Genomic DNA, 241,028 nt, shown 5'->3' on the forward strand with positions numbered 1-241,028 from the left:
AGAGTATATATTTTTTTTTTAAATATTGGCAGTGTATTGTTTAATGCCTCTGAATGTGCCCTTATTTTTCATTCGTAGCTTTTAAAAATCACCATGACAACTCCAACGACCACAGATGTCAGAAAGGGCATTTCAGTCCTTTGGGAGACGCTGCAGTGTCCCATATGGTGAGTGTCATGCTGACCAAGAAGTATATTAAGCAAATTCATCTGCACCTGCACAAGTTTTGGTGAATTAAAGGTTGAGTTCTGTCATCTTGTTAAACTCTTATGTTCTTTACTGACTTCATACTTTTTTTCATGTGTAGCTTGGATTTAATGACCGCACCTGTTTCTACTAAGTGTGACCATCAGTTTTGCAAGTAAGTAATGTTTGATTACTCCTCATTTTGCAAACTGATATTTAAAAAACATTTTTTTCAGGCACTCACAAACAATATTTGTGTTGTTTTCCCCCCCAGATTTTGTATGATGAAACTTTTGGACAGCACCAAACAAAACAGGGCTGACTGTCCAGTGTGTAAAACCAAAATAACCAAAAGGTTGGACAACATCAACAAGATGACACTGTAACATGAATACTTTTTTAATAATTGCTCATTATCATAAGACGTGTGCATTTTGTATTCTTTTACTTACACAGGAGCTTGCAGGAGAGTCCTGGGTTTCAGCGACTTGTAGCAGGATTGCAGGATATGATCCAGGCATATGAACAAGACACTGGCATCAACTGTAAGAGTACATTACAGACTTCTTATTTTATTTTAATTACTATTTCAACTGAACTTGCATTACAATTTCTAATAACATTACCTTTATGTTTCCAGACTTCACTGGAATGTCCGAGCAGAAAGGACAACTGGGGTAAGACATTTGAACATTTAACTTGTCTGTCATTTGGAATAACCCACATAAAGAAATCCAGATGATGAATACTAGGTGCTGGAAAAAGGACATATAAATGGAGTCCGCACACTAGATAATGCTCTTGTGAAAATATATTTGATTACCAACAAGTGACGTATTGAGTGCCAAGCTCTTCTTCAGACAAAGAATAAAATACACACCTTCAAATACATACTAGGCCACGCATACCGTTAATGCTAATTTATTCATAATATTAGCTCATCTTGTTCTCTGTTGTATTTTGCTCTATCTAGGGTCACAGATGCTGAAGCTACTAAACATTGTCCCGATAAGTCATTCGGAGATACACCTGACAATGTGGAAAATGACGACAATGATGATCCTTCAAGGTCTCACTCCTCGACTCTAGCAGGTAAAATCGTGAGGCCTTGTATGGTGCTTCCCAGTTGTACCTAAAATGAATTGGCGGATTTACCTTTATTTAAAAGCTATCTGTATTGTTCATTTTCTAAGCGTGTTGTCTTCTAAGGTTAATTATTGGTCATTTTCCCATTCCTTTGTTTTTAGCCCAGAATGGATTTGCAAGACTGATGGGACTTGAAGACACAAGTCCAATGACGACAGAAAATGACGGCCTGGACAGTGGGCTTGGTGAGGCCCCACCAACTTCTGACAAGAAAATGCACAGTCCTACAGATAATATGGAACCAGTGGAAACAGAAATGTCAGAAGTTGTGGAAACGTCAACACACAAAACTAGAGGCAAAAAGAGATTCCTCAAATTGGAGAAAGCCTCCCATCCTACATCATTAATTCCAGACGAGTCCGAAAACAAACCTTTAAGAAAGTCCTCAAGAAAGAAACAGAAAAAGGATTTGGTGCCTGATAAGATTCTAGAGGAAAAACAGAAGAAGAGTCGAGAGAAAGTCGCTGAGTGGCTCATGAAAGTTCCAACTGAAGGAAGTCTCGAGTTAGAGAAACTCAACGAAGACACCGACGATTCTGACAGCTGTTCCTCCGCTTCAACAATAGATATAAAAAAACACAACAGTGATATGAATCTTAAGAGAGGGGAACGTGCTAAAGCCCTTGAAGAACAGGTGTTTGGTGCCGTCTACAAACGAGAGAGAAGAGGGAACAGGACCATCTCTCCTCCACTAAATGTTTTTATCGAAACACCAACAACCAAAGAAAGACAAAATGTTTCCAAAACAAAGAAGAAGAACACTGTCACTCCTGCTGATTTTGTCAAGAAAACAAGCTCTGAAGATGAAAGTAAAAGCCATATGGAGGAAGAGCAACAAAGGATGGAAGAAGTAAATAACACCAGCAGTGACATTGTCACAAAAGCAAAACAGATGGAGGTTATGGAGGAAAATGATAAAGACAACATGCCAGAAAGTGACAAAATTGATGACAACGAAGAGGCTCCCTGTCCTGCGTCTGATATTGAAAAACAGCTACCAGACAGAAAGTCAGATAGAAGGACACGTAATGCTATGCAGCAGGTCGACAGTGATTTTCAAGAGCAAGCTGAGGCAAAGTCTGAAAGCGCTGAGCAAAACAAAACTGAGAAGAGGAAAAATAAAAACCTGAGGTCAGTAAAAGGCAAGCCTGCTAGAGTGCCAAAACCCCTTGTTCTGGTTGGAGTTAAAAATGGAGAAACCAGTCCTAAGGCTAGACCAAGGTCAGAAGAAGTTCAAGTTCATATTGAGAATTACCCGAGCAGCGAAGACCGAGAAATCCCTATCATGAGAAACACCAGGAGAAGTAGAAGACTTCAACTCTTCGCTGAGGAAGTCCAAGAGGGTCACAAGAAAGTAAACGTGAAAGCCAATTTAGCTGAAAAAGACAGCAATGTTGCATGGCAATCTGAGGAAGTTAATGGTGGAACATTGGACAATAAGGCATCAACTCAGAATGGAAACATGACACGGGTGGCTGAAAGAAACGGATGTATTTTTGATCAAGAGTTAGGAGAAATAGAAAAGGTGGAGTCGGGTGAGAGAAAATCTTATTTGAGCCCAACAGAAGATGTTAAAGAGTCCATCGCTGAAGTGCCAAATGCTGAAACGATGTGTGAATTTAATGCTGCACGTCATGTCTCTGTGGTCCCAAGCTCCACGAGTCCAGCTACAGCTGTGGTCGAGCCGACGCTAGAAAGTGACGACCAAAACAATACGCCATCGGAAACCGTCGCTCGCCACACACAATGTGCTGGAACTGAAGATGAGGAGGATAAGAATGATAGCGAACTGGACACAGAGCAACTGCTCAAGAGCTTCAAAGCCACTAAAAGAAAATCCTTCCTTCTTGGCGGTCCAAATGTGAAAAGAAGCCGTGGTTTAGACCGAGAAAACCTGCAGGGTGCCGAAGCAGAGGAAAACCATCGAGTTTGTTCTGGTGTTGAATCTACAAAAAATCCATTATACACAAAGGTGCCTGAAATCACCAACCAAGAGGCATTAAGAGACAATGAAAACTCATCTTGGAGTGATTTTATCTCCCCTTCTAACTCACCCGCCCAAACAAGAAAGCCAGTTACTGAGAAACCAGATCAAGTGGCGATAGAAGACTCAATCCCTGATGGCAGTTGTTCAGGTCAAGACAGCGCTGGTGCTAACTGTGTCTCTAGGAATAGTGTCAGTAGTGCCCTCACTCCTAATAAAGTGTCAAAGCGTGTTATTGAAAGTCCTCATCTTTCTGTTGTGCCTCAAGTGTTAGATTCTGGCCTCTGCTTCACAGCCGTTGAACACGAGGAGCTGAATGAACCCTCAAAGTATTCTCAAATGACAGAGACTCAGCTGGACAACAAAATAAGAGACAACATGTTGGTGCCCAATTCAGCTGCTAGTGGACCACATTCAGTCAACAGCGCGAAACATTTTTTCAACGCAGATTCGTCTTTAACCCCCGATGGCCTTGGAATACCAATTGTGCAAATTGTCCCAGAGGCAAAGTCGTACAGCAATGGCAGCGGAGAGATGAGCTCCCATTCGTCCATCAAGACCGTGCTGAGGAAGAGGACAAGGGCAAGGAGGCTAGAGTCTTCATATGAGTCAGACTGCAGTGAAGAGGGATTACCAACTTTGACAGAGATTTTCGGGACATCCACTCATCCTCCTGCTGTGACGAAGGATCAGGGAGACTCCAGTGAAGCTAATAGATGTGAGGGGGCCACAGCTGGTGGAGCACAGCAGTTGAGCCGTCCACCTGCGTGCCCGAGCCCCGACTGTGTTGATTCCAGCCAAGGGTCTGTAGACTTGTTTGGCACGCCGGATGAATGTAAGTTGATTCTCAGTAACCAAAATAGTTTACATTTTTAACATCTAACAAAAATGTGCTTGCTCTGTTGTTTCAAACTCTTATAATTTGTGAATATTGTATCATTCTCAGAACACAAAGCAATTTGATTGTTCCCTCTGTGCAGGTAATGTCCCAGTGAATGACATCAGCGTTTCCACACAAATCGAATCATCACAATTTTCAAGCGAAGTCCTTGTTACACAGGTAAATATGATTATGATGGTTCTCAATTACATTTTTTTTCCTCCATATTACCCTGTATGAAATGCAACCTCTTTTGAAAAATAGCAACGAAGTCGGTGCGTGAACAAGCTTTGATTTTTGACAAAAAAATTCCATTATTTCTAACAGAGAATTTTAGGTCCGTCTAAGTTGCTTGTTCAGCATTACCTGGTCGCATTGTGCTCCCAGTGATGCACTGTCACGTTACGCCCCATAGAGGGCAGCCCCTACGCTTTCCCCAAAACCAAACTGTCAACCCTGGATGACAGACTACCTCGCTCTGTAAAAAATGTCCCCCTCAGCAGCTTTCTAAATTGCATTTCATTTAGTTTAGAGGAAATGCCGCCTAGAAGATGATTCTTGTTTTCTACCTCATCCATCTTCCAGCGCTTTCACTTTTATCTGTCGACTGTCTTTGACTTGGAGTGTAAGTTTCACGCCCTGGGGTTTAGCAAGGGCCCAGGATTATGCACATTTGAGACTACGGAGGTTGGGCATTATTGTGCTGCATGTTTGTGTGTCTGTTTAATCAATACACTTGCGCTGTCAACTTAAAGGATGAAATTCAAAGTCTTAGTCCAGTGAAGCATTGAAACACACTTCTAAACCAATAGACCCTGTTCCTCCAAGTCAGCACCAGTTGAAAAAGCTGTTGTCGCTTCTCTCCCTTGCTTTCTGGTCGGACTTCATTTAAGTTAAATATTATATAATTACCTTCTTGCTCTCTTATTGTGACAAGTGTTTTTCTCACTAAGTGCTGTCTGGCTGAAAAAAGCACTCATTCCCTGCCAATAATGAATAACTGTCTGAGTGTTGGTCCCTCCTCATAGATTGACAGATTGCTGCGAGCATGTGTCCCTTCCTTTTCCTCTTATTCACCCTCGTTATGTGATTAAAGCGTATGATTCGTGTAATTATAAGATGTTCTACTTTCCTTTGTTTTCCCCTCTTTCAGCAAAAGATAGAAATGCAGAAGGAGCTGGTGAGGTTGGAGAAGTTGATGGCTCTGGTGTCCGAGGTGCTTCAGGAGAAAGAAGACAGTCCTGCTAAAGAAGTCCCCTCAGAAACAAATCAGAGCAGACAAACCACAGGTGTGCATATAAGAAATGTAAAATGTTTTCATTAGAGTTCACAGAATTAGTCCATTAACTGATTCAATATATGAAATTGGATCAAAGCAAAGATACTAAGGATTATATCATATCTGAGCTAACCCCAAACCCAAGTCTATCTTTTGACTTAGTTTAGTATTAGGTTTGTGCAAATATTAAGAGCTGATGATTGTTTGTGTCCCCAGACGCAGACGCTCAAAGACTCCCGTGTGACCAGGACACAGGTCAAAGGTCAGACCAGTAAGTAAATCCTTGCAAACTGGACTTATAGCACTACTGCATAGAAATCTCTATTTCAACTCAGACATTTTTACTCTTACTACTGATTCTCTTTTTACATTAACATCTTATAATGTTTTTATAATAATAAATTACAAATGTATTACTGTAAACCCTTTATTTTATATAGGAAATTTGTTTGGCTTTGAATACATTTTCAATAGAAATAACACTGAAAAATAGTTAAAGAAACATAAAAAAAAACATCATCAACACACAACATTGTTAGCAAGAAAATAATTACAAAACACAGTACATACAATATTACAATTGTGTGCTTCAGCTGAGCTGCATTGCTCTATCTAAATATAATCTGTCGTACTGAAATATAATTTATAGTCACCGTCCAATTGGAAGTAAATGCTGCCTTTATATTTATAACCACAATCCAACTACATTTACCTTATTTCGTGTCTAACATGAAAACTTGCCTCCAAACATTAAGTTATTGTTTGCAGTATGCAGGAAATGATGAGAGGAGCAGATGATATAACAGCTACATGATTCTCATGAATTGAACAGTTTGAAACCACACAATAATTGTCTTGTTGTTGGCCATTTTCTGTATTCATCTTTCTGATAATATGGTCTTTAAAATGAATAGAGGAGATTTGTCATCATTTGTGATCCTTCTGGTCCTATCATGGGCTTCATTCTTGTATTTGTGGTAACTATCAGTGCAAGTCGATGTAAGTTAAAAACAATAGTTTGACATTACGGGAAATACTCTCCTTCACTTCCTGGCAGAGTGTAAGATGGAAAGATCTATAACACCCTCATATCTGTCCATTATATATGAAGCTACAGCCAGCAGCCGGTCAGTTTTCGGTGACTAGGTCAGTTAAATAATCAGCAGAGACCATCCTTAAAGTCAAACCGGACTTTGATAACAAACCTAATTGAATAAAATCTGCACCAGTGTGCTGTATTTCTCTCCTCAGAGGACTGTCATTGTTAATACATTTTAGATTGAGCCATATTTCAATGCGGCCACATTAAGCAGTACAATAACTTGGGCAAGTGGCATGTAATTGGTCTCTTTCAATCTTTAACTTAAGAGAAAGTTAGCGTGTGTGTGCGTGTGCGCGTGTGTGTGTGTGTGTGTGTGCGTGTGTGTGTGTGTGTGTGTGTGACTAGTCAGGTTCTCAGAGGGTGATGCATCTCAAGAGGACAGGCGGATAATCTCACTAATGAACCCAGAATCTGTTTATGCTGTGGAGAATAAAAAAGTCATTACTGACTGCATCTTATATGTCATTTAGAGCACTTAGAGGGAAACTTGTGTTGCCACAGTAATTTATCTCTCCCGCTTGACTGCTCCCCTACCAGCCTCTCGCCTCGCAGGGTTCTAAGTGCTGTCCTCCAGGCAAGAGAGGGAGAGAGGGAGAGATGGAAAAAAGACGGCAGATGAAAACAAGGAGGGCTTTAGCTGGAGAAGTTCTAAATTAAAAAGTAAATTCTCCATGAGCGCGCTGCTGAAATTGGAAAGAATGGTTTTCAATGAGCCATTATCACTTTGGTGCAGAGTATTTAATTGCAGGCACGCAGCCAGTAGTCAGTATTTGCGTAAAGAAATATAGCCAAAAGGGAACTTCCAACATTTTGTTAGCATGAGTTATAAAATAACTTTTAATCCACAGAAAACCAGATATTGAGTTCTGATCCCACATTTACATCTTCCTAACTTATACAACTGCACAATCCAGGCAGAGAGTGTGAGGACAGTCTTATTTTTCTTATTGTTTTGGCTCTAATACTAATACAGCATATTTGATTTGAAATTACACTATGGCTATAAGTTTTTATTGTTGCTGTTCAGGTTTAGGGAACATAATCCACTTGTTTTAGGAGAATGCATTTCTCTAATAATGAGCATTAACACAAAGACAAGACAACCCAAGTTTTTTCTTTTACTGCCAAACAGTGTCGTATTATTGATCGGCTCAGTCACTTCAAATGAATCAAAGTGCTCACGTGTTTCACTCACTGAAGAAGAGACTGATTGCAGAAGAAGCAACATGTCAGTATGGCGGCAGTCAGTCCGACTATCTGTTAAAGTTTTTGGATCAAAGACTTTAGACAATCATTGACTGCAAAGGATTTGCAAGCAAATATTGACTTTATTTAAGCACAAGTTACTTTGAACTGTTACTTTCTCTGCCATAAAACTAGGAAACATACATTTCTGTTCGTCCAATGTGGTTGAGAACAACTTTGAATAAGCCTTAATAAGAGTCAGCATTTTAACCATTTTTATTTCAAATATTATTAACAGTGTGTCACTGTCCCAATACTTCCTGACTTCACTGTATCCCGAGTGAGCCTGCACTCAAATGAGTAAATCCAAAACAGTATGAATATGTTTGTGCTTACCTTTAAGTAACCTATACCCTTTCATGTATTGGGTTCTAGTGGTGTTTTGTAGTGCTGTCTATTGTTCTGTGTTATAACCATTAAGAAAGGACAGTATCTGTAGTTGCAGGAATATTTAGGTTGGATTTGGTCCGATGTTCTTCACTTCCAGCAGCACTTTACTCTATCAGGCTAAATTTGAAAAAAAAGAGAAATGCCTTGATCAGTGCGGGACATCCCTTCAGATGATTTGGCAATTGAACTACCATCTACACTATGTTGTCTCGTCTCCTTCAAAAGTTAATGTACATGTCTCTTCTACAGAGAAACTGCTGAAGAAGTAGAGCGAGAGCCCGGCACAAGACCGTCAAAGCATGACAGCGTAGCAGAGATGGGTAAGGCTACTGGTGTAGTGTTGAAAATAATGTGACACATGCTGGTGCTGTTTTATTCTATAAAAGTTTAAATGCATTTCAATCTACCTGAAGCACATGCGCAGAAGACAGACACACTGTTTTTAGACTTTTTTTAATTCATAATCTGTTGATTCAACTGTGTTTCTGCAAGTACAACTATAGAGTATATATGTATATGGTATATGGCATCTGCCACTTGGAGATAGTAGCTCTTTGTTTCTTAAATGTTTTAGTACGCTAGCAATGTTTGGACTGAGTTCAGAGCTTAATTAGTTTGTCTAGTGCATTGTAGCCTGACTGTGTGCTTAATGAAGGTTATGCTCTGTGTTCCAAAAATCTGTTTGTATAAAGATACCCAATATAAAAAGAATTAGATAACTGTTGCTGACTCTTCTGACCCGCTTGTTTTTCTCTCTCTCTTTAGCAGTGCAGAGCTCCACACACACAGTAAAAGGCACCGAAGCCTCAAGTTCAGCTTCCAAAATATTAAAAAACAGCGCTTCACCATCAGATGGGCAGGAAGACAAAGAAAATAACACTCCTCCAAGAGATAGGAGTAAAGCTAAAATGGTGCTAGTGACGTCTGGATTAGACCCCAATGAACAGGTGCCCATTCAGAAATGTAATCAATAAATCTGTGTATTAAGTGCTCTCCATAGCAGGATACTCTAACCACTCATGTTTTTTTTATATATAGATAATGGTCAAAAGGTTTGCCAAGCAAGTTGGGGCCCGTGTGGTTTCTAAGGTAACCCCAGAGATGACCCATATCATAATGCACACAGGTAAGAATGCTCACATGCAGGCACTGTTTATATAAACAGTAGCCTCTTTCACACATAGTTCCGGTTAATTTACTAGGACAACCTTTCAGGCTCCGCTAGTGATTTTAACTATTAAATAAATTTAGGAACATTTCCGTCTTGTGACTTTTCACACATGCCATGGCAATGCTGGAATAGATGGACCAAGGGACAGTCCAGCAGATGGTAATACAACAGCAAAAATGTGCGGGAAAGGTTAAATCACTTGCGAAAACATTGTCGTAAATATTAAACAAGTCCAGGTTCAAATTCGTCATCAGCGGAGTTTTCAAATATAAATATATATATTTTTTTCTTGTGCAAGCATCTTTTGTCAGTCAGACGTAACTCTTTACGTGCCTGTCCCGGCAATGTTTCTGCATTCATTCAGGTCTTTCCCTGAAATGTTACTAGGTCTTGTGCTGGGAAATTGGCGGCATATTGTCATATGGCGACTATTGATCCCTGCATCCATTCACACATGACCCCATGCAGGAAATGTTATTGAACATATCAGGAAAAACTGCATTTGTGAAAGTGACTTCATTAAGACTGCAAAGATTGTAGGTGAATTGGCCTTGGCTTGACACACACTAGAGCAATTAAAGCTGCTGTTGGGAAATCCACTTTACCTTCTTTCCAGGTCCTGTTTTTCTAATATTTTCCTGAGCGGGAACATTTGCATTACCAGAAGTACATTTTCTTTTTATTTGTAGTTATAGCTGGTTTTGTGCGTCTTTTAAAGCGCTCCTAAATGATAAGCTCTCTGTTTCTCCCTCACCCACGCACCCTCTCCTCCATTCATCCACTTGTTGCTAATTACCCTCTCTGATAGATTATTTTTAATTCCAGAACTCGCTGTCTCCAAAGCACCACATTAACTGTCACTGTTTAAGAAGCCTTATTTTAATGGCAGCTGTTTCCTGGGTAACCAAAAAGTGGGAAAGCTGGGACTCTTGTTTTTTTTATGGTTAACTGTTGGAAAGGAGCAGTAGGTGTCCCCTTCTTACTATTAGCATAAAAAAATTATCATTTGAAATTAAGTTATGTTTTAGTCACATCAATAACAAGCACTTAACTCTTGCATGGAATACAAATTAATGGATAATCAGTATATTTCTTGAACAAAGAATAACCCCTGACCCCATGCTGACCGACCATAATTTGTCTCTGTGAAGCTAATTTGTCTCTGTGAAGCTATTCTCTGTCTTAGGCTGTGTCCATTAATTCACTTTTGATGCAGTTTAAAATAGCTGTTTGTTCATAGTTCTTTATAATGCATTTACTTCAAGATTTATCAAAGAAATTACAAGTTAAGTAACATAAATTATAATGTAGTAAAAATGTAATTTCTGGGAAAAGTGGGCAATAGTTAGTTAATAGCCATTTATTGTACCCTATTTTGCATCAAATTGAAGATTTCAGCGTTGCCCATAAGAGCATATATAAGTATTATTTTCTACACATTATTTGTATCTGCATACTACAGTATGTTGATTTTTTTTTTTTAGAATCATCAAACAAATTATACCATTACATTAAAAGTGTAAAATCAATATGTTTTTATGTGTGCACATGTACTCTATTCACATTACTGTTTCTTCTCTCTTTGCCAGATGAACAACTGGTATGTGAGCGCACACTGAAGTACTTCCTTGGCATCGCAAGCAGGAAGTGGGTGGTGAGCTTCCAGTGTAAGTCCCGGTTCAGTTTATTGTCAAAATCACTGATGTGTTTACAATAATTACACTAAATACCAAACAGGGTGATGTTGAGGGAGGGGCAGGAATAAAAGAAGTGTTACATAATACAGTAGCCACAAGAATAGTGTTTGTTTTCCTGATAAAAACCTCAGTGTTTATTTATTTTTTCCTCTCTGCAGGGATTTCAGAGTGCTTCAGACAAAAGAAACTCCTAGATGAGGTATGTTTGTCTTTGTGCACCGGTGACTTCCTGTTTCAATGTCGAATTAAGGCTGCATGATGAATCTCTCCATGTGGTTCGTTGTGATACCTCATAGATTATTTGTCATCCACTTGCATTAGTAATCCCTGCATCTGTTCCTGTGCTATGCAAGTATAATCCTTTGCCAAGCTTTATTTAGCAAAGCCATTCATTTAAAACTATTTTTCCTGTCATCCAGGCCAGTTTATAAGCAATTTGATGCATCATATAATGGATGTATAGATAGACTCAATACAATTATATGATGAACTCTGTCAAACTGAAGAATGTTCAGCGTACTCTTGGGAGCATATTTGACCCCTGAAATAAATCTTATTAATCTAGCTGTCTGTCAGCTTACAATCAGTCCTTTAATGTGATGAGAGTGAATAATTGCTTCACTTATTTAAAAGCTAATCACAATAGGATAGGCTTTATACCACTGTGAGTGAGGTTCACATATGTACTGAAGTCATTTTGCTTTGATTTCCAACAGAGTGTCTTTGAAGTGAGAGGTGACGTGGTGAATGGACCTAACCACCAGGGCCCCATGAGAGCTCGCACCAGTGAAGACAATAACGTGAGTCCCTTACAAACATAACAGATTAGCTATTATACTGTGTTTGTTTGCTCTAAATAGTCCCCGAAGGTGAACGCTATAGTCGGTCCCTGAGGAATCGCAGAGGCTTGTTGTGACTCCTTTGTTTTACCTGCAGCTATGTCATGATCTTACTTTACACACAACTTTATACTGACACATTAAATAAAAATTGTAAAAGTAAAAAAAAAAACATGTCTTTATAAGTTATACAATTAAAAATATATTTTTTTATCTTAAGTATTTATCTATAACATTGAATATTCATGACTAAAACATGAAACGTTGCAATTTTTTATTCCAAAAAAATACAAATTTAAAAGCTAATGTGCTTCATCAGGACTGTGTGGTTGTGGTTTGATCAGATTTGATTGACAAAAACCTGGAAACCTAATCACACAGCCTCACAACTGTCATCACATTTGATTAAATTGCTGATAAACGCCGTATTTATCCAATTAGCAAAGCTTGAAATGATAATGTGGTTTTCAGCTTCTACATACTAAAAGATAACGAAATACGCTCATTGGCAATCAATAAATTATTTCCTGTATATCTGTAGTTTGAAAAAAACAAAACACTAAAGAGTAATTCAACAAATGGTGAAACAAACTGCCAAAAACAGAGCAGAACATACAGTATTGAGTGAAGAGGACCCTCTCTTTCTCACAATATAAATTCAATTAAATCATTTTATCAACACACTATAAACTGTAGACAGATATGGTGAAGTGGCACTTCAGCAATCAGCCAAACACTCATCACCTAAACACCTGAAACATGTCAACAACAGTCATTTCCGTTCCTAAAGAACTGTTTCAAAACAGGTTGATTTTCTCAACACAAATACCTGATTCAAAGAGAGAAAGAAGAAAAATAACATCATCCTTAACGTTTGTGAAAGCACTACTATGTCCAACCTCAATGAGCAGTCTGATTCTTTGAAGAAAATCAAACAAAGTGTCCCAATAACAAACAGCACTTGAACCTGTTTCTTCCTATTGCACCAGCCTCTTAGCGCGGGCCCTGTTGTAAGAGCTAATGGTGATTCTCCTCTTGGTGTGCAGCTAGCAGGACCGGTTCTGTTGCCACTGAGGGGGAAAATTAGAAATGGCTAGATGTCATGTTGGCCGTATCGCTGCCTTTGAAGAACCTCCGCTAATTGAATTAGCTAGTAATTTCAGGCTTATTTAAGTGGCTTCAACGCAGCGCCTGCACTTTGATGAAGCCAGACAGATTGTCCTGTTCAGACTCACTTTCTGTCACCTGCACCACTGTGACAAACAGACTAACAGATGAAATGGAGTGCCAGGACTCCGAGTCCATCACCAGAATGTTGATGTGCAGGGAATCAGCTAAAGGGACTCTTGAGTGTATATGTTTATAAATGCGTGCGTGCGTTTGTACGGTTTGCAAGTTATCGCATCACACACACACTCACTAATACCTCCTGAAGGACATTAGGTGTTGTCTAAATTAAAAATCTGTAACAGAAACACTTTTCCATCTCGCCAAGCCCCTCTGGCTAATGATCGTTGTGGATGGACAGGGAGGTGTGAGAAATTAGTATTTCTCTCTCCAGCAGCTCGGACATTTATTTTCCAAACACTTTCATCCAGCCACACAATGTATATGAGGCTGGGATGTGAGTCGCACATTTCCTTTCTATGGTTGCAATGGTTGAAGGCAGCAATTTTCCTTTTTCCATTTCAAGTTTATTGACCCTGAGTGCAATCAGACAATGTGCCCCTGGTGTTGTTCAGGCCGTGGTTCTTTATATGCTTTAAGGATGATGAACCTTGGTGAGGATGGCTGTGTTTGCTCTTTTCGGGTCAACTTTCCCTGAACTTAGAGTTTTAAAGCAAGAGCAAAAAATTACCAATGTCTTCTTTCTTATTTTTGCACAATAAGTGAGAAACAACTGATTATAGTGGTGAAGTGTTTCAGCTCTACCAGTGTTACCCTTTAGACAGGTGAAGAGTTCAGAATCATACTCAGCTGTGTTTGTAACATTCACAGAAGATATTATTGAATACTGTCCGAAGGTAAAATAATGTCCTCTTTTGCTTGACCGTAGAAGTTTTGCAGGAATTGGTTCCGACATCTCACAGTAGATGGTTTTATCCTCACTTTGTGTCTTCTTTTTTCCCTTTAGTTGCTCATGAAGGGCTACAAGATCTGCTTCCAGGGGCCTTTTACAGACATGACAACAGGTAAATTACACCGGTAACATGACATGTCCAAGTTTTTTCTGTGTACTGTACAGGACCCAGAGGCTGAAATGTAACATGCAGACTGAATCAGGCAACCACTGAGAAATGTACCTCATTTTATATCTATTAAGATTTTTATCATGACAAAGTTAGAAAGTGTCAGGTCAGATAGAAAGTGTAAAACTATTACAGCATCATAACTGTAGACTAGTAGAGCCCGAACATCGGAACAAAAAGTTCCAAAAAGTTATTTTTGCTGTCTACTCTTCCTCGATGCAGTATTAGTAGACTTGTTATATTGAAGAATAGCCACTTCTTGTTACTTACAATAAGTACATCTTACCTTAACTGATCTTATTTAATAGTGGTCCTACAATCTAACTTGTGAAATAAAGGTGTTAAGTTCAGACAATTTCAGCAGAACTATTATTCCCAAATCCTACATTCCACTTTGCAAACGCATTGCGAATGCCTTACATTACTCCCTGGCTCATGCAGTGAAGTCGTCACGTATGGTGTAGATATCGATCTCATTAGCGGTGTTCGTCTTTACATATTTAGCAGAGAGGTAGCTCGCAGTGAGTTGAGTTAGTGATTATTATTATTTTTGTCTTTATTTCATATAACTGCCAGCATTTCATCCAGGTGTTTCTTGAAGTTTCATTGTTGGACATAGAACTGCCATTTCTTTATACCATATAATGTATGTAATGAGAGACTTGCTAAGATTGCTTAATAGACTAAGATTTATTGTACAATATCTGTCATACCATTTATAGCCATCGCTAATTACTTTTATTTGGTGTCCCTGTTTTGCACAATCTTGTTTTTGTTTTGTTTTTTGTCTGAGAAACACTGCACTCAATCCCCACATGAATTGCATCACCTAGATAATGTGTGATTTTTCACTTTACACTTTAATTTGCATATGCTTTCAAAGAAAAGACTGCAAAAAGCTGGGGGGAGCGGGTTCATAGAAATGTTGCCTTTTTCAGCTGCCATCATGCTGTTAGCACTGTTCTGTTTTCTCGTCGAGAATGGCTTTGCTCAACGGCACTTATTCCGTTTTCTTGATGTCTGTGTCCTGCAGGACTCTGATAGACAGGCACCCAACTTGCTTTTAAAGAAGAGGGGAAAAGAATAACAATGGAAAGAAAGTTAAAGAATCTCACAGAGGTTTTGACTGACGCAGCTTGAAACGTGCAGTTTTTTAACATAAGCTGTCGTTTTCTTGGCACTGGAGAACAATGACAAGTGTTTCCATAGTGTGGGTGGATTGAATACCCATTTTACGAGTTGTGTGAGACATTTTCGGTGTGGTGTTGTTATACTGCACAGCGGTTGCTATGGTGTCAGTAAGCTGCCTGGAATTTTTTTATTAAATGAAAGTGCGAATGAGCCTTCAGTTGTGGCCAAATAACTCATTCTCATCTTCTAAAATTGGTGTAAATATCCCGGTTAAGCCTTTTTTTTGGTCCCTAATGATTTAAACTTTTAATGACCTCCAAGTTCAAGGTAGAGAGGAGTTTGGTTGCCCTTCATACAAAGTACTTTTGCTTTACCCTTCCAACATGAATGAATGGACAGATAGATCATGGGTGAAGGTCTCAGGGGGCACATTGCTTAAAAACCCGCAAGTCAGCATTCGTGGGTCTCCTCCTTCCTGGGGCTCTTTAAGTGCTTCTGCTGCATCCTCCCGCTGCCTGCTGAATCGATGAAGCTTTGCTAATGGGCCGACATCTGCTAGCTAGCGTGTGGAGTTTAAAGACTTTCTTGTACATGGCACAGACATGATGATGGAGTCTATTTTCTTCAGCCCAACAGGATTTCATCCATTATTGAATTGTTTGTGTGTGTGTTTGTTGAATGATGAGATTACCTAAAGCTTAGACTGCAAGTTGATTGAGGTTTTCCTGACATGAGTGTTCTCATGTTAAAGGTGACAAACAAGGGAAGCTGTTAAAGTTGTATGAAATGTTTTGTTATATAATGAATCTTTGAATGTCTTATCATCACCCTAACAAAAAAATCCTCAAACATAATTCCTCAATATTAATAAGAAGTTATTCATTTGATTAAATAGGTTGAGTTTTTTTTTTTATTGAATAATGCATATAACTTGTGCCTCCCGTTGTGTGTGGAAAACAGGAGCAAATATTTTTTGGGCCGCAGTGATTGCATCTATCTTTTTACAATAAATTTTGACTTTTGGACATTACAACACTCTGGAGTTACTGGAAATGTATACTATTAATATTAGTGCAGCCTTTATCAGTTTTAGTCTTTATCTGCAGCTGGGCAGAAAAAACGGGTTTAAACAGAATTAATTGACATGCAAAAAACAAACCAAAAAAGCTGAGCAATATTCAGTTGATAAAGGACTTTGAAATATTCAGTACATACCTAGAAGCTGTTGATCTTGATTTTTATTTAAAAAAAATTAAGTTTCATATATATGTTTAAATACAAACACATTTTTTTCCAAACCAAGTTGAAGGTGTGTTGACAGAGTGAGATATTGATTTGAGTGGAGACTTAGGTATTGATCGGTTTTCCGTCCCTCCGATCAGGAAGTCAAAGCTTGAGAGGAGTCTGCTCGCTCGGTTTCCTCTCTGCTTTAAAGGGGTTTCGAGAGAATTTAATTTAGGGCCGACCAAGATACCTTCATCAAACTTGATTTGACCAAAAGAGTCAATATTTACAGCCAACTTTGTGTGTGTTTGTGTTTATTATAGATGAAATGGAGTGGATGGTGGAGCTCTGTGGAGCAGCTGTAGTCAGAGATCCACTTCTCCTCGACAGTAAACAGGTAAGAGTTTCAGTTGTTGGACTTTCACGTTGATCAGTATCGTTTAAAAAGATGCTGAGGAGCAGTGATGATTGCTTTAAAATCAGATCAGTGATATTTGAGAGTTTGCAGGTGAGTGATTAACAAAACAAACAGAAGGAGACCTTTCACTTTAATACGTGTTAGTATGCAGAGGTAAGCAATATGATTTATTTGACTTCTTAATTACAACCGACGTCCGTTTTTAAGCAAACTAATGTCACTCTGACTGGACTAGCCACATGGACTGAGGCTTGTGAAAGCACCCTGAGCAAACTAAAAGCTGCAGGGACTAAGTGGCAGTCAGTGATGTGCACGCCCTTGAACAACTCTTTGACTTACAAAGATGCCGCCTCCATAATGTCTATTATTTGCCTCCTGGGTTTGATTTATTTAAAATGTGTGATTCAGTCAAGGGTCACATTATTTATAAAAAAGATTGAGTAATGCTGAAATACCACATCCAATAACCACTACATTAGTATCAACAATCCTTAATCCAGCAAATTTCAGCCAAGAGATTGCATGACGCTTATACATAATCTAACAGGCAGGTGTGAAAATATCATTTATTTCCAATTTGTCTGCCTATAAATATACATGTTCTACTTGTTGCTCATTTCTAATTCTAAATTAGACATAATTTCTTCCGGTTTTTTTATGCAGATCTCCCATCAGCTTGTCATTGTACAGTCTGGATCAGAGTCGTCCTCCACATACAGCAGTGAGTCTAAAATTTCATTTTCTCCTTTTACAACACCACTTTCAATTGTAGTAATTCTCAGTCAATCTCTCTTTGATTCTCACACACCCACACACACACACACTCTCTCTTGTACAGAGCTCATAAAGATCGAGATTAGACTGACAGCAGCAGCTGGAGCTGATTAAATAATTCCTGCATGGCTTCACCTGGGGTTTGAAGGCTGGTACAAGCATAGACCTCTGCAGAGTCAGACAGGAATTGTGTGTGATAGACAGTATACCAATAGACAGGTTATGATTAAACCTTGGTATTTTAGAATTGATTCCTCATCAGAGTCTTAACATTTTTAATCGTCAGTCAGGAGTGAGCCAGTATGCCGCTAGCATACGTACAGCAAGTTTAGAGAGAAAGTTTGCCAGTATTGAGAAGACATGTTGTCATTGCAATGACAATTTTCGGCTACCAACGCTGATGTTTTCCTGTATTTGGACACCTGAAACGGCATCAACGCAGAAACCAAGCGGAGACTGTTTTAATTGATTTAAGGCAAGTAAGAAGATTTATTCAAAACCTTCTGCTCGACCAAGCTCGAGTGTTCAATGTCCTTTTAAGAAAATGAGGGTAAGCAAATAGCAAATAGCTCAACCAAGTGAGCTAGCTTGAGTTTGTTCCCTTAAAATGTTGTAGTGTTTTTGACATAAAATAAACATTTAACTTAAGATTTGACATGATATGGTGACAGGTAAAAGAATAGAATAGAGTGTCTTAGGTGCTAATTAAATGCTAATGCCTAATACGCTCTTGTCTTGTAGAAAAAGAGAAGTTCTTATCATGTTTTTACTGTGATCTTTTTTTTCAGTCTGACACTAACAACCATTAGCAACAACATCTTTTGGCAACATTTGAGAAAGGTGAAGCTATTCAGAGGTGTAGCTCCAGGCTGAAATTAAAATGATTCATTTTTCTAAACTGCTCTAGCTCACTTAAATAAAGAATGTATTTAGCTATTTGTCACCATAACGAAATTATAACTTATTTATTTTTTATTTCTGGAGTGTTTTGAAAAAATATCCATTGAAACAGTGTGGTTGTCCTCAAAGTTTTTTTCACATTATCAACAAGGTTAACAGAATTTTTTTTGTAAATATGTGAATACATAATAGGGAAACTAAACATCAGTTTTCAGTATTAGTGAATGGTTATAAATAGTTTGAGGTCAGATTTCTTATCTGAATATGCTGTAGTGAATGGACCGTCCCCATAAGCATAGACGTTCTGGCTGGTGTGCATATCTGTGCACCTGTCTGTCCATTAGTACACGGATTTGAGTGCATTTTGTGTGTGTGTGTGCGAGGACCAGTTGGACAGTGACAGAGCAGTTAAATGGCATACGCTGCCAGCCAAAATGAGACAGGTTCCCATTCCAAATATGAGCGAGGGGAGTGACTTGCCAGGGAAGGGAGTGTGAAGGAAGTTCGGCAGCAGAGAAATGGCCAGGAGAAAATGTCAGATCGGAGCCGGGGGAAATGTCAAAACAAGCTCGCTACAGAAGAAAGACGCTGCCATAGCACTAGGCGAGTTGACAGCTTGAAACAGAGAGGGAGCAAGTGGCTCTGATTCCCCTTCCTCCCTACTCTTGGCATCCTAATTTGCACTGCTGCATATTTAATGCAGCTTTTCCTCTTCCACGTCCCTTTGGCACTCATAGCCCAGGTAATCGAGTAGCCCATCACCCTCCCCTCTACCCCCCTCTATCCTCTTCTTCTGCACCATTGATTGAAATCGCACACATCTCCATCTTCCTCTCTATCTTCCTCTTTAATGGAAATGTGTGAATATATGCGCGCACACACTCCCAATTATGTTTTATGAGACATATTCTGGACACTTCCATTCAGGTTATTGCTTTACAAGAATATGCTCCTTATTTTAAAATGTGTGTGATCTGTGATGGTAGTTCTGATATGGAACGATGTGTCTAAAATAAAGTTAAATTGATTGAATAAGCAAAGATTGTTTGTTTTTAAGAAGACACCTGAGTTTCTCAGAATACTGAAATGCTGTCTGGTTCAGTTTTCAATGTTATATCTGAGCTACAGAATAAAGTATATGTATATATAGATTTTGGTAAAAGTTTAAGGTGAAGATGTTTAGTTTAAAGGTTAGTGTAATTTATATTACACTATATAATAACTATATTAGTTATTTTTATAGAAACAGCATAAAAACCTTAAGTGACAGAATTTTAGGCCTAGAGTCAAAATAATAATAATGTACATAATAATACATACAAAATTAAATACACACAGATAGATAAAAAAGACACAAAATAAGTAATTCATCATTAATTAAAAAATAAAAAAGCAAAGATAAATGTGCTTAATTAGACATCATTTAGATTAGTAAAACACCATGGATTACATGTAGAAATTATTTTTATAGAATTGGAAATGATGGCGAGCTCTTAAAATGCCAGTCGGTGTTTCATATCTGTGTGTACTTCTTCCAAATGTTTTGGTTGTACAAATTTTCATTTGTAGACTTACTTAAAAATCCTTTGCTTACCAGGTCTCTCTAAACAAGCTACAGTCGTGACACGTGGTTGGCTGTTGGATACCGTGGCAACCTACACCCTCCAAAACTACAACACGTACACTACATGAGCTGAGGATCCATGTGCACCTACAGCCATTTTACAACTTCTGTTTTTTAATGTCCAATACTGCATCTAAACTGTCGTCTGTTTTCTTTACAAAGATATATATGTATTGTGTTTGCCTGACATGATTGTATATAAAGTTTATTTAACAGAAGATGCTCAAATTGATTCCTTTCTTCTTTTGGTATGTTTTATCGCACAGGAAATAATGCACACATACATCTATCACTGCATCTCACAATAACTATGTATATTTGAAACATAATGTGCCCAATGTAGCAAATCTGGACAAAACAGACAAGCTTTGACCAATATCATTGGAAGAAAAGTGTTGTTTTAGGTGACTAATTCTTTCAAATATATCATCTTATACAGTCTAAAACGGATGGAATTGTATGATTTAATGAAATAGACTATCTGAGGTAAGCTGCTGGAAGACCAAGCAATGAAAATGATTATCTCAAAGTACAGTAGACACTCTCACCATGCCCATTGACATCCTTTGGGGTTACATAAAGAGTCATTTGCAGTATTTAGTACTTGTATGTCACCTGTCAGATCTAATGTATATTAATAAGCTCTTGTCATCCAAATGTTCCCACTGCTGTTTCACAGCTCTGCGACTGTTGTTTGCAAATCCCTGCTGTATTCCGGCTTTCTGGTCATGGCGGAAAGCCTGTAGCCTTCCTGAACACGGCTAGAATGCAGCAACATATTCTGCACACGGTTTTCTTTAATTATTTAACAGCCATTGTGGGGGGATAGAATAAGAGAGAAGAGATTTGCAGGAATGAGCCGTATGAGCCTTCTTTGTGAGCGTAATCCATGCTTTCATCTGAACTTGAGAAGAAAAAAATGTGCATGTCAGGTTACGTCACAATAAAACTTAGCTGTAGAAGATTCAAGATTCAAGATGTCATTTTTGTGTGACAAACAGTTCCTTTCAAAATGTAACATACCATTTAAAGCTTAAGTTTAACGCATAAATGTTTTAACCATCCTCAATGCATTCCAATTATTACATTTATTTTCATCTCTGCAGTAAATTAAACTTTTCTACCTGACCTCCTTTTACAAGGCCACTTTTCTAATATTCTTCTCAGTGTATTTTACGGGCAGCAGTAATTTTTCCTTTACTTTCTTGTTTTGGTGATTCACTACTTCAAAAACTAGATTCATTGAAAGACTGTGGAAACGAAGTGTGTGTGTCTTTGCAACAAACGTTTTCTAATAAACTCTCATGTAATCAGTTGACTTTTTGAGAGAGGATGTCATCCCCCTTGTTGACAAAATAAGCAAAATACCAGCTCCTGTTAACCTGCCATCCTCTGTCTCCATAGTAGCAGAGATAGTGCAGAAGGGGTTGTTTGGTTGACTATGGTTGGTCTAGTCTGCCTGTCTCATGATCCTTTATCTGACTGAGGTTTGTCCAAATAACAATCTCTGGCCCTGAACATGGCTCTGAAATATCAGTAGATGTAATTGATAAATCCATGTCCAAGTAGCAGACAGATTTGTAATTGCGACTTCTTGTCTGAGTCCCTCTCTTTTGTCAGTTTCATCTTGGATCTATAATATTCTCTAAACTATTTAGAGCGGCTATATAGATACGTGACTGCTCATGCTTTTGAAATATTAGTAAGAAATCACTGGGTATGAAGTTTTGAGAGAAATAATAATATTACCTTAATCGTGTTTTACCATTGCGTTCATTTATTTCACTAACAAAAAGATATATTTCACTCTGACAAAAGACTGAACCCAGTTGTTGGGAGTTTTACTGCCTCATCCAACCCTCACTGCTTTCACTCTTCCTTCCCCAGCCCCTATCCACCTCTATCTTCTATATTTTATTGGAGGTATATTTTCCAGGGGCGAGGATTGAGTCTAACTTTAAATGGGAGGGTTTCAAGTTCTCCGACATTGTGTAGTAATGTCATCAGAATCCAGCATCATACTGTGTGAAAGTTTTAAATGATCAGCACAAAATGATCACGGTTTCTACGTTCATAATTACAAATAAGATATTTGTCTTATTGTAATTACAGACCTCATACAAATGGTTTGAGACAGTGAGGTGTTTTTTCGTCTCTAAACAGCTGATCAGTCAGCTTAGCTAACCCTCTGCAAGCTTTACATTATGAGACAGATGTGAGAGAGGTATTCATCTTCTCATCAAACTCTGGGCAAGAGAGTAATAAGCATATCTCCTGCCCAATCTCACACTATTTCTATGAGTTTCAAAAAAATGCTGTAAATGTCAGTGTTTCATTCATAACTCCAGGTTTCTCTCTCACATTCATGACAAACAAGACCACTTACAATATGTAGACCACATATCTTTGCATAAGGAAACATGACTCCTTAATAATGCATGTTTCTACTTATAGCACTCACTCAAGATCCCTTAGGATGTGTTTTTGTCCACACAATGGTGATTGTGGTCCATGCAATAACCAGATCTAATGTTGTGGGAAAATCATATCTGCAAAAACCATAACCATTGAAACAATTCAGAAATGAATAAGTGTTTGAAGGGCAAAGATATTGCAGAAAAACATATTGCTCCTGCAGCTATGCTCAACTTTTTCTAGCAGAATGAGCTTGGAACAATTATGACTCAAGGACATGAGTCAACTTGAATGACTTCACCCTATATTAACTCCATATAGATGTTGGCTTGAAGGCTAGAGTGGTGATTATAAGCAGTATTTTTAGTGTTAGAGTTGGGTGCTTCAAATACATCTGCTGAAGAAAGGGTATTCTACAGTATATTACAAAAATCTTTAACAGCATATTGTTTTCATCTGAACTTCAACAGTATGTTAAAAACATGCCAAAAGAACATTTGTGGGGGTTTTTTTTTCTACAAATGATCATGAACAATTCTTTTGCAATTTGTGTCAGAGACCTTTTGTTGCAGCTTAAATAGAAATGCTGCATTCAATGTCATTCATTGCTATGACAACAACAGATATCAAAAACCAGGTGGCTCAAAATGGAGAAAGAGCCCACACGTAACTGTAATGTCAGCACGTTTGCTCCGAGCCCTTTTAAATGCCAGATGTGCGGTGCCAGACGCCACAGTACCAGGGTGCTGCTTTCCTCCAGTCAGCTGGTTTTTCGATGCATAGCTGCAGCGGAGGACACAGGCAGCTCAGTTACTCTGTATGGGAGCTGTGGTTACAGGGTGTTACGGCTCACAATGCAACACTGTTTACGTTCTTTTACCGCACAATTAACAGAATTGTTTAAGCCTCTGAGGGTTTGTTAGTTTAATAAAGACATAAGGGGTTGGCGAGATGAGGAAAGTCAATCCTGATGCTCAATTGTCAAATGACAAAAAAAAAATTCTAATACAGTGTCCGTGATACGCCCGAACCCATGTCTAAGTAACCATTACTAAGACACTGACAGTCGAAATTAGACTACTGTTCCCTGAACAATAAATCTCTTTATTCCATTATTATTTTCCATTATTATTTAATAACTTTACTCCAGGCCTGGAATATAAGAATAAGACTAACTACTATTGTAGATCTATTAGTCTACAATCATGCAAGTAGATCTGTGATGCTGTGCAGTGGTGCTTTGAGCTCAATGCTAATGTCGGAATGATAAAAATAATGCTAACATGCTGATGTTTGCCAGGTATAACGTTTACCATACTCACCATCTTAGTTTAGCATGTTAGCATGCTAACCATAGCTAATTAGAGCAGAACACAAAGGCTGATGGGAATGTGATTAGTTTTAGTAACTTAAGTGTTGACGACCCAATAGTTGTTGAGACTTTAACCTGCTGGTTGCACAAGATGAAAAGTCAGTATCGCCAAAGTCATTCGGATACATCCTATTGGACGGTAAATTTATGGAGGAAAAGTCCATAGTTACCAAGAAATTTCAGTAACAAAATGTCGAGAAGTAACACAAATGTCAACCTCATGGTGGCGCTAGAGAAAAGCTCAAAGGATCATCAAGGTGAGTAGGCTTCATACTCTGGGGAAACTGTATGTATTTTCAGATTTCATGGCATTCCCTCCAGAAGTTATATAAATGAAAACTTTGTGACCCTCTATGATCACTTTGTTAATGTCAGAGAATTATTATCAGATCTGGGAGGTCAAAAAAATGTCAATTTGTAGTTTTCATTGAGGATATTTATATTGCAGGTAATAACCGACTTGATAAATACATAATCTATTGATGGTATAGTTTCTCTATGTAAAGACTGCTGTATTAGAGCCTCTTTGAAAGTAACTGAGTAATGGCTGCATGAGCGTGTAGATCTCTGTGTAAAAATTGGTTACTTGTTAGATGTCTGCAGTTGTTGAGGCTCAATGCATTGCCATGGACCGACATATCTCACTGTGGATGATATTTCTGTTCAAACGTTTCATTTGGAAAATCAGCACAAAACAATCCGCTTGGCAATCTGGAATGTTTCAGCATGTTTGTTTGTGAAGCTGCACATCATCATCATCAACACACATGTACAAGCAGATTGGCATTTGCTCCAGACACCTAAGGGCAGTAATTTATCCCCCAGCTAAATTCAGAATGAGCAGAGTGATTGTTCCTGTTTTATATCACAGTGACGCACGAGTGTGTGATTGCTTGGGCTTTGTCTGCACGGCGCACTGCAGTGTTTACTTTGACAAGAATTTATCATTTTGTTTTAGTCTTGTTCGCTTACAGAAACTAGTAGTTGGTTTAAAGTCACATTGTAGTCTTTTTGCTTTGTTTTACTACTTAGCTTTAATTTTAGTCAAATGTTTTAGTCATCATTTTTCATGGTAGTGCAGATGATTTCTTCTCCTGGCTGTTAAAATCAAAGGGAAGTAAGAATACCTTGATCTACCTGTTTCGACTTTTGGACTTTACAATTCACAGGAGGAAAATTTTCATTATGAAAAGTCAGACTTTTTATGGGTTAAAAGATCAAGTAATAATAATAATCAAATGTTAATCATCAGAGTATTTGATAATGGAGATCATTTCTAGTTGCAGCTCAACATTCCAACTCTTGCGGAGTATGATTTCTCGTTTGTGATGTGTCATGACTTTACAATTTATTTAAATGTCATTCATTACAGGTCATCATTGCACAGCATGGTGGAAATCCCCAAACTGACAGCATTTTCATTAAATCCAGTATTGTGTGTATAAAGTAGTTACACTTGTGAAAACTAAAAGATAAACAGCCAGCTGTGTTTAAACACAAGTTAGGTCAGACAATTGATGTCCATATTGGTTATTGATGATAAATTTAGATATTTTAGGTGTTCATGTGCACTTATCCGCACATATCCCTGTCAGCTCTCTGTAGTCAAGCTGCTTTCAATAATGAGTGCACTTGTTTATGATGACCCTGACTGATCTCACACTTCATTAGTTGCTGGCCCAGTATTTTGGTCGCACCCTTTGGCTGCAAAGTGTCGCTTCAACGAAGTCCTTAAAGCGAGGTCATGAACAGGGAAACTCTCCAGAAAACCAATCGGTTTGGTTTCCTTCCAAGCAAGTCCAAACTGCCTCCAAAACGTTCTCCCTTGTAAAACTAAAGAATGAATTTACATAGTTGGAACAAACTGTGATTTATTTTTCTTACCAGTCGAGCCCTCCAGTATGAGATTTGTTTTCTCCTTTTTAAATTTGCAACACTTCCACGATAGTAAAAATCCAATTTCAGAAACATCCCTCTTTTTATATTGTGTGTGCGTGTGCGTGTGCGTGTGCGTGTGTGTGTGTGTGTGTGTGTGTGTGTGTGTGTGTGTGTGTGTGTGTGTGTGTGTGTGTGTGTGTGTGTGTGTGTGTGTGTGTGTGTGTGCCATATGCATGCCTGTATGTGCGGCTGCATTTTGTTTTGTGTATGCGCTTTCACTCGTCTTGACTCCATAAATGTGCCGCCTTCACTGTTGTACAGAGAGAACAGAATGAGAAGCCTTAGCCCTCATGGACCCAGGACACATATATTTTTAATCTGCTCAATTTTACATACTGTTTAAATGGGTCCTGCATTTTTAATGACTCACTCTCTCCCACTGACACGGCAACCATTATCTTGGCAATGCTATTGTGTTGCTTGTATTGGATGGTTGATGCTTGTTGCCAGCCTAATTTCACCTAATTCCCTTTCCTTGCTAAGTTAAAAGTGGGGATTTCAGTAAAACTGAACTGATAGTCGAGCAGTGCTGTCAGCCAGCTTCCACCCTCAGAGCATTAGGGTGTAGTTTTATGGCAACTGACGCTGTGCAAGCAGGAAGGACATTAAAGATGCAAAAGGGTTGAGCCTCAGTGGTCACTGATCAGTGGTGCTTTATAGTGAAATTAAAATGAAAAATGGACCCCCTGCAAAGTGTGTTTGTATCAAGATAATGGTGCATATAATAATAATAATAATAATAATAATGCAAGATGGAGTGGAGATAGAGATATATTCCTGGCTGGCTCAAAAGTGCATAAACAAACCACCTTACTTAGCAGAGAAACCATAATAAATTTAACATCACCATAATTAAACTTTTTGTGTGTGACTTCTCATTATTTACATGTGGCTGGCTCATCTCACAGGGGTCTCACGATGCAGGTCGTAGGCTGGATTTGGAACCTGAAAGTTGTTGTTAGATTTGTTTGTTGCTTTGCTCTGTAGCACTTTCACTGCAAATTCCAGGTAAATGCTTTGTGATTAGGTGGTTTGATTGAAAAGCAGCAGGACTCTGAATCCTGAGGAGCAATACTGAGAACTCCTCTGGTTATTGGTGGCTCATACCAGTGAGACCAGAGGTTCAATCCTGCCGAAGCCATAACTGCAGAAGCATCCCTGAGGAAGTTACATTAGCCCAACTCTACTTCCCAACCACAGGCAATAAGAAACTTTGCCTCTCCGTGAATAAGACACAAATTAATTAATTAGGGGATTTCAAGTGCCTTCATTTAAAGTTGATTCTGCAATCAATTCCATGCACAAGTTACAAAGTTATAAGGCATGTAGACAGACTGTAACAGAACTTTTCTATCAGTCACCATTTTGTTGGGTTTTCTTTTACATCACTTTGAAAGCAATAACCTTCTATACTTATAACTTATCTAATTTTTCCTCTCTGATATATATCAACCACTTGATTACACTCAATATATTGTATTTCTTAAAAGCCATGTCTCTAATAGAGTACCTTTAGGTTCAGGCACTCTCTTTTTCTTGGATTTATCAACACAACTTCCATTAGTGATGCTATGTCTGATGAGACTCAACTCAGACCTGTATTTTAATCTCTTTACATTCAGATTGAGGCATGCTTCTCTACCTGCCTTGCTCATATTTTCAGTGAAATGTCTGCTTGCTGACTTAAACTAAATCTCAACAGACAGGCAGAATTGTTAGCCATGTGAGTGGCATGGCTCTTGAGATGGTTATGTCAATCATACAGACATTCATGTTTTCCAAAAAGTATACTGACTTTAATGAGCCCCTGACTTTCCCTCCAGCAGCATCCTGATGTTGACTTTTGAGGGTTTTGGCAAAATATCTCAAGTAATACATCTGAGACTGATGGGAATGTCATTCATTTACTGGGTTTTAAATTGTATACCAAAGTTTTGGACAAATCAAGATTTGCCCTCATGATGGGTTTAGATGTAAAATTAAAGGGACAAAAATAATCTGTACCAAATTTCAAGGCAAACCATCTAATACTAGTCAGGAGATTTCACCCAAAACAATAAAATAAATGTTATGTAATATTAAATATAGTAGGGGAAAGTTCGGGGATCACCAAAGGGAGTAGTATTCATCCTCTTGTAACCATGAATATATATTGGGGCTCTTACATAACTTTTTTTTCAATGTGCAATGTGAGGAGCTTATGTAACCTTAAACTCATTCACACTTTTTTCATCCCCCACTATGAGAGAGAGAGAGATAATGATAACGATAATAATGGCATGGTGGAGAGAGTTTCTCTTTGTCCCTGTCTCTTCCACAGTACTTTTTGCTGATGACACATTAAATCACACCACTACTTCTCCACTCTGCTTTCAGATGTTCATCTTCTTGATTTTGTACTCTGTTGCAATTCTACATTGACGTCATCAGATTAGTGGTATGGTTGGATCGCGGATAGGTCTACCTGACGTCCCTCCACCATCCCAATTTATTTTTATCATACCTGATATAAAAAACACCCTTCAGTAAGAGCTACGTATGTACAACATTTCTTAGCAATCCATCTTATAGTTGTTGAGATAATTCAGTCTGGACCAAAGTGGTGTACACAACGACCGACTAACACTGTCATCCTTTTATCCATGCTGTAGCATTGTTAAAAACTACAACCCAGCGTCTCCAGTTCCTGGTCTAGCTGATGCACAGGGCTGGTTTATCTTCACTAGAACAACCTCACCTCTCTATCAAAAATTATTTCATATACCTACAGGTCCCTCAGTTTTTTAAATTTTTGTCTCACTTTAGACAGTAAATCAAAGTCACTCAGCCATTATGCTTTGTTGGTCAAAAACGTTTCAGGAACTTTGTCACATTAACTTCTTGTGAGTTGCAGCTATCTATCATCTTCCTCCTCCACTTGCATTTGTTTTGCATCCACTCTGCTTCTCCACTTTGGTATTATTTATTTCCTTCTTTCGCACTTGTGTCAGGTTTAGGACTTATGCCAGGAACTTCATTATATACTAGTCATTGTAAGTGCATCTGGCTTGTTCGCTAAATCTGAGAAACACTATGGCCTATTCCATTTTATTCAAAGTGACCACTGTAACTTTGAACACATTTGGCTGTACTGTGGACATAGTACTAAAACACATAACCTGTACACATAAAGGTACATTGTAGAGCCAGAGGTCCTTTGAGGTCTTTTAACGATGGGATAAAATGGAAAATATATGAGATCAATGTCCATGTAAGAGTCTATGGTCTTTTTTTCTCTGTGGTCTTATATCTTACGCCTTATGGGCCATTTTTCAATATGCCAATTTCAGCTGCTTTCCTCACACAAATTTTCTCCACTTAATGGGAAGGATCGGCAATAACTGAAAAGTTGTTGCCATTGATACACTAGAAAGCTTTAGCTACAGTATGCTCTGCAGTCACCTCACAGTGGAATGCCATTTAGGCAGGTGAGGCTGCAAGGACAAGAGGGATGAGTGTTTGCCAAATATGTTTGCTCACTTCAGCCGAAGGCTAAAGAGAGGCCGCAAAGTGACATTTAGACATTCTGTGTAGCATCAACAAACATTTCTTCCACCAATGCAGAGACTGACCCAATGCCTCAGGCTGAGGTTGCTATGGCCTGCAAGTTTCTCCCCAAACTTGATTTTACTGGTCCTTCAAAGTGCTGCAGCTGGTATGCAGAACTAGAGGTGTAGAGTATCAGAGTTTTCATTTTGAAATTCAAGTCTGAATAGGTTCTTTTACGTCAGCACAGCTAGCCAGCAGTCTTTTTCTTTCATATACTTAGAGAACGTGGCTTTGTATGAGTATAATAAACTCGTATTTAATGCACTATATTTAAAATTACACCTCACTACTAAGAATTATTATCCATGAGTCTGACCAGCTATTATAACCACCACACTTGGGATTAAATTACTATGCAGACGCTGTCATACACTATACTGTATATATGAAAGATTATCGTTCCTCATCCTGTGTGGACGTTCTCCTCCCCCCTGACTAACGGTCTACACTGGTCTCGCCACGGGCATGTGGTGCGACCTCACGCTCCCTGGATGGCGACATGGCAGCGATGCTGTGAAATGTCACTTTGCTGTTGCTCACAGAGGCAGCGAGTTGCTGTAGGGCCTTAGCCTTGGCGGTGAGAAACAAATGGAACAAGAGTCACTGTTAAAGGTCAGACTGCAAGGCTCGTAAATACGGTCCAGTACAGCTGAATTCATTTTAGGTATGATGGGAATATATTCATGTTATATATGATGTTGCTGAATAGTTTTAAAGTATTTCTGTACGTGTGAAAATAATGGCAGTATGAAAGTGTTGGCTGGTTTTGTCAACATCAAAGACACAAATGCAAATTAAGCCCTTTGGAAAAAGCAGGGTTACAAGGCATTCTCTCACTATGCCAGTTTAATAACAAAAATAGGTGAATTTTGTAAGTGTCAACACAACATGTAACCAAGTAGGTGAGTGGCGATTCGTAATTGATATACTGTATGTGCAGGTTACCTACTGCAGTCATTAAGTAGCCAACAGTGGCAGGTTGAAGCATTACTTGACATTAGCACACTGCACTCATGAGTGAATGGTTTGCGTCCTCTTCATACTTAAAACAAGCCAGTTGACACTTTCATGTAAAGGCCAGACAGACTCAATTTAAAAATGACTAATTTAGCAATCCTGGATGTTAATTATTGATAGCATGTTTTAGCCACACTAAGGTATGACAACGGGTTAGGGTTAGAGGAAGCTTTTCACTGAGAAATGGTCTTGTCTTTCTCATACAAAATGTTCAGAGCTGAAATCACCAATGAACTGAGATCCGAAAAACAAATCTATAACAAATCCAACCTTTTTAAGCATAAAAATTCATCATCAAGGCCAAATCACAGTCAGTGAATAAGTTCCATATTACAGATGTCCCAACACTCAGCAGAGCACGTTTTTATTTTTATTTCATTATCACATGTACAACAAAACAGTCACTCCCTTTACTCCCTCCGTGACTTTCCTTCCCAGTGTGATTTATTAGAACATTTTTAATTTCACAACACTTCAGTCTTGTTGAGTGATTATTCAGTTTTTAAGATTAAAAGCACTTGTGGTTAAAGAAAATTTGTGTCACATCAGCCCATGATTTTTTTTGGTAGTCCAGATTTTCAACTTGTTATATGAAGTGGAACAGCAGAGTTCACTACCTGACATTTAATAACTCTGAACAGTTTGCGTGCATTGTATTGTGCTTCATTTACTTTAACATTTAGGAGAGAAGAGCATTACAAAACAGGATACAACATAACAGAAGTCAAGACCAGCACTGTTAATGCTGGTTCCTGCTAGGTAATTTCCAATTATAATTTTTTCACTTTCATCTCCATATTCAGTTTTTCATTTCCTAACCAGTCTGTTTGTGTCCATAAATATATATTTTTCCACTTGTTTGAGTAAAGCAATAAAGAAAAATGAGCTTTTGCCACACCAATGACATCTTCTGATGAAAACACGGCCACACAGAAAAAATAACAAGGAGAGTTTTGCTAAAGATGGACAAACAATTCCTCAAAGAACTCCGCAAAATAGCATTGGTTCTCGTTTTTATCATATAGTCCTTTATGCAGTGCAAATATCTGACAAGAATTTACCAATAAATTAAGTTCATGTGCATTATGGTTTCATGTCCATCGGCACACACAGGTCAGGCCGCCGGTTAGACAGGTCCTACATGAGCACGCAGCTTTTGGCCCGGACCTTTCTAATGGCCGGTTGGTGCTCATGAATCTCAGTCCGGGGCGGTTGCTGGGAAACCCGCTTGAGTCCTCGACGTGAGCCGGCACGTTTGAGCTGAGGCCGATTGATACGGGACACAGATGACAGGGTGGTGACGTGGAAAACGTCACGGACGCTGTTCTCTGAATACTTTGATGTGCACTCTGTGTAGGCCACGGCTCCGATCTGCCTCGCCAAAGCAGTTCCCTAAAAACACCGGGAAATACAGAATATGGGTATGTTAAATAGAAACAGTGAAGTAACAGGTGACAGATTCGGCAGACTATTTGCAAAATTAACAATCATTTTGGGCTGTCTTTCTTGCACCCTGGCAAATGTAAATCTGATATTTAGTCTAATTTTTAGCTCTGGGTTTGGTCACCACCAACTCTTGAGAGAAATATCTGTCTCTTTAGCTGCTATTTCTATTCAAACATTTATCCAGCCCTGTGCTTCAGTTTGTGCTTGTTTGTAGTCCAAAAGAGGGTGACTCACCTGCTGAGTGCTAGTACTTTGAGCTATGACAAACAAATTGTTTGTATGTCTGTGAGAGAGACAGAGGGGTGATATGGTGGAATTGATGCTTTTGCAGTCTAAAATGCCTTAAACAATCTTGAACCTCAGGCATACTGTTGAAAGCCTGAATGTTATTCAATAGAGCCAAAACATTTATCCCTTTTTTTTGTGTGAGTGCATAAATGCTGAGTGTACTTTGAAACACCCTTTTGAAACTTTCTCTAGAAATTCATTATTATCACCAATTGTTACATGAGGTTAGATTAGCCTTACCTCATCTTTTTGTGGATATAAGACCATTGCCCTTCATGTACTGTAAACACTCCCCTCTTAATAAAAGCCTAAGCTCTCAGAAGCATGATAGCTAGCTGGGGCATACAAAAAGCTAAGATCCTCCACACAGCTATGAAATATTCAAGGCCTATCTGTGCAATTGTAAAATCAGAGTGTAAAAGCTCAGCTTATTCCCAGTAGTGGTTATCACCAGCTTTAAATCTGGACCGGTTGAACTTCAATTTTATGCTTACCGGTACTGCAACAACTCTGACTCTGTGCTTCTGTGTATAGAAAGGGGTAACCTAGTTTTTTATTAATTCAACCAATCCTTCTTTAGATCTTATAAGTAGCATTTCTATTTTGTTGCTTTCTCACTTTCTCTTGAGTTTCTCCTTTTCAGTTTCATTATTTTTTAACTGGAGTGTGTCATCAATTGGATTCATCAACTTCCTTGGCAATGACAGATCAACACTGTAACAGTGTGGGTGTTCAGCCATCAGTGTTGGAAGTATTACGTATTGAAGGAGTATCAACAGTCAGACGTGGTAATAATATTCCTCTCTCATGAAAAACATTAAAGGCTTGAGCTGTGCTTCCAGGGAGGCTGCATTATTTTTGCATTAATGGAAACGTTCCAACACTTTGAGTTTCTATTTTGACGCCTTTAAGCCGATTACAGCAGTAGTCACACAGTTTGTATGCGGTTCATTCTGCAGAATGCATTTCCCCTGGGGATCACATCAGTTGGTCAGGTGGGTGAAATGTAAGGGTCCCAGTTTGTGGCTGTTTGTATTGCAGCCCTTTGAATGGGGCCCATTAAGAAAATCTCTATAGCAACACTTTTAAGTACAAATCCATCCATTTTCTGTCTGTGCTCTATTTTCTATCAAGTAGCAGTACAGCAGTACTTTGCTTACATCTTTTTCCACACGAGATAAAGGGATCATTTGCAAAATACTATAAAGCCACTGGACACACAGTTCAGCCTCAGATGCACCCAAAGTGTTTCCCTGTTGGTTGAGCACTCGGTAATTGCTCATTTTGGCAAAATCAGGTAATTATAAAAATGTCAAGTCATTGTTTTCAAACAGTCTCAATGCAGCTAAATTGGAAGTAAACTAGACAAGATATATTTTGGGTGCCTTTGGGAGGTTTATTTAAAATTGTATTTAATTAGGACTGCACAGAAAAGTTACAGTATACATCAAGCCAAACAAAATAAAAGTGTCCTCAGAGTGACGATTTTAGTCGGATTGGATGGGAAAGAAAGACACGGTTTCAAAGTTGAAAATGGTTGCTGTTACAGTTTCAGGAAAACAGCTAGAGTAATCAGAGGTTTGTGTTAATTTGGAGCTAAATATCCAGAGAAAGTAATCTGAGCTTGATGGACCAATTTGATGCCATTACTGTCGGAAAAAATGAGGGCGGTTACCTTTGCTTTGTTAGAGGTATGAGAAAATATTAATATATTGACAAAAGGCTGCCAAGAAGTGTGAATTCACATTTACATGAAAATAGGCCATTGATATTCATGCATGCCACTGTTCATTGCTCCAAGACACAAACAAAACAATTGTATTATCGCACATCCGGCTGTTTGTCTCTATCTTTGTTCAGTCCCGGCTCTTTTAGTCTGCTAGTGTTTACATATTTGTGGAAGTTATGATCTGAAGCAAATGTCATTCTCCCAATTCATTTTTTGTAAGTTTTGTTTACAGTACTGGCACCAGGGAGTAAAGTAATGGATGTCATTTGTCTGGGATGATACTATTACATTTGTACGTCAGTCAGTGTTTCTATAGGCAAATGAAAATCACTGCAGCGGAAAATTACAAAGAACTGTACATTCAAAACCATATCCAATGCATGTTCCAATTATTATAATGTTGAATAAATTAAATCAATACTGTTCAGTTCTTCACACATGCAAAATTAAGTTTGCATTATGAGGATACAGTTGCAGGAACAGCATTTCATTTCAAGCTAGGTTTGACACTGTTGCTGCAAACATATGAAGGGAGATGAGTGGTGTTTTCTCTGCACTCCTCACCTGTTCGTGGGTGACAGGAATGAGTCTGTGTTTGGAAAGCTCTCTCATGACATTGAGGTCCGTCCTCATGTCCAACTTGCAGCCCACCAGCACCACTTTGGCATTGGGACAGAACTCCTGCGTCTCCCCCTGCCACTGTGTATAAACAGACAAATATATCATTGTAAAGAGTCATTGTAAATCAAATATAGGTTGGAATGAGGATAGTAGACAAATATCTCATTTCCATTCTTCCTTCTATTATCCACACTAAAAAAAAAATACAACCCAAACTGTTTTCCCAAACCTGGATGCACAACTTTTGGGAAAATATTATATGTTGTACCATTAAGATTTTCCTTTATTTGGAAAGGGGCCTATTGCAAACCCTGAAAAACGCAGTTTGGGGATAAAGGTATGCATATATTCTTTGCCTATATAACGTGGCAGTGAAAGTCTATATATATCAAACTGGTTTATTTTATCGGTTAAAGTTTAACCTAACATTCCCCTCTTGTGTTTGAAACAATATACATGATGTGTTAGCGACAACATGAGCTCACGAAAGCGAGCTGCTCATGGTCATAAAAGCTGCAAGAAGACAGAGAGAAAGAGAGACCACAGACCTGACTCAAACTATTTAACTTTCTCTCTATCATTGTCTTTCTCTCTGAGACTCTTGTCATAATCTCTTCACACCATGGCACAGACAACCACTTTGAGCATTGCTGCTCCATTTGTTCTCCCTTACAAAGAGATCTTTTCTCCCGGATGCCTGTGTCGCTGCTGTTACGGGCTGCCGTGTGTTGTGCAGTTATGCAGAGTGAGCTGTTGCCTTTCAATGGGCCGCTCCGCCGAACAGTGTGCATGCAACTGGTGAATAGCAGCAATTTAGATGAGTCACAAAGGACCCATGGGAAGAGCAGCTTATTGTTTGTGTAAATTTTAAGAATTGGTAAGAGTGTTGTCCCGGATAAAGAGCAGAATATACAGAGTCGAAGCTGAGTCTGGTGTATAAAAAGGAAAAACATGGCCTCTGGTTATTTTTGATAACTTTGGTGACAATTCAGTTTCCAAATATATATGCAATCCAGGTAACTGCATTTTCAAAAAAATATATAGCAAAACCTAATTTTTGATGGCTGTGCTGTCATTTAGGACACTGATGTCACGTTCTCAGTAATTGTTCTTGGAAGTTCTGGGAGTTTAATGCCCTCTGAGGAATTCAAATTATGTGATTACGCACATATTGCACATGTTGCGTTTTCAAGGCTGACTAATATTTCCGATAGACACCCATTACAGTTCCCCTTAACGATGAATCCTAATGACTTGATGTGACCTCCTTACTTTTCCTCTAGCGCTTCCATGACGTTGACATTTGTGGCTTTAATTGAAATGTCATTTGAATTGAATTGCCATGAAATTTGGAGCAGACATTCATGACAAATATATCATTGTAAAGAGTCATTGTTAATCAAATATAGGTTGGAATGAGGATAGTAGACAAATATCTCATTTCCATTCTTCCTTCTATTATCCACACTAAAAAAAAAATACAACCCAAACTGTTTTCCCAAACCTTGATGCACAACTTTTGGGAAAATATTATATGTTGTACCATTAAGATTTTCCTTTATTTGGAAAGGGGCCTATTGCAAACCCTGAAAAACGCAGTTTGTGGATAAAGGTATGCATATATTTTTTGATCACATGACACTAAAAACCTGTGCAATACAAATACACTGTGCAATTATAGTTATAATAGTTTTTTTTTCTGTCTATAAATATAATATTTCAGTTATTGTTGATTTCTACTGTTTTTTATTGCTTATTTATAATACTTGGGGGTTTTTTTATGTCATTTTCATTTTTCTTTTATCTTGTTTTTCTTTTACTATGTCTCTTGTGTGCACTTTACCCTACGCTGCTGTAATCCTGCAAATTTCCCCGCTGCGGGACTAATAAAGGATTATCTTATCTTATCTTATGTTCCACTCAGTGTAAATTGTAACAACCTTGGTAAACCCTTTCATGTTATATCTAGCACCATCATCAGCTAAACTTTCACTTTATCCAACATTTTGGTTTCAAGACTAACTAATGTAAGCACCCAAAACTGTTAAACTAATATAGTGAACAGGATAGGTAGTGTAAACATTATATTTGTTGAAATGTTAGCAAATGTGCATTTTTAATTAGTGAGCATGCTGATGTTAGCATTTAGCTCAAACCATCGCTTTACCGAAATACTGCCACATTGAGCCACTAGCATGTCTGTAGGCTCTCGAAAATTGCCCCAAAAAATTATTTAAAAGTTAAATTAATATATATAGACTCTGTAATTTTGGTATTTGTAAAATCTCTGGAAATTTTGTTTAAATTCAAGAGTTTTTTTGTGGCCAGTAAAAGATTTCTGAGGTGGGTGAGATGCACTCAAGATAATTTGAACTACTGGCTACAGCTCTTCCACCAGGTTCCTAAGGTCATGTGAAAACATTCGTATGAGTCCTCTGTGCATTTATGTAATGCACAATTGTTATTTATGTTCTCTATTTATAGTGACAGACCCTGGGGTGCTTTGTAGACCCTTTCATCATCAGCCAATGCAATTGTGTGTGTGTCCGTCATCCTCTGCTATATTGCTCGTAGTGTTTGTACAGCTTCTGGCTTTCATATGTACGAGCATGCTTTATGTTGCAGCCTTGAAAGTTGGATATAGAGATGGTCTCATCAAAGCTTTCATAATCCAACATTTCCTTCACAAATAACCTGATACTTCAATGCAAACAGGCAGGGAGATGAAAAGACAGAAAAGAGATGGAAAGCAGGAGATGCAGCGATGCTCATGCACTCCATGTGACAAAGTTATTTAGAAAAGGTGAGAATATGTCGCGGGGTGCAAAGCCAAGGGTTGAAGCGTTAAAAAAGGTGATAGCCTGGTAGAGACTTGGATAACATCTTAGACTGGGTTATGCTAGATGAGAAATCCAATGAGTGTTTGAAGAGAGATTGGACTGAAGAGAACAAAGGATATAAAAAAGGAAAAGGGGAAGTGATAAGGATTCAAGGGGAATTTTTGTAGCTTAGCAGTACTGAGAAAAAATAGTCCTTCCAAGAGGAAAATTGGAGGGCACAAGAATTGGTAAGCGGAAGGCTGTCAAAAATGGCAGAAGAAAAAGTGCTGTGTACTGAAAAAGAGTTATTTGAAAATAGAGGCTTGCAATGCCAGAGTAAATGAAAACAAGACAAGGTGGCACTTAAATCAGATAGAATAAGGATTCCTTTGTTTTGTATCTTAACTTTGAATAAAGTGACCAATCAACATGTCACTTTGGCATCCTGGGCATGCATTGTGAGATCACTTTATTCACCACCATTACTCAGGTCATCTAGTAAGGTCAAAGTTCAAGTTAGTTCTCAAGTGGACCCCCTGTAGGTGTGAGAATTTGTCTAAAATAATAGATGTGTTTTTTTTGTCTTGTATTGATGATGTCATTGATAAATGATGGTGCTGACTGCAGGAATGTCTGGTAACTCAATGGTCAAACGCTCGAAACACATTTGATGTTCACAACACTCAGATGTTCATTAGCGGTTAAAATTAGGATTCATCAATAGCCAAAATGCTACTAGTTTCCAAAAGAAATGTGGAAAATGTTTGCGTTCCATGCAAATTAAATTACTAGAATTATTTTTTCTCTTGTTATAAAACAAGAGATGTACTGTATATAAGTCTGCATTAACAGTAACCTGCATTTAGAAGCAGTAGGCTGCTGTAAAGTGATCTTAGGGTTCAGTGTCTCGCTCAAGGACACTTTGACATGCAGACGGAAGGAGCCAGGGATCGAGCTGCAAACATTGTGAATAAAGAATGACTCCCTCTACCCCCTGAGCCATTTAGCATTTATAATCAATATTTCATAATAACAATGTATCAAATCACAATGTAAAAAGGGCCTCTAGTAGTGATAAACCTACAGATAAGTATCACCAAAGTCTGCAGGTCCCCTCAGCTTTACAGAGCTTTATAGTGAGTTCAGCTTATTGTTTATCTGTGCCTCATTTTTGGACCGCAGTGGGCAGCTGTTTACAATAAAACAAGCCCTAAAAAGCAACTGCAGCCCAAAAAGGCAGACAGACACAGTTAGCAACCAGCAGTTGAATACAGTGGAGCATTTAGCAGCTAAAGATCTAGATATGTGTGAAATAAAAACTAACAAGTTCCACCCTATCAACTTGAAAGGTGACGATATGTCAATGTCACTCACAACTTGTTTCCGTTGACCCCAAGTGGTAGTAATAGGCCAAAAGAACGAGGACTGTATATTTTGTACCCCATTTCCATCTGTGTAGTAGTGCTTTGAAGAAATTCCTTCATGGCCAGTACAGAGAGGAGAATCAATCTGAGCATTAACTCTCTCAGTACACAATGCATGTGGGTTATGTGTTAAGATATACTTGAAAATATCAAAGCTGCTACGATGCTTGCAGTCCTGATAAAAAACAAAATGTAGTTTAAAAAACCATCTCAGCCGTGTAAGGACACGTTCACACTTCCTTTAATGTGACACTGACCTTTTTCAGCACGCTGTCCAGTGTTTCTGGGCGGCTGATGTCGAAGCAGATGAGGACAGCATCTGAGTCAGGATACGCTAACGGCCGCACATTGTCATAGTAGGCTGAACCTGGGGGCGAAAAAAATACATACAGACATCACCAACGTTTCCAGGTGGATTATATGTCATTAAGTTACTTTGCAGAAGAGTTTTATCACAAAGTGAGTCATTACAGAGCACCTTTGGGCGGTAATAACTATGATTAAATGTAATTACCATGAACTGAGCCACTCTGCTGATGACAATGAGTGGGTGTTATTCAGTACTTTCAAAACGAACAGAGGGGCCTCGTCCACAACCCCTGGTCTGTTTGTCTGACAGTCTTGAATAAGCCAGCAGACAGACATGTGACAGTGATATAATGAATGGCTCACACAAAGCGTCACCTGGTATTTCAGAATGGCATGTTTTTTTGCTGGGGGCCCGGGCTGAATTGTGCACTGTGACCTGGGCAAGGGGACACATTCCGATCCAGAGGGGACACCATTCCCTCTCCGTTTCCCTCATTGTCTCCCACGTGTTATTGTCATCGTGCACAGGGCTTTGGCAACTTAACAAAAATGCGTTTGACAGAAAATACCCATAGAACCCAACTGAATCTGAGTTGCTGCCACACAAACAGCACAAACAGATAAGAACACAATTCACACATAAGTTATTTTAAAAAATAACCCAGTTTTGAAGTTAAAAGATACTGAAAGTGTGTATTTTTTCCTCTTGAAAAAAACTTGTTGAGAGCTGTTATATGTCAAAAAAAGAATTTGAGTATTTTTTTTTTACATCAAAAGTACCTTCTCTTCCTGTAGCACAATAGATATTGAATGACTCATCTTGCACTCAGGAATGTAATTGTATATAAAATCAAATGCGACCAACTCACCACACTTCACTGTTAACTTGTTGTCATAGTAGCCAGCAGACACACTTGCTTATGTTCCAATCTCGTGTAGTGGTGGCCGATTTAATTAAATGTGCCACCCTGCATATTGCATTTCAATCACAAATACTGTATATAACATTGCAGAACCTAAAAATGTTCTAACCGCCGTTTCAATGTAACTTAAAAACAAAATTACAGGTTTTTTTTTACAACACCATTCTTGTTTTTTGGACCACCTTTTTTTCTGCTGATGATGATTTGGAATTTAAAATCAAGATAAAAGCACCAAATAATCCTGCACAAATGCCCACGGCATTGGAAAATACAATATACAATATATACATTTAAGTTAATTAATCTTTGAGTTTAATACATGCTGTGTGTTTTTACTTTTACAAACAGCTTACATAAAAATGAGGATTTGTTCATAACCTGTCTAATATATAATAATGGCCAAAACTATGAGAAAAAAGGAAATTTCTTCAAGCCACAAAGTTATTTTAAATTTTGATTACACAACATGTACACCTGGAGGGCCATACACAAGTACAGCATAAGTGCCTAAAAAAGCAGCTAAATTTACCACAATTTATGTCATGCTGTCAAAATCTTGCCCCAAAGCATACCATGTGTTTGTGCATGTGTGTTACTGCGGTCAAAAATGTCAAACTAAAGGCCACAACCATTTTCCCCCTGTCTCTCTGACTAATTCCTGCTCATGGGTTTCACACATGCTCTACTAGCACACACTCTCTCACTTTACCTTTTGTGTCTAGCTCTTACTAGGTACAGATCAAGTCTTGACACAAAATGAGGATGATTAAAGTAATAAAAGGGAAATGGAGCAGGGGTTTGTGGAAGTGTATCCGACAGTCCTCATAAACCCCCCATAGGTCTCCACAGATTCCCCAAACGCTCACTGGCATCAGTGATCCGAAAGCTGTAGCTCAGCTCCATTAAACAGCCCACTGGAGTCGGTCCTCTACAAGTCTAGAAAACAGCCATTTTGAGCCATTTCTATTAGAATGTTACTGATGGTTTTTGTGCCGATGTCATTAGTTAATGCTCCTACAGTAAATGCTCATCCTTTAAGTCTTTGTTTCTGTCTTTGTGTAAAACAACAAGGGATCTTAGTCTCAACCCACCTGAAGCCATACAAACTGTATTTATGAAATACTGCGAGCCTAATCTGGGCAGTAGGATGGGATGCTGTTAAAGAAGTCATTTGCAGAGCTGCTTAGTCAGCACTTTTGCAAGTACACCAGGGCCTATATAGGCTACAGCTATGCAGAGTAAAGCCTTTTGGTAAGCTGTTATCTGTTGAACTTTGACGACTATTCCAAAATACTTTAATAAATGATTTATTTGTCCAGAAACCTATAAGTTATTACACAAACAGAAACAACCAACTGCAGATATTTCCTTTGAATTTATCTATGACTGACTGGTACTTATGGCTGTGTATCAGAATGTTTCCAATTGGGCAAATATCAAGGAAATGCTAATGAGATGTTTGACAAACTTTAAGTAAAGTTTAGAAAAATAAAATATAACTAATTGCATTTTTGATTGGAATATTTTTTTTTTGATTTAAAATAAATTGGCATTAGATTTATTTATGTATTATAAGCTTGCTTAGAGTTAGTGTTAGGAATTTAAACATTATTCCTTCTATTTTGTATAGCTGTGAAAACAACTGTATTTATTCATGTTTTACGCCAAAAACTACAATTTTAAGAGATTTCATTTGAACACGTTATAATTAACATTCACTCAATTGTCATTTTTATATAATTTAGAGCTTGAATGCATCATAATGTACCTCAATGGAACCTCCGTTAACATTAGCTGCTAGCTCGTTTATTTAGCCATGCAGGACTGTGTTGCCCGGCTGCTAACAGCTAATGTTAACTAGCTTTCCTCCTGACGATTTTAACATGGATATGTTGTTCACAATATAGCATTGTTAGGGAAAATATAGGGTGCAAAAGAATGTTGAACCATAGGTGTGTAGTACTAGTTTGCTCATGGACAGACCCGCTTGTGCAGCATTTACAGATCGGGTAGTGAGCGACACATCTTGTTGTTTCTGTGTAGCGAGAAAGCTGATAAATGATATGATAACATGAAACCAGATTGGTACAAAGACCCCATCCTGCATTTTAGGCTGTATGGGAGGCATTTCTGAGACGTGTATCAGTATTGGAGTAACTCTAACCAGTATAGGCAGTTGGTCGGGCTATAATTACAACAATTTAAAGGTACCCTGTAGCGTTTCCTTCTATAAAAAAAACAAAGTTTCTGTTAACATTCAGTGTTACACTGTATAAGGCGCCATGAAGTTGGTTAAATTAACAACACATTTGTCTCATAATTAACGTTAAAACAAGGAATAAATATTAATGATTGTGAAATTACAACTCAAGCTTTTTCTTATATTTTGTTGAGAGAAAAGGTTGAAAAATTGTCAATGATAAAGTGTGCCATCATTTCTTTTCAGTGTTTTTAGTATAAAAACATCAGATACAGACAATTAAGTTTCTCCCAAACTTTTCCCTCAAGCTAAGTGGGAGTAAAAAAAAAAAAAAAGAGCATGGTTGAAAGCTGAATAATAACATCATGAAACTCCATTGTTTTTTAATGCAATTTTAAAAAGCCATTTCACATAACCTCTTTCTACCCTTCTCCATTTTTTCAAGCAGAAATAATGAAGTTGGAAATATATACTCTATTATAAAAGCTAGAGTACATAACAGAGTTAGACAACTACATGATGGTTAATTATCGCAGATAATAAACAGATGTACAAGAACTGTCCAGGGTGCTGATCAGGTAATAAGGTGTCACTGCACCAAGAGAATTTAATCCCCTGCAGGCGTGTAACCAGGGATTCGTCTAACATGGGATCAACATCAGCAGAAACATCTCCCAGTGTTAACTAATGCAGTCCATTAAGACAATGTGAGTTGTTTATTTAGCAGATTGCTTTTCTCTGGTGTACTTAGTAAACTGGAAAAAAAATTCAGCGACAGTAGTTGTTTATTGTTCTGCCAAGTCTTCCTCTGTTCAGTCTACCTAGCCCTGCCAGAATAAACAAGCATGAAGACTCTCCTGAGATTCAAGTCTCTCTGCTCTTGAAACCTTCTCCCCTTCTCATCAGTGGTTCCAAAAACAGATACATCCCAAACCAACTTTGAATGGCTTATTATATAAAGCTATCAAAGGTTTTTGGTTTGTGACATCAACCATCCTGACAACATACAGCAGGTTGTACAGATGCCACAAATGTTTCTTAAAGGAATAGTTAGCCTACATACACGTGTCAATCATTTTGGGAAATTTCATATCAAGAATGGATCGCATGTTTACTATGTAAAAGAGGTTGCTCACAGTGCTGAACTAACAGATAATTACCACTCGACTCCTCAGTTCTCACAGCTCTGAATGTTTTAGTGTCTTCTACTGCTTTGGTGTTCTGGACCGCAACTTAAGTGTTTTTGGTTCAGTCTCACAGCACTCATCAGCATTTTTTAGCCGCAGCCAGCAGCTGTTTGCAGTTTAAAAAGTCCTAATAAACCAACTACACACTACCTCTTCACCACCAAATGGCAAACAAAGTTAGATATTTCCCTCAGGATTTGGTGGGGAACAAAATAAAGCTAAAACATGAGAAAATATTGGAAAAACATCAGGTGGCCAGAAACACAAGTCAAAATAAATGCTAAACTTACTCTGTATGTGTTGGATGTGTAAAACGCCAACTCTAACAAGTTTGTGACACAACTAAAAAATACACAATTTAATGCATAGATGAGATGAGAGTAGTATCAATATTCTCATCTATCACATATTTTCCAAAATGTGGAACTATTCCTTGAATGCTTGTGTCAATTGATTTCAATAAAGGTCTATCATCTGCAGATTATAACTAGTCGTCCTCATTTTGATGCCATTTAGAATTGAGATTATCATACTTTAATATTTTCTTTGTTTTCACCTTGTGAGTCTGTGTGTGAGTCACCATAGTGAAATAAGACACTTACGGTAGCAGGAACTACCACAGAAGCGGTTTTGAGTACTTTGCCAAGTGTTTACATGTCTCTCCGTCTGCGGTTAGATTTTGTCAATCCGATAGTGTCGCAACCATGCAGAATGCAGTCGTTTCACTTTACCAGCTCAAAGATGGTAGTGGTTTGAACAAGGGAGTCAGAAGTATGTGTGTGTGGGGGGGGAAGAAGTTATATGTTTAATACATTTAATATTTACTAAGAAATCATTAATGCTCGTAAATTAATTCAGCTACACTATTCCTCACTAAACTGGTATGAGCATACTCTTGGATAATGGTAATACATTAAAACACACAGACTGCAACCCTCAAAGTTCCATGATGTCAACTAATCCATGTTCAGCACTCGAGCAGCAGCTAATGTGTATTGATCTGTGAGCTTTTTGACCCTCTCTGGGACTTGTAGTATGATGCCCCTCATGGGAAGATTCCTGCTGCTGTTGTTGCAGCAGCACAAAGAAACCTGAGCACATCTGTCTCCGTCTCAAACCCTATGATCAAGAACAAACTCAAAAAGGCACTCACTGCAGTACTGCATGTATTAAACTATCTCAAAGGACTGAGGGTCATTTAAAGAGCTTTTAGCTATTTTACTTAGGTGTTTTCATTAATCATAAAGAATAAAATAGTTCTAATACTCAAGGACGTAACAAATAGCAAGCAGGTGTTTAAGTTTTATTTAAAAGGAGCCAAACGATATGTCAAACATATGTTAGATGCGTGTCTGCAGTACAACGTTTGGCACAGTGATGCACAACAGTCTGGGAAAACAGCAACACCATGCTGTTCCTCCACATGGGGTTGTCATGTGTTTGAGCCGTTACCTTTTTTTCTCTTGTTTGCCTGGTTGCTCGTAACAACAGGTTGGTAAGTGTATACTGTCCATGCCCTCTTGTAATTTTATGTAATCCACTTGTGTGCTGTTTTGATAAATGCATCTCTTAGATTCAGTGGCTGCTTAGAAAGGTTCGCCCTCCCTAAAAGGCTCATGTAATGTTGCCTGAATGATATCTTCTAGGACAGTTACACAAAGTGACTTACAGTAATGTGACAACTGAAGCATAACTACATGCTTTGAAAATGGAAATGCACAAAAGCTGGTATGTAATCCACTTTGATGACATGACACTGGACTGGATTACAGGAGTGGACAGGTTTGATTATCCTGTCCCTGTTATCACCTAAGCACCTTAGTCGTGCCATTTTATGTCAACTGACGTCGATAGTGCACACGGACATCATACAGGAATGGAAATGGTATGAAATGACTGACCCTCTGAGGAGTAGGGCTGCAACTAACAAATACTTTCTTTATCACAGTGCTCTAGAGCTAAAAGTTACATATTCAAATTGCTTTTTATTTTATCTCACCAACAGAACAAAACACAAAGATTCAGTTTACTTATTTATAACACAAGAAAAGCAGCAGAGCCTCACATTTGAGACGCTGTAAATAGAGAATGAACAGTTTGTGTGTTCCTCTTTACAGTAAATTTAATTTATAAAATGTGGAGATTGTGAATCTCTTACCAACTTTTATATAGTTTATTACTATGTCCAGACTGTGTGGGCCTACAAGACACCAGATATAAACACAATCCAGAATCAAATTCATCAATCACTAACAATTACTGCACTGTATATTTTTAATATATGATACATCTGAATGAATAGAAACAAAGTTAAACAACAATTCAAATGTTTCATTGCTTGTACACTAGAATACTTCAGGGTTATGCCAAATAGACACTCTTTAATCATCAGAATATGTTCAATACAGAGAGAAAATATTTATTCAGGACTAAGTGGATTCAGTTAAATAATCATTCTAAACTTTAGACACATGTAACCAGGCTACGGATGAACAGAACAGTATATTCCTACATAATTTACTCACAAAACATTTCCAAAAACTATAAATGTTACACCGTTGACTTTGTTAACACAAACGAGCGATCACATCACATCATGTTCATCCTCATCAACCATTCAGTGACACCTCATGCAGGAGCATCTGCGTTTGTTACGGTTCACTACTCGTTGATTCAGGTTCTTTTCTTTCCTTCATCACCCGTCTTTATATTTCTGACTGTACTGCAAGTTCAGCTTAGAGGAAAGCTTTTTATGAATTTCATTTTCTTGATGAGATTCCTTTAATGAGCCCCACTGGGCAGGTTTCTTAATTATGAAATAAAGGGAGTCATGTTATCTATTCTGTTATATAAGGTAAATCTTGTTGGTGATTTTTTAATGTTCTGGAGATGTTCAGCTTCTCATTTTGTCTGAACCTGTAAAAACTCATTATTAAACATCCGCTGTTGTATTTTTTGGACTAACCGAAATAAATCTATTTCTTTGGTTAGTCAAGCTCAAAGCTGTAAAGTGACTGATAAGAGACTATCAGACTGCATGCTGTATCTTTCAGCATTCACGGCTCTGAGTGATTCAGTAGAAACATAAACACACCTTGAGATGTTTACACAGAAAATCATTATTAATCTTCTCTTACGACATTTCTGTCTGCCAACTTCCATCAAAGCACAGAAATGATCATTAATATTGAAATCATGTTTGTCCCAGTCATGCCCTTCTGCATAAGTAGTGACTTTTTGGGGGGAGGGGGGGTTTCATCCAGGTTTGAATTCATAAAATACATCCAAAGAAGGAATGGCAGTAAAATGTTATGCTACTGATTAATGTATTTTGTCTACAATCACCAGAAAATATAGGTAATACCTCCCACAGAGATGAAGCATTACTGCGTCACACTCATGCTGTGTGAACTGTGGAGACAATAAGTCTGCCTGGTAAATAACAGAAGAGAATTCAGCCTGTTTGATGATTATCATACAGTAATAGAGTACACTCAGTAGAAACACATGCACGCTCAGCGTGGATAATCAGTCAGCGACTATGTATAAACACTTTGAGACACCCTGCAGAGCCAACACTGTGCCGCTCCGGCTTTAATTCTTTCTCTGCACATAATTGCATTTAAATTTCACATTATTTTAACTAAAAAGTGTTATGCCTGATATATATTTCTCCATTCCTAAATTTTGTTTGCTATGCCATCCATTGAGCGAGAGTGATCAGATCACACAATGGATTTCTGACAAATGTTTCAATTAACATATACAATAAGACTATTAATCTTATTTGAGGTAAGTGAGATAGTAACGAGTGATGTCTCAGTAGACCTTAACCTTACAGTGAAAGGGGCACTCAGTTTACTAGTTATGTGGAGTACTACTCAGCCTGTAAAAACATTTGTATAATATCTTCTGTGGCTCTGGAGAAGCTTTGTCACGTTTGAAAAAAATAAAATAATGCCTTGTCATCCAGGTTATCTTGGCTTGGACATGGAGAGTACAAATATGTAGAAAGAGAATTCCTGCAAGACAAACTGTCCGTTTAAAGTTAAAGAAGTGGCCTTTTGCAAGAGCAAAACTATGCTATTCAGTTGCATTGTGGGGAATGTGGGATCCAGTCTGTTTGGGGTTTTTAGTCAGATATCGACCTCCTCTGCTTTCCTTTCCATTTAGTCTCACCCCAAACTTTATGGAAGTGCATTACTAAATCATTAGAATTGCGTTTTATATTATAACAGCAACATAACATAGCCTAGTGAGGAGGCTATGTTAAAACGACTTATTAGGTTTTGCTGGAGCTTTCAACCCTATCTCATGGTCTTCATCAGAGAGTGACATTTGCATTACATTCGTCATGGAGATGGCACAATTGTAACAAACTACAGTAAGTTTAAAACGTAGGTCTCAGGTGGTCTTACATGAATACTGTGAGATGCAGTTGAAAGCTCCTCGAAAAGCCACTTATTGGACCTTGAGTTAAGATACTCTATTTGACACATTTTGCATGTGATTTAATGTAGGAATTCATATTGACCACACCCAAGTTGACAGCCTGGTTTCCCTTTATTTGACCTATGCATTCACATAAGGGGCATTATATGCTGTAGATGACTGCAAAATTTAATGTAAAATTCTCATCGGAAAAGTTATATGACATTACAGGATATTATTATTTCTGTCATGTTTATCCTCCTGAATGATAAATAATACAATTTACACATTTACAATGTGATTATAATATGATAAACTTGAGCAAATGCAAAATGTTACCAGTCGATTTAACAACAACACGCTCATAAATCTCAAGAGGATAAGTGCTTCAAAAATTTTGATTTAACCTCATGGTGAAATTAAGCGTTTTAGCTGTTCATAAATCATGGATTATTGTAACTGGAATATGCTGTGATAACTCCTCTGCCCAAATACCAAACAATAGTCTGAAAAGCAGTGTGGATGAAAGATTGATGCTGGTGCTGCCAGTCACATAAGGAGGCAAACAGTCTTTGCACAATGTTCTTGTCGGCAGTATGACAACAGATTTGGATTTTCCATACCACACAAACATGTTTTTTTGGTAACTAGAATCTCTGATTATGACATTGATGAGGACAATCGATGTTTAAATATTCACTAAAACAGATATTTATCACTGGACAGATATTTTATCTTTATTTTATTCTGTATATTGTGTATTGATCTTTCGCGAAGACTTTTGAAGGATAAAACCAAAATATCAAACTGATACATTGAAAACTTAATAAAAAAGATAAAGATGGAAGCTAAAGCCTAGATGTGCTTACACTAATGATGTGCTTACATACTCTGCTAATGTTAGAGTCCAGGTTTTACAACAGCAAAACTATATCAAAACATCCTTTCACAAACTCGAGCAGAATATAATTCATGATTTATATCAAGATGTATGCTCAGTAACATACATGCATTTTCACCAAAATTATTCTGCCAATACCGTCTCAGGCACGACCAGTTACCACAAATGGTCATTTTCAGGTTGACGTATTAGAATAAGGTATTTAAGTCAAGTTTATTTCATTTTTACTGAGACTAGTAACTGAATACCAGGCTGGATTTCAGTGAAAAAATATATACGTGATGTTCTTGCATGTTTCTAGTTCAGATAGCACAGAGGGAGAGCGCTGCCAGTGAGCAGAGTTTTTCCTGAAATCAGCAGAAATCCTGCAGGATTCCTTCAAATGAATGACAGGGGGACATCTGGGCACATCCCCATCACATTAAAGCTCCCTGGTCCTGTTGTGATTTTATATGCTGTCTGAGAAGCCTTATGTTCCTTTGTGCAGTGCTGATTCTGATGTTCAAACCCAGTGAACACATGAAGCTCTCATCCATACATCTTGTTTATTTTGCATCGGCAATCTACGTGCTTTGGAGCAAGCTTTTAAAGGCCATACAGCCAATAGGGAAATAAAGAGTCCATTTTTATAATTATAATAGACGTATGACATTATTATTAAATCTACAAAAGAAAGCAACAATATATTACAAACTGCTTACACGTATTACATAGAATTTTAGATTTATGATACAGTAACTCTGTTAAAAACATTTATGTCAGACAATTATAATGGTTTACATCAAATTTAAATTTCTGTAAATATTGTGTCAGTCTTGTTAGTTCAGTTCACTAAATTTGCCTATTATATATTTGTCAATCTTTGAAAATGTATCATGCTCCAAGTCACAGTTTTACTACAAAGCTGTTTATAAACTAAAGCTGTGATCAGCCAGGAGTACCAATAGACCTAACACCATGTGTTGCAATTCAAAATTTGTAAAAACAAATTGGGTTGTGAAGCACTGAACTACAGTATACGATGTACCATTGAAGGTAACCTTTCTTGAAAAGTAACAATAAATAGACCGTCCATGAGATTGGTTCGTTTTAAATTGTATAGTGGAAATACGGTATATCACAATGCAGTAGAAATAGGGGGCCGTCTCAGTAATGTTGGAGGTTGAATGGAGTGGTCATAGCTATGTCTTGCATTATAGATAAGGGATAGAGGGGGTCTTAAGTGGATGGATAGACTCCTTGAGTGCCCTTGTGTGCTTTTGTGTCTCAACAAATTGCCCTACAAAGTCTAATTACTTTTTTTCCAGTCACATAATAATAACAACTGAGCCATTATGGTTTTAAACCACTTTCTAAAACATGATGAATGCATCCTCTAGGTATCTCTACGGCCCGATAACATTTCAAAATGCCTGTGTCCACTATCTTGTTGAAAATATTTTATCGCAATGAAATGGTCAAGCCGACATTTTATTTTACCCTCTTTGGCATCGAAAGAGTTTGAATGAAGTGTGTTTTACAACACCTTATAGCCCCACTGGTGTCTAGATGGGGGTTTAGCCAGTTATGGGTTGTTTTATATAACAAAATACAGCAGTGTTTGTTGCAGAAACACCTTGCGGAGATCTCCACTCTACTGAGTGCACATTTCTAACTAGGCCTGTCGTTTGTCATGGCCTAACTCTTTCTATTCCTTTTAGAACAATTTTCTGTCAAGTTTTAGTAAGCTGACATATTTTTTGAAGTTTAGATGAGATGAAAAGAGATGTTTTTAAAAATGTAACTTGGAAAAGGACTGTTTCTGTTTGGCCAAAGAGTACGGACTTTCTATCAATAGTGCAAACAGATTATGCTTTCCAGCAAAATTATACTGGAAAAATTAACTATTGGCATGAATGAAGATATAAAGTAAAAATGAATGATTAACTACCAGAAAGAGCAACAACAGCTGACAAATAGAATATATGATGTGTTTTGAGAAGAAGGTTAATGGACATTGCAACCCCCCACCCGTCCACTCTAAATGTGAGATACTGTATCTTTGCATGTGATCAATATTTAAACATTACTACACATCATGTTTTGTGGTGTGTCAGGTTTGGTTTCTTATTGTCTTTACATTTTTAATAAAAAACAAATGGCGGAAACAAAACAGCACCTCTTTATCTAAATGAAAATGTTAATCACATTTTTAGAACATGGAAGATGAATGAAGAGAAAATAACTGAATAAGTTGAAAAAGAATCGTAGGCACCAATGAGTGCTGAAACATAACTTTAAGAATAAATACACAAGTCTGTTTGTGTTGATGCTGGAGAGTCTTATACGAAAGTCATATCTAACAGTTAGAATGTTCATCCAGACTTGCTGTCTCTCTTAGACAGACTGCTCAGTTACACATGCACCAGTAGCTGAGAGACGGACCGGGTATCCCTCGGGATTGAGAGCGGAGATGCATCTAGGCCATTGATTTTCAATGTACCCTTGGTCTTCTAATGGGCTGCATGAGCAGAAGAGAACCAGACCAGGGTGACTGGGGCACCGGCTCACAATATGAAAACCTACTGACACTCATTTAGTCCAGCATGCTCTCTCCTAAACATGACTCTTAGCACTTAAAACTCAGCGCTCCACTTTGACACCATATCCCTCTGTCTCTTCGCTGTCTCTATTTATATATTTTACCACTCCTCTAATCTCTCAGAGCACTTACTCATACGCTTACTCACACAAACATACACACCCCTGCACATGTTTAGTACGTAAAAACCCAACAGCACTTGGACTAAAATCCCAGTTACTCCGCTTTTTTGCACTTCTATCCAAAAAGCCTCTGGAAAAACGCTTCAACGCATCAAGCAATTTTCTCAGCTCATTCCTGTCATGGAGCCAGGTGCCACTCACACACAGATGCTCTCTCGTAGCACATCTAGGTAATGCTTTCAAGGAGCCAATGTGTAATTGGGGTCATAAAAGCTGCTCATGAATGGATGATGCATTGTCAAGGCAATCTCATCCACAGACTCTGTGGACCTGGGATGGATGCAACACGGTCTTTAAAGTGCCATAAATGTTTGCACAGAATGTGACAGAAAGAGCAGCATGTGTTTTGTGAGTGAAGGCAAACATCTGTGTGTGTTTAAAAAACTGACATGCTCTTATTGACTTGTCAAGCCCTCGAGGAAGGATCAGAGAAGATTCAGCTAACATGCTTCTGAACAGAAAGTTGCCTGGAGGGCAAAGTTCAAGGCGGCAAACCTCAAGACGTTCCTTTCGTAGCTCACTGTTTCAAGGAGTGATGCTGCAGGTTCAGCCGGTTGCTTTATCGACTGTTACCTCACACTTTCACATTCTCAGTTGTGAAACCTGTATGACTTGTGTTTTTGTAGCAAGAGTATCCTGCAGGCAAAAACTGTTTTTTTGTCGTCTGCTAGCCACAGAGAAACATAAATATAGAGGAGACTTGAATTTATTTGCAGTAAAAATGCGCTGGTTCTTTATGAATCCAGCCAAGACAACGAAACTTCCAACCCTAATTTAAAACCCTGTTATGTGTGTTACAGCATCAAAAACTAAATAAATTAGAATCCTTTTAACATGCAAAACAGATTTATTTGGGGCTACTTGGGGTTAATGGAAATAAATTACATACACAGCTCTAACATATTACCACTTAAATGCAAGGGTTAGTAATGTTACGTATCTTGCGAGAATACGCTAGACATAAAAGATTATCCAACCAAAGAAACTTAGCCCAGTGTTGCCAACTCTTTTCCTGTGAAAGTAGCTAGCTGCACTAGCGTTAGAAATTGCTAAATCCAGCAAGAAGGACGCAAAGTCGCCAACACGGACAGCCTGTCCCTCAGGCCTGCCCCCAAAGCCAGTCCCCCCAATTATTATTATGAACATAAACATATATTTAGGAACGTAATAGGACATGGCTATTGTTAGTACTCACAGCTGTTACAAAATACATGCAGGTTAACAGACAGGTAGGCTGTCTGATCATTCAATTTGGGGTTGAATTAAATTATTTCTGCTACAGCCGGAGATACCGTTTCTTTTTCTTTTTTTTGTCAGGGCATTTGATCTGTTTATTGCTGTCAGAATGTAAAGATAATTTCAACAAATATAGCAAAAAAAAAGTTTAAGGAAAATTTTACTAACCCTAGCTTTAATTTGATATGGCAAATATATTTCATGTCAGGGCTGCCTATTTATAGGCTAAATAATGACAACCTACATGTCATCAGTTTAGAAATACCTCACTCTATGGCTCTCTTTCCCCACATTTAATATATACTAAAAAAAATAACGTGCATTGTGCTTAGCCCAAAAAAACTTGTCTTACAACCTCCATACTTTAATGCTTGACAAGTCATGACATGTGAACTCATAAAGTTAGAAGGTGAACCAGGCCAGGTCAGTTTAATATTATTACACAACATAAAATTACCTTGGATTCTAGAATTGTGATTTTAGGACATATTCATAATCAACCTAAGGGAATTAATTAAGAATGTAAAGGTCACCCCTGGAGTCTGTCTATTAATCAAATCTATGACCTTTTGAGAGCGACATTGGCAAATTGGTAATAATTGACCAGATGCGTGCAGAATTACTCTGAGCACTAAGTCTATTTTTTGCCACAGCCCATAAAGACAGATTAGAGTGAGTCACACTTGGTATTTGAACTGCCAGGACACACCGGGCTAAGGATGGAGGCAGCATGGGATTTTTTAGAGAAAATGAGAAAAAGATTAAGTGAGAAGTGTTGGAGAGACATAAAGACAGATAGAGAGACCGACAAAGAAATTGCAAGCTAAGCTAATCAAGTGCAATAGTGCTGAGAGGGCAGTGCCCCCAATACAGTGTGACTCCTGACCTTGGCTAGTTGGAAACAGAGAGGAGGAGAGCCTGGTGAGGGGTTGGCAGCCTCAGTTATAAAGAATGAATGAAATTAAAGAAAGGGAGAGAAAAGTGCAGAGAAGGGAGAGTCAAGTCATGGAAACTGTGTTATACTGTAGCATAAGAGGTCGGCTGGGATCAGGTTTTTGTAAGTTCAGTCTTGTTATTTATTTTTATTCGGAGACCAAATGTCCCTCACTACGCACAACTGCTGTGTCAGCGCTATCAACACGGCTTGCAAATTGAGACTAATTAGTTTTTTGTTTTATGGTCAATTGCCTTTTGATGACTCCATGAGGCAAATTGCACTTTCAAATGTTGCAGAGGCTTCTTACAAAGGAGAATTTGACTTATTACTTAAGTAATTTGTTATGAGCAGAAGAAATATTTTTTTTGTTCATTTCAAAGTGTTTCCCAACAGGCTTTCGATTTCAAACACACTTTTTTTTTCCTGCACCATAAAGCACAGAACTGTACAAAAAGGAAACTCATTTGAAATACAAAATAAAGTAAAGCGGGTTAGTGTTTGATTGATGGATTTTGGGAAGAAATATTCTGGGGCAGGGAGAAAAACTGTTGTGTTCAGAAGCAAACCATGAGTGAGAAAACTTTTTGGGCTTATGCGCCAGGTGAGCAATTTACATTGGAATAAATGGCCGCTATTGCTACTGATTGGTTTGGGAAATCTCCAAAACAGAATTGGCAAACATGAGCACTGTGTGTCAGACTGAGAAATCAAGTGAAACAAAAGGGCAATTCAGTCTGATTTTCAGGCTTGGGCAGAGTGTCATTTCAGGGCTGGCACCACAGGCCCTCAGGGGCCTGGAAACTTCCAGATTCACCATTTGGCAATTTTGGTCATATTATTATTTGAAAATGAGTTTGCTAATATTGTATGCTCCGCTAAATCACAATATAAACTGGAATATTAGAGGCCTTTAGGTGACACCAGCATTATTACCTCATAGGCCTTGTCTTGTAGGAGGGAGTAATATCTAGTTTTAAAGCCTTTATTGGTTTGGTTTATATTGTGTTTAAATTATGATATTTTTTAATTAAATTCATTAAATCAAAATAATATTGCTGTTTTTTTAATTGCTTACTAATATATACACAATGCATACACAGTGGGAGAAAGGTGAGTTTGGTTTGTCAACTGTGTTTTTCATGAAAGCACTTTGAAACTCATCTTGACTAATATTGTTCTGTCTCTCGATCTTGACTCAGCATACAACCCCGCATGAAACACAGAAAATGAAAGAGATGAGAGTGGCAGAAAGATTGAGAGAATAATGAAGGGAAACAAATACATACACGGAGTACACCGAGGGAGGAAATTAGTTTGGCAAGAAGACAGAAAAAAAAAAAAAGAAATAGAGTTTAACCTCCGAGGCAGGGGGTCTAGAAGCAAGCATGTAAGGGTGTAGAGGAAGGAGGCAAGAGGTTGTGAAGGCAGTGGGTGGTGAAGCGAGATAAAGAATGAAGGAGACAGGGGGCAAGTGTTCGGTCACACAGCAAGTGCCTGATTAATTAAATCCACTGTTTGTTTCTGCACATTGGGCGAGCAGCTCGGAGGCTCGTTCTGGCACCTTGCCTAACACTCTCACAACACTCCTTATCTTCTCATCCTTCCTTCTCTAATCTGTTATCCTCATAGGAGCTTTGGCATTTTATCAGAAAATTGTGATGACTCTCTGTTCTTTTAACATCTGTATTTGCACCTGTTGATTCTCTGAAGCTACTGATGACAAATCCGTTCAGTTAAAAGGCACTTTTGAAATTAATTTGACATTCAGTTGGTACCAGTAATTTGTTGCAAAAATGATATATTAAACTGTTATGATATTTTATGATGAAAACACAACAGATTTTTATATCATGCATGTTTGATGACTCAGTTTCAGCCACCGCCTTGTTACAGGGTCATGATGCTATCGTATCGTTGTGACTAAATCTGTCCGGTTCAGATGTATAAACACCAACACAACACACACACACACACACACACACACACACACACACACACACACACACACACACACACACACACACACACACACACACACACACACACACACACACACTCTCAGAGACTCAAAAGGTGAAAACAATACCAGCTACACACTGTCAGGGCTGGCAATAAACAGGCTAGCTGCAATAAAGTAAGTAAGTGTATTTTCCAAAGTGATGACTACTAAGGTCTTTTCTTTACCTTTATATCTACAAATTTCAGTACAATATTCTAGCATATACTTGAAAACTTCTTATTTATTACTGCTTTATAATCCGTAAAAAGCTATGAATAAATATAGTATTTGGGCTGCCAGGTTGTAAAAAATCAATTTGGCTGGTTGGTATCCTCCTATAAAACCTTTATAAAGTATTTCTTATTAAACACTTTTTACATTTTCGGTTTCACAGGGGCTCAGGCTCACATAGAAATAGATATTTGTTAAATGGAGAAATGGAGAAGGCTTAGGGAAGCTTTGATGACTAAACAGTTTCCCTCTTATTCACACCGATACAGGTATTCACACCTGGGATAGCTATGTCTGCTATGTTCAGCCTCTATTGTTGCAGGAGGACGCCATTATTATGACATAATAGGGTGAATAGCACACCATTCACACAAAAAGATGAATTGAAATAGTTTTGTGTGGTGGAGTAAATTACTGTTTAAGCATTCCTTTAGTGTAATTGTTATCCACCACACAGCTCAGTGTGTGTGTGTGTGTGTGTGTGTGTGTGTGTGTGTGTGTGTGTGTGTGTGTGTGTGTGTGTGTGTGTGTGTGTGTGTGTGTGTGTGTGTGTGTGTGTGTGTGAGAGAGAGAAACAACCAGCAATTTCAGAGGGTGTTGTTCAAACACCGTGGAGTGGCCTCACCCACTGAGAACCAACAGGCAGCACCAGCCTCAGCAGCAGCAGCTCTTAATCTCCAGCTTGTCTAGCTGGTCTTTCTGTACGTCTGCCTGGGTGGAGGTTAATGGAACGCTGTGCTTTAATGCTGCTCTCTGTAGTTGTGTGAGAACAAGTTTTTGGGTGTCGTTGAAATGAAATGCGAAAGGGCCTGAAGGCTGACAAAGGGAAAAGATTCGCTTACATCTGAAATAATCTGACTGTTCAAGCTCCACAAACTCTCAGCTGTTTGAAGTCTAGTCTCCAATAATGTAAAATAACTTTCAGCTGTGGACTAAAAATCCACATTGTGGCATCAGTCCTCCTCACATATTAGAGTTATATTCTTAGTTTTGACCAGATGGCACTATGATTGGACAAACAACTCTGCTATGAACTATTTATTAACTCAAAATAACAAAATCCACTTGTTTTAACTTTGAAAAACCTGCCACCTTGCATGAATGTGCCCATGTTGTCAAACTGTAACTGTAATAAAGTAATTTTAAAGTGTTCATAAGAAAGTATTATGCTGTGACAGCTTCTTGGTGCAGGCATATGTTAAATGACAAGTTGTTTATCCACTCCTAGAGCTGATATAACTCCGAAGCGGCTGTTTAAATTAATTCTAAAGTGGATGACAGGACCGAAAGTTACAGAAACACTTTATGCAGATCTGTGATTGCTAATAATGAATCTACATTGAATTTAACATAATAAAAGTGTCATTCAGTACTCCCAACAGATTATCCTGACACAGTCTTAGTGGTTGTTGATGTTTCTGGCCCACAGCCTGGATAGATGTTGTTGAACGCTCCAAAGAGTCAGCTGTTAGAGTAATGTCTTCCAGGGCCAATGACGCGGCACACCTCTCATCATCACATTGGCATGATAATCCTGCCACACAAAGGGGTGAAACCAAACCCAACTGCGTCTTACCTGAAGTGTCCCACATGTTGAGCTCGATCCTCTGTTTTTCGATCTCGAAGCTGGCTGTGTAATTCTCAAACACCGTGGGAACATAATTCTGAAAAGAGACACGTGTGGCCAAAATTAGATGAAAGCTCACAGGGGTTCTGTGTACATTGTGAAATTCAATTTAGATAATGTTAGAATGTGTAGTCCGTGTGTAAAGTAGATGAGGCTTATTCTGAGTTTTGACCTATTTCCAAGCTTTGATTTCATTATCCGAAATAGTTCAAGAGTTTCGGTTCACAAATAAGCACTTGTAACAAGAACAGAGGACATTTTACTCTGTCTTCTACTTTTGGATAAAATACAAAAATACATAAATGCAAATTAATCATATTTCCCATTGTTTTTAATATATTGTCATAAATACACAAAACCACAATGCAGATATTATTTATTTAATCAAAATGCCCCTTGATATTGCCCCAAATGTCCATTGCCCATTCAACACTTAATTGCAAAATATTTAGGGTCCAAGTGTTTAGTCTTTTTTTGTACCTCATAACTTCCTGATAACTTATTTGTATATATTTTAGATCATTTTGTTAATTGTTTTGTCTTAACATCATTAGACATTTAGAGTTGTTAGTCCCACATGAAAACATTGTAATTGTACATTTAATTATTCGCATGTTGCGCACAATCTGGAAAGACAGGTGTGGATTCAGTGTGCTGGTGAGAGGCAGCTCAGCTCACTGGTTGTGTCTGTGGTCAAACCACTGATGTTTCTGTATTTACTGACAATCTGCTGATGCTCACGACGTGCAAAGCGGACAGTGTCCAGATTTCTGTGTCTGAAGCCTGAAAAATGTAATTATTTAATCTGTTTTGACCAAGCTAAATAAATAACATTGTAAAGACAGACATAAAAAAGACATTAAAAAAATCACCCATGGGCATGGCAGTGTCTCATTTAAATGACATTAACAAGAAAGGAGTAAACCACTATTAGAATAAATACATGTGAATAACATATTGTGTGAGATGATCAGAGATGATATCAGCAGGTTTTTTAGATTTCACTGGAAATGTCCGTCTGGATGGAGACTTTCAGGGACTTTACTCATGTGTTTATGTTTATGAAATACTCTCTCTTACCTCTGGATACGAATCTTTGGCAAAAACGTGAAGGAGAGCAGTCTTGCCAACCTGCGTATCACCGACCACCACGACCTTACAGCGCAGTAATCCCTTATTGCTCTCCATGGCTCTCCAGGTATCACTGAGGGGTTCAATGCTCCTGCCTACTTGTCATTGAGCTCCAAACAGGTTGAGGGTTGAAGAGCAGCTCTAAATGTTGTGAATCTTTCTCGTGAAGAAAAAAAAGAAATATATATGGATCCAAAAACTTTAGCACCGCAGTCTGATGTAGTTTCAGCTACATGCTCTGCTCCTCTGCTCCACGGATGAAGTGAGGCGCACTGCCAGCTCCAGTCAAGGAGCGTCACTGAAAACGGGTTTCCTGTGCGATATTTCAAAATACACAGAGTACATATTAAGACCAATGGTGTTTATACGTATTTGTGTAGATGGATATAACATATGAAGTGGATTAATGGTAGACGTTTGACACATATTGAGGTTACCTGTGTGGATCAAAACTACAGTACTAGTCAAAAGTTTGGACACATCTTCTCATTCATTGTTTTTTCTTTATTTTTATTTTTTTCTACATTGTAGATTAATATTGAAGACATCCAAACTATGAAGGAACACATATGGAATTATGTGGTAAACAAACAAATGCTCAACAAACCAGAATATGTTTTATATTTTAGATTCTTCAAAGTAGTTGAATGAGAAGGTGTGTCCAAACTTTTGACTGCTACTGTAAGTTTAACAACAGTATGAAGTATATACAGTATTTTTTTATTATTAATAAGTTTAATTCGTCCAAAGAAACACTCATTTTGGCCAAATATTAGATTAGATTACAGTACCAGTCAAAAGTTTGGACACACCTTCTCATTCTATGGTTTTTCTTTATTTTTATTTTTATCTTTTCTACGTTGTAGATTAATATTGAAGACATCCAAACTATGAAGGAACACATATGGAATTATGTGGTAAACAAACAAATGCTCAACAAACCAGAATATGTTTTATATTTTAGATTCTTCAAAGTAGTTGAATGAGAAGGTGTGTCCAAACTTTTGACTGGTACTGTAATTAATAGTAATAAGGATGGTCTTTTGATAATAATAGACAAAGTGTAACCACACATCCAGAGTTAGCATCCTGTCTGAAAATAACACTCCAGCTATATAGATTGGGAGATTAGAGAAATTAATCAGAATATTGACTAATAACATGTATTATATTTTCTGGGCTATTATTGTGAAGCCAAAATCCTCGTACTTCCGGTCTTCCCGTGGCTGTCTCTGCTGTCTTCTAGTTAATTGTCACTAACAGTAAACAGTGGCACATATGAAATGTGGATATTTTTAATTAACAAATCAGAGAATATCTGACATATTTTGAGGAAATGAAACCTTTATGAGATTAAATGGAATTGTATTTATAGATTTTAAAGAGCTTTATCATTAACACAATGAACTTAGTGTTACACGGTACAATAGGATGATCATGTAGCCTATACTTTATATATACAATGACTCTCTCACACACATTTTGCTTTTTTTAAACATGTCATACTCACTGTACAGTTGAGAGCTTTTAAAATTCAGTTTAAAATCAATGATACTGGATTAACTGGCACGTTACCCGGTATAGAAACTTGCATCCTGAAGGATTGTTTCCCTATGAATCACTGTTAGTTATTTAACTAGTTTATTTACTTTATACAGTACCAGTCAAAAGTGTGGACACACCTTCTCATTCAACTACTTTGAAGAATCTAAAATATAAAACATATTCTGGTTTGTTGAGCATTTGTTTGTTTACCACATAATTCCATATGTGTTCCTTCATAGTTTGGATGTCTTCAATATTAATCCACAATGTAGATTTTTTTTAAATAAAGAAAAACCATTGAATGAGAAGGTGTGTCCAAACTTTTGACTGGTACTGTAAGTTGTAATTTACATAAGATCAGACAGCTAACTCATAGACAGAGAGAGAGCTGAGGAAAGTCTTTTGGCTCCATCTTCTGGTCAAACTGAAGTAGTCCATTTATTTGCCACAGGCTACATTGTAAGTGTACTATGTCTGTTTTTCGTTCAGTTGTTTATTTTTTACTTTTTTTAAATATTCTTTATTGTACAGTTATATTCAAAAACATACAACAGCTCAAGGGCAATTTTCTTTCTTCTGCTGTAAACATTTTTCAAAATTGGGTAACTTTGTACATTTTGGGAGAGGTAGAGTGTGTACACATAAATAATAAATATTAATTTAAAAGATAGTACTTTCTTTCTTTTAATGAAGTTAAAAAAAAACAAATTTTTGTGAGGAAAAAGTTATCAGAAAATGATGTAAAAAGTAAAATATGTCATAAATGTTATTGTGGCAAGAAGCTTTCAGACAATAATTCAGCTGACAGCGGCTCTAACATGTAAAACTTCTGTTAACCAACAAGTGGTCACATGGTGCATCCAAAAGCAAAAGAGTGTGACTGAAAAAGTGTGATGAAAGTGTCTGTGTGTGTGTGTGTGTGTGTGTGTGTGTGTGTGTGTGTGTGTGTGTGTGTGTGTGTGTGTGTGTGTGTGTGTGTGTGTGTGTGTGTGTGTGTGTGTGTGTGTACCTAAAAAATATGACGCATCTTAGAACACTTCAAACATTACCCTCACACAACTGTTAGTTAACAGGGGTTTGTTCTCCCAGCTAAGTGTGTTAATTAGTGTGCTTGTGTCGTACAGTATGTGTGTTTGAGTTGATGCCTGTGTGGCCTTTAGTGCAGATCTTTGCTGCTCTATTTGAGTGTCAGTGACAGCTTCTTAGGAACTTGAAAGGGGGGGAAAGGAAGTGTTAAAGTGCAACTTCAGACCTTACATGTGGCTTTATATTAATACAAAGGAATGTCCTGCCCTTTAAAAACATCTCTATCTGTCTCACCGTCCCTCCACTTCCTGTCTGACAGACTCAACCACCATTACCAGATGAGAAAGCAGCTCCAGTTGCAGGGTGCAAGAAGTGTGCACAGACTTTGTGTGGGTGCATGTTAGGTGATGGAAACAGGTCGTTGCCATTATAAAGGAAATGATGAGTATTTCACCTGAGTATGTCCTAAATATGTCAGGTTTTTTGAAAAGCAAACCTACAAACTTTAAAAACATTAGATGTTTCTTTTAGAATAATGGATTACAGTATCAGTTTAAAGAAGTTTGTGAAGCTCATTCTAAAATAAGTTTTATATTTCTTCTCTGTGAGGTTAATTTCTCATAAAAAAACAAATAAATGTCACAAACTTACATAAGGAAACTGACCTCAGATTTTTTGCCATATTTGCAAAATCAAGTAAAAGAAGGAGATAATCATTTATTCACATGTGTGTGCACCACATAGTCGTAGCATTATTTAACTCCTGAATAGCAGATGGGAGCTGCATTGTTACATGTGCTTCCTCCAGCTGTGACAGCTCAAACAATCCCACCTCTTCCTCCCAGTACTCCAGTGTCCGGGGTTTGAAGCTCTCCTCAGCTCTCTGGCTCACATATCTGAGGTTTTTGCCAATGAAATGGATCGGTCACTTTTTAAACTGCATCAAGCCAGCGAAAATAGGTAGGAAAACACCGGATGTTACAAGATTTGCCATTGAAATAAAAGCTTTTAAAGTCAGTTTCATAAATGTAAAACTATCCACAACAAATATTAGAAATAACCAGATATAAAAATGTTTATAATACATCATGGCTCATTCCAAAGAGCAATTTAATGTAAATTAGCAGAGTAAGTGAATCTAGGCTGACATCACATTTAGACATCTGCTTTATGTCGACTTCTGATGAAAAGGAACGCATTCAGTTACACTCACAGAAATGTTGCTTAATATCAAGGTTAACAATGGCATTGTGTGGACACAGTGCACCCACACAGGGGCACATTTAACCGCAGCTTGCATCGCTTGGACTGATTGTGATTGATTAATAAAATACTAACATATGACTTAATTAATAAAATCTTATTTCATACATTGATTTTCACTTTTTTCAAATTGATGAGATGTCTTAATAAGCCCCTTTTATATTGTATTTTCATTTTCTTCTCTATTTCACCAGCACACTCCTTTTAATAAATCCTATTAATATTATGGTGTTTAGAGTTTCATTACCTGTCAAATTAAACACATCAGTGTGAAACAAACTCTACTGATGGTCATAAGCCTGTCATGTTTCTTTAATCTCTTAAATGTAGCCTATATATATTTAAACTAAAGCCTATTATACTGTTTTGGAACAATTTATATTGCTTTTGAGTGACAGGAAGTTTCTTATTGTGGAAATCAAACACCGGAATTCATGATTTTCATTGACGTTTGTCACTTGTTGAGCACAGGAAACCTCGCAGTAATAATCTAATTTCACAAAGGATACAGCTGCCTCAACTGGGGGACCTATTTTATGTCAAATACTTGAATTCAGCAACACTGTTTCCTTTTTCCTCAAGTAATAGTTTTTTCTGAGTCTTAACACAGGGCTCTCATCACAAGTGGATACAATGTCTGCAGAAGAGGCTCCAACTCAGCCGCAACAAGCCGAACAGGAGACGACTCCTCTGGAGCCACCGCAGGAGTCGGAGAGCAGCCCTGCAGCCGAGGAGAAGCCCTTCTCCTGGCGGGCTCTGGTCCTCACCGGGCATGGAGGCTATGACAAAGTCAAGCTGCAGGTGAAGACGCAGAAGCAGCCGCAGCCGCAGGAGGGTGAGGTCCGGGTGTGCGTAAAGGCATGTGGGCTGAACTTTGCAGAGCTCCTGGGCCGACAGGGTCTGTACGAGCTGCTGCCAGCCCCGCCTGTCATCCTGGGGATGGAGGGCTCCGGGGTCATTGAAGCCGTCGGGGAGGGAGTGATGGACAGGAAGGTGAGTAAAGGCCCTGCTGAATGCACTCACACACCCACAGAAATGCCACTAGGACCATGAACAATGCCAGTCATGTGCTGCTGAGGATGTAGTTTTGGTTTAAACCGGGTTTTACTGGACTGTGGAGAGCTGCTGCTTCATAATGGTTCTAAGTGACTCATGGGTTCTCACTCCTGGCAAAAACACAATAGTCATCTTTTCCATTAAACACTTAACCAGATTTTTTTTTTTTTTACTTAACCCCATGTCTCCTGTGAAAGTTATAAATACAGCAAGAGAACCTGTAAACTGTTGGCCTTTTGATGGCAGAGTTTCTGAAAAGGACAGCTATTATTTCACTATTTATTTGAAGAAAAGTCCATAAATGAGTTCCTCCCATTATTCTGTAAGGTCATAGTGAAAAAAATGTTTAGATGTTTGCTTTTAAGTCTCAAAAATGCCCAAATTATTCAGATTCAATGCATTTCGAATGGATATTTTATTTCCTTCTTGAGCTGCAGACAACCAATGACTGTCATGAAGTATTACTCAAGTAATTAGGGCTGCATAATTATTCGTTTCCATAGATTCATCTTCAGATTATTTTCTTTTATTGTCTGAAAAGGTTGTGTAAAACGCCTGCCAAAATGTCCTAAAGCCCAAGATGATAAAATTGTTTCTTTTGTCAGTCCGACAGCCAAAAACGACCAATTATCCAATATTTCAATGATATAAAACACAGAAAAGCAGATAATACTCACAATTGGAAGGCTGGAACCAATACATGTTTGACATGTTTGTTAATTTGCCAATTAATTGATTATCAAAATAGTTGCTGAATACTAAAATCATTAACTATTTGAGCAAACAGCCCCTTTAAAACATCTCTGTACAATAATATGTGTGTGCTCAGTGAAACAAGCAGAACCCCTTCATAAAATACTTCTTCCATTAATGTAACATGGTCTATTCATGTGTGGAAAGATGTTTTCTTTCTTCAAACTGTAATATTCTGGCATTATGAATAGTTACAGTGTTTGATCTACAATGTGTCCTTGAAGTTTGTTTACAATGTTCTCCCCGCCGCAAGAGCACGTTTACCTTCTCCTTGATAAAGAGCTTTCCAAAGGTTGAGTTTTATGGAGTTTTAATTCATTAACTATGAAGAGAAGCAACAGAATATTTATATGCTACGTGTTTCTGCCTCCTTTAAATCCAGTCAGCTGCAGACTGGTCTATTTGAAGCATACAGGCACCTGATTTCCTGCAGTTAAAGCACATTTTCCTGAGATACTGCAGAGCTGATCCCAGAGCATCCAGAGGCCACTGGTTATGTGTACTCAATTTATTTTTATTACAACATATGGAGGATAAAAAAAACATAGTGACTCATTCCAAGCATCCTCCATGACTTTATGCCACAGGCTTTTGCAAAAAACTCACCAGTTTTTACTTGGATGTTCAGATTTGTTTTCTTGGTTCGAAGAATCAAAGCAGCAGACTTCGAAATCGCTTATGTTCTGCATGCCTACGCTCATACATGGAAGACTCAAAACACTCATATTTGAATGAATAACAGAACTCTCAGCTGTGTCAGCTGCGTTATTTGTATTGTATGTAAATCTCAGCAACTGATGACTCCCATACAGACCTCTGGGACCAACTGTTGTTATTTTCCCTCTCGCATTTTCTTCTAAAAATACTTAAAATACTTAATGATTTCATCCTGCCATATACCGAAGAAGCTTTTTGCTTTAGAGACAGAAAAAGTTAAACCATGATCTGCTGTTCTTGCCAATTATTGAAGAGAAGTGAAGCATTCAGGGAGCGTTGCACAGTTAATCATTGGGCATCCTAGCTCCAGTTTGTGCCTTTTGTATATTAACAGTACGTCAGAGTTACAGTTACCTCAAAAAATTCTGTCGGTTACATAAAAAAACCTGATACCAAAGTTGCACCTTTTTTTCCTAAATCAAATAAACATATGTCCTCGCTCAATTTGCACAGAGTAGTATTTCATCTCGTCCAGATTGTTGGATGAGACTTTTTGGAACTACCTTCAGAGAGGCTGCAAATCTTGTTCAACAACCCCTCAATACATGCACCACCAAGCTCATCTGCATTTGACTTAATTCAGTTGTCGTGAAGTCTTTCAGAGAGGATGTATAACTGCTAGTTGTTGCTTCCATTTATTACCGTTCTGATTGTGAACTTGAGACCATATTAACATGAGACTCAGTAACCATATTCAGCCGTAGCCTGAACAAGGCCATCACTTCAGTTAGTCAATCTGAATGGTTAAATAAGATACATTCAGTCGTCGTTCCTCTTTCATCCAAACACATCTTTTATAGGTTAATATTAGGATTTATATGTTTTAGTTTAACATGTGTGTTTTGTATTACCGAAGCCACTGCGTGTCCCTCTGTGTCAGTATGGAATTTCCCCTCTTCCTCCTCCTCCTATCCAGCCCTCCTCTCATTCCTCCCACTACCCTTCTCTCCATTTTCAAAAGACAGAATCCTATAGGAGGAGTGGAGCGCTCCCAAATCCCCCTTTTTTATTAGAAGTAAACAGCAAAACACCACATGCAGCAGTGCAGGAAATGGTGTAAATTTATCCCAACAAGGTCCAAAATGTACAAACACTAAGTATGAACTTTAGATCTGTGAGGGAGTGCAGTGAGATACATAGGCACACAGAGTATCACACAATCACATGTTTACAAAAAGAGGCTGATGCTGTTGTAATCGAGCCGGGCTCCAGCAGCAAGTCTTCTCCAGACGAGGACAGGAGGGTGTGGCTGGTTGGAAAGCAGACAGAGCAGATGTGCGATGTAGGGTCTCATTACAGCTTGCCTTTCCAGTTATAAAGCATTAAACAGTTATGCCTCATAACTTGATTACTGTTTTTGGAAGAGCGAGCAGTAATTTCTGTGTTAAATTATTCCAACTGGCTGCTTTGAATGAAATACACCAGCGGTTCTGCAAATAAACTATTTAATCGACTTAGTGTTGTGTGATGTGATGATGTGTACCAATGTGTTCTGTATTCAGCTCAGTAAATTTACAATTATCTGGTCAATTTAAAATAAATGCCCTCTGTTTATATTATCATGCTTTGATATAAACAGCAGTACAACTGTATTGTCTGACATAGTTTGCTGGAAAAAGTTTTGTAGTATCTAGTTCAAATAAACAGCTCACTTAGGTTGGCTCAGTTCATGTCAGCGTTCCAGGAACTGAGCTCAGCCTTTTTTTTTGTTTTATTGACTATCATGTGTTTTTTTTTAAGTCACCCAGTGTGTGTTTGAAAGTGTTTCATAAGACCAGAGGTTGAGAAATGTTATCTTTAGTCATCCGAGTCGGAAGTTAAAGCTGGAAGTAAGCGCGTTTGGAGTTATCTCACTAAAACAGACATATGCTAAATGTGTAAATATCTGTGTGTATCTGTCTATTGTGATGGGTTTGTGTGCAGCAGGAAGTGGGTGTGGCTCAGAACTCTTGAGGCTGTTTTGACAGGAAGCAGTGCAGCGTTCACAATCGGACTTCTTTCCTGAGTCCTTCACTTGTTTGGCAAGTTTTGCAACACCACTGATGTCTTTATAATAGCAGGTCCCTGTGGAAGAAGGCAGGACACAAAACAGGAACAACATTTCCCATAAGCCCCCTTGTCTGAGCTCATTCGAACGGAAACTGTTCAGGTTCATGCAGGTTCAAACATTTTGATCAGAGAAGTAAAACAATTTGAAGACGCCGCCGCCGTAGGCACTTGTAAATTGTGATGGGCATTTTATACTATTTTAAAGGCCAAACATTGGTCAAATAAATATTTGGCAGATTAATCGATAATGAAAATAATAATTTGTTGCAGCCATAATTTCAGTAGTTAAAATGTAGTCATAATGAACCCATTAAACATGTCAAGGAATTCAAGTTCAGTTACTTTCCTAATATCACACGTTGACTCTTCAAATCATTCCTTTGTAAGGATGATTTATGTTCACAGAACACAGCAGTAGTGATATGACTTGCCCTCATGTCATTTAGAAATAAAAAACATCAGATGATTTCCGGCCTGTTTGACCTCAATTTGCCATTTGACAGCTCTGTAAACAGGAGCAAAGTGGTGGTGACAACAGATATTGAGCTCATGAATGAGCCAGTTTTTTCTCATGTTCACACAACATCATTCTTGGGCTTCATGATTATGGCCAAAACTATTATCTATTTATTTATTATCTTCATCAATATCTAGATCACGATTATATATCACGATTATTTATTGATTTTAGTGACTTCCATGTTCTGCTACATTCCTGCTAATATACACATCTTTGTATCAAAATAAGACTGGTCCTTACTCATAGTGCATCTGTAAGAGGCAAAATAGAATAGTACTGAAACTTTTTTACTTAAATCTGCTTGTGCTAGTTAACAAAACTTGAAATCATAAAAAAAATATCGTTTTGAGAGTTCTACTCTGTGTTAAACCACACAACAATAGAAAACGGACAGGTGAAATTACTCTACTCTGGACTGCAGCCACAACATTCAGCAAAGTTTTTCACATGCTGCCGCTGTAGGGTGCCACGCAACAGCAAGTCAGCTCCCCAAAAGTGTAGCCAAAACATCTCAATAGTCTGGCTGTTAGTTTAGGAGGCGCTTGATTTGATATGCATCCGAGTCTTTAATGAGAGAATCACATATTTTAAACGTCAATATAGGAGTCGATAATGTGAAATGCCAAAATTGTGATTGCAATTAATATTAAATCAATTGTGCAGCCGATCATACTCATAGTCTTAAAGAGACAAGACCAGGATTTTTATGTGTATCCCCCCCTACTATAACATTTGTTAATCAAACCTGTGTAAAAAGATTCAAAGTTAGCATCCCTTATTTTGTTTTTCTTGAAATGTATTTAATTACTTTCTCTCCTTCCTCAGGTGGGGGATCGTGTCATCATGATGAGCCGCAGCGGCATGTGGCAGGAAGTTGTTGTTGTGCCCGCCAACTACACCTTCCCCATGCCCGAGCAGATGAGCTTTGAGGAAGGTGCTGCTCTCACCATTAACTACTTAACTGCCTACATGATGCTGTTTGAGATGGCCAATGTGAGGCCGGGCAAGAGTGTTCTCATCCACATGGCAGCAGGTAAGACACGCACAGTGAATACTGAGAAACTTAATGCAGTGAGTGAGTTCTAAAAGTTATTTATTGAACCAAAAACATTTGCCACTTATCTCTGTTTTATGTATTTGTAAATTGAATATCTTTAGGCTTTGGACTGTTAAATAAAAGTAGGATGTGTCCCTTGGTTATTTAAGGTTGCTGAAAGCCATTTTTCCATTTTTCATCTGACGTCTCATAAACAATTGACTGTATTGAATTAAAAAAGATGTCAACTGTATAAACATTATACATAATAAATCAACCAAAATTGTGATTCTTAGACACGATTGATCTCCTTGAACCAAATAATTTGTACAAACAGTCTCCCCCATGATTTGATTGGGACGTTTAACAAACATCCCCCAGTCTCCTGTGTAACCTGTGAAGAGTCACACAGCTGGTTCACTCCGGGTCACTAATCACATCTTTGAATGCAGCCGCATTTCTGTGCTGAACAATGATCAGTCGAGAGTCCGTTGGTCATAGGTGGAGATATAATGTGTGTGTGTGTGTGTGGGTGTGGGTGTGTGTGTGTGTTTTGGTCTCATTAAAGCTTATTCATAAAATGGAAAACAAGATCATTATCAGTCACAGTTGCCTTGGCAACGCTTGACATTTTAAAAAGGTGCCCTGACACTGTAACAACAAAATGTCTCATTTGCTGTTGAGATTTTTGTCTTTAAATAACCAAGGTGCTAGGAGTATTCTTTTAATCGCAGAAGGATGGAAATAATTTATATCCATTTTCCAAAAGTACTAAACGCGAAATTGTGAGCATATCCATTGCCTCCCAATGGCTCTCAACATGGCGATGGCTCAGCTGGGGGCTTGAAGCCAACGATGCTACAGCTACAAAAAAATCAGAGGTGCATGACCAAGTGCTTTTTCAGCTTTCGGAGCCTTCACACTCAACGCAAAAACTGTGATGGTGTCATTTTTTGTGGCTTTGTTACGGCAAACAAAAGCCTTGAATCTCAGCTTTTGCTCAAAGAAAATATACATTTGGACATCTACAATTGTATGACAAACTCCATCTCCTGATGTTGAGCATGTGATATGATTGAAAGCTCCCGAAAAGCTACTTAATGGCCCTTTATAGTGGGATTGTTTTATCAATTGATGTTGAAAATCTGCTGTGCAGCCACGCATTGTTCAAAACCACCAAAAAAAAATGTATATTCTAGTGGAGACCCAAAACTTCCCAAATATATAAATTATGTCCATGGAAAATATGGATGAAATTATTCCATCATAATTCAGAGTTGAAACAAGCTGATAGAGAATATAAACAGTCTTTGAGTTATTGTCAGTGAGCCTGAATAAGAAGATTTTTTTAACATTTGAGATACTTGGAAATGAAAAAAGGAAAGCTGGATTTGAATGGGTTAAACGGTTATACATGCACAGTAGATTTCATAGTGGTGGGATTATGGTCATACTCATTTATAATATCACCATTGACAGCTGTGGTATTACAACCAGTTCTACAGTGGTTTGTCGAAGTGATTGAAACCTTGAAAGACAGAGGAACAAACAGCTGAAACAGTAGACGGTGCTTTTAGCCAGTTTGACATTTATTCACTTTCTGAATAGAAGTAGTTTCCATTGGGCCAAATTCTTATTTTAGCTTAAAATCTGCATATATTCCTGATTGATCATACATAACCTATGGTATACTTTATATATATTATCTGCTATGTTATGTGATGTGAAGATATGTTAAAAGCTGAGCAGTTGAGACACACCCTCGGTTTTTCCTCTCTTGAGGGTGTGAGACCAATAAAACCTTTCAGACGGGCGGTGAAACATCTTCAAAACAATATAGTGTGTACTTCAGTTATTTAATAATTGCAATTATGAGCTTATTACGTGAGTGCCTAGAATTTTGACACAGTGTCTGTCCAAAATTGAAAGCACATTTGAGACCAATGTCTTGAATGAAAAGCCTGCTTTGTATTCACTAATTGAGACAAATAAGCAACATTTTTCAGATAACAAAGCTCAGACAAGACCTAGAAACCACATATGATGGTAGGAAATAGAAGAATTATTTGGTTTAGATTATGTCATTTATTCAATTATTTTCAGCCTCTACATTGTAACAATTTAATATATATTCAATATAGTAGAGCTTTGCTTATCAACTCTATATAACTCTGTTGTCTTTTCAACGTGTTACCATTTAGGTAACACTTTCTATGACGCATAGACATAATTAAAATGCAATGCAATCTTCTTATAGCAATATATAATTATATTAGTTATTTGCACTCATAAATGTTCATAATGTTTCATAACAATAATCATAACATATAATAAATCTTTTTATAATGACTTATAAGTTGAAGTATCATAGTGCGTCATAATTGCTGGTCACTCACTGACTTTTTTCTTTTTTTTGGAAGGATCACAGTGTATAATAATTCCCATAGTTTTAATACATTATAATATTTTTTATAATTTATTATTAGCACTGTCATAATGCATTACAATGTGATTTTAAGTTACTATAAGTGCGTTGTAAAAATATTTTTTACTACGAGCAAACATTAAACACTTAGAATAACTCGTAATTAAATTATAATGCGTTATAAAAAGATTATAATGTGTTACAACTATGGAAATTAATACACTATGATCCTAACATAAATGTCAGTGAGTGATCAGCAATTATGAAGTATTAGAATACTTGACCATATAAGTCATTATAAAGTGCTCTTCAATTTATTAAGCTTAATGTTAAAAAAGTTTATTCATATTTATTATATAATATTAGTTATTAGTTTTTATCTTGTAACAAAGATTATACATTGCTATGAGCAGACTATAACATATGATAAGTATGTTTATAATGCTTTATAGACCTGTGCGTCATAGAAAATGTTCCAACAATTCCTCATGCCATTTTTTATCATCTTGAGCTTTTATTTATTTGAAGTTATTTATTATAGGTTTAAAATATGTGAATACTGCATTCACTCAGATAGCTCAGTGTTTATCAACCACACTTGAGTCCAAGTATACAGGTCAGTTAATATCAACATCCCCCATCACGGTGCAGTGCTCTCCTGCATCTCCCCTCTCAAAGGCCACGTGTCATTGTTCAGTGTGTGGGTGGCTGTCAGCTGACGTGTATGAATCAGCCACACGAGGCCATGGTGAAGGAGAGGGCAGGAAGGATTACTGGTGAGCTCGCACACCCAGGCAGCCATCGTTGGGAAAATCCTCTCACTGCACAGAAAGCAGCGTCTGTTGTTTCAGCTTTTTTCCCCCTCAATCTTTCAAAGTTTCAATCGGCCTAAAATCACATCCCCAACCACTGTAGACTTAATCGTAATGCCACTTCTTTCACTGGAGGTATTAGAAAAGAATCTAACCCAACACTGTTTAATCAACCTTTTAGTTTAAACCCATTAAAATCCAGTTTTCCACTATAAATTTCTTCTTATTACCTCAAAGGTTGAAAAGTCATGTTATTCTGATTGTCTGATGGTAGCACACATAGATATATATATATCAATTATGTTTTATTTGCATCGTTTATTTAAAGTTTCAGCTGGACATAATTGATACATTTGGAAGAAATTTGGGTTTAAAGTTTAAAATAAAGTATATTAGGTTCGAAAATGTTTTTGGTTGCACAGCACGTGTTTTGAATGGTTGAATTATCCATACAACACATCCTTACAAGGTATTATGTGTGAAAAGCACTTTAAGCCAGTATAGTTATTATTTGATGACTAAATCTCTGAGCATTTCAGAGAGAGATCACATGGAAGTTTATCAGCTTTACTTTGAAAATTAAAATGCCTGCAGTTGCTTTTCTGACTTCAGTTTGATTTTGCACATCTAAAGGTGGTGTTGGTATCGCTGTCACCCAGCTGTGTAAGACTGTGCCAGATGTGACGGTTTTTGGCACAGCATCAGCCGCCAAACATGAGATTATTGCCCAAGGCGGCGTAACTCACCCCATCGACTACCGCACCAAAGACTACGTGGAGGAAATTCGCAAAATTAGCCCGAAAGGTGAGAAGACACACAACTGTTGTACTGCAAGTTAAAGTTTAAACACAAAAGGACATACAAATACATACCTTTCTTGCTTGGCCAGGAAACATATGGGATACATTACATGTAATGGTATGGATTAAATGTAAACAATATGTCAGTGTCTTTTGTTTCTTGCATAACAGGCTTATAAAGAGACATAAAAAAACTGTTTTTGTTTTTCCTCATCCATTTCATTTTTAAAATTTGGTCTCTCTGCAGGAGTGGACATCGTCCTCGACCCACTCGGTGGTTCAGACACCCAGAAAGGCTTTGGTTTGCTGAAACCTTTGGGCATGATTGTAGTCTTTGGTAAGTCATCTGGAAACAGAAAAAAGAAATGTGTTAATGCATTTTTTGAGTCTGCCTAAATGTAATTGTTTGTTTCTTCCTATTGTAATGAGGCTTCTATTGTTTTTCATTCTAGGTGCAGCCAATTGTGTGACAGGCCAGAAGAAGAACCTGTTGGCCATGGCAAAGACCTGGTACAACCAGCTTTCTCTCTCCACGCTCAAACTGATGCAGTCCAATAAGGCCGTCTGCGGCTTCCACCTGGGCTACATCCCTGATGAGGAGCTCATCGGCAGGGCCATGTTCAAGCTTTTGGAGCTCTACAGGCAGGGAAAGATCAAGCCCCGCATTGACTCATCCTATCACTTCGAGGATGTAAGTTTCATAACCTTTTAAATCTAATAGGTGAAATATGTTTTTTAGCATGCATATTCCTTTCTGGGCTGAGGTGAAACTGAATCTACCTCTGCGACTCTTCGAATTGAAAATAAATAAAATGATGTACGATAAATATGAAAACATAAGCTTAGCTTAGCCCAAAGACTGTAAGCAAGGGGAAACAGCTAGCCCGGCTCTGGCCAAAGGTAAAAAAAAACAATCCGCATACCACACAAGTCTTAAACTTTCAGTTTTTTGTGCGGATTAAACAAACAAGACTTAAACATATTTATTAGTGAACTACTGACCTTCTACCTTCTGACAGAGTTAGCCTAGCTGTTCCTCCCCGTTTCCAGTCCTAATGCTAAGCTAAGCTAACCAGTTGCTGGCTATAGTTTCATTTTTTTTAGAGTGGCACCATCTTCTCATCTAAGCCTCGGCAAGAAAGTGATTAACCTCTAAAAGGTTTGAATACAAAAGATGTTCAGGTTTTCTCCGCTGCGTAAGCTCAGCTGCTCAAAGTATTCAGAGACATTAGATGGATGAGCATCACTTAGGAGGAGCTCCACTGAAGCTTCTTCTGCGTCACAGCCTTCTTGTGTTTTCCTCTATTCCATTACTCCTGTGGCAGGCGAGCAAACCTCAATCCCCCCATCAGATGAGTCGGTACTTAAGGGCCGTTGCTAGGTGACGGTCTAAATTGTTGCCGTGGCATCCGCTTCTAACGGGGATATCTCTATGGTTCTAGTTTCTCTGGCTGGCTTCAAGGATAGACAGGAGTGTGATGCAGAACAATCCTCAATTTGCGTTTGCGAGCAGGAAACAGACAAAAACTGAGGCAGGAAACAATAGGAAGTAAAGTTGACCAATAGCAGAGATACAAAGCATAGATAGCCATTGTGTTCATTAATATTCCTCCTCATTTTGACCCATCAGCCATTAGCGGGTGTATCATGTATTCACTTCAAATCTGGTGCAATTAATATTGTCTTTAGGAAAAAGAACACAGTAAAAAATGCATAACATAAAATTAAGCAATACCAGTTGTGCACATCTGTTCTGCTCATCTGTCTCCTGTCAGGTGACTGATGCCATGAAGCGCATGCACGAACGCCAAAACATTGGGAAAGTCATCCTTCTTCCTGAACCGAAGAAGGAGGAAGAAAAATCAAAGACCAACCCTGAGCCGGTGGAAAATGTGGAAAAAACTGAAGCCGCTGCCAACGAGAAGGAAGAGGAGGCCACAGAGGAAGTTAAAGCAGAGGATTGAGTAAGAGTGTTTATTTGAATGCAGTTTTCAAGCACTTCCTGAATGAGTTCTCTGTTGTTCACTTGTCAAAAAGAAAAGAAAAGAAAAGCAAGATGCCATTTATTCTTTGACTTTTTCAGTATTTTAAAATGTTTATTAAGATTTTGTTGTTGAATATGTCAACAGTGTAGTGTCAATGTTGGTAATACTTGTGTTATAAATGAAAAATAACTGTAGTCTATTATATCACGTGAGGAAAAATGTATTCTGATGAATGGGTGTGGCTTCCCCATGACAACAGCTCAGCAACAGCTCTGACATCAAATGTGTCACCAGGACTGCGTGTATAAAGGTCGACCTTAAATTTCCAATAAAAAAAGATAACTGGCAAGTTTATATTGAGATCAATTTTGATTTTCACTTTGTTTGTTTTGTTATTCATTGTTTTTAAAAACAAATTCTTATATTTTGCAGCTTTCTTAATTGATTTTGGTGCAAGGAACTTACTCTTAACTGTAAGGAGAAGAGCATAATTACGTCATTGTTAGAATTTTGATGCATTTAAGATGAAAAAAAAACGGCCTCATCCATACCGGTCCTGGTCCTGATTGTCTGTATACTAAGCTCAAATACATTTCTATTCGTGTTTCTTTCATTTCTTGCTTTAATTGGCATCAAATCTGGCCAAGTAATCTGAATGTCATCAAGATATTTTACTGCCTATTTTGTTAATTCCTTGGATCCTGTTACAGATTATTCATTTGATGAAGTAATGAGTAGCTGTAATCAAATTTGCCGACCCAAGCCTATTTTATCAGAAAACATTAGTGTCACGCTTGTTAGGAATAGTAGTGATCGTTCTAGTTTCAAGGGTTGTGATGCAAAACTCAGATTCCTCTTAAATGATTGTTCTTAGACAAAAGTCTCTCTTTGTATTCTAGTTAAAATTTGTATATTTTTCTCGCCTATTTGTGCCAAATTCAAAGTCAGCTTTCACTACTGCCGCCAAGTCAACTGTGAATAACAATTAGCATGACTTCCCTGTCTTGGCACTCGGTGGGTTTTCTTCCAAACAATGGCCATGTGAAGGCAGGCTTTCTCGCCTCGATTGATTTAGCTGCTTAATTAAATCCTACATTGCCTCTTAAAATAAAAAAAATATAAGTGTTTACAGAACTAGAGTACAGTATGTGTTACTTAGTCATTCCTTTTATATATATACAGGGAGGGTGTTTAAAAACATTATGAAGAAAAAATGGGATGGTGCTTCGCTTTTATGCACTTTGTATTTCTGTGCTTAATATATATTCATCTTGAAGCTCTTAAAGTATACTGATGTATTATTAAGCTTCCGTTTTCTTCACAGTAATGATTTGTATGTTTTTTTTATGCTTGCATGTCTGTATCTTTAAATGGATGATCTTAAATAGTGGGCTCAGTACGTTTTGTCCAGCTGTGGGTGTAATTCAATGCTTTGACGCAGAAAGACGCTAAAGAAGCACAAGAGAAAAGAGTTTCCCCTCCATCCTCACCAGAGCAGCTCCTCACATTCCTCTCCCCACCCTCAGTCCTGCTTTCTGTCTCTCTCTCTGTGGCCCAACTCTATCAAAACACTCTCTCCCTCTCAAGCATATCTTGTTTTGAAAAAAGTTCTTAGAAGAGAATAAGATTCACAGAATATGCTTCATATTATTTACATTTGTGACTTTTTTTTGTCTTGGACCAGTATTGTTAAGTTTGGCTAAGTTACCTTCTCCTAGTATGAAGTAAGATCTGAAGTGGATTTTGAGTAACCAGGCACTGGAGTCGGCTCATTGTGATTATGTGATGTTCATCTTGTTACTCAAATCCCATTGTGCGTTTATGTTAGATTTTTCAAACCTTCAAATTTTCTTTCTCTACCCAAAAGCCTAATGTTTGACTGTATGGCCATTGGATAAGTTTAATTTAATTACTGAACCAAATAGCAGAGGAGTTTAAACTAACAAGCATGTTGAGTTAATCTGAGCAGATTGCTCTCCAGATGTTAAAGGTCAATTGGTGAAGATAAAACATTAAAAAAACACTGCTAGATCATCTTTGCATACATTTCTGTAATGCTAAAAGACACATTTAATATGATTAAAGCCAGGAAAAATAACTTCAAAACTACATTGTGCTTTTGTGTTAAAAGTTACATTCAAAAGTGGTTATCCTGAATGTGAAAAAGTGTCATATTTCCCATAATAAGTTGACAACAATATACATTCGGCGGCTGTGGCACATGAGGTAGAGCGCTTGACCCGCAACCACCGACCTTGTGGTTGCGGGACAGCAGATTGCAGGTTGTCAACTTGTTGGCACCTAACCCCAAAATTGCTCCCCGGGCGCTTCATTGCAGCCCACTGCTCCTCCGGGATGGGTCAAATGCAGAGAACTGAATTTCCCCATTGTGGGACTAATAAAGGCTTAATTATTATTATTATTATTATTCGTGGATACAGTATTCACTCGTGGGGAGGGACATCTAGTGGTGAAATTGTGCCTTTTAACTAAGTTATTAAAATACTAACTAAAGTGTTGCCTGTGAACACAATGCACTGCCTTGTTAAATGTTAAACATAATTATAATTGAGCCTTCTCAATTTCTACAAAGACATTACATTTGTTTCGTAATAAAATTCTAAAACATTATTATAGCTGTTTTATACGTAATAACCCAATTTATTAATAACCCATTTTAAGAGTACCATGCTTTATTTCTTTTTTTTATTTTGTACATAAAATAGATTGCGATCATTCTGTGTGCTGAGTCTAATAATCTCTAGTATGATGTTGAGCTCCAAAACATTTTTATGTCTCAATAAGTGAAAGATTTGATGTGTTACTGTATTAATGATGTGGATCAAACAACGCTGCCTTTTTATCATTTTTATACACACTTTATGCACACTTGCCTTCTGTGTTAAATGGCACTAACCTGTCTGTTTTATTAAAGTGTTATCACATTATGTTCCTCTAAGCTTGTGAGTTACTCAATTGATTCCATAGTGTAATCAGCTTAACTGAAGCCCAGAAAGCAAACTACAAGAGGGTTGACAGTGTATTTAATGTGACATTTAAATTTAACATTTGTTGTGCTTTTCATCAATGGTCCCACTAAGATCAGTTGCCGAAAACCTGGAACCAATTTTTTATTTGGCTGACTGATACTCATGGACTTTTATGGCGACCAGCAGAGGTCCTCATTAGATCAATTTCTGTGAGCGCACTGGCAGCTTTTCTTCGGCTCAAGCGTCTCTGATTCTGCTTCCTGTTCTGTCCAAGAAGCCAAACTTGTGAGAAAGTTCCAATGACCGTCCCATGATCATGGACGACTGATGTGGGATTCACAAGCTTTTCTAACTGAAGACCCTCTTCTGATTGTTGATTAAATTCAGAGGACCACCTTCCCAAATGAATGAGGGAGAAACACAACATGACAAAAACTAGGAGAAAAATAAACTTGGCTGTAAATATGTTTTATGCCACTGTAAACTGTAACGATTACAATGAATTTCCAGTTTACACTGTTTGAAATTCTGTTTTTTTATTTATGTGAATTCCTGAGCAAATTTAGATAAAAATAACTAACTAAATAAATAAATAACCTAGGTAAATAACCTCTAACCTGCCAGTTTTAATATCAAATGAAATGCCATATGATCTGGCTCCATTGGTTTTTTAACAGTCAAAGTTTTTTAGTTGATTTCATGTTGTTTTGCTCATTGTAACTCAAATTACATTGGATTGTCTGTCAATAAACCTTCACTTTTGCAAGTCTGGGCTTAACAACTTGCTGCTCTGACAACAGTTCCAGTTAAATTTTGAAGAACCTACATTGAATCACACTGACATATTAGGAAATAATTAACATACATGCAAATCAGTTTTCTTTCATTTGGAAAAATGTGTGCCTCTTTGATGTATGCAGTAGATATAATGGCTAATGTCAAGTACAAGGAGACTTAGCTTAGCTATTCAGGTACTGCTTTTAGAAGTTATAAGGCAGAAATAATATTTTTCCTCAAATACATATTTTTGTGTGAAACATTATGTGCAAAGGTCAAAAGTACACGTGTCATTAAATGTTAAAAATAATAAAAGTAGACGTGTAAAGTAAAGTCTAGCTGTAAACTCAACGTGGGAGGTGCCAGGGTCATTGGAGATCTGGGACTTAGCCCTGGAATCTTGCAGTGAGTCACATCAATCAATAAATATTGCAATAAAATAGGTGCTATATGAATAAATTATTATTATGACTTCAAACACACTGTTAACCTTCACTAAACAGTACTTGTCTAATAAATACGCGCTGCAAATGATCACGCAGTATTGTTAATAAGTCTTGAAGGATTAGGGAAACTGATCAAAACTCATGAACTACAGTATGGTTCTAAAGGGTAGTGAGGCTAAGATTTTCTGATGAAGTGATTACATTATGCTTATTATCCCCTTTTTCTATCAGCAGAGAATGAAACTCTGGATGTTTATCTTGTTCTTACGTCACTAAGAGTTTGTACAGCCCTTTGTACAGAAGATACTTTACACTGTTAAGGAGATGTCCTTTGTTTAACCCTCAGCTATCTGCAGCGAATGCTAGTCTTATACACGTAGCTGCTTCTGACTGCAGCAGGAATGCCTCCATTTATTTTTAGATGGACATCTCCAGCAAAGGGCAAGGTGACAACTTGTGTTTTGCAGAACTACAACACGTTTTTCCACCACATTGTTAATTAAGTCAGTTAGTTAGTAGGCTGTTAGTATTGTTGCTACTGTATCAGCTTGAATACAAATTCAACAAACAACATACAGCGCTGTACATTATGGCTTAGCTACATAATTGGTACTGAATAATACTGTGCAATTACAGAGCCAAGTGAGAAACAACATAAAGACGTTACTGCCTTGTGATTACATCCATATAGGCCCAAAATTTCAGCATTTTGTCCAATCATTTTATCCAGACATTTTGTGTGAAATTGTCAGAATTAGCATATGAATTATTGCGTTACAGCCAAAAAAGTGTTTTATTAAGTTACAGTGACCTTTGACCACCAGAAACAAATCATCATTTATCATTGAGTCCAAGTGAACGTTTGTGCCACGTGAAGAAATTTCCTCATGGCTTTATCGAGATATCACGTGAATGGGACGGATGTGAGGTAACAGTGACCTTTTACTTTAAACAACGAAATCAAATAGTTTATTTTTGAGTCCAGGTGGACGTCTATGCCAAATTTAAATAAATTCCCTCAAGGAGTTTCCAAGCTATCACGAGAATGGACTGTACAGACGTCCGAAAGATGTTTGAACATGAAGAAAATGCACATACAACATAGAGCAGAATTTACATTTACTTGCTGAATTGGATTGCATCAGTTTGTATAGATGCACCTACAAAAGTGGCCAATAGTGGAAGAAGTACTCAAATCTTTTACATTAGTGAAAGTAGCAATACCCCAGTGTAAAGTAGTGACTTTAAAATATATTTCAAGTACCAACAGTAAGACAGTAAGAGAACTCATTATACACAATGCCCCTTTTCATGTTATATCATTAGATAATTATTATTGATGCATTCATGTGTAGGCCTAGATCACTTTACTGTTGCAGCTGGTGAATTTGGAGCTGATTTCAACAATTTTATGTATTGTGGCTTAATCCATACTTGTACATCATAATGCATTAGTTGATTTATATTTAGTATTAATAATCTGAATCCGCGCAATACCTGATGTGGTGGAGTAAAAAGTAAAATATTTGCTTCCAAAATGTAATAGAGTAGAAGTAGCCTGTAAAGTATAGCATTTCAAGTACAGTAGAGTATATACTGTATATACTAATTTTATACTATATACTGTATATACTGATTTTATACTATATACTGTATATACTGATTTTATACTATATACTGTATACACTAATTTTATACTATATACTGTATATACTGATTTTATACTATATACTGTATATACTTATTTAAACTATATACTGTATATACTGATTTCATACTATATACTGTATATACTTATTTAAACTATATACTGTATATACTGATTTCATACTATATACTGTATATACTGATTTTATACTATATACTGTATATACTGATTTTATACTATATACTGTATATACTGATTTTCTATGCTACTTTTGCCTACTTTCAACCACTGAAAGCGGCCAGACAGTGCATATTTTCGGCAGCAGTGACCATTACAGCTACAAATGAAAGTATGGCTATGTACAGTACCAGTCAAAAGTTTGGACACACCTTCTCATTCAACTACTTTGAAGAATCTAAAATATAAAACATATTCTGGTTTGTTGAGCATTTGTTTGTTTACCACATAAATCCATATGTGTTCCTTCATAGTTTGGATGTCTTCAATGTTAATCTACAATGTAGAAAAAAAGAAAAATAAAGAAAAACCATTGAATGAGAAGGTGTGTCCAAACTTTTGACTGGTACTGTATAAATACACGATTAACAATGATCCAATGGTATAACACCGACAATAGCCACTCTGCATTATGATTATTTATTACTTTTGATAAGCTACTTTTACTTGTTTGTTTACCACATAAATCCATGGAATGCAGGACTTTTACTTGCATGTTTAAACTGTTCTTTTGCTTTAGTAAAAAAAATGTTTTACCACAATAGTTTGGATGTCTTCTTTGAATATTAATCTACAATGTAGAAAAAAATGTCTTCAATAAAAAAAAAAAATAAAAAAGAAAGAAAGAAAAAACCATGTGTCCAAACTTTTGACTGGTACTGTATGTGCAATGATGTGTCTAGTTTCTGTTTAATTCCCTTATTTCTAAAAAAAAAAAGTCAATTGAAAGAGTGTTACTCTCTCGGTCTTTTAATCTGAAATGTTACGTCGGAAGGACTGTGCAGACGCTCGCTGGTTTGACACTGACTTTAAATGGGAATACCCTCTGCACTGCTGTGGGAGTCTTGTCGCGTCACTGGGATGCGGTCGCCGGAGCCGGGCATCTAGCCTACCATCCCCGCACATATGCCCAACGCCGGTAGGCCTGATTTTTCTGTCTTAATCAGCAAATTTCTTCTTCTGAGTGATTTTACTGTTTGCATTTTAATGTCTGCAGCTCGGGACATGCAGCCGGCCAGCCTTACCGCCTGCTGACAGAGCTCCATAATGACTTTCAGTGGTAGCCTCTCTGCAGGAATAGCAGCTCTGGGGTTAAAATTAGATGGCTTAGTGTGTAGATATGCTCTATAAATAATGGAGCTGCTGTGGGTGACCAGACGCTTACCAGACTGCAGGTTACAGGACATTTACATTAGTGAGCACCAAACCAGCTGGTCTGTTGTTATTATTATTATTATTATTATTATTAAATTGTCAATGAGCTGACATTGAATGCTTTCATACCAAGTGTCCTGCTTATCCCTAAAAATATATTAAATACATATAACTAGGTTTTCCTTTTTATTTTGAAAAAATACAACATTTTAAATGTAATTAAAACATTTATATATTAATAATATAGAGCTAACCGCATATTCATATAAAAAAGGGGTAATTACTGCTGTATGATTGTGTGTTACATTTAAAGTGTTTTTGGTCAGGTTATTATTAGGGTAAGGCTTTGCTAAAATGCTTAGTGGATTTAGATAATGAACAGGTTGTGCAAGATGCATGTGAAAACCAGACACAGGTATTCTGTCACATGACCTTCTTACATCATCTTGAGCTTGTCAGTGGTATGTTCCTTGTCAATTAATATTTCATTGGGAATTGCATTACTCTTGATTAGTTAGGTAGTGTAATCTATTACATCACTTCTTATTTTACAGGACGATCTTAATCTACAAACTGTGTGAAGTTGATAAAATAAGTTTTTGAATTTTGATGCTCTTAGCCAGACTGTGTAACAGATATATGAGTCCTAAAACAATCATTTTATGCAATTTTAACAATTTGGTCATAGTCTTTGTATATACTTCTTCACCTTTCTTGTTCAACTTGAACAAATGAGCTAATTGCATGAAATCATGTTCAATTTAATACATTTAAACATGTGATTTAAAGGTAGCGTAACTATGTCAAATTATGTGAATTCCTGAAGTCAGGCTAAAGTTACTGTCACTCTGCTAAACTAAGCTAGCTGCTTAGCTAACTTTTAACAAGACTATCTTATCTGGTGTTCTTTTTTTAAATCTCCATTATGATTAGATTTAGCTCCTGCCTTATCAATTATGCATAAAAAACTCAATGTTGGACAAACGGAATTGATTTCTCAATCACAGGAAACAGTTGAAATGAGTGAATTAGCTTAAGCTAAGGCTATTTTACCAGCTATCCTTGATATGACAAAAAAGTCAAAGATTCTGGTCTTAGATCCATTTTGACCAAATATATATAAATTCTTTGTGTTTTGGCTCTGTAGGGCGGTATAGTCATATAGCCTAGTGATCCATATGTCCTCTTAAATGTTCTGTAGTAGAAGTATAAAATAGCATGTAAATGTAATACGTCAAACAAAATGACTGTACTTGAGTAGCTTTACTTTCTCACGCCTAACTACAGTTGGTTTGGCATCTTCACTCATATTTGTTCCATTTATGGTAAAGGTATGCTGGTATGTTACAGCTCTCTCCTAACTCAAGTTACAACATGTCTGCGACAGTGAAAGCCTTGTGCTTCAAACGTTTATCTGCCATGCACATGTATATATGAAATTGGCAGAATTGATCCCAGATCTGGCATGTATAAATTAAGTTTTATTCCCTTAATCCAAAAGGAAGGAAGGAATATCTGACTGGAGAACTACAAAAAGTATAAAAATTGTAAGACTATGTGTTGCTGCAGGGATTGAAACAAAGAGTCTGATATTCCCTGAAATAAACATGGTGTTACTTCGAGATATTTTCTTTCGCTAAGTGCACTGTGTCCAGGCTCAATTTAACCGCATCTGAACCACAGCATTCTGAGGAAACATGAAAAAATGTTTAAATTCTCTTAATTAGGCTTTAAGCTGTAGGGGAAATGTATGTTTACAAGTGGAAAGGAATGGAGCAGAGTAAACAGGATGTTGATGATGTCATACTAAATGGCATGCTGCCTGTAACATTTTATTTTGAGAGAAGGGTGTAATGAAACAGTAAAATGTTCCTCAGAATCTGTTGTCCTTGGCATCTCCTTTTCTTAGAGAGCGACCACTCACCATTTCCTCCACACACCCAAGATGACAGCTCCATCGAACCAAACCCGTGCAGCGCCACAGCAGCAGCGCTTTTTAGTGTTGTTCGACTTTGATGAGACCATCATCAATGAGAGCAGTGATGATGCTGTGGTGCGCGCTCTACCAGGCCAACAGCTTCCTGACTGGCTGAGAAACAGCTACAGGGAGGGCCACTACAACGAGCACATGCAGAAGGTCTTGGTTTATATGGCGGAGCAGGGCGTGTCCAAGGACTCCATCCAATCAGCGGTGGAGAAGATCTCACCAACACCTGGTCTCCTGAACCTCTTCCAGTATCTGCAGCGCTATCAGCAGGACTTTGAGCTGGCGGTGGTCTCCGACGCCAACATGTACTTCATCGAGACGTGGCTGGAGCGCGCTGGGGTGCACCACCTTTTCACCAAGATTTTCACAAACCCGGCCAGTTTTGACGCAACCGGCCGTCTTGTGCTGCTCCCCTTTCACTCCCACTCGTGCTCCTGTTGTCCTGACAACATGTGCAAGCAGGTGATCCTTCGGGAGTATCTGGCGGCCGACAAAAGGAGCGTGGTGGGGCTCCCTTTCAGAGGGTATTTTATATTGGAGATGGGGCCAATGATATCTGTCCCTCTCTGGCTCTGGGGCCCCGGGACACAGCCTTCCCCAGAAGGGACTACCCTATGCATAGGCTGCTGCAAGAGATGCAGAAGTCCCAGGCAGCCAAGTTCAAGGCAAACATAGTTCCTTGGGTCAGCGGCGAGGACATAGTGGACAGCCTGAGGAAAATAATGGAGGAGAGATGAGGGGACTGCTTGTCCGATTGGGGACAAATGCAGTCTTCCCATTAGGGGAAAAAGCAGATTTTTAGGTTATTGTTTAAGGTTAGGGTGAGGGTGAGGTTTGGGAGAGTAGTGGTTAGTGTTAGGATAAGATTCCAGGACAAAAATGTAAGTCAATGTCATGTCCCCATGACATTGCCGTGTGTGTGTGTGTGTGTGTGTGTGTGTGTGTGTGTGTGTGTGTGTGTGTGTGTGTGTGTGTGTGTGTGTGTGTGTGTGTGTGTGTGTGTGTGTGTGTGTGTGTGAAAGAGATAATGAGGGGGTTAAATATAGCAAAGGTGCACCAACCCCAGTCCTGGTGAGCTGCAGGATATGCATGATTTTACCCCAGCAACACTTTGTACAATCAGTAAAGAAGTAGCCAAATAGTGTGCATCTGTTTGAATCACCTTTGTTGGAGATATTGTGATGTCTACACAATAAATATGTGGCTGGTGTCAGCAGCTGGTTAGATTAGCTTAGCATAAAGACTGGCAATATGGGGGGTAAGCTAGCCGTTTCTCCTTGTTTCCAGTCTTAATGCTTCGCTAAGTTACCCAGAAGCATATTTTTATGTAGACACAAGAGAGCGTTATAGGTCTTCTCATCTAACTCGCAGCAAGAATGTAAATAAGTGTAATTTCAAAAATGTCAAAACTATACCTTTAATGCTAGCCTACACACCTATTATCATGCTAAGTAATTAGTTTTAGTATGCAGTATTGGAACTTGATTCACATTTTAATGCAAATAAATTAGCTCCCCGGTCAAGTTAATCATGATCAATAATAGAGCTAAGCAATTTATGTAAGTTTTGGTTTTTTTAGTCTGATCAAAATGCTAAAAGATCAGAGTAGATCTTAACCAAAGTTGTGTTTAGTGTGCTCTGGAGTGAGCTAAATCAAATGCAGTCAGCTCATTTAACACACCATCTCATTCATCATAATGTAATTTAGTTTACATTTGACTATATCACTGTATCTGACATTTTTGAGCAACCCTAGCTGTGTCACAGGTACTGTGTAGAGATTTTACTGAGCAAGAGCAACAGCTTGAATCTACTCCACTGTTGTAGTTCTCTTGTGTTGACAGGCTTATTTTTTTGAAAACACTTAACGCTGCATTCAAGAACCTCGACGATTGATACATAAGCAGGATCAGGTGTTGGGACAAAGGACCACACATGTTGTGTCAGACAGGGACAAGGACGGCACAGAGCAGGGATAAGGTGACAGAAACTCGTGCACTCTACCTGTGCTCTCTCCACCACTCAATACTGATACCTAATCTATGGCTTGATCATACAACAGTAATCTACACCAGCATGAGATCCAAAGGGAACGCTGTGGCCATACGCTTGCACTTTGGTCCAGCATTATACCCTGTGACTCTGAAACAATGAAAACTAGTCTATTGCAAAGTACCAATTGAAGTTTTTTAATCGTATTTGTGTAGTTATTATTAGCTAGCACTCACTGTACTTATCTCATTTTAAAACTCCAAGTAAATATAAGTATTGATAAAAGGTCTGTTTAGGTTGAGGAGGATTCACAGCCTCTGAAAAGCTTTCTTTACGTTTGAATGTATTGCCAGTAAACAACAGTGTTGTGAGTGAATGACCATTATCCTCTAGTATATTTGCATACTTAACTCAACACATAACCTCATTCTTCCTCACTAAATCTATGACATGGACTTGAACATTTATTTCAAAATAAGGAGCCCTTGTATACATTTAGAAGGTTTACAGGGACATTCTTTTTTTATTCAGGACATTTTGAAAAATCATGACTTTTTTTCCATCCTGTTAACAAAAAGCTGTTTTAATTATGATTCTTATGCAGCATGTATACTGTACTGTATTAGCTGATTTTTGTAGCCTGCTCAAGGTTTCAATGTTAGTATACAGACAAGTTAACACTCCTATTGGTCCTGTCTAGTAACTTTAGGCCAGAGGTAGTATGAATAATTGAGTGTATATTTTGCATTTATTTTTATCCATATCCATATATTGAACAGCTTTTCAAGCCATTGCAGATAACAATAATAAAGTTTGTGTGCTGATGAAAAGCCGTCAAAAAGACAAGTAATAAACTTGTTAATTGATGAAAAACTTCTAGCCTTAAAAAAACAACACTATGCTTTATAAGTGCTGGAAATGTCCTTTTCAGTGTTTTAGTTTCTCAGGGAGTAGAAACAAAAGTGTTAACAAGCAAACACAATTATATATGTTTATGAAGTATGTTTATTTGCTGCTCTAAAAACAGTATGCTAATTAAAATAAAAGTAAAGAGGTTTATGACAAGGAATCGATGAAGCTGGAGTGTGATCCTGAAACTCCTTGAGAACAAAACCTAATCTATTAATGCTTTGTGATTAGGAGACTAAAGTCATGTAAGTTGTACTCCTTCTAAAGCTATGATTATTTTAAAAATGTAACAGGGGGTCATTTGATTTACTTTAACTGTCTGTGTACCTGTAAAACTACCATGGAGGTTTGTGCAATAATTAAATGCTGTATTCTTGATATGATGTAAAAGAGAACAACAGGAAGAAAAACTTTCAGGGATGTGAATCAACACCAGATCACCAAACTAGTTTTTCTTTTAAGGTATTATGGCTATGACAACCAAATAAAATGATGTGTTGTTGGGACTGCTTGACTAATACGCTACTTTTTCATATTTATAGTTTGCTGTATCCTGGGTGTGAGTGTTTGTGATCAAAAATCCAGTTATGTGTGTAAAGCATCAATGTAACAGGAATATAAAGCCATTATCTGATCAATCTGTTTGTGTTGTGTGTTTCACAGCCGCGACTATAAACTACTAGTTTCCTCTTGAGGATCTATGAGACTCATCATAACTTATCAGCTTAATTTAAGAATTATATAGACAACAACAATCCCACCTCAAGGTCCATCTAGTGACAATTCTGGAGCTTTCGATCGCACATGATGAGTTTGTTTTCACAGAAATTTAATTTCTTTGAGCACTTGAAGGACGAAAATACAAGAAATTAACATAAAAATAAGAATATTGATTGTATAAAATATGTATGTTTATATATGTATTTTAAAAAAAATTATTAAATATAGAGTACTGTATATGAGTAGATAAGTTGATTGACAGAAACATAATCTGCAACTATTTCGATAATCAGTTAATCAATGAAGTCAATTTTTAAAGCAAATATGCCCAAATAGTTGGGCATATTGCTGCTCAATTGTACATTTTTTCTCATTATAAGCTGATTTTATTTGGGTTTTGGACTGTTGGTCAGAACAAATAAGACTTGAAGACTTTTATAGCCTAAAAACAATTAATCGATTACTTTATTTGAATCGAGCAGGTTATGCGATCATCAAAAGATCCAATTCGGCTTTTAGAAATGAACTTATGATTGTTTTGTCAGCAGCTGTTTCAAAATAAAGAATTAACTTTTACCTCAATATTGAAACTGTGTTGTGGGAAAGCCTAATAGAGTCTCAGTAGAGAGGGCCATTCCTTAACAAGTAGGGCTTTGAATTTTGGAAAGGGGACAAAAAGAGTTATACTAATATGTATTTCTGGATGGTTTAAGTTAATGTTTTTGGAGGGACAACGTGAAGCCGGTGTCGAAGACATTAGAAGAGAAAGGGGGAGTGATTTAGGGAGAAGGGACAAGGAGAAAAAGCCCCACATGACGCAACCCGTCCTCTCAAAGTTGTTGACATGTTGATTTAGCAGCAGAGGCAGGAGTGGAGGACAGAAGAGACCCGGAGTAAGAGGAGTCATCCAAACCACTTTCTCAACTTGCAGGACTTCAGACAGCCAAAGGACAAAGTGAAGACAGAAGGGCAGGATTAGAGGAGAGAAGATTTGAGAGTGCAGACAGAAAAGAGGAGGTGACGGGGTCAGTGGAAATAGTCAGCAGTGAGGAAGGACGAGAGGAAAGATGGACAGGAACACTGAGCTGTGATGATACGAGAAGATGATAGAGATGAGATGAATAAACATGTGCCACCAGCAAGGCCGAGATAGTGACCCGCAGTGGATGAGGCACTGAGTCAGTGTTAGTTGTGGTTGAAGACTACAAGTTTGAAAATGAAATAAATCTGGTGTATGGAGTTAAATAGAAGTGAGTTTACCAGACATCTGAAGCCCGCTCCTCATATCTGTGTGTGGCTCAAGGCTACATTAGCCACTACTAGCATATCACACATGAATCTCCAACCAAACTGATGGCTATCGGGTTGCATTGTGGGTAATGTAGGCAACATGTTTTGCCAAGGAAGACAAATGCATGGTTGCATTGATTTAACTTTAGTTCTTTTTAACTTTCCATCGTACGTTTGACAATGTTATAGTGCTATATCAGTGGATTGCACTTTTAATAGTTAACAGAAAGGAGTATGAGTTTGAAAAGTTCCTATTAACTATAGGCCTTTTACCAACAATTTTCTTCACAACTAGAGGAAGTCGAGGGATATAAAGACAATAGTTTCCTTTGTTTGTCAAGCTTTTGCTTGCTGTATGTATTACATCAAGCTTGGACTACAGATGAAAATAAGCCTTTTGGTAAATCTGATTGAATAACATTGCTGAAGTTTCATAATGTGTGTGAAAACAAAGTTACAAAGCGCCGTAAATGGGAAAATTCAAATGAAAACAATTTACCACTGCAATTAAATAAAACCAAGCAAATAAAGTAACATGTTATACTTTCAGCTCCTCAGGCCTTTAAAAATCTTTGACGTGAACTGCCTCTAACTAATGTCCATACTAAGGTCATAAACCTGTGGCAAGGGGTTGCAGGAACATAACTTCTGTATACATCTCTTGACCAGAAGATGGCGCCAAGTCAACATTTCTCCATCAAAACTGCTGATGTCCTGTGCAGTAACAGACTTCCATCAGTTCTAACAACCAAGCACATTCAGGCTAACTTAACAGAGTTGTGTTGCACTGGATTAATGAGAAAACCATGTGACGACAACAGAATGAGGCTTCCTTCGTGCTGATGTGAATTCATGAAACAACCCTCAGAGAGTACGACAGCAAAGGCTCAAGGCCGTTGTGACCGAGATGACAGGAGGCGGTTGTGCGTGCTGCATGTCACCATGTGAATTTGACATGCTGCTGAAGTCAGCCAAGTCATTTGTTGATTCAGCTTTCTTACTTGTATGGAATTCAGTCCATTCAGGGTTTACATTTTTGACTGCCATAACCTTGTCTCTGCATTTAGCCACTATTTTATCTGTTCTCCGATACACCCATCTTCCTTTCTGGTTTGACTTCTGTCAGATCAGATAAAGACATTCCACGTGTCATCTTTGCATCGGATCTCACATTGTTCTCTCCCACACATCGCATTCCTTCTCTCTGATTTATTCTGTCACTCCGTCCCTCGGGTGATTACACGTCATTGTTGTTGTCTACGATGATAACGTCACCAGCAGAAAGCTGATTGTACAAAACACTTGTAGCCCACACTCACTTTGCTTTTCTTTCTCAAGTATCTCCTTCTTTTTTTTGCCAATAGGATTAAGCCATCACTCTTTTGAAAGTCTCTCTGTTAGGTCTGCACATTTGCAACTCCCAGCTCAATTGATCCTAACAGAATTGATCCTTCAATTTAGGTCATACGGAGGCTGACATTGTTAGGGAAAGAGTACATGCCGTGTCTATTATGATTAAATAGGCAAAAGATAACTTGCTGTCCAACCCAATTACCAATGACCTCTAGCAGTAAGTGAATGGATAGAAAACCCAATTAACATCAATCTGTGGAGAATGATGACAAATCGTATTTGAGGATCTTGAACTCGCCAATGACAGCCTCGCCACTTCTTGTTGTACCTCCCATTCAATATCCACATACCAGCTGATACAGCTCTTCCCCTCACCAATAACTGAAGACACTCAACTGTTAAAATGCTTTAAATTGGCAGAGCTATCCGATGATTGCTTTTATTGATACCCGTATTGATTTTTCTCCATTCTATTACTTCTTCGGAGGTGAAGGATAACTTCATTAAGGGACTTGAGCTATGTAAGAGGTCACTCTGAATTAGGATGTAGACTTCCTATGCCAAAACGCTATCAGGCTGATTAGGGTCGTTCCACTCCTCTTTGTTTGATTCCTCTGCTGATAGTTTAGGAACACACAATCCCAGCCAAAAGTCAAGCTAATAGCTTTGAGCGGTGGCCTTCCCTGACAGAAAAGCGACAGTTAGCGACAAATGAAGATGGAAAGGAGAGGGATGTGTGGGATGCCTCAACTGACGTTTGTCTGTGTCCTTGAGATGGAACGGTGGAGATAAAACTAAGATTCCTTCAATTGTAGGTCTACAGCTGCGGAATGAACGGTGTCTGAATTGTATTGGCATGTCCTTGAGGAGGTTAAATATCATAAGACAACCCTCCCTCTATTGGGAGGAGCTTTTGTGTGTTCATTAATTTTCTGCTGAGGCTGTAGCAGTTGAGGAAAACAGAACAAAAGCCATTCATTGTGTGATATAATAAAATCTTGGAGGGCGAGAAACAAACATTTTTGGCAAAGTATTTCCCGATGTTATTAAAGGCGTACTCCAGCAATTTAGCGTCACACACCAGAGGCGGATTTTGTGAAAACAATGTCAAAATTAAAGCAGAAGAGGCCGAGATATCTTGACTTTATTCCGTTCATTCCATTTCCATTTGGAAACTTCTGGTTGTTATTTCAATGCCCAGCAATAGAAAGTACATGTAAGGAGTCATGGTCCTTAACGATTCACATAGCCCACCATACTGTACATTTCTCATTGTAGGGAAAACATCAACATTTACGAAGAGGTCATATGGCCTAACACATGGGTAAAACACCACTGTTAGTAGTTCACACAATGCTATTAGATAGCATCTTTTTATGCAAGCCTCAATTAACTGCCCTCATCTTTCAAACTTCACACTCCCAGTTTGTACACAGGCTGTTCACATCATCTGGGTTATCATTTCTGGGACTTCAGAAAGGTCCCACCACAACTACAGATGACATTATACAGCAGACATTTACAGGCTAAGTAGAGCTCTCCATGAGGAGTAAACTGACCTTTATGTGTAAAATTCATGGAGTGCCCCTTAAAGGCTGCTTGTTGAGGAATTGATAGCATACATGGCATACTAGCTCCTTATTTGTATCCAAAGCATGATGGAAGAAGATGAAACAAACTGTTGGTGTCTGTTCAGTCTCAGACTCCGTCTGAAGACAACAGTGTGGTAAATATACAGTATGTGTTGTCTGAACTGGAGGAAACCAGAAACTTTGCAATGAACCTCTATGCAAAGAGTTCAAGATAAGCTACATGTTTTTTTAACACATTGTTTACATGCTTTGCTGCATGATGAGCGAACAAACAAGTTTTCATTTGTTACAAGATAATCTTACATGATGATGACAGGTGGACAAAGACGAAGAAAAAATGTCATAACCTTACAAAATATGGGACTTTGTATAATAGATTGTGGCTGTGGTTGTTTTTACATAGTAGGACAACTGTGTAGATCCAGTGATGCAGTGAGAAACTAATGCAGGTGTGCCATTGTCTGGAGGTCATGAATTGCATGGATGAATTTGAAAAAATAATTATTTTTTTAAAGACCATGTGTCTTCATATTTTTTATTAATTGGACACAATTATGTACAGACATTTATACATTTGCACAATGGAGAATTTATAATTTTTTTTGCCTTTTATAACAATGTCAATAAGGAAAACTGCCTTATGATGCTAGACACATCTATCTCTATCTCTGACTCTCTCTCTCTCTCACACACACACACACACACACACACACACACACACACACACACACACACACAACACAGCGGCAAAATTTTTTGACTATCACATTCCAGGTGAAAGAAGAACACACATTGACCTCTTCCCACCTCCCTGTCCAGGTAGGACCACCGCCACACTGCACACTGAGACTCCTCACAGTTACTTCTCCCTGAAACAAAACTATTTAAGTCCCTCCTGATGCAATGATAAAGGTTTTATGGATAAAAAAATCTACTTGTTTTGACTTCAACAAAAATAACAAAATAATAAAATGTTCTGTTATGCAAGTCTACTTTTGAGGTGGCATTTCTCTCTCTCTCTCTCTCTCTCTCTCTCTCTCTCACACACACACACACACACACACACACATACACACACCCCTCTCCTTGACTTGCACCAGCCCATTTGTCTTCATCTGCTCATACAATCAAGCTCCCTCCCTCTCCAAAACCAGTCTCCTTGGACCAAAGACCAAAGTCAATGAAACACTCAAATCAGTAAAAAACAACAACTTTGAGTGCATTTTTTTTTTGTGAACGTCAACATCGTGCTTTTTGCTGTCATTCGGCGATGAAGATTTGATTCCCGCCTGCACAGAAGTCACGTATCTTTACGCTTCTGGCGCGTAATGGAGACGCATGTCTGACGGAGGAGCGGCGCCAAATAAGCGCATGAAAAAGGTGAGATGTGCCAGAAGGTAAGAGAAAAACAAGTCAGTCTCCTGTTTCCATATACTGTGAAATGATGCTTGAGAAATCACTACTGGATGAGTATGTAAGGTAACTTGCAGGAAAGCCCATGAGATGTGGCTTTCTTATTTCCCAGGTCAATTACACTTAAACACTTAAACACATGTCCAGGTTAACTTTGGCAGTTTGTACTGACTAACTGTTATTAACGTGGTTACTTACCTACCAGCTACTGATAACTTTGTCTTTAATGTCTACACGTGTTTTTAAGTTTGCTTGATCATTTTTGGTAGCCATTGATAAGCATTAAACATACAACATATGTCAGTGTTAGAATAACCCTCTCAGTTTGAGGTTAGTTACCTTAATGTTGCTATGATTCAAAATTATGTTTTGGGACTTCAAAGGTGCAACTAAGTTTTTTTTAAAGTAATATGATTACTGTATTTATTTAGACTATGACATTTCAGAAAAATGCCATCAAAATGTACAGGAACCCAATTCAGATATATGACAGCATCTTGGAGTCAAAGATGTTCAACAACAAGCAAACAATGAAAAACAGCAAATCTTCACATTTCTGAAACTACAATTTTTTTCTAACCTAAATGATCTAGGAATCTTTTATCAACATATCTGGTTATTCATTTTCGGGTTAGTCTATCATTGCAGTTCCCACTGATGTATCCACTGATATACATGTATGTCCAAGCAGTGTCTGAAACTGGATACCAAGTTCAGCACAAAATCTTTCTTTTTGTAATACTTGTTTTGAAAATACTCTGAACGTTTTTTATTTCCAGTATGTATTCATCAGTAAACGAGAAAGAAATGATTTGTAATGGTCAGAAGGAGATATAAGCTTAAACTTGGATAACTTTAATACTTGTTTAAACGTACAATTTTTATTTTACAATGAAATACATTTTAGATTTTTATACTAGCTCTAGAGTTATAAAGTAAAAGCGTTATCAGTTAAAACATGAACAAAAACCTTAACATGCATGGGATATTGAAAATCACAATGTTTAATATAATAGTCTAATATAAAATCTGTGAGGAATTTGATAAGACATAACTTTTATGGTGTTTTCGTCTCTTTTTTCTTTGCAGGCACATGGAGTTTGAAATAATTCTGAATTCTTGCTGGAAAAACAAGGAGGATAGGGAAAATATAACAAAAAGAGGTAATAAGATTCCCTTTAATATGGAAAGATAGGTACACTGATGATTAAAATTCAGTAGACCTGAAGCTGTAAGGATGATACTATTTTTAGTAATTGAGAATAAGGAGGAGGAGGAGCAGCAGGACCAGTTCAGGTTGATATGAAATAAGGGTTAGGATTACAATTAATAAATATGTTACATGATAAATATATATCACTTGGTTAAGATAAACTTTAGACACCTGTCACTGTCTGTCTGTTCAGAATAATCCTTGTAATGTTAATCAAATCAAAGATACGCTAATATTAGAGGCTTATTTTTGCAGAGGAGGCACAATAGAGTCATTGTTTTGTGTTTACCTTTGTAGTAAAAACCACATAAGGAGAAATGTGAAGGTAAACAAAGTAGGCTTCTCATTGAAAACTTTTAAATTCATGACCTGACAATATGCATAAAAGTAAAATAACAACTAAGATGTCCTAATTCTCCTGTTCATATAGTTATACAGGGTAGTTTTCAGCTCTATTTAGCCGGATGCTTGATTTTTATTTATTTATTGCAAGCTAGTGTATTTACATTGGCTTCTTCTTCGTGGCCGTTGTGTCTAGTCCAGTTATATTGTACATACACATACTATACATCTTGTGCGTGTGGTTTTACGTCTTTGAGTAGATGGCTCACAAATTGACAACAAAGTACCCTGTGGGCTCCACGTCTGGATGAACAGTGATGAGAGATGAGTTTGGGTAATTAACCTTGCAGTCCTTCGTTGTAGCATTTCCTGGGGACAGAACGTTAGTTTATTTAATTAAGTTTGCTGAGACGTAGGTAACATAGTAATGAAGGCATCAATATGAAATATATTGTATCTGCTTGTTATTGTTATCACTCTCAGGTCTGCTAGTTATTACCACCTGATTTCATTTTTCCAGTTTCGAGGCATCTTGATGGCCTAGGGATCTAAAGGGTAACCGTCAGTTTTTTTTAGTTGTAGTATGTCTCTAATCAAGAAAAAAGTACCCGTCAAAATATAGCTTTAAAAAAAGGAAGTGTATTGTCAGCAAACTACAAACTTTTTACAGTCGCCTTTCATGTTAATAGCGGTTGAGTGTTTCAAACTCATGTGATGGATTTTGGGTAGAACATCGCTTTAACTGCTTTGAAGGAAACCACAAACCTTCAGGTTCACAGCTTGAAGCCCTCTTAGATAGGCATGTACGAGGCTGGCTGCTCTTAAAGTAACACTCCTCAAATAGTTATCTTAATGGCGCTGTAGGAAACTGGAGGCTTTTTGTCTGGGGCTGGGAGACATCTGGGGAAAATGCCATGCATCACCTTCAGACATTCAATTTGGCACTACTAGCAACGTCGGCTTTTGAGACTCCGCACAGAGTTTGACATTAAGCTTTGAAAGTCCATTGTCAGATAGCCAAACTAACTTGTCCGAAGTGGAAAATGTAGGCCTTTTAAAAATGAATAAAATCAACAGGGATTTGGACATCTTTGTTTTTAATGTAATTTAATAACATCCAAAACATACAATTAATATGCTTTCCTCAAAGCCATAATACTACATTGGCAGAAACAGTAAGTTTACCTCTCTGATCATCGTTAAACACACCTCATTTGAAGCTCAAACCCAGAGTTAGATGTGAAAATATTCTGGCTCATGGCGTTTTTTCCCAGCTGCCTCTCTCCGTCGTTGCTGGCGTATTTGCGTAATCTGTCTTTGAGTAGTGGCTTTCACTTGTTAGGATTAGCAAACCAATGAATTAGCTAAATTAAATGTTTCAACACAAAAAAATATATATTTTTCACTTGCCTGATGAGAGGACTGCATGAGACATTCCACTTGCCTGAACACAGAGTTTACTTGCCCCAGGAGAGCGGGCAAGCTTTTTTTTTTTTTTTTACTAACTTTTGAGTAATTACTTTCCTTCAAGAGGATCTGTTTGGCCTAAATCATTTTTTTCACAAGTTATCCTATAGTTAGGTATTGCATAGGATTGTAATAAACTAAAATACCTGATTTGATGGCCTGTGTTTAAATTTGCTTTCCAGAGCCGTGATTTGCTCTGCTGATTTACAATTTGAAGGATTGCTTCCAGTTTCTTGCCATCCACAAGACGATGTGTTTTGGTGGTGATAGCTGTGCTACTGGGTCTCTAAATAGTACATTACACAACATGGCCAGATGTGCAGTTTTTTAGAGGGCATGTGACTCTTAATGAGACCGTCAGGATTTTTTTCTTTACAGAGTGAGACATAAGGAAGCACGATAACAGCAGCTGGACTTGGTCTCATATTCATTTTTTGGTTAAAAACAAAAGTCAATTATCAAATATGTTCCTTTTTTATTAATTAATCGTTTCAGTCATTAAACTAATAGCAAATCCCATGTTACGTTTTTTTTGTAGGTGGTCAGGCACACTATGGAAATAGCTGAATGATTCAAACCCTTAACCACTGAAACGAGCCTTTTTTATTTTGCCAAACAGTTAATAACTTAATTGACTTCATACAGCGACAGCCCCAGGACAACCTCAAGGCTGTTCATTTATCACCGGACCTTGTTTGCCTCTGTCTCTTTCCTCTGTAGGTAGATGGATGTCAAGTGCATGCTTTAACAAGCACCCGTCCTATCCTAAGAAACCATTTAAACTCATACAAATACACACTCTCACACACACCAACACATCGCACACGCAGACATTGCCTGCTCCACCGAAGTGACTCGTTGAGTTGTCTGCTGCGTACGTTGTGGGCAGATGGATGACTGCAGGTTAAACAGAGATTTTTCAGGGTTGGGTACAGGATGAGGTGGTGTAGTTCAGTAGAGGACAAAAAGGATTGTATCATCTTTATTCAACTGAGAGAGGAAAGTATACTTTCTACACTCATTTCAATCCCACCGGGTGTTTCATTCTTTGTTTTTCATGTGTGTGTGTTGCTCGATCCCTATGCAGCCGGCTAGCAAGCCATCGACTGTGCTACTGCCCTATAGCATTCATTTACCCTAGCCTTGTCTAGCTAATTACAGCACAAAGAAATGCGTTATTTAAAGCTAGTTTAGGGTAGTCAATATAATTGTTGTGTTGTTCCATTCATCTGTTAAAAACGTGCTGTTCTTTGTATGTGAGAAACAGTCTCTGTGAGAGTAAAACACATTTATAACTAAAACAACTTAATCTGTTGTTTTATCTCCTATCACAGGAGGGTAATGTGGAGATATGGTTAATTACAAACATTAGTCTGCCAACACTTATAATGTCTTATCATTACGTCTTATTTTTAAGTGCCAGTTCCATTATGGATAATCAGTGACAAACTTTAATTCTGTTTTCGTTTTCTTTGAATTCATGTCAAATTTATTAGTGATGAAAGTTTAATCATATTCCACAGCTGATAAAAAAAAACCTGATAGTGAAGGTCTAACAATCTTGATTTACTGAAGCAATAACTCAAGAAACCACCAAAGAGTTTTGAAATAATAATACATTTACTACCATCGGTATCAACACTACTCCTTATGTGGAGTAGGTTCAGTTAACAATAGCAATTATGTTTACACATTCCATCGTTGTCATTACTCTTCCTTTTGTGTACTAATGCCAAGGGTATGTTTAGACATGAGCTTTGGGGGGGGCATAGCTATTAAAAGAATCAAGGATAAAAGTGTTGTAACTGTGGAGAAATTCACCATGTATACTGTAGAAAAGACAGTGTGTGAGTGCGTGATGTCATCATTTGCAAAATTAAAACGTGTCTATTTATTCTGTGTTTCGGGGGAAAGAGAGACAAATTGAGAGAACACACAAAAAGACAAGTTGATAAATACTCTTTTTCTGTTTTTCTCTCCACATATCAGATACTGTTAAGAAGGAAAGGATGCCCAAAAAGGGATTTCTTGATGAAAGTTCTGGGTTGATGTTTTGCTTGTCTGTAAATGGCAAAAATATTTTACTTCAAGAAGGTCTAAAAATAATTATTAGTTTTAATGTGGGCTTCATCATTTCTTTTCTCTCCGCAGGGAAGTAACAGGAGGTGTATGTTGCCTCTCACTGTAGTGTCCCTGCAGCTACCATGAGTTGGAGTTTCCTGACTCGCCTGCTGGAAGAAATCCACAACCATTCAACATTCGTGGGCAAGATCTGGCTCACCGTCCTCATTGTTTTCCGCATCGTGCTGACGGCCGTAGGAGGGGAGTCCATCTACTACGATGAGCAGAGCAAGTTTGTCTGCAACTCAGGCCAGCCGGGCTGTGAGAACGTCTGCTACGACGCCTTCGCTCCGCTCTCCCACGTCCGCTTCTGGGTTTTCCAAATCATTCTGTTGGCCACGCCTTCACTCATGTACCTGGGCTATGCTGTCAACAAGATCGCCCGGGCGGAAGAGCAGACAGACAGCGGAGGGGTGATTGGATTTTCGCAGAGGAAGCCCAGGAAGCCCTATCTTGCAGGCAGGAAGCAGAATAGGGGCATTGAAGAGGCCGAGGATGACCAAGAGGAAGACCCGATGATCTATGAAATGGCAGAGGTGGAGAGTGATGATGGTGTACCGGTGAAAAGAGGTGGTGATGGACTAACAAAGGTCAAGGCGCGCCATGACGGGCGCCAGCGTATCAGAGAGGATGGACTGATGCGTATTTATGTGCTTCAGCTCCTGACCCGCACCTTGCTGGAGGTGGCTTTCTTGTGTGGACAGTATGCCCTGTATGGCTTCGCTGTGCCTCACACCTACGTGTGCTCAGACCTGCCCTGCCCTCACAGTGTGGACTGCTTTGTATCACGGCCCACTGAGAAGACCATCTTCCTCCTCATCATGTACACGGTCTCCTTGCTCTGTCTTGCGCTCAATATATGGGAGATGCTTCACCTGGGCATAGGGACCATCTGTGAGATCGTACGCTCCCGCCGGGTGCAGCTCCCCGACGACGAGCTGTACGGGCTGACGCGGGGACAAGAAACTCCTAATGAGGCGGGACTGAGCGGGGATAATTACAGAAGCTACCCATTTTCTTGGAATGCACCATCAGCTCCACCCGGGTACAACGTCGCCATCAAACCTCTTCTGGTAAATACAGGAAACCACAACAAGCCACTACCCATCACTGATATCACTAATGCTAAGATGGCATGCCGGCAGAACCACGTGAACATTGCCCAAGAGGAGCGTCAGCAGTACACCAATAACGATGAAAACCTGTGCACAGCGGGGATGGGAGACGCCCCCAAATGTGTTCATAAGGACATCCGTCAGCCTCAGAGCAAGCTGGAGTCTGACAATCCGGCCAACAGCCAGCCACAGAGCCACAGTAACAACCACAGCAAGCCTCACCGTGAACGTAAACACCGGCAGGCCTCCAAACACGCAAGCAAGGCAGACGCTAACAGAGGCAGCAGCACCAGCAGTGGCAGCAAATATGGAGTCATAAAGGGTTCTGAGTGGATCTGATATACAGACTGTGACTTTTGCTATTTTTTAACAATGCAAAGCCTTTTCTCAGACCGACACTATTTATGTTTATCTGTCACTACGGTGTGTAAACAATGGGCACGGCCCCTAGTTTGCATTCCTTTCAGTAGTATTCTTACCATAATAATTGTTTGGTGATTATAAGTGATTAATAGTGTCAGGATCGGACAAAGCTGGATAAATGGTTGTTGCCGCTGTAAACAATATAAAATGAAAGGTGTAAAAGTATGAAAATAACTTTGTATATATTGTTAAAAAGCTTTTGCAGGAAGATGTTGGTGCTGTATTTGATTCCCTGTGAATATGCAGAGACTTCCATGCTGTAAACCACGGTGCCTTACTGAAACAAAGTGCTGCTTCCTATAGACTCACCTTAACTTGTATCACCTTAACTGTCACAAAATGTCCTCATCGCCCCTTAAAAAAGATGTACTATGGGCTGAAAGCAGGAGCTAAGTCCCCCTGACTGCTTAACTGGATGCATTACCATCCAGGGGTTAATAATATTGTTGTTTCTCATTATGCAAAATAGTATTGTTATTTACACCCAAAAAGGTTTGATGTGGATTGTTTGTTTTCCCCAGAAGATAAATGAGAGAGTATGGTTCAGCTGGTAGTTTTACAGTGTTTTCTGTGTATTTTTCGGAGCAAGACAAGGAGTTCAATGGAAGTGTTTGGCAAAATGTAATGACCTTACTCTGTTGTTTAAACTGTTGTCAGTGTCTTATTGTCAAGCTGTTACAATATTGGCTACTTTTTGTTTGTTTGAAGTTCTTGCTACAAGTCTATGATATTGATACATTGAATTAGCCAGTGCATCTGGTCCGTTGTATGTTATTTCAAGCCTGGTATGAAGACCTCTTTGTAATCAATACATACTTTCAATTGCAGATTTTCAAATTGAAATGTCATTAAGGCTAGTCTTTTGCACTGTGCCAGTGTTTTTGTGAAAAATATTTTTATTAACAAAAAAGTGCATGTTTTGAATAAATACTTGGTATTAGTTATGTATTCTGTGTCTTACATTTAACAATTATGGTGGCATAAAAATGTAAAACAAATACTGTAAATTTGAATCATCCAATGGATGCAATGTTAAATTTCAATTGAGATTACTGTATTTACAGACACATTGCCCCCTGCTGGGCAGGATGGGATACAATATTAAGTATCTACCTCTTCAATGAGACTGCCATTGATCCCCATTATTTAAATAATCTGTGTTGGTTTTGGTATTTACAGTTTATATTACACGTTGACAGCTAAGGTAATAGAAAGTGATTATATTCGTTTTGGGAAGATAATTTTACCCCTTTTGTCAAAGCACACTTGTATGCTTTTTAATGTTTATTTTGTAGAAAAACAAAATTAACAACAGGGAAAAGATGGTGACCAAAACATTTTGGGTTTACTTTTTACTTGGAAGAAGCTAATGATAACATAGATAATAGTCACTTTAAGTACAACAAATGTTTTATTCTCCAACCATATCTGCATCTCAGAAATAGGTCAGAATAGATGTATGAATATATATATATATATATATATATATATATATACATATATATATATATATATATATATATATATATATATATATATATATATATACACATATATATATATATATATATATAGAAATAGGTCAGAATAGATGTATGAATATATATATACATATATATCTGTCCTGGCCCCTATAATAACTACTGACGTCATATAGGCGCAGGCTGAAAACTCATATATATATATATATACCCGGATATATATATATTATAGAAATAGGTCAGAATAGATGTATGAATGTATATACTATATATACATATATGCACATATATATATATATATGCACATATATATATATAGAAATATATAGAAATAGGTCAGAATAGATGTATGAATATATAAGAAAATAATCCATAAAACAGGGTTCATGTGACTTTTAAACACCCATGTGGCAAAGCAAAGACCATTCAAAAGTTGTGCTGCGTTAAGGGACGTTCAGAACTCTACGTAAATCCCAATACAATCATCGACCTTGCGAAAATACGTTGATGACTTGTAAGCAGCTGTCCTATAATCACATTTAAATGTAATTTCACATCATTGCTACATTACAAACATCACAATTTAAATCGCCGGGAAAAAAAGCTGAGTTATGGGTTACGGTTACTATTAAAAAGTCGCTTTTTGCTGCAGCGTTTCTTTTTTCCGGATGTGACGTCAACGTTACGCGCATGTCTCTCCGCCAGTGTTTTTAAAAAGCGGCGGTAGCTCCTCCAGAACATTTTGGTGAGTAGATATCTACTTATTTCTTCACCGTAGTTCTCCAGCAAAGTATTAAAACGTAAGTGGGTAATATTGTTGTCTTTATGCTCCGACCACGACGGATATTTCACTTCATAACAAGCTAGAGAGACGTTGTTTGCGTTGTTTATATCGAGAGAAGCTAATCTGGCTACAGGCAGCTAATGCTAACTAAGTGCACACTATAATAACACAGTGTTATAATAACAACACTGTGTCTGTTGTGCTTCACTAACTCTACTTTATGTCCAATTATTGTAAGATTGCTGCAGCCTTGTTTTGAGCAAACAATACATACTATGTGTAGTCTTTGTATATTCTTCCACAATGTGACTTTAGAGAGGAAACCACATGTCATTTAACTTTAAACATGCACTTTAACCTTGCACGAGATCAAGATACAGCTGTTTTATATATTATAACCGTAAAATTAAATTATATATATTTTGGTGAGTACATATCTACTTATTTCTTCATCGTAGTTCTCCAGCAAAGTATTAAAACGTAAGTGGGTAATATTGTTGTCTTTATGCTCCGACCATGACGGATATTTCACTTCATAACAAGCTAGAGAGACGTTGTTTGCGTTGTTTATATCGAGAGAAGCTAATCTGGCTACCGGCATAATGCTAACTAAGTGCACACTATAATAACACACAGTGTTATAATAACAACACTGTCTGTTGTGCTTCACTAACTCTACTTTATGTCCAATTGTAAGATTGCTGCAGCCTTGTTTTGAGCAAACAATACATACTATGTGTAGTCTTTGTATATTCTTCCACAATGTGACTTTAGAGAGGAAACCACATGTCATTTAACTTTAAACATGCATTTAACCTTGCACGAGATCAAGATCCACATGTTTTATAATTATAACCGTAATATTAAATACATATATGCAATGCAATAGTTATAATAGTTTCTGTCTGTATATATAATATTTCAGTTACTGTGGATTCTTTACTGTTTTTTACATTTTCTTTATTGCTATTTGCTATTTATAATACTTATTTCTTATCTTGTTTTTTACTATGTCTCTTGTTTGCACTATCCTCTATGCTGCTGTAATCCTGTACATTTCCCCGCTGCAGGACTAATAAAGGACTATCTTATCTTATCTTATCTTATCTTATCTTATCTTATCTCTCTAATAAAATAGAAAGACAACAAGGTGATGAAAATGTAATTTGTAGGATTATATAAATTGTGATTATATAATATGAGATTGTTTGTAAAACTAAGTGGCAGTATCTCCAATAGTATTGTACAAATGTAATGACTAAAAATAATGGCATGTGAGAAATGAGAGTGGAATGAGATAATAAATAGATATAATGATATAACATGAAATAATATCAACAATATGGCACGATCTACATATATGAAAAAAGGGGATTGTGTTTGGCTGCATATGATGCAGTCTTATGTAACAGTAGTGGAGAAGAACTTTGGACACAACATTATCAAAACAAAATTATTAAACATTATTACTAAAAAAAATATGTTATATATATATAGACTGGCTCTTTAAAGAGATATTGGTTTTTTTAAATTGGCGCTCTGTCAAATGTGCAGAATTATAACCTTTAATTAACACATTCTTTGTTTACCTATTTTTTATTTTATTTTTTAAGTAGGATCCTGGTGTTTTTCTGTGAAGTTGTAAGCTGCTTTACTGCACCAGCATCATGCAGCACCAGCAGTATGCAGAGGAGCAAGGCCTTCTGGGCTCACTGTGTCCTGGGCAGAAGAAGCTTGAGGGGAAGACCTTCTACCTGGACGTTCTGAAGAAACGCTCCACAGCCCTTCTTTTGGAGGCCGTATCACTTCTAGGAGGGGTAAGCATTTGTAAAGAGGAAGTCAGTATGCCTGTGGTTATCAGGGTTTGATCTAGGCGGTGACACTTCAGATATAAACTATTATGCAAGAGTTTGGCTACAACGTCAATTTGCACACATTTGTCTGCCTTCAAAGGTAGAGAATAATCAAACATTATTGCCAGATCAGAGGCATGTTTGGTTGTAGTGCCAAAACCATTATTAACAGTACACTATAGTGCTGCAACGATTAGTTGACTAATTGAATAGTTGAAAACTATTTTGATAAGCGATTCGTCATTTTACCAAAATAGTTATCAAATATTGCAATTTCTCATTTTACAGCAAAGACAATGTTTTGCTATTGATGAAGTAGTCTCTACATGGTTTCTGATCATTTCAGAAGACACTGCTTTGGAAGAGTAGATTATGCATAAGGAAAAAGATAAAGGTCTGACTATGACAGATTTCTCTCAGCAGAAACTGATGAGCAGATGCTGTTTTTTTTTCTTATAGAGGGTGGAGAGTTTCCTGCACAAGGATGTGTCCTTTGTCGTGACTGGAAGCCAAGAAGACCCGAAGGAGCAGAAGTCTGCAGATACTAAAGCAGAGAGAAAGGGGACGAGTGAAGAAGCCCAACGTCCCATAATGCAGCGAGAGAGCGTCCTCAGCAGTGACAAACCGCGACCAGGAACTCCTAGACCAGCGGTACTAAGCATCACTCATGCATGTTTTATAATATTTTACAGCTTAAAGGGGTTTGGTACTTAGAAAAAAATATTAAATATAATTTAACCTGATAATCGGCAAAATAAAATCATTAAAAGGTGAAATTAAATATAACTTGTGTAAATTGTTACATATTTATTTAAGAAATTATAAAAATGACTACATATTACCATTAAAAAAAAAAAAAAAAACATTTTAAACATCCTGACTTTCTATAGATCTTTTATTGCATCATAAACTATCCCTCTAGATGTGTTAGGCTACAACTAAATGTTTATCTGTGCTGTGTTTTTTTCTCTTCAGGCTTGTGGCAGCCGTGGGAAGGCCCTGCTTGAAAAAGCCATTCGCAATAATGTAAGTTTCAGTGCAGCCGTAATACGGTTTATCTATGAGATCTGTGAGCTTTATTTTTTGTGAATATCGGTGATATACTGAAGTCTGACATTGTTTTTTTATCTTGACTTGAATCTGATGGATCTGTATTGTAGGAACGACTGCAGGGGAACAGTGTTTTGGCCAATGCCCGATCATGGGGAGTGAAGATTTTGTATGTGGATGGTATCCTTTTGAACATTAACGTTGTATTTGTTCACCTCTATAGTGCAGTGAACCTCTGCTCACAGCAGATGGCACCATATGAGTGCTTATGTTTGTTCTGTCTTTCTTTGTTTTACTGATACTGATGAAGAAGCCTGCTGTTAACCAGCATAGAAATGTCACATTCTTAATCTCAGAAAGTGTATGAAGGTCTTTTATTGTTCCTTAATGTTGTATCAGATGTCCTTCTGTATTTGAAACAGTTGACTCGAGAGAGCTTCAGTGCTGTACACAAGAGGCCGGAGGTAAGATAGTCTTTCCACTTCATCAGACATTCTAATGTAATAGTTTTACATTTAAAATTCAAGCAACTAAATAATTTATGAGTGAATTAGCGAAAAGTTAACAGTTCTAAAAAGATCAATTAAATAATCAATTAAATAAGCTCCCAATAAAATGTGATAAACATTGTTAGGCTTATAAGGAAAAATGTAATAAAATATACATCAGGCTCTTTATTATTGAGTCTTAATTTAACTCTTTTATTAATTTTTTTGCAGAGGACTTCCGCTAAACATCATGTTGTCAAAGGTAAGTTTATGTATATGTGCTGCTAATGTGTTTATTTCCCAACAATACTGTATTTCTGTATAAGTGTGGATTTAATTACTTGTCTGTTCTCCTGGTCCACAGCTGCAGCATTGAGGTCTCCCTATCTTAAAATTGAAGACATGAGCAGGTGACTCTCATCCCTCATTCAGAGCAGTCTGTTTTTTTGTTTATTTTCTCTGTAGCAGGGATGCATTTACAATCCAAATGTAACAGTACACTTGGGAAAGAGCAACCGTCTGTCCTGCTCTCTCAGAAATCCACTCAATTCCTGAGGGAAATATCTGGCTCTTAAGCTGCTAAATGCTTCTCTGTGTTCACCAGCTAGTCCCTAACTGTGTCTGTCTGATTTTAGTGCTGAGCAGGTACAGTGGCTTTGTAAAGCTTTTCTTCTCAGGAAAAAATACGTTTTGCATCTGAAAAAGATGATATGAGAACCAAATCCGTAAAGGTGCGGGTCGGAAAGCTAAACAATCAGCTGAAAGTCGCTATCAAACTCCTTAAAGCCAAGGGGAGCTGCAGATTCAGTGATAATTCTCTGTAGGTTCATCACTAAAAGTGAATCCTTTCACATTGTGATTCGATACATGGTAAGTGTAAAATATTAGTTGTAGCTGCTTTAATTCTGTTTTTGATTCCAAAATAAACAGAAAGATGGGGTATAATTCAGGAATTTGGCTGCACATGATCCTTTTTTCCAGTTAAAACATAATGACATCGAAACAACGAGTCGCAGTGACATGTCCCAGTGTTTCTGCCCTTCCTACCCCACTGGGTGCTGGTTGTGGAGGTTTGCATTTCAGCCCAGATGATTTTCTTAATTGAGCCTGTTGAGGAGTCCCATCGTGTAATGTGAAGAGCCCTCCCCAGTGGTGCCGCTCCCCAGGAGCCCAGAGCTCAAGCGGATACAATTTCTATTCGATGAAGCTTTGCAAGCTCCGCTGCCTATTCCTACAGAGGATCTCTATGTGCTAACAGGTCCTTTCACTTGCCCTCTCATTTCAGTTAATTGGAGTGCTTTGGCTAATGTGCTGCTGTGAGAAAACCCGTGACATCTGAAACATTTTAATGTTAGCCTAGTTGGCCTATTTATCTCACATTCAGTTTTGCAAAGTGGAATTGAAATATTTTGAATGAGATGATGATGATAATCATTTATTTGATTTACATTTTGTGTATTAAAATATGTTGTTTTGTTATCTAACCAGGACATACAAGCCCTTGCATATGCAATCTACGACCTTCCCCACTCTGCGGTACTCGGGCCGATTCAGCCCCTTTGAATCTCCCCCACCTCCGTTTGATAAGCAGGCAGAGCAAGGAGAGAGTCAAACAAGGTATGTTTAACTGCCCTCATTTGAAGGATATTAAAGAGCGTTTTATTTCTTACAAACAAATCGTGTTCAAAAGTCTATAATGAAGAATTTATCCTAATTGTTGTTCATTTTTTGTAAATTAGGGAGAAGAAAAAAGTCCAAAGCAGCATTCAGGAGAAATCTCAAACACTCACACTCAGCTGTAACCCTTCACCTGTGAGGCCACGCAAAAAGGAAGTGTCTTACTGTGAATGCTGTCATCAACCCTTCACTAGTCTGGAGGAGGTAAAAAATATTTTACAATGATATTCGTTGGCATGTTACAGATTTTTCGAGATCCTTGTTTGGCTTGTATTTACATCTCTGACTGGTTGTCTTTGTTGGCCCTTGCAGCACTTGCAGTCTGATCAGCACCGTGCGTTTGTTGTGGATGAATCAAACTACAGTGTGTTGGACCAACTCGTGACTGAGATGCTTCCGGGATTTAACCCCAATCCAGCCCAACAGTCTGATGAAACACTGAACCGGTGAGTTTTTGTCATTGCATAGAAATGTCCTAATGATGTGAAATACCTGTAATCTTCTTTTTCACTGGACAACAGTGAGTTTTCTTTGTTAAAATGGTGTGGGGTTTTTTGTATTTTCTGTGTTCCCTCTCCTAGACCACCAACTCCTTTGCCCATCTGTGAACTGGAGCCTCTCACTGATGCTGAGGCGGAGCATGCTGTTCAGGCCCTGCAGATACAAGTTTCATCATTCCATATTCGCCTCTCCAGTCCGGCTAAGGGTTCATCTGGAGGTGCTATCCCATCACTAGGAGTTCAGTTTCCCATCCCAAATCCACCTGCTGACATCCAGCCTTTCAGTACTAACACAGACTGCCATCTCCCGGACGGCCATCCTCCCGCTTTAAGTCCAACCATGCCTGTTTTGGAAGTTGAACCACAAGCTCACAACTCTGCCAGCCGGCAGACGGATAATCAACACCTCTTCCCATCCCCTGACCCTTACTCCCTGCCTCCGGTCCTCAGCCCACAAGTCCCTTACACGTCCTACATTATGGATCCGCACTGCCCGTACTCGGAGCCCCCTGTCCTCAGTCCTCAACAGTACACCGAAGAGGAGGCTGAGGAAACGCACACTTGTGAAATGGACACTGGAGAAAGTGTGTCTCAGTCTGTCCTTGATCCTATCGCCACAACACATTTTCCCTCTGTGGCTTTGACAATTGCAGAAGAGGTAAAGGAATCGAAACAAGAAAGTCTTTTGGGATTAAGTGAGATCACATGTTCAACCAATCGTTTGGAGTGTGCTACGCTGTTGTCACCTAGATCTCGGTCCCTCCCTCGACAGATGGCGACGACACCAAACGTCAGAAAGCGCTGCAGATCAGCCAGCCCCGAACACAGCCAGAGCAAAAGGAGGAGGATCACGGCGGAATTTGGTTACAGAAGTAGCTGGATTAAACAAGTGCATACATCTGCCAAACCAGAAAAGGACATTATGGCAAAACCTGAGGGCTGTTTATTATTTGACAAAGTCTCTTGTCAGATAAGACATTCCAGTCCTAAACCAAAAGTTTCTTCCACATACACTGTGGAAACACTTGGATCAAAACAGACTTTTACCACGTTTTGTGTTCCTACAGTAACGAATTTCACTCAGGCAACAAATCAAATGAACGTTTTAGGTCATGTGAGCACTTCTGTTGCTGATCACCCATCATGGCCACTCTCCTCAAAAGCAAAGACTTGTGATCCTCCACTTCAGCTCCCCGCTGGCAAGTCTCACAGTGCGATTTCCAGTCAAGACTCTCAATGTGCACAATCCCACTCCACCTCAGTGTGCATCGAGTCAGCCCTCATCCCAGACTTAGCCACGCTCTCTCCATCATCATCAGACTCTGACTGGGACTGTGGCCTTCTGTCACGACTTGGACCTTCCTGTGCTGCTCCACTGTCGCCCGCCGAGCAGAGCTGTGAGCTCGACAAGGAGCGCCTCCACATGCCGTGCACCTGGATGCACAACACCAGCTACGAGTCAAGACTACACACCGCCCTTCAGCCGTCGCCCCCAGCAACCTCACTGTGTGGGGAGGAAGTGGACCCTTCAGCGTTTTCCAGGACTGTTGTACAAATTGTTGAGGTTCAGCACTGATGGTTATTGTCTTTAGTCATTTTAAAGAACTGCAAGAACCAATACATGTAAGGCAACGGGAGTAGTATGTTTTCACATTGCAGCTGCATATCTAACAGGGAGAAAACAACTGGCAGCGCTTAAGCTCATCAAAATAAGTCAATGAAATGTAATATATTACAAACTTAGTGCAAACTAAATCGTTATATTAAGCTGTTTTTTACAGATGCAGATTTTTATTTTTTGTTGAGGAAGATGTTACTTTGTGGATACATTTCCACATGAATTTGAAGTGCATCCATTATCATTTTTCCTCTCAACCCCTAATTCCTCCTTGTGAACAGAACCCTAAGCAATATTCTGTATGTTGTGCTGACTGAAGTCTTTCAGCAGCTATGTCCGGGAACATATGGTGGTATTGAGAATTTAATGAGGCTTTCCTGAAGGGGGCATTGCTCAATTACTGTAAGTGCTGTCTCTGGATCAGATCCCCCTCGCGCTGGCGTTGATGAGGCGTTCGTAGAGTGGAGGACTCGCACAACCTGTGATACAGGAATCGGTCTGATTAATGTCAAATTGCTTTTCCCACCTTGTGAAGGTCGGCCAAAGGACTTACGTTGTCAAGGGGAGACTCCTGCTTCACGGTATGTGTGCTGCAGCTACAGGGAGGTTAATTGTCTTCACTTCGAAGTTGAGTCACTTTCCATAAAAGACTTTGTCATCGCTCATCATTCTAGACAAAACTAAAAATCCTATGTTGTCCAAAATCGCACCTTCTGAATATCTTGCCTTGACTTTTAAAACACACATGCAGAATGCAACAAGCAAAGATAAATCAAATATGATTTCAGTTCATGTAAGAATAGCTGTTCTCTATATGAACATGTGAAATAAATCCTTGTACAGTGTTTTTAAATAAATGTTTTGCACCATAAACATTTCCCTGTTGCATTGTTCAGAAAAAGTTGTTGCTCGGGTAAAGAAAAGTTAAGAATAGTTGGGGTTTGCTGAGTGTAATTTTTCGCCTTGGCTTAATAAATGCTGACACTGCTTGTAGGCTAAAGGAGAGTCGAATGTGAAGGGAAGGATGAGGGAAGGACAGCAGCGGGTCGATGTGTCCTGTTTGGCTCGACAGCCCAGCTTCCAGCTGACACAAACAATATTTGATATCTCATCGCCAAGCCTTGTTACGTAACCCTTGACTATCCACATTTGTTGGAATAAAGGGAGCCATTGTATGAGTCTTTGTTGGAAAGGAATGTGGTTGTGTCTTATGAGATGTAATTTCCAACTGGGAGTTAGGATTTAAGTGAGATACAAAGCTCAAAATACCAAATATTCTGGTCAAAGTATTTGTCCCAACCGTCCACAGACTCCCGTTGGACAAGATTTTATGTGAAGGGTTGATGGATTGAAGTCTGCAATCATGTTTTATCATTAAAGTTAGTTATATTTTTAGATTACAATTAGTCTTTTCATTTTACGCAGCTCTCTGTGCACACTTTATATAAAACGTTCAACCACCAGCTTTCATCATGTACGATCTTCCGTTACAGATTGAGTTCACAGTAACTGTAAATGTTTATTTTAATCCATACTGGCTTAAAAGTTAGTTCAAAGTTTAACCTTTTGTCAGCTGATGTTTCCATGGCCAAGAATAAATGTACAATCTCAATATAAATGCAAATATATTGAGTTAAACAGTCAACAACTACTGTATACTGCCTCATCAGGACTTTGGGTCTGTTATGATCAGATTTGACTGACCGTAACTGACAGAAAAAGCACCAACTGTCATGAGATTGTGATTCAAATGTTGCCCCTGACGTATTACACAATTGTGCTTTTCAGGCCGGCTAACTTCATACCATTGAGAAGGGAGAAATGCATTTATCTCTCAAGTGCAAATACCTAAACTGTTATAACTTAACAGAGCCACATAGGGATTTGTCCTTCTCAGATATGATTAGTTTAAAGAATGTTAAGGGACCTCAAGACATGAAAGTACCCTGTAAAAAAACAACAACAAACAGACTTAAGTCAAAAATATTTTGGGGTGTACGAAACATTTTCTTTTTTTTATTGCAATCATTTTTTGAATTTTATCCTCACTCCTTTTGAGAACAAGAACACCGATCTTTAGTTAGGCATTTAAAGGGGTGGTTAGGCTTCGGGTGTGTAGTTGCACTAATGAGTAAAACATTTGACCATTAAGTAAAGTTAATGAGTTACAAAGTTAATATATTTATGATCCAGTTTGCTTTATTATTATTATATTCCTTTATTGATCCCCATGGGGGAAATTCAAGTGTTGCAGCAGCTCAACTACACAGACACAGACAATAAATACACATACTATACAACTACACAGACAATAAATACACATACTATACAACTACACAGACAATAAATACATACTATACATACTATACAACTACACAGACAACACATACTATACAACTACACATACTATACAACTACACAGACAATAAATACACATACTATACAACTACACAGACAATAAATACACATACTATACAACTAAATAAATACACATACTATACAACTACACAGACAATAAATACACATACACAACTACACAGACAATAAATACACATACTACAACTACACAGACAATAAATACACATACTATACAACTACACAGACAATAAATACACATACTATACAACTACACAGACAATAAATACACATACTATACAACTACACAGACAATAAATACACATACTATACAACTACACAGACAATAAATACACATACTATACAACTACACAGACACAGAATAAATACACATACTATACAACTACACAGACAATAAATACACATTATTGCTATGATTAATAAAGATTAAAAAATAATTAAAGTGCCATATCAAATGCATTTAAAACGTTATGTAATATAATTATATCCTCATCTTTATAGAATTAAGATAATGCACATTTTTACACAAATATATATATATTTTTTTTAATCCATACTTTATGTGGTGTAGTCTAGTACCAGGGGTCACCCTTGGGTGCCCGGGCCTGAGTTTTGGTCAAACCCTCCTTGTTTCCAAGTCCAAGATTCTTCGCGCAGCCTCATTGCTTCAATCAAGCCCAGCACAGTCAGGCCAGCAGAGGAGTGAGTGTGTGTGTGTGTGTGTGTTTTGATACCGACACACACCATGCTGCCCAAGCCCAGCAGTGGAGCCTCACCGGGGGGCTTTTAACTCGCTACAGGCGGAAAGGGAGGTGAGAAATGCGGGCACTGCGTTTAAAGGAGCCCCGCTGTTCAGTCCGTCTCCTCTGTCAACAACAGTCCTCCTCCTCCTGCAGCAGCAGCAGCTCCTCTCACGGCTCCCATCGCTGCACCGAGGAAACCCCGACGACTATGTGAGCATCATGCTGGCTGTGAGATGCCTGCTGTTCGCTGCAGTGTGTGCACGGTGCTCCGTGACAGGTAAGACTCTCCGACGCTTTCCTTTCATTTGTATTGTTTTAGTTCATCACATGCAACCGATCATCATTTGGAATAATGTGTTTTCTGTCAGTCATTGCATCCACTCAACCAGTGTAATAACAAGGACCGTGTCATTGTTGCATTGGTCTCACAGCAAAGCATCTCTCCCATCAGCTTTTGAATTCTGCAGAAATAAGACATTTAAGATAAGATAAGATAAGATAAGATAAGATAAGATAATCCTTTATTAGTCCCAGCAGGCTTACAGCAGCGTAGAGTAAAGTGCACACAAGAGACATAGTAGAAGAAAGACAAGATAAAAGTAAAAAATGAAACAAGTATTATAAATAAGCAATAAAAAACTGTAGAAAATCAACAATAACTGAAATATTATATTTACAGACAGAAAAAACTATTTTAACTATTTAACTATTATTGCACAGTGTAATGTATTGCAAGGTTTGTATTGTCATGTTTTTATTGTCATGTTATTATTGTCATGTGTCATGTGGTCTGCTGGGAGCAGAGTTGGTTGTGCAATCACATTCAGATCCATAGACCCTTCACTTACGCTCACGCTGCCTGTGCACTGAACCTTCCTCATGGCCTCTGCAGGTCTGAGGGAACGGGTCAGTCTTGAAGGAAGGCTGCCACCTGCAGAAGAGGTCGTCCAGCCCAAGCGGCTCCTGCAACAGATCCACTCCCAGGAGGAGCTGCTCCACAGCCGCCTGGACACCAGGGTCAAAAACTACACAGCCGAAGCGCAGGTGTGTGAGTTTTGTCTTCATTTATTCTTGGTTTCTATATGTTCTAAAAAAAAAAAAGTTGTTGCTGAGATGAAATTGTGATCAAGGTCCCAATAAATGGTTGTCATTCATGTTTTCATTAAGTATGGCTGAGTTTCTCCAAACTAAACGAGGTGAGGAAGAGATCACGTTCAACTGTCCAACCGCTAACAAAGCCAACACCCTCTCTAGGAATTGTCCTAGCAGTGACACCTAAAATATATCAAATAAAGAAGGTGTTGCAATGGATAGATTATACAAAGTGTCTGTTTACAGTTTATAATAATGTATGATTTTAGGATAATGTCATTGAGGTACATTTCTCTTTTTACATACTTCAATTCATGTTTGACAGACATTTTACATGTTCATGTTTTAATTATTGTTTTGCTAGATAGTGTGTCCTGGCACTTAAATCAGCTGTTCTGTTTTTTTTGTGATCAAGTGTTTGTTGCTTTTACTATATTATTTAAGGATACACACTGACGAATGAGTATAGCCACATATCAACATGTACTGTGTAGTGCCCGTAAAGTTTTGTTTTTTTTGGGGGGGGGTTCCTGTACCGATGAGATGTCGTATGTGTACAGATTGTAAAGCCTTCTGAGGTAAATTTGAGATTGTGGTTTTGTGCTATACAAAATACATTTATTTGAATATAAATGTATGTACCCCCACTCCGATAACCTTAAATTATAACAACAAATATCAGGGGATATTGCAATGGGAAAACTATTGCATAATAGATAGATGGATAAAATAGTTGAAAAGGGAGAACAGAGAGAAAAACATTTTTGTGTATTTTAAGTATCTAGAAACTTGACGTACCCCAACCTTCACCTGCACTCTGTCAGAACATGATTCACCCGTTTGTCCTCTCTTTTGAGGTCATGTGTCTGTCACCCTTATCCCACTCTGTGACACCCCCCCACATGACGCCCAGCTTGCCCGGGTCATAACAGGGCAGAAAAAAAAAATACTCAGCCCACCAGCCCCTCCTCTAGCTGCCTCTTGGTTTCCAGTCCATTAGATTATATTTCACACCTCTACCTGTCCTCTCTCGTTACCTTCACTATAAACGCTGCCTGTCAGTCAGCTGCAGACCTGTCAGTGGATATGACACAGGTCTAACCTTCGGCTACCCTCTGTGGGCAGCGTGCCATCTCAGGACCTCGCTTCTCTGAGACTGTAGAAGCCCTCTAGAAGGTGGACTGCTTGATCTGAATGCTGCTAGACAGGTAGTAACTAGCCAGTGCACATAGTGGAGCATTTAGCCAAGGACATAGATATTTCCCTCAGAGCTAAAAGTAGAGTGACTGTTGGATTTCCATTTGTCAGGTTTTTAGAAACTAGCTGAATGCTAATGATGCACCCTGTCTCCTTGACATGTATCTAATTGCAATCAAGCTCACAATCTCAATTAAAGAACATAAAAAGGCCACACAAAATAAAATGAATGCAAGTTTAAATTCTAAATGGTTCTTTTTACTGAGAAATACGATGACCTGACATTCAATTTCATTCCTGTGGTCCTTTTTGCTCATTTAACAAGAAGTGTTACTGCAAACTAAGATTAAGGTTAATGTTTTAGGCATTAAAATGTTAAAAAATGAATGACAACTGCCCTTCGTAAAGTACCAGAGTCCATTTAATAATTGCATCCTACCAACAGCAATTAGCTTGTACTCAAACTTGAGAAGATAGCAAATATTTCGTTAAGTATGTTTTAAATTGACATTGTATTTGTGTCTAAAGATTATACAATTCTGTGTATGAGCTGAGACACTTTATGGTGCGCCAGTTGAATATTTGAAATTTTATGTCAAAATAAAGAAAAATAATACAAAAAATTGCCACAGTCAGAGCTGCTGATGCAGCTTTCTTATCTCTGCTTACAGGCACCATCATGGGCTTTTTTTTATTGTACTGTATATTGACCCAGCGGAGGTTTATATTGATACTAAGTGGTTTGCAGAGAGTGCATGGCAATACTAATGAGACCTGCCTTGCAGCTCGGCCAGTAAGTAGTGATGGGAGCCACCACAGAACTCTGAGGAGTCGGCTCACCTTGGGGTAAGGTTGGACTGAGCTGATGAGCCCCAACACCCAGTTTTATCCTTAAAAGCCTCGGGATGGACGAGGCTATCTCGCCTTCAGGGAGAGGTTCCCAAAATAGGGCGTCCCTCTATGTGTCTTTGTTACTTTGGTCTCTGTGTCTTTTTTAAGTTATTTCATATGGAACATCCATAAATCTTCTTCCCTCCTACACTTTCTATTTATCATATTCTGTCACATTTTTTCCTGAAAACACAAAACACATGACAAATTAGTGAGTCATTTGTTTGAGTCAGTGTCTGGGACCAACACAATGCAGAGATATAAATTAAAGATGCAGGAGTTATTGATCTTAAAGTAAGCTTTAGAGATCCAAGTTCTTATTTATGCATATTTTCTGTTCATCACTGTAAGTGTTCATGTTTCTTTATCTCCATTGTACTGACTACTTGCCCCTCTGTAGACAGCGTCATGATACATAAACTAGGAACCAATGCATAAATATTAATGCATGACCTTGACTAAGATAGATGAAGACAATTTCCATTTTGTCATAACACTACTACGAATAAGGAGACAGGATAGCAAACTTGTAATTGGTGAATTAAGGCATTCATTTCTAATGATTGAATTGATTTACTGAAGTGAACAAACCTGTAAACTGCCATCAACAGACAGACATAATCAATCAGATTCATTTTTTTTTTGTTGCTATTTATATCAGTATCTCAGTAATTTTAATAAAATGTAATTTTTTCCTCTATTCGCTCTTCCAACTTCTCGTCCCTCCATTCCTCCCTCAGCCCGTCCATCTGGCCCAGAGCAGCTTCTTGGTGGAGGCCTTCGGCAAATCCTTCATCCTTGACCTGGAACTCAACCAGTAAGTCACCACATGCCTGCAAAGCATTCACACATCTGCACCATTGTGCAATCCCATTAGTTTAATGGTTTTGTTTACAGTAGTCACTGCCATGACTATACTTGCATGCAGACACTTACTTCCCATCTTCTTTCATCCGTCTGTCCCGCCTGCCCACAGTATCGTACTGTAAGTCCTGTATGTTGGCATGAAACGGACTGACTGCAGGCTAAATGTATACATCCCCTCCCCCATTATCACCCCATACATTTAGCTATAATGGACTGTGTTTATGTAATACCTTTCACTGGCTTTCTAACACTTAGAATAAATGAATCTTCACACATTTTGGTTTAATTTATGAATCAGCCTCTTGTTGATCTAGACTATTCTGTTGAATGGCTGTCTACAATAATGACCGATAATGCACGGTAGTAATCACACAGTGCTGCACTCTTGCTTTATCAAAAAGATAATGGAATTCCGGATGAAATTAAATGTCAGAGTGATGATTGCTTCTCTCACTTTTTTTTAATGTCTTTTCTCTTCAGTAATCTGCTGTCTACAGACTATGTGGAGCGTCACTATGATGAGAATGGGAAGCTGTCACAGAATATGGTAAGACTCTTATAAATCTTATAGAAACTGTTTGACCTATTTGGGAAATTCGCTTGTTTGCTTTCTAACCGAAAGTTGGATGAGAAGATTGTTGCCACTCTCTACTGTCTGTACATTTCGCCGTATTTGTTTTGTAGGATGGCGAAGGCATGGCTTGTTCTACCCTGCCTCTGATTGGCTTACATTGATATTCTTACCCTCACCAATCTCACTCCTCATGCCTAACCCTAACCAATGAATGCAACAAGAACTAGCCAATCAGAGGCAGAGTAGGGCTGGTTATGACTTTGCCAACCTAGGAAAAAAATAATCTACGTAAAGTAAATGCAATGTTAAAGCTAGCAGCAGATTAATTTAGTTTAACATAAAGACTGGAAACTGGGAAAATTGTTAGCCTGGTTATGTCCAAATGTAACAAAATCTACCTTAAAGCACCTCTAAACCTCGCTAGTTAACACATTTTATCTTGTTGGTTTGATTTGACAATTTTGTACCTTTTAGACAAAGCCAGGCTGGCTGTTTTGCTAAATTAAGCTAACCAGCTGATGGCTGTGGTGTCACATTTAACATACAAACATGGGAGTGTGTATTCCTTTATATGACTTTTTTACAAATGTTTGCATCCTCTTTTCTTTCAGAATTGAATTACCTTTGTGATAGAAATTGATTGTAGGCAAATCCATATGACAGCGTAGCTTTTATATCCAGTTTGTATTACAACATGTTTCCGGTGGGTGCATTCCCCTGGGTGAAATTTAACTGAATCAATAACCAATAGCAGCAGTGCTTGTTTATCCTTCAACTCAGGCATAAATGAATTCAAATGGAAAATGTTTCAAACGTGTAGAGGCTAGTGTAAATTGCTATGAAGATGTTCCGCTTCAGCTGACTGTGAGCTCATGTGTTTTGATGCATACTCTAGTTTTTTTCCACCGATTCATTTGTTGATGTCGTCCTCTCTGTTGTGCCTTATACATTTGAGCAAACTGTCCTATAATAATGTAATGGTCTAGTTTGTTTACTAGACTCAGGAACATCTGGGAGGGACGGTCTCTTTCTGTCTGTATCCTCTGCTTATTTTAGTGTCTGTCCCTCCCTCTTTCTGTCTCTTTCTCGCTATCTCTCTCTGTCTCTCTTTTACTCGCTTTGTCTCTGCCAACAACCACCTGACCAATCAGTACATGGTTTCCATGGGTACCAGCAGCCAGCAGCAGCAGCAGTGAGGGTCTATTGTGTTGTGCTGTGAGGGGAATTCAAATCATGTCCATTTCCAGAACCAACTATACCAAATCTTACAATCACCCTCTGCCTTGACCTCTGGAACCTGATTTGTAATATTCAGCAATTATTGAGTTAATTTGCAAAGGTCAAAATCAAACAAATTAAGGGAAAATGTGTGCATGGGCTGGAAAAAGATTGATTTCATCATTTCTTTACCAATATAATGATATGTCAAGTAATGTAATATAAAACAGATGCAGATTACATAAGAGCAAAATTATGAAACATAAATGTTGATACATGTTTTGTAGAAGTTAAAGAAGATGTCATTTTGAGGAAAAGGTACACATAAATGAATAAGTATGTTGGGATGCTAAGTATTTTAAAACAGCTTCTCTATTAAATAGTTTTATCCACCAAACCGAGTGTATTTTTCAATCAACTGGGATTGTCAACAATCTTTAATAACTACATTTTAGGGATACACCTCAAAAATATTAAGTGTTATGGTGAAAGTAGGATAAAAAAAAAAATGTAGCAAGCCAAAGTTTGGGGTAACATGGAAGTTGGGGTTATAAATAATAGTAGCCCAAGAATTGATCCCTGGGGAATACCATGGGATATTCCCATGTTATGAGAATGGCTGCCGATTAATCTAACGATAATAAAGTTCCCTTATTCTCAGTATCAAAAGCTTTTGGTGGTAGTTAAAGAATGAGTAAAGGGGAGATGTTAGTTTTGTCAGAATTCTTTTTGAATCTTGAATTTAAGTAATTATTATGTTGGTTATTGTTTTGTTGTTGGCCGGCTAATTATTAGTATCCCATTGTCGGGATGAATATTTATTTCTGATTGGATGATGCACATTTATGACCATAGTCAGTTAACATTATTACTTCAGTATTTGTTTTTTTCTGAGCTTCTCCATGAACTAGATATATGTAGATACCTGCAAACTTTCTAAAACACATGGAAACACCTACATGCATCTATGGATGTTACAATACTTCTTACACAATAGAAATGCTCAAATTGCTTAGATGGACATTTCTTTCTCTACATGTTGGACTTCGAGTCAGGTGTATGCTGCCCCCTCCCCCGCCACAACCATCTCCATCTTGATTTATTTAGTTTTATCGACGTTCCAATAAATTCCTCCTGCCTTTGTTTGTCACATTTTTTTATTGCTCCCTGTGGATATATATAATATGCTACTGCATTGAGCTGGTGACTGGCTTGTTTGGATTGAATCTCAATGACACGACTAAAAGAGGAATTGAATAAGGGACGAGGATATGCTGGAATTGATGGGAGCTGTTTTATACATTTTTCATTGTCGCGCTGAATACTTGCTGCTTTAATTTCTTCCTTTTTATTTTCTGAAATTTCAAATTCTGTTTTGAGTGCTCTTGAGTTTCGACAAACTCTTCCTGATGGTGTCTAGTATTCCCCACTGATGCTTTTGTTCGATCTAGTCTTCCTTTTCACTTTACAGCTCCTTTTGTTTCATTACCTTTCCTCCGTTCCTATCAGCTTAAGAATACTGAGTCAAAGTCCAGATATCAGGTCAGGTCCAGCTTTGCTAATGAACTTAGTTTCTTATGTCACATTTAATCCTTGTCTCTCCGGAACATAACTGTTTATTTGCCTGTATTTGTGCGTGCAAGCAGTTTTCAATTTCATTCTCATAGTCACTTACTCCTAATGTAGTGTCCTTATTACCTGTCCCTGTCCTCCCAACACTGATGATATGTCATATTTTAATCCAGGATTTCTTATTCAACATGGTTTCTTTGCGTGTGTGAGTGCCCATTATATGAAGCACATACATCTTTCTGAAAAGCGCACTCACAGTAAGTGTGCGTCTGCTGTGTTAGGCAATTTGATTTCCTCCATTTAGCTTTGTAATCCTACCTTTTTATTTATTTATTATTTTGCCCTGGACTAAGTGCTGTGGGCTGTCTCACTACTCGGTATAAATGATTGAAGTCCTTATCTCCCTCAACAGATGAGCTGGCATTGAATCTAAATAAGATGATTTTAACTAATTGTCAGACTCTGTGGTTCCTTTAGCTTTTTAACTGATCCCTGAAATGATAAAGTGATGTAATTTGTAAATGTAAAATTTAACTTTAACTTCATAAGTTATGCATTTCTTTATTCGTATTTAGTGTTTTTGTATTAGTAATGAATATTTTTATGGAGATATTGCCTGTGACCTCTAAATCCTAGCTGAATAAGAGGAATTGTGATACATTTCCAACCAACTACAATTGCAGCAGGGCAGTTGTATTGATTTTGATGCAAGAACATTTCGATGCTTGTATTTGTTTGATTTCATCCCCGAAGAATGAAGCATATTTTTTTTACCAGTCTGTAAGTGGAGGCCTCTTCCCTTAGTTTCGTCACGTAAAAGCAATTAAAGCCTTTTAAGGTTTGCATTTGTTAACAGCTTCCTTAGTGTAATCAGATCAGTGTAAAACACCAACACAGACAAAATGCATTAACACCACCCTCCCCCAAATGTAATAAAAGCAAACTAGCACTGTGTCCTCTGAGATTGAAGACATACTTTTTGAAAGACACAGATTTTTTTTAAAGCTTGGCCTGGACTCCCACCTGGTGAGGGATGAAAAAGCCTTTTAGCTTGAAGCTGTGAACCAAGTACAGTAGTCCATTTAAGATCCAGTGATGTGCAGGTAATTATATTTCTTTGACAGGACATCCATTTTAAGTTCAAGTTGCGGCTCAGAGTAAAGGTTGACCAAGCATAAAGAGCAGCGTCTCCACCCTGATTGTTTCTTTTTGGCCCATCAGCCGTGCCAGACAACAGCAGGCTCAGGTGGCAGACATTACTTATTGGGGTTCATTACAAACACCTGAAACTCAACCTCTTTTATACACACACACACACACACACACACACACACACACACACACACACACACACACACACACACACACACACACACACACACACACACACACACACACACACTCACATTCAGGCATACGCACATACACACACACTCCGTCGCTACAAACAGAGACACGTTACTGTAATCTCCATCTACTTAGATAAAGCCTGCTTAGTTATAAAAACTCCTCTCCTGAGTGTAATTCTGTCTTTTAATTTCCTAACAGCTTTTGTTAGCTCCGAAATTTAAACATGCAGGTGTTTCTTGACTGACAGTGGCAAGTCTCCTCTCCGATTGTTGTAATGTGAGCGTTCCTGTACTGTGAGAGGCAGCGTGGAAAAACACTATATTCAAAACATGATCATCCAGTCAGAGCCTTTCAGGAGATTATGAAGAATCTTGTGAAGTTATCTAAAAGCGAGGTGTACAGTTAACACCCTACAGCAGTTCTGCCAATCCGAAAGTAAAGTTTGTCATATTATTCTATATTAAAGGGCTCTCCATAGATTTTGCATGTCTACCTTAAAGGTCAAGCAACAGAATGATCAACTGAAACCAACTACTGGCTGCAGAATAACTACAAAAAAAACAACGACAGTTTATCTACATATTTACTTATTAATGGCTTTTTCGTGATTGTGTTTTCTGACTTAAAAACACATTACCATCTTTAACTTTAGCTTTCAGTATGAACTTACACACCATAACCTTGAGATACCACTGCGATATTCTTTGATTTTGTGCTGCAGGAAACTGAAATTGTTGCCATTGTGTGGCTTGTTGCCAAATTCACTCTTTAATTTAAAACCATGAGTTTTAATACTCGCAATTTCATACTCAATGGATGCACACAACTGACTTTTTTTTATGAAAATCAGTGTCGTTTTAAGTAAAAGAGTTCCTTCGTACTCATTCTTTACTCTACATTGGAACCATTGCTAAGTTTTCTCCCATTTGACCCCTGTCCTCGCACTATAATGCTTTCTCCATCACTCAAACAAACACACAGACTGTACCCACAAAGCTTTTCCTCGGTGAAACTCCACTTAACTGCAGCCTCTGTAGGTGTAGGTTTTCCCGGACGCTGAGTCGTACAGTAGTCACTGATATCCTTCAGCCGATCCCATCAGGTCGACAGTAAATACCAGGAGATCAGGGGGTTCACAGTCAGTGTTGGTTTAATTTTCTGAAATGTGACATGAACGTGTTACTAAATGATAGAGGGTTCAGTGTCTCACTGTAATCTATGGTTTGTTTCCAGGGAGGAGAGCACTGCTACTACCACGGGCATGTGCGAGGGCTGCCGGTCTCCTGGGCTGCTCTGTCCACCTGCCACGGCCTACGGTGAGTCCAATACTGTGTCACTTCACCTAAAATCTAGACCCAAAGTTTGGTGTTTTAAGTGGTTCAATTGATTGATGACTTGCTGTAAATTTACTCAATATACATTAGACGGCTCATTGAGCATCATCAAGTAGAAAATCAATTTTTTTTAGATAAGTAGAAAAATTACCCATCACAAAATTCAATGAATGTTCGATATTTTGTCAGTTAAGCCGATTTGCTATCATGCCTGTACAGTAAATATGTAGCTGCTTAGCTTAGCACAAAGACTAGAAACCGGGGGAAAACAGCTAGTCTGGCACTGCCCCAAGTCCACCTATCAGCACCTCTAGATCTCACTTATTAACACATACTATTTGGTTGGTTTAATCTGTACAAAAGGCCAAGATAAAGTCTGGTACATATCCCTGTGTAAAATGGGGAATTGTTTTTTTTAAACTTTGGTTTCTGTAAAGATTACACACTGAGAGAAGTTAATTAGTGAGCCACTAGGCGGATGTCATACTTAAGTATAGCATCAGGCTAGCTGTTTCCCTTTGTTTCCAGTCTTTGTGCTAAGCTATGTAAACCAGCTGTAGCATCTTATTTACCGTACAAACGTGAGTGTGGTATCAATCTTGACAGTCGACTCACGACTCAAGAAAGCGAACAAACATATTCCCCAAAATCTCAAACTTTTCCTTTTAAAATACTATAAACAAGGTTTACTACCATTACAAAACGTACTGATAGGGCTAAATTAAAATAACAACAACACAGACTCACACAAACATCCCCAGACAAACTGTGACATGTTGCTGTGTTTGGTGTTTTTCAGGGGGATGTTTTCTGACGGAAACTTCTCATACGGGATTGAACCTGTTGGTAATGGAGAGGTGAGTCAGGACTTTAGGGAGGAGAAACATAGCGGGCAGTATCAACTAGTCAAATTAGTAGTAAACACACACACATCAAATTTCTTGGCATCAAACTGAGGCAGCAACAAGGTTGTTAGAAAAAAAAAAATCTCCCAAAACTGTCAGCAATCGTTCAGACTCAACAAAATATGGTTAAAAGTCACCCACAGTCTCACTTTCTCTCTCCAGTGTCCATGACTTACCGTCAGTCCAGACAGTGTTACTCTATCTCTAAGCTGCTGTATGGAAAGTATTGAGTTGACACACAATCCACCTCCGCTGAAACACATCTCCTGGCTCATATCTGAGGGAGACATCATTTCACAAAGATACAGGGAGAAAGGAAAAAATTCAAATTTCAAAGAGGCCTTTTAGATCTTTAAAAAATATTCTGATTTGATTGTAGAATATATATAATATTAAAAAGAGATAGATGCAAAACGGAGTGACCGAAGGGAGTGGGGAGAAAGTGTTTAGAGTGGAATTGGCTTTTTTTTCCATTAAGGCCCGCGGTAATCGAAGTACAGCTCTATTACATAGACTGGAGAGATGGATCAATAGCCTCCCAGCTCATCTTTAAAATCCCTCACTCCCTCCTCTCTCCTCTGCTCTCTATCTCAGATTGCTCATTTTCATAAAGAATTTAGCCGGAGCTCAAGTGTACCACAGTGTCCAGCAGAGTTATTGCCATTATGACAGCCCAGCGATTGATTAATTATGCATCAGAGCACTTTCCTTCCCATTGAACCATCTGCACTTCAGAGGACAAGGCAGCACTTTTTCACACAGAGAAGCAGTGGACTTAAGTTTAGGATGAGAAGAAGTCATTTCAATGATTGCATGGTGATATAACCATTATTTGTTCAGGTTTACATATTCATGCTCTTTTCCAGAGAATAGTTCTGCGTTTTCACTTTTGTTGATCAAAGCCTGGTACACCTTTAAAGGCCTAAGTCAGATTTTCTTCTGACCTGATACCAAATTTGCGGCTGTCTGACTCGCAGCTTTTTCGCTCGAGGTGAAGTTTTATGTTTAACATTTTCACTTCCAGTTTCTTATTCCTTGAATAGTCAACTACCAAAAATAACCAAAAGGTACATTTTCTTTCATAAAAAAGGCAGGATTTAGACAAAATCATTGAGCATCACTGCTTTTCTCTTTAAAAAATAATTCCCAAACTTTTTTCTGGGGACCCACTTTTAAAAAAAAAAATGACAAACCTGATAAAATATTGTATTGAATAAGTTGACCAGCCATTTCAAAGGGATATATACGATTTATAAATCACAACTGTGTTATTGAAAACATATAAACATATTATTATTTTTTATAAATGAATGCATTTAGGCAAAGATTAAAGACTTTCTCATTCTTTTAATTTCCTCTGATAAGTAAAATAAAAAAGGTACACTAGTTTTTTGTATTAGATTCAAGGCTATCGATTGGCTACAATTATCACAACAATACAAAGATTCATATGATAGATATACAGATATAGATATAAATCTATGGAAGACATTTTTCTAATTTATTTGGCGATCCTTAGGAAGTCTTTTGCGATTCCCCCTATGGGTCCGGACCGAGTGTTTGAGAAAGGCTCCTATCGGAATTATTTCTCTTTCATTAGAGAGAATCGAAACACAAAGATGTGATTCACTCTCTGCTGAGGTCTGACTAGGGGTGTCCTCACGTCTTGAGTAGAAGTTTTACTTAAATTTTAACATTTTCATATCTGGAATTCTCTTTCTAGTTCAGACGAACATGGATACTGAACTCAAAGTGTTTATAGTTAAAATCTTCTGAAATAAGAAAGATCCAAAGAAGATCAGGCAATAAAAGTTCCCTTAAGTTGCACTGAGTCATTATTTTAAAACAAGCAGCTCAGGGAATAAGTTTTAACGTAAAACCTTATTTTAATTCTAAACTCAGTGACATTTAGTAAAGAAACGTAAAAAACTAAAACAATGCATTCCTCCCTCCTCTCTCTCTCTCTCTCTCTCTCTCTCTCTCTCTCTCTCTCTCTCTCCTCGATTTCTCTCTTGTCTGTCACTGTTGTTTGTTATGTTTTTGGAGGACGCCCATCAGGAGCAGATTGACCACATTGTGTACCGTATGCCGGACATTGACCTCTTCCCACCTCCCTGTCCAGGTAGGACCACCGTCACACTGCACACTGAGACTTATCACAGTTACTTTTCCCTAAAACCAAAACTATTTAAGTCCCTCCTGATGCAATGATAAAGGTTTTATGGATAAAAAAATCCCTGTGTCTGGTCTGCTCTCTGATTCTTAATCCTCAGTGACACCATACCTGCTGCACAAATCCAGCTGGAATACAAATTATACATTTTTATGACATTTAACAGCTTGATTCTGACAAAACTTTGTTGTTAAAAGATTAGATTTGATGAAACGTGGCAGGATGCAGCTTGTTACTGATGAACATAAAGGCTGCTTGCTGCTACTTGTTTGGAGATGACATGTTCGGCCTTGTCCTTGACTTCCATGGAACTAAAATAATCAAATGTTCCGTTATGCAAGTCTCCTTTTTGGGTTGCACTTCTCTCGCTCTCTGTCACACACACACACACACACACACACACACACACACACACACACACACACACACACACACACACACACACACACACACACACACACACACACACACACACACACACACACACACACTGCAGCGTCCTCCTCAGGTTGTCCAGCTTCCTAACTTGCCCTTGCACTAAATGTCTCATTTGGCTGCCTCTTTGCCGCCTCTCCTCTTTGTCCCTGACATTCGCACCCCCCTCCTCCTTTCTGTTACCCAACCCTTACCTTTCCTCCCACCCTCCCTCTTCTGCCCTCTCTCTCTCTCTCACCCATTTGGCCAGTTATACTCTCCCCCTTCCTCCTCCGGCTGTGTGATATTGATTTCTCCTGCAGATCAGCAGACTAAAATACATGGTTACATCCATCCCTGGACTGATGACTAGACACTTTTACTCCCACTTACTCTGTGCATGTGTGTGTTTCCCAGGATGCTCCTTGAACAGCACCGAGCCCGAGGGGCTGACAGACGGAGAGTTGAAGGATGGAGACAACTGGTCTGAGGAGGAGGAGCCTGTTTTTACAGAAGGCCTGAGACGCTCAAAAAGACAAGTCAGTTTTCAGGCGCCCTCTCTGAGTCCCTTTCTCACAACACACACCTCCATGTACACAGACAGATGGCCCGCAAGGAACATGTGGCATAATTTACAGAAAGTGTCACCATGAGGGAAACATCAGAGTTGAGATACGCAAACACAATTAATATTTTACAAAGACGTCTGTCAGATGATGCCAAATGTCCACACTGATGCTGAGAGCTGGTCTCAGCTTTCATGCTAATAAGACAAGTAAGAAAAAAGAGAGAGAGGTGTTGTTCGTCTGGAGGAGCTCTGTAAAATCTGAGACTATTACTCAACTGATACCACTTGGTTAATTGTTGATCACACTTGTTCTACACATTTATAACATAAAGCATATGGAGGGCGTTGCTTAGCTTTGCTGAATCCATTTAGACTCCAAACATCATCAAATATTTCTGGTCTAAATTCTGTATTTCTGTTTGTCTGTTCTCTTCTCACTGGTTTTAAATGGGCTGAGCTCAGTTGAAAAATGCTGCCTTCTCATACTTCGGTGAATCAATCATAATTAACAACATTTGGATTTAAATGTGAGGACAGTTATTGGGTTGTTTGCTTTTTTTTGTCAGGTCAGTTAAATCTGATGAGACTATTTCGTCCTGATAAAGCAAGGTTTTGAAATCTTACTCAATAATACCTGAGGATGTTTATTTTGAAACTTTGACTGTCACTTATTTACTAATGAATATTCAATGTTACCAAGAAAAAGATTTGAATGTTTTCACGGGCTTTAAAAGTAGTTTTCTTTCTTTCTTGTAAGACTCCTGAAGTCATTGGATACAGAAGCTGCACATTATCTTTTCAGACGCAGAGCAATATTCTTCTTATTGAAAGAATGACTGTTGTACTCCAAGTTGTGTTTCCCTCTCAAGGACAAAGACTAGAGTTTCACAAGCATTAGCGTGTGTGTGATCTGTGTGAGTAATGGTTTCACCTGCCGGGTTTGTGTTTGTTGTGTGTGTGTGTGTGTGTGTGTGTGTGTGTGTGTGTGTGTGTGTGTGTGTGTGTGTGTGTGTGTGTGTGTGTGTGTGTGTGTGTGTGTGTGTGTGTGTGTGTGCGCATTGTGTAGATGTGTGTCTGTTCGTCCTATGTGAAGGTGACTATGACAGCGGACTCAAAAGTTTGGCTTTCTTTTGCCTCCCCCAGGTGCGACGAGGCCAGCGCACCGTTCAAACAGAGACCAAGTACATCGAGCTGATGGTGGTCAACGACCATGAACTGGTAGGCGTGAAGCTTTTCATTTTTGCTTATCTCTGTAATTACTGCATGAAAGCATTAATAAGAAGTTAGCGTGACTTTCATTAAAATAATGATTCTAATCCGCTGATAAGACTTTATAATCAGCACAGAAAAAAGATGAAAGGCTTTAACGCAGTAATGTTTCTCTCCTCTCCTCTTTTTAGTTCGTGCAGCTTCGTCGGTCGTCCACTCAGACGAAGAATTTTGCCAAAGCGGTGGTGAACATGGCCGACGCGGTGAGTGGAAATACTGTTGAGAACTTGACTATGATCTCCCTCTTCCTCTCATTTTTTTATTATTTTTTTAAACAATGGCACCTTTTCATAGTGAATCTATTGTAGGGAGTCTCTTGAGTTTACTGAAGGCAGTTGCCAAAATTCAGAGCTTTTCTCTTATAGATGAAACTTTCCTGAGTGGGAAAGCTGCCATCACATATCCACAATAAGCCAACAAGCTGTTTTACTGCCGGTTTTATTTTTAGCCATCTTTTAAATGTCAAATATTTGGTTTCATCTCTTGGATCCTCATCATCATTTGACAGGGTCTTTTTATATGAATGATTTTAATGGCTATTTCTTATTTTTTCCATTTGATATGTTTATAATGACCTGTTTATGTATGTGTGGTACATCTGATTGGACATGATTACCTCCCAAAACAACCAAATGAAATGCAGAAAATTCAGTGTCCTCAGCTGTAGCACCGGCATGGGAAACCCTTCACTGACTAGGGGACAAACACAGTGATGCTGGTTTCCATGGCAACCGACTGCTGCCTGCCTTCTCCCAGTCACATGTCTAAAGTAGAGATGGATTCAAGTGTCTCCATTATCCGCAATATTTATTTATCTATATATTTCTTCCATTACCAGGAAACTTTTGTTTAGTAGCTTATTCCTATTCTTCTCCCGATAGGGCTACATCTAAGATTTTTTGTCATTTCAACACTATCGTATATTTGTTCTTACTTTTAAGATACATTTCTTTGTTTAAAAAACCCCAAAACTGTTCAATAAGACCGTAGTTAATTTTATTTAATTCTTATTTATTGTTCCTTTTGTCCTTTCAGTTATTTTGTGTTTTTATTAGCTTTTGTTTGAATTTTTCTGATGAACGATGGCAAAAAACTGTCAAGAGATACTTTTTCAGAATTAATTTTTCCCTTTTCATGTTTTCAGATCTACAAGGAGCAGCTCAATACTCGCATCGTCCTGGTGGCCATGGAAACCTGGTCTTCTGAAAACAGGGTCTCCGTGGGCGACGACGCATTGCTCACCCTGCGCGACTTCATGAAGTACAGGAAGGAGAGCATCAAGGAACGCTGCGATGCCGTTCACCTTTTCTCGTTAGTTCAATCTCCTGATTTAAGTTGTTGGTGGTGTTTTTTTCCTCAGATTTCCTCAGATTTCTTCTCCGTCTTACTCTTCTTCATTCTGTCTGTCTTCTCCCTCTTCTTTGTTTTCTTCTTCTTCTTCTTCTTCTCTGTCTTCCTCTTCTTCTTCTCCCTCCTCCTTTTCTGCTTTCTCTTCTCTGTCTTCCTCCTCCTCCTCCTCATGCGCCTATTATTAAGTCTCTTATGTCTTCACTACAGTGGGAGGACGTTCATGAGCAGCCGCAGTGAGGCAGCCTACATTGGGGGCATCTGCTCCATCACCAGGGGTGGAGGCATCAATGAGGTGAGACTTCTTTCCCTAATCTAGATTAGATTAGAGAGATTAGCAACAGATCATTGTGTTTTTCCACTAAACTTCATGAAGATGGATATTTCCAGAAGTAATGAATCGTTCTCATGAAAACTCAAGCTGGTTCAGTCTCTTTTCCCTCTAGTTGATATCATTAACTTGACTTCTTTGTGTGTCGTCAGTTTGGCAGCGTGGGCCCCATGGCCATCACATTAAGTCAAAGTCTTGGCCAGAACATTGGCATGCTGAGAAACAAAGAGCGACTGGCTGCAGGTGAGACCAACGCACATTGCAGTTATCGGTTGAGATCTAGCACAAGGAGTCACGGGAGGACAATCTCTCTTGACCTGATTCTGAAACACAGACACGTAAAAATATGCAATATTTACTTATTTGAGCAAGGTAACTTCACATTGTCTCAGATAAAATTCAAAGTTGAATTGCTGTTATATTTAAAATCTGTCTTTTTCAAATGCTCTTACCAAACTCAACAGTGCAAAGCTTTTATACAGCACTCATTTGATTTTCCACCGAGAATGTGCTGATTGTATTACATTTAGCTCAGGGGAAAGAAAACACCTCTACTGTACTACCAGCTCCCTCAAGTGGTGACATCACAGAGTTGCTAAAAAAATGTTTTGACTGTGCAGTCATCACATGTCTTGACAACAGAAATGTTTTACATGTGTGTGTCCAGGAGACTGCAGGTGCCCAGACCCATGGCTGGGCTGTATCATGGAGGACACAGGGTATGCACTTTTTTAACATCATTTTGGTTGACAGGTTATCATATTTTATTCAGACCTTTGAAGGCTTTAGCAATATTGCAAATGTTGCCAACAAATGACAGTAAGAGTTTTTTCTTTTTTTTGTACTATTTAGGTACTACCTGCCCAGGAAGTTCTCTCGCTGCAGTATAGATGAGTACCTGCGATTCCTCCAACAGGGAGGAGGCAGCTGTCTCTTCAACAAGCCCAGCAAGGTAAGAGATGGTTGGTCATCAACATAGATTTTTCTTACCAAAGTAAATTGGTTTGAATGTATTTTCCTTGTCCGTAGTATTGTTTTATTGTGTATTTTTTTCTCCTGTAGCTGTTTGACCCACCAGAGTGTGGGAATGGATATGTGGAGCTGGGAGAGGAATGTGACTGTGGATCTCTCGTGGTGAGCACATTTGAATTAACTAATTTCGTATTGCTTGTCTTATACACAAGAAGTATGAGGGCTGATTTTAACTAATTTGTTTAGGCCCCCTTTCAGCTTTAAACCTGGTTGGAAAAGCTGAAACTTACAGTAACGACTGGTCACAATCTTTTTCCAATCAGTCAAGAACATTATAGTTTAACTGGAGCTGCACGTATGATCGTTATCCGTCCCTCTATCATGGGGGAGAGCCTGCAGTTTAAATACATTTCGTTTAAATGTTTCAAAGGAAATGCTTCTCACTGATCAGACAGCTAAACTGGGGACTCTACTGGGGACAATATTTACTTTACAACCCCTCCGTCTTTGCAGTTTGTCAGATTGCAGTTAGATTGTAATTGTGGTCAGTTATGCAAGTTCAAAAATCCTTGACACTCGTGATCTACAGCTGTGCTATAAACATCTCTGACCCATAGGAGTGTGCACGTAATGGAGCCAACTGCTGTAAGAAGTGCACCCTTACCCACAATGCCATGTGCAGCAACGGGCTCTGCTGCAGGGACTGCAAGGTGAGCTGCTTCTATACAGCGCTTTAATGGGAGAGTTTGTTGCTGTTTCTTACGGCCCTGATGGACTATTTATACTCCTACCTGCTCAGTTCCAACCCCCTCATGTCTTTCTTTTTTTATGTCTTCTTCTATGGGTGTTGTGACAGTACGAGCTTAGAGGGGTGACGTGCCGTGAAGCTGTTAACGACTGTGACATCCCTGAGACCTGCATGGGAGACACCAGCCAGGTAAAATACATGCTTAAAATAATTCAGACATCTGAAACCAACCGTGACAAATGACAGTTAACGTTGTCTCTCTTGCAGTGTCCTCATAACGTACACAAACTGGATGGCTACATGTGTGATGCTGGACAGGTAAAGTTATCGAATTCCTTAATGTTTGTTATGCATTCTGTTGTTACATTTAATAAAACATACTTTTTTACATCAGGGTCGGTGTTATGGAGGTCGCTGTAAGACCAGAGACGGCCAGTGCAGGAACCTGTGGGGCTACAGTAGGTTTGGATTGGATATTGAGCTTTATTTCTCAATGATGCATGGCCCTCTGATGGGTAAAATTTTGCGTTAGAATCGTTTACATTTTCTGAGAAGAGCTTCCATAAAGGCAACGCCATGGGTTGTCCTACAAGTTAAAGACTCTGTTCTCTCTTCTCAGACTCGGCCGACAGGTTCTGCTATGAAAAGCTGAATTCTGAGGGCACAGAGAAAGGAAACTGTGGTCCGGACTCCAGTGGTCAGGGATGGGTGCAGTGCAACAAGCAGTGAGAGAACAGCATGGCTTCTACAAATACATTTTGATAGCACATACAATTGGGGTTTTTTTTGCTACATAAAATCTCATGAGTTGAGTTTTTTGTCATTATTTAATAGTTCTTTTTTTTACTTCCTCCCTTGTCTCCATCAGGGACGTCCTGTGCGGTTTACTGCTCTGCACCAATCTGACAGACAGGCCGAGGTTTGGTGAACTTCAGGGGAAGCTCACCAGTCTGACCATCCACCATCAGAACAGATACCTGGACTGCAGGTGAGGCAGCTTTTCTTGGGCTGCTTGGTTTGTTTGAACAACGATTTGAATGATTAAACAATTACAGGAGGCTGATTAGTAATATTTGGATTCACAACATGCAGAAAAGATGACTGAATTCTAACTTGTGGGTGGATCTTGCATTATTAAGAGAGTGAGCCATAGTTTGTGTGGACACTTAAAAATAAAAAGAATTATCTAAGTGACAAGATGGGGACAAAAAGGGAAAAAGGGAAAAGAGTTGCCAAACTGCGCTTGGAGAAAGCACTGATCTAGGAAGAACAATCAATCCTGATCAATTGGTACTATCAGCCTCTAAAAAAAACAAATGAGTGAAGATTTCATGTGACCATCTGACCTACAGGGGCGGCCATGCAGTGCTGGATGACGGCCTGGATATGGGCTATGTGGAGGATGGGACGCCATGTGGGCCAAACATGATGTGTTTGGAGCGTCGCTGCCTCCCCGTCAACACCTTCAACCTCAGCACCTGCCCGGGCTCCTCCACCTCACGCATCTGCTCCCACCACGGGGTGAGTCTGTCACCGAGTTTTGCTGCTGGAAACAGAGTTTTGTGGGGAGTAAACGAAATAAGATATTGATGCATCCTCTCATGTTTTGTCTTTTCGTTTTGCAGACCTGCAGCAACGAGGTGAAGTGTATCTGTGATTCAGACTTCACTGGGAAGGACTGTAGTGTGTTTGACCCGATCCCAAACCCCACGCCAGCAGACCCAGAGAAATACAGAGGTAACTACACTGAGCAGTTTGTCTCCACATAATCCTTTCAACAGATCAGTTCCAGTTGTTTCTCACTAAAATAACCTGCTGTGACAGAGAAATATGCACAAAAAAAAGTATTTATTTGAAGTGCAGAATGGTTTCAAAACTTTCATCTTCATTCAATAATAAATAAAATCTACAAATAGGAATATGTGAGGGAAAGTAGTTTAAATAAATGAATTACAGCATGTTTAAAGAATGTAGTGAGATATAAAATATAGAAAAAAATATAGACAAAAATATAAAGCATAAAAGCAAATAAATAAGCAATATAAAAATATTGAAAAATGCAAACAATATCAAAATATATCTGAAGTAAATGAGCTAAAATATATCTGAAGTAAATGAGCTTCAAATTTTGGAATTTGCAGATGGTATTTTGTTGCACTACTTGTTGTGCATCTTTCAAAGCCATATTCTACTGTATCTTTTCTTTAGATGACAGTATATAAATTAATGGTCTAGGAATTTTGGGATAAAGGATATTTCAACACCTAGAAATCACATCACAATTCCAACTTGATAGCAGTTATTATAACATGTTCTTCCACTTTTTCATGTTGTCTGAAAGTGTTTTGGGTGACATTGAACATCACTTTTTTATGCTTTACAGTCAACAGAGATACAACATATAACAACCTTTGGTAATTTTTTGGTACTCGACACTCTCACATCCTCCCCCCCCCCCTCACTGGTTGACTCCTTCACTCCAACAGGTCCCAGTGGCACCAATATCATAATAGGTTCGGTTGCTGGTGCAATTCTGGTGGCAGCGATAGTCCTGGGGGGAACTGGCTGGGGATTTAAGTAAGAGCTCTGGCATGTCTCCATCTGTGTGTGCCTGATGTGTTCCTCTTTCAGCTAACACACACATGCCTGCGGCTCGCTGCTGAATGCTCCTCTGCTTGTTGTCTGATCCATCCTCACAGACCATGTGGGCTTATTATTGATGCTGGTGGACGTGCGGTAGATGGGTTTCCATCTGTGGGTTCCTTTTAAAAGGAAGAAAGCATGAATGATCGTACTTACAAACCCACATTAACCATTTGTCATGGCTAATTATCTCTTTGATGGCATTACCGTCATGACTGGCAGGAGCTCCACCACTTTGCAATATGTAGGATTTTTATTTAATTTGCTTATATCTGTAAAACTTTAAGTAGGCTGTAGATGCTAAATATATGAAATATGTTATTAGCTGAATGCTGGACAATTGATGAAACAGTTGGTAAAAATGAATCAAGAAATAAATTAATAATAATGTTTTTCAATGTAAATAGTTGCTATGATAGTAATCTATATATTTTTGGGTCAATGAGACTAAACAAGACCCATGATGAAGACGTCACCATGGGATCTGGGAACTTTCAAAAACATTTTTCCCTGTTTGCCGACATTTTATGGACCCCACCATTTTATGATTTGATGAAGAAAATAATGAGCAGATTAATCACTAATGAGAATATATCTATAATTATACCAGTATCTGGTTCCAGCTAATACAATTTGAGGATTTGCTGGTTTTCTCTGTTTTATATCATTGTGAGTTGAATATCTATTGGGTTTGGGGCGGATGTCACTTTGTTCTCTGAGAAAAGACAGGTATTACTCGATATTTCTGGATATTTTATAGACTCAATGGTTCCACCTGATTCATCAAAAACACACAAGTGAAACTGCTATAAAGTCTCACCCCATAGGTTTTTTCTAGGGGATCTGATTTTACACTTAATTTTAATCTTGAGTCAGTGTCGGTTTGGCCTGAAGACTACAAGTTTCTAATCTAATCTGAAATTATTTATAAAGCACATTTAAAAACATAAACAGCTGACCACAGTGCTGTACAATCAAAATGAAACATAAATCATAAATAAATATTTTAACAGATTAACAAACTCTTTCCATGTTCCTCTCCGCACGACTGAATCTTCTTTCTGCAGTTAGTTTTATTCACACTCTACAATGCCCTCATGCCTCATGATAGCTTTGCTGTGGCATGCATACAGGATGCAAAGAAACTAAAATGCTTGTCTTGATCTTTTGCCTTAATCTCATGAATTATTTGAATGCTAGCATCAAATCTGCCTGGATAGAAGCTTCAGTTGCAACTTCCTTCTGGGAGTAGACTTTTTTGAAAACAAAAGATAAAATAAGTTTTAAATGCCTCTTTAATGCTTTGCTTTTAGGGCCTGGGCTCATTGCATGTTAATTTGCTTTCACTCTGCTTCTTGAGCATATGAAACAACAGTTGATGGTCTTACCTGTCTTTTCTACTTCCCTGTCTGTTTTGTCTGTTCCCTCCATCTTGTTCCTGCCTCACTGCGGATCCAGAAACATCCGAAGAGGAAGGTACGACCCTGCCTTATAGTCCTGATCCTGAAAACGTTATCAGAGTCATGAATCACTGTTCTTTATGTAAAACATAATGCCATCTGTTTTATAGGAATCCTCTGCTTCTTTATCAGCTGAGCACCTTTAAAGATATTTCTAAGCCCCCACATCTGCTTGTACTGCCTTATTTTTCATCTTTCACACATTTTTATCTAATGTTTATTCGTGTAGGGACGAGTTTATAGCATGAACCAATGCCCCATACCACATTATTCATATAACATATGCTAGTTTGCAGTCTTCCACCATATATGGGCCTTTGAAATCAAAATGTTTGTATAAGGCAATATCACTAGCTATAATCCTGGTTTGCGTCATAATTATTTGTGCTGAATGTCCCCTCACTAACTTGGCTGCCATTTCTAGAATATAGCTGCAGTGTCGACTTTGTAATGTTTATTTCGTAAGACTTTCAATAATTAAATTGAACTCCTCTTTTAAGCTTTTGTTTTTGGTTATTTTAGTTATTTTATGATCAATCTGCATTACAGCTGCAACAATTAGGAGGGGATTTTTTTTTAACTGTTTTCTGATGTTTAACTGCCAAACAAGTAACTAAATGAAAAAAAAATTGATCATAATAATCATTCTTTGCAGTTCAAATAAGTATTTATATGACTTTGCTGTCATGTGGGTTCTATCAGATTCCTTAATGTTTGTCTTTCTCTTCCTCTCTCCTCCTTTTATCTTCCCCTCACCTTCTTTCTGTACTTCCTTCCTCTTCTCTTTCCAGATCTTCGTGAGTTTGAGTTGTATCTCTTCGCTGTCCTGTCTTCCTTACACGGTGCCCAGTCCGCTCTGAGGAGACAAGACAAAGATGTCTTCCACTTTGATCCCTCCCCCCTTTTCTGATTTCCTTTACACTGTCTCTGTTAATATATTCTCCTCCTGGTAAGACTTATTATTATTTGTTTAACTGCGGTATGGAAGTTACCACCAGATCTGAAAGGCTGTCAGGGGTAGTCTGGTTCCAAATGTTGCTTTGGTGTCATTCTCATTTTTTATTTACATCATTTTTGTCCGGGACACACACACACACACACACACACACACACACACACACACACACACACACACACACACACACACACACACACACACACACACACACACACACACACACACACACACACACACACACACACACACACACACACACACACACACACACACAGCCCTTAGCTGAAGTGTGTTTACTAAGCTTTTTGCTTTGATTTCCCTTCCACTGGTTACAGCTGATCTTCTGCCATATCGACTGTTATTGCGTTTTAAACCTTTTATTTCATGGAACAAGGTCATGTACTACTTCTAGTCTGGACTTTTTTGGTAAGTCTTCTGTTTTCAAAGATATTTAACCTCATGGAGAACACAACCACCTCCTCTCATTGGTGTGACTTTACCTGCAATAGAAGTGTATGACTATGACCAATAGTGAATGTTGACATTTTATCTGTATAGATGAAGGTTATTTTGTGTGCTAGGCCTTTACATTCCACGGTAACAGCCATACTTTCTCTTATGCTGCCGTTTATTAACAAATAGTAGTCCATCCTAAGTCAAAGCTTCTACATAATATGCATTAATGTATGAATGTATAGTTCAGGCCTGCAAGAAAGCTAGTTGTGTCTCTGTGCCGATAATATCAAAGTACTTTTTACTTTAGACAGTTGCACATGTAAACACCAAAAGTTTTATCCCGCTGTATGATATGTAATTTATATACAGCCAATATGCATACAAGTATGCTGAACATGGGTGCTGATGTACATAGTGTATCATAAGGTTGACTTATTGGGACAGCAGTGACTCACTGCCGCTATGAATGCAAGCACAAGTCTGGAAAGAGAAGACTCTTCCTGCCTCTCAGCGTAAAACTGCTCATTTTGAAGATCTGATTCTCGAGAGAAGATTTGAATCTTTGCAGTTTAGAGAAGTTTTGGCTCCTCTGGTTTTCTCAAATTGATCATTTGAGTGTTGTATGTTTCATACATGCCTCTAAGAGATTTTCAAGCTGCGAAATTATGAAATAGATCACAGATTTCCAAAATCAGATTTGACATAGGAGGTCCCTCACATTATGTTAATCGCTTATAATCTGGTTTCTATGTGCTCAGTAAAGCTGCTGTGGTAAAAATAGAAATGAAAAAAATGAAAATACGCTTTATCCCTAAATAGCGTTAGATAATTCAATTCTGACTGACCAGATCCATAAGCAATAAATATGTACATTTCATAAATAATGTTAGAAAAAAAAAGATTCATATTCTGCCGCTTTAATGTGCATCACTATCTCCGTCTATCCCCTTTGGACTTCAGAGAATCTTAAATCAGGTTTAGAAGAAGAATAATAACCTGTGGTTATTATGTACAAAGACTACTTGAGACGCTTTGAACCCCTTTTCACCTTGCATTAAAATATGTCCTGTCTGGATTGTATCTGGATCTGATTTAAAACGATTACATTACAGTATTAATATGCGTCTTCAGTGTCCACATTGAGATCCGATCACCAAAAACGCATTTTAATGCAAGATGTAAAGTGAGTATTTGTTAAATAACAATAAGGAACTGGTGCCACAAGAGATGATCCACGTTACACTGCCAGTCAACCTAGTAGCATTAAAGGAATATGTTGATTTTTTCTCTGCCTCTGAAATAAAAAAAACAATAAAAAAAATCCTAATGACATTCCTTACTTACTAAAATGAGTGCAGTTAGTCATGGAAATTGATTTTTGAAGACAAAATGCTAAACTTATTTTGACTTTTAACAGCAGGTGAGGTTAACTTTCTCAGAATTTAAAATGTCAGTGGATATCCTTTTAATGATTCTTAAACTCTCTTTATGCCGTATACATGCTGTAAAAAATCTAAAACTCAAGGACAGACTTGGCTGAAGGCTCAGGTCAAGCTGTGTTTACCGCCACTGTTTGTGATCACACGTTGAAGTTGGACTCAACAAAGGATTTTGGCACCATTCAAACAGGGAAGTTAATGTTGTTTATTCTCACAGGAAGGTAACCAGTACTAGCTTAGCCTATACTGTAAATACTCATATTATTGTAAATTGAAATACATATTAAAACATATCTAAATACCAGTGACTGTGTGTTCCATTGGGCATGTGTCTGTTGTTTGAATCCAGTTTTACCAAAGATAGTTCTACTGCAGGATGTTTTTTGTCTGGATCACGGAAAAACTTGGTGGTGAAGAGTTAACTTTAACTGACTTTAAATATTTTCTAGACCTCAGGGATGTTTCTAAAGGGTTTGTTTAGGACTGGAATGAGATCTGTGTATCTCTGCCTCTCACAGTATAAACAACAAAAGTATTTAAATGAAAGAACAAACTACACTCATGCTTAGTTTGCCATAAGAAATATTAGAAACAGCAATCCAGGAGGTAACTGCAATTGTTACCAAAAGTACCAAATTAGAAAGATATACTATACTTAATAGCATTCAAATAAATACAAATCAACAACTAGTAAATACAGAACACTTGAATCTTTTTAATTGTGCAAAATCTTTTCTTTTTTTACTTTGCATTAATCCATGCAAGGCCTATGAGTTTGCTAATTAAAAGTAAATTCTTACACGTTTAGGTTTATGCTTACATGAGCCTATTTATAGGTTATTCTCTCAACTATATGATAAACAGTATTTTACACAAGCTGATAAAACGTTTTCATTAGTGAGCTTGTTATTATGTCAAACCCTCAGGTACTTGGAGAAAAAAAAAAGTAAAAACGGCTATTATTGATTTTCTTTTATTTCGTGAAAAACGAATATTAGATGGATACAAATAAGAATAATTAAAAAAAAAATAAGAAAGAAGAGGACATGGAAGTGAAATAAGCCCTATTATTTATTGTTACCATCTCCGAAACTACTGATCGATCAATCACTAAAAATGTTCAGATCTACGGTTATATTAAATTCTCACTCTCGGCTCTCTTCAGATATTTGGCTCCCCAGCGTCTCCTTTTCCCTTCTGCTGTCTCCAGTCAGCATAGATGGACTCCTCGTAGTCTCCCATCCCTTCAAACTCAATATCTGGAGACTCAGAGGACAGAAGTGCAGCTTCCTCTGATCCCAGAAAATCCTAAATAAAAATAAAAAGATTATTTACGATGACATTCACGCTTAAAGTTTTCCAAATTGCAAACGAATCACACTCGTTAGACTGTTTTTAAAGGACTTATCTCAATACTGTCATTTAAGTTTTCTTTATTCCAACATATAGCTTTTTTTTTATGTTACTGAAGAACAACAGCAGTACTCAGTCATTTTAAGTTGCCTCAAAGTTTTTTCACAAGTGTCTATTAAGAAAATTTGCTGTAGTTTTTCTTTAATCTTACCTCATCATCCAACTTTAAGTACTTTTCTGCAGATGTCAGCATCTGCTTTAGAGTGACAGTGTGGTTGTAGTGTCTAAGAGCCTCCTATTTAAAAAGAGACACATTAAACAGATTCAGCAGACATTTTATGCTAATGTATTATTGATGGATAGAACATATTACTCATGTTGAACTGCCCTTTCTTCCTTTATGTTGACAGAGAATAAGTTCGTTTTGCAGACATTTTCCTGCTTCAGCAGTAATATGATGATACAACTGGCAGATGAGGACAAACCGTCTGTGGTTCCTTAGCTTGTTTTTTTGTGTTGGTTGGGTTAAAAAATGTAATTAATTTGGTTAAAAAAACGGAATCTCTTGGCAAAAAATAAAACAATCAGGAGCTGTTGAGTTAGATAGTTGAGATGGACGACGGATTTGATAGTGATATTTCTTCTCACCATCCTGGGTGTGAAGTGTTCGGGCTGAAGGCCCCACTGCTCACTGTAGGCTTTATAGTACTGCAGGTTCTGCTTCATGACCTGGTCTTCTGGATCAAACAGGAAGTAGCTGTACGCACAGGGCAACGCACTGCGGCCGTCGTTCACTGGTCGGAGAAAAAAACCCAGCAAATACACAGATGAGTGTTGATCATCATTCAATGACAGTGAGGGAAAGCTCAGTTGCAGTTGTACACTTACACTTATAATAGGCATACTGGAGGTAGTGGTATATTGTGGCCACAAATTTCTCCACAAAATAACCACCAACATTAGGCATCAAGTTTTCTTCACACTTCAGCTTACAGTGTAATGTCCCAACATAAACATCTGAGGAAAAGCAGAGCAGAGATTATTTATTATTTAGTAAGAGCATAAAATAGAATCAGCGACAATGATGGAAGTATTCAGAGCCTTTACTAAAGTAAAAGTAACATACATTAATGTAAAAATACTCTATTACAAGTAAAAGCCTTGCATTCAAAATCATACAGAAGTATTATTAGCTAAATATATTTAGATATCAAAAGTACTCAGCTCAAAACTAGCCCCTGTGACTGATATATTATCATATATGGCATTACATTTCACTGTTCTCGCTGGTTTAGATGTAGTTTGATCTACTAGATAAACAGGTTTAGTCCAGTGTTCCCAAGATAGGGGTCACAAAATAAATCAGAGGGTTCATGAAATTATTTATGGGGAGAGGAAAGAAGAAAAAACAACTCATTGACATCTGAATGACATGAGGCCCAAGTTACACATTACATTTTAGTAAGTGGTCCCAAGCCAAAATAGATGGGAACCACTGGTTTAATCTTTAACGTGATGATTTTTAAAAGCTTAACATATGTCAAGACAAATGAAGTGGAGTAAAGAGTAGGGCCGTCCTCGACCAAATACAGTCTTAGTCCACTAACACTTACTGTTACACGATTGTGTTGATAAATTGCTTAGTAGATTTATTTTACAGATGTTGAACGGAGTTTCTTCACAAAGAATCACACAAAGCATCTCTTTTAATCTTGTGTTAACCAGGGATGTGCTCATAACTTTCTTGGAAATATGCCATTTAGCCTGAAAAAGCATTACAAAATGTGTAATAGTCCTAAGAAAACAACAAAATCTACTAAGATCAAAACAACAGATTGGCTGACTTATCGACTGGGGCAGCCCTATTTAAGATGTATTTTCCTTCCAATTCTTACAGAAAGATCCAATGTTATATCCAGTTTTGCTTTCATTTTAATCTCCTGGGTGCTCAGTATTGTTTTCTCCTCATTTTATACCATTTTTATGAACTGCATACCAACCTGCTATGACTGCATAGAAGTCACTGTGTGTTGAAAGTTGACTGATCCCTTCACAGTCTGCCTGACAGAGGTCATATTCATGGAGGTAGAGCCTCAGAGCCTCCTCCATGTGTTCAACACTGCTGCTGTAGTCACCTGAATTGACGAGGTTTACTCCTCTCAGAAAAGAGACCTAGAAATGAAATGATTCATCATTATTTTCCCTTCAGAAAATTAGATTGTAAGACATTTCCTGCCGATGATATAGTATTATATCTGTGTAACTCTCTAGCAGACACTAGGTTGTCCTCACCTCGTATGTTTGTCCTTCGTGGTCGGTGAGGTAGCCGCTCAGGTTGTACTGGCTCTTGTACTCCTCCATCAGCTGGTGCATCTCCTGGTCCTCTGGGTTCTTCTGGAGGTAGGTGTAGGCACACGGGACGGCGCTCTGCAGGTCATTCAACTGGGAGTAAAGCACTGAATTACCACAGCTGTTGTTGGGAAGACTAGTGACATATACAATAAATCTTTTGTTTCTTGTGTCCTATAACTGGTAAGAATGCTACAAGTTTACAATCAAATGTTAATCCTAATAAACATTACAAATACTATATATTGATGGTTATTTTGGTACAGTTTGCCCTTGTTAGTTTTAAATTCAGCAGGACTAGTGATCATAAATGTCCTGAACAAGATCCAGGTACTGGACCCAGTCAACAGAGCCAACAGGACACTTTTAATACAGCAGCCTCCAAGACACAACTGTGGATGCAATCTTCCATTTAATCCTTATTTAACAGGCTACAATTGTTTTGTTGCTTTTCATTTAGTCTAAACCTAATCATTTTATAATTATTTCCAGCTGTATAATTGCTCATGTTGCTAGTGATCACGGGGTGTCTTTCAAAATACTTTCAGATCTACTGGTTTAGTTGAAACACAACTAAGTTATCATTTAGGTCCTCAGTTATAACATTGCCTTGCTTTTTTTTAAAAGTCCTTTAAAGTTGAACATCTTTCAGGTGTAATGTTTTAAATAATGCAGTGATATGTTGATATGTCTTGAAACATAGTGCGCCTCACCCTGGAGTAAGCAAAGTGCAGATATCTGTAAGGAGACCTTCTGCTGAAATCTTCCAGGATCCCTCTTCCAGGTGGAGGCAGCTGCAACGCAGGGAAATGCGCTCTGCACTTCTTCTGACAGGAAGCTCTCATCATTGCGTGCCAGTAGCCTTGGAGGTCCTGGTTTCCTGTGAAGCACGGTCCTTCATGTTTGGTACTATTACAGTGCAGCATGCAGTATCTCACACTGTCTTTAAGCAGGCGGCGCAAACGCAAACTCAATTCCAAATATTCGATGGATCCAGTCCAGTTTTCTGCTGCGTAATGATCCAAAGCCAATCCAAACGCAGTGGAAAGAGGCATAAGCTCCTCTGTGGGGAAATTTCTGAAATTGTAGTTTTCATATTGCGCAGCTGTCATAAAGACAAAGGTCAAACATAGCAAAGTAGGCAACGCGTCTCCTTTTACGCACAATGCAACCATGATAAGATAATATAGATAATATCCCACATAGTAGGTAGTCTGCTTCTTCTGCCTGCTCCTGCTGGTTACATGTCTGTGAGGTGGTCTGCTAAAGTGCTTGGGGGTCTTTGGGAATTGGGCTTTTCAGAATGACTGTCTCAGGTTTCTCTGTGCAGATCCACAGCTGTGTTTCTTTATTTGGCTCAGGAATAATATACGTGCGTAAAAGTGACCGATTGTGCCTTGTTGTCTTATGTGTTCTGGTATTGTTTATTTCTCACTCATGCAAGTTCACTTAAACTACAAATATGATGAAGTAAAAGTGCATGATACGAGATTTATAAAAATGAGTGTCTTCAATATGGGGTTTATGATGTGACAATAACGTGTTCTGTAGTAATATAGCAGATTATATAGGTACAAAATACTAATTATGTTTCAGCAGTTGTAGGTTTTGTCCACAAAAGTTTGGGGATCATTACATCTATTTTTTTTTCTTATCTTATAAGTCACATTGAGACATTTTATAATAGGGAGAACATTCCCACTAACGTTGGGCAGGATTTGGGACGTTTGTGGCTAAAGTGCGCTTCTGGAAATGTTCACGGCATTAATGTAAAAGCTGAAAGCTTTACGGCCTGGACACGCTGCTAATCCAACCAGGGAGGCGTCTCTCTCTGCTCGATGTGGCTGTTCTGCAGAACCAAACCGAATGGGAAACCTTCATTTCAAAATAAAAGCAAAAAAACCAAAAAAAACTTGGATCCAGTCATACTTATCTACATCAAAATAGCCAAACATTAAAACATATTGAATACCATAATAGAAACTATATGTATACAACATTTTGAATGGTTATATTCACTCCCTTGTGGTATGATCTTATTTTCTGAAGGAAGCAGTGGTCTTTTATTATAGGGGAGAGCTTGACGGAGGGGCTACCCATTTCCAACTACGACATTCCTTTCCTCTGGTGAAAACTCCCCACTGCAACCTGGAGATTGTCCACGTTTACAGCATTCAGTCCTGCCCTGCTCCACAGCTGCAACCTCGGCCCTCTGCTCAACAAATCGATTCGACTCTAGGCCTTCAATTTATCTAATTTGTGGCTTTTCTTTTTTTTTTTATTGATTTGAATCCCTCTTAACTTATTTGACCTGATTCTGCAAAGATGTTTGCCTGCTGCATAGTTGTTTTCCTCCTGACTACGTGGTCCACCGTTGAGTGTAATGCCAGCCCTGTGGTGGAAGATGTAGTCGTGGACAGACACTTCATCCCCCAAGTCTGTGGAAGAGAAGCCAAAGAGGGAGATTATGTTCGCTATCACTATAACGCCACATTTGTCGGAGGAAAAACATTTGATTCGAGGTAAGTTAGTGCGCATTTTATCTGAAATTCTGATTGCATTTGTATTAGTTTTGTTTCTTTGCTTTAAAAGCTAGTTTTCATGCTGCAGAAGGCATACAACTCGATGCAAAGTTTGGTTAGGCTTTATTATTTTTAGTTTTGTTTTTTTATGTAAAAAAAAAAAAAAAAAAAAGCTGAGATTTACATATCTACATCAAATAACATACATCCTACATCCTCATAAAGTTGACCCACTAATGACATTTTCTCTCTCTTTTTTTAATTTTTTCAACCTTTTTCGTTTCTTTCACAGCCATCAGAGAGGGGACGCCAAAGTGGGCCTGCTCGGGGAGGGCCGGCTCATCGCTGGCATTGACAAAGGTCTGCAGGGCATGTGTGTGAATGAGCGCAGGACCGTCACCGTCCCGCCTCACCTGGCCTATGGAAGCACCGGTGCAGGTAAATGCAAAAATGTCATAGAGTCAGTGGTTCTGTGGGAGCTGTTCTGTGCAGTATGTTCTAGTCATTTTCTATAAATACTGCACAACAGATTTTTCAGTGTAATCAGTAGCTCATATTTGAGATTTCAGGTTTGGCCCCCAGACCCTCAGGGGCCCCAAGAGGCTTAAGGTTGTCTATGTGGCAACTACTAAGTATATGCGTCACTAAACAACTTGTGCCTTATAGAGGGACCCTGTGTCAAAATGTTATTTTAATACCTTTTATATTTTAGTTGATAATATGGTGCACGCCCATATGGAAAAGATATACATACATTTTTACTAAATGTTTATATATTTTATCTGAAACTTAAGATAAGATAAGATAAGATAAGATAATCCTTTATTAGTCCCGCAGCAGGGAAATTTGCAGACTTACAACAGCGTAGAGTAAAGTGCACACAAGAGACATAGTAGAAGAAGACAAGCTGAAAAATGAAAAATAAAAAATGAAAAATAAAATAAAACAAGTATTATAAGTAATATATATGACATGGGGCCTTTTGTACGATCTTTTCCATATGGGCATCCACAAACACATTTGTGTCTTGTCAAATTACACAATAGTTGGTAAATATCAAACCTGGCTCTAGGCAGTTTTCTAGCAAAGACTTGTTGGTTTCTGTGCCTCTGCAGGGCAGGGGCCAACACCTCAATTCAGCCTCGGGGGCCCCCCCCTGTCTCTCATTGTTAAGCTTTTCTTTGCATCTGCAAGTGTTGAGGTCCATCTGAAATGTAAAATAACAGCTCAATAAAAAGCAATAAGAATACGAGTTAACAGCCTACTAGGGCACAGTGCTGCTTTGAGGTAGATGGTAATATTAGCATGCTAACAATGACAATGCTAACATTTTGATGCTACCTAGTTATAATGATTTTCCATGTTCACCATCTTAGTTTGTCATGTTAGCATTCTAATATTTTCTTATAAATTGAAATTTTGGCCGGGTGACTGATCTACATGAGAAGAGAAAAAAAGTAATTGGATCAACAAAGATGGTAGGCTTAATCCTCCGGCGACCATGAATGTCTGTATACAAATATTTACCAATCCATTGAGTATTTGATGAGATATATCACATCCAAGTGAAAAAGTGACATGCTGGTGGCGCCTGAGGAAAAGTCAGGGTATCACCTAAGTCAACAGACCCATAGACCAATAAACATTCCCATCCTTGGAGCCATGCTACTACCATGACTAAAAACAGTACTGGTATATCATAATCCAATTATTACCATGCAGATGGGCACTTATTGGTTACTTCATCAAATACCAGTAGGCATGAATAAATTCAAGTTATGCAACCACACATTTTTAAGGGATCTTTATTCTCATTACAACATGTCCCAACGTCCTGTTTCAACTGGGGTGCTCATTCAAGGAAATACAACGATTTAAGGTGTCATTTTAAAGAGATCTTTTCTTTTACTAATTTTGATTTTTCTAAATCTTTCTTAACCACCGATGTCCTTGCTGCCTGACCTTCATCTCACTCTCATCTAACCATGTTTACAGGTGATGTGGTTCCTCCAGATGCCACCCTGGTGTTTGACATCCATCTGTTGGATCTGTGGAACAAAGCCGACCTTGTTCTCGCCAAAACCATCACCACTCCCAAAGATTGCAAACGCTCCGTGATGCGCACTGACTTTGTGCGCTACCATTTCAACGGCACTCTGCTCGACGGCACCGTCTTTGATTCCAGGTATTGTGGCTTGAACGAATGTTGTGATTAACAATTGTTTTAACAGTAGTAGCCATAAAAATAGTAAATAAACCCCAATCTCATGCTCTGAAACAAAGCCTTGTCCGGATGACAGCTCACTTGTGTGTTTGTACTGTTTCATCCAGGTATGTTGTGTATTTGACTTTGCCCTACGTAGCTACAACAGAAAGCAGACCCATGACTCCTTAGTGGGTGAGGGTTGGCTGATTAAGGGCATGGATGAAGGCCTGATGGGCATGTGTGTGGGAGAGATCAGACACATTGTCATCCCGCCCTTCAAAGCCTATGGAGAAAAAGGATCAGGTAAGCACAGATGATGGTGTTAGTGGATTTTGTGTTCCTGCTTAGCAACCAAACCCTGCTTCTCCAAACACCAGGGAATTAGAGACCAGAGGAATAAAATAATATCACAAGGAATCAACTGGCAAATTCCTGATATTCCATCTTATCAATAAAATGCATACACATAGAACATCCTATTTTGGCAATGAAATGATTATTTTTGGGGGCGGGTCCCAGTTCGTTTACATGTACGAGGACGGACACATAAATAAACATGGTTGTAAACATTGCACAATTTAATATAATTAAAATCTCTTAACAACAGGACATCATTAGGTTATTGGGTTACTTGTCCTGCATCTTGTTTTGTGTAATTGGACAAATCCTGTATCATTCTTCAACTAAAATTTGATTATATTGCTCAGGTTCTCATTTATAGTCAAGTATAGAGCCTAGCTTCCTCTACTTTCCACAAAAGCCCAGGCAAAATAGCATGATAACCCAAGATCTAACGTGGTTATATGAATCCACCAGTATCTTTGTGGAGGTCAGCACTCCCCCTTTTAAAAAATAAAAAAGTTTCTTATCTGTAAGTTTCCTTTCCAGATATATTTAACCTTTAGGGAAATTAGTTATTAGTATTTTATGTTCTGTTAAATAAATAAATAGATCAGATAACGATAAGCCAAGATTCAACAAGTAGTTGATAGTGTATAACATAAATAGATTAAAATCACAAAAATAAAATTCTGCTCTATATAAAACATATTGTCTTTCATGTTAATGATGTCGGTAGGTGTGAAGTATGAAATTCTCCCCCCTCTGTCCACCAGGTACAGATATTCCCCCCCAGGCAACCCTGGTGTTCGATGTCCTGTTGGTGGACATTCATAACCCAAAGGATAATCTCACTGTTGACAACCAGGTGGTGCCTGAGTCGTGCACACGCAAATCTGTGTCTGGGGATTATGTCCGGTACCACTACAATGGTACCTACCTGAACGGAGTCACCTTTGACACCAGGTGAGCTTAGGTCAAAGATGTTTATTTCAGGCCTCAGGGTATACATTTCCTTTAAGTATAATTCTAATAAAAGCCAGTGTTTTTTATTTATTTAACTATGTGTGTTACTGTCAACAGCTACCAGAGGAACAGCACATACAACACCTACATCGGGATGGGGTATGTGATTGCAGGCATGGACCAGGCCCTCATTGGAGTCTGCATTGGAGAGAAGAGGAGGGTTATCATCCCTCCACACCTGGCGTATGGAGAGCAAGGAGCAGGTAAGGTTTACTGAAGAAAAAATAACCCATTGAATCCTTGTGAAATCGCATTTATTTAGATTTACATTTTGTTGCTTTTTTGCCTTTTAGTGGATATACAGATATTAGATATGAGATGGATATGAAGCAAAGGGGACTGAGACTGCTGAAAAAAAATCTTTCTCTTTCTTTTTAATGTAAATACACAAGAAAAAGGGAGTTTATTGTCAGTTCTTCTGTAAATATTAGTGCTGAAACAAGCAGTTTATTGACAGAAAACTTTGCTGTTTCTACTTTATTGCATTTTACATCATTATATATTGTCTTACATTTTACAGACTAAAAGACTCATGAAATAAATAATTTTGAAAGTGATCAAAAGTTAAATTTAGCCTGATAATAAGACAATATTATATATGATGACAGGGAAATCAGATAAGATAACTGAGTATGGACAGAATATTCCCCAACACTGTGAGTTACTATAGATGTTAAATAATAATGTGTGTTTTATCCAGGTGGCGTAATCCCCCCTAATGCAGCACTGGTGTTTGACATTCACATCATCGACTTCCACAACCCCAACGACACAGTGAGCATCCAGATTACCCACAAACCTGAGGCGTGTAACGAGACTACCGCAGAGAACGACCTTGTGCGCTACCACTACAACTGCACCCTGGTGGACGGCACAAGGCTCTTTTCCTCGTAAGTCACCCGGACATCCCATGTTTTTAACACTGATATTATATAACTACTGTAATTTGTCCAATCGACTTTGTTCTCAGACACGACTACGAGGACCTTCAGGATGCAGTGCTGGGGGCCGACAAGGTGATCGACGGGCTGGACCAGGGCTTGCGTGGGATGTGTGTGGGAGAGAAGAGGGTGATAACAGTGCCACCTCACCTTGGCCACGGAGAAAAAGGGGGTGAGACTTGTAATACTCACGATATCAGTGTTGTTTTAATAGACTATTTCATTTTTTTTTAAATTGTGAATCCTGACGTTTTCAAATGCTGAACCACGAGTTTATCAAATTATTATGAAGTAAACCCATAATTAAACTGTGTTCTCTTTTGCTTTCTCTCCGTCAGCCACTGGTGTGCCAGGCAGTGCTGTGTTGGTCTTTGACATTGAACTGCTGAGCTTTGAGAAGGGAGTGCCACCTGGTTACCTGTTTGTATGGCTGGAGGATAGCCCGATAGATCTGTTTGACGCCCTGGATGTCAACAAGAACGAAGCTGTTCCCCAGGAGGAGGTATGTTACTGCTGACAGTACAGCACCAACACATACATTTTTTTTTTATCAAGTTTTACCAAGTTTCTTTATGGAATCTGTAGATTTACTGTGCAAAGATAAGGTGATTGTTTTGTTTTTTTAAATAAGGGATTTACCAACAAAAGTAATCAGATGTTCTCCTTAAGTTAAAGTAACCATATCACGATGTTAAAATACTCAATTGCAAGAGGTAGTACTGAATTCATTATTTTATCACAGTAAAATACAATATTAGTATTATTAATATTAAGTATTAGTAGGAAAATGTACTTAACAAATCAAGTTACTTGTTATGCAGCATATATATTCATTATATACATCAAAGTATTGGATTATTATCTTATAAATTAATTAGCATTTTATGGTTGGTCAATTTTATTTAAATTAGATTATTTTACAAGATGAACACACATTTAGTTGTTGATGTATGTAAATCATAGTCTGCAAAATAACTATACTGCACTACACCCAGAAATGTAGTGAGGTTAAAAGTAACCTCACTACTACAATATTTCCTGCTGAAATGAAGTATGATCAAAGTATTAGGTAGCATACATTTTAAAGACGAAGTATAGTGCAACGAATGACAAAAACTTAACTTTCTATTACTCAGTTACTTTCCATCACTGGTTACAAATTAATGCTACAATTTAAACCTGAACTGGTGGAGACAATGATTAATAAGAAATTAAAGTTCTAACTTTGGCGCCATCTGGTGGTTATATCAAGAATGAAACGGCTGGTTGTGTCACCATTAGTATAATAGTTAGTTAAGTATAATATGGCAAAAAATATCAGAATATAGTATCCCATAAAAAATGTCATAGTATAGTAAAAAGTCATAAAATATATAAAAGTATAGTTTGTCTTACAAATGCCATAACAAAGTAATTAAAGATGCCATAAAGATGTAAACGCAACAAAAAAAGAATCATCATTTTTGCATTGCATTAAAAAAATTAAGTGTAAAAATGTAATTTAAAAGTATAAGCGTAGTATGCTATTAAATTGTTGTAAATAAAGTCATAGTTTAGCATAAAGTCAGAAAAATGTCACAAAATTGTTTAAAAAATGTCATAGTATTTTTGTATTTTGTGTGTAACTCATTTGCCAAAACAGACAAATTGCACATTATTATTATTATTATTATTATTATTATTATTATTATTATTAATATATTTTTTTTAAATGGCAATATCATTACCATTAATTATTTTGGTCAAAATAATAATTTAGTGAAAATGTTACATTGTGACAGCCCTGTATAGCATGCCATAAAAAGTCATGAAAAATGTCAGAGTATAGTCTGTCAATAAATTGTGCTAGTGTTTTGACTACAGTGTTTTCCTCAGTGCCAACATCTCAAAGTATAACTCTAAACTTCTATTGATTAACCCACGGAGCACTATGACCACATCACACTGTTCATGATCAGTGATGCTGTTTTTTTTCTCTTGACACATTTTAGTTTGGGGAGTTCATCAAGCTGCAGGTGGCGGAGGGCAAAGGTCGTATCAAGCCAGGAATGATCATGGAGCAGGTCATTACCGACATGTTCCAAAACCAGGACCGAAATAAAGATGGAGTGATCACCGCCGATGAACTCAAACTGAAGGTAGAGGAGGATAAGGAAAGAGAAGATGCGAGGCACGAGGAGTTGTGATGAAAAAACATTTTTGATTCTCTCTCAGGGATAAACCCGAACACCTTTAAAAACAAGCGAGAGACTTTTTCCATCATCATGGTTTTATTCTATCTGTACCACATTGAGTCTTTTTTAAATGACAAGAAAATATTGCAAAGGGTCTTTTTTTGTGTAGTTCTTTGTTGTATGATTGTTTGTCTTTGATAATTGTATTTCAGAAAACCAAACAAGCACCTTTATTTGTCCATGAAAGTCGCAATTAAAATGTTTGTAAGAAAAAGAAAATGGTCTCTCTTTTTGTTAAGACGTCTTCCCAACTAAAGAAATCATCAACGTTTTAAAGCTGCACTTTTTGTGTCCAAGATGGAGAGTCGCAACTGTTCTCAATTGCACACTTAAAGGGGAATTGCATCGATTTTACAAATCAAAGTCTGTTTACAGATCTTGGGAAATAGTGCTGCATAACGCATCTCCAAATTGTCTGCGGTCGGATTGCATTGTGGGTAAGGTGTAGGCTCAAAAGATTGGACTTGGATATTTTTTTTCAAGCTGTCCAAAAGGGCCAAATAAATGCCTCTTTTGTGTGATAACCTTTAAAAACAACAATAAACACATATTGTCCCCAAAGGAGATGGTTTCTGGCAGCAATGTGATTTAAATAAAAAAGGTTGCAGCTCTGCATCCAGTAACAGAAATGTATTCATAGAACAACTTCTGTCAGCAGCTTAGAAAAATACCAGGAAAACAAAACGATGAGAATCCTTTTGCATCTCTCTGTAATCAAATGAGTAACAAAGGGAAGTATGAAAGTAAATTCAAAAAGCAGGTCATTAACTTAACAGAAATATCTGATAACATCAACATTTTGTACAACTGCATATGTACTAAAAACGCATTGGCTGTGGTTGTTTTGTCAATGTAATGACTACCTTACTCTCATAAGACTGCACTGCAAGGAATTATCAGTAGCTTACATCGATACTTTTAAAAATGTTAAAGGGATAATACACATTTTTAGAATACCATTGGAGGAATTTCTGTTGGAGACATGGGTCTTTAACAATACTAAAGGAATTCGTGGCTTAGTCATTGTTTTCCTGCAACTTGCTGGTTTTTGTTTTAGGATTTAAAAATGTGAACTCTATCTTTGGCTAAGAAAAGCACACTTACATTTTCATATTTTCTTCAACAACAACTATAATAAAGAGTAACATGCAAAATGTCATGTCCTTATTTCTAGCAGCCCCAATGTTTTAGTTTCAAAGACAAAACTCTCATTAGGAACACACTCATCCAAGATTGTATGTACTGCTGTACTTGCAGTGTAGGCAAAGGTGCTATACAGTACACAGAACACACACCCGAACAGTGTCAATATAGAACAATTGGGAGATAAAGAGAAACAAGTTGGGTTTTATGTCTTTTCTCACACACAAGCTTAATGTAAAAGAAAAAAGAAGACAGACATTTTGAAATGTACCCTGTGATTGTTTATATTGACATTTTTGAAATGGTTGATATGTTTTCAGAGGGAGGGCTGCTGATGCTTTACTGCATGTACTTTATGTATCTAAAACAAGACAATATGAAACCTCCCTGCTCTGAGTTCTGTTAACGTTGCACATTTCCATTCTACTGTTCCTATCAAGATATTTTGAGAATTCCCTCAAACAAATTAAACATCAGGAAGAAAAGACCTTTACTCAAAGCCCTGTAATGGTCTGTAAAGTTGCATAACTGGCATAAATCACAGATTCTTCTATACTAAGTTGAAATTGCATTATCTAATTTAGAGTCTTTAAAACCTTTGAACTACTTTGGAAGGGTGACTCTGATATACACTTTCAAAACACAGAGTGTAACCATAAAAGAATAACTAGGTTTGGGATGTTGTGTGATTGCCCAACATTGTAAATTGAGTGAATAAGCCCATCTGTGTGTATGTTGTTGTAAAGTTCCTTACGTAGTGTCTTAGTATAGTTACAAAAAAGTAATTTCCTAAAAGTAATGTATAGTATACCATAGGAAAGTAATAGTATAGTGTGCCATAAAACGCATAGTATAGTATCTTTTAAAACAAAATCCATAAAAGGTCATAGCATGGGAGTATCTCATAAAAATGTCATGAAATATTGTAATCTAGTATGCCATAAAAAAAACAAAAACGGAATTATGTCATAAGAGTATGCTATAAAAATGTCATAGTATAGTATGTCATATAAAATGCCATGAAAATGTAATAGTATCGTGTCATGGTTTTGGGTTTTGTTTGGTCTGTTGACTTTTTTGCTTTAAAGCTCCCTGCCTCAGGTTTCCAGTGTCTTTCTTTGCATTTGTGTGTTTTCCCGCCTTCGTCGATTGTCTGCCCTGCTCTGATTCTTTCCCCTGTCTTTTGTCAGCAGACCTCCTGCTCAACTGCTCCCACTTCCACATTTTTCAGTCCCTATTTGTACCTCCTCTGTTCCTTTGTTCTTTGTTGGTTCATCCTACCCTAACACATGGAGATTGTTTTACTTGTTACCTACCTGCCTGTTACCTGACTGCTTTTTTGACTCGGATTTGTAAGTTCTTCATTCATTAGATAATTTACTGTACCGATCTGCCTGCCTGGTCTGTGTTTGGGTCCTTCCCCTGCTGTCTTGTCTCTAAGCATGACAGAATAGAATATCATTCAAATGTCATGAAAAGTTAAAATATGAAATACAAAAGTTATACTATTGTATGGCATAAGTAAGTGGCAAAGTCATAGTATAGTATGTCGAAAAAAGTCATAAAAAAGACTCAGCATAATATGTCAAATAAACAACCGAAGACTGCTCGAACGGGATTGGTCAATATTACTCAGACTACGAACAGAACGCTTTTGGTGCAAAAATGTCTTCCCATTACCTACAGATTCTACATGTAAATGCAGAACCTGTTTGAAAAGGTTAAGTATAACTCTAAATTCATATTGACTAACCCACACAGCAAAAGTTGTATAAGGCAGATGAGGACAAGCAAAAGGAAGAGGCCAGGCACGAGGAGTTGTGATGAGAAAATGAGCTTTTATTCTCTTTCTGGGATAAACCCACACACTTTAAAACAAGCAATGAGGGACTTTCTCCATACATCATCTTAGTTTGATATTTTCTGTACCACATTCTTTTTAAATGACAAGAAAATAGTGCAAAGGGTGTTCCGTGTTGTGTGATTGTCTTTGATAGTTGTATTCAAGAAAACCAAACTAGCACCTTCATTTGTCCATTAAAGTCATATTATTAAACTGTTTCTAAGATTTTGTTTTTTCTTTCAATTTTTTTTTATCCCAGCTAAATAAATCATCTGATATCTGACAAAACTGCATCTTTATTTTGAAAAAAGCGAGGTACACCAATAAATACAATGTGACAAACTGTTGGTAGCAGCTGATCATCTTTAAAAAAAATGTGTTTTCAAAAATAAACCTTTGATTGCAAGATGCAGAGACACAACTGTTTTCACTTGTACACTTTGAGGAATGGGGAAATTATGCAAATTTTACACATAAAAGGTCTCTTTACAGATTTTGGGAAATAGTACTGCATAACACAAATCCAAATTGTCTGCGGTCCAGTTATATTGTGGGTAGTGTAGGTGCCAGGTTTTGAGAAGGAAGAAGAATGCATGGCATGAAAAAGGTTAGAAAGCTACATAGACATATTGGCAGTAAAGAAGATGGTGTCTGGCACCAACGTGACTTCAAACAATGTTGCACCTCTGCATCCTGCACCAGGTTTTTAAGAATTAGCATTTAAATATCTCAACTCTCTGTAATCAAATTAGTAACACGGTATTAGTCATTTTAAAAAGCAGGCAATTAACACAGAAATATCTGATAATGCCCAATGATGTATCCCTGCAGATGTACTAAGAAAAGATTTATGAGTTAAGATTAATATTGTCGAGAAACTATTGGATACTGGTAACTTAAAAACAACATGATTTGTCAATGTAATGACCTTAATGACCGTACTGTCATAATACTGCATCGGAAAAAAATACTAGTAGCATACCGAGACAATGTAAAATGTTTATGTTCTTTACTGTGATTTAGAAACGTGAACTATATCTTAAGATGAGAACAGCACACTTACAAGTAAGTCCATATCCATCTTTTCTTCAAAAACACCTAGAGTAAAGGGAAACTAACTCAATGTTAGGTCCTAATGTCCAGCACCAACAATTTTTCAGTTAAAAGACCAAACACTCATTAAACACACACATCCCAGATTGTATGTTCTATTCTTGGGAATACTGTAGCATTGTGTTTGATGCTGGCAGTAACAAGTTACATGGTTAGAATAACTCAGAATAAAATAAATAGATAACTATTACAAAAGCTTTAAGACTGACAGCACTGTCAAGTTAGTTATACCCTGCAAGTAAACGGATGATCTGTGTGCACAGTATGTGTAGACTTGAGCAAAAGGTACTTGCAGTGTATGCAGATGTAATATAAAGTACACACAAAACAGACCTGAACAGAGTCAATATAAAAGGAGAAGATTTGCCAGATGAAGAGACATTTACAAAATGTGTTACGTCTTTGCTCGTACACAAGTTTAATGTAAAAAATATTTAAAATAATCCTCATTCTGTAAAACAACAATGTAAACATTTTAAAGGGTTTATGGGCTGAAGAGAGGACTGACATTTAGAAATACACCCTGTAATTGTTTATACTGACGTATTTAGGAGGATGCTGATTGTTTTTTAGAGGGTGGGCTGCTGGTACTGTACTGTACAGTCTGTAAAGTTATAAATAACGGCATAAATCACAGATTCCTCTAGACTAAGTTGAAAAATATGAACCTAATTAAGATCTTTTAAACCTTTTGACTTTGGTAGAGCGGGTTACAATTTGATTCACAGTCAAAACACTGAGTGTGATAACAACAACAACAAAAGTCCAGTTTTAAGTTCTGGTTTGAGGTAAGTGATGATGTGTGATTGTTCAGCATACAACATGGTGAACAAGCCCATCTGTGTGTATGTTGTCATAAAGCTCTTGCATCTGCTTCTTACTTGCTGTGCCTTGATGAGGTAATGTATCTGAGGATGGCGTTTGCCACGTCCATCGTCTCGTCTTGCACCAGTACTATGTCAAACGAGTTGATGTACGACTCTTTTCTCTCTTCCACCTGAGAGACACAAACACAGACACTAAGAACCCAAATCCTGAAACTAAATGTGTTGATATAAGGAACAACACTAGATATTAGTCTCACCTTGTCGTTGAGGAAGCCGATGGTGAGGATGTTCTCGTGCTCAGACACGCCGTCGGCCATGGTCAGGTCTCCTAAAGAGTCTCCCAGCAGCAGCACGTTGGGTCGGCCCTGCAGTTCTCTGAGGCCAGCCGCACGTGACAAAGCACCGTCCCTCTTGTTGAAGGTGTGGATCAGTTGGCCTTTGAAGGCTTGCAGGACCCCCTTATTAAAAACACAATCTTCAGTTCAGGTTACCAGACAGACACATACAGAGACCGGAGCTGGTGGAGTTAAATAATGTTGATCCTTGTAATGATGGATCTATGTTGCACTAAAGGTGCATTAAGTACTTTTATTGATCCGTAATAGCAACCAAGAGAGTTTGTAATACGATATATAGAACAGAAATAAACAAAGATAAACAGTCTGACGAAACCTAATATTATGATGGCTTCAAATGAACTTGATGTAACTTGTTCACCTTGTTACTGTTTAGCACGCCTTGAAATCAATAAACTGATGGGAAAAACTGGTTTTGATGTAACTGGTATTTATCGGCATACTCCACTGCTATGGTGTATTTATGCAGGACAGGAAGAATCTTGCTTATACCTTCTCAACTATGATAGAAAATCCAAGTAAAGCCAGGTGTGGGCAAACTCACAGTTTGGTCAAAGTCCATGTAGTTGGAGATGATGTGGACATTGGGATAGAAGACCTGGTTCTGTCGGATCACCTCCTCCAGGACGTCACCAACACCAGCCGAGAAGATCAACAGAGGGACCTGCTGCTCCGTCAGACGGTCGAAAAACAATTTGTAGCCGTCCCTAAAGAATTCACACAGACCACCCATTTGGCATGATGACCATTGAAATAACTTGAAATTACCACAAATGGGACGTTTTTTAGATTCTTCCATATAATATTGTCAAAGGAATTATTATTTTTTACAACCCATAAATAACACTTTTAGTCACAGTTTATCAGAAACATTTCAACAAAAGTGTTTTCTTTAATTGTCTGTATTTATACAACACTTAGTTGCCTTTGCCTGATGTTTATTTTATTTGATCTTTTTTTTTCTAAATATAAAATTGTGCAACATTGAGCATTCACAAATGATAAATATTAGCTACATATTAGTTAAGACCAGTTGGTGCAACCCGCTCCAGGGTATTTGTTAATATAAGATTTGAGCACATTGCTTACCTGAGCATAGCGCTGGAGTCCTTGACAGCCTGGGCCAGCATGTCCTTCCTGATCCTCTGCTGAATCAGCAGCTCATGGACTTTAGTCCACCTGCAGAGAGCAGCACAACACAAATGTGACATCTCAATCAGGCTTAGGAATTGGAGATTCAAATACTGAAAAAATATTTTTGAAATGTTATGTCTGCGTTTAACTGGACCGATCAACATTGTAAAAAAAAAAATCACTATTGTGGGATTTGTCGATCAATTACAATTTCATTTTATAGTATGTGCTAAAAGGCTTAAATCAAGATGTGTTTAAAATAATATGTTTGTTTCTTACCACTCCACCATGAGGGGCAGCTTTTCTTCATCAGTCCTGCTAGCATCAATCTCTATGGGATAGTATGTGTTCAACAGCTCCCTCATCTGGCAGTGGACAAAAAAACAATACTGAACAAACTATTTCTACAGACAATCTGCAAAGGATGTATCTGCATGTACTTTCTGAAGACCAGCAAATTCTGAGTCTCGTTACCCTCAATCATTTATTGGATTGGATCAAATTTTGATTTGTAAATATCATTGTGCATGTCACTGCACAAAAACAAACAGCTGCAGTTACTGAAGTGGGAACAGTTATACAGTAGTTCATTAACCTTTTTAGTGCAATCTTCATCAATCAACAACCGGTTATCCAGGATGTCTGGATAAATAAAGGAAAAGATGTTTGTAACAGTTTCAGAAAGGCGCAAGACACCAGACAAAAAAATAAAACGTAATGAAGTAATGCACACGGAATTAACGAATACAATAATTTGGATCTAATAATGCAAATGCTCAGACTCCACATCATAAGAAAACACTTTAGGCCATAATGCAGACAAGGTTTTTAAAGAGCCAGTTATATGTGTGCTTACTGTGAGTGGTGGGAACTCTCTTTCCATTGTGGGCAAATCTGGTCAGTGTCATATCAAAGTCTGAGATTACCTGAGGAAATATGACCCTTTTGATCAGAATGACAGTACTCAGTAATCACTCAGAAAATACACATTCATGATACAATCACACATGAAGTACAACCTTTTTTAGTTGAAACTGTGGGCAACCAAGGTGGTTGTATTTATTCATAAAGGCTCACAACTTAATTATACAAATTCATTTTAAAGATATGGGCTTTTCTGGACTCTCTACAATAGAGCCATATTCTCTGCTGTCTCTGCTTATTGGTGGTTTGCAGTTAGTTAAACATGAGCATTGGTTCAGACTACGGTTCACCCTTGATTCAGTTTGCTAAATTAAACTCTTGCAAGTATATGTAACTATATATATATATATATATATATATATATATATATATATATATATATATATATCCACCTATTTAATTCCAGAAAAAACATATTATGTTTTGGTGTAATTTCCTGTATTTGCCTTCTGATAAAATGCTGCACAGTTCACTCACCTGCAGGCTGCCTGCACCTGCTCGCTGCATGGCGTGGATCGTCTCCTCCACTCTGCTGCGCTCCCTCATCAGCACTGAGCATTTGGCCAGCTCTGGGATCTGAACAGAGAAGAGTTTAGACTTATAATGCATATTTATCATGAAACGGTGAGCAGAAAAATAGGAGAGTGATGTCGGGGGGTAAAAGCAGACTCCAGACATATGTTACATACTTGCACTTAAGTCTCAGGTATATTTTCTGAAATTAAACCTCTATTGTCTTTTATTCAGGAGAGCTTACTCACCTCGGTCTTGGTCAGCTGGTGCCAGATTGCCAGGACAGTTCGCACTGGTGTGTAGATCCAGGGAACATGGTATATCTGCATGTAAAACCGAGGAGGAAACTCATTTTAGTAATCCTTTATTTCACAGATTTTCCCTAGATGAAACTGGTAATTTGGTACTCATTATTTAGGGAAAATAGAAATCCACAAAATGATTATGGGGACCCAGAAGAGTAATTTAGACAGGTTAACTGTATTATTATTATATTCCTTTATTGATCCCCATGGGGGAAATTCAAGTGTTGCAGCAGCTCAACTACACAGACACAGACAATAAATACACATACTATACAACTACACAGACAATAAATACACATACTATACAACTACACAGACAATAAATACACATACTATACAACTACACAGACAATAAATACACATACTATACAACTACACAGACAATAAATACACATACTATACAACTACACAGACACAGACAATAAATACACATACTATACAACAAAATAAAGATAGAACAGGATGCAAAACATGTGACATTTGTTCATAATCATATAATTCAATGTATATGGAGAATAATGTTTCCAATGATAAAGAAAAAAATTGAATGAATCTTCACTTGAGTTTAAATTCAGCTGTTCTTTCAAGAGGATTTTTTTACCCTTTTATGTTAATGAACCCCAATTTAAATCTAATTTCCCCACTTTTCTTTTTAATAAATTGGGCAGAATTGACTGGCTTCAAACAACAGTGCTGAAACTCTTATTGATTTATGGTAACCCTTGGCTGGGAAGCTACCAAACCTGTCTGACTGTAACATGCTCTCTGATGTTTAATGAAGGTGTTCACGGTAAACACGCCGTGTTTGTTCCCTGCATTTAATTGACTTCACAATGATTCACAAAACTTACCAGCTGGCCTCTAAAACTTACCATTTTCAAACGGAGAACCGACGTGTGTTAACTGCTGAACAACTATTAAAAATACATAATGTTAAACAACAAATAAGATGAACAATTTACAGTCGACTTGTGGTTTGAAAGATTTGTTTACGTTCGGTGTTTGTCCCACCTACAGCCTTCCCCCGATTCCACGTAATGCAAATAAAAGGTTCCGGCGCACTTTGGTTCCTACGTCACTTTCTCTTCATGGCACTCACATCTAATTATTTCCCGACAAACATTACATTACATTACATTACATTACAGTCATTTAGCAGACGCTTTTATCCAAAGCGACTTACAGGAAGTGTATTCAACATAGGTATTCAAGAGAACTACTAGTCACCAGAAGTCATAAGTGCATCTCCTTTCTTAAACAAGCATCTTAAAGCATAAACCAGAGCAAAAGTATAGTGCAGAGGCAAATTACTACGAAAACAATAGTTGCAACAGACTAATCCGAATATAATAAGTGCTACAAACTACTACGAATAGGATAAGTGCAGTAAACGAATACGAATTCAATAAGTGCAACAAGTAATACGAATGCAATAAGTGCTACATAGGCGTTACTTCAAGCAATTAGCCTTTTGGCATAATAAAGTAGCTACAGTAGCCTTAATTAAATTATAATTATCAACAAGTTGCAAACCCTCGATCTGTGTGCTGAATCCTCAGATATCCTCAGAGACAGCGTATAGATTACGGCTATAACCAGTAATATCTAAGTGCCTCTTTGTATACTCCTAATGCTTCCGTACAGTAATAACATTTATCTTTATATTATGATTTCCCTAAGTATATTGTGATATATATTGCTTGTTAAAAATATTTTTTGTTGTTAGCCATGAAATGTATTTGTAGACGACTGAAATCGCTTTAACTTGTTCAACACATCTGTGGGGGTTTTCTCTGTCATAACAAAAAGGCATACTTGAACATAGATATCTATCTTTAGAGATTACACCAAACATATTTCCTTATTTATTATTTATTGCAAATTACGTCCTTTTGCTCTTGCACTACAAATGGAATGACACCATATAGAACACATTACATGTGAATGCATGAAATCTGAAAATATGGCACTGCCAAATCATACTTTTATCAAACTCTCCAATGATCAAATTTGGACCAAAATCTAAACATAAAAACACAAACCTCAAATGTGAAATTGGTATGCTATCGCCACAGCCTAAATCTGCCTATGTCTATGTCTGCTCTGCTCCTGTGGTTCAATGTACTGAAACTGAGGCTTAAAACAAATTCATCGAAATTAAAAAACTCCACATACAACTGATCTACTTATTTCCATTCATCAATTGATACTGTTCACAGTAGTATAGTGTGGTAGTGGAAAACGGTTAGGCTCACAAAGCCTAATTAGGCAATATCTATAGAGAGCTTGGCTGGAGATACCACGGGCAGTAGCAGTTTCAACAGATAAACTGAACTCAGCAACTGGTCCACACAACAGCTTTGAATCAGATGATTGTAGTCAAAAAGCAACACTGTACAATGTATAAGTTAACATTCAAGGTCCTCCAGTGCAGGGAATACAGTAAATTGAACTGTATTAATAAGGGGAAGCTGGGATTTCATGGCACAGTTGGGAACATGGAGAAAACCATGCACAAACACATATCAACCTCCTGGATTTATATGTTTGACACATTTCATACTGCAGTGAAACAAAGTTAAGACAACGGAAATTCTGCCAGAAGCACAAAGGCAGAAAAAACAAAACAAATTAGTCTACAAAAACCACAAACAAATTAACTCCACAAAGCCACCGCCTTAAAGCACTGGAGTCATTAGTCAGTGTCCTCCCAACATGATGTGGGACAATTTAAATAAGATCAAGATAAAAAAGAACTCCTGTTGCTTAAAGTGACATCTCATCATGACTATGCTGGTCTTTCTTTCAAGCAATGCAACAATCTTGCAAATCAAATAAAGCAATTTTTGACCAGCCATATTAAATCATACATAAACATCCATTGGAATGGCAAAAAAAGTGGGAAATGAATAATCATTGAACACTCTGTTCCCCTATATGTGCTTTGCTCAACACTTAAGTCTTGCTAAAATAACTTCATGATTGTCTGTTTCAAGTGGGGCACACAAACATACATACTTAAGACGATAAACATTTAAATACATTGCAAAAATGGCTTGATGGAAACTGGAGGTAGAAGAGAAATCCGATGCAAGTAGCGAGAAGAGAAAAAAGTTAATCAGCTGGTTGTAACAGTAAGTTTACTATCTTCTATCTAAACTCCACTTAATGATTTTCTTCTGACATACATCATAATAAACATAGACATGATTTACTTTGCTAAGTTTACATCTCAACACTGAACTTGACCAGATTTCACCCAAAAATGTCTTTGATATGAGGTGCAACTAACTTGCATCACAAAACACAGTATGATGACTTCATTAGGTGTTAACATAGACCACAAGTAAAAAGTTAAGCTAAGTTGTTTGAAATCAACAATCTTTCCAGAAAAAGTCACAGCAATCACAGTTTCATTTAATAGCAGAATAAAAGTAAGGCATAAGCTAAACATGTAAGGCCAAAATTATAATGTGAGACTGATCATTTAGAAGCATGTCTAGCTAATTCTTATTTATTTTTTTAAACCAGCCCAAGGTAAAGCCGTGCAGGCATTTTAATCTTAATAAAGGCAAACGAAGAAGAGATAAATAAGCTAAAGTTTTTGTGGTAACAACAAGGCATTTATCAGCAGATTAAGTGCTAACTAGAGGAAGCTCTCAACATTCGATTTGAGATTGCAGCTGTCTACGCAGAGTGAGTGTGCGGCGATGGAGCTGCTGCATCTGTTGCATGCGGTCTCGCTGGCGAGCCAGGTTCTGGGGCATGGGGTAGTGCTGGCAACCATAAAGACAATGGTACGGGATGCGGACGTGGCAGGCCGCGGCCCGGCACCGTGGCTGAGGCAATGGTGGCAGCAGCATCCAGCGCTTCTTCTCAGCGCAGTAACGGTAGGCCTCCTTGCGGTACTGCTTGTCCATGTTGTTGCAGTTTCTCCATCCGCCAATGATGAATATGTCTTCACCCAGGTAGCAAACAGCAGCCCCTTCCATGCTGAGGACCTCTGGAGGGAGGCTGTGGAGGATGTCGTCAGAGATGTTCCTGCTTATTTTCTGCTGTGCGGCCTCAGCTGTTACCTTATAGCTCTTCGCGCAGCAAGAAGCTGTGTGGTAGAAGTTGGTTGAAGCGACAGCCATTTGAAAACTACAGTAATTGTCGATCAGCGGTAAGGAGTCCACTTCCTGCCACTTGTGACTCTCTGTGTCGTAGCAGGTGGTCACGGTGCTCAGTCCGTCCTCATTGTCCATGTCTACGGGAGTCCTGGCCATCACGTATATGTAGCGGTCCTCTATGCTCACTGTTTTTACATCTCGTAGTATCTTCGGTGCTGGCTCCAGATTGTGCCACTCGTCCTGCTCAGGCTCGTAGACAGTAACATCCTTAAAGCCTGGACTGAAGTTACCATGACCACCGATGCTGTACAGTAAGTCTTTGACACACGTTAGGCCGAAGGAGTGCTTGCGAGTGGTTAAGCTGCTGACCTGCTCCCAGGTGTTGAGGTTGGGGTTGAAGCGCTCCACCGTCTTGGCGAAGCCTGGCTCCATTGAGCCTGCCACATAAACATGGCCGTCAGTGACGGCAATGGCATGTCCGTCAAGGTGGTTGTGAATGTGTGGCAGGTTTACCCAACGGTCCTCAGCAACAAAGTAGCCCACGCACTCGCTCAAATAGTCTCCACCTTCCGATACACCACCCACTACCATGATTACATCCATGTTCTGGCCAAGACGAGGCTGCATTGCTGCATTGTAAGAGGCACAGAGCTCTAAATCAGCTGACTGGTGGAGGTTCTCGAAGTGAACAGCGTGGACCTCAAGGGCATCAGACACCAGCTGCTGACATGCTGCATTGTTTGCCACAAAGGGCTCCTTTCTCACTACCCGCGTCAGGTAGGTAGGAGAAATCTGAGGAAGTCTTAAAAGTCTGAACAGCTCCTCGAAATGCTTCCCTCTCTCCTCTGCATTTTGGTACACCCATTTTACTATGGCCTCAAACAACTCCTCTTCGGAATCCACAGTGATGCCCGTGTCCGACAGCCAGTCCCGCACCAGGTGAAACGGTAGCGTGAAGAATTCCTCGTTGCAGATAATTTTGTGGAAGTTTCTTCGAATGGTCTTGGCGGCTCCCTGGGCCAGCCGGTCCAAGGTGTACATGTGGGCGAGGCTGTGTACGGCTACACAGTTCGATAAGTTCAACTTCTCCATCAGAAACTCTCCACAGAAGATCTTCAGCTCCACCAACAGGAACCTGTGTGAACATGACGTAGTTAACAGACGGTCAGTCATTTACAGTATAAAAAGAGAGTTTGGACGAGACAGAATGAACTAAAGAGGAAGGAACAAAAGCCTGCATTCTGTACACTGAAACATTAGTTTCCCTTGTCCCTATGTATTGGATTACTTGCAATGAAACATAGTACCTTTGTGCTTGTTAAAGTCAGCATACTTTTGGGTCTAACATAAAGTGTCCCATTAAGCTGTGACAGTGTGAAAGTGAGCCAACATACAGAAAATACCAGGACCCTGAAACTGAGGCAGCTGTAATTTGTCAACTTTATTATTCACACCAGTGCCGTTAAAATGTCATATTAGTATTCCTCAATACAAATATTGAGGAATACAAATAGATAGTTAGTCTGCCTGATTAGACCTTTGCCCAGGTTGTAGGATGAGCATGTCTATGATGGGAATTATGTGAATCCTCCCAAGTCTCTCCTCTCTGTCTAGAATAACTGCCTTTCTATGTTTCTCTGATCTGATAAAGAAAGCTGTGCAGAAAGATATCAATCGTTCAGCGCTATCACTGCTCTTTCACAGAGGGCTGTAAAATGACAAGTAATGTTTTCTCGGATTTCAGCAGGGTGCACAAAAAGTATAGAGAGATTTCAATTTAATACGTGTGTGACGATCATACCGGCCAAATTATGAAACAATGATGGAAAACAGATACCCGGGTTTAAGGAGGAAGCTGGTCCTAAAGGGGAATGTAAATGTGGAAATAATCTAGTTCTTCCAGATGTGGTGAGTCATTGTGTCTATTGCTACCCCTACAATTTAATTCTAATAATAAAAAGGAGCATCTACCATTGTTTATTTTCAAAATGTATATACGTTGCACCAAGATGATTCACCAACGTCCATGTTTAAACAAAGAGTGAAGGTAAAAGTTGTCCCACTTTAACAGGTGCAGCAACACAGGAGGATATAGGGAGTTGTTAATCAAGCACACCCTAATCAGGCCTGAAAAATAGGTCTAGTGAAAACAGCTGAGTGAGCAAATCCTGGATGGGTTAGGCCCTCAAAAAAAAGCATAACTTGCAAATAAGAGATTCACCTTTTTACAGTTACGGCTCATTATGGTAATAGTCCAGTTATTTTAGCCAATTTGTTTAGTTCATGCCAAATATCACAAAGACTATTGTTAAAGAGTGCCAAGCTCGACAGGTGTGTGAACTTAAAACAAGTCACACCTGCTGGTGCAATGAGGACACGGATAAGGTGTGGCTCATCTACCAGGTAAAACCAAAAGGGAGGATGTATGGTTAAAATGTTTACCTGTCAGCAAGCTCCAACACCTCATGCACACTGGCAGTGGTTACCCTGATGTGTCCCGTGTACATGAACTGTATGATGCTCTCCACAGTGTCTGGATCGGGTCCCGTTTCCGAGCTCCATTCTTTCAGCTCCACTCTCCCCGACACAGACTCTGAAAACTGTCCGCCCAGCAGCAGCGTGAAGTACTCGGACGCCGCGGACAACACGGAGCGGTGCGCGGTTAAGGTTTGGACCCTCTCCTCCCCATCTCCACCTCCACCTCCATCTCCACCTCCACCTCCATCCCTGGAGCTGAACACCAACGTGACGTCGCAGAACAACCCCGACTTCCTCTGCTCGTTCTGCCTGCGGGAGAGCTCCGAGCAGTGGGCCGAGCAGGTGAACTCCTCGGCCTCCTCCGGTTCACCTTCACCTGTAAGCGCTCCCTGCTCACCTCCACCTGCAGCAGCACCTCCTCCACCTCCTCCACTGCTGCTGCGGTCCTCCGGCGCTTCTACTGCCGCTGCTGCTGCCATACCGCAGCGGGGGAGAGTGTGAGGCAAATGGAAGCTGTGGACTATCTTAGGGAATAACTCATATGCATATAAAACACACGCAAATAGACATTCAAAAACGGACATGCATGCATGCGTTCAGGCTTGTTGTTGGTAAAAAAAAAAAAAAAAAAAAAAAAAAAAAACCAGGAGTGCTCACTTCCGTCTTTTTTTTTTTGTCTAAATGTACTGGTGAGTCAATGGGAGGCTCTAATATCCAGATATAACGACCTATACCCCGGACGCATATACAGAAAAGTACGCCTTTTTTTTTTTTTTTTTTTTTGTTGTGACGCACTTACACGTTTTGCTTTTTCAGCAAAATCTAACTTTGTTGGAAAAAAAAAAAAAAAAAAAAAAAAAAAAAGAAGCGCATGCGTGATGTGAATGTGATCCTATGAGAAGACAAACGTCAGCTTAACACCTGATACCAGGGGAAACTAAAATCATACATATTATCATTCAGTGTCTGTCATTCATTTCTATCGGTTCAATATTTCAAATTGTCATTCTCTACCTTTTTTGTTTTAGACATGTTCATTTCAGTTTTGACTTTAGTCTGAAGTCACTATCCTTATTGTATTAATAAAAGTTGCAAATTATTTACATCCTGATTCAATTACAATATTTACTTTTTTCTATTTTAAATTCATGCAGTATTTCTACTCTTGAAATAATATTACATTACATTACAGTCATTACATTACAGTCATTTAGCAGACGCTTTTATCCAAAGCGACTTACAGGAAGTGTATTCAACATAGGTATTCAAGAGAACTACTAGTCACCAGAAGTCATAAGTGCATCTCCTTTCTTAAACAAGCATCTTAAAGCATAAACCAGAGCAAAAGTACAGTGCAGAGGCAAATTACTACGAAAACAATAATTGCAACAGACTAATACGAATACAATAAGTGCTACAAACTACTACGAATAGGATAAGTGCAGTAGTATTACCTATGTGCATTGATCTGGGTGATTACTCAAATCATTGAACCAGTTGGTCATTTGTTATTATTTTCCCACAGAAGACAAGGATTGAACTAACATCTCATAATTTTACAAAAGCACAATTCTTCAAAGTTTGTTGATGGAAATGGGGGGGCTTCAGTACGGTCTATTCAAAGAGCACTTCTTAACCTATAATAGATTTAGACATAAACTTCAGCCATAATGAAAAGTAAAACAATAAGTTCTTTATTATTATACTACCATTTGCAGCATATTACAAAAAAACAAAGCATTTTTTTCACAGTTAAATAAAAACAGCAAAAACAAAGCGCAAACACAGCAGGCCGTACAGTGGGCAGTTACAAAGCGGTTTTTTTTTTTTGGTAACAAGTCTTAAGTATAGTTGGACAATTATTATACAAAGCTTTTTTATTATCCATTTTATGTGTAATCATTTCCCCAAGTGAAGTAAACGCTTTTCATGGTCCCTCACCAGAAGACTCAAGTGCTCATTCATGAAACATTTTGTTTGTCCCCTTTTGATAAATCTACATTTTACAAAAGTAGTTTAATTCATACTTTGTGTGAAAGACCTGAACAACTCAAAACTGAATCTAACGTACAATAGTTGCTAAATTCCAACTATTCTAGTCTGGTCTGCTACCTAGTCTGGTTGTTTTAGGAAAGGCAATATCGGAGTGACACTTAAATCACCATATGTTTGTTTAATCTGTTTGTCTGCTGTTTTTAAGATAAGCTCTGTAATGTCAACCATTTGGAACAATTTGTGTCTGTTTTTTAGAACATCTAACAAAGATGACCATTCCTAAAAATAAATGTGGTTTATCTTGTGATGACAACAATCTTTCTCAATAGGATTGAATCTTGGAGAAGGAATTTAAAACAGACATTATTTTCTAATGTTTAAACTATACTGGCAATACTCGGAAAGCCAGGGAGCATAATTAAGCACACTGTCGTGTGGCGTAAAAAGGCAAATGCTTATTAATTTATTTTTTTTGGAATAGTATCAAAAACATGTTATATTGTTGACAAACTTGACAGCAGCTGTTACTGCAGGTTACCTAATCAGACTCTGTAATGCAGGAGTCCAGTTTGAAATGTGCTTTGAATCCTGCCCATTTTTTAAAGTACCAATAGATTTTGTGCTTTAGCAACTACTGTAGTTTGGTTTGGGTCTGTGGTCAAAACTGAATAAGTAACAACTCAGAATTTAAATTATTTTCCCAAAACTAAATCTGCAAATATACTTGCCCTTTTTCTCAGTAAAAACTACTTCCATTTCCCAGACTCACCCTGCCCCGTTTTCCCAAGGCCACTGTTGTCATACCCGGAGAGTACATATACATTAAGTGAGATGTGTAATGCTGCCAGACTCATCTGGGCAGTCACATCTGTTAGCGTGTTCCATTCTGTAATGTGGGGATTACATGGACATATGTTCAGGAAGCACATAGGAGATGTCATCCCAGGGGTGGCGGTACAAACCCTGTTTCAGCCTCTTCTGGTCCAGGTAATGTCCTAATGCAAGACAGACACTAGTTAGACATCTTGTTTTAATAATACTTTGAAACTTATTGTTGCAGCTCCATCTGATTGGGACTCACCAATAAAGCCCATACTACGTCCAAGGACAAAAATCCCGTTTAGTGCACCGATCTCCACAAACTCGTCAGCCTCGTCTCTGGAACCAGTTCAACATTCATGTGAGAAACAATACTGGACAGTGTGCTTGCTATCAATCCAGAAAACAGACAATGGACTTTTGGCATCTATATTTTTGGGGGTTTTATAAAACACAAATACATTTGTAAGCAGAAATGTGTTTATTAATGTGTTTATCAACATCTATAACTCCTCCTGTTTTTCTGACAGTCAATGAATGACAATATGGTAAAACACAGCTGTAACAATTTAAAATGTGTTACCGTGTGAAGCCACCGCACGTCCTAAGCAGGTCCACAAAGGCAACACCAATGAAACCGTCTACATTGAGAATCAGGTTTGGTTTCTGAAAATAAAAGTTAATCAATTTATCTAAAAGGTCAGCGGAATACATGTAAGCCAACTAATTTGCCAAAATTAACATAAAATCAAGGGAGAAAGAATTATCATGTTTTTTATGTCACTTTTTGCAATGAAAATTCATATAACAAGTACCTTGGAGGTGGTGATCTTCTCTACGTCTAGGGCGTAGTCGAGTACGTGGGTGGAGGGGAAATGCTGCTTAACAAAGTCCTTCAGAATCTGCACCCGCATGTCTGGGTTGTTGATCTGAAAGAAGAGACAAACTTTTTGTTTCTTGTAATTAACGCTCCTTACTGTAAGGTATGACAATATTTTTATTCTAATCTAATGAAGAATTATCCAGAGATGTGACCTTAGAAATTGTCCATTATAATCTAAAAATGTCATCATTAATGAATCTGAATAGTGTAACTCTAGGTAGTGGTAAAAGCTGAGCACTGCCTACTGATTTGACTCTGTGTCCGATGCCCATGATCAGCTTGCCATCCTTCTTCATCTTGTTGACAAACTCCATGGGCAGCATGCCACTGTCAAACGCCTTGCTGAACTGCTTTGCGGCTGCATCCAGAGCACCTCCAAAACGGTCCCCCTGGAATTTATGAATAAAATCATGTTTCAGTACAGAAACAATAGGTTTAGACACATGGTCAGAGTGGGCAGTAAAAGACAAGATAAGTTAATATGTTTAATGTTTTTTTCCCATTTTTTTCTGGCAAAAGATGGTGGCAGAGTGTAAGTGCGTGTGAGCAGTACTGACGATGGTGAGCAGGCCGGAGGTGAGGCTTGAGATAAGGTCCTTGCCAGCGCGAGCACAGACGATGGTGTTGTGTGCACCAGAGACGGCAGGCCCGTGATCAGCAGTCACCATCAGGCACATCTCAATGAACTGGCAGGCATATCGCGGCAACCTAAACAGAAACACAGCTCAGCTTATTTCACCGACAATGTTTTTGTACTAAAGTTAACCAGCCAACGCTTCTTTTCGCTGTCATCTAGTTTTCATACAGACCTGCGTTGGAACCAAAGCAAGCCCAGCACTCCTCCTAAACCCATCTCCTCTTTAAAGACCTCAGTGATGGGCATGCCAGCGTAGATGAGCTCCTGGCCACGCTCGTCACAGATGCTCGTCATGAATGAGGCCGGCTTACGGATCAGACCCAACTCCTAGAGGAAATCCAGGGAAGAGTAAAACAGATAAAAGATGGGTTCTAACACACAGGAAATAAACACAGAGTGAAAATGTCTGCACAGTGTGAATGAGGGATCACACATTTTGTCCACCATAGGACACTGAATAAGTACATTTTTCAACTGTTAAGAGTCTCACTCCGTTTATACCAAGATGGCAATTCTGTAAAACAAATTGACCTCATCATATATATGTTTGTTTGTGTCATGGGTTTATGCTATAACATGAATATAAGCCAATACATATAGTTACTGGCCATAAAATTCAATTATCACTTATAACTGATACATTTCCTTAAAAATGATGTGCTCCAAATTGTTACCATACAATATATGAAGACCATTTAGTTCTTCAGAGGCTAAGACAGATGCTGTTGAGGTTTACTAAGGAGTTATGATGAAGTTTCGTACCCTGGCCCAAGAGTAATCCATAGGCACTGTTGGGGGAGGCACCTCCTGGGCAGGAATGATGGTACCATTGGACACCAGTTCATCATAAACGTTCCTGTTACCCATTAAACCCAAAATATCATTAAAAATATTCAAAAAACAATTAAATGAGAAACTCTGGTATGACTGATGTATTTCTCACTTGATGACATCCCCCAGCTCATCAAAGCTCTTTGGTACATAAGCGCCAGCGTCCCTCAGAGCCTGGTTCTTGGCTACTGCCGTTTCTGAAGCCTGGTTGGCACAGGCACCTGCATGGCCGAACTGAACCTGAAGATAGAAGTGACAGGTTGAGCTAATTACATGGTAACTACGACAACAACAAAATCCAAAGCAACAAAGCCACCAAACCTCTGAAGCAAACATGGTGGCGCAGGTTCCAATACACCAGCACACAACAGGCTTGGTTATCCTGCCCTCTGTGATGCCTTGGCAGATCTTGTATTCCTCTGTACCTCCGATCTAGGTTGCAAGAGTAAAAGAAATGTTAAAAATGGGTAAATTGTATTAAATACATATGAAGTAAATTAAATAACAATCAACATTACGCTGATGTTAATCTGAAAATGTAAACATTCTTGGAGCTACTCCCACCTCTCCCAGCACTATTATCATCTTAACGCCTGAAGTGTCCTGGTAACGTAGGACATGGTCCATGAAGGTGGAGCCTGGATATCTGGATAAAGAGAAGAGAACACAAAAAGTTAAAAAGTCTGTCAGATGACAATATGTTTCTGTGGAGCAAGGATAAATTATCTCAAAATGAATGGTTTTACAACAGGCTTCAACTGGACAGCTGTCTCTCACTCATCAAATATTTGCAAATAAGTTGTTGCACCTGTCTCCTCCGATGGCAACACCTTCATAGACGCCGTCTGTGGTGCGGGAGACTATGTTGTTGAGCTCGTTGGACATACCCCCGGACCGAGACACATATGCCACGCTGCCAGGGCGATAGAGTTTGGAAGCCAGGATGTTGTCCAGCATGCCACCTGTGTTGCCGATCTTAAAACAGCCGGGCTTGATGCCACCAACCTGGGAGACAGAAAATAATGGGTATCAAATTAATTTATGTGAGCTAGTTGAAATTGATCATTTTCTGCTTACACACATTTATACACTCTCAAACAGACACAATAACAGCTACATTTACAGTCTACTGCAGTACTTTGAAAGAGTATCTTTTTTAATAATCTCTGTTGGTGAGATATGGCTTCATACCGTAGCCGGGCCGATGATAGTGACACCTTTCTCATCAGCCATCTTGATTATCTTCCTTGTCTGAGCCTCAGGAATGCCCTCAGCTATGATAGCGATGGTGTGAATCTGAAAACACAATAAGATAAAAGAGCCGACTTTCAGGTGCGTCTTAATCTTACAAGTTTATGCAGTGATGTATGGGCTTATATGTAAACATATTTTACACCGTGTCTTTCTACCTGTGGGTGCTGCATGACCTCCATAGTGCTGTCGAAGGCTGAGCGCAGTGAAGCAAAGCTGATCAGGACGTCCACCTCAGTGTGCTTCTTCATGGCATCGGCCATGTTCTTATAGACCGGCACCAGGATCTCTTTGTGGCCCCAGTAAAACTTCTGCTTGTGATCCCCACTGAGCAACACAGAAATGTGGGGTACAATAATATATATAATAAAACATTTTTTTTTTCAATTCATCAAGAGCAGTCTGATTTGCATCACTGATATAACATATTTCCTCTCTGTGTATGTCCTTGGGCATATTTTTGTGATTGCGATAGTGTCGCTAACACAATCAGGAAACTTTACAGATGTGTAGTTAACATAAAAATGAAGGTAGAGATTTAAGATTGGTTTGGTCTGACCAAGTGGTGCTGGAATTAGGCAGGTAGGAATTGGGGAAGGGGCTAAAAAAAACAAAAAACTAATGTCTGCAGTGAAACACTATTTAGGACAATGTGTTGTAACACTGTTAAGATGATCAGTGGAATACCAAGTCTTGTAAGTCAACTCATTTCAGACAAACTTTAGATCTTGGGGAACCTACGTGAAGGGGTAGACCATGGCTGCCACAGAGGGTTCATCCCGGGAGCACACGTAGTCGAAGTCCATCATGCCTTGCACGGCCCTTGTCTGCATGCCCCAGACTATGGCCTTGGTTTGTTTTCTGAACAGTGTGTTGGGTTTGGCTAAAAACACAAGATGGCAGAAAGATATAGAGAGTCAAGTTAGAGCTGGAAAGAAAAATAAAATCACCACAGGTTAGAGGAGGGGCTCAGGCTCAGGAAAACAGCAGGATGGGGATGGTAACAGGCAGAGTACAGATAGAACTCACTCTGAGGACAGAGATACAGGAGGGAGAGAAAATAACTCCTCACCATTGCAAACACTGCTTCAAAAGGAAGGTCATGTTTCTCTTAGTTGCTGCATTAGGAATATGGCAGTTTTATTTTTACCAGTGCATTGTAATTTTGACACTGCACATCCGTTTTCAGATGACAAATGCTGCTCTTAGTTTCACCAAGTGTCACCAAGTGTCACCAAGTGACTCTGAAAATCCATTATATAATATTTAATTTTGTCCATCTCCAGGTGGAATATTTTGGGGTCTCACAATGTGTCAAATTTCAAATGGCACAGGTGGTTCTGGTAGATTTATTGGAATAGGGGACAACTTGTTTGAAGTTGGATTAAAAAAAAACTCTATCCATTCACACATGATACTAGAGTAGTGAAGATCGGTGGTTCGATCCCCAGCTCCGCTAGTCCATGCCGATGTGTCCTTGGGCAAGACACTTAACCCCAAATTGCTTTGAATTGGTATGAATAGTTAGTTAGAGTCCCGATGTCGCTCGTGCCATCAGTGTATGAAAGGGTTAACTATGACATGTAGAGTTAAAGTGCTTTCAGTGGTCTAAAGACTAGAAAAGTGCGATACAGGTACAAGTCAATTCAGCATTTGCAGTTGCACTGACTCGGATAGACAACTAGCTTAAAAAAGCTTTTTCTACTGTATGTTTGTAAAGGTTTCTGTGTGCTCTTAGAAACATCACCCTATTTGCTCATTACCAAGCAGGAATACCACACAAGCCTTGACTGTGGATGACAAAGCGGTCTACTAACAACTAAATTAATACATTTCAATGCAAGGTCCAGATAACAAAGCAAACCAGCAGACATGCAAGAAAAAATGTAGAACCTGAAAAAAGTGTCAAGTATTCTGTTTAAATAACACAATGTCAACATGTTAGTTTACAATTTGGTTTGAAGCATTCTTTTGTAAAGTCAATCACCATTCTTGCCACACATTTGTTCCTGTCCTCCCAAGTCTCTCCTCTCTGTCCAGAATCACTGCCTTCTGTGGTTCTCTGATTTGATCCAAATGAAGTTGTGCACAATGCTATCAATTGTTCAGCACAATCACTGCCTCTTTAACAGAGGGCTGTAAAGTGACACGTAATGTTTTACAGGGTTTCTGCAGGCTGCACCACTTCAATTTTTAACGCATGTGACGATCATACCGGCCAAAATATGGAACAATGATGGAAAATCAGTAGCGATCTTAAGACTTTTCTAGACCTGCAGATTCCCTGGGTTTACCGATGAAGCTGATCTTAAAAGGGGAAGAAAACGTTGAAATGATTGTTTTCGCCTGGCTGTGGTGGGTCATGGTTTGGTCTTGAGGTGTCCTTACAATTTAATTCAAATAATATACAAAAAAACGTCCATGGTTTGTTTTCACAATACTCTAATGTCAGACCAAGATGTAAAACAGCACCTCTTAGGGTGAGTAAGCCACCATAAGTATGCGAAAAAGAAGGACATGCTGCGGAGAAACATCAGCAAACACACAAAAATGGGAAGGCAGGGGGAAGTGGACAGAGGACGGAGAAGGCAGGAGGACAGGTTTTTCACATCCTTCCATACCTCCGCTGCAGCCTGATGAGGCTTGCGCTTCTGTGACCCCATGGGACGGGAACACAAAATGTGACAAAATGAGCACAAAAAAAAGAGAAAAGAATGAGTGCATATTTTTCTTATTCATTGAACAAGCTTCATTGCATTCTGTAAACTGTGTATCATCTCTGAAAACACTTCATAAAAAGGACACCAGAGGAAAGACCATGCAAAGCTCAGCTGCTACAGGGCATGCCTTAACTGTGAAAAGCAAAAGTCAAAGTCACAATCCAAGTCATATGTCCACAAAGCCTTTGCTGAAGGTTTTAAAAATAATATTACGTTCACTATAATAAAACTATCCCTACACAACAACACACAACTCAGTCTAAAGATGAAAAATCTATTTTAAAGATCCTTGTATTTATGAGTGTTAGCATTAGAAAACTGGTATGCTTGGTTTGTGGATTATCTATAATTCTTTCTCCTGTTTTAATTATTCCAAAAATGAAAAAATACAAATACCTAATTGCTGAGGGAATGTAATGTCCCCAATGGACTACTGAGGTGATGCAAAATGAAGGCGTCACACACACTGACACACTCCTTTCTAGATTAGGAGGGCGAGGGGCAAGAAGAAAAAGAGGCAGACCAATGTAGAGTGTGTGAGCAGGCGAGCGCAGTGTGGGCATGGCACACCTATGACTTACCCTTCCAATCGCCTGTGACCATATTCTTCAGAGGCCACAGTATAGAATGGAGAGAGTCTTAGAAAAACGAGCATGAAGAAAGACGAATGTGAGTGGACAGTTTGTGCAGCAAAACAGGAGGAGGTGGGAGAAAGAGAGAGAAAATTAAAATGCAAAATAGCAGCATTCGGAGGGAAGAAGAAATACAGGAAGCAAGGAAAAGTGAAATGGAATAAGCAGAAGTGTATGAGTATGTGGAGTGTTGCTGATAATACGCAGAAGTGAGGTGAGTGCTACGCTCTTAATCACCTGCTGGAAGACCTGCTTTAGACTTTTTAGCCGGGTTGACATCGCTAGACGTCCTGGGTTCGGAGAATGAAGCGGTCCTTGTTGCAGCTGGAGTCTGGTCAAGAAAAAACACAGAAACAAACATTTAGGTTATTCAAAGCCTTACAGATGCTTTCAATGAGACATTTTAGCAGGGAACTAACAATTTCCTTCTTAAGGTAATGTTTTTACATCTTAAGTACACTCATGCCATGTATGAGTTTATCACCAGTCAACATAGCCTTGACAGGTATGCATTTTTTTGAAAAGAACATGGAGGACCACAGTTAACAAATAAAAAGGAGGCTAAAAAGAAAATCATGTTATGCTATACAATAGAGCTAGTCAAACAACTTCCACAGTCCAAACCTTAGTGTTTGAACATGTATGACTGAATTGTATCACAAGTAAGTGAATGCACTCAAACACGTAAAACTTTTTACAAGATGTGAACAAAAGCTGTATATATTTGTGCAATCTCTAATGTCAATGCATATGTAGACAGGTATTTATTGAGCAATAATACTTTTTTTTAACTCTCAAACAGTAAAATTAGATAAGTGGATTTACAGGACCGTTTCAATGTCACCAAGTCAATATCACATGAAAATGTGGTGCCCATATTAAGCATTAAGACATCTGTAATGTGTGTAAAGGAGAGGCAGAAGACCTGCAGTCAACCCTAATTTTCCCTTAGTGGGTAACTTATTGAAAATACCACTGCACTGTTGCTGGCGTTGAGGAGGAAGTTAGCCGTATGTGCGTCCATTGGGGGCTGGTTTGGGATTGGCCGGTGGCCCAGAGCCATTCCAACAATGGCCGTCATATGGGTCTCGGTACCAAACACATGGATGGGGATACCTGTGGTCTTCCCTGCAGAAAAAGTAAAACAACTGCATTTAAAAAAAATTCGAACAATTTGACTTGGATAAAAAAAAAATGTATCATATCTCTTCCAGTCATGTGTAGTCCAATGAAATCCCCTAAAAATGGCTTGACACCAAGCGTTTCCAAAGTAACAAATGACATACTACAGTCATGCACCTCCGTTGTTCTCAGACTGGGCTCTTATTTGTGATCTTAAGCTTCATATCACTCACCTACTTCCCCCATGACCCTCAGCCCCTCCTGGTAGTTGGGCCCGCCACGTCGAACAAAGATGGTGACCTCGTGCTCCTTCAGAGGACCTTGGTAGTCTTTGATGGCCCTGACAATGCCCTGAGGAGAGAGTCAGGCAGGTCGCCAAGGTTATTCACAGACTGTGATTTCTTCAGAAATATCCGCATGGCTGTGCCAGCCAGTAAGTCAACAAAGATAAGGTACTTTAATATTTTTAGAAATAACAAAATAGTGTCTTGAAGTAAATTTTTTTAATTTTTTATTAAAAACTATGAATACGCATTTTGTTGACTAATTCACACTATGGAGGCATGTGATACCATTTAGATTTGCCATAGTTTATTTTCATAGTGTTTCAGATAAATACATTAATGTTTTTCACCTTGAATGTGGCTGCTACATTGGTGAAGTTGGCAATACTTCCTCCGATGATCAGCACTTTTCCTGTAGGATATAGAGAGAGGAGTGTTGATATGTTAAGAATATGTTCATGACTGAAATGTGACACCTCAGTAACGGTTTGGTGACAGCCATGAAGTCTATTGCTGGAAACAGTTACTGCGTGAACAGTGGCCCTGAGACACACTCAAGGAGAGCAAGCAGTCCACATTGCAGAGGAATGATCCAACGCTGGTTTCCATACTCAAAGCAAACTTGGCCTAAGCTTTTGAGCATGTTTTTGCAAACAAGCCCTAACAAAGTTTTGGCTGTACCAACCTTGTGTATGTTTCTCCCGTGTCATGAGAGAGAGGATGGTTTTAGCGTAGTCGTAGGTCTGCTGTTCACTGGGTGCGCCAGAGTACTCGCCGTAGTTAGCCAGTTCATCCACCCCGCCAAGGTCACAGATGGTGTCGCTAAAGAAGAGTGAAGTTGGACAGTTAAGTACCGTGTGCTGATTCTAGTTGGTACTTTGAGTAGCTTCTTTTAGCTATGAAGGCTCAATATAAACCTCACCTGTAGACTACTGAAGCCCCTCCTCCAGCCACCATGGTCCAGATCCTGCCACGAGGGTTCAGCAAGGTCAGCTTAAGACTGGCACCACTCTTTGCATCCAGATCAGCTATGTATGCCTCCTACAATAGACAAACGGTGGTAATAAGGACAAGGATGGAGGCACAAACCAAGAGTCAAGCTACTTATTCACTACAAGTTTAAAGTGCCCTTTAAAAGCTTGGGCTGGGACTACATTTGGTATAATTTGTTCTCAGAGGCAGTAAAAAAATAGTCTAATTACTGTTAAGGTGTGCGGACCCAAAGACATAAAAGTTAAGTACATTGAACTTTTACATTCCTTATGAATAGACTATGAAAAAGACCCATTTACTACTTTTTTATAACCCAATATACCTTAATACACACATACATAAAAACCTGCTTTATTGTACTTCAGATCTCACCTCTGGATATGCTTCTCTGCCAAAGGGTGGGGGAAACTCCACATCACCCCATTTAGCCTTGCAGATGTAATCTGCTGTGGCATCAATCTTGGCTGCCATGTCGAGGACGTACACTCCATCTTTGGTGACGACTGGTTAAGAGAATAAAAGTTAACCATTGATTACATTTTTTTATGTTTCCCTCTAATAAAGATTTTTTATTGTATTTTGATTTAATTAGCCAGTCTGTTAAAGAAGACTATGTACACATTAGTACACACATTAGTAACTTGCTCCCATGAATAAATAATGGATCCCCTCAAAGTACTTAATACATTCTCTTGATTTAATAATGCAAAAATGGAGCTGTTATAGACACATGCACAGGTAGGCTGCATGTGTCTGAAGTTATAAAAAACATACCTATAGGGTTGATCTCAAGGTAGGTGAAGTAGAGGTCCTCATATAAGTTGAAGAGGCCAACTATAAAACTGGCCAAGACTCTTTACGAAGGATAAACAAACAGATTGTTAAAATCAACATACAACAAAGCTTACTTGAAAACCACATACAATTAAAAGGAGTGTAGACCAGAGCTTGCTTTTCATACATAACATATTTTGTTGCAGAACAAATATCAGTTATATAACAGCAGATCATAATTAGCTTTCAAGAATTGAGCTTTTGGGAAACTAGTAAAACAGAAATGTTATGCTGCATAAAAGAGATCAGCATGTTCTCTGCACCCTGGGGATGGTATTTGTAAAAGGGAAACACAAAAACAAAAATCTTAAACAAATTGTTCAAGGTCACAGCCAAACGGCAAAAGACACACAAACTACACTGAAGACAGAGAAGCTCTTTGGCAGAACAATATCAGTAACAGTAACAAATAAAATCCACCAAAACCAGGTTTCTACTGACAGCGATAAGGAGGACAATAACTTTGTTTAATAATATAAAATATAGCTTGTTAACACGGTGTATTTGTGACAATAACTGGCTAAACATATGAGGAGGAGCACCTCCTGTCAAAGTCTCACTGAGGTGAATTTGAGTAAAGTGAAGTTTACTGCTGTAGATCTTTCTGTGCAGATAAAAACAAATAAAAAAAAATAAAAAAAAAAGGATGTGTCCGTACTCTTTCTTTTCATCGGGAACATGTGTGAGGAGCTTCTCCGTGACTTGGTCCTCACTCAGCTTCTCATCCACTGCGACCAGCAGCCTTTGGGCCGTGGCGTCCACATCACCCACCTCCACTCCTCCCTCGTGGTGGAAAAGCACATGGTCGCCCTCACGTGTGGCATAAATACACACATAAAACTCCTCCTCCTGGGTGGACCAGTAGAGCGTTAGTGCAAAGACAAGGATACATATACACCTTTAGTTTGCAAATAGCAGAGCATGCATTTTCACTCATTTATAGAAAGCTGACAAGCTTGTTTGTATAACATCCTGAACGTCCAGTTCCTTATTTTAAGAAAACTGACCTTCATACAGGCTAATTTAATCACACAGTAATGAGTGATAAACAATCATAACATTTAACACCATTCAGTCTCAGTTTGTTCACTTAATAAAACTGTGAGACCAACTAATCACATGGACACTGACCTAGATACAAGACATCAAATATGTTTTCTATCCTGGCCCTTAAAGTTTCATTGACCTGCTGAGGATTGCCTCTTTGTTTCCTTTGCTAGCGTGGGTCTATCTATGATAAAAGGCTACAAAAATAATCTTGAGTTGGCTTTCAAACATAAACATGATTTAGAAAGACGAAACCCAAGCTGATGAAACTAGCAGACGTTACCTGTTGGTGTTGAACAAAGGGCTCAATGAGGAAGTTCTTCAGCACACCCTTTGCCTTCCCAACCTATTAAAGACCAAACACAAACCATAAGCATGTTAGTCACTAACCTAGTTATAGACTTGATGTGGAGTATGTACATTGCGTTTTAATTTACAATGTGTTGTAATCTTTATCTGTTTATATATGCACATAGAATGGCAAATTATATTATTATCATATTAGTATTATTAGTAATAATAATAATGTTCAAGGTTCCTTGAATCTTGACATGACATTAAAAAAAACTATTGGCATGACCGTTTCTTATATTCCCTTTCTAATGGACCAGGAGTATGGCGACAGCCAGTTCTGCACATCATGTTTGTAGGTATAGTGCACCAGAATAGACCACCCTCCTCCACTTGCATTATATAACCTTTGACTTCGCAGATCTAAATATAAGCCCAAGGCCTCTGGCCCTGGACACAGCAACCTTCTACACAGAATAGGTCCATATGCTTGGGCTAATGTATACGGAGGAACTGTAACTTACATTCTCTACAGATGTTGTACAAAAGACAACATGGCAGTCATGTGATTTACTACATGGGTCAGACTGTAAGAACTCATTGTTATCTTCATTTATGACATAATTAGTAAGTTAAATCACAAAGAGGAGCAGGGGCCGTGTGCTTTACATATCTAAGAGGCATACTTATAATTTAAATGAGCCGTCTATGTTTGTAGTAATGTCCCAAATTTCTATAAGTGGGGATAAAAAAAAAAAAGCTGTATTTCAAACAGATGACAAAAGATAAAGAAACAAATAAATAACATGTATTAAAGTCCATAGATTATTAAAAGGGGTTGAACAAATTAACCCAGAAGAAAATAACATTCTTGGTGAGCTGGTACACTGGCAGAGTGAGTACTGGTTATTTATCTGAACAGATTCTAAGCAAAGTAAATTATGTTATTTTAAATGCGGGATACAGACACAGAATTGTTGGACCTTCACAAAAGATTGATTGTTCTTTGTCTGGATGACAAGACAGCCAAGTGACCAGTAAAGCTGCGTTAAGACCGACATTAGATACGTCAGTGTTGGCCTATCAAATGACATATTTCTGGTACATTACTTTGTAACAGCTTGTTTCTACTGTTTGATATGCAGAATGTCACAACAAACAACTTAATGGGAAAGTAAGATCCTTCTATAAAGTTTTATAAACAACTGTGCTGTGTTTTGGCGTCTTTGCTTTTTATCCAAACAAGACAGAGAGAGAGAGATTACTCACAGTGGTCTCTCTCATGAGGCGGGCATTTAGCCACTCCTGGACACCCTGCAGGTTCAAGTTGATGCCCACCAGTCCGAGCGTCCCACGCCGTTTGATTAGTTGATCTGGCTTTACCACGAGACGCTACAGGGAAGCAAGTGGAAGACGGATCAGCCACATATTAAACAAATGCCAGAGATAGGTATCAATGCCGGCTTGACCAACATAACTGATACCAGGCTAAAATATGATACTGGTTACACAAGATTTCCCCGTTACAAATAATATGACAAGTTCTCAATGTTACGTGTATCAAAGTAGTATTACTTGCTTGTAAACACACACACACACACGAAAATATCCTTATTTTAGCTGTATGCTAATAGCTTTAACAATCTTGATTTAATTCAAAATGGCAAACTCAGCCTCAGAGATATGTGGTATCTGCTTACGTTAATAAAATATGTTGGTGTATGATATTAATACATTGCCATAGGTAGCCTAGCTCTACTTTCTTCGAACATTTCCACAAGTACACACAAAATCATAAAAGTTACTAAATGCATTTAAATGATCAGTCACAAGCCACTGTATGGTAACGACATTATGTCCTGCAAATCATGTACACAGAGTTTCCGTGATAGACAGCCAGTAATAAGCCTCATGACTTCAATAGTCCTTTGCCAGCAGAAGAAAAATAAGCCTGTTGAATCTGTCCCAGCTGCCTCACCTCTGTCAGCAGCCATGGGTGCTCCTGTGTGAGGCGGTCCCAGTCGGTCTCAGCGGTGACACTGGCATAGAGGAAGCGGTTCTGCACGGCCGCTGAGGTGCAGATATATTTATACAAGAACTCTTTTCCTGTCTGCTCTGAGATGGCTTTCGCCGACATGGCAGCGCCAGTAAGCACAGGACCTTTGGGAGACAGAAGACAACAGTAAATTTCACAGAGCTACAACATCATCACATGTACAGTACCAGTCAAAAGTCTGGACACACCTTCTCATTCAACTACTTTGAAGAATCTAAAATATAAAACATATTCTGGTTTGTTGAGCATTTGTTTGTTTACCACATAATTCCATATGTGTTCCTTCATAGTTTGGATGTCTTCAATATTAATCTACAATGTAGAAAAATAAATAAATAAATATAAAGAAAAACGATTGAATGAGAAGGCGTGTCCAAACTTTTGACTGGTACTGTATATATTGATGGATAAAACAAACACAAAAAAACTAATTATTTTTGCATTTTGAGAACCAAGGAGCTAAAGGCAAAATATATTATGATTTTCAACCTAGATGGGGTTATTGCTCGCTATTGCACGACTGTTGAAAAATCTAATATCCTGCTAAATAAATCCAGGTTTTATGCACATGCTATGTTGGACACTGTTTAAATACCAGTATAGCACATTGAATCAATAAACAAATAACCCAGTTACGCAGTAATGATTTACAAAGCCAGTCCAACTAGCCTAAATCTAATGGCTTTCCCCTGCTTATTTTATTAGTAGTGTGCATAAAAGCTTTCAGGCGAACACAGCAAACTCCTGGAGAAAGAAGAGATTAAACATTAACAGTGCTGAGTTTTAGGGTTCTTGTATTGACTGATGATATCTCAGTAACTCTTTGTTCCAATCTTTGAAAAAAAACATCTTTCTGTACCTTCTACGTATTGTATTCTTCTATGTATTATATGTTCATCAACTGAGCTATAGATTGGTGTCACCTTACTTAGTGTCAAACTGTCATCACATACTTTTATAGAAGAGAAGGTAGTGAATATTAAAAGTGATAATTCCTTCAATCAACAAACTAGCCTTTGTATAAAGTGGATATGTGAAAAGGAGAAAACAGAAAAAAAACTAAGCCCCATGTCAGTATTCAGAGGAAAGATGTAGCAAGAGCTGAAAATGTTTAGTTGATCACCAGGAAATTGCTCTGCCACTATTGATCAATTGTTTCAATAATTTTCCCCTCAAAAAATTATGATAATCTTCTGGTTCCAGCTTCTCATACATAGAGATATGCTGTTATTATTGTGTTTTTTATATCGCTGTGAATACAGTATTTGAGTATCTTTGGGTTCTGAGCAGAGACAAGCAACATGGAGACAGCCACTGAAAAAATAAACGCTATAGTCCTGATACCCTATTATCGTTACCTTCACTTTCATGAGACATAAAGCCAAAAAGATAAGCACAAACCAAAGCCAAATCCAAATCATTTGTGGATCAAAACCAAGATTTGATCCACAAACACTGACAAGAAACTCTCTTACTACCATATCTTCCATCCAAATACATAATCCCATATTAAATAAAAAGCTACCAAGACTTGCCATTAAACATGTTTGGGAATTTCACAACAATTTGTGTATTTTTGGGGCGGAAATGTATGAAGGTTAAGATGATCCTAAACAAAAGACAAATAATTGCACTGATTGTCTTGACAGTCCTGTTTCACATATCGCTGCATGTTGTCAAACCTGCTCAGCCAACACAAAGCACAAAAATATGGTTCCAGTGTTGGGAACAGCCCAAACAGGTCCATGAACTACCTTCAAAAGAAGACAAGAAGCCAAGATAAGCAGTGAGCCTTGATGATTATGCATCCTATGTCAATCTGCCTTTGTGGAGCTGATAACATTTTATGGATGCTTTATGACAGCTTCTGAAATACTAGCACTGGCTTTATGGACACAGCTTCTGCATCAGAGTCAGTCTGTAAGATGTATATATGTATATCTAACCAGGCTAGGATTTGGCCCAGCACTCTATCCTGTCATGCTTTCAGAGCCAGATGTCCCAGTATTTAGCCAGCCCATAATCCACAGATCACGTCCATTGTTCGAGGCTATCTCGCCGTGAAACATGTGTCACTACAGGCTTCCTGAAGTGAAGGAGGTAGCAGCATCACATGGGGCCAACTAAGGGGGGGGGAGAGGGCCCCATCAAGGGGGACCACTGCTCCAGACACAGCCGCTCTGGCATCACCTTTTTCCGCCTTGTGCATGCTCCTGTACCGGGTCTACCACACCCACTCCACCAGCCTGGAGCCTCAATTTGCTACCCCAAGCGATTGGTAATCCAAGGTGCATGTATTCAAACTATGCTTCCAAGATTAAGAGCTAAGAAAGGCGATGCAGGAAACCTCTGGCAGCATGACAGGGGACTGCAGCTTTCTTTATAGCAAACACGACCTGGAAGTCCTGACCGAGGCTACTACGGTAGCCTCGGTCGCTGCAAACAGCTGCGTGCAAACTACGTTTTGAGTTAGAAATAAAAAGGTGTTTACCTTGTCAATGAACGTAGCACCTCCTCGAAGGACGTAGACACAGCCAGAGAGTCTCTACTTCTCCTTCTTCTTCTTGTTCTCGTACCAAGCTCCGTCAATTGCCACCTCACTCTTCTCGCCCTGTCGCACCATAATCTGGCGACCCATTACACGTCGTTGCCGGCTCCTGATTGGTTCAAACCGGGTCATGTGATGACGACGGCCACGCCCACAGCTTTATAATAAGAATCCACCGAAAATAAACAATGGTCCCAAAAAAAAAAAAAACTGGAAATTCTTATAATAATTTGTTTTGTATTGCATTTATAAAAAAAAAAAGTTACAAGTGCTTTACAGTAAAATTAATAATAAAAGTAGATAAAAAACTTTTGCATAAAAATGTTTCTATTTCCAGGTTTTTAAATTACTCTTAAGGTTTGTAGGTCAAGAAAAACAATCATGAATACAATTATTTATTGACTTAGATAACAAAGCACAAATTAGAACTTAAACAATGGTCCCCAAAAAAAAAAAACATCAATTCCAGGAAATTCTTATAATAATTTGTTTTGTATTGCATTTATAAAAAACAAAGTTACAAGTGCTTTACAGTAAAATCAATAATAAAAGTAGATAAAAAAACTTAAAACATAAGAATGGAATTTGCATAAAATTGTTTCTATTTCCAGGTTTTTAAATTACTCTTAAGGTTTGTAGGTCAAGAAAAACAATCATGAATACAATTATTTATTGACTTAGATAACAAAGCACAAATTAGAACTTAAACAATGGTCCCCCCAAAAAAAAAACATCAATTCCAGGAAATTCTTATAATAATTTGTTTTGTATTGCATTTATAAAAAACAAAGTTACAAGTGCTTTACAGTAAAATTAATAATAAAAGTAGATAAAAAAACTTCAAACATAAGAATGGAATTTGCATAAAATTGTTTCTATTTCCAGGTTTTTAAATTACTCTTAAGGTTTGTAGGTCAAGAAAAACAATCATGAATACAATTATTTATTGACTTAGATAACAAAGCACAAATTAGAACTTAAATAGCTTAACGCATAATGGATACAATCAATAAATTACCAGTGTAGCACTGTTTATATTATTTGAACAGCGTTTCTTCTTTTAAATCTTCAAAAAAACGGACTTTTACTTTTCATATTACTTTGGGGTCATTTTTCTTTATATTGTTGTAATTGTCAGATTTTATCTCATATTTTATTATTATAGGAATTTATAGACCGTGCTGGAAGAAGTTCTCCTTAAAGGAGACATATTATTTTTTACATTAATATTTATTTTGGGTTTCTACTAGAAAGTGCTTTAGTGTAAAAAATAAATACAAATATATTTAAATTTTCAACAGAATTGCGATGCTAGTCAAACGTTTTCAAGCATAAAACTACTCAGTTAACTATAATAAATATAAGGAGGAAAACGACCAACATTACAGTAAAAGACAAGCCTTTATTTTCGCAATAAGAAAGCATTTTGTTAATACTTTGACAAGTTTTAAAAACGATACATAGATCAGTGAGAGAACAATTAATAGAAGTTTCCAACCTATGACCAGTGCCCCATTAAAACAGGTGGAACAAGTAGGGGAAGGGCTGTACTGATAGAACGTGCATGACGAGTATGGATGGATGGCATTGAATTAAGTGTTTCGTGTTTGATGGGAGAAAGAGTTCACTTGCAAATTTAAATTTTGGTCACTGGGCAGATATGAAAAAAGTACTGTGTAAGAAAAACAAACAAACTATACACATGTAGCTGTTGCCTTATGCAAATAGGACATGCTCTGCAGTTCTTGAGTTCGGTTTTACTGCAAGAAGGTTATTTCATTCTGGTAAGGCACCACTTGAATTAAACTGGGACAGTGGGACAGATGTGTGGCCGGTGCTGTCAAGAGAAGGAAACCTGTAGGTGTTATGTGCGCTGATTTTGGCCTGTTTCAGAAAAAATACATTGAACAATCTGAGAAAAAAGAGGAAAATGTGGTAAACATTTACAAATTAATCTCTTAAAAAAGGAGGAAGACAATGAACACTGGCATTCTGCTGTATACAAGTTAGAATATACAGTACAATAAATATAAATAGACCGAGGGAAGACTGAAGGAGAAAACAATTTATGGACACAAAACAGTTTTACATTCGAGTCAAATATACAATGCAGCATGGAGACGAAAAAAACGAAAACCCTGCACATCGATTCTATATTTGGCAAATGAGCCAATAAAACCTGAACACACACTCGCAAGAGACCAGCATTGTCCTAAACAGGCTGTCCTGAGGTCAGTTTTGACATTGAACTTCCACAGTACATTGACTCTTGCTCTATAGAGAGCTGCTGTCCCAGGAGAACCATAAAAACATATGCCATGTTATGTCTTCTAAAACTAATCAACCATGATGCTTAAACTTCCAATGCATTTTTTTTTGTTTTGTTTTACTACTGGTCACCTTTATGAAGGTTGAGGCAGTTTTACAAGATTTTTCATCTAATATCATTTTGATTTTGGCAACAGGGACATGCTCTTATCAACTGATCCAAACCCTCTTAAAAAAAAGACTTCTTAAGCACTTCTTTATTTACAATGTTAATTCTTAACTAAAGTCTCTGAATTATCCTTCCCACTGTTTTTGAGTAAATTTAGGAGTGAATGCAATAATCAAAAACCTCTTGAAAAAAAGAATATTGGGGAGGTTTTGCAGGACACCCGGGAGTATGGGCATCAGGAGGTGACTGTGGGTCCAACTTGATTTTGTCCACTGCAGTGCTGCTTTTTCCCGCATGCTCTTTCACTTTAGCCAAACTGGAAAAAGAAATTTCCAGGTCCAGAGTCTTTGGGGGGGAAAAAAGGATGCAAGTTAATATCATAAACTTTCTTTGATAAATTTTCCTATTCTTAAATAAACTAAATGATGTCTAAACTGAATGTCTAAATACCTGGACTGGAATCAAAACTAAATCCTTGTCCTCCTCCCCCTCCTCCTCCTCCTCCACCATGGCCGCCAAAGAAAGCCCTGAAGATGTTGTTTGCATCAAAATCTAAAGAGAAAGCAAATGCAAATACATTGCTATTAGCTGATCATGACGAGCTTTTGGGAGAACACGATGGAAAAGAAAGCCTTTTGACATACTCTACATTCATTTTAAGACTGTCATCAATACTGTATGTATGTATGTATGTATGTATGTATGTATAATACAGAGAGAAACAGGAACCACACGACAGCAAGAAGACTTTTAATGGAATTTAATGAAAAGAACGTTTGAATATCAACCAAAGCTTGAAATATATAGATACAATTCTAAAATAAAGTCATGATGCATGTCATGATATTCTGTGTACAATATTGTGGCCTATTTTATACACTATTTTATGTCATTTAGACAATTAATCAGATTGTTAATTGTTAATTTGGTCGCAGTTAAATGTATTCTTTTTGTAGTGGCTTGGGATTTAGCTAATTTTGAGTGATTGACTTTGTCACTGACCACAGATTACAGAGAAGCAAAGTCTTTCTCTTCATACATTTCAACATGGGTCGGAAAAAAGAGGATTCTTTAGGACACACCGCTGATCTGATGACAACTTTTTGAATATTTGCAGTGCAAAACCTCTGTCTTTAAACTCTGCATCGATAACATGAACAATACCATGACCCTGAATCCAAAGCTGCTAAATGGAATACAGCAAGAATTCCCGTTATTATTTACAACTGAACTTTTCCTGCAAGTCAAAATGTCTGCAGTGAAAAAGGGCTATTGAGTCATCAATAAAGAGTCTTTCTGTTCTTTAAAAGCACCCAATAGTTGACTTTTTAAGGAAGCATTTCACCATGTTTTGAAATGCATTCCTTTAAAATAAGCGTGTGTGAAAATGTTCTTTTATCCCACTAATGAGGGTTGAATGTTAATCTGAAGAATACACTTAAAGCATTTACCTCCGCCATCAAAGTGGCTTTCCTCATCCAGGTCATGTCCATTGTCGTAGCGCATCTTCTTCTTTGGGTCGGAGAGCACAGTGAAGGCCTCGCCAACCTCCTTGAATTTCTTTTCCTCCTCCTTCTGCACCTCAGGAGTTGCTGCACTGTGGCGGTCTGCAAGACAATAATACAATTAAGATAAAAAAAACATCAAATGCAATCAAAGTTGGTTTCCTGCACGTCTGTGCGAAGACTAAGAGGTCTACCTGGGTGATGCATAAGGGCCCGTTTGCGGTAGGCTTTTTTGATCTCGTCCTCGGTGGCGTTCTTGCCGATTCCCAGCACCTTGTAATAATCTTTCCTCTTGCTTTTCTTCAACTCAAGCTGTGCATTCTTCAGCAGATGCTTGTGTTCTAGAGGAATAAAATGCGAGTGTGTTGAAAACTGACCAGCTATAGTATCAGTAAGGATAAAGACAAAGGAGAAAAGTGCGAAAAAGGAGATAGAAAAGTGACAGCTTACCTGATGTTTTTTCAGTCTGGTAAACTTTTTCATAGTCCCGTACAGCTTCTTCATACTGCTCTGTGTTCATGTAACTATGGAACAGACAACGTCACTGTCTAAAACTGCTCAATACTGCACACACAAATTAGGAAAAATGAACTCATATTGACTGCGTAACATACCACTGAGCTCTTCTTAGGTAGGCCTTGATGTAAGTGTCATCTAGCTTGATTGCACTGGTGCAGTCTTCAATGGCTTCATTAAGTTTCTTCAGCTGTTGATTAGGAAGAAGTTAATGCCAGTGAACCGACTGAGGAGCTACAAATAGCCCAAGCACTATGCAAGGTCGCTATTTTGAAGCAAATGATCAGACAGCATAATAGATCAAACGTCTCTGACTGGTAATGTGCTGATTTGTGGTCTTTTACCTTTCCTCCTGCTGTGGCTCTGTTGCAGTAGAGCTTAGCATTGGTCTTGATGTTGTTGGGGTCTATCGTCAGGGCCTCAGTATACAGCTGGTAGGCGGCTTCATAGTTGCAGTTCTTAAATGCCTGGTTGCCTTCATCTTTCTTGGCTTTTAAGGCTTTGGCGTTCTGATGTTGGAAGAGAAAAAAAAAGTGATCACTTTGCTTTTTTTAACATTTACTCACACGCATGTCTCCAACCGTGTGCTTGATGTGTTAAGCTGCCTTGTCACGCCATTTAAACTGTAAGAATTGTAGGAACAGATGTGTTTTTGTCCATTTGTTTTAGTCTTTTTAAAAAAGGTGCTCTGTGGAGTTTTCTTGTAAACGAAACAGAAGTTCTGATAACATTCAGTGTTTCTCACTATAATGCATTGTTTCTGTACCTCAGGGCTAACAAACATTACAAATTCATTTCTCCAATGAATATTTTTTCAACATTGTTTGCCTCAGCGTTAACTTGCCATCAGTCTTCTTTGTTACAGTCTTTGCGAGCATGTTGCTTATATGTTTTGTGTTTGCCTTTGTAATTTATATCATGCCGTAACAGATGAGCTATTGCAAAAAGCTAAGAAATAAAAAAACTGAAAATAAGTTGCACCGTATCCAAACACAAATGTCTAACATTACAACACCCGGCAGAATAAGTCACACAGTTTGGGTTGTATATCTTTTTTTGTAGACATTTGTCTCATATTAGAGATTTCAAAATACTAGTTTCAAATAAAAATCCTCATACAAATTCTGTTATCACAGTTCCTGATAATCACCACCCTCTGTCAACCACGTGTCTTTTTATTTCTTCTTCCATTGAAATGAGAAAGAAGACGACGATATGATCAACTTACCCTGCAGGCTAGCCGGGCTTTTTCGTGGTCAGGTGCCATGCGTAGAGCCTGGACAAAGAACTGAACAGCTTTATCAATGCAGTCCTCGTAGTAGAGACACAGGCCTCGGACGTAGAGAGCGTCTGCGTTTGTGGAATCCATTCGCAAGATATCACTGTAAAAGAACGTTTTGTTAAAGAAGAATGGGTAAACCAAATCCATCCTTTTATTGGACAGTTACTAAAGCAGACTCTGTGGTATTTTATAAAATCTTAACATTATTCAAGAAAAACCATCACACCATGAACCCACCACTAGCTGTTCCTACCTTGCTACGGACTGAGCCTCTGGATAGCGTCCCAGCAGAGCCAGACACTCGGCCTTGATGATTTTGAAGCGGTGGCAGGCAGAAGCCACAGCTAAAGCCCGGTCCATGCAGTACACCACCTGGATCAGGACAAGAGCCACGTCACTATACCGGTTACACTCCAGCACCACAATCATTCATTAAAGAAATGGAGATATTTGGAGCTTTCTAAAAGCTAATTATTTATTCAATATTCAATATTTTTCAATGTAACAAATGTTGAATTCCCAGTCAAAGAAGCTGTTCAAAGTGTAAACATAAGTATGTAAATAGGATGCTAACTTCTAAAGACACTTATTGACTGACAGTCATAGGATTTCATAAAAATGGAGATGACTGGAAAATCTGGTAAATTGTGCTTAAATCTGTTGCTTATCACAAACCAAAAGCGTATTCGTAAATTACATTCGATGTTGCATGACAACTAAGATGGAGCTGTGTCGTTTGAGAGTTTGGTGAAAAAAGAGAATGGGTGTAAAGTACCGTTCTGAAATCCCGCTTTACAAAGCCAACATCCGCCATTCGCTCGTACTCCAGTAGAGTCGCTGCAGTCTTATCCTAAAATGCAACAACAATTATCTATCAACACTTTGTTTAAAATGTTAACAGACCAGTTTGAGTTGCAGGAGTGCTTAGTATGTAAGTCAAGGCACTCTTATACAATAATTACATGAAATAAATTGTGTAAAAGTTCAGGTGACCCCCACCTCCTGCTGGGCCTCTCTGTTGCTGGGCTCCAGCTCCAAAACCTTCTGAAAGCAGCGATTAGCCGCCATGGCATTTCCCAACGACAAGTGGCATTTGCCCTCACGTAGATGACCCTGCGGGACAGGAGGAGCACATTTCCTTCTTAGGACAGTGTAAAAAAAAAAAAGACTCTACATGTTATGCACTTTTCTGCAGGTGCAGCTGGGTGTTTTGAGACAATAAGTGGCGTGCAATAATGAGAATGAAGATGATGTTCAAACCGACCTTCATGAAACAGTCATCCAGCCGCACAGCTTGCTGGGAATCTTCTAGAGCCTCTCGAAAGCGAAAGAGCATCATGAGGGTGGCTGCCCTGTTGCCATAATAACTGGCAGTTTTGGGGCTTACATCTTGAGATAAAAGAATAATAAAAATAAAAAAAACATGTCATACAGGCAAGCTGAGATGTGGGTACAGACTAAAATAAATGTGCAATTATATTGCACATCCATACAAATGGCAGTCAAGATTGATAAAGTTTCTAGGTACATTGAGGGAGCATGTCTTGACTCGGTTGTTAATAGAAAATTTGCCGTTATTTGTTTTGCTAGGAGGTGTGACAAGAGGAGACCGTCTGCATTTCTCAACAGGAGAGTATGTACAAAGATTGGTCACCAGGTAAAGAGTAATTAGTGGTAATCTCACCGATGGCCTTGGTATAATAGTTGAAAGCCTCAGAGTAATCTTTCTTGCTGTAGAATGCATTTCCTTGCTCCTTGAAGCCTTCAGCCTGACTGCAGAGCGAAAACAGAAACCAAAGTTGAGTTGGAACAGATGTTTTAACAAGATTTCAGTAATTACAAGATACAATATAAAAACACAACTTGTACGCAATAAATCAGTCAATCAATTAAAGCCCTCCTTAATCCAAGATGTACAGAATATGACTGCTTTAGTAATTGTCATCCAGCCAGTCCAGCCGGTATCCATTTGTATCCATCAGGGAGTTTCTTGCAAATGAGGCAGTGCCTGAAAGGACTGGGCTGTGCTGCGTTACACCTGGAACTGGGACAGCAGAGCAGGGCACACGCAGTCCTGATAGCTGCAGTACTAAACATAGCAGTGGAAGTTACCTTTCAAAAAGTGCCAAGTGTTAAAGGGTAGAGGAACGCTGATTCACACAAGGCTGCTGCTGTGCTGCTCTCTGTGTGTTGAAGCATTTAAAAGTGTTGCTATGGGGGCTTTGCCACTCAGTGACATCAGTAAGTGTTTTTAACCAAAAAAACACATTTGACTAAGGTTGTGGGCAGAAGAAAATTCGACCTCTAGGCAGGAGTTCTGCAAAACATTCCTTTGCAAGGCTGGTTTATAGTATTAAGGCCACACGGCTGCTTTACGGATTAGCTTTGTAAAAGATGTAGAAGCAAAACTAAGTATTCTCTTAAACATATGTTAATTTCACATGCTGCTAAATAAAAAATAAAAGTAAAACTGTTCTATGATTCCAAAAGAATGTATGCAGAGGGAGTAAAGGTCCTGTGTGTAGGATATGGGGAAATATATTGGCATGGAATATAATATTCCTAACTATGTTTTTATTAGTAAATAATTGACTGGCTTAGAATGAGACCATCATATCTAGATAGGGAACAGGCCCTTTATACGTAGTCAGCCATGTTGAACTGGCATTTTTTGAAAGTATCAAAGAACAGACAAACCGAACACTGGCAAAGAGCCGTTGGCGTTGTGATGTTATCTGAAGACTTCTATTTTAAGATTAAGAGATGAATATAGTACATATGATCTTTTGCTCATCTTTACTGTTAATTGTAACCGCAAATCATGTTTTAAAGGGCAACGGCCTTTTGTTTTGTACAAAAGTTGAGACTAGATTCCAATTTTTTGGAATTGGCCTAACTAAATTTCACAGAAGAACATATCTATATAGTGTACATATCTCTCGCCATCTGCAAATACAGCACGAACAATCCAGCAGTGCCTGTTATCTGGAATAAAACATATTGAAGGCAGCAGGCAACTCAGGATTCAGTAGTGAACAGGGAAACCATAGTACTTACTTGAAATGTCATTCAAGTAAAAATAAACCCACTAATGACGACATAGTTCATTGTCATTTGGAAATATTTCGAATTTTGTACAGTTTAAAAGCAATATCTTAATTTGTTGTACGTGGGTCAATGACATGACGTCCATATTTCTGTGTCCGAGCCCATTATATTCTTTTAAAATATTTTTTAGTGATTAACGACATGTATCATTTCATTCAATAAAAGCTACTGAGTTTGAACACATTTTCAGTACATTCAAATAATATATATTCTTTTATGTTTTGGCATCTCAAACCCTGAAAATGTCAGGCGGCGCAACCGTCTGAGCAAATGAACAGACTAAAAAAAAAATGAATGCAATGTCATGATTTTATTTCTTGAAATCTTTCAAATGAACCAAATTTTACCAATACCCATAGTTCAAAGTAATTGAAACAATTTAAAATATTTTATGTTTAAATGTCTGGACTTTTATTTTAATATTAAAGTACACAACGGTTACCAGGATAAAGCATCATCAAGAGGAACTCAACTGACCTTTATGGCAGAGTGAAAATGTTTTAAGCTCCCTCTCAAATATTGATAGAAACAGCTAATTTTTTCACCAAACTCTTTGCATTTTACTGATGTATTTTCTACGCTTAGGCTGTTTTTTTGGGGTTGGATAACTTTTATAATCTACCATACTTTTCCTAGTTTCTCATCATTACCAACCCTGCCTTTAACTTAAAATTATTAAACGATTATATCTTAAACAACTGGACTGTGTTGTAAACTTTACTTATGTAACACAGCTGACCGGACACCAATAAAATGTAAAATGTACCGTCAAGGATGATTGCCTACCTGAGTGCTGAATTAATGAGAGCTGAGTTCATATGAGAGCTGAATTCATATGAATTCATATGAGAGCTGAACTCATGAGAGCTGAATTCATTTGAGAGCTGAATTTATATGAGCGCTGAATTAATATGAGAGGTGAATTAATATGAGAACTGAATTCACGAGTGCTGAATTAATATGAATGCTGAATTAATATGAGTGCTGAATTAATGAGCGCTGAATTAATATGAGAGGTGAATTAATATGAGAACTGAATTCATGAGTGCTGAATTAATATGAGAACTGAATTCATATGAGTGCTGAATTAATATGAATGCTGAATTAATATGAATTCATATGAATGCTGAATTCACATGAGAGCTGAATTAATATGAGAGCTGAATTAATGAGAGCTGAATTAATAGGAGAACTGAATTCATATGAGTGCTGAATTAATATGAATGCTGAATTCATATGAGAGCTGAACTCATGAGAGCTGAATTAATATGAGAACTGAATTCATGAGTGCTGAATTAATATGAATGCTGAATTCAGCTGAATTAATATGAGAGCTGAATTAATAGGAGAACTGAATTCATATGAATTCATATGAGTGCTGAATTAATATGAGTGCTGAATTAATATGAATGCTGAATTCAAATGAGAGCTGAATTAATATGAGAACTGAATTCATGAATTAATATGAATGCTGAATTCATATGAGAGCTGAATTAATATGAGAGCTGAATTAATATGAATTAATAGGAGAACTGAATTCAGCTGAATTAATTAATAGGAGAACTGAATTCAGCTGAATTAATAGGAGAGCTAAATTAATATGAGAGCTGAATTAATATGAATGCTGCATTAATATGATCTAAACCCTCACATTTAAATACCAGAACGTTTTAGACGTATAGAAACTTTCTGATGGTTTGCAGTGAGCAGTGAGCCTCTTGTGGAACTTTCTAGAAAGAGGGAACCCACAGACGACTTCACAGACTGCACTCAGATCATCATTACTATTACTATCATTACTATTATTATAAATACGTCCGTAGCAAACCAAGTCAAACATCCACCTTGACTTAAATCCAGCGTGTGTTTGGATTAGCTGTGAATTAGCCGAGCGTGTCTCTCGACGCTGCCTGTGTTAGCTCGTCGCTCATGACGAAGAACTCGTTCAGGTGTGTGACTTTGACGAACCCAAAAGGTGTGCCATCTGACAGACTAAACCCACACCTACCTGCCATTTATAAAAGGTATAAAAGGTATAAAAGGTGAACACACTGGAGGCTGATCTGACGGTACATGTGCGCGTCCCCGCTACAGAGCTAGCCGCGTTAGCTTCTCTCCAGGCGGGTCGCGTCGTTGTCATCTGACGGGGATTTGAGTTCATTCAGAGACTCACGTTTTATTCTCACATTACACACGCAGAACAAACAGATAAACCCAGTGGACAATTTCATGTTTACCGTTCCATGGCCTCCGGATTGCCGATTTGAGTTTCTGTGTCCACCGGCACGTCGATGTCAACAGCCGCCATTTTTTTTCTGGAAAGGACGAACGCGGACTGACGTCATTTCCGGGAACTAGTCGCGGATAGCTTTTCTTTTTTTTTTTTTTTTTTTTTTTTTTTTTTTGAGGTCATGAGAAACTAGGCCAGAAGAAAAAAAAAAAGTAAAACGTCATATAACATATGTTATATGAACAAATCATGTAAACTTTTGACTGGTTCTGTATATGTTATATGACATATAACATATACAGAACCAGTCAAAAGTTTGGACACACCTTCTCATTCAATGGTTTTTCTTTCTTTTTCTTTTTCTTTTATATATTTTTTTCTTTATATATATATACAGTACCAGTCAAAAGTTTGGACACACCTTCTCATTCAATGGTTTTTCTTTATTTTTATTTTTATTTTATATATTTATTTTCTTTTATATATATATACAGTACCAGTCAAAAGTTTGGACACACCTTCTCATTCAATGGTTTTTCTTTCTTTTTCTTTTCTTTTATATATATACAGTACCAGTCAAATATACAGTTTTTGGACACACCTTCTCATTCAATGGTTTTTCTTTATTTTTTTTTTATTTTATTTCTTTTATATATATACAGTACCAGTCAAACGTTTGGACACACCTTCTCATTCAATGGTTTTTCTTTATTTTTATTTTAGATATTTCTTTCTTTTATATATATACAGTACCAGTCAAACGTTTGGACACACCTTCTCATTCAATGGTTTTTCTTTATTTTTATTTTATATTTTTTTTATTTTATATATACAGTACCAGTCAAAAGTTTGGACACACCTTCTCATTCAATGGTTTTTCTTTATTTTTTTTTCTACATTGTAGATTAATATTGAAGACATCCAAACTATGAAGGAACACATATGGAATTATGTGGTAAACAAACAAATGCTCAACAAACCAGAATATGTTTTATATTTTAGATTCTTCAAAGTAGTTGAATGAGAAGGTGTGTCCAAACTTTTGACTGGTACTGTATTTAAATATGACTTTCATAAAGCAGGGTTTGTATCTAAAATGTGTTTTTATTGTATTCATTCAAATCAGAGGCTAATAGTTTTATTTAATCTCTCACACATGCAAAAAACTGAATAAAAATAACTTGTATAATGTGCTACTGCTTCAAACCTCGCCTGACTTAAACTCCATTTGAAACCATCCCATAAGCTTCTGCTTGTATAACATTTTTCCATTAAATCATAAACTTACATCCAGTTATCTCACCAGAGAGCCTGAAGCTCTACATACTTGTATGTGTTTGTGGTGACCAGGCTGCTTTTGCCAGGAATTAGAGGGCAAAATGATGACAAATGAACAATTGGACATGCTCTTGTAAATTGTGAATATTTATAAGCTAATGTCCATATAAAAAGCTAAAAATATTTTCTGCCACCTTTTGCATTGAAATAACCCCATTCAATCAGTTTTTACAGTTATTCTCCTCCTAAAATGTGCTAATTACAACTGAACATCAGTCAAAGAAGGCAGCATAGCACAGTGCTCTGTGTTAACATACAAACACAACAATGTATATCCAGTATCAGGTCTTTATCAAGAAAAACTAAAGCTGATTATGGGTTGGTGCATCAAAAATAAAGATATTTAGATGACTTTTCAATTTTGTGTACTACCATTATTATGAAAAACATGGTAACTACTCAAATTCGTAATTTAGTTGTTTTATATTGATATAAATGCATATTAGTGCACTGACATCTCCCTGCCTATCTACAGGTGATCCTATCTTGCTCTTGCACACACAGCACCACTAGATGGCATACAAGTATCACAATGTATGGGGTATACGCAGTGTGGGGGATATATTATCAACCACTTGGTGTTTTGTGTTATATTTTCTCTTACTCATACACCATATAGTGTTTCAGTCTGGCAAAAGGATTGAAGTGTCACTTTGCTTGTAACAGTGTGTCAGTGTTTTTTTCAGTGACTCACCACAATTTACAAGATAAACTGTACTTCATTCATTTTGATCAATATAAATGTATATTTTTTTCTTTGGCTAATTATATTCACTGACCTTTGATTTATGTGATATAAGAACAGAATCATACTGATGATACAAGGTTTTGATCAAAGACCTTTCAGTGTCCTTTTCCATACCTATATTCATATCTGATGGAAGCTTATATTCACTGTATATTTACAATGAATGGTAAGGTACTAATATTTGCATATGAAGAAAGAAACACCACAACTGTGTAAAAAACATTACTATTTATAAGTTCATATAGAATACAGTATTGACATTTTTAGCACATAATCATTTACATTATTGCAATTGATGCACAGTTACACTTGTCATTAATTTTACCAGGTGACACTTCAAAAAACACATATTGCTTAGGATGATTCAGCACAATTAGGTGGGAGAGGATTTCTAAAGACCGTTCTTTAATACAGCTCTATAAAAAAAACGAACAATTTTACAAAGATACATTTAAATATCTGTAAATAAATAATTAAAAATTTGGGGAATAGCACATATTAGCCTGTCTTCATATTGCACAAACAGCATCAAGTTGTTGCTAAATCGTAACTTATTTATCCACATAAATCTTATAACTTTAAACGAAACTATCTAATTTTATGCATTAAATGTAGTCTGTCTCAATATGGCAGTATTCTTGGCATCATATCAGGGTAGTGGTTGATTGTCACCTCATAACACAGAGAGATAGAGAGAAAATCACAGAGAAAAATATGAAAGTATGTGTTTATCTAACATAAAGAGAAGGGATCCATATCAGACAATGGCTGTAAAGATATACAGTTGTTGAGAAGCAATTTCCTCACCAATCCAAAGCTATGGATCTCATTCGTTTTTTCATTGGTGGAGGGTGGTTGTATGGTAATAGCCACTTTCAATCTGGATTTCCTTGATTTTGGCTATGAAGACGAACGCAGGAATTAAGTATTGTACTTGTTCTTGTTCTTAGAGTACAACTAGAAAGCTTGGAAATTAAACGAACTTTGGCAACAAACACAACATTTACACACTTTAGTGTATTATTCTACTATTTTCCTATAAATAAAACAAAAAAATGCTTGTCATTATGGCTTCCAGAGGGGTTCAGACTCCGGGGAACATGCACTTGTTTGTTGAGGGGAAACAGCTGAGCGATGGTCCTTCACCGGTCAGTCTGCACTGTAATAATCACCAGGGGATTGTGCATACTGTTCTTATGACTTGAACCTGCCAAACTTGACATGCTGATATGCTGCCATCATGGCATAACAGTGAACTGGTGTCCCTCAGGGTGTTCCGTGCTCTGTCCTCAGCGACCAAGCTAAGCTTTTCTGCTAGTTCAGATTTGGCTAGGTTAGGTCTACTCTACTGTAGCTCCTCTAGCATAGACTGGCTCATTGCTAGTAAGGAGAGAAGATAATAGGTGCATGTGTGGCCCTCAGAGGTCCTGGGGCAGGCCTGAAGAGGGTGGGGCTGATCAGTGGACCATGGATGATGGCTGTGGGACCCGGAGGCAGCCGTAGCCCCAAGGGTCCAGAGGCCATGCTGCACAAAGCAGCAGGATTGAGGGGGTTGGTCAGGAACCCTGCCGGCAGGGCCTTAGATAGCTGCTTCTGCAGGGCCAGTTTAGTCTGACAGCAAAGACAAGAGGCACATTCAGTCTAAACAAGACTAAGAGTCTATAACCATCCTAGTAAAGCTGTTAAATGCTAACAGGCTGATGCTAAGCATGCAGAATGTTTACCATGCTCACATCTTAGTTTAGCATGCTAACATTAGCTAATTAGCACTACAGATTAAGCACAGCAAAGATACATGGGAAAGTCTTTATTTGTGCAGGTTTTTGGATTTGGTCATAAAACAAAGAATTGTACAAGGTGACATTTTGGCCTGATGATGGCACTATTTAAAAAGTCAGAGGTTTTAGTATCACAAGCTACCAGGAACAAAATTGAATAGCAATCCAAAATGGTGGTTTTCACTTAAACAGAGGCACTTTGTTGCTGTTTAAATATCCATATTATCAACCACTAAGCAGCCATTGGTTTACCATTTGCATCTATTGAGTATGTGTATCTGTTGTGACATTTCGTTCAAATGTTTCTGTGTGTGTGTGTGTGTGTGTGTGTGTGTGTGTGTGTGTGTGTGTGTGTGTGTGTGTGTGTGTGTGTGTGTGACAAATTCTCACCGCTAACATAGCACTGGACTGTAGTTTATTATAGGGTGTGAACTTCGCCTTGACAGGCTTCCCAGCCAAACGCTCTTTGTGTCTCCTGCTGTTCATGTGCTAGAAAGGGGACAAGAAATATAAAGTGAATCATTCAGGACAGTCCTGACAGCCAACAAACCGTTTAGTTCTCCATTGACAACACAAAGGTAAGGGAATACAAATTTTTGATTTTCTACATTACATTACATTACATTACAGTCATTTAGCAGACGCTTTTATCCAAAGCGACTTACAGGAAGTGTATTCAACATAGGTATTCAAGAGAACTACTAGTCACCAGAAGTCATAAGTGCATCTCCTTTCTTAAACAAGCATCTTAAAGCATAAACCAGAGCAAAAGTATAGTGCAAGGCAAATTACTACGAAAACAATAATTGCAACAAACTAATACGATTATAATAAGTGCTACAAACTACTACGAATAGGATAAGTGCAGTAAACGAATACGAATTCAATAAGTGCAGCGAACTGATACGAATACAGTAAGTGCTACGAGGAAGACAAGAGTGTTCTACAGTGGTCAGCAGTTTAGTGAGTAGTACAATTAGTCACATTTCTTCTAACAGGATAAACCCACATACCTGCTTCAGCTGTGTCTCTGAGTTGACTGACACCTGGCACAATTCACAGTGAAACGGCTGGCTGGATACGCCCACAACCGCCCTGGTCTTGTTGCCCATCCGCTGCTTAATTCGGCTGGTGGGCCTGGGCGATGATGTCATCTTGACCCTGCGTTGTGACTGGCTGCTGTGGTGACCATCAAGCATCTGTTTGTGCCTAGAGCCTGATTCAGCCAAACCAAGAGGACTGTATGTTAGAGTCATAAACTTACTAACTTTAACAAAGAAATAGCAGTAGTATTTTAACGCATACCACTACAGTGAGCCTCCCACTGTGAGCTGGAATTGACCGTCACTTTGCACGTAGGACAGTGAAGAGGTTTTTTGTCGCCCTTGGCCTCTTTAGCCTCTTCCAACTTCACCATCTCCTCACCTCCTGTGTTGCTCCCCTGAGGGCCAGAGTGTGGAGATGAACCGGTGGCCAGGCTGCACCCTTCCACAGGCGGGCTGTCTGAAGGTAGATCATTGAGCTGAGAGCCGGGGGAGATTTCGTGGGAGAGCTGAGGCGAACGGAGTGAAGAGGAGTCTGTGGGTGAAGGCTGTGAGGGCGTGGTGGGTGCCATCAAGCTTTCCTGGGTGTTTTCCGGTTGCTGCTGTGCAGGTTTAGAAGAAGTACATAGGCCTGTGGACAGATGAATAAACATAGAGCCAATTTAGAATTGGTTTTGCAAAATGATAGATTTCTTGGTAGTTTATCTGGATAAGAATAGGAGTAAAAACGTAGGTCACATTATTATGTGGATGACAATTGGTGCTCTCAAAGAATACAAGTATTTATTATAGCTACTTCAATTTAATGCCGCTTGAAAAGTCAGGCAAGAATTTTGTATTTTCTGAATTTTGTATTTATTTACTGATATGAAAACATTTAGGGTATTTGACAATATTATGGTTGTAAACACACATCAAGTTTTTTTGGTAACACTTTAGCATTCATAATCAGTACATAAACATTCCAGAAATAGTTTTCGACACACAATAATGTGGCTGTGATAGTATATAATGAGTGTTATTATTATGCGGTATTAGTCAACAATTCCAATTCGTCATAGGACGACACTAATGTATTATTACAGTTTTGTTTTACTATAATGTTTATATACCAGCCTCCACTTATAAGTGCCCTAAGGAGGAGTTATAGTTGATGGAAATTATATTAATAAACACTTATAGTATGTTATAATCAGTTTTTAAATGTTTATATACTGCTCATAAAGATTTAAGCATTCAACACTGCATACAATTACCTGAACAAGTATAAATAAAGTTCTGTTAAACGGAAAAATCAAAGAATTCTGCTGGTTCAGTTTAGCTACCGACACTGGGTTGATGCACAGTTCTATAATGCCACAACAATACATGAACTCCACACAATCACTTCATGAATAGATGTGCTTGACTCATGCGATCCTCTATTCCTTCATGTTCTTATCGGGCTTTTTGTTCAGCCGACCTTTCATTTTTTCTTTGTTCTATTTCTTTCATATAATCTTGTTATTCTATTTCTCTTTTCCTCGCCTACTTTCTTTTCTGCTCAATCATCTCTCTTTAGTTTTGGTATCTTCTCCTTCTTTTTCCTGCCATCTCAATCATTCTTCCTTGGTCTCTCTGTCAATTGTTTGCTCCCTCTGCTGCAGCTCGCTCTGTCACCATCAATCAAAAGCCATGGCAACTGCTGAATGTAACAAGCTTATCATTATGGGGTTCGACGGAAATTGATAGGTTCTGGAACAAAATGGGAGGGGGGGGGATCAATAATTAAAAGGAAAGCTAGACAGAGTAAAGAAAGGAAGAGGCTGACATTTTTTGTGTGAGTAAAAGATAGCAAGGTTGTTTCTCTCATAGCAGCTCTTGTGTAGGAAATTATGCAGAAGAACCAATAGCTAGAACATTAAGAATATGTAAAGGATCAAGGGCTGCAGCTTCCCATAAAGACACTCATGTCTTCAGCATTTTGTCACAATTACAAAGACAAGTAAAGAGCTAGGTCACGTGCATAAGGACAGGGAGGGCATATCCTAGCTAGCACAACAATATTTAAATAAATAAATATAAAAAATTGGTGGCCTTCAGTTTATACCTCGGACAAAAGGGAACCTGGTCCTCAGCATTTATTCTCAGTATAACTTCAAATTTTCACCAAAATACTTTGAATCCACTTTGTTACACTTATTCTTTTTCTTCTGTCTGCATTGGGCACCAAAGTAACTTGCAAGGCTATTTTCAAAGCTTTTGCAAACTTGTTTTGCTTTTAGAGCTGAAACTATAAATTGATTTATTAGAGGAAATAAAATAAAATTGGCAACAACTTTCCTATTTGATTAATCATTTGGATGTTTTCAACAAGTAAAAACGACAAATATTTGTGGTTCCAGCTTTTTAAATTTGAGGTTTTGCAAGACAACTTTTTTTACTTTGTGTTTTAAATTTCATAAACGTAACAGTTAACATAAATTGTTTTGATTTCGATGAATTGAAAGTAAGTGAGTAGTCCCTAAGAAGTTGAAGCACTTTTTTATCTTTTGAAGCCAGTGCAGAAGTCCATTATTTTGTGTAAGTGATTTAATCACTAGCTAAATTTAAATTCCAACATCTAAACTAAAAACGTCATTTTTTTATAAATAGGTTTGCAATTAGAGAGAAACTTACTTTCATTTCTGTGCACCAGCTGTGCTAATATTTTCTACTGGCGTTACATAAGTGATTCCTCTTTGACTGGTCTTGTCTGCCTCTACCTTTCCACACTTTAATCTACTCCTGTTTAGTCTGATCGACAAGAAAATATGTTACATTACATTACATTACAGTCATTTAGCAGACGCTTTTATCCAAAGCGACTTACAGGAAGTGTATTCAACATAGGTATTCAAGAGAACTACTAGTCACCAGAAGTCATAAGTGCATCTCCTTTCTCAAACAAGCATCTTAAAGCATAAACCAGAGCAAAAGTATAGTGCAGAGGCAAATTACTACGAAAACAATAATTGCAACAGACTAATATGAATATAATAAGTGCTACAAACTACTACGAATAGGATAAGTGCAGTAAACGAATATAAATTCAATAAGTGCAGCGAACTGATACGAATACAATAAGTGCAACAAACTAATACGAATGCAATAAGTGCTACAAACTGATACGAATACAATAAGTGCAATAAACGAATACGAATACAATAAGTGCAGCGAACTGATACGAATACAATAAGTGCAGCGAACTGATACGAATGCAATAAGTGCTACGAGGAAGGCTCAGGGTAGTACTTCTTGAAGAGGTGAGTTTTCAGCCTGCGCCGAAAGATGGGCAGCGACTCTGCTGTCCTGACGTCAGTGGGGAGTTCATTCCACCACTGAGGGGCCAGGACAGAAAAAAGCTGTGACCGGGTGGATCGGCCGCAGGGACCTCTGAGCGACGGGGCAACCAGTCGCCCCGAGGCAGCAGAGCGAAGTGGTCGGGCGGGGGTGTAGGGCTTGACCATATGTAGGCAAACAACTCATTTTTCTGGGCCCTTTTCCATAATTTTCTAAAACACTTTGTCATGTCCATTAGCAAAGCGACAACACATTTCACAATATGAACAAGAAACTGTGAGTGGGAGTTGTGTTGAGCCACTGTTGATTTACAACTAAAATCAAACTAAAAGTAAGCAACACCACTACATCTCTCTTCAAATAGCATCTCTTTAAGGATTCTCATCTTTGCTTGATGGGAGTAATTACCTATCTGACAGAGCCAATGATAGCAGGACAGGTAATAGCTGGTAATTAGCAAGCTGAGTGGCAGCTACCCAAGACTTAGTGCTTATGTCTCTCCAATTACCACTAATTACTCAGAGGATGGGGCGCCTTTAAATAGAGAAAGATTTATACCTGTTACGTCTTTCAAATGAGAGTCTATGGGCACCGATCTTCCTCCCATCATCCCCCTCTCTCGGCCTCTGTCTTTTCCTGTTGTTGTCGGACTGTGACCATTCTTCTGCCGGTTCCTCTGAGTCTCCAAGGCCTTCAGCTTGCGAGCATGTTTGTGACCTTTGTAGTGGGCCTCCGCCTGGGTCTGACCATGACACACACACACACACACACACACGGACATATGCACACACACACACACACACACACACACACACACACACACACGGACATATGCACACACGAGCAGAACAAACAGAGGAGAAAGTCAAAGAGTGTATGAACAGAATCACTGACATGATTAAATTAATGAACGACAGCATGAAATCAGTAAACTGTAATCTTTCCATCTGTTCCATCTCTCTGGCTTTGCATGCTTCCATGGAGTCGGGGATAAATTATGCGATCGAGCATTTGACTTGGAGGAAGAGTCACATTGCCATTTTGATCATCATCATTGTCACGGTTGTGCACAAATGAGCATCAGTTGGGCTCATGGCATCTCATGACCATCCTCTGAGCTCACTGGCTCATCTTTTGATTGATTCGTTGTGACACAAAATGGCCTGTGTGCGTATCCTGCAACACAAAATGACCCCTGCGCCTTCCTCTGTTGTGAGAGGAAACACATTTGGGGCAATGCCCAAAATGGCTCTAGATGATTGTAGATAAAGCAAGACCCAGCAAGTAGAAGTGCAACAGTGAAACAAAACAACTGAAGCAAACCAAATGTATCTGGTAATCCATACGCACATTAATATCTCCATACAACACAGCAAATCTATACATTTTATATGCTCTACTTAGCTTCAGGAAACAAAAAGCAATAAAGTAAATAATATTGAAGAAATAAGGTAGCAGATTGCTGATTGCTTTGTTTCTACAACAAAATTGATCTGCACAATATGTTCTACAGCAGCCGTGCTTAATATTCAGAACATTTTCTATTGCTGAGCCATCTTCATGACAAATGAGCAAACTCCACCTGCTGATGAAGACCTGAGAGGCAGTTAAAAGCCCTGAGAGGAGCTGGGGAGTGAACCTTTGGTTATTTTTTATTATTTGTAATATTTCCTTAAATTGTACAACTTGTGCTTTGATTTAAAATACCTGTTTGATGTTTAATACTGAATTAAAAGTTTAACTCTTTTATAGATTATTAAATATATTAGGGTAAATAGGCCTTATTCACAGCAGGCATGTCTAATTATCATTGTAGGAACAGCACAAGTGTTACTAATGACATTAAATATGGCTCTGTGCTATTCAGGTGTCCCAGTAAGCCCTGACAGTGTGACAGTGAGCCAGCATGCTTCTTACCAGGGTCCAGAAACTGAAGCAGCTATGTAGAATTATGTCATCATTCATGACTCTGTAAAAAAAAAAAGGCCTATAGCCTACTCCCGGAGGGTGAAAAGTTAAAATAGCTTCAGCCACAAGAGCAAACTATAAATGACATCAAGTGAACAAAACAAGAAGAAGTCATAAAGGAAAGGTCTGGTAATATTTTCTATTTTTCTTATTGTCAATACATCCTGTGAAAACACCAAAAATAACATTGATTGACCTTACTTACAAGTATAGTCTGAGTAGCCAAAGCCTGATATTGTTCTTCTGCCATAGAGCCTCTATTGTTGTCCAAAAACTACTAAAAATACACAAATGAGTCATACTGCATGTTCCTTCATTACATGGATATGGGCACGGTAATTCATTTTTAATCAATCCCACATGTACCATGCTGGTGCTGTAAAAAAACTCACTAGAGCACCACATTTGTATTAATGTGCCACTGAAAATAGTCCCTGTTTCAGTGATATGCTAGAAATGACAGTAACCAGCTGTTTTAGGCTGTTTAGCTTTAAAAAAAAAAGTCAACTACATATATTATTAGTGACACATTTTAAACATTAACATAGGAATGAAAGGGCTTCACTATTACAGATAAGGTAGGGAAATGCAATGTAATAGGGAATTCTTGGTTTTCTTCTTTTGATGGGATTTGTTAACAATAAGTAAAAAATAAAATATAACCAGCCTCAAGCCTTTAAGAGCACACATTTTTGCCGCGCTAGTGCATTTCGGTATATGAAAGACACAAGTGCATGACTAAATCCACAGAGAGTCTGAGTTTTGAACAGCATAACATGGCTTCAAGTATCTAGTTTCACACCAGGCTGTTAGATAATTTGTCATCGCTCAAATTATCCAGTTTCCAGGCACACACTGTACACAGTACAACCTCCGAGCTGAGTGTGCAGAGGTGATCCTTTAGTGACTTTGTGCATGAAGTGGTTGGGTACGAGTCTCCCCCATCAACACTTTGCATTAAGCTCAGGCTGCTACACAAACAAAGGGAACCACCGTGGATCAAAGTGTGTGGCGGGGGATACAGAGCAAAGGGTGAACGGCCCCTTTGGCTACGTTGAATGTCAGTGCACACTAATCATTCAGCATGAATTTCAAATGAGGTAAAGGTCTGAGTCTGCTCTCATCTGCATACTACCAGACTATCTGGCTAGCCAGTGTAGTATGTGTCCACTATGTTCCACCATAGTAACTTCACAAGAGATTAACATGTCAAATAAAAGATCCTCAGTTAAAGACACCTCAAAGAGACTGTCAGGACTGCTTGGCCCTCTGCTGACCTCGATTCAAGCCGCTTTATGAATTCTCACACCACTGATGCCCAAACTCTTCATACAGAGATAGCGACAACTGTTTTCCGCAAAAGGGCAGCAGAATTAGAATATCATGTGTGAACCTTCAGGCTTGAATCGTCCATGCTTTTTTCAGTGAGTTTAGCATCCTTAAAGGAATAATTTGAAAGTCTTCAAGTCCATTCCTGTTTTATGCGCACCGTTGGCTGTGTAATATAAGTAGATATCATTTTCACAGCCATCCATCTTGGTCTTCATACTGAACAAACAAATCCAGCTTTCCATTTTTTAGTCCTCGTTCAGTTCAATTAAGCACTCTATTCTGGAAGAAATGAATCGCTTTTATCATAATTATTTTTATGTCTTGCATTGCCATATTTTTCCTTATACCTGCAACATATTGTTTGCCCACTGTTACCGCTGCACATGTTCATACTGCATATATTTTACCCACCATTTTTTTTTAATATTACCACTATAGATATGTACATTACTCTGCACTTTACTTCTTTTTTGCACCTATGGATTGATGCTGAACTGCATTTTGTTACCTCTATCTGTACTACATTGACAATAAAGCTGGGCGTCCAATCATGAATGACTGTGAAAATGAAACCTTCTGTATCTACTACACAAGCAGTGAGTATAAAATATGAAAAGACTTGAAATATTCTGAACTATTCCTTTAGTTAATTTTCTTTGTCAAGTGCAAATTCCAGCCGCTCAGTGCAGCCCCCTGCTGGGACCTGGTACCTGCCTGTAACCTGGCATCCAACTCCTGGGTAAACCAGCACCCTCAGCTCAGCTGCAGGTGACACAGAGGGGAGGAGGAGAGAGCCTGTTAGCTAGAAAACAGACTCCTTACAGCATCACTGTTTGTCCAAAAGTACAGCGCAGAGAGAGAAAGAGACAGATGAGGAAGTAAGGGTTGTATAATGTGCTCCCACCAGTGTCCTGCTTTCTTGGAAGTTTTCACAAAAGAAGGGTCATTGTCATTCAACCAGGTTCCTCCTAACAATATAAATGCAAATATGTATAAACGAAGTCCATAGGAGTGGGAGCCAAATGAATATGAATGGGGAGGTGTGATAAGGAGGAAAAAAGCAACAGAACTAGCTGACGAGTTACCTTTAAGGAACCCACTGGTCGATTAAGAAAATGGAAGCTGGAGAAATATACTGATTGGACTGATAAGAGGAATAGCCTGCTTCAAGATTGTTTTATAGACCATTAGGTTGCAAAATTTTTCTAAATATGTTGCAAATATGTGGACGTTTGACAGCAAACAAGAGGGTCTCACAGTGAGTAAAGTGAGATAATGTTGATTCAACACTACTTTCAATTTATATTATTGATGACTACATTATGCAGAAAACAGACAGACAGATTAGAACTGAGTGCTCAAAGGTATTTTCCGCCTTCCTGCAGTGAATAAAAAAATAAAATAATCCAGGCCCGTCTCTGAGCCTTTGCTTTATTCAGTTTACCAGATTCAGGCTCAAAAGGAGCTCAAGAGAAGAAACTTTTGTCCTGTGATATCAGAGAGAAAGATTGAATGACTCACGGTGGAGTTGAAACGCAGGTGACAGATGTTACAGGAAATTATGGGTTTCTTCTTGGCTACTGGAGCCACGCCGAAGGTGTGGTTGATCACCGCCTTCTGCACTGGGTCCATCTAAGAGGGGAAATACACATAAAAAGAAAAAAGGCAGATACTTAAACATGGTAATCCTGCTACAAGTTGGTGATAGCTTTTGAATTCAGAGAGTTGTGCAAACAGGCTACCCTAAAGGCGACAGGTCAAGTCTGGCCATCAATAAAATGACCCAAGCACAAATCCTGTTGATACTAAACTGATTATTTTAAACATCAATATTTTAGGCATATATTCCTTCCTGTAGCTGGTCACTCACAGCACCTGTTAAGACATGTTATGAGCTAATTTGCATACTGTAATGGTATTATTGATTAAATGTTGTTCCCAATGGAGTACCTTAGACATTTATCTTTTTTTTAATCTTCGACGAGTAGGCCCTGAATGAGCACAGATGTACAAAATAATTATCCACACTACTATGACCATTTTTCAGGTCAGTAATGAACAACAATAAAGTGCAGATTTCTGTGATTTTTTTTCATTAAATAACATAAAATATTATTATTTTTTATAAGATTAGAGTTATCCTGTGATTTAATTAAATATTTCAGGGGGAAGAGAGCTTAGTTTGCCTTTATCATCTGATCAAAAATGTGCAAAGAAAGAATACAAGCAGTGTATATTTTTCAGGATAAAAGTTCTGAATTTACACTTTTTAAATAACCCTTTTGGCCCACTTCTTGTGTTCATATTTGTAATCCCTAGGGTGTAGCTGTGTTAGTTGACTCATATTTTTAACATCAGGTGTCAGACAGGAATCTTTTCCCACCCTCCCACATGCCTGATACATTTAGTGCATTCCACTGTATTGTCTCATTAGGGGTTAAAGCTATATGTAGACAATGAAAGTCTGGCGCTTCATCATTTAGAGCCTGACCAAACATGCCGGTGTGTGTGTGGGAGAGAATTATTATATTATGGATTTCTCTATCACATTTTACCACCAATCGGAGCAAAGTTATATTTATAAGTCTATTAATGTTTTCCTTTATAGCATGGCTACTTAGTGAACATTTCAAGCAAGTGTTTATGTAAGACATGCGTTATAGATTTAATAGTCTGTCGATCTATATAAAGATATATATATACATATATATATATATATATGGGCATCTTTGCTATTTGAATTTAGCGCTGATAAAATTGCAAAAAATGCCCATATATATTTCTTTTATTTGCCTTTTTTTTCATGTAAAATACTCTTCTAGCTTGCCTTCTGTTTTGAGAAATAATTAAAGATTTGTTTGGGGCTGGTATCACTTCAGCCTTATGTGTGCTTACTAGAAATGTGATGTGGTTTCTTACCGTGCTAAAATTGTGGAAGAGGTTGAGCGGCGAGGAGCTGTTGATCCTGAGCGGCAGGAAGTGCTCCAGCTGGGCATGAGTCTGAGGCTGGAGGGGTCGACCCGGCAGAGGCAGGGAGCCCAGGAGAGGGTGGACCTGGCTCTGGGAGAGTGTACCTACAGCAGGGATGATCGCGTCATTGTGACAACTGTTTTCCTGCTTCATTCTGTTAAGATTTTATGTGGAGAGACACACATTTCACCCTTTTTCATTTAAGGCCACGAAAACTGCACATTCTTATGTTCCAAATAGGATAAACAGCTCAGCACACAGCAAATGAGATCAAGACCCACTCGCACAGTGAATGATTCACCCAGTGAAGCTTTAATGACTTCAGTTATAGCAAAGGATAAATGATGAGGTGTTGTGTGGCCTTTTCCTGATTTACAAGTCCATAGTTAATCTTGACAAATGTCTCTGGCCTTTAAAAACAGCACTAGAGGGTGTAATTGTGTGGTTTTGTTCTTCCTCAGATTTTGGTCAGTCGACACTATGAGAATATGAATTGCGAGGTTTCAAAGCCTAACAGACTGATTTTCTGTACAATCTTCATGTGAATAAACATATTAGTTTACTTTTTGTTGCTTGCCCATTTTCTGTCTTCTTGCAAACATTACTTTACCCTATGAAGTGCTTGTTTTAATGAATCCTACAGCAATTTCATCATCACATTATGCTTTGAAATCTCCTTCCACATGACCTCTCATCTCATCACGCTTAATTTTGGTTTGCCTTAATGTGCCTAAAAAGAGCAGCACAGCACTGACCTTTGTCTAGACTCAAAGTAAACATTAGTGGGCTCACATTGAAATGCACTGTCTTATATAAGCATGGTGATTATTGTAATGTCTGTATGCTGAAAGTCATGAGGTTGTGAACGTAAAAGGTTGTGTATAAGTAACAGTTAAAATGAATATAAGTAAACAGTGGTTCTGGAGTAAGTTTATGTTTTAATGTTGTGTTTGTTTTAATTGAATATTGATAAGGAATTAATATACAACAGTTCAGGGCAGAGGTAAGGGCGGTTCCTTTTTTTCGATATCTTGGAGATATTAAATGTTAACATTAAAGAAATCATGAGTGATTTTTTGTAGAGATTCAGGTATAAAGGAATGACTCTAGAAGCTAGGATAATTGTTTACGAGGAAGGAAGTTTTTCCCTCTTGCAATTAAAAATGATAGCCATAACTGGGAATTAAATAGTTTCTTTTTAGTTTTATTATCCAAAATCGGAATTACTTGTACCTACATTCCAATTTTGTTTTAAAGACCTGTACATACTTGGGCTTATGAAACTGTATAGTTATTCACAAAACTCATCTACAGCACACCTTGCCATACAAATACATACAGTATCTGTTAGCCACAGACTATTACCACTAATTGTTGCACTAGTGTTGTATATATTTTCCAGAACAGAATTTGGAGAATAGGGATCAGTCTGGAGAATAGGGATCAGTTTTCTGCCATCATTCTTCCTGATGAGTGTTTCAACTATAAGAACTTGACTTCAAAACCTGTCGGTGACACAGCCTTGGTATAAAAAAAGAAGAAAATGTTGGATGAAAAACCAGGCACGTTGCAAGTATATGTCTTTTTTCTTATACATTACGAAGTGTTTTTATTCCATTTGAAAGACAGAGCTTCACTTGGTGTGGATTTCAAATCTGTGGGTTATTGAGGGTGGTTTGGCCTTAGCGGGACGGAAAATGCCAAGAGGAGTTTGATGAGACAGCTGAAGGGAGCATCAACTGGTATGAGGAGACTTCTGCATCAAAAAACTGAATGAAATTGACTGTTGAAGCCAGAAGTATTAACATACCAGATGACGACTGGAGGATGAGGAGAGATGACTCAATAACTTTGGATTTAGGAAAGATCTGCAAGGAGATATGTGAAGAGACTGCTGCGGCATATAGCACCAAAACATAGATTATAATAAAAAGGATTGTCTGTATCTCTGAATTCTGGAAAGAGTGAATACAGTCAGTCTTTAAGTTGGAGTCAATATGTGTTATTTCATAGTGCTGAAAAACACAGCAACAGGAAAGTAATTTTCCCCAATTTCCTGCTTCTTTCACCTCTGGATTTAAGGTTTTATCTCTGGGGATGAGGCAGGTTTGAAAGTCCTTGAGTATTAGCGTGCTTTTACTAATCTGTTCCCATATTCAAAAATGTTCTTAAAGCCTGAGCAGAGAAGAGAGACATAACAGAGCAAGAGGAAGGGAAAAGAAAAACATTTGCAGAATCAAAACATGCTCAAAGAAATGTTCTGAACTGTACTGCAGGGGAAATACTTAATACAGGCACATGATTTTAGGAGCCATATAAAAAGAGGTTAAGAGAGATTAAAGATGTTTTGTTTTTCTGTGTAGGTGACAACTACAAGCAGCAGCAGTGGTAGTAACACACCACTGAATGTCTTGTTTTATCATCGCCTGCAGCTACAAATGCCTCAGGGTACCTTTATTCTGGCAGTCAATATGGCAAAAGCCTGCCAAAATTTGTTTTAAATCTGATTCAAAATAATCCAAACAGACACCTTTATATATTGGACTGAAATATGTAAACGTGTTTTGGAATATTACACAAGATAAAGTGTCTACAGACATGCTAGGAGCTCTCAGAGACTGTACGTTAGTGCTTTGAGCTAAATGCAAACATCAACGTGTTAACACACTCAATGACAATGCTATCATACTAATAGGTGGCACATAATGTTTACCATGTTCACCATCTTAGTTTAGTGTGTTTGCGTGCCAACATCTGCTGATTAGAACTAAACACAAAGGATAGCTGAGGCTGACAGAAATGTCATTCGTTTTTAGGTATTTATTCATAAACCAAAGTACTGGACGAATTAAAATCTTTGTCTAATGATGGAGCTAGATGGAAAGTAAAGGCATGACCAAAGTTATTACAATTCATCCTGAGGGGAAGATGAATGTCTCTGCCAAATTTAAAGGGAATCCAACCCAATAGTTGTTGAGACATTAACCTTATGGTGGTGCAAAAAGGGAAAGTTTCATGAGGATTCATTCTGCAGAAATTTCGATGACAATCCATCCGATAGTTTTTGAGATATTTCAGTCTGGACCAAAGTGATGTACCGACCAACTGTAATTTCCATCCAAAGACCAAGCCTGGCAAAAAAGTATTAACAAAATTGTGGCTCTATCAATTTGAATTTTTTTGTAACGTTCAGGGAAGAGAACCATTGAAATAGATGAATGACTAAAATACTAAACTCCCTCAGACGGTCAACAGACGGACCAACCAAATAACTCCAGCATGCCAATGAGGGATTAACCCCAGAGCAGCACTGCCTCACAATCTCAAACCACAGAGACACAAAATTAAACAAACTGAAACCGTCTGTCTGGAACAACGGACAGCAAACACAAAGAAAAGTGAATTTCTATCTGATTCAAAGCCATGAATACAAATTGGCAGTTTTATCTCTGTCGCTATAGAGAAGAGACCAGTGTACCCCGAAAAAATAATATGCCTAAATCACCACAGTGAAAATTGAAGAGAAAGGACAGACAAATCCTGGATACCAAAAGAGGAAAAACTGCAGGCAGGTATGAAAGTCCAAAACAAAGGTTTGGGAAATGATTAACATCTGAAGAAATTTCAACTCAATAAACTGTTACTTTGGAGTAAAAAAAAAAACAAGCTAGTCACTGAAAAACATCCACAAATGGGGTAAAGTGTAGGCTATTTGTAACTCCTAATCTCCAAATTGTTACATCTTAATCTTTATCAAATATACATTGAATTACTTGATGTCTTGCTTGTATTTGCACTGTTAATTCTATTTATTCAGTGGTTTACTGGCACTCAAGCCAGCTGTGTACTCTTAGGATTTGAATTTGAAATGATTACAGCTGATTATTACTGTTTATTTGACCCTTCATGTGTAGTGAGCACCACAGATCTCTGTGGAAAACAAACATACACAAAAAACACACGAGTTAACACACTATTACTGATTTGATTTTGTTTTTGATGAATTCCAATTTAATTTGAATGCTCCACCAGGACTGTTCATGTACCACTGATGCCAATAAAGTGTATTGAATTGCGTTACACGGCATCAGAGCGAATGACAGAGTAGTGGGAAATGAGAAAAAGTGAAAGAGAGACAGAGAGACAACCACGGGCAGATGATGTTTTTCTTTTTCCTCCGCTAGGCCGATGTGCTTAATCTGCCTGTCAGTGTGACTTTTGGGGACATTGACTCCCTCTCCTACACAAATCTGAAATTGATCTCATTAATCTCCTACGCACATATTCGCAAAACACAGCAGGGCGAAACGTTTAATTAACTGCATATTGAGCTGAACAAACTAGAAAATGGCATCATCTGTGAGAATTTGTACAACATCAGGCGATAAAAGGAACGCGGTACTGACAGACTGTCCCTTTCAAGTTATCCATCACGTTTGCATCCAGAAAGGTTCACAAACGCTTTGACAGGATGGACTAAAGCTGTGGATATTTTAGTTTCATCCAATCAGGCTGGGAACATGTTAATCAGCAATCCTTAATTAGTTTTTTTTATAAATAATCACTCATCACCCCAGCACTTCATGAACTCAATCACTGTACCCTTAACCTAAAATAAAGAGGTTGAGTAAAAGGATTTAGTCAAAGATTTAATACGGAAAATAACCTGATATACAAGTGTGGAAAACCCCAGCTAAACTACCATACATTAAAGACAACAAAACAAACATAATCATTTAATTTGGCTTATTTATGAAACTACTGTATTCTGTGAGGCAGAAAATATTTTTAAAAAATATACTTAAAATCATGCAGTCAGACTGTATGCATCTCCCTCTCTGTTCTCGGTGTTTCTATAGTGTTGTCTGTTTGGTTCCCGTTGACCTTCGTTTAGCTTTGCTGTTTTTGGTGGACTTTGTGTTTTATTTTATTTTATTTAAACACAAAATTAAAAAAACAAAATCTAATTAATTTAGTTTGACATAAATGAGTCGTAAAAATCAATCTCGAGTCGAGTTATATACCTGCAGATTTCATCAACTGTAGCTAGTAAACATATAAGGCTGATGTTAGCTGGCTGAAAACAATGCAGTTTAAGGATGAGTTTCGAATGTTTTCAGCTGATTCATTTAACAGTAAAGTAAAATAAATAAATAAATATGCACTAAATATGGACTTGAGGACTACATTTATTTAAGAAGATAAAACTTCCTCTTCCAGGCAAAGATTAACATCTTCACCAGTTGATGAACCATGAAGAACACATTTATATTTATATAATCATATACTTATATACATTGATTGATACACTATCTCAGGTAACGTTGGATGGAGTTGCTTGAGTGTAAACATCCCAAAGTTTAGCAAGTAACAGCTGCTAATGTTACCCTAAACTAAACTGTAGGTAAGCTAGTTAGCGGGACATGTTAACGACTGCGAGTTAGAGCAGATAACTGCACTATTTAATCCATTACACTTTTGCCCTTGGCAGGGGTTTAGCAAACTAGTCAATGAGTATGGCTTGTGTCACTTTTGATTTTCCCTTTCTTTCGTTCTACAATAGAAGTAATTCCACATTTTTAAAAAGGATCCAGTTCCAACTCGCTAATCTGAATCCACTTTCTTTTTCTATGCAGGAAGATAGCGTCTTCATGGAGGCTGTGAGTGTAGGTCACAGCAGCCAACCTTCCCGTATTGAGAAGGGATAAAAGATTATGAGCTGGAGAAATTATAGCACCTTGAAAAAGAACTGGGGGAAAAGCTTAATCTCTATTATTTCCAGGATTAGTCTCTGGGTGACTCAACATCACAGCAATCAGAGAGGAAAGGAAATGGCATCTTTTCATGAAGGATGGAGAAAAAAAAGGGGGATGAGAGGCTTTCATAGCAGAAAATCAGAGCGAAAGCATCAGAGGAAAGGCTGCTTCGGTTCCTTTCATGGTGAATGCATTTCCTGGGATCATCTGTCTGAGCCAGTCTTCAGTCTGAACCAACATGGCGGTTTGGAGGCACGCTCTCATTTCTGACGCCTACCAACATCCCCTGATGAGCTTCCTCCGCTTGGTGCTTTGTGACATTAACTGAATAAGGGCTGTTTTCTTCACTTCACTGAATTTAATGTGGAATAGCATAAAACATGTTTCACTTTAATATCACCAATGCAATATGTGTAATGAATAATGCAGCTCTGGGAGTGATTTACCCATGGGAGCTGCAGAGACCAGAGACACTGTGGTGTAATCTTAATCTAGAGCAAGACAAAAAGCAGATGGAAAGCTGGAGGAAAATGCAGATAATTATTTCCCATTATAGTAGGTGATGTACATTTATTAGAGCTTTGATTCAGACTGACTCGACCCCCATGCTCCGTGACCTTTAGGGTTCATGGCTCTCTTTATTCCCTCAGGATATGAGTCGAGACTCATTATATTCATTTTAGTTGGCATATTTTTCCCTCTAACTGACAGAAATGTAACAGTGTACTATTTAGTCAGATTGTTGCTACCGAACAGCTGAGCTAAAAATAATGGTCCTGGTTTCAGCTTTATAGATAATAATGCATGCAGGGGAAGGAATTACTGTAAAATAAAAAAGAATAATTAATAAACTAGTAATCAACCAAATCAAGTGAAATTTGTATGTAATGCCTTGTAATGTTATGCTTAAGTTACAATCAACAGATGGCAGTGAAAAGAGTTATTTATAACAAATATAACTTTAATTGCAACAAAAAGCCACAGTTAAGGTGGAATTCTTTTTTTTTTTTTCTATGGAGTTAAAACCGAAATCACATTAGGTGAAATATAAACTGTGTTTTGGGGGTTTTGTTTTTCCTCCTCTTTGGAAACCACAAAGCTTGCAATGTGTTTATATAATATCTGGTGCTGACATCAAGGCATCAACACATACATCATAAATCTGAATCTAAGCCTATAGTGACATTTTTGACATCTGTGTTAAACGTGTTGACATTAGCCACTGAGTGAAGAGCTTCCAAATACGAGACATAACATTTTACAACTCTTGTTAGTACTTCGTGAAATCTTATGGTATATATACGACATCATGAGTATTTGGGCAGTTGGAATATTGTGTTACACTGCAAACTAAATTTAGTATCATTAGAATCAAAGCATCAGAAAACACAATTAAATGGACATAATTTATATAATTAATACATGCACATGAATAAACTGTTATGATGACTATATTCAAAATTGGCTGTTTTTTATTGGCATAGCTGAGATGGTTTGACGCATTACATTAAGTCACTGCTGCTCGGTGCATTATGTTGTTGCAGATCCCCATCACTGTATCTTTAACTAACAGTAATCTTTCTATTTGCAGAATAGCACTCAGTCATAACAAACGGTTTAATCAAATAGGCAGGATTAAGCACTGAGGAACGTGGAATAGAAATGCTAAAAAGTGTTGCCGTCTCGGACAGGGTTTTTGCTGTTAAGCATGCATAACACATTGTCAAACGTTGAAAAATGAATGGTATGTTTTCCACTTCATAATAGCATGAGGCACACAGCTTTTCTGAGTCATAAAACAGAAGTGGTTAGCGCACTGCGCTTCTGCAGTAATGATGATGCCATTCATTGCTTACACAACAGGCAGAGAGCTCGGCATTTATGATGAGCTCTGGAGGATGAATTAGCATCCATTAAAACTGCCATTGACAGCTCCGCTTAGATCCCTCCACTGGAAACAATAAGGTGGAAGTGAAAGCCTAATTTCCATGATGGCTTAAAATGTTGCCCCCGCTCTGCACTATGTGGTCTTAAAATAAATCATCTATATTGTGACAAAGTACATTTAGGCCACGACTGGCGACCAACAGGCAAATTCTCCCGGAGGCTGTCACTGTCTATTTAAGCTCACACAGACACAGCTGGCAGAGCCAGCAGCTTCCTGAGAGTTTCTACCTGCGGGGCTCCATCCAGCCCAGATCAGGCTCCCCGCGGTAATCTGTCCTACTTTCTACTGGAGCACTGTGGGCCCATTTTCACCCCAGGGTCCATAAACTTCTATTGAATTTGTTCAAGGTGAAATCTAGGACTCGTGTCCTCTGGTCAAAGAAGAATCACAGGGCATTTCATTACTCTGCAAACGACACAAGAAGCGCTTAATGTCCACACAGGAGAATAAAACTAAAAACAATGAGGAGAGTCAAAATTCATCTAGCGTCCGCAGTCTTTTCATCCAGACAGCTGGCACGAAACAGCAGATCAGATAATGGAATGCATATCCTTTAAAAAAGAACTTGACAGGAGGCTGTCGGCTTGGTGGGACTTTTTATTTACATTATTTCCACAGATTTTCCACAGGGCACCATTACAGTCTAATGTTAATACTGGCATCAACTTATAGCCTATTCAATAACTGCCCTGTCTGGTACATTAGGAAAGTAATATACTTGGTAGTTTCTAGTGATGCATGATTTAAGGTACTCTCACTATGATCTTCCATTTACTTATCTTCTTCATTTCAAGAAGACTTAAACACAAAATTCAAATTGAATGCATGTGATGTTCTTTAAGATTCTGTGGACATAAAGGGTAAACAAACACTAAGAGATAACGTCAATCTGCTGGGAAATGAGCGTCAATGCAGTGCATCTCAGATAGAGCAGTGTTTGATGTGTTTTGTTTCCTTCACCAACCCTCTGCCCTTCCATAACGTCCTGCACGTCTTTATCAGGCACACTTAAAACAAACTGCCACCATCTGCTTGAATTGAGATAAGCCTGAGTCTAATCAGACCTGCTGAACGGCAGTCAGCAGATGTGCCTCACATACTTATTGATATTTAAAGTCTGTTGCAGCTTTATCCGCCCCATGAACTTAGCAATTAGCAGCTTTCTGTCTGGATGCTCCTCACTGGCTGGCTGCCTAGTGGAGTGAGATTGAAGGATTCTACATGAGCGGCTTCAGAACTGAGAAACGCAGGATCTCTGCTAACTGGTGCACCTCAAAATGTTCATTATGGATATTTTAAAGAATACAAGCTAGCATCAGCACCTGCATGGGGTCTAAAAAAGTTTAGAGAATTGTGTCTTTTCTAGCCCTTTCAATCACAAAATCACAAGAGCAATAGTGTAAGAACTGGATTAAACAGTGCCTTTATCCGCTCTCACGTGAGCTGCAATTGTTAGCATGCCAGGCTACCTAGCTTAATACCTAGTTAGCAACCTAGCATACATTGACTAGAGGTCCCCGTTCGTCCCAGTTCCAAGATGGATGTCCCAAGTCTTTTGCCATCAGGGCCCCTCGGCTTTGGAACAACCTGCCCGAAGCAGAATCAGTAATCTCTTTTAAATCACTTCTTAAAGTACATTTTTACAGACTGGCTTTTATTTAACGTTGTCGCTTTACTGCTTAATTTTATTATTTATATAATGTTTTTATTTTTATAAATTATTTATTTTGTATATTTTTATTTCTTCTTTTATTTTCTTTGTTTATTTTTATTGATCGATTGGTTTTATTGTTTCATCTATTGTACTACTTTATCAGGATTTAACTCTTAGTTTGTCTTGCTTTGTTGGGCCTCACTGTTGAGCTTACGGTTGTTTTATTGCCTTTCTTTTGCTGCTTTGTCCGTCAAAGCACTATGTTTAAGACCCATTTCACAGGTTCCAAAACATTTTTAATAAGCAACATACTGTAATTCAGTGGCTGACATTTAGTGGTCTTTGAAAAATATTTTCTATTGCAGTTTAGAGGTGTTTACTCCATGAAATGCTTGGAGGGATATGTAATCCTACTCATAGCATCATGTTGGGTAAAACACCCGTCTTAAGGAAAAGGTCAAGGCTGAAAGAAACATCAACACTCAACTTAAATCTTACATACTTCCCTGCAGCTAATCTAATCATGCACACATCTTGACAGTGTATTGCATGAAACCTCATAGAGAGCACTTGAAATTGTAGTCAACATTTTTTGGGCAATGTCATGTCTCTTAACAGCTGCATATTTCAGCAGGTTTTGCATTTTCTGCTTGATTTTCAAGGCACGTCGCCGGATTTGGAAGCTCAATATTTTCATTCAACTCAGCATTTCAGCAAATACCAAAACGTGAATGCATTTTGCTGACGGTGTGTAGTTTAAGTGTGAGTTTGGCTGATTGTGAGAGTGCATGCTGGTGTGTGTATCTTAAATTGAAGCATGTGCAATATTTGAGCCATTTAAGAGTTTCTGTAACAATTGACCTCAATCGTTTGTCACCACTCCAATTCCATAGGAAAAAGAAAATATCCTCTGTCAGCAGCCGTTTATGTACGGTAACCAGCAGGATGTAGAAAATAATGCAAAGCCAATTTTATGCATGTCAAAAGTTAGAAATGGTCTTGGTTGTTACACGTCCGGGGAGTGTTTTTGAGTAACCATTGCACTTTTCCTCACAGTTTATGTAGACAGCGGGATTCAGACTGAGGCTGAGCAACAGGCTAACTACTCCTGTTTGAAGGACATTGAAGGAGCATCAGTGCCACTGTCCTCGAGAGTCCAAAAAGGGTCACCAAAACATCATCAAACCATTCATCCTCAATGGACCATAAATATCCACAGCAAGCAAATTGTGGTTCTCCACAAAAGGTCAGGATGTCACATAAAGAAATAGTCAGAGCAAAGTGAAAATATTTGGACCAAATCTGATGATAATCTGACCAGACGTTGTGGAAATAACCTCCTACAGACCGGCATTGGGGAGTTTGTGGTGGAAAGTTAAATGATTGCTACTGCAATAATAAACAGCAGGACTTAAAGAATATAATATTGCTATCTATATAGCACAATCGGTGAGCGGTCTCACAGCTCATACACACCCAGGACAGCTCCTAGTGAGTTTTTAACTTTTTGGTAGTTCCTATTCTTTGATTTGCTCTTTACAGGTAAATTATTCAAAGAGTTGAATTTCGAGGAGTCAGACCACTGACTGTCCAGCGGTCAAATTTACGCAGATGACACAAGGTGAAAATTTGCTTTGCTTTCTGTCTGAACGCCCTTAAGGTTTTTTTTTCACATAGCAGTTAACAACTAGTTTACAGGTATTCCTGTGTTATTAATGCAAAATCCTTTAATAACTGCTGGTGGTACCGCCACCACAGCCAAACTCTGAAAACTAATTTAATTTGCAGGCCTAGGTTTCCAGAGTTAAATCGGACAATTATTATTTTTAGTTGTTTTTCAATTTGCCCAAACCTAATTATCTTCTCTGCATCTCCACCATGCTGCATTGTTTTCTCAGATCTTGGATATCTTGCTTGCCTAGCAGGGGTTTAATGTGCTTTTTAAATCAGGTGTTATTATTTGTAAAAATAAAGAAATCTCATTTTACTTGAATCATTGAAGCCACCCAGCAGGGGATTTAATCTGTAATGTACTGAAATAACCCTTCAGTGTCTTCTCTATGTGCCCAACAGAGAGTCCCACATGGCCTCTACAGACCCCTGAGATTACCGTCACAGCCCTGGTTACCAGATATCTTGAGGCTGCATGAGCTCTTGGCAAATCCCAAAAAATAACAGAAATCCATGGCATGTGTCTAAACCATTAAAATGACTTAATGCAGTTGGTCTTGGCATGCAGCTCCATTCCCTCGGCACATTTGGAAAAATTGCATCATGTGAGTCACTGACTACAAATAGCAGTTTGATATGATTTTGAAGAGAAAACCCCTTCCATAAATCTTCATCTTTTCTTTTTTTTTTAAACTCATTAATGCCACTATCAAAATGATTTTTACAGATTCATAAAAAAACAGCTTAACACTCAAATGTAAGAGGTGCCCACATTGTATTAAAGGAGCAGTATATGACATTTAGAGCATTTATATATAGCAGCAATTTTTTTGCTATGTAAAAATAAAGTGTGGTAATATCTACTGCGGTAGAGAATTATGTCTCTAACCCCATCTCATTAAGATGAATATGATTTTACAATTAGTTTATCAATTATAAATGTAAAGAGTCATACTAATGATGCTAATCAAAATGATGTCTTCTGTAAATTACAAAAATTAACTCTATGAAAAAATAGTGCCACTCAAGTGTTCAGTGTAAAAGCAAGACGGAGGTGCGATGACATCATGTGCATAACCTCTATCGATTATTATCAACCACCAGGGAAGTAAGATACAAGTAAAGTACAAGTATGTATATGTGCGATAATCACATTGCATTGGATTACATTGGATTAACATTAAGGTTAGGGTCGGGGTTCAGCATATTGCGCATGGTTTGCAGAGGGAATGTAAATCAATGCAATGTCCTCTTAAGTGACAAAAACAAGTGGCTGTTTCTGAGCTCTCCCAGTAATTACCAGTCAGGCTAATCAAAGTCACAGTATCAACACTCTACAATGACTGATGGGGGCTGTCAGTCTCTGTTAGCATGGAAGAGGTAAAGTAGGGCACGTTTTTTTTAAACACACACAGAATTAGACAGATTGCCACACTTATCCCTTCAGATTGTAAACATACTGTATTGAAATGAGTTCCTGAAAATCAAAAGAATTTGTGAAATTAATAATAATGTGTTCAAATGCAAATACAGGTACAATTGCAAAAAAATGTTTCCTTACCATGCGAGGATGTTGTGAAAGAGACATATTTACACCAGGAAGCTAGATCTAAATCAAAAGATGACAGAGGAAAGTAATGGTGTTAAAGTTGGGTGGATGGATGGGCATACACACATTTGCCTACAACTCTAAGGTTAAATTCACAATCCAACCTTTTTTTCATTTTGAACCTTGGACCTAAATATAATTCTTACTTCTAGAAAACTTGTTTGTAGATTTAACAGTATGTAGGTGGGATTTGTATTCTCATATAATGACATGAGAATATTACTTTGTTTGGATTCTGTAACAATGTCAGAGTTTGTGGCATTTGTGTTTGTGTTATTATCATGGACACTAATAATGTCGGTATATCATACTTAATATGCACTTGACTTGCAAACTTGGCTTCACAGGCATTGATGACAGGTGTTCTCGATACTGCTGTGGCACAAGTCAATTCAACATGCTTTCACCCATACAAAGGCACCAAGTCAGAGTACAGTGGCCTAATTAAATTTGTTCTCTATCATAATCTGCACCATCGGTATTGCAATTAAAACCATACTGTGCCATACTCATTACCCTACGATTAGAATAATGAGTCATTCCCGCTGCTTAATAGTGAATTTGAGCCCCAACAGGAAAATGAATGGTCCCACCCAAACTGACACATGAACTTCTGTCTCGTCAAACATGTTGAATATATATTATAACAAAAATAAGGACTTGCTTTTGTCTTTCTCTCTCCATCCCCAAAGAACACAGATATCTGGTAGTGAATATGATGGAGCGTAATATCACACTTGCTTGTTGCTAGTTGTAGGGAGGCATGGGGCCATATGAAAATCTCATGTCACAATTATCCTGGCCAAAATAATTGCGATTCACAATATTATTCCGATTATTATCGAATTAGGCTTAAAAACACTTAAAATGGTACTAAAACATACTTTAATCACTTTACTTTACATTTTGTTGCATTCTTTTAAGTGTTAAAAACTTAGAATCAAACTATGTTACATAAGGTAACCATAAATCATAAGGTCCCTCTGCATAAATAAGGAATTAATACATTTAGAAATATATTCAATCTTCTGGTAGCCTGTTGTTTCTAATATAATAATTCCTGTTTTTTAATAAACCATTTTTCACTTCTCTACCATGATAGCCAGCTAGACAGCTCCATCAAGTCACTCACATGATTATAGTAACGATTATCCTGATTATCGAAATTCAACATGATCTAGTTTTTTCTTTGTCACACAGACAATTTACTTATTATGTGTACTTCAGGTTCAATCAAATAGGATAATCATTTAAAACAGCTTCATGCTCTGCTGCAGTAGGTTATTTCAAGCTAATCATACAACTATCATTTGGTGCAATTTAAAGCAATTACATGGTGTTTCTAACCTCTGATATATAAAATATATTTTGTATGTGTGCCTTCTGTGCATTTTATTATAATAATGCACAGAAGGGCTTTGTATAAAGAGAAATAGGATTTTAGTCAAGTTTAGAATTTTGTTTGACCACCTTTTAAAGGGACTAAAGAGGTCAGATGTCACAACTCAAGCCAGCCTGTGTCACCCATTATGATTATATATTATTCATCCATTATTCATTCATTTCTGTATTTCTTTTTTAAATTAACATGTTAACATTTTCCAGAATTTAGTTAGTTGACAGTAGAGGGCAACAGGAGGGGGAACAGTGGGCTGATGACTCAACTGAAAACTAAAAGGAACAATGTGCCCCAAATACAGGAATACATGATTTTATAATGTCATAATGACATTATAGTATTTTTTTTATGTTATACATCTTTGTTGAAAATTCACTTTAAAGACTTGTTTTTTCATAATTTTAACCTGTTTTATTATTCGGTCCTGATTATTTTATCAATTCTATTTTAAGTTAATTGTTTTAAGTGTCTAGGCATTATTTGTCTTGTGTATTGTTGTATTCCATGGTTAGCTTTATCATATTAGTTATCTGTTTCATGTTTTCTATTGTGTTATAGAGCAATTTGGAATATTGTGTTTTTTTAAAAGATCTAAATAAACATTTCTTACAAAGATCTACAGCCAGACGTGAACCAACAATGTAGCACTCACAATTTAGGCGTCTTACACTGATGGACGGAGTAAATTTCCAATTGCGGTGCAATTATGGTGTGCACCTCTGAACATGCAATTTCCTAATCCAGTCGACGTGTCGTGCTATGTGTGCTTCATGTGATATTGAAGCACACATCGTATGGAAAACAGATATGGAAACAGATCTCGTAATATGTGATATTACACTACTGTTATTTCTGCTGTGCTACATAGCATTTTATGTCTACTACATATCAACGAAAGAAGCATAGAAAAATATAAACCTCCAAGCTGAGAAATAAATGTCCTTTTTTCTGGGATTTTTACACATCATTAAATCGCTTGCATGTTATACTGAACAGAGAGATCTATATACATAGGCTGTCACTGCAGCCTCCAAACGCAGCTCTTGACGAGGGGTGGAGGGGTGGGGGGTGGGGACAGCTGCAGCATTGCCACCAGGCAAAACTCTACAGTTATCTCCTCTCCAACTGTTTCCCTTTGATCCCTCTAATCTGCCATTTAAAGAAGAAAGCATCCAGAGCTGCCACAGAGCTTTTCCCCCAGACACATACGGCGTAGTGTGTATGTGTCCATAAGCCACTGAAGTAAAAAAAATGCAAATGTATACACATAATTTAATCCTTCGCCTAACTCTATGAGATGAGAAATAACAGTTCTTTCTAATCCTCATCATATCCTCATGTTTGCTTCAGTGTTCATCCAAAATGAAAAACACAAACCTATATCTAAGGCTGCAACTAACAATTGATTTAAAAACAGAATAATCGGCTCATTATTTTCTCGATCAATTGTTTTGTCAATAAAATGTCTAAAAAAATACTGAAAACTGCCCATCACGACTTCCCAGAGGGCAGTGTGACATGTTGAAATTGTTTTGTCCAATCAACAGTCCAAACGCCACAGACAATCAATTTTAAGTGATATAAAACAGATAAAAGGCAGAAAATCTGCTACCTTTGGCGTTTTTGGCTTGAAAAGTGACCGAATCATTTAATGGATTATCAAAATAGATTATGATTATTACTACATCCATATTGAACTCTTGTTTACTCTTTAATTTGCATCCATTGCATCTAGAGGTCAAACTACAAACTGGAGACTGTCTATGTGTATCAAAGCTGCCGGTAAATTAAAAGTGGTTAAAGTAGCTCTAAATTTATAAAAACTCTTAATGCAAACAGCATTTTCCTCCTTTGCTGCACAAAAAAGAAAAACACGAAACACAAAAATCCCCACACTGCCTTTATCTTTAACAGGCTCCAATTATGCGAGCTAATCTGGGCATATTTCCCTTGGGAGGCAAAGACATAATTGCCAACAATCTGCGCAGTGATATCAACGCTTTAAAAATGACTTCACACATCTGGGAGCGACAGTGTTGTATTGATCTGAACTCCACACTTGGCTTCATCAAAAAAAAAAGGGGGGTCAATTAGAAAAACAAACAGGCGAGGGACTCATTTTGGATGCAGAGGAACCGAAAGAGGGCAGATGGCAGGCGGGAGACTGAGCCTGCCCTTGAGCAACGATGTGGAGACATTGTTGTAAATCACACAGTGACGGAAACACATCAAAACGACTAAAAACTCAGCTGATTGTTATAATATTGCATTGCTATGAATAAGTATTACTGACACATACTGTTAAGGTAAACAAACGGTCTTACCGAACACCATGTCCACGTGTTTTGTGATTCCTCTGCTCCCCCACTCTCTTCTGTATTTGACTTAGGCGCACGCTGCCACTTTATCTCCCATCAGAGAAGTTAAACAAAAAAAAAAAAAAAAACCCCCAAAAAGTGCCTCCTTGCAGATAAGCTTCTCCTTCTTTCTCTATCTTTCCCCCCACTTTCATTCTCTAATTGAAGATCCTTTCTCGGTCAACCACACATCTTGGCTGTGAGCCACACGGACGCAGCTAAATAACGCACACATATGTGCTTCAATTAAAAGCCTCGCGCTCTGCTGATCACGCTGCCCTTTATGAGACGGAGGAGAGGAGAGAACCGGCAACCGGGCGGAATGAAAATCAGCGGAGGAGGAGGAGGAGAAAAAGAGGATAAGAGTGTGATGGTGAGAGCCTGGAGAGCAAGTGTGTAAGTCTTCTGTGTGCATGAGTATGTAAGAGAGAGGGAGGGAGAGAGAGTGAGGAAGAGGGGGAAGAGAGAGAGAGAGAGAGAGAGAGAGAGAGGAAGAGAGAGAGAGAGAGAGAGAGAGAGAGAGAGAGAGAGAGAGAGAGCTGGCATGAGACTGGCTATCAACAACATGAACTAACTCACCTCTCTCCCCCTTTTTCTTCTTCTTCTTCTCAGCACCATTTTCTTGGCGATTGATTGCAAGCTCCTATTTGATTAGAATCAATTATTTCTACACTCCTGTTTATATTTCCAATAGGTTGAGCCTGCAGAGCTTTCAATCAAAATACCTGAGTCAATCATGCAGCACATAGTCATTATTTTTCGGCCACCGCTTCAGTGTAAATGATATAATCACCATCATAATTAAACAGCATTGGATTAGTGTTCAGACAGAGTAAGCAGTGGAGTCATATTTCATTTGTTCTACGGTTTTTCTCCATTAAATACATTTTTTGTTGTCGTGCTGGTTAACCCACTACTGCTAGTCATATCATTTGAACCACCAGAGTTTCTCATTTATACATATCGTTTCTGATGATGATCATATTAGTGGTTGAAATGGCTCAAATGTTGCATTCGGATGAGGAACACAAAAAGTGTAACAGTAGCACAAGTAGAGAAGAGTCAGCAAACCGTTACACAGCAATTTAAATAAAGCTTTCTCATGCAAGGACCATGATTTAACTTAATTTGGTATTACTTTTAGCTCCATGTAAAGTTAAGGAGCGTGATGTTATCCAGATAACAACAGCGGAGACCACAGTCTGTCATCATGCTGACCAGCCCCCCCCATGTGGATATACTGTACATTTTTTTATTTGTATTCTTATTTTTTATTTTATTCTATTTTTATTTTTATTTTATTGTATAATATGTGTATTTATTATCTGTTTCTGTGTAGTTGAGCTGCTGCAACACTTGAATTTCCCCCATGGGGATCAATAAAGGAATATAATAATAATAATAATAATAATGATCGCAGCCTTAACGATGCGGTTTACATCGGTGTTCTACTGAGTGAAACACAACGCTGAATTTAGCAGATGAACTCTGTAACTCTGAGAAACTCATTCATTTTATTTTGACCGTTCTCACAGCTGTACCACAGCCAGTGATGAGATATATGATTCATTTTAGTACCACATATATATATACCAAAATATAAATTCGGATATGGGCCACATTTGCTTGCAATGTGAATGTATTCTAGGTCTCACTCAAGTCCTATAGGTCAATTGTTGTAAAACTGCATGAATCTCTAATGATGCATCATTAATGGTTTTAAAGATGATTTTTATTTTGCTATTTTATTCTTAAACTTTGATTTTCCATTTGTCGCATCAACTCCAGTTAGGCTACTTGTTAGGACAATACCACACATTTATATCTAATAGTCTAAGGTAGGGTCGGTAATAGTGAGGACAGGGATGTAGATCTCTGCACTCATGCAACACACACAAATCACATATTCATAATTTTAAAATAATTAGATACATCTTTAACCAGGAGTTATCTATATTTGCCATCTATGATAGTATGGACATTTAATTGCAAGTTATTATTAGGATAAAATAACCTGTGGCCGTGCAAATATATTATATTTCTTATGTTAAGGCATCATTTCTTTGAATCTTTATTTTAAATACATTATCAGTAGACGTCAATTTAAAACTATTTGAGATCAAGCAACCGACAGCGTGTAACTCCAGCAGTGTTTATTTTAATGAGCAGATGGGAGAAATAATTGTTTACCTAATAGCTCGCTCATTTTCCGGACTAATCTTTGGATGATTACTGTATTGACAAACTGCAGAGCAGAGCCTGATTCTGGGCTCTTTTGTGTGATATTCACCTTAAACAGCTCTTTGAGTTGCAATGTATTACAGTTTACCTGCATTCATTTGGAAAAAATAATAAAGTATATTCATTCAATTACTTTATCAAATACAAAGTTAATGGTATACTACATTATACTTAATACACTACATTTCAAAATGGAATACTGCACTTTACAGCACTAAATTCAGTTTTACAAGTATTCCAACTAGTTTCTTTGCAGATTAAGATTAAATATGCATAGGATGCTCTCGTGGCATGTGGTTTGGACCGCTCCTCCTTAAGTGTAGGACTTACACTTGAAACATTAGTATTTTTGCATTGAAGTATTACAAATGTGTCCGAGTAAATGATCTGAGAAGTTCTTAGCGTTTGTGACCACTTTCAGCATGAACATGTTCTTCAATATTAAGAGTATAAATTAACCTTAAGATTCGCTGCTTTCTGCTTTTAATTGCTGAAGAAGAGGAGAGGCAGAGTTTCAGTGCACCTGAGAACTCGACTCATTCCAGAAGCACATAGATGGATGTTTGTACAGGCAACACAGAGACATGGACGCACCGCTGGGGAGAGCAGGCCCTCAATGCATTGTTATTCATTCCACAGTCACTATAATCACCTCAAATAAACACAATTATTCTCATAGTCTGTGCCCTGAAACCCTGGCCTCAAATGTCATATACAAGTGTCGTCAACACACAGTCACACACACACACAGAAACACACACACACACACGCTGCTTGTGTCTGCCCTGTGCGCTCCTTGCTGACTCCTTGTCCACTTGAATAAATGTGGTGTGGAAGCACAACACTGACGAATCCTGACAGTTATACACTTGATTTCAGCCTGCTGCATTCAAATGAATGTGTACGGAGACGGCCTCGAGCAGAACGATGGCGTGTCCGCTATACACAGCATGCTTTCATCTAGCTGTGGATTTACTAAACATCAGCTATGCATACTTCTGTTTACATATATGGACTCTGTAGGTGTGGTTGATTGACATGCCACGTTACTTATTTAAAGATGAGAAGGAAATGATATACAAAGCGTCTTTGCTCTCAATCTAATTCCCCGCCCAAAACCTTTTTTTGTATTTTAAAAGATCGCAGCTCATTGCATACATGCGTATAGTTTTTAGACATAAGAAATTAAAGACACACTTATCTTGATTAGTGACTATTTCACTACAAAAATGACTCGAACCTTTCTAATGTTTGTATTCAAGTTCTTAATTATTCTGACTCTGCTTCATATGCAGGATTATGTTTTCACATACACAACTCACACCCACTGCCACCTAAAATACCAAAAATAAACGTTTTATACGTTTTATTTGGGTCTGGATTTCAGGTACAGCACCCTGGGTAATTTTTCAGACTTCCCTGACCTCTAGATGACACAGACAGTTCCTGAGGGTTTTCGTGCCATCTATGGCAACAGCTAAGTCAAAAATACTGGGAAATGGTGAGCAAGCCAACATCACCCCCATTACTCTGTCTCTCCGACTCCAGCTTCAGTCCTTCCTGCAGTCCTTCAGACTGTGCAGAATGGCCTTCGATGACAGATCAAGTGACGTCTTAAAAAAAACAAAAACTCCAGCTTATAAGTGTTCTATTTCCAAACTCACACAGTATGTTTCAGCATGCATGTGCGTTTCTGTGCGCAGACAAACCACTTTTAAGGTTATTTTTTGCGATACGCTGTATCTACTGTATTTTGGTATACAGGAGAAAAAATGAGTTAGTGAAGGGAAGCTTTGTTCAAGAAGAAGAAAGGCTTAACTTTCCTTTTCAGTTGGAAGATTATTATAAAGGGTGCAGAAAATGTTGCAGGTCACCTCTCTGACGGACATTATTTTCAGGTATGATTTAGCAAGTGTGTTTGAACACTCTAAATTTGAAAAAACTAATCAAATAAGACTGGAACGCCAAGTACAGTCACATTAGGGTTACACTGAAATTTACTGGTGTGTGCACAGCGTCTATATATACTCCTTAAGATAGCCAAAGATACATATCAGTGCACATCTTGCAGGGGAGGCCTGCAGGCAATGATGTTACAGTCACGTAATCTGTGGTGTTAACTGCGCACAGGAACTTTTTGTCCCTGACTTTATCCTTGAAGGTTGTACCTCCTCCATGGCAACATAAATACCCCTGTGAAACAGCACCAAGCAATGGGAGGAGTCCTGGCTTGTAGGTGTGACATTCAGATTGGCCACTTCATGAGATTTACAGGTAAACACAACAATTAAGGGCAAATGTTTGAGTTCTTTTTTTTTAACCAACAGATTGCTGTCAGATTAACATAAAGGTGTGCATCTCTGAAAGGGGCTATTATCTTTAGCTGACGCTGAATTGAGCAAATTTACCTTAAAGGCACTTAACATCTGGGGCCCACTATGTGCCTGTACCTATACTTTTAAATGTGTTAGTTTGGTATACAAACATTTCAGATAAGGCACTTTCATGTGAGTTTATATGCATCAGACAAACACACATCATACTGAAAAGTTGAAAACCATAACTTCTGAACTGAAATGACTCCACAGTGGTTCAGCAGCTTAGTGTTGAGTGCAGGAAGGGAAAACTGCTTTGGTCCGTTCTCTTTTCAAAAGGCCCCCAGTGAAAAGCACCCTATTAAAATCGCTTTTCATTTCAGCAATCACTTCATGCAGCTAAATGAAGGGAATGCTGGTTCAGCTGTGGGGGGGGGACTGGGTATTATTAGGCTGGTTTCATCGTGGCACAGACTGAATTATACTAAAAGTCCACTTAATTGACTTGGCTCGCTCTCCTTTTCTTCTCTCTACTTTGAAACAGGAAACAGACATAATGGCATGTGAGACAATGTTTAAACATGCCATTTGTGTGTAGGAATTGTTCTTCCTATTTATTCTCAAGGTTTAACAAAAGATCTGCCATTTTCTTCCTGAAAACCGTTGTTGAATACAGTAATGAGTCATGTTGTTTTTACAAAATTATATTTCAGCTACCACATTAATGGGATGTCTAGAGCTCAATATGAAAACAAAAATCCTAAAGTGTTTTTTGTTGTTTCGATATGAAATCTAAAAGGGACTGTTCACCCTAAAATTAAAAAAATACATGTTTTCCTCTTACTATTTATAATACTAGATTGTTTTTGGTGCCAGTTGCCTAGTTTTGTTGGTACCAAAACTATTTTCTATCAACCACAGTTCCTATATGAAACTGCTCACAACAATGTCTGTGTATTATCTTTATTTTCTATTTATATAGATAGATTATCTTATCTATCCATATAGTTCCATTATATTAAAGAGAAGGCAGAAACCTCTACGGTCGATATCTCCAAAGATAGGCAGCTCACTCCAAAACAATCTAGATTGATGAATAGCACTACAGGTAAACTGTCCCTTTAAGCTTTTTATTGGTCCATTGATAACAGCCAGCGCAAAAAAACTAATAATTAAATCAAAAAATTACATATTAATATAGTTAGCAATATCTATTTATATTATATTATATGTAATATTTAAAAAAAACGTTTTTAAATGTTTTAAATTATAGGCAGTCTAGGTCTTTAGAAGGATAATTCACAAGCTATTTTTCTGTCTATTGTCTAGGTGAATTTTTGCTCCACATAAAACCAATTCACGGCTATTTTTAGGCCTGGCAGTTGTTTGACTGTGGTATTGTCAATTTCACAACAACCAAAACAAAGGGGGTTGAACACTGTAGGGTTCATTTAACCTGTTCAAACATGGCAGGTGTGAAATCACTCTGAGCCGCATGTGAGGAAAACGAGAGGCCCTTCACCCTGAGGGGCCGACAAAAGCTGCCCATGAGTGAGTCTCATCTTAACTATCAATTATTGGACGAGATAGCCCTGACGTGTGTAGCCTGCAGCGGGTCAGGTGTATAAACGCCGTCGGTGCTGATGCTGCTGATGTCTAATCTCTCAACCCCTGTGCATTTCGAAAGGCATGCAATGATGAAAAATAAACAACAAATGTTTGCAGTGCCCTATACCAAAAGGGAAACAAATGCAGTTTTTTAAAAAAAGTTTCTGTATATGTCATATTGAATAATATCTATTATAGTATGAAAGTATTTCCTAAAAAATCTTCCCCTTGTTTTAGAGAAATGTGTCAGTATAGGCAGCATTTTCATCTGAGAGAACAAATCGCTCCCTGCTGTTTTGCCAGCAAACTGGAGCAGAATAGAGGTCACATTCACACTTTCTCTGATTGTTGTGGCACTCATATGGTTCTCCAGATAATAAATCTCTTCAGACTACTAAATATGACAATAAAGTCTAAAGGATGGGCCACAGCTATCCACAATCAGGCATAAACTGTGACCCAATAAGATAAATTATGCAGGTTTTGAGTATGCATTGTGTTTACTGTACAAGGGAGAAGTGTAAAATAAAGTGTACTTAAAACGATCCTTATGCAGACTGCCTTATGCACCATTCATTTCTTTACTTAAATAAAAAAATAAAAAAAAATCTACTGTTAAATCTAGAAAGAGTAGAGTAATAATGATATCATTACAGAGGAAGCCACTGCAGAGAGCTGCAGGTTTCCTGCATGGTGATGCCATGTGAATAAAAAAATCCAGATTTTTGTAAATTGGAGTATGACCTAAATCCGATTCTCAGTGACAAAGTGACACTTCTGTTGTGGTTGATGTTTTAGCATGCTAACAATGAGCAGAATTGAGATCACCTTATAAATATACAACACATAAACCACCTATAGTATAGCACCACTCTGTTCTTCTTGCTGTTGGCTTCACTTTTGGTTTATTTAAGCAAACAGCATGAACTAACTCCAGCTAGAAGATGTCTCCAATGACAAATAATCTGTTTTATCAAAAGTAATGGAAAGCTTTGGTTTTTCACATTTTCACCCAATTTGGAATAGCTTATTCCTCCGGCACAGAAAATCTTGGCTGTGTCCAAAACTGGTAATAAGTGCACTATAGAGTGCTGCAGGAATGAGTCCTAAAAGCCGTAAATTAGTTTTTGCACTTCACTTGCATGTGTTTTTTTAATTGGACTTTGGCTGGATGTGTGAAATAAGGTCTGTGCTTAACACAAGCTTAAGATATTTTAACCTTTTGTTTTACCATATAAAATGCCAGTAGATACCCCTCTTGTGAATTTTGAAGCTTTTAAGTGTCTTAAAAAGGCGGTTGCTAACAGGTGGCCAAATGAGAATACAAAATCTCATCAAGCCGACTAGACCACCTTTACAGCCTTAGTGGGTTTACTCGCTCTCATTTGACCGTGGTGTAGTTCGTTTATAGCCCAACATTAGCCTTATTCTTCTGGCGAATGTATTCACACTTCAAAAATCATAAAAGTGGTGTTCAGTTGTGATGATTATCTTGCTAAACAAAATGTGTTAGTATCACAAACTTGTGTTTGCAACAGGGCCTTTTTTTGCAGTTTTCCAAATGATTGTTTCCAATTGGCTTTTTGTCAAAACAACTGGTGCAGTGCTAACTTCTGGGGTTTGCCTACAAAACTACGTCATCCCTGCAGCACTCTTTAAGGAGCACTACCAACCTATAGAGTGTCACCAGTCGCTTTTATTCACCTGCTAGAACAGGAGTTAACATTTACAGAAAAGCCTCTTTGAGCACCAAAGACCCTAGAAAGTCAAAAATACAAGGTAGATAAATATAGGCCCAAACTGGCTTGTGCTCTGGATCAGTCTAACACTTTTAAGTGTGAATGATGATCTGCAAAAGGCTATTATCTGACACAGAAATAGTCAATACCATTTTGATGATAACAAAATGAGGTTGAAGTGAGGGAGAAATTAAACAATGGATAAAGTATTAATTTAATTTCATACCCTGTGTTAGACTGGGACAGCTAAATATGTGTGGTAAGCCAACAGAGAGAGACAGCCTCATGAATCAACATTAAAAAGTGCCATCTTATTGGCCAGTTGTTCATTAGAGGCTTTTTTTCTGACTGTTGATTGATCAAGTGGGTCACTGTGGAAGAGTGACACAGGTGGTGGTGAGGGAAGGTGATTAATGGCCCCTCGTCATCAAACCAGGTGTGCGGAAAGTGCTTGGAAATGGCGAGGGGTTCTTCTGGAATCGTAAATATACTGAATGCATAACATCTCCTCATGGTGGGAGAACATTTACACGATCGTGACTGAGGTGTTTATTTATTCCTGACTTTTAGTATTCTCTCTGAAAAAACAAGTGAGTGTATCAGTTAGGTTACGTTAGTGAAGTATCTATACAGCACAACTTCTGCTGAAGAGCCTGTATTTGCACAACTTGCATAAACAGCGTTAAGGAGAAGCAAAGCTTTTCTGACAGGTTGTTGTTGTCCAATATAATATATTTTTGCTTTTTTTTTTAATGTTGCATTTACTTGTAAACCCTTCAGTCTTTGGAGCAGATAACAGTTTAAAAGCCAGACCCTGTACCTGCACTTCATATCAAACTCCAGCACCAAGAATCATGAGACTCAAAAACAAAGAGACATTTTTCTAGCACTTCTAAACAGACTCTCTTTTGGAGGAAAAAATGATTAAAACACTGCGGATGACAAAATAACAGAACCACTGACAAAACAGCAGCCCTGCAGTAAATAGCAATTTGGAGAAGTTCATAATGTTGTGTTTTCGTTCAGACTGCGAGAGCTGTTGATTAAACTATGGTCATTTTGAGGCAGTTTATGAGTCTCCCAGACAATGTTGGTCAATGTTGTTCCTCTCTAGCAATAACTGGCACATTATCATTTTCAGCTGCTTTATTACAAAACATCACAATATTTGAGATTCAAGCCCCAACAGTTGACATCCTTCGAAGCAGACATTTTAAAGCATGAAAGGCGAAAAGGTGTCATTTATAACGTGGCTCTGTTCCACTTAGATGCTCAAGCAGGACTCTGGTTTTGCACATGATGTCTCCCTGGCATGGCTTACTGGGACACAATATAATGGAGCCATCATTAATGTTATTAGCTACACCAGCGGTTTTTGAAATGTCGAAATGCCCATTCATTTGAGAGTTCCTGGCCTCTTTCCGTCTCTGTAAGTTGTTTTAATATGCCTTGAAATTTCAATTAAAATGATGATTGTCTGCTGAAGCTCACACTCATTTGATCGCCATCTTAATATGACTCACTTTTGAAGTACAGAATTAAACAACATTGCAAGCTAAAGCCTCAAAAATTAACCACAGAGCTCAGTAAGAAAGTTCACCCTTTGTTTGCCATTTTTAGAGCTTTCAACTGTGTCACACAGTCTTCATCAGCATCTAAGGGGATAAGGAAGTAGTACAGTAATATACTACTGCTTCTGTTTGTCATGCATTTGTTGTGTTACAAAATGGGCTACAACAGAATTTCATTGTGTATCCCTGTTTTGCATTATGACAATAACTGATCCTTGAATCCTTGAATAAAACCATGGCAGTTACTGAGTACATGAAAGTAGGGCTGGGCATTATTTGAATATCATATCCATAGCATGATATGAGACTAGATATCGTCTTAGATTTTGGATATTGCGATATCAGAATATGGCAGAAGTTTAGTCTTTTCCTGGACTAAAGGCTGCATTACAGTAAACTGATATAATTTTCTGAACATACCAGATTGTTTTAGCTGTTCTATTATTAGTCTTTAACCACTTAGTCATTATTTCCATATTCCAAATGATAATTCATGAAAAATGAAAAAAGCTTTTTTGCCTTGTTGCTGTCTCGAGGAAATTTGGCTCTCCCTTAACTCTCCGTAATAAACATATGGTTGAATTAACACCTCACAGAAAGTTTTCACAAATAATGGCCACTTTAAGCCTGTAAAGGTACAATATGGGGCAGAGCTGTTGTACTGGACTGCAGCAGATTGTATAGATGCACTTTATAAAGTAGCAAGTATAAACAAAGTGCATCAGAAAAAATGACGGAAATCTCTCTTGAGAAGTGAAGTACTCGGCAGCTCTAGAAGGATACATTTACAAACAAAAATAATAAAGTGTATAGTTCTGTTGTCGTTGCTTTTGAGGGCCAGCCTTAATCTTAAACTAAACAATTCTCATAATCTACAATGAATCAGCAGGAAAATCATCTTTTGTCATGTAAGTGAAATGAGTATAGAGAAAATAGAATCGGTACATCCTTACCTGTACTGACGGCCTTTGCCAGTCTGCGCAGCCTCCTCTGGTGTGTCTTCCCTCTGTAGTGGATCTGGGCCTGGGCGTTAGAGTTCAGCTGTATGTTGCACACCCGGCACATAGTGGCAGTGCTGCTGCTGCCCTGACGTCGCTCACGTTTGACCCTGTGCACTGCTGCTGCCACCTTCCTCTCCTCCTCATCTTCCTCTTCTACGTCCTCCTCCTCTCCCTCCTGACCCTTTGGAGGATGGCTGCTGTCCGGCCAGTCGGGGCTCTTTGGCTGCTTCATATCTGGAGAAAGGAAAAAGGAAGGCCATTAGCCAAGTGTTAGCAATTCATGTGAAAAAGAAACAATACAGTTCCCCTGTGAGACATTTCTTCAAAATGCATGTTGTTAAAGTATCCACAGGGGGGCAACAGAGCAGCATGGCTCCATTCAGAGCAGAGTAGTATTGGTCTTTTTCTTTAGTGTGATTCAAACGGCAATTATATCTCCACCACCATCATACAATTGATATTTCATTGTACCAAATAGTGATTTCTAGGGCAGACAAAAGATGCTATTCACAAATTTCTATATAAAGTCCTATTAAAGGGTTCAAATTAAGAGGACGGTAAACCACGTCTTTTTCTAGAATAACCCAGCCCTAAGACATGCATAAACTGAAAAGAATGGCCTATCTCTGGCACACATCAAAGCATTACAACAGAGACGAGTACAGTCTGTAGATAAGTGTCTCGCTGCAGTTTCTCTTTATTTATCAGATAATAAAAGCTGTTTCTCAGTGCACACAAGACGACATGTTTCTTTGTCTGAGGACATAGCTTTAATACCTGTGATTGCTGAGCGATTGTGGCAGACTGACAGCATAAATCAATCCGCAGCTATAACGCGTGCTCCGCTGTGAATGCGGAAATGTCACCCAAAGTCTAGCTGGATTCTTTGTTTTGGTGCGGTTCACTTGATAGCAGCATCAGTTAAGTCCTCATGCAGCTGGACATTTTATCTTCGCCTCGCTGAATGCAGCCCCGCCCCCCAATAAGAGGCCTTCACATGTGAAAATCTTTGCCGTTCTGAAAATTCAATTTGACTGGAGGAAAGATGAAAGTGGAAGGGAAATGTGTTCACAGGAATTCATCAGCCTCCGACCAGCAGCATGGACTTCAAAGCTGCAGCCCATCTCCGTGATTATTTGAATGATGTTAAACTACAGCCTGGCAGAGGACAGGAACATGAGAGTGTTTCAAACCAACTAGGTGTAAAAAAAAAACAAAAAAGAAAACCTGTTTCCTCCAGATTATGTTAATATACCAGTGCTGTTATGTGAACTAGCATTTATGTTTTAAAGGAGACGTTTTGTACTTTTACAGAGAATCCAGATTTTCAAACCCCAAATTGCTTTTTTGGCCATCCAAATGTCCAGAAGATTAAAATTATTTTTTTGGTTGATCCATTGATTGAGTAACCAATCTTAACTGGGTCAGAACCTTTTGATTTGATTGATCACCACGTACCAATAAATGAAGGAACACATAATCTTTTTTCCCTTTCCTATTTTTTTTTTTTAAACACCACAATTCATGATCGTTTCCCTGCCCAAACAAGCTGGAGGCCGAGACAGAAATAAGATTTTACTCTCTGGCTGTCTTCCAGACACCTGCTGGATAAGAGTCCAGACTTTTTCTCTGTGATCCAAAGTCTATTGTCGGTAAATGGCCTGCCATCACAGAACGGTATTGATGTGTAGACAGCAGACAGGGTCAGTTAGTGGGAGGTGTGGGCCGTCTAACTCACTTTAAGGTGGTTTGCATCGATATGGTCCCTCAATTCAGCACTGAAGTGGAAGGTAAAACCACCAGAAGTCAGTTGAGTCATCTTTGAGGCTTTCCTGTCACTTCTTGTGACACTAATGTTTTAATATGTTTTGTCTCCTTCTAGTGTGTTTTGGGATTATAGAAAAGTAGATGTTGAAGTAAACCATCATTCATATTATCAATCAATTATGTTTTTAGCATAGCAATATTGATTATGTGTAAATATAACTTTTTGACTTGATTTGAAAGACTTAAATTAATCTATGTGTTACCAATTGAAGTAATACTTTTAAATTGGTTAACAATTCTCTATATTTCAGTGTAATACTGCACATTAATGCCCCTTTTTTATGTGTTAACCCTCCATTCCACTAGAGCCACCTGATCTGCTCCTCTCAGTCATCATCTTTATGTGGTCAGCTACAGTAGTTTGACAAAACAACAAGCCAGCCAGCAGCTGCTGGTTTCTGTTGGCACCTTGTATCACAGCCAGAGCTTCTCTGCCTGTCTGGCACCTGAGTGGGCAGCTGGGAACGGCTCAGTCTCTGCTATGGAGCGAACACCCTTCACCACTACTGTCTCATGCTTGCGCAAGCGTTTCGCCAGTCCGTGCGTGAGACGTTAGCAGTGGAAGTGTTTTAAATAGCAAGACTTTGGAAAAAATGCATAACTATGGGAAGTAGTGAGTACACTGGTTAAATGAAACTTGCTGCAGAAGTTGTGTGAGAGTTTGTTAACAGATTTTTGCTATAGTTTTGCTGTTGTTAAACCTGGCCTCCATTTACTACAATTCATCAAGGTTTACTCAATTTTCGGCCGATTTCAGATTTCACATTGGAGGCATGTGAGTGACACAAAGTTTTCTTTAAAATTGTTTAGGTAACATCTGGTGAGGGATTGATGTATAAATGGTCATTTTGTGGGTGAAGTATGGCTTCAAGGTTGATCTTAACACAGAAAGATCAGTGCTACCCAAAGTAGTGGTAGCCAAAAAAAAACACTTAACAGAGAATAATGCATCGCATCAAGTCCCGTAACACTTCATTTTAAAAGGATAAAAGGTATATTTTATGTATAAATTCCCACTATTACTAAAAAGATTACACAGTGGCATTTATCTTAAATTGCAGATTGGATTTCTATGATCAAGATGTTAACAAGATAGAAACTACACTTTTCTGTGGCTCCTCCTCTAGGTCCATCAATAATTAAATATGTCACAAGTAATTTTACAGAAGTCCTAACATCTACATTTCTTAAACAAATTTTGGGCATTCAATTAATCAAAAATGTATGTTTATTTTCACTTCAAAAAGAAAAAAGAATTCCATTCTGCACAGGTGAGAATCTATAATTTTATAAAGAATAAAATGAAACAAAGAAACTAAGAATTCAAGAGCACAACTGGACTGCATGAGATAAATTAAACATTTATAAAAAACTAATTAGCAAAAAACAACAACAACAAATAAATACATGACAAAGGATAAATTAATTTTCAATGCTCATAAAGAAAATGGGAGCTAATGGAGCATAATAATTAGCAAATGAACGTGGGGACTGACGCACTATGACTATCAAAGTCCTAATAGCAAAAGATAAACATAAATGTACATATCAGGGTAAATGTCACTTAAAAAGTAAAAGTGTTTGCCGAACATCTTTTTTGATGTACAGTAAAGCGTTATGAGTTACTTACTGGTTTTATCATCCATGCAGGAGAAGGAGCTCAGTAAACCGACCTTGTGGTTGGAGATAAATCCCAGAGAGCTGGCAGTGGGATCTCCATGTATCTTGGAAACACTTTGTTTAAAAGCCAGTACCTTTATCTCCTAACGCAGTATCTGTTGAGCCGTCCACTTAATACT

General features: G+C 38.2%; 13 protein-coding genes and 1 pseudogene across 21 annotated transcripts in view; 7 read left to right on the forward strand and 7 right to left on the reverse strand.

The window, feature by feature from the left end:
- The window catches only part of LOC129091188 (breast cancer type 1 susceptibility protein homolog), a 22,656-nt gene extending 2,209 nt beyond the window's left edge, over positions 1-20,447 (forward strand). The window contains exons 2-21 of one of the 2 annotated variants that reach the window (XM_054598704.1): positions 79-167; positions 308-361; positions 461-541; positions 643-731; positions 827-863; positions 1,160-1,278; positions 1,434-4,151; positions 4,297-4,376; positions 5,350-5,485; positions 5,692-5,746; positions 8,462-8,532; positions 8,978-9,159; positions 9,251-9,338; positions 10,973-11,050; positions 11,239-11,279; positions 11,797-11,880; positions 14,054-14,111; positions 16,847-16,920; positions 17,605-17,662; positions 20,213-20,447. In XM_054598704.1, coding sequence (XP_054454679.1) covers positions 94-167; positions 308-361; positions 461-541; positions 643-731; positions 827-863; positions 1,160-1,278; positions 1,434-4,151; positions 4,297-4,376; positions 5,350-5,485; positions 5,692-5,746; positions 8,462-8,532; positions 8,978-9,159; positions 9,251-9,338; positions 10,973-11,050; positions 11,239-11,279; positions 11,797-11,880; positions 14,054-14,111; positions 16,847-16,920; positions 17,605-17,662; positions 20,213-20,307 — 4,272 coding nt within the window. In that variant the 5' untranslated portion in view covers positions 79-93 and the 3' untranslated portion in view covers positions 20,308-20,447. The remainder of the gene's footprint in view (positions 1-78; positions 168-307; positions 362-460; positions 542-642; positions 732-826; positions 864-1,159; positions 1,279-1,433; positions 4,152-4,296; positions 4,377-5,349; positions 5,486-5,691; positions 5,747-8,461; positions 8,533-8,977; positions 9,160-9,250; positions 9,339-10,972; positions 11,051-11,238; positions 11,280-11,796; positions 11,881-14,053; positions 14,112-16,846; positions 16,921-17,604; positions 17,663-20,212) is intronic. The other variant, XM_054598705.1, reaches the window with a different exon arrangement.
- An 11,259-nt stretch (positions 20,448-31,706) lies between these two features.
- Positions 31,707-58,828, reverse strand: LOC129091616 (rho-related GTP-binding protein RhoN-like). Its single transcript, XM_054599305.1, has 5 exons — positions 58,721-58,828; positions 57,590-57,677; positions 39,154-39,263; positions 34,597-34,731; positions 31,707-31,961 (listed from the first exon to the last, which is right to left on the reverse strand). The coding sequence occupies exons 1-5, from the start codon at positions 58,826-58,828 to the stop codon at positions 31,707-31,709; spliced, it is 696 nt and encodes a 231-aa protein (XP_054455280.1).
- Positions 58,829-63,066: 4,238 nt separating this feature from the next.
- LOC129091084 (synaptic vesicle membrane protein VAT-1 homolog) lies at positions 63,067-76,311 on the forward strand. The gene is made up of 6 exons (XM_054598542.1): positions 63,067-63,598; positions 68,526-68,733; positions 72,607-72,777; positions 73,021-73,110; positions 73,226-73,464; positions 74,549-76,311. Exons 1-6 carry the CDS (start codon positions 63,239-63,241, stop codon positions 74,735-74,737), a joined length of 1,257 nt encoding a protein of 418 aa, XP_054454517.1. The 5' UTR covers positions 63,067-63,238; the 3' UTR covers positions 74,738-76,311.
- Positions 76,312-83,908: 7,597 nt separating this feature from the next.
- Positions 83,909-84,735, forward strand: LOC129091726 (probable phosphatase phospho1; annotated as a pseudogene).
- A 13,758-nt stretch (positions 84,736-98,493) lies between these two features.
- LOC129091336 (gap junction gamma-1 protein-like) lies at positions 98,494-99,864 on the forward strand. The gene has a single exon (XM_054598917.1). It carries the CDS (start codon positions 98,494-98,496, stop codon positions 99,862-99,864), a length of 1,371 nt encoding a protein of 456 aa, XP_054454892.1.
- A 2,239-nt stretch (positions 99,865-102,103) lies between these two features.
- On the forward strand, positions 102,104-110,798 carry dbf4b (DBF4 zinc finger B). Of its 4 annotated transcripts, none has more exons than XM_054598933.1 (12): positions 102,104-102,174; positions 103,830-104,030; positions 104,526-104,717; positions 105,042-105,092; positions 105,227-105,296; positions 105,516-105,580; positions 105,836-105,866; positions 105,969-106,014; positions 107,093-107,221; positions 107,344-107,485; positions 107,594-107,727; positions 107,863-110,798. In XM_054598933.1, the coding sequence occupies exons 2-12, from the start codon at positions 103,881-103,883 to the stop codon at positions 109,355-109,357; spliced, it is 2,505 nt and encodes an 834-aa protein (XP_054454908.1). In that variant the 5' UTR covers positions 102,104-102,174; positions 103,830-103,880; the 3' UTR covers positions 109,358-110,798. The 4 variants fall into 4 exon arrangements, with proteins under 4 accessions (XP_054454908.1, XP_054454907.1, XP_054454905.1 ...); XM_054598932.1 differs by having other exon boundaries at positions 102,110-102,174; positions 103,827-104,030; XM_054598930.1 differs by lacking the exon at positions 102,104-102,174 and adding an exon at positions 102,179-102,229 and having other exon boundaries at positions 103,827-104,030.
- A 1,714-nt stretch (positions 110,799-112,512) lies between these two features.
- adam11 (ADAM metallopeptidase domain 11) lies at positions 112,513-135,541 on the forward strand. Its single transcript, XM_054598490.1, has 25 exons — positions 112,513-112,795; positions 113,411-113,562; positions 116,439-116,515; positions 117,046-117,112; positions 122,513-122,595; positions 123,413-123,470; positions 125,577-125,640; positions 127,767-127,891; positions 128,074-128,145; positions 129,087-129,253; positions 129,500-129,584; positions 129,773-129,863; positions 130,288-130,339; positions 130,473-130,572; positions 130,683-130,754; positions 131,210-131,302; positions 131,449-131,529; positions 131,608-131,658; positions 131,735-131,798; positions 131,960-132,065; positions 132,209-132,328; positions 132,693-132,861; positions 132,966-133,077; positions 133,827-133,917; positions 135,442-135,541. The coding sequence occupies exons 1-25, from the start codon at positions 112,738-112,740 to the stop codon at positions 135,476-135,478; spliced, it is 2,247 nt and encodes a 748-aa protein (XP_054454465.1). The 5' UTR covers positions 112,513-112,737; the 3' UTR covers positions 135,479-135,541.
- Positions 135,542-139,452: 3,911 nt separating this feature from the next.
- LOC129091057 (endoplasmic reticulum protein SC65-like) lies at positions 139,453-143,173 on the reverse strand. Its single transcript, XM_054598491.1, has 7 exons — positions 142,712-143,173; positions 141,942-142,091; positions 141,650-141,821; positions 140,538-140,666; positions 140,298-140,443; positions 139,861-139,944; positions 139,453-139,604 (listed from the first exon to the last, which is right to left on the reverse strand). The coding sequence occupies exons 1-7, from the start codon at positions 143,171-143,173 to the stop codon at positions 139,458-139,460; spliced, it is 1,290 nt and encodes a 429-aa protein (XP_054454466.1). The 3' UTR covers positions 139,453-139,457.
- A 959-nt stretch (positions 143,174-144,132) lies between these two features.
- On the forward strand, positions 144,133-151,477 carry fkbp10b (FKBP prolyl isomerase 10b). The gene is made up of 10 exons (XM_054598911.1): positions 144,133-144,520; positions 144,813-144,958; positions 146,516-146,705; positions 146,884-147,029; positions 147,842-148,031; positions 148,149-148,294; positions 148,792-148,981; positions 149,062-149,204; positions 149,371-149,534; positions 151,024-151,477. The coding sequence occupies exons 1-10, from the start codon at positions 144,324-144,326 to the stop codon at positions 151,216-151,218; spliced, it is 1,707 nt and encodes a 568-aa protein (XP_054454886.1). The 5' UTR covers positions 144,133-144,323; the 3' UTR covers positions 151,219-151,477.
- Positions 151,478-154,251: 2,774 nt separating this feature from the next.
- LOC129091302 (7-methylguanosine phosphate-specific 5'-nucleotidase-like) lies at positions 154,252-160,495 on the reverse strand. 4 transcript variants are annotated; one of them, XM_054598877.1, is made up of 11 exons: positions 160,436-160,495; positions 160,297-160,338; positions 159,368-159,442; positions 159,084-159,182; positions 158,539-158,608; positions 158,278-158,324; positions 157,962-158,047; positions 157,638-157,727; positions 157,093-157,255; positions 156,450-156,650; positions 154,252-156,362 (listed from the first exon to the last, which is right to left on the reverse strand). In XM_054598877.1, the coding sequence occupies exons 2-11, from the start codon at positions 160,297-160,299 to the stop codon at positions 156,243-156,245; spliced, it is 954 nt and encodes a 317-aa protein (XP_054454852.1). In that variant the 5' UTR covers positions 160,300-160,338; positions 160,436-160,495; the 3' UTR covers positions 154,252-156,242. The 4 variants fall into 4 exon arrangements, with proteins under 4 accessions (XP_054454852.1, XP_054454851.1, XP_054454850.1 ...); XM_054598876.1 differs by having other exon boundaries at positions 160,418-160,458; XM_054598875.1 differs by having other exon boundaries at positions 160,297-160,444.
- Positions 160,496-161,298: 803 nt separating this feature from the next.
- klhl11 (kelch-like family member 11) lies at positions 161,299-166,650 on the reverse strand. The gene is made up of 2 exons (XM_054598799.1): positions 165,979-166,650; positions 161,299-164,671 (listed from the first exon to the last, which is right to left on the reverse strand). Exons 1-2 carry the CDS (start codon positions 166,596-166,598, stop codon positions 163,084-163,086), a joined length of 2,208 nt encoding a protein of 735 aa, XP_054454774.1. The 5' UTR covers positions 166,599-166,650; the 3' UTR covers positions 161,299-163,083.
- Positions 166,651-167,687: 1,037 nt separating this feature from the next.
- Positions 167,688-185,038, reverse strand: aclyb (ATP citrate lyase b). Of its 2 annotated transcripts, XM_054598416.1 has the most exons (29): positions 184,901-185,038; positions 182,332-182,513; positions 181,623-181,745; positions 180,346-180,408; positions 179,674-179,864; positions 178,956-179,035; positions 178,554-178,684; positions 178,111-178,229; positions 177,874-178,010; positions 177,539-177,600; positions 177,138-177,255; positions 176,756-176,910; positions 176,020-176,113; positions 175,052-175,081; positions 173,172-173,313; positions 172,589-172,757; positions 172,371-172,475; positions 171,988-172,184; positions 171,744-171,825; positions 171,501-171,611; positions 171,292-171,419; positions 171,111-171,204; positions 170,521-170,675; positions 170,269-170,419; positions 169,957-170,100; positions 169,644-169,757; positions 169,412-169,494; positions 169,091-169,167; positions 167,688-169,004 (listed from the first exon to the last, which is right to left on the reverse strand). In XM_054598416.1, the coding sequence occupies exons 2-29, from the start codon at positions 182,488-182,490 to the stop codon at positions 168,910-168,912; spliced, it is 3,309 nt and encodes a 1,102-aa protein (XP_054454391.1). In that variant the 5' UTR covers positions 182,491-182,513; positions 184,901-185,038; the 3' UTR covers positions 167,688-168,909. The 2 variants fall into 2 exon arrangements, with proteins under 2 accessions (XP_054454391.1, XP_054454392.1); XM_054598417.1 differs by lacking the exon at positions 175,052-175,081.
- A 1,301-nt stretch (positions 185,039-186,339) lies between these two features.
- Positions 186,340-196,135, reverse strand: LOC129091127 (dnaJ homolog subfamily C member 7-like). Its single transcript, XM_054598612.1, has 14 exons — positions 196,043-196,135; positions 192,382-192,470; positions 191,962-192,086; positions 191,697-191,810; positions 191,473-191,547; positions 190,951-191,069; positions 190,644-190,797; positions 189,760-189,924; positions 189,514-189,605; positions 189,350-189,423; positions 189,094-189,240; positions 188,846-189,001; positions 187,845-187,946; positions 186,340-187,739 (listed from the first exon to the last, which is right to left on the reverse strand). Exons 1-14 carry the CDS (start codon positions 196,111-196,113, stop codon positions 187,702-187,704), a joined length of 1,521 nt encoding a protein of 506 aa, XP_054454587.1. The 5' UTR covers positions 196,114-196,135; the 3' UTR covers positions 186,340-187,701.
- A 3,248-nt stretch (positions 196,136-199,383) lies between these two features.
- LOC129091625 (zinc finger protein 385C-like) lies at positions 199,384-237,634 on the reverse strand. The gene is made up of 8 exons (XM_054599315.1): positions 237,355-237,634; positions 210,483-210,637; positions 209,085-209,195; positions 204,822-205,005; positions 201,205-201,573; positions 200,913-201,115; positions 200,290-200,388; positions 199,384-199,732 (listed from the first exon to the last, which is right to left on the reverse strand). Exons 1-8 carry the CDS (start codon positions 237,632-237,634, stop codon positions 199,502-199,504), a joined length of 1,632 nt encoding a protein of 543 aa, XP_054455290.1. The 3' UTR covers positions 199,384-199,501.
- Between the last annotated feature and the right edge of the window lie 3,394 nt (positions 237,635-241,028).

This window comes from Anoplopoma fimbria, chromosome 5, assembly GCF_027596085.1.
Source record: "Anoplopoma fimbria isolate UVic2021 breed Golden Eagle Sablefish chromosome 5, Afim_UVic_2022, whole genome shotgun sequence".
NCBI lineage: Eukaryota > Metazoa > Chordata > Actinopteri > Perciformes > Anoplopomatidae > Anoplopoma > Anoplopoma fimbria.

What these genes read in the sequence shown, in the direction of transcription:
- LOC129091084 (XM_054598542.1), top strand. Translation starts at nt 63,239, where the DNA reads ATGTCTGCAGAAGAGGCTCCAACTCAGCCGCAACAAGCCGAACAGGAG. An exon ending in AGGGAGTGATGGACAGGAAG is followed by an intron (nt 63,599 to 68,525) that starts GTGAGTAAAGGC and finishes CTCCTTCCTCAG; the next exon opens with GTGGGGGATCGTGTCATCAT. An exon ending in TCGCAAAATTAGCCCGAAAG is followed by an intron (nt 72,778 to 73,020) that starts GTGAGAAGACAC and finishes GTCTCTCTGCAG; the next exon opens with GAGTGGACATCGTCCTCGAC.
- klhl11 (XM_054598799.1), bottom strand. Translation starts at nt 166,598, where the DNA reads ATGTCCGTTTTTGAATGTCTATTTGCGTGTGTTTTATATGCATATGAG. An exon ending in GTGTTGGAGCTTGCTGACAG is followed by an intron (nt 164,672 to 165,978) that starts GTAAACATTTTA and finishes ATGTTCACACAG; the next exon opens with GTTCCTGTTGGTGGAGCTGA.
- aclyb (XM_054598416.1), bottom strand. Translation starts at nt 182,490, where the DNA reads ATGTCGGCGAAAGCCATCTCAGAGCAGACAGGAAAAGAGTTCTTGTAT. An exon ending in ACCCATGGCTGCTGACAGAG is followed by an intron (nt 181,746 to 182,331) that starts GTGAGGCAGCTG and finishes GCTTCCCTGTAG; the next exon opens with CGTCTCGTGGTAAAGCCAGA. An exon ending in CTCATCAGGCTGCAGCGGAG is followed by an intron (nt 173,314 to 175,051) that starts GTATGGAAGGAT and finishes TTGTGTTTTTAG; the next exon opens with CCAAACCCAACACACTGTTC.
- LOC129091336 (XM_054598917.1), top strand. Translation starts at nt 98,494, where the DNA reads ATGAGTTGGAGTTTCCTGACTCGCCTGCTGGAAGAAATCCACAACCAT.
- LOC129091057 (XM_054598491.1), bottom strand. Translation starts at nt 143,173, where the DNA reads ATGGTTGCATTGTGCGTAAAAGGAGACGCGTTGCCTACTTTGCTATGT. An exon ending in CCAGTATGCCTATTATAAGT is followed by an intron (nt 140,444 to 140,537) that starts GTAAGTGTACAA and finishes TTCTCCGACCAG; the next exon opens with TGAACGACGGCCGCAGTGCG. An exon ending in AACACTTCACACCCAGGATG is followed by an intron (nt 139,945 to 140,297) that starts GTGAGAAGAAAT and finishes CTTTTTAAATAG; the next exon opens with GAGGCTCTTAGACACTACAA.
- LOC129091302 (XM_054598874.1), bottom strand. Translation starts at nt 159,448, where the DNA reads ATGCAGATATACCATGTTCCCTGGATCTACACACCAGTGCGAACTGTC. An exon ending in GAGAGTTCCCACCACTCACA is followed by an intron (nt 158,325 to 158,538) that starts GTAAGCACACAT and finishes TTATTTATCCAG; the next exon opens with ACATCCTGGATAACCGGTTG. An exon ending in ACATGGACTTTGACCAAACT is followed by an intron (nt 156,651 to 157,092) that starts GTGAGTTTGCCC and finishes GTTTTTAATAAG; the next exon opens with GGGGTCCTGCAAGCCTTCAA.
- LOC129091127 (XM_054598612.1), bottom strand. Translation starts at nt 196,113, where the DNA reads ATGGCGGCTGTTGACATCGACGTGCCGGTGGACACAGAAACTCAAATC. An exon ending in TAAAGCGGGATTTCAGAACG is followed by an intron (nt 191,070 to 191,472) that starts GTACTTTACACC and finishes GTCCTGATCCAG; the next exon opens with GTGGTGTACTGCATGGACCG. An exon ending in TAGTTTTGATTCCAGTCCAG is followed by an intron (nt 187,740 to 187,844) that starts GTATTTAGACAT and finishes TCCCCCCCAAAG; the next exon opens with ACTCTGGACCTGGAAATTTC.
- adam11 (XM_054598490.1), top strand. Translation starts at nt 112,738, where the DNA reads ATGCTGGCTGTGAGATGCCTGCTGTTCGCTGCAGTGTGTGCACGGTGC. An exon ending in CTTGACCTGGAACTCAACCA is followed by an intron (nt 116,516 to 117,045) that starts GTAAGTCACCAC and finishes TTTTCTCTTCAG; the next exon opens with TAATCTGCTGTCTACAGACT. An exon ending in GGGGTGGAGGCATCAATGAG is followed by an intron (nt 129,585 to 129,772) that starts GTGAGACTTCTT and finishes GTGTGTCGTCAG; the next exon opens with TTTGGCAGCGTGGGCCCCAT.
- LOC129091625 (XM_054599315.1), bottom strand. Translation starts at nt 237,634, where the DNA reads ATGAAGCAGCCAAAGAGCCCCGACTGGCCGGACAGCAGCCATCCTCCA. An exon ending in TCATTTGAAAGACGTAACAG is followed by an intron (nt 201,574 to 204,821) that starts GTATAAATCTTT and finishes ATCTGTCCACAG; the next exon opens with GCCTATGTACTTCTTCTAAA. An exon ending in AGTCCAGTGCTATGTTAGCG is followed by an intron (nt 199,733 to 200,289) that starts GTGAGAATTTGT and finishes CTTTGCTGTCAG; the next exon opens with ACTAAACTGGCCCTGCAGAA.
- LOC129091616 (XM_054599305.1), bottom strand. Translation starts at nt 58,828, where the DNA reads ATGGAGAGCAATAAGGGATTACTGCGCTGTAAGGTCGTGGTGGTCGGT. An exon ending in CCAAAGATTCGTATCCAGAG is followed by an intron (nt 57,678 to 58,720) that starts GTAAGAGAGAGT and finishes GTCTCTTTTCAG; the next exon opens with AATTATGTTCCCACGGTGTT. An exon ending in TTCCTGTCACCCACGAACAG is followed by an intron (nt 31,962 to 34,596) that starts GTGAGGAGTGCA and finishes CGGTGTTTTTAG; the next exon opens with GGAACTGCTTTGGCGAGGCA.
- dbf4b (XM_054598933.1), top strand. Translation starts at nt 103,881, where the DNA reads ATGCAGCACCAGCAGTATGCAGAGGAGCAAGGCCTTCTGGGCTCACTG. An exon ending in AAAATTGAAGACATGAGCAG is followed by an intron (nt 106,015 to 107,092) that starts GTGACTCTCATC and finishes TTATCTAACCAG; the next exon opens with GACATACAAGCCCTTGCATA. An exon ending in TCTGATGAAACACTGAACCG is followed by an intron (nt 107,728 to 107,862) that starts GTGAGTTTTTGT and finishes TCCCTCTCCTAG; the next exon opens with ACCACCAACTCCTTTGCCCA.
- fkbp10b (XM_054598911.1), top strand. Translation starts at nt 144,324, where the DNA reads ATGTTTGCCTGCTGCATAGTTGTTTTCCTCCTGACTACGTGGTCCACC. An exon ending in CTATGGAAGCACCGGTGCAG is followed by an intron (nt 144,959 to 146,515) that starts GTAAATGCAAAA and finishes CCATGTTTACAG; the next exon opens with GTGATGTGGTTCCTCCAGAT. An exon ending in GTATGGAGAGCAAGGAGCAG is followed by an intron (nt 148,295 to 148,791) that starts GTAAGGTTTACT and finishes TGTTTTATCCAG; the next exon opens with GTGGCGTAATCCCCCCTAAT.